This window comes from Schistocerca cancellata, chromosome 2, assembly GCF_023864275.1.
Source record: "Schistocerca cancellata isolate TAMUIC-IGC-003103 chromosome 2, iqSchCanc2.1, whole genome shotgun sequence".
Taxonomy (NCBI): Eukaryota; Metazoa; Arthropoda; class Insecta; order Orthoptera; family Acrididae; genus Schistocerca; species Schistocerca cancellata.
In genome coordinates this window covers 394,800,585-395,067,469 of record NC_064627.1, presented here as the reverse complement: position 1 = coordinate 395,067,469, position 266,885 = coordinate 394,800,585, and the positions used below count along the sequence as shown (strand labels likewise).

The 266,885-nt window shown below is 42.9% G+C and overlaps 1 protein-coding gene across 2 annotated transcripts; it reads right to left on the bottom strand.

Annotated features, from left to right (window-relative positions):
* Positions 1-45,319: 45,319 nt before the first annotated feature.
* On the bottom strand, positions 45,320-247,916 carry LOC126145920 (uncharacterized). 2 transcript variants are annotated; one of them, XM_049915588.1, is made up of 6 exons: positions 247,815-247,916; positions 181,841-182,002; positions 126,559-126,717; positions 95,510-95,675; positions 75,822-75,849; positions 45,320-45,476 (listed from the first exon to the last, which is right to left on the bottom strand). In XM_049915588.1, the coding sequence occupies exons 1-5, from the start codon at positions 247,893-247,895 to the stop codon at positions 75,824-75,826; spliced, it is 594 nt and encodes a 197-aa protein (XP_049771545.1). In that variant the 5' UTR covers positions 247,896-247,916; the 3' UTR covers positions 45,320-45,476; positions 75,822-75,823. The 2 variants fall into 2 exon arrangements, with proteins under 2 accessions (XP_049771545.1, XP_049771546.1); XM_049915589.1 differs by lacking the exon at positions 75,822-75,849.
* Between the last annotated feature and the right edge of the window lie 18,969 nt (positions 247,917-266,885).

Here is a 266,885-nt window from a genome sequence, read left to right as displayed (position 1 = left end):
AGTGAAGTTCGGTGGCAGGAGGAACAAGACTTTTGGTCAGGTGATTACAGGGTTATAAATACAAAATCAAATAGGGGTAATGCAGGAGTAGGTTTAATAATGAATAAAAAAATAGGAGTGCGGGTTAGCTACTACAAACAGCATAGTGAACGCATTATTGTGGCCAAGATAGACACAAAGCCCATGCCTACTACAGTAGTACAAGTTTATATGCCAACTAGCTCTGCAGATGATGAAGAAATAGATGAAATGTATGACGAGATAAAAGAAATTATTCAGGTAGTGAAGGGAGACGAAAATTTAATAGTCATGGGTGACTGGAATTCGAGAGTAGGAAAAGGGAGAGAAGGAAACATAGTAGGTGAATATGGATTGGGGGGAAGGAATGAAAGAGGAAGCCGCCTTGTAGAATTTTGCACAGAGCATAACTTAATCATAGCTAACACTTGGTTCAAGAATCATGAAAGGAGGCTATATACATGGAAGAAGCCTGGAGATACTGACAGGTTTCAGATAGATTATATAATGGTAAGACAGAGATTTAGGAACCAGGTTTTAAATTGTAAGACATTTCCTGGGGCAGATGTAGATTCTGACCACAATCTATTGGTTATGAATTGCAGATTGAAACTGAAGAAACTGCAAAAAGGTGGGAATTTAAGGAGATGGGACCTGGATAAACTGAAAGAACCAGAGGTTGTACAGAGTTTCAGGGAGAGCATTAGGGAACAATTGACAGGAATGGGGGAAAGAAATACAGTAGAAGAAGAATGGGTAGCTCTGAGGGATAAAGTGGTGAAGGCAGCAGACGATCAAGTAGGTAAAAAGACGCGGGCTAATAGAAATCCTTGGGTAACAGAAGAAATATTGAATTTAATTGATGAAAGGAGAAAATATAAAAATGCAGTAAATGAAGCAGGCAAAAAGGAATACAAACGTCTCAAAAATGAGATCGACAGGAAGTGCAAAATGGCTAAGCAGGGATGGCTAGAGGACAAATGTAAGGATGTAGAGGCTTGTCTCACTAGGGGTAAGATAGATACTGCCTACAGGAAAATTAAAGAGACCTTTGGAGAGAAGAGAACCACTTGTATGAATATCAAGAGCTCAGATGGCAACCCAGTTCTAAGCAAAGAAGGGAAAGCAGAAAGGTGGAAGGAGTATATAGAGGGTTTATACAAGGGCGATGTACTTGAGGACAATATTATGGAAATGGAAGAGGATGTAGATGAAGATGAAATGGGAGATAAGATACTGTGTGAAGAGTTTGACAGAGCACTGAAAGACCTGAGTCAAAACAAGCCCCCGGGAGTAGACAACATTCCATTAGAACTACTGATGGCCTCAGGAGAGCCAGTCATGACAAAACTCTACCATCTGGTGAGCACTATGTATGAGACAGGCGAAATACCCTCAGACTTTAAGAAGAATATAATAATTCCAATCCCAAAGAAAGCAGGTGTTGACAGATGTGAAAGTTACCGAACTATCAGTTTAATAAGTCACAGCTGCAAAATACTAATGCGAATTCTTTACAGACGAATGGAAAAACTGGTAGAAGCCGACCTCGGGGAAGATCAGTTTGGATTCCGTAGAAATGTTGGAACACGTGAGGCAATACTGACCTTACGACTTATCTTGGAAGAAAGATTAAGAAAAGGCAAACCTACGTTTCTAGCATTTGTAGACTTAGAGAAAGCTTTTGACAATGTTGACTGGAATACTCTCTTTCAAATTCTGAAGGTGGCAGGGGTAAAATACAGGGAGCGAAAGGCTATTTACAATTTGTACAGAAACCAGATGGCAGTTATAAGAGTCGAGGGACATGAAAGGGAAGCAGTGGTTGGGAAAGGAGTAAGACAGGGTTGTAGCCTCTCCCCGATGCTATTCAATCTGTATATTGAGCAAGCAGTAAAGGAAACAAAAGAAAAATTCGGAGTAGGTATTAAAATTCATGGAGAAGAAGTAAAAACTTTGAGGTTCGCCGATGACATTGTAATTCTGTCGGAGACAGCAAAGGACTTGGAAGAGCAGTTGAACGGAATGGACAGTGTCTTTAAAAGAGGATACAAGATGAACATCAACAAAAGCAAAACGAGGATAATGGAATGTAGTCAAATTAAGTCGGGTGATGCTGAGGGAATTAGATTAGGAAATGAGACACTTAAAATAGTAAAGGAGTTTTGCTATTTAGGGAGTAAAATAACCGATGATGGTCGAAGTAGAGAGGATATAAAATGTAGACTGGCAATGGCAAGGAAAGCGTTTCTCAAGAAGAGAGGTTTGTTAACATCGAATATAGATTTAGGTGTCAGGAAGTCGTTTCTGAAAGTATTTGTATGGAGTGTAGCCATGTATGGAAGTGAGACATGGACGATAACTAGTTTGGACAAGAAGAGAATAGAAGCTTTCGAAATGTGGTGCTACAGAAGAATGCTGAAGATAAGGTGGGTAGATCACGTAACTAATGAGGAGGTATTGAATAGGATTGGGGAGAAGAGAAGTTTGTGGCACAACTTGACTAGAAGAAGGGATCGGTTGGTAGGACATGTTCTGAGGCATCGAGGGATCACAAATTTAGCATTGGAGGGCAGCGTGGAGGGTAAAAATCGTAGAGGGAGACCAAGAGATCAATACACTAAGCAGATTCAGAAGGATGTAGGTTGCAGTAGGTACTGGGAGATGAAGAAGCTTGCACAGGATAGAGTAGCATGGAGAGCTGCATCAAACCAGTCTCAGGACTGAAGACCACAACAACAACACACTTGTGCATACGTCATGTACTGCTAAATGTAAAAATTTATATACATTAGGCGGTCTGGTTACACATCTTGTGAAAACTGAAAGTTACATAAATTGAAATATAAAAATCGTAATTTTTTTCCTTGATCCAGTAGCAACATCTACCAAAACGGCAAAGTTAACAGTATAAATGCAGCATGTCTGCTTCGACCAATGGCTCAGTCAACAAACGAGGTCTGCTCAAAAAATTCAGTAACATCGTCCACAGAAGTTTTCTACCCTTACCTTTTGCTTTTTGTGCATGGTAACCTTCGAAACACTCTCCTCCACAATTGACACACCGCTCCCAACGCCGTTCCCACTTAAGAAAGGTCTTGGAACCGTAAAATGAAGTGAATCTCATCAGGTGGTGTCAATCTGATCATTTACCGGTTTTTCCGCATTTGGATAACTGAGCGTAGCATTTTAGCAATTACATTTCAGCTGACCATTGTCATCAATTCTTGACTAATCTATCAACAACAGTGGCTTATTGAAGAGCGCACAACCAGCAAATAGTATTGTCAGTAGCTGTGTGATTCTTGTGCTCCACTCGTGTAGTCAACACAACAGTACGGAAAGTGGAAATTTGTGGTAAGTTCCTATGGGACCAAACAGCTGAGGTCATCGGTGAAAGCTGTCAAACCAGGAAAATTAAGCGCCCGGAAACTTTCAGAGCAATACGCAGTTCCATGTACCACATTAAATGACAAACTCAAGGAAAGGTACAAATACAAAATAGGTGGCCAACCAGCGTTAACTAGTAGTGACGAAAGAAGCCTGGTTGAAGAATTATTGTGTTGTACGAAATGAGGGTTTCTTTTGACGAATAATGATGTTAGGGTAGGGTGACCAAATTATTTTCGGTGAAAACCGGGACACATTGACCCGGGTGCCAATGGACACCTCATTCCACATGTACTCAGGTTTCTTAATTTCAAATATTAATGTCTTGTTGATACATTTTGTTAACCCGATTATTATAACTAACAAGAGGATACAAAAGATTGATATAATCTAGATGATGTGTATAATTAATGACATTTAATAAACGTATACAGTAATAAAGAAATGTATTACGATTTTTCAAAATCTTACTGCCATTCAACTTTTAATCAATTAATATTAACATGAACTTTAATATTACTGACCACTTGTAGATGGAATTGACTGTCCTAGGAGAAAAGGGTATTTTTCACTGCCTCCAGCCTTCTTGATCATGTCTTTGTTCTTTGAGACACAGTGATAAAACTCGGCACAATCCATTTTGTAGTTGTACAGGATCTGCAGGATTCCTTCAAGAGAGTCCACCTCCACTCTGTTTCTTTCATCAGTCCACTGGATATTCATGAACGAAAAAATTCTTTCCACATTGGCATTATGGGCTGGGATTGCAAATAAATACCTTGCAATTATTACCAACTCAGAGTAATGCTGAAGACAGTCACAGCTTTTAAATAAACTCACCCACTTCTCATGACATTCCAATGGTGTTTTTTTTTCATCACTCCACCTGTGAAGACTTTCTTCAAGAAAATTTGTCGGTATGCCGAACTGATCAAAGAGAATGGAATCATCGATTTCAGTCTCTTCATTCTTCAAATAAGAAACTGTCCCTTCAACACTTTCCCATTTTTGCACTCTCTTCAGTAACATCCAATCAAACACCGGCGATGAGGGTAAATATGAGGCGCTCCACTTGCTGAGATTTTCTGCACAAGTGTCATAAAACTTGTTAACTTCTTCTCTAAAACTCCTTTCCGCTGCTTCTGATACTTCTGCTCTTTTAAGGACATATTTAACATTAAAAGAAATGAACTTCTGTTCTCTCCTCTTAGTAGCAGTGTCCAGAGTATTTTTCAAAACATCATTTACCTCTATTATACTTTTCGTGCTTCCCTCAATTTCCTTTATCCCATGCTGCAAAGTGCTAAGCGTACTGTGAATGAACCATAAGTAGGCTTCACTTAAAGGGTTACTGAAAAACTGAACCAATATGGTTCAAATGGCTCTGAGCACTATGGGACTTAACATCTGAGGTCATCAGTCCCCTAGAACTTAGAACTACTTAAACCTAACTAACCTAAGGAAATCACACACATCCATGACCGAGGCAGGATTCCAGCCTGCGACCGTAGCGGTCACGCGGTTCCAGACTGAAGCGCCCAGAACCGCACGGCCACACAGGCCGACCTGAACCAATATTTTGGGTGCTTTTCTTCATTTAGGAAAAAATCTTTTAACGGTTGAAACAGGCGGATTACTCTTTCAACTGCTAGATACAGTGACAACCAGCGAGTTTTCGCGTGACACGTTACATTCATATATTCAGTTCCCACATAATCACACAACTCCTTAAGCCTCTCTGTTCTAACAGTATATATGTAAAAGTGTGAGTATACCTTCGTGACGGTAGTTTCACCATCACAGCTTAAACTGTCAGCAGATGTCTGCACGCTATTGTGTAAAACATGTGCAGGGCACCCTATGCCTTCAATGTTTTCATGCAATTTTGCCTTTAATTTGGTAAATACGTTGCATTTGCCCTGTCTTTTTAAACCACCAAAGTTTGTGTTGGTGTTGTATCCACAAAATGCCACACATTTATTTTTCTCAAGATCAAACATTTCGATAGTATTCATACAAAATCTTGAAATTTCGTCAGATGTTTGATTAGGTAGGGAACTCACCTTCAAAAGTTTGGTATGAATTACCTAATTAATATCGAAAAACTGAACAACAAACGGATATATTTTAGTGGCCTTATGATTGGTGGCATCAGTGGATATCCCGTAGAAAGAAGACTTTTTGACGTATTCAAGGCTGTCCTTTACACTATGGGGAGCAATAACTCCTTTCACTAAAGCTGACACTTTAGTTCTTGCTGAACTAAACTTTTTTGCAATAGAAGAATCTTCAAATATAATGCTGTTAAGCTTATTAGTACAATCTCTAGATCTATAAGTTTGGTTATGTTTTACCGTGTGGTAGGCTAGTGTAAGCTCGGCTGCTCGAACTTTCGTCTCTTCACTTGACTGATGTTTCACAAAATAATTTTGTAGAGTTTTACTGCAGCTCGGTGCACTGTATCTGTTAATCTTTCTTTGACCTGATGTGATCAACTATGTCGGAACGTCCACCATGACTTACACTAATAAAACAGTTACATACGGAACACTCTGCTTTGTAATCAAAACGACCTTTCTTAATGAAATTCCATTCTTTGGAATAACAGTCACTGAACTTGCAGGCACTTTTCGGCATTGCGTTTCACAGTACTGCAGCAATAATACCACTAATATGAGAAAAAAATATTGCAGTTTGTCTGACAAAACGTAAACTACTACACTGTTCTGACAATGAGTGTGTAAGTGGCGCGGCAATCGGACACTTTCATAGCTCTGTTACAATAATACAACTTTAGCCGAAGTACCGCTCAAAGTAAATTATTGCCTGAGTGTATCAATACTGATACTGTGATTACTAGTATGGGACAATGGAGGTTTTAGACAAATAAGCTAAAATATATTAATTTCTTGTGTTGTATTTCCTTTAATATAGCGAAATCCCAAAAATTTGAGAAAGTTTCACGAAATGTATTTAAAAACTGATTTCCGGGGCTTTCGAGCGTCCCGAAACAAATTTTCGGGACACCGTAACACAAGGATGAAAATCGGGACAATCCCGGTTTTCCGGGACGTTTGGTCACCCTATGTTAGGGCCATTGTACAGGCATATCTCAATCGAGCAGGGAGGACTGAATAGAGATTTTGTGACAATCGACCTGGGCAACCCAACTAACGTTTAGAGTAAGTGAAAATGTGAGGAGGGCAAAGGCAGTACTTACCTGAGAAACAGTGATTGATTATTTTAAAAACCTTGAAGTGACCTTGAGTGGTGATCCTCCCTCCAACATTATAAACTATGACGAGACAAACTTTTGTGACGATCGTGGACAAGTGAAAGTAATAATGAAGCGAGGCACAAGAAATCCTGAAAGGATAGTGGACAGTTCTAAGTCAAGTATCAGTGTAATGATAGCAGCAGCTGCCGACGGCTCAGTCCTCCCGCCATACACAGTTTATAGGGCAAAACACCTCCTACGATACTTGGGCTGAAGGGGGATAACTGGTGCAGGTTATAATAGGAATCAAAGTGGTTGGTTTGACCTAACAATGTTTGAATCATGGTTTGTTGAAACTGTCTTGCCTTATGCCCAGCAATTAGAGGAACCTAAAGTGATTGTAAGTGACAATCTCTCGAGTCGTCTGTCATATAACGTGATTAAAGTGTGCCAGGAACACGACATTAAATTTGTGCTTCTACCACCTAATTCTACTAATTTGTGTCAGCCACTCGATGTGGCTCTTTTTAGACCTTTAAAACTCACTTGGAGAGATGTGCTAGATGATTGGAAAAGGAAGAATAGAGGAGTGGTGCCAAAATCCGAATTTCCTATGTTGTTGAAAAAAAGCTTTGAAAATATAGCGATCACGTCCAAATCAGATGTAATATCTGGGTTAAGAAAAGCAGGAATTTTTCCTTTCTGTCCCGATAAAGTCATTTCACAGATTTTAGGAGCAACCAGTAACAATGCACATGGCACCAGCTCATCAGAAGTTTCTTGGGCAGCAGCCTTCGAAATGCATTTGAAACAGGTTCGCTCTAGTGAGACAAAAGGAAAGCACGCCAAGCAAAGCAAAAAATGGTTCAAATGGCTCTGAGCACTATGGGACTTAACATCTATGGTCATCAGTCCCCTAGAACTTAGAACTACTTAAACCCAACTAACTTAAGGACATCACACAACACCCAGCCATCACGGGGCAGAGAAAATCCCTGACCCCGCCGGGAATCGAACCCGGGAACTCGGGCGCGGGAAGCGAGAACGCTACCGCACAACCACGAGCTGCGGGTGCCAAGCAAAGCGTTAGCATTAACTCTAGGAGAAGGAATTGTTATCAGCGGCTTCAATGAAAATGATAGTGACGGGGCCGCAAGCAGGGAGTCCCTATCCGGAATAGCTAACAGTGATCTAGAACAGCAGGAGTCAAATATAAATGAAGAAATGGACAAGGAGAAGGATGAGGGTTGGCATAAATTTAAAGAAAATTATTTCACCATAGTAAAATTTCCTACGACAAAAAGGTTCAGGTTTTTTTATTGATAAAATTCAAGTCTAATGACATCTACGAAATGACATTTCTGAGAAAGAAAGTTCTCGATGGTAATGTCTATGTTTTCTTTTCAGAAACTGACGATGCAATTGAGGTAGAAAGAGCCCAAATTATTAAAAAAGTTGTTCCAGAACACAGAAGGCGAGGTAAATTTCTTTTTGAAGGGCTAAATGATTATGACATTGAGTAAACACTTTTCACATTGATTATGACATACAATAACTAAAAATAAATATTTGTTTGTCGAATTTGGTGATTTCAAGTGTTTTTACAGCAAAAATCTCAAGTTTAATGTGCTTGTAAAAATTTGTTATGTCTAGAAATTGTAAAATTTTATTGCAAATACAGCAATATATCTTTTAAAAATCAAAATAGTGATTGGATTCACTCCACTGGAAGTCTGATTCCGTTCCTGCATACAAAATACAGTGATAATCGGATTCGCCCCAACTGAGGAGATGAAACCGATCAACAATTAAAATAATAACTGCAATTATAAACTAAAAATAATGTAATACACGAATTTATCATTATCAAGGTTGTGAAATTAACATACTGAATTTTTATTCCGATATCACAACAGTAAATAAAGGAAATTTTAAAAAAGTTACCATTTTGATCGGATTTTTCTCATTTTACGGTGCGCCTCTCGCTGGATCGCGTGAAGCGCCGTCTGCAAATTTTCTTTTATCTCGTCAGCCATTGCAAATCTTCGTCCTTTCAACGGGATTTTCCACTTTTGAAATAAAAAAAGTCTGTCAGAGTCAGGTCTGGAGAGTACGGAGGATGAGGCAGCACAGTGATTGGTTTTTTGTGCAATAGTCATGCACCAACAGGGATGAATGTGCGTGTGCGTTATCGTAATGCGAGAGCTGTGAATTGTCTCGACACATTTCCGGTTGTTTCCATCTCTCATTTTTTCGCAGGTTCGCAACACGTCCCGATAGTACCATCGATTAACAGTTTGTTCCTGTGGCACGAACTTACAATGAACTGATCCTTAAAAATCAAAGAAAACTATCAGCATGGCTTTGACGTATGACCTGAACTGAGGAGCTTTTTTTTTGGTCTGGGAGAACCTTTCCCGACCGATTGTGAAGACTGAACCATGGTCTCAACATCATAACCGTAGACCCACGTCTCATCACCAGTTATGATTCTCTTAAGTAACATCTCATTCTGATTTGCGCGATCCAAAAGCTCTTCACGGATTGCGAGGCAAATGTCTCTCTGGTCTTGACTCATGAGCCGTGGGACGAATCTGACGGCAACACGATGCATTCCAAGATGCATTCCAAGATGATATAACTGAAACGTAACATTCTTCTGCAATCTCTCGGACACTCAGTCTTCGATTGGCACGCCCAGTTTCGTTAACATTCTTCACTTGAGCCTCTTCGGTAGACGTCGAAGAGCGTCTTGGACGAGGGTCATCTTTAACTTCCGTACGGCCATTTTTAAACCGTGTGAACCACTTGTAACACTGAGTACGGTTTAAGCACTCATCATCGTAGTCTTCCTGCATCATCTGGTATGTTTATGCAAAGGTTTTCTTGAGCTTCACGCAAAATTTAATGCAGACGTGTTGCTCTTCTAACTCTGCCATCTCGAAACCCACAAACAGAGGGACAAAACGTTCTGCTCAATACAGCACTGAACAATAACGAACAGACATACAACAATGAAAATTCCAGCAGTTACACATTAAACAGAGGCGTGTGCAGGGATTCCAGACGCATTTTGTTCCAACATACCATTGGCGCGAAATTATGACTGTTCGGGAATTTTTTGAACAGACCTCGCAAAGGCACTTATGTCCAGCAATCACAATGGTGCCAGTACGTCACAGTTTCGTTCACATTTGAAAACAGGATAATGTATGGACAAAATAGTGACCAAAAATACACATAAACAGTACGCATCTATCATTTTGGAAAAAAAGCAAAGTGCCACAGTGACTAATGAAGTGAACATACTACCTCACCTTGTCTATCAGAACTTGGTCTGTCTCTAATGGCATCGTCGTCGGTTGGACGTGAAACCCTAATCCTCTATTTATCCTTGGAACAGACACCTCAATAAATGTTATGAAAAAAAAACATCCACAGCAGTGTGTGTTCAGTTTCACCTAATCTACGCTGCCTATTACAAAAGTGAAATCCCCACAAGGAAAGGAAGAAACGAAATGTATCTTCACGGATGGAGAAGATATGTGATGTTAAGGCAATGATTACAAAATCGAGTTGAATATAAAAGAATTTGGCAGTGTGAGGCCACTCTCCTCAGGGAGTCACACCTAGTGATACGTGGCTGGCGACCACGGGGCCCCGAGCTGAATCCTGGCATTGCTTCCACTTACTTATGCCAGGCTCCTCACTTTTTTCTTTCCTATCTGGCCACCCTCGGTCAGCTCTTGTTCTTTTCCGACCCTGACGCTATTAGGTTTCGAGGGCTAGGGGTCTTTCATTTTCCAACCTATACTTCTCATGCAGCGTCTGACCCGGAGCGGACGGCTGCAAAAGGCGTCTGTATTAGAGTGCTGCAACGCTCCATGTTTGACCGGTCACGGCTCGCCTGTTGACGGGGGGGCCGAGCCGCTCGTGTCCGGCCCCACACCACTCGGCTCGGCCACGTACTCGCCCCATGTCTGTTGCCCGGATTCCGGACACGCGGATAACCGAGCATGACCGGTCACCGCTGACGTCTCACCTCGCCTCGCCACGGCTCGCTGCTCTGTACTGCACTGTACAAATCCAACACCTCTCTGTCTCTCTCTCTCTCTCTCTCTCTCTCTCTCTCTATTTCTGTCTCTCTCTCTCTCTCTCTCTCTCTCTCTCTCTCTCTCTTACTTTTAATACAAAAGTAACGTTTCCAAGAACGGGTACGTTACACAGCTAAATTCATAGAGCACTTTCTTTTATAATATTTACTCCCGAATTCCTAACGTCCGGGAATTTTGTTGTAAATAAAACATTGATCACAAGAGACCAATCTGTGTTAATGTAATGAGATGTAAGCGTCAAATAGTGCGCCTGATTAAGCGAATCAGTCCACATATCAACTATCGCAGCACATGTTTTATTAATAACTTCCGCAATAACAGAAGGCATATACTGTTTCGTATTGCATCAGCTTGTTCTTTGACATGTGTGCTTATAGTAGAGGGATGTGGCATGACATCTGCCACGTTAACTTTTCCGTAATGCGCACCTAGATGTATTAATTCTTGGCCTAGTTCTCTGAAACCTTCACCGCAAACAGCATTAAAAGGTCTCATATCTTTAGCACACATTGCAACACACTTTGCTGTAATACTATTTTTTATTACTGCCGGTATTCCTGAAGGAGCTGTATCTTTGTGAGGTTTCTTGCAACTTTGTTTCTTTAAAAGACTGGTTCCCGATTGCAAACACAATAATGTGGAGCAGTTTATGCACGATACGTATCCAGTAGACGCACTGTTTTCGTCTACAACCACCAAAAATATGCTCCGTACTTGGCTTTTTAGACCTTCCCGTCTCTTCAATGTGTAAACATTGATTTCAATCTTACGTCTTACTGCACTGGTTTCCTCGCACTGCATGATTGCAGAGAGAGAGAGAGAGAGACACACCACAAATGAGAAGCCCGTACTGGCTGCAGTCTCACACGGATAATGACACGTGTAATGTGTTTGAAGTTGCGTGCTACGTATTCGGTCACGGCTTCTATGCTCGGTCACTAGAACTAGTGCGGGCAGCCTATCCAGTTAGGGTGTGCTCGCTCCATCACGTATTTTGTGCTCGCTTACTCGGTCATGCAGGACTCTAGTCTGTATCCCATGTTAGGGGCGGCCTCCAGAACTGCGGAAGGCAACGGAATACCACCGCAGATTATCTTCCCTGCATAATGCAGTCTCCATTTTATGCACAAAAAATGGCTTCCTCTCATGTTAAATCAGTGTCCGGAGGTAAAATAGTCCCCCATTCGGATCTCCGGGGGGGACAACTTGAAAGGAGGCAAAAAATCAAAACGAGAATTGGTACCAGGAATGTCAGAACTCTGCTACAAGCAGGAAAACTAGAAAACCTTAAAAGAGAGATGGAAAAGAATCATATGGACCTCGTGGGAGTTGCTGAGGTAAGATGGAATGGACATGGAGAGTTGCAGTCAGATGCATATGTATTGTACTACTCAGGAGGAGAAGTAAAAGGAATTAATGGAGTAGGAATGATTATGACAAAGGAATTGGCTAAATGTGTGGAATATGTAGACTATGCAAATGACCAGGTTATTGGTGTAAGGCTGAAAGGAGCACAAAAAGATTTACTGATTGTCCAGGTGTATATGCCAACTTCAGAACATGATGACCAAATTGTAGAGGAAACGTACAATGTAATAGAGAGAATAATGGACGAAATAAAAAATGCTGCAAAATAGTAATGGGAGACTGGAACGCCATTGTGGGAGAAGGGAAAGAGGGAAACATAGTAGGCAGTCATGGTCTTGGAAAGAGAAATGACAGAGGTGAATGGTTAATTGACTGCTGCAGGGAAAGGCAGCTGATAGCGGCAAACACATGGTTCAAGAACCATAAGAGGAGGCTCTACACTTGGAAATCACCAGGGGATAAATACAGAAACCAAATCGATTTTATACTGGTAGAAGAAAGATACAGGAATGGAATCAAGAAGGTGCACACATTACCAGGTGCAGATATTAATAGTGACCACAACTTACTTATGGCAGAAATAGAAATAAGAATGAAAAAACTGAAAAAGGCGACAATGGTGAAGAAGTGGGATTGAGAGAAGATAAGGTCCAACAAAGAACAAATTACAGAAATGCTGTCTCGGGACTTTCTAAACACATTACGAGACAAAGAAGCACCTGATAATGCCAACGAGTACTGGAATATGCTGAAAGAAGGAATCATTAAAGCAGGACAGCAAAATGTAGGATATGTAAATGGGAAAAGGTCAAAAAAACCATGGGTCACACAAGAAATAATTTCCAAGATGGGGGAGAGAAGAAAATTGAAAAACAAGAACACTGAAGATGCAGGAAAGATATACCGAAGGTTAAATAACGAACTGCGAAGAGAAACAGAGCAGGCTAGGAAAAAATGGCTAAAAGAGGAATGTGATGAAATTGAAGAACTGGACAGGAAGGGAAGATACGACTTACTATACAATAGAGTAAAGACTATGACATGGGAACAAAAACAGAGCAGGAAGTGCTACTATGGAAATTTTGAGTAAAGACGAAGAGGTAGTGTACAAAGATCGTGACGATGTCCTCCAGAGATGGGAAGAATATATAAAAGAGCTATATGACACAAATAGCAAACCAGAAACTCTGGAACTTGAATCACACAACAGTGTAAGTGATGAAGAGAAAGGACCAACCATCATAATGGAAGAAGTAAAGTCTGCCATTGCTGCAATAAAAAATGGCAAAGCAGTAGGTACAGATACAATACCGGGAGAAATACTAAAATGCTTGAACCACAATGGAATAAGAGAAATATTGAGGTTATGCAATAAAATATATGACAGTGGTTAATGGCCTGAGGACTTTTTGACAACAGCAATGGTTCCATTACCGAAAAAACAAGGAACCAAGAAATGCAGCGAGCACAGGACAATCAGCCTCATTTCACATGCAGCCAAAGTGATGTTAAGAATAATTAATAAAAGACTTGAAAAAGTAATAGAGGAGAATCTCGGCGAGGAGCAGTTTGGCTTTAGACGGAATACGGGCACCAGAGATGCAATAGGGCTCCTACGAATCTTGGGAGAAAGGTTTATTGAAAAAGGAAGAGACCTATATATGTGCTTCATCGCTTTAGAAAAGGCATTTGACAATGTGGTTTGGGACAAGCTGGCGACTATTATGAGGGAAAAGAGAGTGGACTGGAAAACCAGAAGACTTATAAACTCATTATACCTTAATCAAAAAGTTTCAGTTAAAGTGAGAGGAGAAAGTACAAACTGGATCAGACTGGGGAAAGGAGTAAGACAAGGATGCTGTTTATCACCTACTCTTTTCAACCTGTACTTGGAAAATATGATTGACCAATGCTCATTAGACGACAAAGGAGTAGAAATTGGAGGAAGAAGAGTAGGGTGCTTGAGATTTGCTGATGACATGCTCCTTCTAGCCACAGGGGAAAAAGAATTACAGGATTTGGTTGACACCATTGCAACTAACGGAAAAAAATATGGAATGAAAATTAACACAAATAAAACAAAAGTATTGGCAATAGGAGGAAATAAGGAAATAAAAATTATGCTGAATGGAGAAACACTAGAACAGTTGCAAAATTTTAAGTATCTTGGAAGCAGGATAGACACCGACTGGAAGTGCACCACAGAAATTAAAGCAAGGATAGCAATGGAAAAAGAGGCGTTTTATAAGAAAAGGAGAATCGTCTGCAGCGGTCTGGACAGAGAACTCAGAAAGAGACTCATAAAATGTCTTGTATGGAGTGTTCTTCTATATGGCGCTGAAACATGGACTATGAGAAAAAAAGACAGAGAAAGGCTGGAGGCTTTTGAGATCTGGACATGGCGGAAGATGGAAAGAATAAGCTGGATGGACAGAGTAAAAAATGAAGAGGTACTGAGAAGAGTGGGAGAGAAAAGAGAGTTACTAGATGTAATAAAGAGAAGAAAAAGAAATTGGATTGGGCATAAGTCTACATATTCCACACATTTAGCCAATTCCTTTGTCATAATCATTCCTACTCCATTAATTCCTTTTACTTCTCCTCCTGAGTAGTATAATACATATTCATCTGACTGCAACTCTCCATGTCCATTCCATCTTACCTCAGCAACTCCTACGAGGTCCATATGATTCTTTTCCATCTCTCTTTTAAGGTTTTCTAGTTTTCCTGCTTGTAGCAGAGTTCTGATTAAGAAAGAATGACGGACTGATAAAAACAGTTTTAGAAGGATATGTAGAAGGGAAAAGGAAGCTAGGAAGGAAGAGATTCCAGATACTGGATGACATGATGGACGGTACAACATACAGCAGCCTTAAGAAGGAAGCAATGAATCGCAGAAAATGGAGAGGCAAAGGACCTGATAATACAGCAGATATTGCCCGCATCTCGTGGTCGTGCGGTAGCGTTCTCGCTTCCCACGCCCGGGTTCCCGGGTTCGATTCCCGGCGGGGTCAGGGATTTTCTCTGCCTCGTGATGGCTGGGTGTTGTGTGATGTCCTTAGGTTAGTTAGGTTTAAGTAGTTCTAAGTTCTAGGGGACTGATGACCTAAGATGTTAAGTCCCATAGTGCTCAGAGCCATCTGAACCATTTGAATACAGCAGATAACTGATGACGATGATGACGAGGCCACATATCAGGATGAAGTTGCACCCCACTTGGTCTGGATGCATGCTCTGATTCGATTGGGAAGTGTAATAAAGACGCTGGAAAATGATATCAGCTTTTCGGCCTCTCTGGAAAAATGTCTTGAGTTAATGATGCAGTAAATATTTCAGATAAGACTGGGATTATTATAGGGGAAAAATCTGTAGTGCCCTATTGGAAACGCACTCAAAACCAGATGACCCACTAGATATCCCTTCTTTAGCTATCATAAGCTCAACAGACAATCGTACAGAAAATGGATTGTGCGGGTACAAAGGTTCACCTCGGCTTGTAGATTTGTATGCATCAATCTGGACTGCAAGCAGTCATATGCAGCCTCATTAGTTAGAGACATGATACTATCGCATGTTCCAGATGACGCACTCCAAACAGATTTGTTGAAATTTAAAGACATTTTATTAGAACTGTGTTTGCCCATCATTATGGCTTTTGAACAATCTTTGCATTTGGCAGCAGCTCTGCAAGACCTGTCCCGGGTTTTTGCAACCCACAGACTCACTTCACTAGTCAGGACTGATCGGCAGATCGTACAAAGCGACCAGGCATAGGAGTGCGATCCCAAAAATTGCCGTCGTGTAACCAGTGTTTTATATCACACTCCTGTCGTGAATGTCAGAAACACAGGGCAAAATGTGCTATGTGTGAGAAGTAAGGAACTATGCAGAAGTATGTCAATCGCAGAAAAAATGTCAGTGGACTACAACAGGGTTGATCCACTGGAAGGAGGAACAGCGACCAGAGATGGACCTTCCTCAGACATGCACATATCAAGTCAGCGTTCCCAACCACCTCAAACACTATCTCACTGACTATCCTCATTGATGATGTGTTCCTGAGTTTAGAAATAGACACAGGTTGCCCAGTAACCGTCATTGACTGCCAATTATACCGGCAGGTTTATGCCCCAAACTTCCAGCCTATGTATTTTCAGATGACTTAGATCGATGGTATCATACATTTTTCGGGACAATTCACCGCAAAGGTCCACTACAGCACCTACACCATCAAGGCCTGCATCCTCACAGTGAACACTTCAGGAGTGGTGAACCTGGTGGGAAGGGTCTTCTTCAGTGTGTTGGGACTGGATATACATGATCCTACACACACCGTTCACTTCCTCAGGATTCCCAAATTCCTTGACTCACTGCTTACAAAATTCAAATCAGTGTTTACCCATCCACAGTCAGGTATCGGTGAGTTTGAAATACATATCACCTTAGTCCCATGTGCCATCCTGAAATTCTTTAAAGCATGATATGTGCCTTTGTCATATATGGTAGAAATTCACACTGCTGATTGATCATAAGCCATTGATATCCTTTTCAAGACTTCTCCACCCAGAATCCTCGATGCGTACACCAGTAGGCGCTACTAGCGTCTTCATATAATTATGACATCCAGTTACGAGTTGTCACAGAATATGCTAATTCAAATCTTCTGTCCTGATTATCAGTAGGTCAGGATCCAGAATTTGATGAGGACCCAGTAGTGTTTTTCCACTTAGACAATGAGGCGGAAGAAACAGTAAACAACCTTCCTCCGGACACACTGCAGACGACTCAGTCCACAAGAAACTCCTTCGTTTAGTCCAGTGGGAGTATCCCTCAGCCCGCAGACACATCAGAAACCCGGAAATACAGGCATACTGGCACAGAATACAGTATCTTTCCATCCTTCATGGCATGCTGCTCCTGCAGGACGAGAACAACAACACCTGGATGGTTATTTCGATGTCATTACGACAATGATTCTTGCCCTACTCCACAATGGACACTGCGAGCTGGTCGTTACCAGAAGGTTGTTTCACCATCTATAGTGATGGGTATGCAGACGGATGTGACTTGTACCACCTGTCAGAGGAAGCAGACCACACTACCTTGTAGATCCTCCCCTTGGTAGAGACTCCACTTGGAGTATACTGCACCATTTCTGGGCCATACCTGGCTCATAGCCATTGATACAGGCACAGGTTTTCCATATACGTTCTGTATGTCGAGGACTTCATCCAGTCAGACCATCAAGACCGTGGCAAAAATGTTTTCTACAGAAGGGCACCCAGAGATCTTCGTGATTGGTAATGGGTCACAATTCACTTCACCCAAATTTGCTTCCTTTTGTGAAAATATTGCCATACAGTTAATACATACAGCAGCTTACTACTCGGCTTCCAATTGGCTAACAGAACGATTTGTCCACACATTCACAAATCAAACATCGAAATTACACCGTCATCACTCTCTGGATGAGTCCTTGACCTTGTTCCAAGCTTTATACTGTGCCCCTCTGCAAGATGAAGTCTCAACAGCAGAAGAATTATATGGTCGACCTCATAGGTCATCTGTTAGCCAATCAGCAACCATTACAAAAAAACCTGTCACCACCGTTACACTCCTGAAGGTTGTGTTTCGCCTTTGTTTTCTCTCAGGGATGGCAAAAGGAGGTTCCTACAAGAGTAACAAAACTCCTCGGCAGGGCAATGACAGAAGTCACCCTAACAAATAGTCTGCCAGAAACACAAAAACCAATTGTGACCCTCAAATCAAAATCCCAAACGTGGAAGAATTACCTCCTGTTCTTTTGGCAGGAGAGACCACGTCACATCAGCACAAAGTCTTCTCAATTGCTGCCAATTGCTACCAGCCCACACCTGAAGAACCAATGCCAATGGAAGTGGATGTCATTTGGCCCCATTACTGCCCATCACTGAGGACCCACACCAAGAGATGTCGAAGTGAGCTTCACCCATTCCACTCCTCCCAGGGTGGAGGGGAGGGGAGGAGGAATGATATTTCGCGACATTATGCATGCAAGGTCGACAAGACATCGTAGGTCGCAACGTCAAGGGGGGTGGGGGTGTCTGTATGCCATGCAACCACTTTTCGCCGAAAAGGTAGGTTTCCTGGCTTTCTACTAGGCGACCCTAGCAGTGCCACTAGAGGTTGTGGGTCATGAGTCATAGGAACTACCTGCTTCCACAAAACGTGTGTCTAAAAATAGATCCCAAGGTAATCCTGCCACTAGACAGTATTTACCCCTGTGCATGGCAATCCATCGCAGTCTGCTCTGAGCTAGGACTCCAGCACTCATCGAGACCACCGTCTCTGCTGCTGAACAGACTCTGCTACTGTTGATAATGTGCTGGGTCGCCGTGATCCTGCTGATGGATATCTTCATGGCTGTAAATGTCATAAAACATGGCCCAAATTAATTTTGCTTTACACTGGCTCGTACTGTAACTCTGTGTTTAGATGGAAGAACTTGAACATTTTGAGAAACTTAACTCTAAGCATTAAAGGAAGAACTGAAAGCTTAGTTGGACTTTGTTTCAAGACAGTCAATGAGACCTGGCATTTTCATTTTGTGTAATCAACTTGTTTGTTCCTAAACTATGGGTTTATCTTGTCAATTTGAATTTTCATGTGTTGGAGAAGATAACAGTGTTTCATGATTTTGATAATAAAGTTTTTGAGGAATTTTTGACATTGTTTGATTTTCCAGAAAGTATTCGGAGTTGTTGAGATTGAACCATAGATCAATGAAAACATGTCGCCTGGTCGGATGAATCACTTTCCTCGTTACAACAGGTCGATGGCTGTGTCTGGTTACACCATCATCTAGCCAAACAGTTGCTTGAAAAATTTGTTGTACAAGGGACCTGATGGAAAAACCAAGGAAGCGAAACAAGCATATTCATTAGCTTGTAAGACACACTGCAAGATATTCTACCTCTTTCACAAGAGCACATAGCAAGGAACAGACATAGCAGTTAATATCCTATTAAGTGAATATAGCAGAATAAGGAGGACTGCTGCACTCGTTGTGAACAGAGCCTCATGGCATAGCCTGATGCCGGTTCCCTTTAAATACTACACATTCCAGCTCTCATCAGAAGTTGATCATTCGGATCAATGGCATTGACACTAATAGCACTCAATTCGATGATTATGATACTGTAGTGAATCTTGTCCATGATGCTCCTGTGCAGTCTATGAACTAGCCGAGATAATGGTCTTCACCTGGTGAACTTCATGCTTCTCACTGCCTACTGATGCAGAAACTGACCGTCTTCCAACAATACCACATCACAGGTTGCTGTCAGCACTGAACTTCAACTCGGAGAGAAGTCCACAACAGGGCCTCTTTCTGTCCACATTTCTGTTCATCATCCAGGTGTCTCTGGGTGCTGAAACCTACCAGACAGTAGGGAGGAGCTCAACCGACCACACGACTACCAACACAGGCACATAGCAGATGAGTCATCAAGGATCATTGCAGTAATCAGAGTGGGACTGAGGACACTCCAGCATCCATCGTGAGATCACTTCCTGCTGGGCAGTGGCTGTCCCTCCTCGCTGGCAACCTGATGTGGCGCCAGGGTGGCTAATATCTTTTCCTGGGCGTGCAACCATTGAGCTGATTGGACAGATGTCACTTAGAATCCGACACACAGCCGACCGAGCAGTAGCTGAGGCTAGTGCAGAAGAACAGCGACTTTTAAACATCGTGAATAAATGATTGAATTATAATAATGTTTTGGTAGCGTCTAAGACACTTCGCAGGTTCTCAAGAGCTATTCCAACAACGCACAGAGGTGTCTGTGCTCGGCCCCTCTATAATATACCTAAGTTATATGAGAACGAAGTCTTTCACGACGGCACTACCATATAAAACACTCTCGAAACTCTCGCCGTGTAACTGTGGAAATCGTCGAAAGCTCGAGGTTTTATCCTGAACTGATGCGTCAACAGGTCCGAGAATGTTTTATATACCTAAGCTGCTCATTACTGATAAATTTTTTGTTGAATATACTTGTGTGTGATCCTTTAAGTGCAATTCGATGATGTCATTCATCATTGAGAGTACTGTAGGATACTGAAGAATTAAGTTGAGTTGAGTATCATATATTTCCATCACAACAAAAATTAAAAATTGTACATTATTACAAATATGAACAACATTGTGGGACGTTATTCTGGCTCCTGTATAGACAGGCGTTAGGGGGAACTGATAACGATCCTTACCAACATCCATATCTGGGTGTTAAAGAGTAGTATCAACACAGGAGTCTGCGGTGGATGAGCATTGTACTTCCACTGACAACATAATATGTAAATAAAACGTTCTCGGTGATCAAGCCGCGTCAATTCGAATAAAATCCTCGAGCTTTCGATGACCATCTCCGTCATCGTCGTCAGGACTGACGGGGCTGCTACGGTTTCTCGCTTATATAGGCATGATGACATCATCAGCGGCCAATCAAATAGACCCAATGTGGCGCGCGCGCGTAAGTCGACCCGGGCAGCTAGCGGAGCTATTGCCCGTGGCAGCACCGGTGACGTCAGGTGGTGCCAGGGGCAGGCGCCACTTTCGAAACTGTCGCTCCCGCGTCGCGCATCTGTCTTTTCTTTCTTTCGATGTCCAACGCTCGCCCCCATGCCCTGCTGAGTGTGTACCCTTGGTCTCTGTTGAAATTGTGGTTGTTTAAACGAATCCTGGCCGCTTCCTTTATAACGGAGCCCCAATATGTAGATGCAAGACCCAACACTTTTGTATTTTCGATCTGTATTTTATGTTCGTTTTCTAGGCAATGCCCCGCGATGGCCGACTTGTCAAGCTCCCTTTGTTTTATATGGCGCTTGTGCTCAGTACAACACTCCGCAACTGTGCGAATTGTTTGTCCGATATACATGCTGCCACATTCACAGGGTACACCATACAAGCCAGACACTCGAAGACCAATGCCGTCTTTAACAGGGCGCAACATATCTCGTATCTTGGGGGCGGGCCGGAACACTGGTCTTAGCCCATGTTTCTGCAGCAGAAGTCCTAACTTGCTGCTAGTTGCTCCATAGTATGGCAGGAATGCAGTCCGTTTGTGCTCTTCTACTGATTCACCAGGTGTCTTTCGTCGGCGGCTCTTGAAAGCGTTTGCGGCGGTGGGGTGGGCAGACTGCTGTGGTCTGTTACGGGGTTGTGAACCACTGAGGGCTATGGCAGGATGGAGCCTCTCCGTTGTTTCTAGGTCCCCAGTCCAACACACAATACACAAAGTGGGTTAACCACAAATATTAAATGAAGGTACCACACCTTTAGTGCCACAGGATCATATTAAGGGACAAATTGTGTCCTAGAGGTGTAACAGGATGGAAAATAGGGGGTGGGGGTGTTAAATGAAAGAAGTGTCAGGAAAAATAGGTTACTGGATTGAGATGACGCACTTCCCTCCTTCATAGGTCTGCAAACTGAAGAGTGAGCGAACGGTTCCCAACTCTCTACGCTCCACTATGTCACAAGCTGCAACTACAGGGTGTTTCACAAAGTTATGCCAACCCTTCCACAGCTCGCATTATGAATCACTGCTGATCCAGTGGACATGACTGAAGGTGTCTGTATTCCACTACGTTGAGTACATAAATGAATTACTAATAGTAGTAATAACCCAAGAAACGCGTAAGTACAGAATCTATAGATATCTTTGTACACTGATCTAAACTACTAGAGGGGAATTGATTCTTAATTATCCTTTACGGTAACCGTAGCGTTCTTCTAGGATACGCAATTTCATCTAAATCTACGTCATACTCCACAAGCCACCTAATGGTGTGTGGCGGAGGGTACTTTCGATACCACTGTCTGATCCCTCCAACCCTGTTCCACTCGCGAATAGTGCGTGGGAAGAATGATTGTCGGTAAGCCTCTGTATTGGCTCTAATTTCTCGAATTTTCTCCTCGTGGTCAATACGTGAGATGTATGTGGGGTGAAGTAATATGTTGTCTGACTTCTCCTGATAAGTGCTGTCCCGAAATTTCAGTAGTAAATCTTTCCGTGATGCACGTCTCTCTTGTAACGTCTGCCTGTGGGGTTTGTTTAGCATCTCCGTAACACTCTCGTCAGCTAAACGATCACGTGACGAAACGCGCCACTCTTCGTTGGACGTTCTCCATCTCCTCTATCAGCCCTACCTGATAGGAATCCCAGGTAGATGAACAATACTCAAGAATCGGGGAACAAGCGCCTTATAAGCCACTTCTTTCGTGGATGATTTACATTTCCTTAAGATTCTTCAGATGAATCCGAGTCTTGTCTCTGCTTTTCCCACTATCCTCCACCACAAGCACTGCCCGCTTTTCGGTTTACAGAAAAACTATATTTATCTAGCATTTTCTGTCCAGTTCTCTTAAGTGAGTAGACAAAGGATCTTCACTAAGCTCTTGTTTGTATATTGGAGTTATTTTCAGTTTATTAATTGAGTATTTATTTGCAGATATTAAGCGAGCTATTATGTAAAAAAGTCCGCAACTGAAGCCATCAATGGTCTACCAGCATGAAGAACTGTCCCAAATATAGCATACTTGCAAAATGTATTCGACGATATTAATTTCATTGCCTCCACTATTAATGGCTGAAATACTTATTTGCAGCATGAGGGGTATCAGATGCATCACCCCAACATCAGCTTTCTCAGCATCTAAATAGGTCCAGAGGTTTAAATCAGCAACCTCTGTAACAGAAATAGGTCACCTATGGGTTACGGAACTTCGGATCTTCGGCATAAGTCCAGCAATGTATTGCAGCAGATTACTGTTCTAGATACGAATCTGATCAGTAGATCCCGGATTATATGCACTTGCATGTTGCACATACAGTTGGATATTTGGCTCCTTTTCACCGGTTATTCCATGTCTTAACTAAAAACTAGTGATGATGTATATTTTCGCTCTACGTTTACAATATTTTAAAAATTTAGACTGGCGGTCTCTAGCTCGATCCAGTTTTGATGTCTCACACATAGACCCCGATCTAAAACTGCGTGCAGTCGCTAACCGAGAGGCCACGGCCTAGCGAAATCGTTACAGAAGAGGAACAGGAACAGGCAAAGAGTCAATGCTCCTGCACCCGCGCCCCAGGTTAGTCCTCTCCGCTGTCATACCGAACGCGTCGGCAACAATTAATTAAACTACGCAAGCTTTTAGTCCCACGACCAGTGTTTCAGTTTAACTTTCAATTTTCTTGTACGAAGTTGAATGTCTTTACGACATGTAGTGTCTAACGTATTGTGCGCCATGCCGCCCGAAAAAAAGAATTTCGTTTCGTGCATAGTTGACTATCCTAGAACATTTACATATGTGATAGAATTGTTTTTCAATCTGTATATTGAGCAAGCAGTGAAGGAAACAAAAGAAAAATTCGGAGTAGATATTAAATCCATGGAGAAGAAATAAAAACTTTGAGGTTCGCCGATGACATTGTAATTCTGTCAGAGACAGCCAAGGACTTGGAAGAGCAGTTGAACGGAATGGACAGTGTCATGAAAGGAGGATATAAGATGAACACCAACAAAAGCAAAACGAGGATAATGGAATGTAGTCGATTTAAGTTGGGTGATGCTGCAGGAATTAGATTAGGAAATGAGACACTTTAAGTAGTAAAGGAATATTGTTATTTGGGGAGCAAAATAACTGATGATGGTCGAAGTAGAGAGGATATAAAATGTAGACTGGCAATGGTAAGGAAAGCGTTTCTGAAGAAGAGAAATTTGTTAACATCAAGTATAGATTTAAGTGTCAGGAAGTCATTTCTGAAAGTATTTGTTTGGAGTGTAGCCATGTATGGAAGTGAAACATGGACGATAACTAGTTTGGACAAGAAGAGAATAGAAGTTTTCAAAATGTGGTGCTACAGAAGAATGCTGAAGATTAGATGGGTAGATCATGTAACTAATGAGGAGGTATTAGGTCTTAGGTTAGTGGTGTTTAACGTCCCGTCGACAACGAGGTCATTAGAGACGGAGCGCAAGCTCGGGTTAGGGAAGGATGGGGAAGGAAATCGGCCGTGCCCTTTCAAAGGAACCATCCCGGCATTTGCCTGAAACGATTTAGGGAAATCACGGAAAACCTAAATCAGGATGGCTGGAGACGGGATTGAACCGTCGTCCTCCCGAATGCGAGTCCAGTGTGGAGGAGGTATTGAATAGGATTGGGGAGAAGAGAAGTTTGTCGCACAACTTGACTAGAAGAAGGGATCGGTTGGTAGGATATGTTCTGAGGCATCAAGGAATCACCAATTTAGTATTGGAGGGCAGCGTGGAGGGTAAAAATCGTAGAAGGAGGCCAAGAGATGAATACACTAAACAGATTCAGAAGGATGTAGGTTGCAGTAGGTACTGGGAGATGAAGAAGCTTGCACAGGATAGAGTAGCATGGAGAGCTGCATCAAACCAGTCTCAGGACTGAAGACCACAACAACAACAGAATTGTTTTATATTGTTGAGTTCGCGAGAAAAACGTTTCGTGCAAAAAAAAGTTCCAAATAGACCAGCATGTCAAGACAAGTCTTCATATCGCAGGAATGCAGAAGAAAGGACCACTAAAACGAACTTCTGACACAGTAAGTTGCAGTAGCAGGGATTCGTCCAAAGGTTACCAAAAAAGTCGGTTAAATGTGGATGTATGTGAAGCATTCATTGCAAACGATATTCCCCTTCGCAAACTTACAAACTCTATCCTCAAAAGCTTCCTGCGCAAATATTGTTTAAATCAAAATACCAGATGAATCAACATTGCTTAAAAATTATACCAACAATTTACGTAAATGTTCTGGAAGAAATACGCAGTGAACTCAAGGACAGCATTATCTGGATTTCAGTTGACGAAACTACATATATTTGATGCCGTTACATTGTAAATTTAATTGTTGGTGTTTTAAAAGAAGAGTCTTCTTCTTCCTATTTAGCGACCTGCAAAGAACTTTAAAAAGTAAATCATCCTACGATCGCCAGATATGTGAATGAGGGTATTACAAAAATATTTCCAGAATCTTCTACAAATGAGAGGGCGTTTGTGTTTATTTCAGATGCTGCTCTCTATAGTATCAAAGCAGGAACAGCGCGCCGAGTATTTTATCCCAGTTCGATTCACGTGACTTGCTTTGTTCGTGGAGTATATTGCCTTGCTGAAGTGCGTTCCACATTCTTGAATGAAAATTAACTGATTTCATCCACAAAGAAAGTGTTTCTAAAGGCTCCTGCTCGCATGAAGACCTACAAAGAAAAAGTACCAAATTTGCCTTTACCTCCCAAACCAGTGGTAAATCGTTGGATTGAAGCTGTGTTGTTTTACAGTGAGCATTTAGAGGCCATTAGAGGGATAGTAAACGACTTCGACAGTGCAGAGGCTTTGGCAGTTTGCAAGGAAGCTTTTAATGATTCCAGTCTCAAAAAAGACATTGCTGTGTTTAGCACTCATTTTTCCTATATACCTGCAAGTATTAAAAAGTTTGAAACTCAAGGTTTGGCCTTAAATGAATCTATTCAGTTAATGAATAAAATTATTCTAGTGAACTTCTCATTGCCGGAGGTATTCCCAAGAAAACTTAAAGAAATGTTTGAAAACATTTTAAACAATGACCCAGGCTTTGAACATTTGTGACAAAGTGATAGTTTTATTAACAAGGCGGGTGAACTTTTACCAGAAACAATAAGTGCCAACATAGCACCCAATTAAAATATTGCCCAGTTACCACAGTTGATGTAGAACGGTCCTTTTGTGCTTATAACAATGTTTTGTGTGATCGAAGACACACTATCGAATATTTGGAACCGTACTTGGTTGGTTGGTTGGTTTGGGGAAGGAGACCAGACAGCGTGGTCATCGGTCTCATCGGATTAGGGAAGGATTGGGAAGAAAGTCGGCCGTGCCCTTTCAGAGGAACCATCCCGGCATTTGCCTGCAGTGATTTAGGGAAGTCACGGAAAACCTAAATCAGGATGGCCGGACGTGGGATTGAACCGTCGTCCTCCCGAATGCGAGTCCAGTGTCTAACCACTGCGCCACCCCGCTCGGTCCGTACTTGGTCGTTTATGTTTACAACAGCAGAAAAACGTAAAATAAATTGTAAATGATTATTTGGTCCAACAGTATTAACTGATAGTTAATGCTGTTCAAAAAATTTATGATTGTATGTTGTTTTTTAAATAAAATATAATAGAATTTTTGAGCCTGCCCCTCTGCGTGCGATATATCTCGAAGTGGTCCTGTACATATGGATTGTTTCGTTCATAACGTCTACCAGGAAGTATCAGCCTTCTAAATGTACCGATTTTTCGCATGGCCGGCGCTCTTTCTCGTAACTGATATGCACAGGTTCGACTCTGAGATATAATGCATGCAGTAACTACCATGTTTTTTTATGATTTGATCTTGCATATTTGGGCACTTTTCATGCATTTTTAAGAATTTTTCATGCATATTTGAAGGTTTTTGTGGTGCGTATAATCCGGTCTCTAATGATCAGTCTTATCCCATCAGACATATTGACACCCATCTTGCAAGATAAGTTGTGGATGTGTGGTGAGTGGCTCCACTCAGCGCAGCCCACTCTACAAGTGTCAGCAATTACTGAATTTAAGATATTTATACTGTCTACCGGTAACACAATTAATGGTGATAGAACTGCAGAGTAACAGAGAAATGAGTTCAATGTTTATTCAAGAAATGGGAAGTGGCCCTAAGATATTAAATTAAAATACAAACAGAAAATATCCTTATCAAACGCAGTGAAGTTACGTTGAGAGCATTACGAGAATGGTAGCAAAATCCCTTAACTAAATATTCATCATAGATATGCAAAAACTAAGTACATTTGGTAATCATAATACAAGAAATATTCATCAGCTCAAAACAGTCAGAGTTCAAAATGATGATTTACAAATCAACACACACGAGATGATGAGTAGAAACTCATATTCTGTCTATCCTCAGTTCTGTACACAAGAGAAAGAGAGTGAAGCACATTCAGCTCTTTCGAGATATAAAGTCCCTTCAAATGTTAGAGTAATGTAGCTGCCTTTCACTGCCCAGAATCAATCACCCACAAGCAGGTCTGCATCCTTCAACCACACACGTAAAAGTGCCCCGAATCGCTTCCTTGAGCTCTTCGCTCAAAAAAGTCCGTCTCCACTTTACTTCTATATGTTCCGCTGCTGTCTGCTTTTCCATTGGCTGAAGGCCGTCCCCATAAAAAAATACATCGTTGTTGAATTCTACAGGCATGATTTGACTCAACTGACAACTTCCCAGACCAGACTAACATACTACAACAGCATTTAAATGATGAAATGTTCTAAGCATTCAGTCACACTCAAATCATTCACAATAAATATAAATGAATGGTTACCCGTAAATAAATAAGCCAGTATTCTTGCACAAGTGCACTCATGATGAATGACAACAGTTGTCGTTAAATATTCTTTAAACAATTAATTAGGCCTGCTTGTCAGAAGTATTATTTGCACTCTTTTACAACGGTAGTGTCAGCTAATACACGCAGTTGACCACTTCTTAAATTACCATGATTTTTTATCATCGGTTGTAATTAATATTTAAACAAATTTACTGGCGATATAGTTAACTGCTCTTTAAACACGCAAGTGTGATAAAAATGTGAGGTATTCATTTGCTGTGTAATTGTGGAGGATACGATGCTCTGACAAACATTTGCATAATGAAAAGATATAATAACGTAGTGAATCAAGAAATAAAGAAGATACAGGTATGTAGCTTTCAGAGATGACAGCTGTAGTGCAATGCTGTCATCTGAGATATGGTTTGTTGAAATCGCTTGAAGCATTTAAAAGTTGTTAAGTCAGAGTTCATTGTGAAATATTAACTACTGTAATTTTAAAAATATTGAAATATTGTTCTGTCATTTAATGCGCCACATTTTTCTGATATCACAAATGTATTCAGGTTTGCTTTAATACTTAACTGTGAATTATTATAGATTCTTGAAGAACTGTAAGAAGCCATCTTTCAGCTTGTCCAACACTCTGCCATTGCTTGAAGTGTTGTCTGTCCTCATAAGTGTCAAAATTCCCCATACTGGAATTTACCCATTTCGGACGACGTTGCTCGTCTTTGGCCGTGGGCACGCCCACACCGATCACCTATCCAGAACGGCCAGAGGGCGCCCTGAGCCTTGGGCCCGCTAATGTTCAGCTGTACAACAGTTTTATCTTACCTTCTACCAATACTGGGCGGCCGATTTGCTGGTTACATATATGTAATGTTACATGTTATTGCGTCTTGCTGCTGTCTGTCATTGAAAGCATATTGTAAAGCCACATAACCGTATTGCCATAACTTGGTGGTGATATAATAAATAATCAGAAAATTACTGCAGTTCTATCACCATTAATTACAACCGTTAGAACAAAACCTGTGTCATCAAATTACTCATTTAGCTAATACTTTGTATTTCTATATATTTCGATAACTCGTAGTTCCAACCAATACACAGACTATCTGACTGCAAGATCACAGCTACAGGTTATTATTTGGAGCGAATTAGTCGCATGGCTTGCCCCTATGAGTACATCTAACTATTCTTTTTAAACAGAGTCGTGCATAGCCAAGTATCTAGGTACAGCCACCAAAAATTAAGCTTTCCTCTGCCACTGTTTATTGTAAGGCATTATTGCATGAAATCTCACTTGCCAACTGCAAATAGGTACTCAACTATTGAACTCCTCAATGAAGTTATTTTGTCTACTTACATAAGACAACTGGACAGTAAATTCTGGAGAGGGGGTATAGCATAGACATCTATCCATAAACTGAAAAGCGAGCAGTACTTGTGATGGGGAAGTTGCATTTCCCGGAAGAACCTTACAGCTGGAGCACAAGTTGGCCAAGAATTTAATTTCTTCTCTAGTACTGCAAATAAATGTGCAGAGATTCACGTAGAATCTGTCCACATGATTTTCTTGTGTTAATATTATTATCCCACTTGACAACTCAAATCTGTATTCAATGCACTGTTTTCACACATCGTCTAAAATTTTCACAACCCCAACACGATACTGTCACCACCCTGTGCCGCCATAAGACGGGCTATGGAATGGTCGGTACAACAATGTGAAATACCCTGTTGTGGGTATGAGGCAGAGAGAGTGGGGAATCGCCTGCTTACTCTGCAGTTCACATACATAGAAATGAGCGACTTGCATGACAACAATCTGGGGACCTGCCTTCCTCCACACATCTCCTCTGCATCCACTGCATGTCCTCCAGCCCATCAGAGCTCCACAACGCAATTTATCCTTTAATATGATTCTGCTGCACTTTCATGCGATACACGCATTAAACGATGTTCTTAACCATTTTCATTTAACAATATGTGTCAGTTTCATATCATTCAAGTACTATTTTTAATAATCTGAAATTTTCCCATCCTCTGCAACGTGGAAAGTACTATTTTTAATAATCTGAAATTTTCCCATCCTCTGCAGTGTAATTTTGTGCTGGGAAATATTTTCGCTACAGGTCGTGGTTTTCGAGATATTCAAGAGAAACATGAAAAAGTGATATTTAAACACCCCCCACGTCCGCTTACACACCAAGAGTAAAGCTTTTTACTGTTTTTTTTTTTATGATGCTCTCCCCTACCACTGTACCAAAATTTGCGACTACACGAACGTTTCTCCCCAGCCGTCACTTTTGATTTTCGTTGACTGCGCTATATTGCCCTGTTGGACAGCGACCTGGCGAGCAAATGCTGCTTCACCGTCTTTGCTATAATCCGTTCATCATAAGAATAAATCTGATGGAAACAAACACAAACGCGATGATTGGTCAGAAGAGGTAGCACACGTGCACTCGTGTTGTTACGCTCTTGTAAGTAGGTCCTACTTATGTTTTAGATATCGGTTTACTAAGTTACGTTAAATGATACTTTAAAATATTCAAATGTATTAACAGCCATCAACGTTTTTTCTTAATCACGCTTTAGCTACGTAGTTTTTATTTAAAAAATCGTGTACAGTCACAGCCTCTGCAGCGATGTACTCTGATTGTCGCACTGTTAATGCGCAGTATAAAAATGGCTGAGGTTGCTCTCTGTTTCGTAGAGAAACACGCGCGTGGAACAGGTTAAAAAGTGCCGTGAAATAGGCTGTTCTTAATATTTTTCATAAATTTACGGAGATAATCGATTTTGAATTTTTTCCAGCCTTGTATACAATGCAGTACAATTACAAATCAATATAGTTTGTAGCGCAGTCGGTAGCATAATGGGCTATGAATAAAATATGTTTATTCTTGCGTTGGTTCAAATCTCCCCAGTACCAATCTCTATTTTCTCGTTCAATTTGAAATATCTGCATCTCGTAATTATAAAACTTATCATCATTTTTTAGGAATAATGCACGTCTTCTTGCTTCTGATTACATATTGGTTGCGAAATTCCTGTTTCCATTTCAAATACAAATTCTTAATTATCGATGTTTTATGAAAGACTGTTCATGAAAGTTTTAAATTAAGAAAGCATTACAATTTAATTTTTTGAGTTAAAAATGAAAAAGCAAATCCTCTTTATTTGGACTATGTTCATTGTTTTATACCACAGAGGTAGATAAGTATCGCAGAAACATGAAAAACCATTATTTTCACAGCATCGAGCACATCATACAAATGCCGCATTTTTACATTTGCTACTGTACCATTACAATACGAACCCAACAGAACTGATCTAGAGCCAAGCTGCGGGATTTGGCCCGAGAAGTAACAAGACTGTACGTTACCAGACGTAACACAACTGACGTACGCAGATTTTTCACACGTCACTGCTGAACGCTGGCGGAATATAGAACGGGTCGCCATAAAAGAAGAAGAGAAAATGTTACGCCTGGTTGGCTTCGTGGATTCTGTTGTTGATAGGCTCGTTATCAACGTAGCAAGTGACACTTCCAGAACTGAAATGTGTTTCTCGAATTCGGATAAGGAAGGAGCTAAGAGATTACCAGACTGACTGTAAGTGATACGGCACCTTGAGTGGCTTCAATATTTTACTATACGGTGAAATCCTTCAATACTCTTTTACGTTACACGCATCTTATGCAAAAAATTACCCTGTGGTTGAGTCAGGAATTTTCGTCATTCTTGTTTTTAATTACAACAGTGCGTTAGCTAAAAACGATAACGTGTTGCAATTTTCGTCTAGTCGTCTACGAAGCGTATTGATGGAGATTTGCAGTGTATTATTTCATTCTGCTTACAAATTAAATGACATTCGAAGCTGTATTGCTCCTCTGCTCGTCTCTTTTTACGCGTGAACTGCTGCTGGCCAGGTCAGTGCAGGCTAGCTGTGTTAGCTGACCGGCCAGTGCTGTCCAAATTAATGCACCGGTAAAACTGTTGTCCCGTATTACCGCACACTTATTGTCGTACTTGACAGTACTCGAGACAGCTTGGCTGCAGTCCCATGTGAAATGGCAATCCAATGAGCTTCCAGCAAAAGCGAAAGAATACATAATGCAATGTTTACATCAGGTTTATTCTTATGATGAACGGATTATAGACACCAATGCTGAGGTATGATTAATGGAACATTCGTTGATTCACAGACAATTATCCAACAGCACAATACTTACAGCTTTCAGGCTGTTAGGCACAGACCCTTTTGAGGAACACTCATGGCGCCACCATAGTGTCCCTGTAGTGTACACTTCGAACAACCGTATCTGTGACAGTTCATTTTCGTCTCCACTTCCCGTGGACTTGAAATCCCGCGGACTTGAATACACGCTTGCGAGTTCAGCGCGGCGAGCGCTCGTCGCTGTACTGCACACGACGGTGATAGTAGACGATCTGCATCCACACTACGTCATCAAAAGTATCTGGACATCTGACTGAAAATGATTTACAAGTTCGTGGCGCCCTCAATCGGTAATGGTGGAATTCAATACGGTGTTGGCCCACCCTTTGCCTTGATGACAGCTTCCACTATCGCAGGCGTACGTTCAATCAGATGCTGGAAGGTTTCTTGGGGAATGGCAGCCCATTCTTCACGGAGTGCTGCACTGAGGACAGGTATCGATGTCAGTCGGTGAGGCCTGGCGAGAAGTCGGCGTTCCAAAACATGCGAAAGGTGTTCTGTAGGGTTCAGGTCAGCACTCTGTGCAGGTCCATCCACTACAGGGATGTTATTGTCGTGTAACCACTCCGCCACAGGCTGTGCATTATAAACAGGTGCGCATTCGTGTTGAAAGATGCAATCGCCATCCCCGCATTGCTCTTCAACAATGGGAAGCAGGAAGGTGCTTAAAACATCAATGACGCAGAGCATCCACACGAAGTTATTCAGCATTAACGTGATTCTTCCAAAGTTAATGTCTGGTGCGGTTTGATGACGATCGAGTGATTTCATTTTGGTAAAAATAACAATAAACGGGGACGTTTTCTGTGACATGTTGACAGAGTACGTCTTTGCCCAAATGGACGATATTGAGGCGGAAAAGGGGCTTGAGTTTTTCCAACAAGATGGCGCCCCCACTCATTACAGTAACCATGTGCGTGCAGCTCTTGACGCTTTCAAGGAAGGTGGATAGGGAGGGCTGGCCCAATACCTTGGCCAGCACGAAGCCCAGACTTAACCCTACTGGACTTTTTCTTTTGGCGCGACATAAAAAATGTTGTGTACAGTGAAAAGATCAGAGACATCAGTCTTCTACATGAAAGAATTGTCGCGGCGGTCGGGACAGTTACACCTGAAATGTTGGTGAGTACGTGGCGAGAAGTGGAATATCGTCTTGACGTGCAGGGCAACAAATGGATCCCACGTTGAAGTCTACTAACATTAAACAAAACCTGAAGTTATTCTCTTTCATAATAAGTACTTGTTTATGTAATTTTTCATTAATTTCCCCATTAAATTTATACTTAAAACTAGGGAGTTCTTTCTCAAACAGTTATGCATCTGTTCTTCCATCGTCATATAGTAAATTTCACGTATCTTTGAAAAACAAAGTTCGTCTAGCTATGAACTCGCGCTTCAGTTACGTGGACTCTCTGTTTAGTAGTAAGTTATCTGACGATGGCCTAGGAAGCCGAAAGCAGGTTCATAACGAACTCCTAAATAAATATTGTTGTGGAATATGCTGCGTATACAAATTTTTAATGTATCAATGCTCATCCAGCATTCCGAAAATATTAATTACATTCTCTTTTTCCTTGCTATTATACACGTCAGAAGTGTAAATATTCACGAATTGCGTTACCGTAATTGATATATGTCATTTTACAGCTCCAATTTTTAGGTATTACACCATAATTACAATCTTTACATTTTTTGTGTGCTGCTTAAAATTACACATCAGGGATTTTTTTTTTACCCTTCATTTTCCTCCTAACTCTGAGTAGACATCTGCCTTAGAAAACTATTTGAATCCAATCTACAATGAAAGTTAGAGACAGGAAGTAAATTACCTTTAAAAGTCACTACTGCTACAATAAATCGTGGTTAATTGCATTTTGAGTTGAATTATGAAGGAGGTACTTCTGCTTTATTTTCTAAGAGCAATCCTCATGTACTGATGTGCAGTAGCCGTCCAGCATTACAGAGGGTAGTTGCAATGAAATCACATGAAATCAACAGAGAGAATCACTCGTGAGTTCCATAGTGCTACGAGCAGTTCAGTTAGTACAGTTCCTGTTCGTAAGATGTTAAAAAGAGTAGACTTCGATGGGCAAGCAGTCCACATAAGGCATTCGTTTCCGTAGTCACAGTTAAAGCTTGAAGTGGTGTAAGGAGGGACGCTACTGGGCACTGAATAACTGGAAACGAATGATTTGGAGTTGTGAATTACGCTGTACCCTGGCAAATGCCTGTAGAACGTCACATTCTATCATATATAGTGCCCACAATGAAATACAGAAAAGATAACGGTACACTATGGGGGTGTTTTTCTTTATAAGCGCTCAAGAAAACTCTAAACGCGGGATGATATGAACACAGTTTACAACGTTCTGTACTGCGATATTTTGAATATAGCTGCACTACAGCAACGGTTACGGAACAGCAGGAACAAAGGACAGCCAACCAGCTGCAAAAAATGGTGGTTTTCAAATAACCTTAGCCACGGTTTCGACAGATCTAAACCCGTCTTCTTCTGAAGGTCAGACCTGCATAGTGAAATTGAAGGATGAAAAAATGCTAGTTTACGAGCTTTCGGATGCGTCGAGTCAGCTGGGATACTATTTTCTGAATAAGTTTGCTTACGGAAGATGTTGAAATTGAAGGATTTCAACATCGTCCGTAAGCAAACTTATTCAGACAATATTACCCTGCTGACTCGACGCATCCGAAAGCTGATAAACTAGCGTTTTTTTCATTCCCCCATACACCGTCTTGTAACTACCCATTTATCGGCTGCCAGTCAGCTAAATGAGTTAAATGTCATCAAATCGATCGCAGTCAATAACGGGTATGACATGGCCATGGTAGATCACATCTTCAGAAAGAGAACCTCTCAATGTTCACCGCTGTGTAACGACCTTTCCTCCGACAGCAAAAAAATTCTTATGCATTCCCTTTTTAGGAAATGTTTCTTATGAGATTAACATCTTCTAATAAAAAAATATAACTATAACGTTTCTTTCTCTGCAGACGATAGTTTCCAAAGGAGACTTCTGCATACTGTGAGAAATACTGGTGACTCGTTTTCCAATTCAGGTGTCTATAAATTAACCTGCAATTACATTGCCCAAACGGGAAGAACTGTGGAACAAGATACAAAGAGCATCTCTTAGGTAAGGAAGGAGCTAACGTACATAACTCTATGTTTACTGAACATCTACTGATTACCTACCACATACAGAAAAATTTGGAAGACTTGTTCTTCGCTGAGAAATCAAAGGGCGCAGGTTCGACCTTTGGGAAAATTAGAGAGATATAAACATCTCGAGCGCAAAGACGGGAACTTACTGGAGGACCAGCTGCAGCTTGCCTGTAGACAATGTTTCGATAGGTTCAAACCTATACTGTTCACAAAGAAATGTTCATACGACTGCCGGTAGACTTTGCGAGTGGTTCATTTCCTCGGGATTCTATTATACAATTTTCGTTAATGCAGCATCGTTTGTCAGTTTATATTGTACTAGGATATGGATGCCCCCACTTTTGTCGTGTTTGCACTATTCAGAGACCTAGGGGTTTTTGATCTTTACTGTCTTCATGTTTAATAGCGTGCTTATGCACTGGGAGTTTTACTTCCCGTACGTTGATGTACTGGAGGTGATCTTGTCATTGCTGCCGTTATGCTTGTAATAACGTACTTATACACAGACATCGCTATTTCCGTATGATAATGCATTGACAGTCCTATAAGTAGGATATCTTAATTTATGCCAGTATATCGTATTTTATACTCGTTGATTTGCGTAGTATATTTCTGTTATTAATTTCAGTGTGCTGATGCTTATTGGCTGTTTAGGTCGCCAAGCGCATCTGTTCATCGGCACATGCGCCTTGGGAGTTGTTTCCAGTGTCCACGCTCTCCACTCTCCTATGTGATCAAAAGTATCCGGACGCCTGGCTCAAAATGACTTACAAGTTCGTGGCGCCATCCAACGGTAAAACTGGAATTCAATACGGTGTTGGCCCACGCTTAGCCTTGATTACTGCTTACACTTTCGCAGGCATACGTTCAATCATGTGCTGGAAGGTTTCTTGGTGAATGGCAGCCCATTATTCACATAGTGCTGCACTGAGGAGAGGTATCGATGTCAGTCGGTGAGGCCTGGCACGTAGTCGGCGTTGCAAAACATCCCAAAAGTGTTCTATAGGATTCAGCTCGGGACTCTGCACAGACCAGTCCATTACAGAGATGTTATTGTCGTGTAACCACTCCGCCACAGGCTGTGCATTATGAACAGGTGCGCATTCGTGTTGAAAGATGCAATCGCCATCCCCGCATTGCTCTTCAACAATGGGAAGCAAGAAGGTGCTTTAAACATCAATGTAGGGCTGTGCTCTGATAGTGCCACGCAATACAGCAAGGGGTGGAAGCCACCACATTGAAAAACTCGACCACACCATAACACCACCGCCTCAGGATTTTACTGTTGGCACTACGCATGCTGGCAGATAACGTTCACTGGGAATTCGCCATACCCACACCCTGCCATCGGGTCGCAACATTGTGTATCGTGATTCGTCACTCCAAACAACGTTTTTCCACTGTTCAATCGTCCAATGTTTACACTCCTTACACCAACCGAGACGTCGTTTGGCATTTACCTGCGTGATGTATAGCTTACGAGCAGCCGCTCGACCATGAAATCCTTCTCAACTCCCGGCTAACTGTCATAATACTTGCAGTGGATCCTGATGCAGTTTGGAATTCCTGTGGGGTGGTCTGGATAGATGTCTGCATATTACACGTTACGACCCTCTTCAACTGCCGGTGGTCTCTGTCAGTTAACAGACGAGGTCGGCCTGTACGCTTTTGTGCTGTATGTGTTCCTTCATGTTTCCACTTCACTGTCACATCAGAAACAGTGGATCTAGGGATGTTTAGGAGTGTGGAAATCTCACGTATAGTCGTATGACACAAGTGACACCCAATGACCTGACTACGTTCGAAGTCCGTGAGTTCCGCGGAGCGCCCCATTCTGCTCTCTCACGATGCATAATTACTACTGAGGTGGCTGATACGCAGTAGCTGGCACTAGGTGGCAGCACAATACACTTAATAGGAAAACGTATGTTTTTGGGAGTGTCCGGATACTTTTGATCACATAGTGTACATCTACATGGATACTCTACAAATCACGTATAAGTGCCTGGCAGAGGGTTCATCGAACCACCTTCACAATAATTCCCTATTATTCCAATCTCGAACAGCCAACGGAAAAAACGAATACATATATATTTCTGTGCGAACTTTGATTTCCCTTATTTTATTACGATGATCGTTTCTTGCTATGTAGGTCGGCGTCAACAAAATATTTTCGCATTCGGAGGAGACTAATGGCGACTGGAATTTCGTGAAAAGATCAAAATGGCTCTGAGCACTATGGGACTTAACTTCTAAGGTCATCAGTCCCCTAGAACTTAGAACTACTTAAACCTACCTAACCTAAGGACATCACACACATCCATGCCCGAGGCAGGATTCGAACCTGCGACCGTAGCGGCCGCGCGGTTCCAGACTGTAGCGCCTTTAACCGCTTGGCCACCACGGCCGGCGTGAAAAGATCTCGCCGCAACGAAAAACGCCCTTGTTTTAAGGATGTCCACGACCAATCCAGTACTCTCCCCTATTTCGCCATAATACAAAACGTGCTACACTTCTTTAAACTTTCTCGATTTACTCCGTTAATCTTATCTGGCAAGGATCACAGACCGCGTAGCAGTACTCCAAAAGAGGACGGACAGGTGTAGTGTAGGCAGTCTCTATAGCAGATTTGTTACTTTTTGTAAGTGTTCTGCCAATAAAACACAGTTTTTGGTTTGCCTTCCCCACAACATTTTCTGTGTGTTCTTTCCAATTTTGACTGTTCGTAATTGTAATTCCTAGGTATTTTGATGAATTTATGGCCTTTAGATTTGACTGATTTATCGTATAAGCGAAGTTTAACGGATTCCTTTTAGCACTCATGTGGATGACCTTACACTTTTAATTATTTAAGGTCAATTGTCTATTTTCGCATCATACAGATATCTTTTCTAAATTGTTTTGCAGTTTGTTTTGATCTTCTAATGACTTTATTAGTCGATAAAAGACAGTGTCGTCTGCAAACAACGGACGACGGCTGCTCAGATTGTCTCCCAAATCGCTTATATTGATAAGGAGCAGCGGAGGGGGCAATTTCACTACAAGCCACTTTTGTGGTACAGTGACAAAAGCCTTCTGGAAATGTAGGAATATGGGATCAATCTGAAATCCCTTGTCAACAGCACTCAATACTTCGTGTAAGTAAAGAGCTAGTTGTGTTTCACAACAACGATGTTTTCTAAAGCCGTGCTGACTGTGTGTCAGTTCACAAAGTTCGAACACAATATATGTTCCAGAATCCTGCTGCATATCGACGTTAGTGATATGGGCCTGTAATTTAGTGGATTACTCCTATTACCTTTCTTGAATACTGGTGTGACCTGTGCAGCTTTCCAGTCTTTGGGTACAGATCTTTCATCGAGGGAGCGGTTGTATGTGATTGTTAAGTTCGGAGCTATTGCATCAGCATACTCTGACAGGAACCTAATTGGTATGCAGTCTAGACCGGAAGACTTGCTTTTTTTTTTTATTTAAGTTGCTTCACTACTCGGAGGATATCTACTTCTAAGTTACTCATGTTGGCAGCAGTTCTTGGTTCGAATTCTGGAATATTGTAATGTTGTTGCTCTAATTTGTTCTGAAAGCGGTGCTGATAGACAATAAAAGCGGTTTAAAAGCTGTGAGCTATGTGGGGAAGTTAACCTTGCATTACTGCGCAACTGTTTCACCAGGTATCAAGTCTAGCTTACCAAATTCCCAACCAGACTAACATTAATTATAATCTTTTAATTGTCATACGACAACCGGTGTATATAAAGAGAATTTAAATAAAAAGAAATAAATCAGTTTATACTTGGAAATTCATTTTAACATTGGTCATTGAAATTTCAGCATATTAAACTTGATTCATAACTGAACTGGTGCCTTATTTAGGATTGTGAAAATGTGAATTTGTAATCTTACAGAACACATCAAATATGGAGCCAAGATTGTGAGACTGCATACAACACTGCATTCATAAAATAACACACGAAGAACGTTGAATCATATGCAAGAGGGAATTAACCACAACCAACTGATTCAATTTTCACCCAAAGAAGTTACATTCGTAGCGCAATCCTGTGCGTCATGTAATTACCACACACTGGTATACTAAATTCATACTAACTCTCTGTGAAATCTTCCCGAAAAGAATTGCTGAGGGCTACTTTGATGATTACACGACATGCTTCATGTGGTCAACTTGGTTTACACAAAGAGTGTAACTCCACAATAATTTTGATAATTAAAATAAATTAGATCGAAAAGCAATTTACAAAAGAAAAACCTCAAACTGGTTACTATCATCTTACTATTAACCTGATGGGTCAAACAATTGTATAAGCACGTGGTACTGGTCTCACAAAGTACACCCCACGTGGGTTGAACATAAAGAAAAGTTGCTATATTGAAAAATATTGTCAAGACGAGACGTTATAATCTCATGCACATTCGCATTTGAGATTGATGATCTTAGTTAGAGTTACTGATCAACACGTGGTTCCACTTTACTCACAAAGTAGTGACAAAGCAACTAGCGGAAGATATTCTGAACTTCACACTCGAAATACACTGTGTTGCAATTTAAGATAACATTAGATATTTTAGAGCTAAACCTGAAATAAAGGTGATTAAATTTTCAGTTAGGCTGAACTTAAGAAATCCATTGTCCTACGGACTTAGCAGACACGCGCTTAGCCGGAGATCTTACCACTTCAGACGCTCGCCACGGACAGACTGACCTGGCCCCTTCCTGAGGGTGCCTCCCAGTAGCTTCCTATACCAACATGACAAGGGATGGACAGGACCATACTAAGAATAGAAACCTCTTTGCTTCTAGAAAGCGTAGCTACCTGTTCCGACGTTGGTCCTACTGTTCTCTAGCAGACAGGCTTATCTGCTACCATCAAGCATGCAACTAGAAATACATTTGCTCATTCATTCTTTCACACAGAAGGGAAGGGGGATGACAGTATCTTATCATATACAGTATATAAAAGAAAGCGGATGTAGGTTCTGTATGAGACTGTGTGACATGAGTTACATATAAACTGTGTTTTAAAGTGTAGTAGTGTGACAGATCGTTCTTGTTTATGTGTAAAAGTAACACGTTTCACTGCTCAGTCTCCTCCCAGATAGTCAGAAACACCACAGTAAATTTAGAAGTGGAATGTATGCCGTAAATGACAACAGATTTAAGAAATTAACATGAAAGGAATCCAACAGAGACCTTTCAATATTTACTTCGTCTTCTTTGGTGAAGGAACTGCGGAAGGCTGTGCTGTGTTTACTAACTCTGCTTTGGCAGCACTGTCGTCGATAGTATTTCCATTGTTATCGCACAAAGAAGGCATTGACTGTATCTTGCCACTAGCATACTTTAGATACGACCAGAATCTCGTTGGATTTTCTGCCTGGTTTTTAGACACAATGTCGTTGTGGAAACTATTATAAGCATCTCGCATTGAAGTCCGCGCTGAATTTCGAGCTTCTGTAAAAGACTGTTAATCTGGGAGATTTTGTGTTCGTTTAAATTTGGCATCCTGTTTTCGTTGTTTGTGCAACAGAGTTATGATCAGTTTTGTGCACGAAGGGGGAATAGCTCCCTCGTTCGTTAATTTATTTGATATAAATCTTGCAGTTGCTATCGATACTATTCTCTGAACTCACGTCACGTCTGGTATACACATACATTATTAACTTAGAAGGAATGGATATTGTCTCTCAGGGAGGCGTCAAGTGAATATTTATCTGCTTTTTTGAATAGGTATATTTTTGTATATTTTTGGGGGATTTGGGGGTTACGACATTCAATCTCGGTACGACAACCCTGTGTTTACTAATCCATGAGTCCGTTTTGATGCTTGTTATTAGCTCAGGATTATTTGTTGTTAAGAGGTCAAGTGTGTTTACTATTTGTAGGGGCTCGTGAACTAACTGCTCGAAATAACTTTCAGAGAATACGTTCACCACAATTTTGGATGATGTTTTATGCATACCTCCTGATTTAAACATGCATTTAGTGCTTAGTGCAAGAAAGGTTTCTTTGTTTTTTTAGCATCTCTTAATGTTTTCGAATATCATCACTTGCTATGGCACATTGTTTCCTGAGTTCAGTTCTTGTTCGGCTGTCCTCAATTAATATTCTCCAAGTCCAGTCCGGGCTAAAGATTATATATTTATAATAATAATTATTTTTCATAATTTAGAATAATAAGAATTCTTAACAAGATTTGTTGGTGTATGATTATTTTGTTTTTTATTGGAAAGTTCTTTAAGTTTCTGCATCACGGTTGACCAACTTTTCTTTGATGTCATCGTAATGATTCTGGTTTGTTGGTTTCTTAATTATTAATAAAATGCAAGGCTAACCTGGAGGTCGCTCTTCCTGATAAAGAACCTTAGTTTAAGATTGTTTTAAGGAAATAAAGAAATGTTAAATTATGGTCAAACTGTTATGTGCACCTCTCTGTTACAGTACCACCACTCCTAAAATCATTGCAGCATCTTTAAAAGAATTAGAATCACTGTGTCCAATAAACGCCAGCTGCAGCTCGCACTAAGGGGAGAATAGTATTTTGTCCTTCGAATTCACGTGTTCTCGTAGTTGGTTAAATTAAAAACCTTCAAATGACCATAAATCAGAATTTAAAAAGAAGTAGACTACTCATCTTGAGGGGGATCTCAGACAGCATTAATCGAAACTGGCCGACTCCTTTTCGTCGTGAAGGAGATTTTCGGGTTTGTTAACTGTTTCTTGGGAAAGACTGTGTTCGTTCCAGAACTCTTCTGATTATATGTTTCGGACGTTGTCGTGTTCCAAACGTCTTGTGATTGAGCTGTACCTTATAAGCTATCCCGACACCCAGTTTAATAGTTATTGGGGTGCTACTTCTTGATTATTCATAAATCTGGAACACTGGTGTATGTCAGTAGCGCTCACGGGAAGGCCTTTTCCCCTGCTTATGTTGGTCTAGTATAGGGTGACCAAATTATTTTCGGTGAAAACCGGGACACATTCACCCGGGTGCCAATGGACACCTCATTCCATGTGTACCCAGGTTTCTTAATTTTAAATATTAATGTCTTGTTGATACATTTTGTTAACCCGATTATTATAACTAATAAGAGGATACAAAAGATTGATATAATCTAGATTATCTGTATAATTAATGACATTTAATAAACGTATACAGTAATATAGAAATGTATTACGATTTTACAAATTTTTACAGCCATTCAACTTTTAATCAATTAATATTAACATGAGCTTTAATATTACTGACCACTTGTAGATGGAGACTGTCCTCGGAGAAAAGGGTATTTTTGACTGCCTCCAGCCTTCTTGATCATGTCTTTGTTCTTTGAGACACAGTGATAAAACTCGGCACAATCCATTTTGTAGTTGTACAGGATCTGCAGGATTCCTTCAAGAGAGTCCACCTCCAGTATGTTTCTTTCATCAGTCCACTGGATATTCATGAACGAAAATATTCTTTCGACATTGGCATTATGGGCTGGGATTGCAAATAAATACCTTGCAATTATTACCAACTCAGAGTAATGCTGAAGACAGTCACAGCTTTTAAATAAACTCACCCACTTCTCATGACATTCCAATGGTGTTTTTTTTTTTCATCATTCCACCTGTGAAGACTTTCTTCAACAAAATTTGTCGATATGCCGAACTGATCAAAGAGAATGGAATCATCGATTTCAGTCTCTTCATTCTTCAAATAAGAAACTGTCTCTTCAACACTTTCGCATTTTGGCACTCTCTTCAGTAACATCCAATCAAACACCGACGATGAGGGTAAATATGAGGCGCTCCACTTGCTGAGATTTTCTACACAAGTGTCATAAAACTTGTTAACTTCTTCTCTAAAACTGCTTTCCGCTGCGTCTGATACTTCTGCTCTTTTATGGACAGAGTTAACATTAAAAGAAATGAACTGCTGTTCTATCCTCTTAGTAACAGTTTCCAGAGTATTTTTCAAAACATCATTTACCTCTAATACACTTTTCGTGCTTCCCTCAATTTCCTTTATCCCATGTTGCAAAATGCTAAGCTGACTGTGAATGAACCATAAGTAGGCTTCACTTAAAGGGTTACTGAAAAGCTGAACCAATATTTTGGGGACTTTGTCTTCATTTAGGAAAAAATCTTTTAACGGTTCAAACAGGCGTATTACTCTTTCAACTGCTGGAAACAGTGACAACCAGCGAGTTTTCGAGTGACACATTACATTCATATATTCAGTTCCCACATAATCACACAACTCCTTAAGCCTCTTTGTTCTAACAGTATATATGTAAAAGTGTGAGTATACCTTCATGACGATAGTTTCAACATCACAGCTTAAACTGTCAGCAGATGTCTGCACGCTATTGTGTAAAACATGTGCAGGGCACCCTTTGCCTTGAATGTTTTCATGCAATTTTGCCTTTAATTTGGTAAATACGTTGCATTTGCCCTGTCTTTTTAAAGAAACCAGAGTTTGTGTTGGTATTGTCTCCACAAAATGCCACACATTTATTTTTCTCAAGATCAAATATTTCGATAGTATTCATACAAAATCTTGAAATTTCATCAGATGTTTCATTAGGTAGGGAACTCACCTTCAAAAGTTTGGTCTGAATTCCCCGATTAATATCGAAAAACTGAACAACAAACGGTGGCATCAGTGGATATCCCGTAGAAAGAAGACTTTTTCATGTGTTCAAGGCTTTCCTTTACACTCTGGGGAGCAATAACTCCTTTCACTAAGGCTGACACTTCAGTTCTTGCTGAACTAAACTTTTTTGCAATGAAGAATCATCAAACATAATGCTGTTAAGCTTATTAGTACAATCACTAGATCTATAAGTTTGGTGATGTTTTACTGTGTGGTAGGCTAGTGTAAGCTCGGCTGCTCGAACTTTCGGCTCTTCACTTGACTGATGTTTCACAAAATAATTTTGTAGAGTTTTACTGCAGCTCGGTGCACTGTATCTGTTAATGTGTTTCTTTGACCTGATGTGATCAACTATGTCGGAACGTCCACCATGACTTATACTAATAAAACAGTTACATACGGAACACTCTGCTTTGTAATCAAAACGACCTTTCTTAATGAAATTCCATTCCTTGGAATAACAGTCACTGAACTTGCAGGCACTTTTCGGCATTGCGTTTCGCAGTACTGCAGCAATAATACCACTAACATGAGAAAAAAGTATTGCAGTTTGTCTGACAAAACGTAAACTACTACACTGTTCTGACAATGAGTGTGTAAGTGGCGCGGCAATCGGACGGTTTCATAGCTCTGTTACAATAATACAACTTTAGCCGAAGTACCGCTCAAAGTAAATTATTGCCTGAGTGTATCAATACTGATACTGTGATTACTAGTATGGGACAATGGAGGTTTTAGACAAATAAGCTAAAATATATTAATTTCTTGTGTTGTATTTCCTTTAATATAGCGAAATCCCAAAAATTTGAGAGAGTTTCACGAAATGTATTTAAAAACGAATTTTCGGGGCACCGAAACACAGGGATGAAGTCTAGTAATTACCATATCTGATGCAGATTAGATTACTTGTGCTTTTTTTACTGTGACAGCAACATTTCAGTCACGTGTGAATTGTTTTGGCATTATTTTTTAGAAATTACACTTGATATATATCCAGTTTGTTTAAAGGGTTTGGCAAGAGAGGGTTGAAGAAAACGATAATCACGAAAATATAATCGGAGCTGAATGTGTAAATAACGGAAAGATATAAAAATATGGAATGATTCCCTACTGACCATTGAAACAGAACAAAAGTTGTATTAAAAAGTAACTCCGTTCAGAAATTGATTTCTGCTAAGATATGAGTTCGACATGAGCTCCCGTACTTAAGAGAAAAAAAGAAACCGTATAAATTAGTCAGTACATTTTTCAATACATATGTACATTTTCATACACACACTGCACGTTGCATACTGTACATATTAATAATCGAAGTTCCTTTATTCGGAATTGGTTGAATACCTGGCGTTGCTTTAGTATGTATTTATTCCGGTCTTCTGTTAGTACTCTTATTTCTCTGCCCATCTCCTCCTCTTCCCGTGCAGTCCATTTCCCACTCCCCCTCCCACTGCCCTTCTTCATGACCTGTGTCTATCTCCTACCCCCCCCTCCCCCTCCGGCCACCCTCTTTTGAGAGTTGGGTGGTTCTTATGTTACAATGGCTCTCTTCCATCAGTAAGTGATACGTGATGTATACAAAATTTGTTCGAAATCGATCGAATGATGTAGGAGGAGATGTGGAACAAACTTACTTACATAACTATAATATGTGTGGATTCGTACAAACTTTCCATTGACATTTATTTGAAACACAGTTGACCACAGGAACGGAGCGCCAATGAAACACTGAAAACTATGAAACTTTATTTAATTTATTGTGAATACAGTACGATTTGGGTATTGCAGTTGTAAAACTGAAGCTAGACGAGTGCACAATCCCGACGCTATCGTCGTCAACAGTACGTGTTGATCGACTGTTTCGGCCCATTGCTTAACCTGAAAAAAGGAAAACCAAAGCATTAGTGTTCACAATAAATTTTCTTTGCCATATGACGAATATAAATTGTAGACTGGCAATGGCAAGGAAAGCGTTTCTGAAGAAGAGAAATTTGTTAACATCGAGTATAAAGTTAAGTGACTGGAAGTCGTTTCTGAAAGTATTTGTATGACGTGTAGCCATGTATGGAAGTGAAACTTGGACGATAAATAGTTTAGACAAGAAGAGAATAGAAGCTTTCGAAATGTGGTGTTACAGAAGAATGCTGAAGATTAGTTGGGTAAATAACATAACTAATGGGGAGAAGAGGAGTTTGTGGCACAACTTGACTAGAAGAAGGGACCGGTTGGTAGGACATGTTCTGAGGCGTCAAGGGATCACCAATTTAGTACGGGAGGGCAGCGTGGAGGGTAAAAATCGTAGAGGGAGACCAAGAGATGAATACACTAAGCAGATTCAGAAGGATGTAGGCTGCAGTAGGTACTGGGAGATGAAGAAGCTGCATCAAACCAGTCTCTGGACTGAAGACCACAACAACAACAACATGACGAATACGTATCAAACCTTTCTCCTCTGCAAAATAATGGAAATCAGAGTAGGTTTTAAACGTCAAAACTGATGATTTCGAACTCACTATCATTATGATGGTTGAACATGCCGTTATCCTCTATGAAAGTCTGTATCTCAGAAGAAAATGCTCGTTTATAGAAAAGTCGAGGGAGGAGATTTATGGATAAGACATTGGCTGCAATCGTTAGGACGGTTATCAAAATTCTTGCCATTCCCTTGAGGTTTAGGTTTTACATGGTTTTCCTTAATTACTTAAAGTACAAGTCATACTGGTTCCTCTGAAAACAAAACGGCTGGTTTTTTTCCATACCATTCGCCAGTCCGAAATTTGCCTAGTCTGCAACAACCTCGCCAATCAGCGAAACGTTCCGTAAATTGTATGTTAACTTCTGTGGCCTAGCTGAACGAGCTTTAGCAGTGATATGTGATAGTTTGACAACTCTATCGACGGCAGGAGTGGATTGCAAAACATTTCCTCCTGATCGTGTGTGTGGGCCGACTGAGCCATGTCTGTGAAGTTTAATTATCGATTACTGTGATATTAATGTTAGGTTTGTGCATAAGTTCGAAGCTTTCTTGTTTTGCATGGGGGCATTCCAGTTGCTATGGGTTTGTTTGTCGACTGTCAGTTTTTATTAGTAGTTCGCTGTTGCTACTTGAGATTACGTGTTGTCAGTTTGTCATTTGGAGATAGTGAGTGGAGCTGTGGACGCTAGAAGATTGAGTGCCAAGTGGAGAAATCGGAACATTTCGGACATAGTCGTCTGTTTGAATTCAACAGAGAGTTGACGGCTGCGGAGGCAGCCAGAAACATTTGCGTCGAGTGTAGGGATAATGTCATTCGACAGAGCACGGCAAGTTATTGATTTTCTCATTTTAACGGTGTAGGTTCACTTTGCAAAGTCTTCACAAAGGAAGACACCGTGGTAATAGTGGGTGGGGCAGACAACAGCATAGACAGGGACCCTAATTATTCCACTGAGAGTGACCTGGTAAAGAAAGCTTCAGCGACGAGACATGTTGGTGTTGATCTTGTGTGTTCTGAGGCGCCATGACTGGCCTCGTTTAAACCCTTCTGTTAGGATCAGGAATGAGGTTTCATATTGGTGTGGTTCCTATTGACCCTATCAGTAGGTAGGACTATATGAGGCAACGCCATCACCTCAGTAGGAAAGGGAAGGGAAAGCTACATGGACTAAGCAAATTACTTAAGGTGGGGATCAGTATCGCACGTGGTAAAGTATCAGTCTCTGCAAGTGACAGAACAGCAGCTTTTCAGGGTAGGAAGGGAAGAAACAGAAGATGATCAGAGACAGGTTGAAAATAACATTGCATTCATAAAAGAGGCAGCCAAAACGCAAATTTTTATGTATGCAGTTCATGCAAACAGCCCCTATTTGAAACCTGGAGATGTTCAGAAACTGACAGAAAAATTAGGTTCATCCATTTGTAACTCAGCCAGTGCAAAAACTCACTTATCCTTATTGCATCAGAATATCCGAGGACCGAAGAGTAAGCTTGATGATTTGCTTATTTGAGTTGAAGAATTAGAGTTGAGTAAACCAACTGATATAATCTGCCCCACTGAACATCAAGTGAGCAGTGGTGTAGACATGTTAAGTGTTACAGGATTTAAGTTGCCCTCTTACATCTGTAGAGAAAATATGGAGAAAGATGGAGTTGCCATATTTGTCAGAAACTGTATTTATTTCAAGAACAATGATATTAATAAATTTGCCCAGAGTAGCACTTGAAGCTTGCGCTACAGAATAGTATTTGACTATCAGTCCTTTATAATAGTAAGTTTTTACAAAGCGCCTTCAGGAAACTTTAATCTCTTCATAAAAAATCTGGAATTTCTGTTGTCCCATCTCACAGTAAAAAAGAAGGTAATAGTGATGACGGGTGATTTTAATGTGGATTTATTGGGAAGCTCTGTCAGTGAACAATTATTGCAATCAGCAACATAGTCATTCATTTTAGTTCCTACTGTGAACTTCGGAACTAGGGTACATAAATGCTCTGAGATTGCTATTGATAATATCTTTGTAGACAAATCTAGGAAAAAAACTCATATCACAAAACCAATAGTAAATGGGCACTCTGATCATGGCATGCAGAATCTTGTGTTAAATGTTGAAACTTGTTGGGATAAAAAATCTATTAAATCTGAATACATGAGAGTAATAAATCAGTCACACTTGAGAATTTTAGGAGGCTGCTCAAAGACATGAACTGGATAGATGTTCACAGTACTTCTGACTCAAATAGAAAGTACGAAGCATTCGTTAATAAAGTTACTTCCTCTTTTGAAAATTGTTTTCCTCTAAAGGTAACTCAAATCAAACAGAAGGCTAAAAATAAACCATGGATTACAGAAGGAATAAAGGTATCATATGGGACAAATAGGAGACTGTATCTACTATCTAAGACCAGCTCTGATGTTAGCATTGTAATGCATTACAAAGAATACTGCAAAACACTGAAGCAGGTAATCCAGAAATCTAAGCAGCTTTACTATGAGAAAAAATAGTTACATCAGGGAACAAAAGAAACTATATGGGATATAGTGAAGTCAGAGACAAGTGGGGCCAGAAAGGAAGAGGAACAGACATCTCTAAAAATAAATGAGAAATCATTAACAAGCACATGTAGTGTTGCAAAATTTTAACCAAGTACTTTATTTCTGTTACTGACAGCTTGGGGTTATCAGATTCAGTAAACAGTGCAATGGGATATCCGAGACCAGTCTGTACAAATGATTTCAGTAAAATGGAAGTGACATTCAATTCTCCCAAAGCAGTCGCATACATCATAAAACCCTTAAAATCAAACTTTTCTAATGGTTATGATAATATGGTACCAAAGTTAATTAAAGAGTATTCATGTGAGTTGAGTACTATTTTAAGTTATTTGTGTAATCAGTCTTTTACCATTGGAGCATTTCTATACTGGCTAAAGTATAGAAGAAGGGGGGTAAAGAAACCAATTACACTTTTGCCAGCTTTTTCAAAATTGTTTAAAAAGAATGTGTTCAAGAGTCTTCTTAAGCATCTGACAGGAAATAAGATATAGTCCAAGTCACAATTTGGGTTTCTTAAGAGTTCTGATATAAAGAAGGCTATTTACATGTACAGTGTGAATGCAATTAATTCATTAGATTACAAATTAGAGGCTACTGCATTTTCTGTGACCTGTCAAAAGCCTTTGTGTGAATCACAGCCTTATCTTAAGTAAATTACAATATTATGGTGTCACTGACAGTGCTGAAAAATGGTTCAAGTCTTATCTAACTAATAGGAAACAAAGGATGTCATTGCGAAACATCTGTGGAGTAAGCAACCAGTCATCATCTGACTGGGGATTAATTTCATGTGGTGTTGCTCAAGGTTCAATCTTGTGTCCATAGCTTTCTCTTGTATACGCTAATGGCATCTCATCTGTTACAATGCCAGATGCTAAGCTTGTTTTGTTTGCAGATGATACAAACATTGCAATAAATAGCAAGTCAAGTACAGATTCAGAAATGGCTGCTAACCAAATTTTCACTGAAATTAATAAATAGTTTAAAGCGAATTAACTATCATTAAACTTTGGAAAGTCCCACTACATGCAGTTCAGAACTTGTAAGAGATTTCCGTCCAGGACACGTATAACATATGAGTACAAGCAGATAGAAGAGGTTGACAGTATTAAATTTCTAGGATTACCATTCGATAATAAATTTAGTTGGAAAGGGCATACTACATAATTGCTAAATCGCCTAAACAAGTCTGTATTTGGAATGCGAATGACTTCAGAAGTAGGAGATACAAATATAAAAAAACTTACATACTTTGGCTACTTTCATTCTGTAATGCCATATGGGATTATGTTTTGGGGCGGCCTGTCAAGCCGAGAAAAAGTCTTTAGAGTGTAAAAGCGTGTAATAAGACTCATTTGAAGTGTAAATTCAAGAACATCATGTAGAAACCTGTTCAAGGAACTGAGTATTCTAACCACTGAATCTCAGTATATTTATTCCTTAATGAAATTTGTTTCAAATAACATGCCTCTTTCTCCAACTAATAGCTCAAGATACTAGCTAATACTAGAAACAAGAACAACCTACATAAAAACTTAAATTCATTTACTTTGGTCCAAAAATGGGTCAAATATTCAGGAATACACCTCTTCTATAAACTGCCAGCAACTATTAACAACTTGGTTCCAGATCAAGTTTGAAAAACTGTTTGGTAGGCAACAACGTCTACTAAGATGTTCATCTACAGATGAATATCTTAACAGTGACTGTTACATAAGCTTAAGTAAAAATGGCTGTTAGATTTCAATTTTGACAGCACTTGGTCACAATGGTCAAGATTAGGTGCTCTATGTATGATAAATTAATTAAAAGTGAATAACTATGTTTCATTGTGACAGTAGTCCACCCCCAGAAGCTGAATGATCAGCGTGATGGATTGTCAGTCCTCTGGGCCCGGGTTCAATTCCCGGCTGGGTCGGGAAATTTCCTCCGCCCAGGGACTGGATGTTGTGCTGTCCTCATCGTCATCCTATCATCCTCATCGACTGCAGGTCGCCGAAGTGGCGTCAAATTGAAAGACCGGCACCCGGCGAACGGCCTGCCCGACGGGGTGCCCTAGCTATACGATTAAATAAATAAATTGTGACAGTGTATTAATTCTGTAAATATTGGCGGTTCCAGTTTACTGTAATGTATTGACATATTTTTACAATCTCCTGACAAATGATCAGGGAAGTGGGTGTTATTTTCAAATGTTCTTTGTTTTTTATGTTATACTTTCTGACATGTTCCACACCCACGAGAATCGCCTCATTTTTGAGTATATGCAAGGAAAACTGAATCTATTCTAAGGAGTGTGGTCTTGACATTAGTGATTCTCCACGCTCAAGAAGATCTTCGGGGTTTGATGAAGATCGTTTAAACGCATTTATCTACAATGATACTCGTCAGTGTACTCGAGAATTGATAAATGTGATGAACTCTGATCGTGCCACCATCGTGCGACATTTGCTTGCAATGGGGAAGGTTCAAAAATCGGTTGTGTGGTTACCACATCCGCTAAGCCAAAATCACAAAAATCTGTTGGTGGCCATATGTGCATCGTCATCAGTTTCCTCATGAACAACATCGAACATTGATAATCTGTGTCGTTATTCGTGACAAGAACTGGTGTCTATGTTAACATAAGAAAATGAAATTAAATGCTGAGTCCAAATAAGGCAACAACATCCCATACACAGACCTGTACACATTCGCAAAAGATAATGTTATGCATCTGGTGGAACAGCGACGGTGTGGTGTTCTACGAATTGCTTCCCCAGGCTGTAACCAAGAGTGCTGACGTTCATTGTCAACAACTGAGACGTCTTGCAACGCAATCCAAGAACAACGACCACGAAGACTGAGTTAAGTGATGCTTTCCCACGATAACACCCGCCTACAGTCTGCTAGACTGACAAAAGGCACTAAGGAACTGGATTGGGAAGTAATTCCGCACTCACCTTATTCATTTGCTTTTGCTCCCTCAGATTTTCACCTTTTTCGCTCTGTATCGAACAACGTACAAGGAGTGAGAGAGAAGGAAGATTAATTGTGTTCTATAATAAATTTCAGTCAGTAATAGCGAATAGTCTGCTCGAGAATCATTAGAGAAGAAGCTATACTTGGAAAAGGCCGGGTGATACGGCAAGATTTCAGTTCAATTACACCATGGTGAGACAGAGACTCCGAAGTCAGGTACTGCATGGTAAGGTGCACCCAGGAGAAGATACAGACTCAGATCACAATATACATAGTAGTGATGAAGAGTAGCCTGAAGTTTAAGAGATTAGTCATGAAGAATCAATACACAGAGAAGTGGGATACAGAAGTACTAAGGAATGACGACATACGCTTGGAGGTCTCTAAGGCTGTAGAAATAGGTCAGTAAGCAGTGGAATTGAGGAGGAATAGATATCTCTAAAAAGAGCAATCACAGAAGTTGGAAAGAAAAACATAGGTACACCGAAGGTAACTGCGTAGAAACCATGGATAGCAGAAGAAATACTTCAGTTGAGCGATGAAAGAAGAAAGTACAAAAATGTTCAGTGAAGTTCAGGAATACAAAAATACACGTCACCGAGGAATGAGATAAATACACTTATGCTCATAAATTAAGGATAATGCTGATACATGGAGAAACAATGCTCTGGTGGGCGGTCTGCGGGTTTAAATCACCTCGGGGTATGACCATGCGTGCATTTGACCTGCTGTCGTCGCACGGTGGCGCTTGCAGCAGTCCACATATGCAGAGATGTGTTGGTTCATTTCAGAGTACAGTGCGGCGAGTAAATGCGCAGACGTTTTCAGATGTGCTAATAGTGACTGTGTGTTGAAAATGGCTCAAAGAACACATACTGATGACGATATGAGGGGTAGAATACTAGGGCGACTGGAGGCTGATCAAACACAGCAGGTCGTAGCACGGGTCCTCCGTGTGCCACAAAGTGTGATCTCAAGACTATGACAACGATTCCAGCAGACAGGAAACGTGTCCAGGCGCTACAGTAAGGGACGTTTACAGTATACAACACCACAAGAAGTCCGATCTCCCACCACAGTGCCCGCAGACGGCCACGGAGTACTGCAGGACAGCAGGTAGCCTTACTCGGGACCTTACCGCAGCCACTGGAACAGTTGTCTCCAGACGGCTGAACAGACGACTGAACAGACGTGATTTTTTCGCCCGGAGACCTACAAGGTGCATTCCACTGACCCGTGGTCACAGGAGAGCCCATAAAGCCTGGTGTCAAGAACACAGCACATGCTCATTGAAACAGCGGTCCCAGGTTATGTTCACAGACGAGTCCGTGTATAGTCTGAACAATGATTCTCGCCGGGTTTTCGTCTGGCATGAACCAGGAACCAGATACCAACCCCTTAATGTCCTTGAAAGGAGTCGTGGTTTGATGGTGTGGGGTGGGATTATGATTGGTGCACGTACAGCCCTGCATGTCTTTGACAGAGGAACTGTAACAGGTCAGGTGCATCGGGACGTCATTTTGCACCAGTATGTCCTCCTTTTCAGGGGTTCAGTGGGTCCCGCCTTCCTCCTGATGGATGATAACGCACGGCCCCACCGAGCTGCCATCGTGGAGGAGTACCTTGAAACAAATGATATCAGGCAAATGGAGTGACCTGCCTGTTATTCATACCTAAACCCCATCCAGCACGTCTGGGATGCTCTCGTTCGACGTATCGCTGCACGTCTTCACACCCCTAGGACAGTTAAGGAGCTCCGACAGGCACCGGTGCAAGAATGGGAAGCTAGACCCCAGCAGCTGCTCGACCACCTGATCCAGAGTATGCCAACCTGTTGTCTGGCCAGTGTACGTGTGCATGGTGATCATATCCCATATTGATGTCGGGATACATGCGCAGGAATCAGTGGCGTATTGTAGCACATGGGTTTCGGGACGGTTTTCTCACTTATCACCAACACTGTGGACTTACAGAACTGTGTTGTGTATGTTCCCTATGTGCCTATGCTGTCAGCACCAGTTTTGTGTAGTGTCACGTTGTGTGGCACCACATTCTGCAATTATCCTTAATTTATGAGCATGAGTGTAGGATATGCAGGGAAGCTAAGACGAAATGGCTGAGTGAAAAATATGAAGAAGTCGAAAAAGAAATGATTGTGTTATGGACTGATTCTGCATATAGAAAAGTCGAAACAACCTTCGGTGAAATTAAAAGCAAGGCTGGTAACATTAAGAGTGCAACAGAAATTCCACTGTTAAATGCAGAGGGAGAGCAGACACGTGGAAAGAGTACATTGACGGCTTCTATGAGGGGGGAAGATTTGTCTGATGTAATAGAAGAAGAAACGTGAGTCGATTTAGAAGACATAGGTGATCCAGTACCAGAATCAGAATTTAAAAGAGCTTTGGAGAATTTAACATCAAACAGGGCGCAAGGGATAGATAACATTCCATCAGGATTTCTAAAATCATTGGGGGAAGTGGCAACAAAACGACTATTCACGTTGGTGTGCAGAACGTATGAGTCCCGCGACATACCATCTGACTTCCGAAAAAATATCATGCACACAATCCAGAAGACTGCAAGACATGACAAGTGCAAGAATTTATCGCACAATATGCTTAGCAGTTCATGGAGCCAAGTTACTGACAAGAGTAATATACAACAATGGAAGAGAAAATTGGGGATGTGTTGGATGACGATCATTTTGGCTTCAGGAAAGGTAAAGGCAGCAGAGAGGCAATATTGACGTTGCGGTTGATAATGGAAGCTAGTCTAAGGAAAATCAAGACCCGTTCTTACGATTTGTCGACATGGAAAAAGCATTCGACAATGTTAAATGACGCAAGATTTTCGAAATTCTGAGAAACACAGGGGTAAGCTCTAGGGAAAGGTAGGTAATATAAAATAAGTACAAGAGCCAAGAGCGAATAATAGGAGTGGACGACCAAGTACGAAGTGCTTGGATAAAAAAGGGAGTAAGACAGGAATGTAGTCTTTTGCGGCTACTGATCGATATATACATCGAAGAAGTTATGACGGAAATGAAAGAAAGGTTCAAGAGTGGAATTAAAATTCATCAGTGATAAAATTGCTGATGACATTGCTATCCTCAGTGAAGGTGAAGAAGAATTACAGGATTTACTGAATGGAATGAACGGTCTAATCAGTACAGAATATGGATTGAGATTAAATCGAAGAAGTCGAAAGTAATGAGAAGTAGCAGAAGTGAGAATTGTGAGAAACTTAAAATCAGGACTGATGGCCAAGAAGTAGATAAAGTTAAGGAATTCCGTTGCCTAGGCAGCAAAATAACCAATGACGGACCGAACATGGAGGTCATCAAAATCACAGTAGCACCAGCAAAAAAGGGCATTCCTGGCCAAGAAAAGTCTACCAGTATGAATCACACGCCTTAATTTGAGGAAGAAATTTCTTAAAATGTCCGCCTGCTAGCTGCGTGTTAACGTGCTTTCCTCCCATGCAGCGGGCCTGGGTTCGATTTCCGGACTGCATGTTGTGTTGTCCTCATCGTCATTTCATCTTCACAAGCAGTACGCAAGTCACCCAATGTGGCGTCGACTGAAATAACACTTGCACTCGGTGGCCGAACTTCCCCGGATGGGGCCTTCCGACCAAAAATGCCACACGCTCATTTCATTTCATTTTTCTCAAAATATACGTTTGGAGCACAGAATTATTTCGTAGTGAAATATGGACTTTGGGAGAAAAGAAATAGAATCGAATGATTTGGTATGTGGTGCTACGGAAGGACGTTGAAAGTCAGTTGGACTGATAAGATAAGGAATGAGGAGATTTTGCACAGAAAGGGATAGGAAAGGGACATGTGGAAAACACTGACAAGGAGAAGGGACAGGATGATAGAACATCTGTTAAGACATCAGGAAATAACTTCCATGGTACTAGAGGGAGCTGTAGAGGGTAGACAGAGATTGGAATACATCCAGAAAATAAGAATAATTGAGTATGTAGGCTGCGAGTGCTACTATGAGATGAAGAGGTTGGTATAAGAGAGAAATTTGTGGCGAGTCGCATCAAACCAGTCAGAAGACTGATGATTCGAAAAATAGAAAAACGAACAACCTTTAAGGAATTTCCTTTCCGGATGAAAATGCACTGTGAACATGAGTCGACGAGTTCTTCGTCTCAAAACCTTGTGATTTCTACAGTCGCGGAATAGAAACGTTATCCCGGTGCTGGCAGACTGTTGTAAATAGTGAAAGAGAATACATTATTGATGACTAAAGTCTCTGTTATGTGTATCTGTTGTGTTTAATAAAATTATTGAAAAACGCTACGAACTTAGGCACCAACCTAATACAATCAACACGCGAGAATTGTGTTGTCAATCTGTTTTAGATTATGGTCCTCCCCACGGGAAGCAAACCGGGGGGAATATGACTTTGGCGCGAATAGTGCTCTCCGCCACACACCACTTGGCGGCTTGCGGAGTATATATGTAGATAAGTAGTGAAGAGTGTCTCACAAGCATTGCCGAAGGCCAAGTACATGAAACATATCTGAAAGTGACAAAACTGGTTCTAGGCGACAAAGAAGTCGACTCACGATGGTGAAATATGTCTAACACCATACGGAGATTGAATATTTTTGTAATCGTAATTCCTGTTGACGCAGGAACTAAATTTTTAACTAAGCTTTGGTGTGATGTTTATTGAAAACGCAAAGAAAAATCTCAAAAGTCCTGCAGAGCAACATAGTGGCTTTAAGAATATCGTCCACAAACCCCAGAATTTAGATGTTTACTACCCAATTTTCAGCATTCTTGTGTTCTGGAAGGCTTAAATGTGTACAGATAGAGTCGACAGCAATTAACAGTCCCTTTCTTTTGTTTTTCAGACTTTAAAATTTCCTCATGAAAAAATTGCCGTTTGCCTGAAGCGGTACAACAAATAAATTAACCAATTTTAGCATTCTATCAGTCTGCAGGGACGGGATTTGGAACTGCACAACTGCTGGCCACAATGATGGAAGAGGCACAGGGCTTAGTGGCATTGTTATTCGACTCCTATTCCGAAGATGCCGGATTCAAATCCTCCGCTCTCTTGTTCGTCAGTTTTTATGTTGTTTACCTCAATCAGTGAAGTCATTGCCAATTTGCTTGCACAGCTACTTCCCACTCAAACTAAAACTCAGTCTTTGAAGAGCAATATGTTGAATGGCTTTTCAACTCTAGTGTTTCTTCTTCATGCTGCTTATCTCCCAGGTTTTAATTATCTCGGGAATTAGTAGTAATAGTTTTAATTATCTCGGAAATTAGTAGTAATTTTGTTTGTGTAGTAGTTATGTAGACAGTCTCAAGACATCTGTGATAATAGCGAAACCAAGCACTTAAGTTAATAAAAATCAGTTTCAGCAGTCTGTACTGAAACGACATAAACACTAATGTTGCATGATTACTGTCATCTGGCTTTATAATTTGTCTTAAATTTCGCTCTTATATGAAAATAATCAACAAATTAAAAATTGTTATGCGAAAGGTGTCATCTGCAGCTAGTTATTAGCCTATTTATTAATCCTTTGAGATCTAGTGGCTTTATTAACTTTTTTTTGTTGAAGTACCACTGCCTTTTGCCCACCGATGCTACTTCAAGTTGGAGACACCTAGTGTTGCACTGAGGTACTTCTACGAAAGTAGTGCACTGTCGCAGTCATTTACAGCGTTCAATGCAACACTCGGCGCGGTGATGCTGCCACGTGATTATAGAAGATTATAACATGTGATGTGCGACCATATTGCCATCACTGACAGGGACAGCAAGTATTGTACATAAATTTGATTTTACTACTGCTATTATGAGTGGTTTCGAAATGAAACCACTACAGCAGTACGTACTTTTGATATAAATTTAATAAATTTTAGGCACTTTATTGCTTGTTATTTAAGACTATAATGTGTTTTAGGCATTATGAGTTTATAGAACTTTCGAGATGTGGAACTGTGTGTAGAAAAAATGTGAAATTGCTTCCAAACATATTCACGAGATGATGGGTAGTTGAAAACTGTATGACGCAGTGGCTCCAAAGTGAAATCCCAACTTCAATACGGTTGATTGTCTACTTTTTGCCAATTTCTTCCTGCCTTCGTTGCTTACTGTGATAATAAAGCCTAATTTTGTGAAAAGTTTTAAAATTTTATCCTGAAGCATAATCACTTCCTTAAAATAACTGATTGTTCACTTTTTGCAAATTTCTGCATGTATTCAATTTTTTTAATTGTTGGAACTCAGAGGGTTAAACAAAGTCATTTTCCTCCAAGGAATGTTACTTTATTTTGCAGTCAACCTTTGTTTTAGTATTTAACAGTTAGCTAATTTCACTCTCTTGGGCATTGTTTAGGTTATCGACAACGTTACGGATGCTGCGCTATTTTCGTGCATCAGACAAAGAAAAAGTGTTAGTCCTACCCTGATAAATGGAATATAGAAGCAACAACAAGCAGAACAGAATGATGGTTGCAGCACCTAAGATGCAGTTGATGTTTTTAACAATGTGTCAGTTTAAGATTGAAATACAAATGCGTGTTCCTATGAATAAAGATAAACAAAATTGGCTTGTAGCTGTATCTTTTCAAGTAATATTTTAGTGGATTATGTTGCAACTATAATGGCCAGCTGTGTATTTGGATGCAGTTACGGCTTCATCTCGTCGCACTTGCAGTGATATGTTACGTCGAGCACAGTTCTTAAGTGCCTGTAAAAAAGAAGCTAACATAATCTATGAAGATCATCGTCACTGATTTTCGCTGTTATCGTGGTATGCTGATAGCTACTGACAGATTGTGTCTCCAAAAGGCAAAGACATCCACAAAACCTTAAGCCTTCTACTACAATAGTGTTTTTTTTTTGTCTTCTGCTCCTAGAATGTGACACAGGTTATCCCAAAATTATACACACAGTACATACCCGTTTTATTATTTAACACCTCATAACAGGATTCTAATCCTCGAAAGTGTGCAGTGCAAAGAAAATGTAACAATTTATCACTGGTAAAAGTAAACCTGTAATTTCAATTTATGTCAATAACAGCGGAGATAAGCCTAAGCTACTGACAATCTACCCAAAGAAGTAAAATATCTGGTACACAGAACAACTGTTTTCAGATGTACAACAAAAATGTTTCCCCTTAACAGCTCTTTCTGTACTGCAGAGTAATTCTTGAACAAAAATAATTATTTGTCCAGAAAAAGCTCTGTAAATATTCAGCACGTAGCCACATCAATAATTTTATCTTCTTTCTTTTTTAGATACGTACATGTGCGTATCTTTGGGACATTTCACATCGTAACGTTTATCTTAAATATGATCTATAGAACAGTAAGGAGGTGGAGCAGTTTCTGGCGCACTGATTTATGACCTTATGTAAACACACACCATCTGCGGCTTTTAATGTCAGCCCCATCCCTCTCCCCTTTCTGAGAAGCTCAGATGCATTGTTCCTAATGTAAATAACATCAATGACGTGATTGTAAAAGTGTAATTTACGACCCTAATGTTAACAAGTGTGCACCATTGCTCTTGTCGTTTATTTATTTCAATCCAAGATGTTTATCTCTCTGACCCATTTCAAATTGACACTTAACACCCCCTCCCCCAAATCTATTAGCCACTCCCCCCCTACACTTATATTACTAGGCCAATTGGGTGATGTGTAAATGGCATGGCAGGCTCAATTTCTGTGATTTAGGACCTCAAAAAACAACCACTTTGTCACTACAGTGGATGTGGGACAAATATTTAAATGTTAGCCTGCAATTTATAACCCAGTATGTTATTTCAATTATCTTAATTATAGAATTTATGATCCTCTATCAATACATAGCTGCCTGTATATTCATGTCGCCCTTGTTTACAGTTTGTTACGCTTTTAGGGCAATATATTGCAACTTGGCCAATTTTCTTCCAGTATTCCAAATACACAATTTTCAAGAAAGATCATGTTCTGAAACACCAATTTCAGTTTCCCCTGCTAGTCAGTGCTATAGTTGTGGTACTGCAGTTGCGTTTTGGAGGAAATTAAAAAATCGAAGATTGCAGACAATACGAAAATAAAAAATATATACAAAAAAAATCAAAGACGGTAAAGTGAAAAATTTCAAAATCGACTAGACAAAAGGAGTATCAGTGCCCTAGTGCGGTGTATGGGGGGAGGATGTACCATGTTTCTGCATATGTGGTCCCCTGACTGCTGTCGTACCCTGCTCGGTAAGTGGTATAGAAGCCATTCCATCACTTTCATCATCCATGGGTTGTGGTGGGCGTAAACCACTATCGTAGCACTAGTGGTGGTAATGTTCAACACAGAAAACTGTAGATGCTTGGGACCTATCTGACGTGTGAGGAGTGGTGACCCTGCCTGGCTCATGTTCGTTTACTTAAATAAATGTACCTGTTCCATTGTGTCCTATCATGTAGTAGTTGATAAATATTAAAAGTCTCGTATTTACTTGTGTTTTGAATGAGGATATAGAAAAGTAGATATTTGGAATACTGGAAGAAAACAGCTCTAAAACTATAAGAAATTACCGCAAAACTGTTACAAATTGCCCTGTTGAACATTAAACCATGGGACATAAATGGATTTATTTAAATAACGCCAAGAGTGGTAATTATTTAAAATTTAAAGTTTCTTGTTTATGTATGTTTTTCGATGACTAGGTTTGGTATGTACTTTCTGGAACAATAGTTGCAGTTTCTACCGGTAGTTGGTGTAACAGCTGTGGTTCTGCAGCCACATCCAAGCTGATGGATGGTAGGAAATCAACAAAAAAGGGCAAGAAATATACACACTCAAAGATGATACATTTGGTGGGACATTTAAAAATTGGTGAGAAAATATCAGAATACCCCAGTTGTGCTTTATGCCCTGTTCCCCCTCCTCTCTCCTGTTTCCAAACGAACACAGTGTATTTTTAAAAATTAAGACGTCAGTCAACAGTCTGAGATGGCCATAACACCCATATATGTTAATGGGTAATTAAAAACCCTCTCCCTTCCCCACCCCTCCACTCTCGTCCCTTCACCATAGCTCCACTCAATCAAAAAATCCAAAATGGCAGAACTTGCTCAACTGTGCTTTATGCCCTGCCCCAGCCCCCTCTTTCAACCAATCACAGTGAAGTGTTGGTATGTATTAAAACAGTTCAGCCTAGCAGATTTCAGCTTCAGTGAACAAATTAACAATAAATCAATTAGCCCAGTCGTGTTTTATACCTCCACACCCTCACCCCCTTCTCTTGCCAACCAGTCAGTGTGTAGTATAAAATGTCTAAAAGTGACACCAACTTGCACTATTTCCATAACATTTATGTAGAAGTGCATATACAAACGTACTCTGCATAATGAACCATCTCCCTCCCCTCTACTCTAATCAGAGCCTAGTACTGCAGCTGACATGGAACTGAAATAGTCATTCATAGTGTAGCCCTGTCTTGACTGTGCTCAAACGTACCAGAATGACCTGAGTTATTTATAAAAAAAAGGTTCATACACTTAGGACAATATCTGAATTGCTTAAAATGACGAGAATGCTATGAATTAAGTTTTCATTACTGACTTCAAACAATCGTTTATAGACTGGCTTGCTAACTAAATCTGAGAATTTCATTTCAATCTGTATGTCATTCGCTATGGAGTAATAGAATGAGTATGAAACATATTCTACATAAAACCGTCATTTGCTTGTACAAAGTAGTTAGTGAACTAGTGTTACATAGTTGCTAAGCATGAATTTTACTTTCACTATTTTGCAAAACTCTCAAAAAATTCGAAATAAAATCAGTTGCTCTTTTATGCCTCCCTGTTGCTTATCTTCTCCAGCAGATGGCAGCGTTAAAAGATGGATCTGAGTACCACACTTGGAGACAATAAAGCCTCAAATTAATAATATTCCATATCTACTACATTATGCTTTTAAATGTCACAATATTGTAAAATTTCTGCAAAAATGTAATGTTTTGTAGTAACAGTGTAGAAATAAATAAAGTGTTCAAATGGTTCAAATGGCTCTGAGCACTATGGGACTTAACTTCTAAGGTCATCAGTCTCCTAGAACTTAGAACAACTTAAACCTAACTATCCTAAAGACATCACACACATCCATGCCCGAGGCAGGATTCGAACCTGCGACCGGAGCGGGCGGTTCCAGACTGTAGCGCCTAGAACCGCTCCGCCACCCTGGCCGGCTACATGAAGTGTATTCAAGCTGCTGATGTGTTCTATTATCAAATAAAATATGTGTGATTTCCTAAGGGAACAAACTGCTAAGGACAATACACACACCCATGCCCGAGGGTGGACTCGAAGTTGCAGAGTTGCTGACTGCTGTCCATCGAGCACGTATGCCCGTAATAGCTATTACGAGACCAGTTAAAGGCACTGTTATATTTATAACGCGAAGGTTACTGGATTAGAACAGTTTAGGCCTGAAGATAACGTAACGTAATGTAACGTCGAAACTGGTTGCCTAGAAATAAACCTATACAACGGCGATTGGTATTGTTTTTATTGAACATGGAAAAGCCATTACTGTTTCTGACCCCAACCTGCTTGCTTGCTTGCTTTCTACACCCATCTTCAGACTCTGGAATTACAAGAACATATGTATTTTCACATAGTTTACTACAATATCATACCATTTACTCGATACTCCTTGATATCAAGCACATGACAGTATGCTACCGATCGCTTGTACAATATAATTCCGAAGATATAGATTGGATATTATTTCTCTGGAAACCCAAAACTTTAGCGAGGTGCAGCGTGCTGTAAACCACTAAGTAACTAGAAACTTATTTCGTCTTCGAAGACTTTTACGTGAAAACTCAAAAAAAAAAAAAAAAAAAAAAAAAAAAAAAAAAAAGAGGAAACTGATATTTCCACTCGCGATACCGATATTGGTGATATACCAGATTCCAAATCATCCTTCTAATTTACAAAGACAAGTGACGTGTTTCTCATGTCTAAAAAAAGAGCAAACGTGTCTTCACCTGCCAGATGCACACAACATGCACCACAATCGATGTTCTCTCAACCAAATAAAGACGGTAAGTGTGTAGAAACAGTCAACTGGACAGTTTACATGGGAGGAAATAATGGTCCAGCGCAAACACACGTCCATATTAAATCTTCTCAAATTTCCATGGAGAACACACACGATCAAGAAGGCTGTCCAACACATACTGAGTATTAGTTCTCTATTCAGCCGTCTAGAGGGCGGCACGGTTAGGTCAGCTCTGTTCCTATACTCCACTTGACCTCTTCATTTGGACGACACCTGCTGTTTACCGGAAACGTGAATCATTCCCGCCACAGGCCACCGCCATCTCGCGCCCCACACCCCCAGGCAGAATCGTCCTAGGAAACCGGCCTCATGTATATTTGATCGCTGTACGTACAATTAGAGATTACGATTGCAGCCTCAACCGGACGACGTTCAACATTGAGCGAAGTATCGGAAATACCCCCTCCTGACGACTGTGGTTCTGGAAATACAAATGTCTACACCATTTTTATGACAAGTAAAAAAAAAATATCTTTCATTCCCTTTGCGGCTATGACATCACTGATTTACCTCTCCACCTCTAGCTAACACTGATTCGCTCCAGTCCATGCTCCATAAGGCTTCCTCCCAGACAATGCTATTGTCTACACCGAAAATCAGATGCGCAACACCTACATACCACTTTATGGTGTGGTGATTCCAAAAGAAGTATATACAAGGAAAAAATTCGTGATAAGTTCAAAAAATTCGTGATAAGTTCCTATAGGACCAAACTGCTGACGTCATCTACTTAATCTAACTTAAACTAACTTACGCTAAGGACAACACACAGACACACACACACACACACACCCACACACACACCCACACACACACACACACACACACACACACACACACACAAACACACCGATGCCCAAGGGGGGACTCGAAGCTCCGACGGGAGAGCCGTGGCAAGGCGCCCTAAACCGCGCGGCTACCCCGCGCGACGTATATGCAAGGAAGTAATACATTATCCACAACATACTCCCTCCAACTTTTGCAACAATAAACCTCTCCATGATACACAGTGCCTCTCTTGCAGCGACTGTCACTGGAGTCTGTTTAGCATCTTGCACCGGCTAAACGAGCCCTTGACAAAATACAAAGCTGTTCGTTTGCTCTTGTCTGCTTCGGCTATTAATCCGACCTAGTAAGGACCCCAGACTGAAACTGGTCAAACATGTCTCTTGGAAGTCACTTCTTTCAAAAATGATTAAAATGGCTCTGAGCACTATGGGACTTAACATCTGCGGTCATCAGTCCCCCCCTAGAACTTAGAATTACTTAAACCTAACTAACCTTAGGACATCACACACATCCATGCCCGAGGCAGGATTCGAACCTGCGACCGTAGCTGTCGCGCCGTTCCAGACTGAAGCGCCTAGAACCGCTCGGCCACACAGGCCGGCAGTCACTTGTTTCGTGGATAAGATTTCCATCAACTTGACGCCAGCTTTTCCTACTATTTGTCTTGTTAGTCATTAGGCCCTAGGTCGGTCCGGACGGTATTTTATACTTGTTACTGCCCCCAGTGATTTACCGCGAGTGGTAGAATGGTAGTGGACTCTTCGGGTATTTACATGCAGTGTGTTCCAGTGGTTTACATCCAGTTCCAACCGCCAGTTCTCTCCAAGTCTTCCTGTACATTACTATGGCCTGCTAGTGTTGCAACCACCCTATAGACGAAAAAACTGAGTGGAAGGATCAACCACCGAACTTAAACAGGATGTCTTGCGACGTCCGCAACGACCAAACACAAAAAAAAAGAGTCGTTAGCGCGGCAGAATGTAAATCCTAAGGGCCCGGGTTCGATTCCCGGCTGTGTCAGAGATTTTCTCCGCCATAGGAACTGGGTGTTGTGTTGTCCTAATCATCATCGTTTCATCCCCATCGACGCGCAAGTCGCCGAAGTGGCGTCAAATCGCGACTTGCACCCGGCGAACGGTCTACCCGAAGGGCGACGGGAGGCCCTAGTCACACGACATTATATTATAGTCTACATCCAGACTTGTATTCCGCAAGCCACTGTGGCGTTGAGTGGGGAATGGTGCATCATAACAATGTTATAAATTTTTGGTCCTGTTTCACACATGTAATGATCACGGAAGAAGTGGTTAACCATATACTTCTGTTCATACCCTTATCTCTTTAACCTTATTCCTATGATCACTGTGCCAAATATATGATGGAGGCGGTTGGAGCTCCCAACCCTATCACTAGATGAGTTATATTGATGCAGCTGCTTCACAGATCAGGTACAACAAATCAGGCAACGCCTTTCATCAGTAAAAGTGCCTTATTAATCACTTCGTTGGTGGATGAATTACATTTCTCTATTATTTCTGTCGGCGAGGCATATACTTCCGTTTTATGTAGTCATTTCACTTTACGTCACTCCTGATGCTTACTGTTTCCAGTAATAGCACAATAAAATAGTAATGGATTTCTTCTCCTATGTACGCACAATATGTTAATACCTGTGGAATAACAGAATTTGTGGGATCAGTTTACGATGCTTTTCTCCTTAGGATCTATGAAATAACAAGATGTACAATATCCAGTGCACCACAGATTCTCTGACAAAATTTGGCGGTAACAGCCCTCCCAACACTATTATTTAAGCAACTGGTGTGACATACTGAATTCACGAAGTCTGTAGTTTTAATGGAGCATTTGTTAATTGCGATAATATGGGGAGAGGTGGATTGATAGTTCTCCACAGTGATGACGAAGTATGCATGGCCGCCGCAACTTTAATTATACATTGCTGTATATCCCAGTTGTCTTTCTTTCCTGCATTTGCAGTTTTTTTCCTGTGCACATAACATGTTAACTGCACTTAAAGGAGCAATATGTTTAATGGGGAACAGTTTCAGTCCGTTTGACACATTCTCTCTTTTTCTTAAGACCTGCGGAATAAAACTTTTTATGGGACCATTCATAATTCAGTAATATCTATATTTGACGGTATTGTGGAAAACAACGTCCTAAAGCGATACATACTGCAAACTCTCAATCAATCTGTGACGTTTCTGATGACTGTGATCCACGATTACAGATCTGTATTTCGTGTATTGTACTATGACAATGAATCTGCGTGTCTTGTGTACGGAAGCTACTACTCTACTTCTCCTAAACACCTTCTTCAGATATAAATTTAATGGCATGTAGTTATTGTAGTACCAGACTCGGTGTCTTTTCAGTGTGAGACAATCATTACGTCTCATCCAGGCAACTGTCAGAGTCACGATCACCTCACCCTGTTTAATATGTGGTGCTAGGAGTGTGAATAGAGGGACAACACGTTCGAGGACAAACTCGGAAATGCTTCGCCTAAATTTTGTTCTTCTGTGCTTGAGAGGTTAGTCAGCAGTCTGTTCCAGCTTCCCAGTTCTATTCACCTTATACAGCGTCCCCCTAAATCCTTAAGTGTGCTTGGTGATGTAATTACTCGGATGTTTGGGTGCAGGCATGCTATGTGGAGTTTTTGGGTTACTGATCTCTTTTATGGGCTATGTAGCATACAACTACACATAAGAGCCTACGATGGTCTCATACACATTGGTCTAATCGAATTTAAAATAGTTTTTAGTTTTAGCAAGGTAGTTGCAAGCAATAGACGGTTCACTACATCACAGTCACTGTAAATTCCACTATGTTCACAGCAAAGTTTCCAGTCATCAGCAGTCCAACATCGGTGTTGACGGGCCCAGGCAGTCTTCAAGGGTACACGAGTGGGCCTTTGGCTCCGAAAGCCCATATCGATGATGTTTCGTTGAATGGTTCGCAAGCTGACACTTGTTGATGGCCCAGCATTGAAATCTGCAGCAATTTGCGGAAGGGTTGCATTTCTGTCACGTTGAACGATTCTCTTCAATCGTCTTTGGTCCTGTTCTTGCAGGATATTTTTCCGTCCGCAGCGATGTCGGAGTTTGAAGTTTTACCGGATTTCTGATATTCATGGCACACTAGTAAAATGGTCCTACGGGACTCGGAGATGCTGTGTCCAATCGCTCGTGCGCCGACTATAACACAACGTTCAAATTCATTTATATCTTGATAACCTGCCATTGTAGCAGCAGTAACCGATCTAACAACTGCGCCGGGCACTTGTCTTATATAGGCGTTGCCGACCGCAGCGCTGTTTTCTCCCTTTCTATATATTTCTGTATCTGAATAGGCCTGTCTATACCAGTTTCTCTGGCGCTTCAGTGTATTTTTTATTCATTAGACAGCACCAATAGAACCGGAAGAGGTGGTTCTGCTTATCTACCAAAGAATGGTTGAGTGGGCGAGAAGGAAGCTGCTGAGTATAGCGATACTCGTAACTATTGAGCAGTCGTTAGAAATTTTGTCTGCTTTGGACATGGAGACAAAAACAACAGCTGTCGTAGCCCACTACTGTTTGCACTGAAATGAAGTTTATTGTGCGCTAAACAACTTACACGAGGAGCGCACACGGCAGAATTCTGATAGTAATGGGCTAACCTGCCTAAATAACAGATTACTTTATTGCTTCCTTTGGAAAAACTGTCTGTTTATATTATAGGTCGTGTGTTTTTAAATTTTTTTGTTAGTTGCAACATGTTTTGATTCATTAGAAAATTGTGTCTCAGCATAGTGATAGTAATAATAACTGTCGTTTTATGCAGGCTTTGCCGATCGCAGCGCCGTATTCTGCCTGTTTACATACTGTGTATTTGAATACGTATGCCTGTACGAGTTTCTTTGGCGCTTCAGTGTAGAGGAGGAGGAGATTAGTGTTTGACGTCCCGTCGACAACGAGATCATTAGAGACGGAGCACAAGCTCGGGTGAGGGAAGGATCGGGAAGGAAATCGGCCGTGCCCTTTCAAAGGAACCATCCCAGAATTTGCCTGAAGCGATTTAGGGAAATCACGGAAAACCTAAATCAGGATGGCCGGAGACGGGATTGAACCGTCGTCCTCCCGAATGCGAGTCCAGTGTGCTAACCACTGCGCCACCTCGCTCGGTCGCTTCAGTGTAAAACATCTGCTATAGAGTGACACAACAGGAAGAAATTACCCTAAAGGGAGGAAAATTGGTAGATGTGATGTGTATGTACAGACAAACAAATGATAACAATTTCAGAAAAAAAAATGAACAAGTTATTCAAGAGAAAGAATTTCACAAATTGAGCAACTCGTAACACATTGGTCCAAATGGTTCATATGGCTCTGAGCACTATGGGACTTAACATCTGAGGTAATCAGAACTTAGAACTACTTAAACCTAACTAACCTAAGGACATAACACGCATCCATGCCCGAGGCAGGATTCGAACCTGTGACCATAGCGGTCGCGCGGTTCCAGACTGAAGCGCCTAGAACCGCTCGGCCACACTGGCCAGCACACATTGGTCCATCTCTGGCCCTTATGCAAGCAGTTATTCGTCTTGGCATTGACTGGTAGAGTTGTTGGATGTCCTCCTGAGAGATATCTCGCCGAATTCTGTCCAGTTGGCGCCTGGCATCTTCAAACTTTCGAGCTGGTTGCAGGGCCCTACCCACAATGATCGAAGCGTTATCAGTTGGGGAGATGTCCGGCTACCTTGCTGCGCAAGTTACGGTTTGGCAAGCACGGAGAAAAACCGTGGAAACTCTCGCCGTGTGCTGACAGGCACTAAATTATCGAAATGTAAGTCCAGGATGGCTTGCCACGAAGGGCAACAAAAGGAGGCGCAGAACATTGTCGACGTACCGCTGTGCTGTAAGGGTACCGCGGATGACAACCAAAAGGGTCCTGCTATGAAAAGAAATAGCATCCCCGACCATCAGCCATGGTTGTCGGGCCATACGGCGGGCGACAGACACATTGCCTCCCAGTACTGACACGAAAAGGGCTCAGGGGGGTACATAAAGGGTGTCCATGAAACCTTCCCTTTCCTTGGGGCGTTCATTCCCATCCAGGCATTCTGCCACAGGACAGCGTTCTTGACAACCTTTGATACTATTGACCCCCCTCCTCCCCCCCTCCCCCCGATTCAATCCTACTTTGAGGTTATTGTGGCCCTGCAGCCCCACTGAAAGTGATCTCACCCCTTTGAACTGTAGCATGTAGCATGACCACAGTTTCTGCTCTGGTATACAAGGTGCAACCTCTGGGAACTGCTCAAAACCATTCGACAAAATTATCTAAATTTGATTTGTTTATGCTTTTTCAGTTATCCTGTTTTACGCCCTCCTGTGGTGTGATCTTGGGGTGAGGGGGGGGGGAGGGGGGAGGGGAGGTGCAGATATGACATTAACACATGCGTGAATAAAGCGGCATTGGGCCTCTCTAAGACCACCTGTTCAGCAAAATACTTGGTACCACTCACGCACTTTTGTCGAGCACTTAAGAAATGTACGTGTACAGAGACAACCTATGACGAATTTCTAGATTCCTGCAGGCAGCCACTCGACGCCCTTCAGCTGAGTGCCGCTACGTTATTCTGTGTATGGGTTGATTTGTCACATAGGCCCCCAGACTATGGTATTCGTATGGGTAGCGTCACCTAAAAACAGTGTTTGGAGATGGATACGGTAAAGTTATGTGCAGAGTTGGATTCGCCAGCATCAGGTCTGTGGTACCGTCTGGAGGTGGATCCACCAGCGTTTGGTCTAGGTACAGCTTGGGGGTGTATACATCTGCACTATATGTGGATGTGATTAAGAAATGTATTCACCTGCGTTAGGTTCAGGGTAGGATCTACGAGCCAGCAGCAACCGTAATATAGCTAGGAGTAGCCGTCTAGCCTGACCTAAAATGTAACGACCACATCAGAGAAATACTAGAAAAACTAAAGCCAAGCTGATGGAAATATTACCTTCAAAAGAAGTGGCTTAGAAAACACTTGTTTTATTGGTTTTTAAGTATTCCTCAGCAGTCTGGCATCCTTACCATGTCTGATTGATAGAAGATTTAGACAAAATACAACAAAGAGCGTGTTTTGTCAAGATGTCATTTAGTTGGTGCAAAATGCTAAACAGGTCCCAGTGGCAGTCACCGTGTGAGAGGCATTGTGTATCATGGACAGGATTACTGTTGCCAGAATTGGGAAGATTATGTTGTACGTAATATATCGTAAAAGTGTATGCAGGTGTTGCGCAACTGATTTTCAGTATAGACGGTAGTATTGTCTGAGACAAGGTCTAAGGAGCATGTAAGCAAGGGAATCTGTGTTAGTTAGAGGTGGAGGAGTAACTCAATGTCCTTGTCTCTAAGGAGACATCATATCATACTGAAATACTCTCAAACAGCACTGACAAGCATCCTGTAGGCAATATCTTAAGCTACATATTTGCTGCTATATTTTCTAAGAGGTTCACTGTCTTTGGCTCCCTTTCCACATCTGTTGTACAGGGCTATCACCGCATTTCTGTCTATATGCAGATGTTAATTATGACATGAAACAAACCAATTAATGCATTATTATTACAAACTCATATGAGGGAAATTTATATACAGTGTGGTATTGATGAGAGGATATATTCTCAACGTAGTGCACAAAATTTATGTTACGCAGCTGCTTATCGAAAACATCTTCGTATAGAGCATTTGGGGACTCCATATGGCTCATGCGATGTTATAATTTACACATTTTGATTATTTCTTAATATCTGCAAGGTATAAGATATAAGAAATGTCACATGGTTGTGAGTTATCAATTATAACTGCAGCCTCCTTGGGGCGTGGTGCAGAAACGATTCCAACTCTCATCAGTTCCCCAGATGTTGTGGCAGCCCATTCACACTATGGTAGTGGTGCTTCAGGACAGCATGCAAAATGACATGCAGGTGGTGGTGATCCTCCCTGGGTGGTGTTTGCATAGTCAAATAAACATTCCTGTTCATTGTATCCTATCATATGGCAGTTGTTAAAAAACATTGTCTTGTATTTACATGTGCGTTTGGATGAAGATCTAGAAAACCGTGTATTTGAAATACTGGGAGAAAACTGCCTTAAAACTGTAACATATTACCCAAAGTGTAACGAACTACCATGGGATACTGTGCATTTGTTTATATTATACCGTGACATAATTGTTAAACATTTAAAGCCCTGTATTTTAAGTGTCTCAGGATGACGATCTTGAAAAGTGGATACTTGGAATACTGGGGGAGAAGCTGCTAAACTGCAACAAATTACTCCAAAATTGTAAATAACGTTATGTTATATCGTGCAACTACTGCAGTGTCAAATTGACTGATGTCAATTTTGGGTCATAATTACAAAATCCCCCCCCCCATGCAGCATGGACCTTGCCGTTGGTGGGGAGGCTTGCGTGCCTCAGCGATACAGATAGCCGTACCGTAGGTACAACCACAACGGAGGGGTATCTGTTGAGAGGCCAGACAAACGGGTGGTTCCTGAAGAGGGGCAGCAGCCTTTTCAGTAGTTGCATGGGCAACAGTCTGGATGATTGACTGATCTGGCCTTGTAACAATAACCAAAACGGCTGAAAGCAAGGGGAAACTACGGCCGTAATTTTTCCCGAGGGCATGCAGCTTTACTGTATGATTAAATGATGATGGCGTCCTCTCGGGTAAAATATTCCGGAGGTAAAATAGTCCCCCATTCGGATCTCCCGGCGCGGACTACTCAAGAGGACGTCATTATCAGGAAAAAGAAAACTGGTGTTCTACGGATCGGAGCGTGGAATGCCAGATCCCTTAATCGGGCAGGTAGGTTAGAAAATTTGAAAAGGAAAATGGATAGGTTAAAGTTAGATATAGTGGGAATTAGTGAAGTTCGGTGACAGGAAGAACAAGACTTCTGGTCAGGTGACTACAGGGTTATAAACACAAAATCAAATAGGGGTAACGCAGGAGTAGGTTTAATAATGAATAGGAAAATAGGAATACGGGTAAGCTACTACAAACAGCACAGCGAACGCATTGTTGTGGCCAAGATAGATACGAAGCCCACACCTACTACAGTAGTACAAGTGTATATGCCAACTAGCTCTGCAGATGATGAAGAAATTGAAGAAATGTATGATGAGATAAAAGGAATTATTCACATAGTGAAGGGAGCCGAAAATTTAATAGTCATGGGTGACTGGAATTCGAGTGTAGGAAAAGGGAGAGAAGGAAACGTAGTAGGTGAATATGGATTGGGGCTAAGAAATGAAAGAGGAAGCCGCCTGGTAGAATTTTGCACAGAGCATAACTTAATCATAGCTAACACTTGGTTTAAGAATCATGAAAGAAGGTTGTATACATGGAAGAACTCTGGAGATACTAAAAGGTATCAGATAGATTATATAATGGTAAGACAGGGATTTAGGAACCAGGTTTTAAACTGTAAGACATTTCCAGGGGCAGATGTGGACTCTGACCACAATATATTGGTTATGACCTGTAGATTAAAACTGAAGAAACTGCAAAAAGGTGGGAATTTAAGGAGATGGGACCTGGATGAACTGAAAGAACCAGAGGTAGTACAGAGTTTCAGGGAGAGCATAAGGGAACAATTGCCGTGATTTCCCAAAATCGTTTCAGGCAAATGCCGGGATGGTTCCTTTGAAAGAGCACGGCCGATTTCCTTCCCAATCCTTCCCTAACCCGAGCTTGCGCTCCGTCTCTAATGACCCCGTTGTCGACGGGACGTTACACATTACCCACCACCAACACCACCACAGGAATGGGGAAAGAAATACAGTAGAAGAAGAATGGGTAGCTTTGAGGGATGAAATAGTGAAGGCAGCACAGGATCAAATAGGTACAAAGACGAGGGCTAGTAGAAATCCTTGGGTAACAGAAGAGATATTGAATTTAATTGATGAAAGGAGAAAATATAAAAATGCAGTAAATGAAGCAGGCAAAAAGGAATACAAACGTCTCAAAAATGAGATCGACAGGAAGCGCAAAATGGCTAAGCAGGGATAGCTAGAGGACAAATGTAAGGATGTAGAGGCTTATCTCACTAGGGGTAAGATAGATACTGCCTACAGGAAAATTAAAGAGACCTTTGGAGAAAAGAGAGACACTTGTATGAATATCAAGAGCTCAGATGGAAACCCAGTTCTAAGCAAAGAAGGGAAAGCAGAAGGGTGGAAGGAGTATATAGAGGGTCTATACAACGGCGATGTACTTGAGGACAATATTATGGAAATGGGAGAGGATGTAGATGAAGATGAAATGGGAGATATGATACTGCGTGAAGAGTTTGACAGACCTGAAAGACCTGAGTCGGAACAAGGCCCCCGGAGTAAACAACATTCCATTGGAACTACTGACTTCCTTGGGAGAGCCAGTCCTCTCAAAACTCTACCATCTGCTGAGCAAGATGTATGAAACAGGCGAAGTACCCTCAGACTTCAAGAAGAATATAATAATTCCAATCCCAAAGAAAGCAGGTGTTGACAGATGTGAAAATTACCGAACTATCAGTTTAATAAGTCACAGCTGCAAAATACTAACACAAATTATTTCCAGACGAATGGAAAAACTGGTAGAAGCCGACCTCGGGGAAGATCAGTTTGGATTCCGTAGAAATGTTGGAACACGTGAGGCAATACTGACCTTACGACTTATCTTAGAAGAAAGATTAAGGAAAGGCAAACCTACGTTTCTAGCATTTGTAGACTTAGAGAAAGCTTTTGACAATGTTGACTGGAATACTCTCTTTCAAATTCTAAAGGTGGCAGGGGTAAAATACAGGGAGCGAAAGGCTATTTACAATTTGTACAGAAACCAGATGGCGGTTATAAGAGTCGAGGGACATGAAAGGGAAGCAGTGGTTGGGAAGGGAGTAAGACAGGGTTGTAGCCTCTCCCCGATGTTATTCAATCTGTATATTGAGCAAGCAGTAAAGGAAACAAAAGAAAAATTCGGAGTGGGTATTAAAATCCATGGAGAAGAAATAAAAACTTTGAGGTTCGCCGATGACATTGTAATTCTGTCAGAGACAGCAAAGGACTTGGAAGAGCAGTTGAATGCAATGGACAGTGTCTTGAAAGGAGGATATAAGATGAACATCAACAAAAGCAAAACGAGGATAATGGAATGTAGTCGAATTAAGTCGGGTGATGCTGAGGGAATTAGATTAGGAAATGAGACACTTAAATTAGTAAAGGATTTTTGCCATTTGGGGAGAAAAATAACTGATGATGGTCGAAGAAGAGAGGATGTTAAATGTAGATTGGCAATGGCAAGGAAAGCGTTTCTGAAGAAGAGAAATTTGTTAACATCGAGTATTGATTTTAAGTGTCAGGAAGTCGTTTCTGAAAGTATTTGTATGAAGTGTAGCCATGTATGAAAGTAAAAACGTGGACGATAAATAGTTTGGACAAGAAGAGAATAGAAGCTTTCGAAATGTGGTGCTACAGAAGAATGCTGAAGATTAGATGGGTAGATCACATAACTAATGAGGAAGTATTGAATAGGATTGGGGGGAAGAGAAGTTTGTGGCACAACTTGACCAGAAGAAGGGCTCGGTTGGTAGGACATGTTCTGAGGCATCAAGGGATCACCAATTTAGTATTGGAGGGCAGCGTGGAGGATAAAAATCGTAGAGGGAGACCAAGAGATGAATACACTAAGCAGATTCAGAGGGATGTAGGTTGCAGTAGGTACTGGGAGATGAAGAAGCTTGCAGAGGATAGAGTAGCATGGAGAGCTGCATCAAACCAGTCTCAGGACTGAAGACCACAACAACAATTACAAAATGGTTCAAATGGCTCTTAGCACTATGGGACTTAAGATCTGAGGTCATCAGTCCCCTAGAACTTAGAACTACTTAAACCTAACCAACCTAAGGTCATCACACACATCCATGCCCGAAGCAGGATTCGAACCTGCGACCGGAGCGGTCATAATTACATTAATAAAAATAAGAGTGAAATATAGGGGCAACAATATTTTGATAAACGGTCATAAATTATATAAACTAAGATAAATGGAATAACTTTTTGTGTCATAAATTATACTATATAATAACTGAAATAACATATTGGATCATAAGTTATAGGATAACACATATTTGAATTCTTCACGTCCACTGCAATGTCGACGTGTCTGACATCATTTTTGGGTCATAAAACATAGTAATTCAGACCGTCGTGCCCTTTAGATGTCAAACAACAGGCCTGGTGGAATGGAGAAGAGGGGAAGCCGAGGAGAGTGGTGGCAATTTGAAAGTGGTTGGAGGGGTAAGCATATGAAGCTTAAATAAATAAACAATCAAAGCATTGGTGGACAGTTTGTTTTCATTAAGCTCATAAATTACGCCTGCATAAATGTAAGACTGATGTCATTGTTAATGTTAGGAAGAGCGCAAATAGGCTACTCAGAGATGGGAGAGAGGTGGGCGTGACCTTGTAAGTGACAGGTGGTGTTGTTTACATAAGGGTCATAGGTCAGTGCACTGGAAACCGCTCCAGCCCCTATCTGGGACACATAACTAACTAAAATGTTCCCTGTGACTTCTTAATCTTTCCTCATATAGAGAATAATGTCAATAGTAGGCATTAGTGGGACGGCATTCAGGTGAAAGGAGAAGTGGATCAGTTACCTTGAAGCCAAATTATGGAGTTACTCAATCAGGACGTCCATCAGATCGTCCACAGGTGGGAGAAATATGTGTTTTTATCTTCCACTAGTGATGATCATAGTAACTCTTTGGCCAAAAGTCGCATGTAAATATGTATTATTCTTTTTTAAACACGACACTAGTGACCTTATTAAAGCTTTTATTTAATAATTGCTGAAATTCTCATCCCTTTCATAGTATTTTGTTATTTTGTACACCTTATAGGTAAAATTGTATAAGAACATAAACTTTTGCGGTGATGGTAAATCATGTTGTATGTTCTTGTGTAGTATTATCACATCATTCCTGCAGAATCTTCAGATCCAATGTTCAGCCTTTCACTGAGACATTCTTCTGGGCACCTGGTGCTTACTATGAGCAGTACCTAGAAGAAGACCTCAGCCAGAAGGTCGAAACGACATATCTAAAAATTCGGCAAGAATGACACAGTAACAACAGAAGTTAACTCTTGAACTGATTATATGCCATGTACACTGAAAGTGTATTTTGTACTTTATCTCACATAACTAATATTACAAAGATTCTGATGTACAATTTAGGCCACATCCTCAATAATAAGAACAAAGTTTGAATGTACTGATAGCACATACTTTTAAATGGCTGGCTTGAATCCCATACCTGAAGAAAGAAAAAGAAATGTAAATATATAAAGTCAACAAATTCTGCCATAAGTAAATATAAATACAGAAAAGTAAGTGAGAGTAGTACATTACAATAGTGTAATTCTAAGTTTCTTGAGCTACAATACTCGCTATTTTTACAACACTAAACATGTAGTTCTGTCATGATACAGACAAGAAGCCGTTTTTCTGATATTTTACAGACGGCACTGTGAACAGATTTCGATTACTAACTTTCTAATTAACGAAGTTGTTATCAGTCTTAAAGTAAAAAATGTACAATAACAAACAAAAACAGAAATGAAATAAATATAGTAAGTGTTAATTATCACACTGCATTCCTGAACAAACAAAAGAAGTTTGACATTCAATTAACATAAGGAAATTGAATTTACAAGGAAATAACTGTGTATGATGTGGTTCAGTGATTGGATGTGTGTTAGACTACCAGTCCAAAGGCCACAGGTTCGATCCCCAGTCGCTCCTCGCACTTTTCACTCTCTCTTATCTTATTTCCTCTAGCAGTAATTTGTTAATGTGGGAAACCAAGGTTGACCATGATTTGGAGACCATGTTAAGAAGCAGGTTGCCCTATGAGCGACTGCACAGGTCTGTATCAAAGGTCAGGGGATGGCAAGGGCGGATCACCTCCAACAAGACGATATATGGCAACGAAATGTGTTGTTCACACCAACCTATGGATCGAGTACAATTTGCAGGTTGTAAAAAATCGTAGGGAATTGAATTTGAAAACATCCATTGTACAAAAGTATGTATGACCTACATTTAAGAACTTACGTTCTACTACTGGTAGAGAGCTCCTTCTTATAATGCGTGAGATTTAAGTATGGGTATAATGTTACACGTGACTAATTTTATGATTTCTTCGAAACTTTTGACTACGGAAGATTGTGAAGGGAAATTTCTTGGTACTGTTAATATTATTACACATTGGACTATGATCTCCATCAATATTTAATATAAAATCTATTTATCTGACACAAATAAACTTTGTCTTACACATTATACGACGGGCGTTAAATAATTAACGCAACAATTTTTTTCTCCACCAATTTCGGTTGAAAAATGTGGAATTTGTTGTGGAACATCGTGGAATATTCTCGCTTCTGCCCCCGTAATTTCATGAACTCCAACTGGTGGCAGTGCTATTCGTGGCCTTCAACATGCAGTCCGTAACGGAGGTGCGTTCCAAGCACAGAGCTGTCATTGAATTTCTTTTGGCGGAAAACCAGAGCATCTCAGATACTCACAGGCGCTTCCAGACTGTCTACGGAGACCTGGCAATGAACAAAAGCACGGTGAGTCGTTGGACGAGGCATCTGTCACCGTCGCAACATGGTTTCGCAAACCTTACGATCTCCCGCGTGCCAGCCAGCCGCACATAGTTGTGGCTCCTTCAATGTTGCCTCGAGGTGTTCGACGGATCACAACCAAACACCTCGCTGTACAACTGGACGTCTCTGTTGGTAGCGCCGACACACTTTTCTACCAGTTGGAATACTCAAAGGTGTGTGGCCGCTGGGTTCCTCGCAGCCTAACAGAGGACCTTAAAGAGCCATGAAGGACCATCTGTGGGGAATTGCTTGCGCGTTACGAGGCTGGTTTTGACAACGTTCTATCGAACATCGTCACAGGCGATGAAACATGGGTTCATCACTCCGAAACGGAAACTAAAAGGCAATCTATTGAGTGGCGCCACACCACGTCTACTCCGAAGAAAACGATCAAAGCTGCACGCTCATTTGGTAAAGTCATGGAGACGGTCTTCTGGGACTGTGGATGGGTTATTCCGTTTTATTTTCTCCCTCAAGGTGCAACGATCAACTCGGAAGTGTATTGTACTGCCCTTAGGAAACTGAAGAAACGACGTTTGTGTGTTCGTCGCCACAAAATGCAAACAAACTTTTCCTTCCTCATGACAACGCAAGGCCTCGCACAGGACTGACCATCCGAGAGGGGTTCACAATGCTTCAGTGGGCAGTTCATCCTCATCCACCCAACCGCCCGTATCGAGCACCTTTCGACTTACATCTGTTTGGCCCAACGAAGGGTGCACTTCGCGGGCAGCAGTACGTGGATGATGAGGTTGTTGCTGCAGCAAGACGTTGGCTCCGGCGTCGACCATTAGAGTGGTACCGAGCGGGCCTTCCCAATAATGTGGAGTAAGGCCGTCGCATTGAACGGAGATTGTTGAAAAGTAGGATTTTTTAGCCAAAAGAGTGGGGAATGATATGCTGTCTTGGAATTCGGAATAAAACCAACCTTCTTTCAGAAAGAAATGTGTTGCAATACTTGTTGAACGCTCGTCGTAAATATCAATAAGCTAATTATTCGTATTGAAATGTCCCCTTTGAAAAATTTTGAATGACTGTGCTGGTAAACTTCTACGTTATTTGATTTTCAAACAGCTGAGCAAAACTCAACGTACTCTAACAGTTTTCTCTTTACTTATTCTGATCATCACTAAACTGACACACAATATTTTTAGCGCAAACCAATCTAATCTGACTTTCAAATATCCCTACAGAAGAATGGCCCTGACTAACAATAAACTATACCTTTCATGAATCACTTACCTCACAAAAATCTTCGTTACTGGAACTGCTACAATACAGCGAGCGCCAATACTGCCAGCTAAATAAAAGATTCTAACTACTGAAGGCAGTAACTACTGATGGGCATACTAAGCAAATGAAAGATTTTGATAGAGAACAAATAATGTATTTACCTTAATAGCGTTCAAAAGTCATTATATATATATATATATATATATATATATATATATATATATATATATATATATATATATATATATATATATATAAAATTTTGTGACATCCAATTAAACAAATTTCTTTTTCCTGACGGACACACTTCCAGATCGTCCGCTGAAAACTTTGGCATCTCTCTCCCCACACCCACCACTGCTGGCGGCTCACCTCCAACTGCGCAACGCTACGCTCTGTTCCCATCCAACTGCCTAACACTACAATAGCGAATATTCCAACATAACCAACCAACAGACCGCACACAGCACAGTCAGTGATTTTCATACAGAGCTCTACGTGGCGTTACCAACATAAAAACCTAAACAGCCTACTTAACAATATGCTTTTTCCTAAAAAAAAACTCTTATCTTCCATCTCCACCCTCAGAATGAATCATAGAACTCTACAAGTTGTTGTTTATCACCGTCATGAAGGGCTTGTAGCAACTGAACCCTGTTTGATTTGAAGCCTAAATGTCGACGCAAAACACGCAAGGTGGACACAAGCAGAACGTGTGACTCTCGTTTGGCGTGAAGAGTACATTTCTGTAAACTACGTGCAAATCTATTGGGTGCGCTCTACGTCTCGAACGAGCAAACATGTATAACTTGTAGATTTCCCCTTACATCAACAATTAACTGTCTTGAACTACGATGCCACTGACAAATGATTTAGGAGGCGCAGTACCGTATTCTCGACGAAAATAGTACTACGCAGTTGGAACTGATTTAACTTGTTGAAATAGGGATCGCAGAACGTCTTTTGAACTAGCGAGAGAGCTACAGGAGTTGGACAAAAACATGGAAACACTGCGAGGAATGAGTGGCTGAGCATAAATCCGGATACTACCCAAGCCTGCAGGTTGCACTTGGTTGTATCTAACTAAGAACGGCACGTGTGCAATGTCCTCAATACATTGTGTTAGTCGTTGTCGGAACAGTTATCTGTGTAGTTGTGAGTGCTAAGTGAATTCGATCGTGGGAAAATTGCCGGTGCACCGGCGGTGAGTGCTTCCGGGAGCAGTCCAAGTGGAGTGGTTCAAGAGGCACCGTATCGAGGATATATACTGCATACTACGAAATCGGAAAATATGATCCACTAAATCACAACGCAGACGAAAGTATGTGTTGAGTCTTCATGACAGACGGTCATTGAAGAGGACTGTGACGAAAAATAAGAAGATGACAGGTGCAAAAGTCATTCCAGAACAAAACGTGGCACTTGCGATCCTTGTCAGCACCAAAACAACACGAACAGAGCTCCATAAGCAAGGAACTGCACAGCGAAGTGGAATTCCCAAACCACTCATCAGCTATACAAACGACCGTAACAGGAAAATGTGGTGCCGGAGTCATAAAACCTGGACTGTGGAGCAATGGAAAAATGTCGTTTGGTCGGATGGGTCTTGTTGGACACTGTTTCCAACTTCTGGCCGAGTTTTCGTCCCAATAGGGTAATGAGACACTTAAAGTAGTGAAGGAGTTTTGCTATTTGGGGAGCAAAATAACTGATGATGGTCGAAGTAGAGAGGATATAAAATGTAGACTGGCAATGGCAAGGAAAGCGTTTCTGAAGAAGAGAAATTTGTTAACATCGAATATGGATTTAAATGTCAGGAAGTCGCTTCTGAAAGTATTTGTATGAAGTGTAGCCATGTATGGAAGTAAAAACGTGGACGATAAATAGTTTAGACAAGAAGAGAATAGAAACTTTCGAAATGTGGTGCTACAGAAGAATGCTGAAGATTAGATGGGTAGATCACATAACTAATGAGAAGGTATTGAATAGATTTGGGTAGAAGAGGAGCTTGTGGCACAACTTGACTAGAAGAAGGGATCGGTTGGTAGGACATGTTCTGAGACATCGAGGCATCACCAATTAGTATTGGAGGGCAGCGTGGAGGGTAAGAATCGTAGAGGGAGACCGAGAGATGAATACACTAAGCAGATTCAGAAGGATGTAGGCTGCAGTAGGTACTGGGAGATGAAGGAGCTTGCACAGGATAGAGTAGCATGGAGAGCTGCATCAAATCAGTCTCAGGACTGAAGACCACAACAACAAAGGTAATGATTTGGGCAACCACATCTCAGTATTTGGTAGACGCGCGTGGCTACTGTGCCAGGTCGCATTACTGCCAAGGCTTATGTGACCATTTTGGCTGATACGGTCCACCCCATCGCACAATGTTTGTTCCCTAACGATGAAGCTGTAGTCCAAGACGACAAGGCACCTGCTCATACAGATGGCATCGATCAGACTGTTTTTTTTTTTGAGCTCGAGGGGGAACTTCCACAGCTTACGTGTCCACCACAGTCACCAGATCATTATGCTGTTGAGCCTTTGTGGTCTACTTTGGAGAGAAGAGTGCCTGATCACTATCCACTCCACCATCGTTACCTTAACTTGCCACTATATACTGAAAATCATATAGGACCTATACTTATCCGTTGCGAGGTGAATAGAAGCTGTTTGGAATGCCAACGGTTTTCCCAAACCATACTGGATATAGTAATGTGTTGTGTTTGTGATGTTTCAATATTCTTGTGCTGTAACTGTAGCTGCAACAAGGATACCCCAACTGACGTGAAGGGAAACATCTAGTTTCGATGCGTAAGTTATAATGGTCTCTCTAGTCACCCAGGCCTTCGCTCACTCAGAAGATATAGTCCTGTGAAATAGTATAAATCTTTTTTATTCAACCCGTAATAACTACACAACACAGTTAAAAACCACTTTTTCGAAATTCCGCACTTGCCCCTCATTGCGACACAGAAGTTTGAAACTTGGCTCAAAGGTGCCTACAACACTCCTCTGAAATGGTACAAAATCTTGGCGTCATGCGACGGCACCCTCGGGTTCGGCAAAGTTTCAAACAGCAAATGGAAAAACAGAAGAATCCAGAGCTCGGAAGTTCATGTGAGTCGTAAGGTGGGTTAATGACGTCACATTGGCAGCAAATTTCCCCAAAATTCGGTAAACGTCCCTGTAGAGTACTACAAGATGGGAAGGTCGTAACACCCCGTCTTACCGACACTTTGCCTTTCTTTTGACGCCTCTGTGATGGAGGTCAGATCCGCGTCGCTCAGTGTTGAAATCACGAATTTTTCTTGTGAATGGTCGAAGGAAACGTTCCAGACGAAGAGCCGCTCGATATCAAGAAGAAAAGGTCTCAGGGAGTAGCATAAAGGGTTTCAATGAAAGCACACCTACCCTTGGGAAGTTGATTTCCACACATTTCGTGGTCGAAAACGACAGCCCGTAGTCCACTGAGAAACCAGACGACGTTCTTGACAACCTTCGACACTGCTGAGATCCCACGGACGATTCAGCCCTGCTCCAAGGACATCGTGGGCCTGCAACCCCACTGACAGTGACCACACCCATTTGGAGTGTAGCGCGACCCCAATTTTTTCTCTGGTACACAGGATGGGCCCACTAGGGACCGTTCATAACCATTCGACACAATTTGAACATCATTCGAAGGTGCAAAGGGTTTTTATGCTTTTTAAGGCCTCCTAAGGCGCAATCAGGGGGAAAGGGACGGGGGGGGGGGGGGGGGTGCGACACTGACATATGCATGAATAAAACAGCAAAGGTCCCCTCGCTGCCACTCTTCCACTTTTGCTGAGCACTTTAAAAATACCTCTACAGGGACAGCCAGTCACTGATTATTACACGCCGGCGCGACCAGCATCCCTTTCGACACCCCTTACATATCACATGCGGTCACAGCGCCGCTAAGCTCAGGGGCGTTGAAATGTTTGCCGGTCACACTGCTTCTTAGTATAATCAGTGACTGGCTGTCTCGGTACAGGTATATTGCTAAAATGTCCACCAAAGGTGCGCGGCCGGCCGCTGTGACCGAGCGGTTCTAGGCGCTACAGTCCGGAACCGCGCTGCTGCTACGGTCACAGGTTCGAATCTTGCCTCGGCCATGGATGTGTGTGATGTCCTTAGGTTGGTTAGGTTTACGTAGTTCTAAGTTAAGGGGACTGATGACGTCAGATGTTAAATCCCATAGTGCTTAGTGCCATTTGAACCATTTGAAGGGTGCGCGGGTGGCAGCGAAGGTGTTACCAAAGTAGTGAGGGGGGGGGGGGGGGACTTAGAGGGGACCCTTTACTGTTGTATTCACACATGTGTCAACGTCGCATCCCCTACTGATCACGCCACAAGAGAACACGAAACAGGAGGGCTGAAAAATCATAAACACACTTCCATGCTTTGGATGACGTTCAGATTTCGTCGAATGGTTTTGAATGGTCCGCGCTGATTCGACCTTGTATACCAGAACACGAATTGCAGTACAGTTACTCTTCAAAGGGATACGATCACGTTCATTTGAGTTGCAGGCCCACGATATCCTTAGAGATGGGCTGAATTGTCCAGGGAGTATCGGCAGTATCAAAGGTTGCCACGACAATCGTTGTGTTGCTCATCGCTCTCGGAATGTCGTTTCCGACCGCAAAATGTATGGGAATCAACTCTCCAAGGGAAGTAGTAGTTTGATGGTTCAAATGGCTCTGAGCACTATGGGACTTAACAGCTATGGTCATCAGTCCCCTAGAACTTAGAACTACTTAAACCTAACTAACCTAAGGACAGCACACAACACCCAGCCATCACGAGGCAGAGAAAATCCCTGACCCCGCCGGGAATCGAACCCGGGAACCCGGGCGTGGGAAGCGAGAACGCTACCGCACGACCACGAGATGCGGGCAGTAGTAGTTTGATCGAGGCGCCAATCCGCCCCCCCTCCCCCACCCGAGGCCTTTCGACATCGATACCGAGCTCTGGTCTTTTTCTTCCTGCCTGAAGCGTGGTCGAGACCGTGAGTGAAGTCACAGGGTGCCACGCTTTTGCACCATTCTAGAGGGAAATTGTAGACACATTCGAGTCAAATTTTAATCTTCTCCGTCGCAGTGGGAGATAATTACAGGGTTCAGAAAAGATAACACTTTAATTGTGTTGCGTAGTGTACTTACCTACGAAGCGACAACATATTCTAAGAGCTCGTTTTATAAAACCACCAGTACACACTTCTCAACAACTTCTTTTCTTCATGTTCCTACTACGTACTGTGCCACTAAAAGCACACGTACTCAGCTGTAGACGGTGTTTCAAATATTTAGGGTCAAAAACACTCAGGTGGTTGCGGGTTCTCAACTGAGAACTTTGAGATCAGGAACTAATGGGTGGAAATGGATACAATTACTTTTCTTTTTTTTTTTTTTTTTACATCTACAACTCGCTCGTTATAGCAACAACGTACACCCCCAACAACAGTTCAAACTACTGAAATCCAATATCAACGCTCAAATTGCAGCACATAAAGTTTCGCTACACCCTCCCAAATTCCCTGCTGTTTGTTGTACTGTGAACAGTTGGTAACTGAAACCCAACCAACTGTTGCTTCTCCATATTCTGTTGTAGGTTCATACAAGAAGGACTTCGTGGAACCATATGCGAAAAATCCGCACTGAGCTCACATTATGGGTGAGTGCGTCTTGTTTCTCAAGTACATGCCACCATTTTTGATGCAGAAACATAAACAGATTGAAAACACGCACTTCATACTCATTATCTGTTCGAGACCTTGTACTGCCTGAAATATTCATTTCAGTTCACTGGCTCCTTACTCTCAAGACACTCAGTTTAGCATCTCCATCGTCTTTGTAATTTTCAACATAAAGTTTTAAAACACAGTTGGTACTCTTGGACGGAAAATCGTGATAGATAGGATAAAAAACCTAACAGGAGAAAAAGTTCTCTCGAGCTTCCAGTCACATTAAGTGGTGTAAAATTTACGAGATTTCGACCGAGTACTCCTCGGCCATTGTTAAGTGATGACTGTCCGTTGGTTGCTGCTACCGTTCCTATACAGCAGCGCTGCCTCCAATGAAGTCATTGGTGTTCGCTCCAGCGCCATATAAGTTAATGTGTTCGTTGTACACCCGCCGCGCACATTTCAGCCTTCCGATGGCCGCGTCCCAAGCCGTGTTTAGCTGCAGGCTGTCGTCTTTATTGAAGGTGTTGTCACAAGTTTTAATTTCAAACGTTTAATTTCAGTCGTTTCTTTTGTCCCGTAATTGACCACTTCCGGAAAATCTTCAAGGAAAATGGCCACAACAGTCGCCAGATTTTGCAAGCCATCTGTAACATAACGGGTGAAACTGTGTATCTAAACAAGAGCCATTCACAAATACATAAAGCTATGAGCCTGCGTGGGTAATTTGTACCGATATTTCACTGTCTCTACTCATTCAATAATAATTTTATGTATTAGTAATTGTAGAAAGATTTGAATGACATAATGCAAAATGGGCAAGAAAGAATTAAGTAGTTGCTTTGATGAGCGATTGTTGTTGCGGTTCGTGCAATATATTAAAATTAAAATAATTGTAATAAGAAAATATAATAGTATGTGACAGAATAAGTGTGCCAGAACTGTGTAATGTATTTGGTTTAAGTATTTGTATATTGTAAAAAGTGTTTGTAACAGAAAGACGATCAGCTATATGGATGTAAATTTGACTAGAGAAGTGTGTCACGTGACAAAACGCAGGACGGAGACGCAAGGCAGAGATCGTGGTCTTTTGTATCTTGGGATCCGTGTGGGTAAGGTGAGCTCGAACGGCCTGGGACCCCACGTGTTTTATTTCCGAGGTACACTGAAGCGCCAAAGAAACTGGTATAGGCATGCGTATTCAAATACAGAGATATGTAAACAGGCAGAATACGGCGCTGCGGTCGGCAACGCATATATAAAACAATAGTCTGCTGCAGTTATTATCTCGGTTACTGCTGCTACAATGCCAGGTTATCGAGATTTAAATGAGTTTAAACATAGTGTTATACTCGGCGCACCAGCGATGGGACCCAGTATCTCCGAGGTAGCGATGAAGTGGGGATTTTCCCGTACGACCGTTCCTCGAGTGTACCATGAATATCAGGAATCCGTTAAAACATCAAATCTCCGACGTCACTGCGGCCGGAAAAAGATCCTGCAAGAACATCTACATCTACATCTACATCTATACTCCGCGAGCCACCTTACGGTGTGTGGCGGAGGGTACTTATTGTACCACTATCTGATCCCCCCTTCCCTGTTCCATTCACGAATTGTGCGTGGGAAGAACGACTGCTTGTAAGTCTCCGTATTTGCTCTAATTTCTCGGATCTTTTCGTTGTGATCATTACGCGAGATATATGTGGGCGGTAGTAATATGTTGCCCATCTCTTCCCGGAATGTGCTCTCTCGTAATTTCGATAATAAACCTCTCCGTATTGCGTAACGCCTTTCTTGAAGTGTCCGCCACTGGAGCTTGTTCAGCATCTCCGTAACGCTCTCGCGCTGACTAAATGTCCCCATGACGAATCGCGCTGCTTTTCGCTGGATCATGTCTATCTCTTCTATTAATCCAACCTGGTAAGGGTCCCATACTGATGAGCAATACTCAAGAATCGGACGAACAAGCGTTTTGTAAGCTACTTCTTTCGTCGATGAGTCACATTTTCTTAGAATTCTTCCTATGAATCTCAACCTGGCGCCTGCTTTTCCCACTATTTGTTTTATGTGATCATTCCACTTCAGATCGCTCCGGATAGTAACTCCTAAGTATTTTACGGTCGTTACCGCTTCCAATGATTTACCACCTATGGCATAATCGTACTGGAATGGATTTCTGCCCCTATGTATGCGCATTATATTACATTTATCTACGTTTAGGGAAAGCTGCCAGCTGTCGCACCATGCATTAATCCTCTGCAAGTCTTCCTGGAGTACGTACGAGTCTTCTGATGTTGCTACTTTCTTGTAGACAACCGTGTCATCTGCAAATAGCCTCACGGAGCTACCGATGTTGTCAACTAAGTCATTTATGTATATTGTAAACAATAAAGGTCCTATCACGCTTCCTTGCGGTACTCCCGAAATTACCTCTACATCTGCAGATTTTGAACCGTTAAGAATGACATGTTGAGTTCTTTCTTCTAGGAAATCCTGAATCCAATCACAAACCTGGTCCGATATTCCGTAAGCTCGTATTTTTTTCATTAAACGTAAGTGCGGAACCGTATCAAATGCCTTCCTGAAGTCCAGGAATACGGCATCAATCTGCTCGCCAGTGTCTACGGCACTGTGAATTTCTTGGGCAAATAGGGCGAGCTGAGTTTCACATGATCTCTGTTTGCGGAATCCATGTTGGTTATGATGAAGGAGATTTGTATTATCTAAGAACGTCATAATACGAGAACACAAAACATGTTCCATTATTCTACAACAGATTGACGTAAGCGAAATAGGCCTATAATTATTCGCATCTGATTTATGACCCTTCTTGAAAATTGGAACGACCTGCGCTTTCTTCCAGTCGCTAGGTACTTTACGTTCTTCCAGCGATCTACGATAAATTGCTGATAGAAAGGGGGCAAGTTCTTTAGCATAATCACTGTAGAATCTTAAGGGTATCTCGTCTGGTCCGGATGCTTTTCCGCTACTAAGTGATAGCAGTTGTTTTTCAATTCCGATATCGTTTATTTCAATATTTTCCATTTTGGCGTCCGTGCGACGGCTGAAGTCAGGGACCGTGTTACGATTTTCCGCAGTGAAACAGTTTCGGAACACTGAATTCAGTATTTCTGCCTTTCTTCGGTCGTCCTCTGTTTCGGTGCCATCGTGGTCAACGAGTGACTGAATAGGGGATTTAGATCCGCTTACCGATTTTACATATGACCAAAACTTTTTAGGGTTCTTGTTTAGATTGTTTGCCAATGTTTTATGTTCGAATTCGTTGAATGCTTCTCTCATTGCTCTCTTTACGCTCTTTTTCGCTTCGTTCAGCTTTTCCTTATCAGCTATGATTCGACTACTCTTAAACCTATGATGAAGCTTTCTTTGTTTCCGTAGTACCTTTCGTACATGATTGTTATACCACGGTGGATCTTTCCCCTCGCTTTGAACCTTAGTCGGTACGAACTTATCTAAGGCGTACTGGACGATGTTTCTGAATTTTTTCCATTTTTGTTCCACATCCTCTTCCTCAGAAATGAACGTTTGATGGTGGTCACTCAGATATTCTGCGATTTGTGCCCTATCACTCTTGTTAAGCAAATATATTTTCCTTCCTTTCTTGGCATTTCTTATTACACTTGTAGTCATTGATGCAACCACTGACTTATGATCACTGATACCCTCTTCTACATTCACGGAGTCGAAAAGTTCCGGTCTATTTGTTGCTATGAGGTCTAAAACGTTAGCTTCACGAGTTGGTTCTCTAACTATCTGCTCGAAGTAATTCTCGGATAAGGCAGTCAGGATAATGTCACAAGAGTCTCTGTCCCTGGGTCCAGTTCTGATTGTGTGACTATCCCATTCTATACCTGGTAGATTGAAGTCTCCCCCTATTACAATAGTATGATCACGAAACTTCTTCACGACGTTCTGCAGGTTCTCTCTGAGAACGGAACCAACGACTACTGTCGAGAATCGTTCAATGCGACGGAAGTGCAACACTTCCGCAAATTACTGCAGATTTCAATGCTGGACCATCATCAAGTGTCAGCGTGCGAACCATTCAACGAAACATCATCGATATGGGCTTTCGGAGCCGAAGGCCCACTCGTGTTCCCTTGATGATTGCACGACTCGACTGGGCCTGTCAACACCAACAATGGACTGTTGATGATTGGAAACATGTTGCCTGGTCGTTTCAAATTGTATCGAGCGGACGTGTGCGGACATGGAGACAACCTTATAAATCCATGGTCCCTGCATGTCAGCAGGGGACTGTTCAAGCTGGTGCAGGCTCTGTACTAGTGAGGGGCGTGTGCAGTTGGCGTGATATGGGACCCCTGATACGACTCCGACAGGTGATACATACGTAAGCATCCTGTCTGATCACCTGGATCCATTCATGTCCATTGTGCTTTCCGACGGACTTCGGCAATTCCAGCAGGACAATGCGACATCCCAGACGTCCAGGAATTTGCAGTGACTGTGATGTACTGATGTGTTTATTGCCAACTAAAACTATTTTAGATTCTATTTTACCATTGTGTGTAAGACCATCGTTGATAGCAAAGCAATTTCCTATGATAAAGTAACGATATAATTACCGATTTCATTGCTCAGTTTGCTCTTATATATCAGTATTTCACTGACTGACCTCATAGGCGAAGTTAATAATCGTTAATCGTGTATGTAAGGGCATAAAGAAACGGTGTGCAACAAAACCCCTGTGGAGACGAGTGGTTTAACAGGCTGTGCACTGGCTCTCTGCTGGACTGCTATCATCAGTAGTTACCGCTAACCGTTGGTATCGTTGCACGTCTTTCTGAAAACACGTAGGCAGAAGGACTCCGAGGAGCCGGCTGGGGTGGCCGAACGGTTCTAGGCGCTACAGTCTGGAACCGCGCGACCCCTGCGGTCGCAGGTACGATTCCTACCGAGGGCATGGATGTGTGTGATGTCCTTAAGTTAGTCAGGTTTAAGTAGTTCTAAGTCTAGGGGACTGATGACCACAGATGTTAAGTCCCATGGTGCTCAGAGCCATTTGAACCAATTTGAACTCCGAGGAGGACTCGCAGAAGCTTGTAGTGTTTCCGTTCTGTAGCTCAGAAACAGAAAATATTAGTTGGCTGCTAAAGAGGCATAAAATCAATTCGGTCTTCAGGAGTTTAGCAAAAAGGTTCAAATGGCTCTAGGCGCTATGGGACTTAACATCTGAGGTCATCAGTCCCCTAGAACTTAGAACTACTTAAACTTAACTAACGTAAGGTCATCACACACATCCATGCCCGAGGCAGGATTCGAACCTGCGACCGTAGCAGCAGAGCGGTTCCAGACTGAAGCTCCTAGAACCGCTCGGGCACAGCGGCGGGCGTTTGGCAAAAATTCGTTACAAAATTGTTAAGGCTTTCGTGGCCACTTGTTGACAAACTGCCTATTGGCTTCTGTCTCGGGTTCTTCGGCCGACGTTCATCTAATGATTTTTCTGACGTTTCGCCAGCACGAGTGGCTGGCATTGTCAAAGCTTCACCCTCCATTGCCGGTGGTGAACTGGAGCCGAGCTCGCGGCCGCAGACTATATGTACCTGGAGCGCCAACGTCCGGGGGCTTCTCCGCGGTCATTTCCGGTGCGGTTCTCCTCTTGCGACCTGCGACGGTCGGTCGCTGCAGTACGGGAAGCCAGGATCCGTTTACCTTAAGGTTTTCCTCTTTCTTGTTGAAACTGTTCGCGTGTTTTTGTATTTCTACAGCTTCTCTGAACAAGCGCGTGTGATAGTGCTTCTCTACAGCCAGAACTTCCGTGTCGGCGAATTTTATTACGTGGTCGGTCTCATTCAGTGCGTGCTCTGCCACGGCCGATTTCTCCACCTGCCCCAACCTGCAATGTCGCTTATGCTCTTTGATCCTGGTGTTAATTGATCGTCCAGTCATTCGGACATAAACTTTTCCGCATGTGCATGGTATACTGTATATTCCCGTCATTGCAAGTGGGTCTCTTTTCTCCTACGCCGATCTAAGACACTCTTTGATCTTCCTCGTCGGTTTGAAAATCGTCTTTACGCCATGTTTGCGCAATATACGGCCAATTCTGTCCGTCACTCTGGGAATGTATTGCAGAAAGGCCGTACCCGACATTTCTTTTTCTGGTTCCTTACCACGCCGAGTGTTTGGCTCTGTTACACTTCTAATGTAATTTGTGGAGTACCCATTGGTCCTCAGAACAGTTTCCAGGTGTTGCATTTCTCGTTTGAGGTGTTGCGGCTCACATATTCGTCCTGTTCTCGTTACGAGCGTACTAACCATGCCTCTTTTCTGGGTCGGGTGATGGTTTGACAGTTTGTGCACGTATCAGTCCGTGTGTATCGGTTTTCGATACACGCTGTGTCCCATGTTTTCGCCGTCCCTTGTGACCAGCACATCTAGAAATGGCAGTTGCTTGTCATTTTCTACTTCCATGGTAAATGTTACGTTGGCATGGAGGCTGTGCAAGTGTCTTAGGCGGCCGCGAGCTCGGCTCCAGTTCACCACCGGCAATGGAGGGTTACGCTTTGACAATGCCAGCCACTCGTGCCGACGAAACGTCAGAAAAATCATTAGATGAACGTCGGCCGAAGAACCCGAGACAGAAGCCAATAGGCAGTTTGTCAACAAGTGGCCACGAAAGCCTTAACAATTTTGTATTACGCCTCTACGGGGAGGAGATTTGCAGATTGTACCGACGCCTTGACCAACGACGGAAGAAGAAAGCGCGACTGATGTCCTCTCTCGCCTTTCTGTCACGGTGCCGAGATGAATGTGCTACACCGAAGTTCTTGAGATGTAAGGGCCTATTCGCCACCGCCCAAGCACGTCGTATCTACGACAGAATGGAAAGAGCTTTTCTTCGCGAGCGAATACATACAACACGGAGAGACTTGGCAAGAACAGATCAGGAACATCTGGAAATTTCTATCAACTAAGTAGCAGAATGCATCGGGACGACTGGGAGAAGATCGACAGCATCACTCACAGGAGCATGCAGAACGAACTCGAGCGCTGCACCGAGCGGCAGAAGAAAAAAGTTTGAAAGATGCCGAAAGCAGACCGACAAGGCGATTCCCGACATGTCACACACAGTGGTCAACCTCACTGAACGACAGTTGACTGAAGAGGAAGTGTCTGTTCTTCAAAAAGGAGGGAATTTCGCTATCACCCCGAGAACTATACCTATGCATTGCCAACACCGAAGCAGCCATTCGGACCCTCCCTTGTGAAAGGGCAGAGGAAATACGCACTGAAACAGCCAGGATACTGCGCCGAGCAAAACCACCAGCTTGCAACCTGAAGAAAGAAGAGGCACAAGCCATTAATAATAGCAACGCCGACAACAGTATATTGGGTCTGCCTGGAGATAAGGGGAATGCGACCGTCGTAATGAAGACCGAAGATTATGTGCAAAAGATCCGAGACCTATTAGATCCGACGACGTACCGAAAACTAAGCGCAGATCCGACGTAGCGTGTCACATGGAATACGAATCGATTAATCAAGGCGTCTTCTCTGCCGGCGGACATACAGAGAAACCTGCGCAACACAGAAGCCCTAACACCTCGGCTGTATGGATTACCCAAGATCCATAAGAACAACGTTCCACTGAGACCGATCGTTAGCGCTCCTGGCTCACCAACGTATAAACTGGCAAAACACTTTGCCTCTCTGCTCCAGCCACACGTGGGGAAGACCGACACATACATTAAGGACTCAGGACATTTCATTGAGAAGCTGAAGAAACTGAAACTTGCACCAAACGACATCCTGGTCAGCTTTGATGTTGTTTCGTTATTTACGAAAGTGCCACTCAGTGACGCTCTGGAGCACATCGGTTCCATGTTCCCGCAAGACATCAAAAAGCTCTTCCATGCATGTCTCACCACGAGCTATTTACGTGGAATGGCGATTTCTACGAGCAGCTAGAAGGCGTCGCCATGGGTAGTCCTCTCAGTCCAGTTGTGGCCAACTTCTTCATGGAACAATTCGAAGCACAGGCACTGGACTCGGCGACTTGCAAACCTAAGGTGTGGTACAGGTACGTCGATGATACTTTCGTGGTGTGGAGCCATGGTGAAGAACAGCTCGGTGACTTCCTAAGACACTTGAACAGCCTCCATGCCAACATAACATTTACCATGGAAGTAGAAAAGGACAAGAAACTGCCATTTCTAGATGTGCTGGTCACAAGGGACGGCGAAAACATGGGACACAGCGTGTATCGAAAACCGACACTCACGGACTGATACCTGCACAAACTGTCAAGAACCACCACCCGAGCCAGAAAAGAGGCATGATTAGTACGCTCGTAACGAGAGCAGGACGAATATGTGGGCCGCAAAAACTCAAAGGAGAAATGCAACACCTGGAAACTGTTCTAAGGACCAATGGGTACTCCACAAATTACATTAGAAGTGTAACAGAGCCAAACACTCGGCGAAGTAGGGAACCAGAAAAAGAAATGTCGGGTACGGCCTTTCTGCAATACATTCCCAGAGTGACGGACAGAATCGGCCGTATATTGCGCTAACATGGCGTAAAGACGATTTTCAAACGACAAGGAAGATCAAAGAGTGTCTTAGTTCGGCGAAGGAGAACAGAGACCCACTTGCAATGTCGGGAATATACCGTATACCATGCACATACGGAAAAGTTTATGTCCGAATGACTGGACGATCAATTAACACCAGGATCAAAGAGCATAAGCGACATTGCAGGTTGGGGCAGGTGGATCCTGGCTTCCCGTACTGCAGCGGACGACCGTCGCAGGTAGCAAGAGGAGAACCGCACCGGAAATGACCGCGGAGAAGCCCTCGGACGTTGGCGCGCCAGGTACATATAGTCTGCGGCCGCGAGCTCGGCTCCAGTTCACCACCGGCAATGGAGGGTGAAGCTTTGACAATGCCAGCCACTCGTGCTGGCGAAGCGTCAGAAAAATCATTAGATGAACGTCGGCCGAAGAACCCGAGACAGAAGCCAATAGGCAGTTTGTCAAAAATTTGTTAACTCATGAAGCCTATTAAAGACATCGTTGGCCTCAGAACACCAAGGCTATATAAGATACCATGTTGGTGTGGACAGTGTTATGATAGATAGACTGTGTGTACTACTGAACAACGCCGTGTAAAGAACGAGAGGTGCTTTCGTCGTCGGCATCCTAAGAAGTCAGCGGTAGCAGAGCATGCTCTAGCTAATGGACATCGTACAGCATTCGACAACGTTTGTCATTACACGGACTAATAGTTTACGGGATAGCGTAATAAAAGAAACGATCGAGATAAAAATCTGTGAGCCGGCCTAGGTGGGCGAGCGGTTCTAGTCGCTTCAGTCCAGAACAGCGCGAGTGCTACGGTCGCAGGTTCGAATCGTGTCTCGGGCAAGGATGTGGGTGATGTCCTTAGGTTAGTTAGGTTTAAGTAGTTCTAAGTTCTAGGGGACTGATGACCTCTGATGTTAAGACCCATCGTGGTCAGGGCCATTTGAACCTTTTTTAAAAATCTGTGAGAAGAGCTTCAGTTAAAGTGGCCTGTAACTAAGCACGGCCTGGCAATCGGCACAGCGGACGCGCAACGAAAACATTGCCTCACATGGCGCTGAAGTGAATCCCAGTGACCTCACTGGGTTGTATAGCCAGGGCCACGAGAAATACAGGCCGTGGCGCGTACGTCGCGAAGGTAGTCCTGAACTCGCTCGCTCGCTCAGCTCAGCAGACAAATTGCGTTTCTAAACCTGTTAACTCGCAGCTGGGAGTGTAATTACTAACGAGAATTCCACTGGAATATGCTATTGTGAAGTCTTGCTGATTAACAGTACTACAGCAAAATTTATTTTTAGATCAATGCTCGATATAAATGGTATAACGGCGTGTTTATAGCATTTAGTCTCTTCTGCTTAACAGTACTCATTACATGCTGGAAGTAGTGCCTTATGTAACTGATATCCATTTTAGCATGGTTTTATTTTATTGTACGCCAGTACAGCCGCAACAAATTATAAGTAGGCCCATGGACTTCCCATCATTATAAAACTAATAGCAGTAAGATTCCATAATAGCGGATTCCAGTAGAAGATTCAGTTTTAGTTTGTACGGACACGCCTAGTTACGAGTTAACAGGTGTAGAAACGTAGTTTGTCTGCTTATTTGAGCGAGCGAGCGAGCGCAGGACTACCTTCGTGACGTACGCGCTGCGGCCTGTCTTTCTCGTGGCCCTCGGTTGTATACGAACAGTAGCAGCAACGAACTGACTGTCACCACTTGACAATGACCAAGGAGTAGTCGGCCGAAGGCTCGTGCACTTTAAATCACTTGATGCGGCTGGAAGCTCGAAAGAGTTTTATCAGTGCATATCGGCCGAAACCATGTATTTGTATACCTGATAAAGAAGTGTCGTATTTCTTCACACAACATCCATTTAGTTTCGTGAAGGTTGAGTGTTGTTACTTATTTGCATCTGTATAAGTGCAGATGACTGTGATGACTGCTTGTATCCCATAATGTCATGTTTGTGTCTTTCAAGACAATGAGAGCAAGTGGAGACCTTGAAATAGTGTCGTGCGCTGACTGCAATTCTCAAACAGCACTACGGGGCGTGCTGAGCTCACCGATGAGATTACCAGTAGTGGGCTTCTGTACCATATCATGCAGTGTCTGTCAGTCGATACTGTAGCTTCTACTTAAAGATTAATCTGTACCTTATGGAAGCCGTCATATAGCAGAAGATAAAGTGGCAATAAAAATAAGTATGTGTCTCTTCATATTAGAAGATAAAGGAGAATTCTTGCGGCTGCACACCCGAAAATTGATGGAACAAAAATAAGTATATTTGCAACTATACTTCCCTCTTCTTTTTTTACCTGAATAGCTTAGAAGAATATTACTAAAATCTTTATGGGTTTGTATTTGTATTTGCTACCCATTACTATGACGTGATTTTATGATCAGTTATCATCAGCATTCATGTATGCACTTACATAAATTGTTTTCAGTCATCAGATATACCGCTTATTTAGTATATTGCTAGCTAAGACGTTTAATAATGTAGACCAAGAGAAAACAGACACCAATAATGCTCTCTTTTCTTGAGACAGAGTGGACAAGTTAGAGGCTTAATCACTGCCAAAAGTGCACAGTCTAGTGATCGCTAACTATAAGCAAGCAGTTCTTCTTCCATTGCCAACCATATGCTTATAAGTTTAATTCATTCCATCAGCGCTATTCCTAATTGGTGTCTGCACCTTTCTAAAGATCATCAACACCCTCGGCTGTGGAAGTTAATGCTTTGCACAGATATAAGTAGTAGATAACAAGAGTTAAATAGGAAGCAGTTCCTCACCTTTGGAATTTTCAACTTCGTAGACAGAAGTAAGTATCTGTAAACAGGATAATCTTTCGCCGTCCTTCAGTCCCTTAGTATACAATTTGAACTTCCCATAAGGAAACGCGACGAACTTTTCCATAGTGACTCTTTTTGGCATAAACCGGTGCATGTGGTAGACGCCCTGTAAACAGAAGAAACGGTATAATTACACGAAGCATATTTTTTCTCTGAATTAAAAAGTTCCAGAAATGATGGTTCAAAAAAATGGTTCAAATGGCTCTGAGCACTATGGGACTCAACATCTTAGGTCATAAGTCCCCTAGAACTTAGAACTACTTAAACCTAACTAACCTAAGGACACCACACACACCCATGCCCGAGGCAGGATGCGAACCTGCGACCGTAGCAGTCCCGCGGTTCCAGACTGCAGCGCCAGAACCGCTAGACCACCGCGGCCGGCCAGAAATGATGAACGTCGATTTCGGAATATTTACTTATTCTCTGATCTATATCTTTTTTCATGCCCCTTCGCTCACTTCTCGTATGGGATAAATGTTGTCTGGTTAACATACACTCCTGGAAATGGAAAAATCAACACATTGACACCGGTGTGTCAGACCCACCATACGTGCTCCGGACACTGCGAGAGGGCTGTACAAGCAATGATCACACGCACGGCACAGCGGACACACCAGGAACCGCGATGTTGGCCGTCGAATGGCGCTAGCTGCGCAACATTTGTGCACCGCCGCCGTCAGTGTCAGCCAGTTTGCCGTGGCATACGGAGCTCCATCGCAGTCTTTAACACTGGTAGCATGCCGCGACAGCGTGGACGTGAACCGTATGTGCAGTTGACGGACTTTGAGCGAGGGCGTATAGTGGGCATGCGGGAGGCCGGGTGGACGTACCGCCGAATTGCTCAACACGTGGGGCGTGAGGTCTCCACAGTACATCGATGTTGTCGCCAGTGGTCGGCGGAAGGTGCACGTGCCCGTCGACCTGGGACCGGACCGCAGCGACGCACGGATGCACGCCAAGACCGTAGGATCCTACGCAGTGCCGTAGGGGACCGCACCGCCACTTCCCAGCAAATTAGGGACACTGTTGCTCCTGGAGTATCGGCGAGGACCATTCGCAACCGTCTCCATGAAGCTGGGCTACGGTCCCGCACACCGTCAGGCCGTCTTCCGCTCACGCCCCAACATCGTGCAGCCCGCCTCCAGTGGTGTCGCGACAGGCGTGAATGGAGGGACGAATGGAGACGTGTCGTCTTCAGCGATGAGAGTCGCTTCTGCCTTGGTGCCAATGATGGTCGTATGCGTGTTTGGCGCCGTGCAGGTGAGCGCCACAATCAGGACTGCAAACGACCGAGGCACACAGGGCCAACACCCGGCATCATGGTGTGGGGAGCGATCTCCTACACTGGCCGTACACCACTGGTGATCGTCGAGGGGACACTGAATAGTGCACGGTACATCCAAACCGTCATCGAACCCATCGTTCTACCATTCCTAGACCGGCAAGGGAACTTGCTGTTCCAACAGGACAATGCACGTCCGCATGTATCCCGTGCCACCCAACGTGCTCTAGAAGGTGTAAGTCAACTACCCTGGCCAGCAAGATCTCCGGATCTGTCCCCCATTGAGCATGTTTGGGACTGGATGAAGCGTCGTCTCACGCGGTCTGCACGTCCAGCACGAACGCTGGTCCAACTGAGGCGCCAGGTGGAAATGGCATGGCAAGCCGTTCCACAGGACTACATCCAGCATCTCTACGATCGTCTCCATGGGAGAATAGCAGCCTGCATTGCTGCGAAAGGTGGATATACACTGTACTAGTGCCGACATTGTGCATGCTCTGTTGCCTGTGTCTATGTGCCTGTGGTTCTGTCAGTGTGATCATGTGATGTATCTGACCCCAGGAATGTGTCAATAAAGTTTCCCCTTCCTGGGACAATGAATTCACGGTGTTCTTATTTCAATTTCCAGGAGTGTATATTGGCATACATAAATTAAGGGAGTAACACATTTCTTCGAATTCACACTCTTGTGGTTTACTTGGCAATGGGTGAAGATTCTGACAGTCAGGAAAACAGAAATCTCGAAGCATTCGCATACACATTATAAAAATTTGTGTGTGTTTTCCACATCTCCTCCTAAACCAATGGACCGATTTCAACGAAACTTGTGTGCACATACCCCTTACTGTCAAGCAGCAATCGCTGAGGAGGTAAGAACCACCCACCTACCGTATTTCAGGAGATAAACACTGAGACTCCTGAAAATTCCGCAGTTTTTCACGAATCTCAGTGCTTATGTCATGCATTGTATGACTTCGAAATTTATTGCTTTTTTGCTACTAATTCTGCTCGCAACATATTTTGCAGACAGTGTCCACATACGCCGCTGAATGTACCCTGCACGAATATATCATTGTACGACATATACATTGAGGTTGCAAAAGTCATGGGATACCTGCTAATATCGTGTCGGACCTCCTTTCGCCCCGTGTAGTGTAGCAACTCGACGTGGCATGGAGTCAACAAGTCGCTGGAAGTCTCTTGTAGATATTACCACAGCATTGCCGGTGCAGGACTTGGTGGATTAACTAATCTCTCTATTACGTCCCATAAATGTTCGATGGGATTCATGTCGGGCGATCTGGGTAGCTAAATGATTCACTTGAAATGTCCTGAATGTTTTTCAAACCAGTCATGAATAACTATGGACCAGTGACATGACGCTGTTGTTTGGGAATATGAAGTCCATGGTCCTGCAAATGGTCTCCAAGTAAGTCAACGATCGGCTCAGTTGTATCAGAGGATCCAGTCCATTCCAAGTGAACATAGTCCACACCATTATGGACCCATCATCAGCTCGCACAGTGACTTGTTGACGACATGGATCCATAGCTTCGTGTGGTCTGCCTCACACTCGAACCCAACCACCAGCTCTTATCAGCTGAAACTGGGAATCATCTGATCAGGCGACGGTTTTCCAGTCGTCTAGGATCCAACCGCTATGGTGACGAACCCAGGAGAGGCGCTGCAGGCGATGCCACGCTGTTAGCAAGGGCTCTCGCGTCGGTTGTCTGCTGCCATGGCCCATTCACTCCAAATTTCGCCGCGCTGCCCTAGCGGATAGATTCGTTGTTCGTCCCACATTTATTTCTACTGTTATTTCACGCAGTGAAGAGGAGCTGTTGAGTACCCACCACGGTCTTCAGACCTCACAACTCTTGACTTCTACCAATGGGGGAACTTAAAAAATGAAGTTTATGAACGAAGACAGCTACACTGAACGAGCTACGAGAAACCATCGAGGCGTCCTGCGCGACTATCACACCGGAAACACTGACGGCCGTAATTCGGTCAAAAGCTCAGCGGCATCGACTTTTTTGGCTGCTAATGAGGGTCACGTTGAACACATAAAATAACATTACCCCTTGCAAGAACTGTAACGACATGTCATATTGTTTCATTGGTACTGACTATTTTCCACGACCCCTCTGTACATGCAAATACGTCCAGAGTATATATGCAGACAATTTTGTTGTAGCTACTGCGGAGGATGCACATGAGGCTGTGATGATGTTACTTATGTTGCAAATATTGTGATAATGCGGTGGTACATCACATTTAAAGGCGAATATTGCACCAGGTTCATCACAGCAATCGCTGTGTGCGGGGAGGAGGAAAGGAAAGAAAGAGTGCTTGTAATACAAGTGATCGGTCCAACAAAGCTAAATTCTTTCAGGAAGGTATACCTAAGGATTAGGAAGTTCGTAAAATTTGTGATATTTGAAATGTAATGTTTACAGTGGGTAAAAGGAAACGTCATGCAAAAACTGATCTTTGGCAGCATGCAGTGGCACTCGGCGGTGCGTTATTCCAACTGGGGAAGCTGTTGTAAATGACGTATTGGTGGAAGGCTCATCCAACGAGCCAACAGAGACCAACGTCTTTAAGACTCAGTTCGAACCACTAGGAAGCGTAGCACTGTGGAATGGAGTCAGACCATAATCAGCATTATAGTATGGGAAATAAGCGAAACTGCCGTAGTGGGTACTGGTAGTACAATATATTAGTTAAGAATCAGCTTAATCTTATGGATGAATTTCCTAGGAAAACGTGAGGTAAACTTGTGCTGTAAAGGCAGAGTACCGACGTATGTATCAAGACAGCGAGTTAAGAAGTTACCAAACAAACAGGCATAAGAGATAAATTGAATAGGACGATTTGTTGTGTCAGGATGATTTTGTAGGGGAATGTCTGAAGGGGAAAGAACTTTGCAATACTGTTTTATTAGTTTGTTCCACATAATTAGGATGTGGTGATTCATTGTAGAGACTGGAAAACGAGGGGCTTCAGTGAGTCAGTAGTAATTCAAGAAAGGTGCATTACTGCGGAACAGATGCAATACTGTCATGATCAACGTCACGAAGTTGCAATGGCATTTGTCTCAGTGGTTCTAACTCTGCTTAGTACAGGAAACACACACACACAAACTCACAGTGCTGCAGGTGTCACTTGATACGGTTAGCCTTAGAAAATAACGATTAGTAGGTAAGCACCCAATGACCTTGTGATTCGTATAAGAAAAATCAAAAAGTGTTGTATATGTATTTCAAACTGTGAGATGTGTTGTCAAGATTTTCTTGAAGAGATATTGTTAATCTACGATCCAGTGGAGTATATCATCGGAGGAAGGAGGCACGTTGCTCCTGATGTAGTGTAAGTAGGCTGTTTATGTTTTCTTATTGGCAACGTTACGTAGCGCTCTGTATGAAAATCACTGGCTGTGCTGTGTGCAGTCTGTGGCTGGTTTGCATTGTTGTCTGCCATTGTAGTGTAGGGCAGCGGCAGCTGGATGTGAACAGCGCGTAGCGTTGCGCAGTTGGAGGTGAGCCGCCAGCAGTGGTGGATGTGGGGAGAGAAATGGCGGAGTTTTGAAATTTATAAGACTGGATGTCATGAACTGATATATATATTAAGGTAGATACATTGTTTGTTCTCTATTAAAATCTTTCATTTGCTAACTTTCCCTATCAGTAGTTAGTGGCTTCCGTAGTTTAAATCTTTTATTTAGCTGACAGTAGTGGCGCTTGCTGTACTGCAGTAAGTAAAACATGTTTTAATAGTAACTTTTGTGGTATAGCTGCAATGAGACAGCCTTTTCCGTAGCACAACAATACGCTACAGCACAGTAATGTCTTCATCACAACAATAAGCGTAATATCTAAGATATCTATACGCAAAGCATTTCACTTTTGTTTATCATGAGGTAAGTACATGGACTTCTGCAGAACTTAGCTTTCGGAGGACAATAACTACGACACTTCCACAGAGATTATCTTACAGCAAGACGCACATTTAGCGCTACAGGACACGTATTTGAGTGATTAATTTTGTACTCAAAACATTTATTTTTAAAGATTTTTGAATTACAAAGAAAGTTTTCAGTGATACATTTCATTCCATTGCTGTAATCTGTAACACCTGAGGGTATAATTACATTAATCCTCAGGGGGGTACATGCCTGCTTTGTGTACCATGTGTTTGGCAAGCACAAGGAGCCCTAGCTAATATGGTATTTGCTTATACAACTTTACACATCGGTACCATATTCCTCTAACACATAAATTACATAGCTATCTGATCATTTAACTGAGAGAGACAAACTTTTTTCTACGGCAGTGACAGATGTTTACGTAATTACACTGTTGGATAACTTCACACTTACGAAATTGTATTTTGTCTGTACTTTGTGAACTGTTCATATTTTTTGGGACCCATTGTGATATTATGAGAGCTTTGAATGATATATTTGGTATGGGATCACGATTTTTAAAGTACGTTTGAGGCAGATGACACTACTGAAATGAGCAGAGAATTTTTTTTAATTATTGGAGGAAGCTACGACGATTTTGAGAGTTGACTGAGGTGTTATGATATTATTACGATGACTATGTGTATTATGCTGTTGCGGTATGTTTATGATCAATAAGCTGATGCTATATGAGTTATTTGATTATGCTATGTATCTGTTATGATGAAATATTGAAGAAGTGTCGACGAATAAGGTAAGGAATAATGAGTAGTGTTTAGGGACTCTGGTTTTTGAAAAAGGTTGTTGGAAACCAAGAATCGTACTTTAAGAGTTATGAAATGTGTGTGTATATGCGTGAATGTATCACAATGCTGGCAAAAATTTTTTGGACACTGTTATATTCATAATATTTTGTTTCTACACATTTGCAACGCAAATTCTTGACCTGTGAAATATTTTTATATGAGACTGCCACTGTAGTGCAATTCTGGTATTGTAAATATTTCCGTAAGAAAGTTAACGGACCACCTGCACATAATGCATCGTGGGCACCCAGCTGTGTCAGACGCCTGAAAAAAAAAAGCCATTAGTGAGGGCCTTTTCAGAGGCACAGGTAGAAAAAAAAAAGGGAGGCCATTATCCTCGCTATTGAAATTCCTTTGTAAAAAAGCATCGCAAAAAGACACGCTCAAACTTGAAAACATAATAGGTTCATACTGTGGAGCTCTTAATTTATGATATTTACTAAAATGCTTAATGAAGCGATGAGAAACATTTCACGGCTATTGTCTTGCTAGTTGAGAGAAATGCCATATGGCTTGCTTTATGTATTTATTTACTCATTTTGTTTAGTATCAAGTTTCTAGCTGCAGCAGCATTGATTAAAATAAAATTTAATAGATGTACTAATATAAATATTTTATGCCTACAGATCCAGTAAATAATTTTATGATCTATTCAAAAAAACGAAGGAGCATAAAAAGACATTTCCCTTCACAGGAATTACATATGGAATTTTCTTTTCAACTACTTGGTAATTTTTTTTGTAGAATAACTTCTTGTGGTGCACCACTTTAATTACATAGACATTACGATGTGAATGTACATTTCCCTTGTCTGCACTGTTGTCTTTAGTGTAATATTTTTTTTCTGCTTGAGCTATGTCATGTTTAGGTACAAGTTATAGCATTTACTGTTGCTGTTTGCCAGGCATAGTGCTACTAAATTTCACTTTGTATTACTCTGTTAAGCTAGTTTTACTACTGATTTATTTTTCTTGTTGCTGCACATTGGCTCATATTAGTTGTAATGTTGCATTGCTTGGTAATTTAGATTTACTGTAGCTTGCTTTGCAATTTTCCATTTTTTTTGTCATTGCTGTTTGTGTTAATTGTTTTGTGCTGCTGCATTGCCTCGTCCCTTAGTTTAGCATCTGAGCTCAGTAGATTTAAGTTAGCTTAAGAGGGGGTAGACCATATAAGAAACTAACTATGATGAATTGGAAGAAATGCATTGAGAAGCTATAAGAAAATGGTGTGGCCAAAAAAAGAATTTTGAAAGAGGATATGAACAAAAAAAAGTAGGGTTTAGGGACAACAGGTTTAGGTAGGATTTTCTTGGAAATATATGATGAGGTATGATAATGGAAAATAAATAATGAGGTAAGAAATGTGTGAACATATAAATACAGAAAGCATGCTTGGATAGAATTTTTTGGGTGGAAACATATGTTGAAATAAGAGGAAAGATATATGAAATGAAGTTTTGGGGTGGACTGCAGTACCAAATGTCACACTGAAAACAGACCCTGTCCTGTATTTTTTGTGTTATTACACTATGTGAATTTGTGTTTTTCCTGTCTTAATTTGTTTAGCTAATAAGAGTTATTTTGTAGAATTTTTCTGATAATATGTTATTTTCTTTGTAAAGATGTTAGACATTATTAATTCTGTTTTGTTTTAATGTTTATATGTAAAGTTGATGTTTCAAAAGTTATTCTGATCTTTTATGTATCTACTTATGTCATAATTCCTGTAACACTGATGTATATGTTATTTCTATTCTTTTGTAAAGCCTGTATTACTACAAATGTTATCTGTATTGTTATGTTTTTAGTGATGTATTTTGTACCTTTGTAATTGTATTCTCATGTTATAATATTGTAATTGACACCAGTTCATCAAATTAAGTAACTTGTAAGCATTCATTTCACTGCACACATTTCTGTTGGTCACAGTAATGCACAATATGTGAGAAGTTGGGACTGTTAGTGTTTGCACGTGTGTTACTAATTCAGCAAGGGACTGTATAACAGCATTGCTGGTTCCAAAGACAATTCCAAAAACTTCGTGAGTGTACAAGTGGTGGTTTATGGACTTGCTATATTGTCTGCAAGACTTCTAAGGAGAATTCCAAAAACTTTGTGCGTGCACAAGTGGTGGTTTATGGACTTGCTATCTTCTCTGCAAGACTCTTTGGTGGTGATTGTGCACCTGCACAGTCACAACAGATGGCTACTGGCCATCTCTACAAGGACTACAGTGGATCTACACCTTTGCTGACTCACCAGTACCATTATTTCTACAAGGACTACAGTGGATCTACACTTTTGCTGACTCACCAGTACCATTATTTCTACAAGGACTACAGTGGATCTACACCTTTGCTGACTCACCAATACCGTAATCTCTACCAGGACTACAGTGGATCTACTCTGTGATGACCTACCTACCAATATTCTTCAAAACATCGAATGACTCTGCTGTGGGTTTCCTCTGTTGTGGCCCATTACCTGTCACCATGTCAAGAGTCAGCACTGTCTTTCCGTTGGAAGGACAACACTACTTCTTCAAGACTGCATGGAAATCCACTACTTCCGTGTGCATTGTCTTTTACTGCTCAGACTTTGAGAAAAGAAACGGCAGTTTCACTGTGATGAATGATCAGGACTGTCTTTATCGACTGTGAGAAAATTTTAGCTTTTGACCAACATTGTATCAATAAGTGTGTGCATTTGATATCTTTGTTATTGTAACTATGATAATTTTTTTCAAATCTGTAATGGCCACTGCCCAAAACAATTTGTAAAATTTTTTGTGGGGAGCATAGGGGCTATGTAAGTAGGCTGTTTATGTTTTCTTATTGGCAACGTTACGTAGCGCTCTGTATGAAAATCACTGGCTGTGCTGTATGCAGTCTGTGGCTAGTTTGCATTGTTGTCTGCCATTGTAGTGTTGGGCAGCGGCAGCTGGATGTGAACAGCGCGTAGCGTTGCGCAGTTGGAGGTGAGCCGCCGGCAGTGGTGGATGTGGGGAGAGAAATGGCAGAGTTTTGAAATTTATAAGACTGGATGTCATGAACTGATATATATATTATGACTATTAAGGTAAATACATTGTTTGTTCTCTATTAAAATCTTTCATTTGCTAACTTTCCCTATCAGTAGTTAGTGGCTTCCGTAGTTTAAATCTTTTATTTAGCTGGCAGTAGTGGCGCTCGCTGTACTGCAGTAGTTCGAGTAACGAAGATTTTTGTGAGGTAAGTGATTTGTGAAAGGTTTAGGTTAATGTTAGCCAGGCCCATTCTTTTGTAGGGATTTCTGAAAGTCAGATTGCGTTGCGCTAAAAATATTGTGTCAGTTTAAGCACAGTCTTGTATAATTTTTCTAAGGGGACGTTTCAGTAGTAGCTGATCCCTGTGACCAACTTAACAGGAGATGCCACAGAAGTCATGACATATGAAACCCTGGCATCAAGGGTTCGGTAGGTGTTCTTGCGAAAGAAACTTTATTTGAGTTATTACAGGCTTATCATCAAGGGCATATGAAAAGAGAATCTCCTACACCACTTAGCACAGCCACAGCTGTGAAATTGTAGACACAAAGGAAACACTGGAGTCATAACGTCATAACTGACCTATAAACACAAGGCGCCTTGGTTCTGTTATAGCTTGTAAGAGAGGTGTGGCAACTTCAGAAACATTAGTGGACCAAAGTCATACAGTTGTTTATTACTGTACACATGTAGTTTTCAGTCACTGGCAGCAGCCAGCTACGAGGGGAGTTCTATGGCAACCTAAGACTGGAAGTGGCTCAAGACGATTCCATCGCTAGGAGCTGACTTCACTAGCCATGGGTCTGCCATCCACACTAAGTCCAAGTGCTGCAGACTTGGCGCCTTCCAGCTGGTGGGCTACCTTATGACTAACTGCCATTTGCTATTCGCCACGTCAATTTGGGGGACCAAGGTTCATGCACTGAGCACCTAGCCTCATAGCTGCTATCGTCTATGCAAACAGAATACACTGTGTTTGGTCGCCATATACGGCGAATTCTGTTACTGATCGACTCCCTGTGCTGGCACACATCACCACTGTGAGCCGCTGCTGCCTCCATCTGGCACAGGTGCTACTCCAGCTGCCGCTACCCGCCCTACTTGGTTCCTGAGTCAGCGCCACGTGTGTAGAATGCTGACCAAGCCACCTGCTGTCCATGGGGAAGCTGGTGCTGGCCATCCCAGAAGGCCGCTTGATGACCCAAGCACGTCGTCCGACCTGCTCCTTTGGGGCGTTATCCACCACCTGGCACCACAACTTATGCATTCTGGCTACAGTGGAATATTATCTGTAAACACAGTTTACATGATGACACGTCGACCATCTCCTGGTGCTAACCCACCAAGCCGCTTGCAACCGCGCCCAGGATGGTGAACTGCAGCCTTTCCTGACGACTAGTAGCCTTGCTCCAAACCCGCCACAGTGGTCCACAACTTAATTCAGTGAAAAGGTATCAGGGCTAGATGAGATATCAGTAAGTTTCTACAGAGATTATGTAAAAGAACTACACTCCTGGAAATGGAAAAAAGAATACATTGACACCGGTGTGTCAGACCCACCATACTTGCTCCGGACACTGCGAGAGGGCTGTACAAGCAATGATCACACGCACGGCACAGCGGACACACCAGGAACCGCGATGTTGGCCGTCGAATGGCGCTAGCTGCGCAGCATTTGTGCACCGCCGCCGTCAGTGTTAGCCAGTTTGCCGTGGCATACGGAGCTCCATCGCAGTCTTTAACACTGGTAGCATGCCGCGACAGCGTGGACGTGAACCGTATGTGCAGTTGACGGACTTTGAGCGAGGGCGTATAGTGGGCATGCGGGAGGTCGGGTGGACGTACCGCCGAATTGCTCAATACGTGGGGCGTGAGGTCTCCACAGTACATCGATGTTGTCGCCAGTGGTCGGCGGAAGGTGCACGTGCCCGTCGACCTGGGACCGGACCGCAGCGACACACAGATGCACGCCAAGACCGTAGGATCCTACGCAGTGCCGTAGGGGACCGCACCGCCACTTCCCAGCAAATTAGGGACACTGTTGCTCCTGGGGTATCGGCGAGGACCATTCGCAACCGTCTCCATGAAGCTGGGCTACGGTCCCGCACACCGTTAGGCCGTCTTCCGCTCACGCCCCAACATCGTGCAGCCCGCCTCCAGTGGTGTCGCGACAGGCGTGAATGGAGGGACGAATGGAGACGTGTCGTCTTCAGCGATGAGAGTCGCTTCTGCCTTGGTGCCAATGATGGTCGTATGCGTGTTTGGTGCCGTGCAGGTGAGCGCCACAATCAGGACTGCAAACGACCGAGGCACACAGGGGCAACACCCGGCATCATGGTGTGGGGAGCGATCTCCTACACTGGCCGTACACCACTGGTGATCGTCGAGGGGACACTGAGTAGTGCACGGTACATCCAAACCGTCATCGAACCCATCGTTCTACCATTCCTAGACCGGCAAGGGAACTTGCTGTTCCAACAGGACAATGCACGTCCGCATGTATCCCGTGCCACCCAACGTGCTCTAGAAGGTGTAAGTCAACTACCCTGGCCAGCAAGATCTCCGGATCTGTCCCCCATTGAGCATGTTTGGGACTGGATGAAGCGTCGTCTCACGCGGTCTGCACGTCCAGCACGAACGCTGGTCCAACTGAGGCGCCAGGTGTAAATGGCATGGCAAGCCGTTCCACAGAACTACATCCAGCATCTCTACGATCGTCTCCATGGGAGAATAGCAGCCTGCATTGCTGCGAAAGGTGGATATACACTGTACTAATGCCGACATTGTGCATGCTCTGTTGCCTGTGTCTATGTGCCTGTGGTTCTGTCAGTGTGATCATGTGATGTATCTGACCCCAGGAATGTGTCAATAAAGTTTCCCCTTCCTGGGACAATGAATTCACGGTGTTCTTATTTCAATTTCCAGGAGTGTATATACTCTTCTAGCAGCAGTTTATCTTAGGTCGCTGGAACACCGAAGTGTGCCTGGTGCCTGGAAAAAAGCGCAGGCCAGTCCCGTTTTCAGGAATTCCAGGGAAATGAGATAGGACCATTGCTGTTTACAATGCATATAAATCATCTAGCGGAATGTTTCGGTATCTCTTTAAGGTTGTCTGCAGATGATGTGATTGTCTGTCAGAAGATAGCAACGCCAGAAAACAATAACGATTTGCAAAATGAACTATAGAGGATTGATGACTGCTGCAGAGACTGGCAGTTGACTCGGAGCGTAAATAAATGTAACATATTGCGCATAAGCAAAAAAAATCCGCTACGAAACAATTGCGCTCATAACCATTTTACTGCCATATTATGATGTCCTTTGCGTCTCCATTTCCCGCAATCCGTTGCTTCTTTCTTAGTGTTGCTGTGTGTGCTGCCGTCCATCACATCATGTAAGATCTGAAATCTCTTCCTCCCTTGTCTCCTCTTTCAATTCACATACTCTCATAAGACCGTTTTCATAAGCCCCCTCATTCTTTTTAATATATGTCCAATGCAGTTTCGTTTCCTTCCCTTTACTACATCCACTCCTCTCAGTACCCCTTCATTTTTCACTCCATCCGTCCAACTTACTATTTCCATCTTCCGCCATGTCCACATCTCAAAAGCCTCCAGCCTTGCTCTTCTTTCTTCCTCACTGGCCACGCTTCAGCATTATACAAAAGGTAACTCCATACAAAACATTTTATTAGAATTTTCCACAAATCATTGTCGACATTGCTGTAGAAAATTCTCCTTTTCTTATAAAACGTCTCTTTCGTCATTTCTTTCCTTGTTTTAATTTCTGCGTTGCTCTTCCAGTCGCTTTCTATCCAGCTTCCCAGGTATTTAAGCCTTTGCACATGTTCTAATACTTCTCCATTCAGTATTATCTTCACCTTTTTATTTCCTCCTAGTGCCATTACTTTTTTTTCCTTTCCTTTAGCTTCAGAGGTATCCAGGATAATCTGTAACTGTTGTTTACCTGTTGCTGGGAAGACCATATCGTCTACAAACCTCAAACACCATATTGTTCTTCCTCCAATTATTTCCCCCTAGTCGTCTGGTGGGCAATAGTTAATCATATTTTCTAAGTACAGACTGAAAAGTGTAGGAGACAGACAGCAGCCTTGGCTTACTTAATTTCCTAGTTCTATCCAGTTGGAACGTTCTTCTCTCACTTTTAGTGACACCTTTCGATGTAAATATAATGATATCATAAGGCGTCTGGTTTTCCATATCACTCTATTTTCCCTAATTATAGTTGCAAGCTTATGAGTCTGTCCCAGACCTCACTGTCCAAGGTCTTTTCCAAGTCTATATAACACATATATAGGTGATAAAATAAAAGACGGAAATATATCAGAATGCTGCTATAATTGTTAACTGCTAGACATTTTGCATTAGCAGTAGGCCTACATCGGCATTAATGCCGTCTTCAGGCTCTCTGCAACCAAATACGCTTTGTTAAAAGTTGTAACATTGTAATTAATAACAATTTTGTTTTATTGTCTGCTAGTACTTACTTCCATATTGCATGGTGACGTTGTCGCTGTCCTATAATCTTACTGTTGAATAAGTCGTTTCCAACTGCAGATAATTTTTGAAATATTCATCTTAATCTCTGTTAATTTCTGTTGTTTGGAGATATAAGCTTATCGCTCGGATATACTATTGTGGATTTGTTTTGCTGCGATTGACAGCTAATCCAGCGATGCTTTATGGTACCACACTATGGGGTACTTCCTGCGCATGATATGCATAAAACCATACAGCATCTCTGGATTAGCTGTCAGTCGTAGCTGTCAAACCAACAACAGTATGACCTGACTTAACATCTGCGAACAACAGCAATTAATAGAGATTAAGAGAAATATTTAAAAACTTGGCTGCATTTGGAAACGACCTATGCAACAGTAAGATTATAAGACAGCGACAGCGCCATGATGCAGTGTGGAAGTAAATACTTGCACACAGTGAAACAAAACTGTTGTTAGCTATAATCTCACAACTTATATTTGGTTGCAAGTGCCTGAAGATGGCGATAATGCCGAAATAGGCTTATTGCTAATGTAAAATGTCTAGCAATTAACAATTATAGCAGCATTCTGATACATTACCGTCTTTCGTTTTATTATGCCAGTACATCTGCCGTTCTGAGGACCAAGAGAAAATATAAGCATATATATATATATATATATATATATATATATATATATATATATATATATATCCGCTTTCAGTAAACCGCTCACCCAAAACTCGCATGAATCCTATTGTATTCCTTGCGCCTGTATTCCATCTACAAACAAACTGTTCTTTAGGTAGATTCTCCTCCATCAGCTCTTCCAGTCATTTATTAATGATTCTTAACATAACTTTGGGAGAATGTGAAATAAGGCTAACATTTGTCATGTGCTCACTGCACCTCTTGGTTCCTTGTTTCTTTGGTACTGGAATCATTACTGTTGACAGAAAGTTTTCTGACCATTCACCACTGCCATATATTTTGTTACGTAACCTCACTATATATATTGGTCCTCCTTGGTTAAAGTATTTTAGTATTTTTCCTGGTACTGTAACCATATCTACTACTTCCCATTTCTTTGCTGTTATTGCATTCATTACTTTTTTCTCTATGATTGTTGGTTCCTTCTCGTCGTCATTTACGCTGTTCGCTGGGTGAAGTTCACACTTGTTGATTTGCAGTCTGTATCATATAGCTCCTTTAAATAGTCTTGACCTCCCTGAAGGACGTCCTCACGATATTTGTACACTAAATTTTCATCTTTGCTGAGAATTTCCATAAATTCTTGGTCTGTTTTGATCCTATGTAGTAGTGTTTACTCTGTTGTACAGTAAATCGTGTTTTCCCCTCTCTCCAGTTCTTCAATTGATTCGCACTCCTCTTTTAGCCGTTTTTCCCTGGCCTGTTCTGTTTCTCTGTGCAATGCGTTATTCAGTCTTCTGTAGAGTTTTTTTGTATCTTCATTGTTTTTGTTTTTTAATTTCCTTCTCTCCTCCATCTTCTAAATCATTTCCTGTGTGACTCAAGACTTTTTTGCCCTTTTCCAGTTTACATATCCCATACTTTTCTGTCCCCTTTGTAAGATTCCGTCTTTCAACATATTCTAATACTCGTTGACACTTTCAGATGGTACTTTGTCTAGTAATGTGTGAATGAGTTCAAGTGAGAGCATTTCCAGAATTCTTTCTCTCCTGGATCTTATCTTCTCTAGGTTCCACTTCTTCACCATGGCAGCTATCTTCAGCTTTTTTTTTAAATTTTATTTCTATGCCTACCATAAGTAAATCATTGTCGCTAATAATATCTGCACCTGGTAAAGCGTGCATCTTTTTGATTCCATTTCTATACCTTCCTTTCACAAGTCTAAGATCGATTTGGTTTCTATATTTATCCCCTGGACATTTCCAAGTGTAGATCCTCTTACTGTGATGCTTGAACTACTAGCTGTCTTTCCCTGTAGGAGTCAATAAGCCGTTCACCTCTGTGATTCCTACTTCCAAAACCATGACTGCCTACTGTGGTTTCCTGCTTCTCATCTCCCACAATGACTTTCCAATTGCTCATTACTATTTTGCTGCATTCTTGATTCTCATCCATTACTTTCTCTATGGGGCTAAATGTTTCCTCTATGAGTTGCTCATCATGTTCTGAAGTTGTTATATGCATGCGAATAATTAATATAACTTTTTTTTACTCCTTTCAGCCTTCACCAGTAACCCTGTCACTTGCATAATCTACATTTTCCATACACTTAGCCAGTTCCTTCGTCATCATCACCCCTACTCTATTTCTTCTTTTTATTTGTTCTCCTGAGTAGTATACAGGGTGTGCCCCAAAAGCTCCCAGAATGATTTTTGGTAGTTGGCAACTCTGGCTGATGGGGTGGAGCTTTGGGCAGAGACGTTGGTAGGAGATCGAAACTAGACCGGTATCAGTGCCTGCGGGCAGTTGTTAAGGATGAGTCACGCTCTGTGCAGAGGTATCTACTGCACACTCGTCGAGGAAAAATGGACTAGTTTTTGGAGCGGCGTTATGCAATCAAGTTCTGTGTGAAATTGGGAAAAAACGGGTATGAGACGCTCGAAATGCTTCAGGGAGCCTGCAGTGACAGGGTGATGAAACAAAGCCAGAAGTTCATGTTCTGGGAAGGTCGGCAGGCCGTCAACGGCGTTGACCGCTCGGGACGCCCGTCGACATCACAAACGGACGACTCGGTGCAAAAAGTGAGTCAAGTTGTGGACAAGGACAGACGATTAAGTGTTCGGATGATTGCAGAGGAGTGTGGAATACCCGAAACAATCGTTCACCGCATTTTAATTGAGGAACCTCAAATGAGGAGAGTCTGTGCGAAAATGGTGCGTAAAGTCCTGGCGAATGATACGAAGGAGCAGAGTTTGTTGAAGTGCCAGGAATTGTATGAACGCTGTGAAACGGACCCAGAATATTTGGACAGAGTGATCGCAGTGGACAAGACGTCGATTTTTGAGTATGATACCGAATCAAAATGTCAGCGCAGTGGGTCGCCCACCAAAGAGTTTCCTCACCCAAAAAAGCAAGGGTGATAAAATTGCGAATCCAGGCAATGCCCATCGCGTTTTTTTGGCAGAAAAGATGTGGTTCACAGTGAATTTGTGCCACAAAGACGAATAGTCACCGGCCGCGGTGGCCGAGCGGACGGTCGCAGGTTCTAATCCTGCCTTGGGCATGGATGTGTGTGATGTCCTTAGTTAGCTTTAAGTAGATCAAAGTTCTAGGGGACTGATGACCTCAGAAGTTGAGTCCCATAGTGCTCAGAGCCATTTGAACCATTTTGACAAATAGTCAACAAGCAGTTTTACTGTCAAATGTTCAATCGGTTGTGTAACAGGATTCGACGCATCCGAATAGAAATTTGCGACAATTGGCACGTGCACCATGACAATGCATGAGGCTACACCGCGCTCATTGTTTCCGAGTTGCTGGCCAAAATGGGTGTGGTATCGCTGCCCCTGCCGCCGTAAAACCCCAATCTGGCACCAACGGACTTCTTTTTGTTCCCAAGGATCAAAAGAACCATGAAAGAAACTCGGCATGGGCCGCTGGAAGCGGCAAAAGTAGCTTCGACCACCAAACTGAGGGAGATTCTGATTGACGGCTTCCAGGGCGCCTTCAGTGGTTGGGTGAAGCGTTGGCAATAGCGCATCGAAGCAGGGGAAGAATAATTTGGAAAGTGCTGAACAGATTGTAAACTGATATTGAACAAATGATTTGAAAAACTCATTTTGGGAACTTTTGGGACAGACCCTGTATTATGTATTCATGTAACTGCAATTTCCGCATCCATCGCATCTTACCTCAAACTCCAACAAAGTTCGTATTGTTCTATTCGCCCTCTCTCTTAAGGTTTTATAGTTTTCCTGCTTGTCACAGTGTTCTGGTATCCAGGTACTAATCCTTGCTTTGATACTACGCCTTCTTTCAAGTTTTCATACCCGCTCCCCTGTAGATCCGAGTGGGAGATTACTTCGGATATTTATTTAACATGAGAGGAAACGATATTCTAAATATAAAATGGACACTACTTCATAATGGGAAAATAATTTACGGTGGTATTCTGTTCCCCCCGCATTTCTAGAGACCGTCCCTAACGTACAGACATCATCGGCAGCCGCTCGCTCCGAGTCAGACAACTACACTATTGATCAAATATTACTGGAAATAGTAGAAACAGTAAAATATATAGGAGTATCTATCTACAGCATCCTTAAGTGGAACGACAACTTAAAAGAAATAGTAGGAAAATCAGAGGCTCGACTGAGGTTCACGGGAACAAACTTAAGAAAATGTAATTCGTCTGCTAAAGAAGAGGGGTACAAAGCACTTGTTTCACCGATTCTTGGGTATTGCTCATTAACCTGGGTCCCTTATAAAATAGGGCTGACAGAAGAGATGGAGAAGATGCAAGAAAGAGCGCCGCTTTTCGTCACAGGATCGTAGGACCGTTTGAGAGCATTGCGGAAATACTCAAAAAACTCTAGTGACAGAGGCTACAAGAGAGAAGTTGTGCTTCACGGCAAGTTTTACTATTGAAGTTTCCATAGAGTACATTCCCGGAAGCGTCGGACAATATATTATTTTGTCTCACACACGTTTCGTGAAATGACCACAACGAGAAAATTCGAGAAGATAGATCTAACATGGAGGCTTCCAGACAATCATTCTTTCAACGTGCAATTCGCGAATGGGACAGGGAAAGGAGGGAGGGGGGGCCTGGATCAGCACCACGACTACATGCACCACCTACCACCAGGGGTGTTGCGGAGTACTGATGTAGATGTAGAACTGCAGCAAACCATTTGTATCTTTATGGGTCGCTATGAAACTTCATCTACATCTACGTGATTACTCTGCTATTCACAATAAAGTGCCTGGTAGAGGGTTCAATGAACCACCTTCATGCTGTCTCTCTACCGTTCCGCTCTCGAACGGCACGCGGGAAAAACGAGCACTTAAATATTTCCGTGCGAGCCCTGATTTCTCTTGTTTTATCGTGATGATCATTTCTCCCTATGTAGTTGGGTGCCAACAGAATGTTTTCGCAATCGGAGGAGGAATCTGGTGATTGAAATTTCATGAGAAGATCCCGTAGCAGCGAAAAACGCCTTTGTTTTAATGATTGCCACTCCAATTCACGTATCATGTCTGTGACACTATCTCCCCTATTTCGCGATAATACAAAACGAGCTGCCCTTCTTTGTACTTTTTCGATGTCATCCGTCAATCCCACCTGATGCGGATCCCACACCGCACAGCAGTAGTCCAGAATAGGGCGGACAAGCGTAGTGTAAGCAGTCTCTTTGGTAGACATGTTGCACCTTCTAAGTGTTCTGCCAATGAATCGCAGTCTTTAGTTTGCTCTACCCACAATATTATCTATGTGATCGTTCCAATTTAAGTTATTTGTAATTGTAATCCCTAAGTATTTAGTGGAATTTACAGCCCTCAGAATTGTGTGGCTTATCGCGTAATCGAAATTTAGCGGATTTCTTTTAGTACTCATGTGAATAACTTCGCACTTTTATTTATTCAGGGTCAATTGCCACTTTTCGCACCATACAGATATCTTATCTAAATCATTTTGCAAGTCGTTTTGATCATTTGATGACTTTACAAGACGTAAATGACAGCATCATCTCCAAACAATCTAAGACGGCTACTCAGATTGTCTCCTACGTCGTTCATGTACATTAGGAACAATAGAGGGCCTATAACGCCGGAAATTACTTCTGTTTTACTCGATGACTTTCCGTTTATTACTACAAACTGTGACCTTTCTGACAGGAAATCACGAATCCAGTCGCACAACTGAGGCGATACTATTTAAGCACGCAGTTTGGTTAGAAGACGCTTGTGAGGAACGGTGTCGAAAGCCTTCTGGAAATCTAAAAATGTGGAACCAATTTGACATCCCCTGTCGATAGCACTTATTACTTCATGAGTATAAAGAGCTAGTTGTGTTTCACAAGAACGATATTTTCTGAATCCGTGCAGACTATATGCCAATAAATTGTTTTCTTCGAGGTACTTCATAATGTTCGAATACAGTATATGTTCTAAAACCCTACTGTAAATCGACGTTAGTGATATAGGCCTGTAATTCAGCGGATTACTCCTACTACCCTTTTTGGGTATTGGTGTGACTTGAGCAATTTTCCAGTCTTTAGATACGTATCTTACTATGAGCGAGTGGTTGTATATAATTGCTAAATATGGAGCTATTTTATCAGCATACTCTGAGAGGAACCTGACTGGTATACAATCTGGGCCGTAGGCCTTGCCTTTATTAAGTGATTTAAGCTGCTTTGTTATACCGAGGATATCTACTTCTATATTTCTCATCTTGGCAGTTGTTCTTAATTGGAATTCAGGAATATTTACTTCGTCTTCTTTGGTGATGGAGTTTCGGAAAAACGTTTTTAATAACTCTGCTGTAGTGGCACTGTCATCAGTGACTTCACCGTTGTTATCGCGCGGTGAAGGTATTGATTGTGTCTTGCCAGAGGTGTGCTTTATGTGTGAACCTGACCTATCAGCGGTTAACAAATAGGTCAAGGATGAAAATGCGGAATATATCTGGTAATAATTTCAGAGGCATTGCAGACCATATGCCAACAGCCTTGCCACAGTGGTAATACTAGTTCCCGTCAGATCACCGAAGTTAAGCGCTGTAGGGCTTCGTTAGCACTTGGATAGGTGACTGGTCTGCTGACCGCTGATGGCGAGTGCGCTTGTGAGGAAAACTGAGTAACTACTTGATTAAGAAGTAGCGGCTCAGCTCACGAAAACTGACAACTGCCAGGAGAGGGAGCGGTGTGCTTAACACCTGCCCCTCTATATCCGCATCCAGTGGCGCCTATATCCTAAGGATGACGCGACGGTCTGTCAGCATTGCTGGGCCTTCCGAGTTGTGTTCGGACGGAGTTTTTGTATTGTAGATCACATGTTAGACTCAGTGGTGCCTTGGAATATGGTGAAGATTAGGAAGGACTCTCCACGGTTCAATAAAAATATAATGAAGAAGAAGCTAGACTTAAAACGAAGACAAAACCTTGCTCACAAACAAAAATTAAAGAAATCAAAACAAGCATAAGGTTAACTGTAATCAACGTATTGGAAGCAAGATATTAAGCGGACACTAGACGGTCAATAACACTGTGTTTCGGACTGTTGACAAATACGCTGATGCTGTGATAATTGCTCTACTTTGTTGCAAGCAGAAAAAAGTGAGGATGAAAAATTGGGTCAAGTAGGCTCAAAGTTCACTCACAAAAATTTTTTGAGAGATTTGAGATTGAATGAAAAGAAAAATGAAAGTTTACATAACTTTTTATGATGGCGCAACATGTGATCCGTTACTGGAAATGGCTGTCAGAATACAAAGGCTCTTGCCACTCCCCCGCCCCCCTCCCTCTCTGAATCTGGAGTAAGGTGTTTTTATTCATCACAAAAATTTTATACAATTCTAGAAGTGATTTCGCATGCTTTAGCTAAACCTCTCGTTTACACGAATGTAGCACTACCTGGCCTTACGAAAGAAGCTGTGTCTCCTGACATGTCCAGTGGTCAGGTGCAACAGCAGTTAACTGAGCCTGTACTGAGTTTGCCAGTGAGGCGGCGCACCATCTTGCCGCCAAAGTTCGGTGGTTCAGCATTTTCCAACTGAGCAAAGGTCCATAGTTATGGCGCATCAAGATAAGAAGCGCCAGTTACTGTTGCTTTACCAAAAAAGAAAATCCTATAAACTTTCCACCGGAATACGACACAAAAAACATTCAATTTTGGGGAGTTTCGTTGCAATTGCACCATTCTGTTAGGGTTTCTTGACCTCCAGATGCGCACATTATGTGTGTTCACATTTCCACTTAGGTGAGACGTCGATTCATCACTAAAGACGACACGATCCAAACTATCTTCATCATCATGCAACAACGTTTCCTTTGCAAAATTGGTATGTAAACCTGTCTGCAGGTTTTAGAGCTTGTAAAAACTGCAAACGATAAGGACGTGGTTGTAAGCGTCTGTTTAAAAGTCTGCATATAGACGTTACTGGAACTGGTAATTGACGGCTAGCTTTCCACACTTTTTGGGGATACGAGTGGAAGACTCTCTCACTCGTTCAGCATATTCTTCAGTCACTCTTGAGTGTACTGTACTCTGATCTTTGAAAAGACAGCCAGTTTTTTTCAAATTGATGATACTTTCTATAGATGCCATTATCACTTAGAGGGTTGCAATGGAACTTAATAGGGAAAGCACGTGCACTGGACCAACAGATTCAGTCCTTGCAAACTGTAAACCACAAAAATCTTTCTGTTCAGTAACTGCCATCTTTGTTACTAGCGCTTTCTGACGGAAGACACAGGAACAGTGCATGGAGATGCACGCAGAAGACAATTAAAACTGTTTGAGTAGCTCTGTCATTTGATGCGTTGGTTATGGACTGGATTTAATAAATGCTACGAAGCATTGAAACCCCGCTATTGAAACACCCAGTATTCCTGGACATAGCAATATATTTCAAAAGGTTTTTATGTTCTCAATACTACTGTGCAACGTCTAACATCACCCCCACATATTCCATGTTATTGAGCATCAAGAAATATTGCGCAATATTATTGATCATCAAGGGGACGATTTACCCACTGAATTCTCACAGAACGTTTTTATTATGCTTAAAATCAACCAGTGGAAGTTGTCTGCCCAAATGCACTTTGGTCAAGGCGGATTACAAGCGGTAGACGACAAAATTAAGGCACAAATCTTAAATTATACCTTTCGACTGTGGCACGAATGCAAAAATGACACATATAAAAATAATTTAAAGTGTGGCACAGATGGGAGTCCACATTTCAATCTGTTCCATTCCAGTCTGATGCAACGTCATTCCAGAAATGCATCTTTTGAAATTTGAATTTAAAATTGAGCATATAATTAAAATCTCAGTGCAAAGGCTAAAGTAGCTCTGCATATGGCGCAAACTTCCAGTCATAGAGCAAAATAAACTCGTTATCCATAACTCAAAAATTATTTCTGGGCAGCAAATAAGGGACGTGATGATACTTTATGGCGGACAGAGCTGTTAGAAAGACTTATGATGAACTTAAAGCCCACAGTGCTACAGGTACAAAATCAGGGAAAGGATATGATGGTAATAATTGGGACACGCAAGTCACCGATATAGCATTTAACTAAAAGAGGTACACTTGGCCGTTGAGCGACATAAAATTATTATACTCGTAATAATTTAATTTAAAAAATAATTATAAAAAGTAGTGTGGTAAGCTAAGTTTTTCATTTATTTGTGTTTAAATACTTTTAGGCGCAGAATAGTAACGGTGGAAATTAGAAAAATATTATCGAAACTCACATTGCTTCAGGCAAATTCAAGTCGTACCAGAAACAGTGGCGGAAGCAGGAAGCGCATTATGTCGCAAGTAGTCCTGGTGTTGTACTCCTGTAGAAAGAAACCATGGCAGCAAGCAAGCTAGCGGTTAAATTAACTTCTCCTTCTTCGGGTTGTTGAAGTACTCGATGGCTGGTGTATCCTCAGGGGGAGGCTTCTTTCTTCTCAGCCGCCATTCTTCCTTCAACCAGTTTCCTTAAATACGGAAAATATGTACACAGTTGTCAGGGTTGAATACAGGATTGGTATTTGTGATCCTAAGCTCCGTCTTCGGTATGACACCAATCGTGAGGTCGCGAACTTCGCGGACATCATGTGGTTTATGGGGAAGAGGAGGTTTAGGAATGTCCGGAGGGGTAAAAGGATATGGGTTGTTTAGGCGTGGGTACGTCCCGTTTCGAAATTACACGGATATCTTCTTTAGCACAGCCTGCACGCTGCTCTCGTTTGGGAGCGGCAGGCATTCGTGCAATTCTTCCTCCTGCTCTTCCTCATCGTGTGAGGTTGTCTCGGTGGGCGTCTCTTCGTCTTGCGTCTGCTGATCAGTCTCTCCATCGGGAGGGGGAGCAGGCGTCTCCATAGCCTTACGCTAACTTCCTTTAAATACTCCAGTACTCCAGATTTTGTCACGAGTTGATCATTCGGACCGATGGCATTCACAGCAATAGCTCTCGATCCCATGTTTACGATACTGTAGTGGATCTATCTCCTAGATGCTCCGGCACAGTCTATGAACTAGCCGAAGATGTACTCAAATTAATGGCCTCCACCAGGTGAACTTCACGCTGCTCATTGCACACCATCTACTGATGGAGAAACTGCTGTCTTCCGATAGTGCTGTCAAAACCGGAGTGCAAGGTGGAAGGCAGCAACATGGCCTCTTGGAGTCTGCGTTCCTGTTTAACACCGAGAGACCTTTGGGTGCTGAAAGCTACCAGGGTTAGGGAGGAGATCAACCGACCATACGACTACCGACACCAGCTACATCGCGGATGGATCATCAAGGGTCACTATAGAATTCAGAGTGGGATCCGTGTTGGAGTGAACAGCCACCGTCCCGAACACCGCCAGGATTTCCGATATCACCTTCTGGGCCTGCAAACGCTGGGCTGACTCGACGGAAGTCAGCTAGAACCCAACATGCAGTTGAATTAGCAACAGCCAAGAAGAAGGACGACTTGTAAACATTGAGAATAAAGAACTGAACTCTAATAATGTCTTATTGGCGTCGTTGGCACTTCACAGCTTCCCAACAGCTATCCTGACTCCACGCAGAGGTGTCTCTGCTCGGCCCTTTGCAGTGCTTTCAGCAGTTCTTTTGAACTCAAGTTATGCAAAACAGCGTGCACCATGCAGCGTGTATCAACGAGCGGGTAGTTGCCGAAGAGCTCCAACCAGGAGGCAGAATAGCGGCACTCTGAACAGAGAGAGGTAAGCGCATTTTGTGATACCTGCCATAGCAGACCGTATGTGAACCGTGCGTGGCTCGTGTTCCCGCCATCATGTATTTTACATCCTGTTTTTAACGTACTTCCACCTCACTACGTTAATTTAAATTACTACTGTCACTGAATTGCTGCTTTGCCTGACCGTGACCAGCGGTAGCAAAAAATGGTTCAAATGGCTCTGAGCACTATGGGACAACATCTGTGGTCATCAGTCCCCTAGGACTTAGAACTACTTAAAACCTAACTAACATAAGGACATCACACACATCCATGCCCGAGGCAGGATTCGAGCCTGCGACCGTAGCGCCAGCAGTAGCAGCGCATATCTATATATCCCCTCTCGTAGTATCTTTGCTTGACTGCTATTACTGCCCGATCACTGTCTGTCGTAAGAGAGATCGAGTTGGGAGTTCGGGATGCCAGTCAGTTGGAACGTGTCTGGAGCGCAATCCGGACCTGCTAGTTGGGGAGTTGCAATGCAGCAATAGTGCAGTCGGGTTGGAGCAGCAGTGAGGTCTGCGTCGACATGGCTCACCCGACCATTGCCGCCATGCATCACTTGAACCGGGCCGCGGTCTTGGTCGATCGTCGGTCGGTCGTCCTACTGGACGACGCGTTTTGGCTCGCCGATCGTTCATGAGTCGGCTGTGTGTGTGTGCATCGATTCCCGATTTGTCTTCGAGCGTGCTTAGTTACTGTTGTGTATCGTTCAGTTCTTTGTGTGTTTGTCAAGTTGTGTGTGTAATTGGTGTTATTTTCACTGGCGACTATTTTAGATGTTGTCGGCATTCTGAGAGGAGTCGGTCGGTTGCTGCGGACCAGGGAAGTTATCTCCATCCGGTGCAGTCGGCTGGGTCTGCTGGGGGTCGCTGCGCAGTGTCAGAGCGTGTGTGGAGCTGTCTGATCGCTACGAGCTTCGTGGTTCACCAACCCAGAACGTCAAAGTTCAGTAGTGGTTTTAACTACCCAAGCCACGTCCATTCATGTTGTGTGGTTCGTTTCGGTGGTTCGCAGTTGGGGATGTTTTCCTGTGAGCAACACCGAGTGTTTCTATTGGGGAAATTTAGCTGCTATGTGTTGCAATTAACTATATTGCTTAACTACAATTCAAGTGCACCAGCGGAATTTTCTGCCTTGTGGCCGTTACTGTTCCAGTTACCTGCCATGGCCACTAATGTAATTTTAGGCAGTGTCCTTCCGTCACCTGTTGTCGCTGTCCAGCACGATGTGTAATTTTGACAGCTTAATACATATACATATTTGTCTGTAGATAATCACGCCAGTCACATTTTGTGTTTGAATTCTCATGTACCGATTGGTGGCAAGCAAATCGTTGTGTCGGTCGGTCAGTGGCTGTCCCCTGGTTGGGTTCCGACTGATCAAGTGTAGTTGGGCTCACCACCTGCCTCACCTAAGTGAACGAGGGCAGACCGACCCACTGGAGGCTTCTGAGTGCTGTTGTCTTTACTGTCTTTCTCACCAATGTTTAATTGTCAGTTTATAATCTATCATAGCCAATGATAAAAGAAAAATTTCTTACTTTTACTGTGTTTTATGTAAAAAAGTTTGAATTCCGGCAAGTGGATATTTGCTAAAAGGTAATTGCCATTGTGTTGTCTTTTCTCTTAGTCTGGTGTCAGTTACTTAAAATTTAAGGCTTAAGGTTATTTTTTTTAATTTTGGTAAATTAATCGTGGGCCTTCAGCCTTGGAAATTTATTCTTAAAATTACCTTTCAAGCTTAAACATTACAGCTTGGAACCTTAGTCTAGAAATTACCTTTCAAGCTTAAACATTGCGCCCTTGCCTTTGAAAGGTTATGGTAATTTATTTTAAAATCTTGAAAATTTTACTGTGGGCCTTCAGCCGTTTGTATTGCACCTTGCATATGTCTGTTCTATCCACTTTTACCTTGAGGCTTTTTATGTTTTAATTATTTTACAGCCTATTTTAACTGCATTTTTATCTCGTTGATTTTTAAGATTTCTTGTTAGGAGGCCTTCAGCCGTGAAAGAATTGCATTTTGAGACTCGTAGTTGTAAAGGTTCGACCATGTGCCTCTTTGGTTGTAAATGTGTAATTAGATTATAAAAAACTACAATGTTGAGGTGAAACTTACCCCAACCTTATTTGGCCCTTTCCATAATCCCAGTCACCTGTTCTGCCCAGCGGGTTTAGCTGGCGTTTCACTGGTAGCAGAGCGTGGTTACACTCGTGCTTACCAACTTAGTTACGGTCAGTATCACTCTTGTTCCGATTGTGTCCGTGGCATCGTACTGTTTGGCTTGTTATTGTTTCAGGTGTTAAGATAATGGCAGTCAGACAGTGTCCGAGGATTGGCCTGCTGAGAAGAGAGCATCTCGTTTATGAGTTGGCAGTAAGGGGTCAGCCGACTGAGGGCAGTGCTCCAGAACTGGTAGCACGTTCGCGCGCTGGCATGCTGCAGCCGGTTGACGTCACGTCGGCTGTGATCGGAGAGACAGGAGCGGCAATTGGGTTTCCTTTAAGGCTATTGAAGGCCTTCAAGACACTATTTGTCTTCTAGAGGGAACCCAACCTGGTGACAGTCAGCTGGATTGAGTGCGGGCACTGGTAATCCGTTAAGTTCAGACATTACCTTCTGGTCTTAAAGTTCTGGTAGCTCTTTGGTCGTCTTGTGAGGCTTAGCTCAGTGCCTTCTACTGTGTAGGGTTGCCTGGGGCATGTTTCCTCTGCATTGTTGAAGTTCGAAGGGTGTCTCACTATTTTCCTTGTTGGCTTAGCAATGGCTGTGAATTGGTCGTCTTGCCAGACTTAGGTCGGTATCTTCCCGGGGCAGGGAAGTCAGGTAGCCAGTGGGCATGTTTCCTCTGCAGGGGTGGGTCCGACCGAGTGTTTCGCTTGCGGCCTTTGTCGACTACTATCTTGTGCCTGCTAGTTAAATTATTTCGGCATATCACCCCCGGGTTCGTGTTTGAGGGGTGGGAGGTTGAGCCGTGCATGGCTCGTGTTCCCGCCATCATGTATTTTACACCCTGTTTTTAACGTACTTCCACCTCGTTACGTTAATTTAAATTACTACTGTCACTGAGTTGCTGCTTTGCCTGACTGTGAACAGCGCTAGCAGCGCGTATCGATATATCCCTTCTCGTAGTATCTGTGCCGGATTGCTATTACTGCCCGGTCGTTGTCTGTCTTAAGGGAGTTCGGGTCGCGAGTTCGGGCTGCTAGCCAGTTGGTACGCGTCTGGAGCGCAGTCCGGACCTGCCAGTCGGGGAGTTGCAATGCGGCACTACTGCAGTCGGGTTGGAGCAGCAGTGAGGTCTGCATCGACATGGCTCGCCCAACCATTGCCGCCACGCATCACTTGAGCCGGGCCACGGTCTTGGTGGATCGTCAGTCGGTCGTCCTACCGGACGGCACGTTTTGGCTCGCCAGTCGTTCATGAGCCATCTGTGTGTGTGTGCATCGACTCCCGAAACGTCTTTGTGCGCGCTTAGTTACTGTTAGGTGTTGTTTCGGTCTTCATGCATGTGTTTGTCAGGTTGTGTGTGCAGTTGGTGTTATTTCCACTGACGACTATTTTAGAAGTTGTCAGCGTTCTGAAAGAAGTCGGTCGGTTGCTGCGGACCAGAGAAGTTATCTCCGCTCGGTGCAATCGGCTGGGTCCGCTGGCGGTCGCTGCGCAATGTCGGTGTGTGCATGGAGCTGTCCGATGGCTATGAGCTTCGTGGTTCACCGACCCAGGACGTCAAAGTTGAGTAGTGGTTTCAACTACCCAAGCCACGTCCATTAATGTTGTGATGGTTCCTTTCAGTGGTTCGCAGTTGGGGAGGTTTTCCTGTGAGCAACACCGAGTGTTTCTATTGCTGAAATTTAGTCGCTATGCGGTGCAATTAACTTTATTGGTTGACTACAATTCGAGTGCGCCAGCGGAATTTTCTGCCTTGTGGCCATTAGTGTTCTGGTTACATGCCCTGGCCACTGACGTAAATTCAAGGAGTGTTCTTTTTGGGTGAAGTTAGCTATATTACCTTATTTCAAATTCAAGTGTACCAGCGGAATTTTCTGCCTTGTGGCTGTTAGTGTTCCGGTTACCTGCCCTGGCCGCTAACGTAACTTCAGGCAGCGTCCTTTCCTCACCTGTTGCCACTGTCCAACATGGTGTGTAATTTTGTCAGCTAATACATACATCATTGCGGATTACCACGTTCGTAACCTTTTGTGTTTGAGTTGTTATGAACTGGTTGATGGCAAGCAAGTCGTTGTGTTGGTCGGTCAGTGGCTGTCCCCTGGTTGGGGTCCGACGGGTCAAGTGTAGTTGGACTCACCACCTGTCTCACCAAAGTGAACGAGGGCAGACCGACCTCCCTGGAGGCTTGTGAGTGCCATTGTCTTTATTGTCATTCCCACCAGTGTTTAATTATCTGTTTTCAGCTATTTAAAATTTAAGATTTATGGTTATATTTCTTTAAAAATTTTGGAAAATTAATTGTAGGCTTTTGGCCTTGTAACTTTATTCTTAAAATTATCTTTCAAACTTAAACATTCCGGCATTCTGCTTTTAAAATATTATGGTAATTTATTTTAAAATTTTGAATTTTAATTGTGGCCTTAAACCATTTGTATTGTGCCTTGCATATGTTTGTTCTATCTACTTTGCCTTGAGCCTTTACACCTAGCTGTGATATATGCTTTTTCAATTATTTTATTTGCTATTTTAACTGCATTTTTATCTTGTTGGTTTCTAAGATTTCTTGTTTCGAGGCCTTCAGCCGTGAAAGAGTTGCATTTGGTAAAGGTTCGGCTATGTGCCGCTTTGGTTGTAAATGTGTTATTAAATTACAATTAGAAGGTGAAAGTGACCCCAAACTTATTTGGCCCTTTCCACAATCCTAATTACCTGTTCTGCCCAGCGGGCTTAGCGGGCGTTTCGGTATGATCAGCAGAAAAAGTGAGATGATGTCTAACTCAACTACACGTAACGCCTCACAACCGCTACGTCACAAAACAAAGTAAACGCGAAATTTTAAAACAGCTCCTATCGCTCGACAGAGTGAAGGCCCCATTTCACAATGGGCTGTACGTAAGCTTCTGCATTGAATAAGTATGTACCTATCTCACAGACGTCCATTTCTTATACACTGTGCAACAATATTAAAGGATCACTTCTTCGAAACCCCGTAATTGTCTCCCATTGCGAAACATAAGTTTGAAATTTGACTCAATGGTGCCTACAACCTAGCTCCGTAATGGTGCAAAAGCGCGGCGCCCTGTGACGTCACCATGGAGCTAGGCGACGCTTCAAACAGCAAGGTGCCAACACATGCGAAAAAAAAAAAGCCATAGATCAGAAGTTCATCTGAGGTGTAAGGCGGCTTAATGATGACTCATTGCCACAAAATTTCACCACAATTCTGCTCAACACCACCATGGCCGTGTCACACGATTGGAAGGTCGTCACAGCCCCTCTTACACACATTTCACGCCATCTTTTGACGTCTCTGTGGCAGAGGTTAGAAGCGTGACACCAAGCGTTGAAACCACGCCGTATTCTTATGGATGGCCAAGGAAAACATTTCAGACCCACCGCCGCTCAGAACTGAGACGAAGAGGCCTCAGCGGGCAGTATAAAGGATGCTAATGAAACCACTCCTTTCGCTCGTGTGTGCGGGGGGGGGGGGGGGGGGGGGGGAGGATGAGGTTTGATTTCCACACTTTTCCCGACTGAAAGCTACAGTTCGCAATGCGATGAACAAGGGGGAGATCCTCTTGCGAACCTTTCACAGTGCTGACACCGTTGGACGTTTCAACCCTTCTCTCAGGACGTTGTGGGGCTGTATCCCCAGTGAACGTGTTCGCATCCCTTCGGAGTGCAGCGCGACCAAAATTTTTTCTCTCGTGTAGGAGCTGAAACCAATAGGGACCGTTTAAAACCATTTGAACGCGATCCGAAGCAGAAAAGGGCACCTGTGCATTTTCAGCCTTCCTGTTTTCTACTCTCCCTTGGCGTTATTACTCTGGATACACTTACAAATGGGTGAAAAAACGACAAAGGGTGCCTCTAAGATCTTCCAATTCGGTAACACCCTTGGTACCAACGACTCAACTTTCTTGTGCATTTTACAAATGTACCTGTCAGAAGCTTAGACGCAAATTCAGTCTGGCGACTGCTCTGTTGCCTGAAGGCAAGCAAACGCCACATAAGAGGTGTCGGACCGTCAGATGCTAGAGCAGCTCCTGAGCTGGTGTGAAATTTCCGAAGGTGCATTTCTAACGTGCTCAACAAATGAGTGTGGGTAGCACCATGAATATTGCCAAACATGATGTATTCTTTTTGCAGTTCTCTAAAGGCATCGCATAGTTTCAAAAAAACACATTAACTAAAAAAAATCTGCATCTTTTCCAGATGTACACATACTATTATGAGCCTAGCAACAACAATAGTTTTTCAGACATCTTAGGTTCTAATTACTGTTCATCCTTCTTAAGTGATAGTCATTTTAGTGTCCTGATGGAATACTTACAGGGGTCACTGGCTTTTTGTCCATGCCTATCGCCACAAAGAAAAGATCAAAGACCAAAGGAAAATTAGTCTTCGTGTACTCGTACGGTTTGGTGTAGTTCAGGTAGTAAATTTGACTCCATCCACCAGTACTGCCCCACTTGAAAGCGAGGATCTCCACCTGCAACGAAACCACTGCAAGTCAGCTTAGAACTGTTGTTGAAAAACTTTCTGAGTGAAGGTCACTAGGAGACAAGTCTGGAGAACACTTAGTCCAAACATGTACAAATATGTAGTGACCTTCCAAAAGCGCAACAGACTGCGTGTGAGCAAAAAGAAAGTAGTAAATTTAAAGAAATTGTTGCACCCGTCACTTAGCTAATGGAAACGATATACATCTCCGCAATACTTTCTTAACCAATGCAATGAAATGTCTTTACTATTCTGCAAACTCAATTTCCTGTATACATGATATATATATATATATATATATATATATATATATATATATATATATATATATACAGGGCTATTACAAATGATTGAAGCGATTTCATAAATTCACTGTAGCTCCATTCATTGACATATGGTCACGAAACACTACAGATACGTAGAAAAACTCAAAGTTTTGGTCGGCTGAAGTCGCACTTCAGGTTTCTGCCGCCAGAGCGCTCGAGAGCGCAGTGAGACAAAAAAGCAACATTTTTTTTTTAATGGTGAAGTGAACAGACACAATGTGCGAATCTAGGCGGTAGAGAATCAACACGCATTCGTGCAGCAAATTCGCAATTCACCAAAAGTTAACATGTTTTGTGCAATCTCACGGTTTAAAGTTTACGGGCCCTTTTTCTTCTGCGAAAAAAACGTTACAGGACACGTGTATCAGGACATGCTGGAAAATTGGCTCATGCCACAACTGGAGACCGACAGCGCCGACTTCATCTTTCAACAGGATGGTGCTCCACCGCACTTCCATCATGATGTTCGACATTTCTTGAACAGGAGATTGGAAAACCGATGGATCGGTCGTGGTGGAGATCATGATCAGCAATTCATGTCATGGCCTCCACGCTCTCCCGACTTAACCCCATGCGATTTCTTTCTGTGGGGTTATGTGAAAGATTCAGTGTTTAAACCTCCTCTACCAAGAAACGTGCCAGAACTGCGAGCTCGCATCAACGATGCTTTCGAACTCATTGATGGGGACATGCTGCGCCGAGTGTGGGAGGAACTTGATTATCGGCTTGATGTCTGCCGAATCACTAAAGGGGCACATATCGAACATTTGTGAATGCCTAAAAAAACTTTTTGAGTTTTTGTATGTGTGTGCAAAGCATTGTGAAAATATCTCAAATAATAAAGTTATTGTAGAGCTGTGAAATCGCTTCAGTCATTTGTAATAACCCTGTATATGACAGAAGTTATGGGATAGCGATATGCACATATACAAGTGACCGCAGTATCGCGTACAAGAGGTATAAAGGGGCAGGGCATTGAAGGAGCTGCCATTTCTAATCGGTGATTCATGCGAGAAGGTTTCCGACGTGATAACGGCCGCACGACAGGAACTAACAGACTTTGAACGTGGACTCGTAGCTGGAGCTAGGTGCATGGGGCATTCCATTTCGGAAATCTTAAGAAATTCAGTATTCAGAGATCCACGATGTAAAGAATGTGCCAAGAACATCAAATTTCAGGCATCACCTCTCAGCACGAACAGCGCAGTGGCCGACGGCCTTCGCTTATCGACCGAGAGCATCGACTTATGCCCAGAATTGTCCGTGCCAATAGACAAGCAATGCTGAGTGAAATAACCGCAGAAATAAATGTGGGACGTACGATGAATCTATGACGTACGAATCGATGGCGTCAGTGGGCCATGGCAGCAGACGACTGACGCGAGTGCCTTTGCTAAAATCACCGCATTGCCTGCAGCACCTCTCCTGGGCTTGTGACCATATCGGTTGGATAACAGACAGCTGGAAAACAGTAGCCTGATCAGGTGAGTCCCGATTTCAGTTACTAAGAGCTGGTGGTTTGGTTCGAGTCTGGCGCAGACCCCACAAAGCCATGGACCCAAGTCGTCAACAAGGCACTGTGTAAGCTGGTGGTGGCTCCATAATGGTGTGGACTGTTTACTTGGAACAGACTGGGTCCTCTGGTTCAAGTGAACCGTTCGTTGAGTGAAAATGGTTACATTCGGTTACTTGGAGACCATTTGCAGCCATTCACGGATGTCATGTTCGCAAGCAATGGCGTCGTGTCACCGGGCCACAGCTATTCACGACTGGTCTGAAACACATTATGGACAATTATAGCGAATGATTTGGCCACCCAAATCGCAACGACATGAATCCCATTGAATATTTATGGTAATCGAGAGGTTAGTTCATGCACAAAATCCTGCACTGGCAGCACTTTTGCTGTTTTGGACGGCTATAGAGGCAGCTGGCTCAATATATTTGCAGGATACTTCCAATGTCTTACTGAGTATATACAACGTCAAGTTGTTGCACTACGCCGGCAAAAGGAGGTCCGACACGATGTTAGGAGGTATCCCATGACTTTTGTAACCTAAGTACACAAGTTGAAAGGAAAAACGAATACACATCAATAAAAGTTTTTCATCACGCCAGTTCCCAAAACTCCTGAAGACAGACGTTGACTGTGGATTTTGTATCACAGTCACAATCCCTTTGACTGTTCAGAGACGTCATTAAACCCATCCAAAGATGTAAACAACCATGCACGGCAGAGCCTATTAGACGGTGGCGGTCCGACAGCCGATCAGTTCCAGTCATTCCACCAGGAAGGAGGTACACAGCTCGTGTTGTCTGAAGTTCAACCATGCGTAGACGGTCAATACCGCGATTCGATAAAGTCCGCATTGTTACTTTGTGCCAGGAAGGGCTCTCAACAAGGGAAGTGTCCAGCCGTCTCGCAGTGAACCAAACCGAAGTTGTTCGGATATGGAGGAGATACAGAGGAACAGTCGATGAAATGCCTCGCTCAGGCCGCCCAAGGGCTACTACTGCAGTGGACGACCGCTACCTACGGATTATGGCTCGGAGGAACCCTGACAGCAATGCCACCATGTCGAATAATGCTTTTCGTGCAGCCACAGGACGTCATGTTATGACTCAAACTTTGCGCAATAGGCTGCATGATGCGCAACTTCACTTCCGATGTCCAAGGCGAGATCCATCTTTGTAACCACGACACCATGCAGTGCAGTACAGATGGGTCCAACAACATGCCGAATGGACCGCTCAGGATTGGCATCACGTTCTCTTCTCCGATGAGTGTCGCATATGCCTTCAACCAGACAATCGTCGGAGACGTGTTTGGAAGCAACCCAGTCTGCCTGAACGCCTTAGACACACTGTCCAGCGAGTGCAGCAAGGTGGAGGTTTCCTGCTGTCTTAGGGTAGCATTATGTGGGGCCGACGTACGCCGCTGGTGGTCATGGAAGGCGCCGTAAGTACTGGACGATAGGCGAATGCCATCCTCCGACAGACAGTGCAACCATATCGGCAGCATATTCGGAGGCATTCGTCTTCATAGACGACAATTCGCGCCCCCATCGTGCACATCTTGTGAATGACTTCCTTCAGGATAACGACATTGCCCGATTAGAGTGGCCAGCATGTTCTACAGACATGAACCCTATCGAACATGCCTGGGATAGATTGAATAGGGCTGTTTATGGACGACGTGACCCACCAACCACTCTGAGGGATCTACGGCAAATCGCCGTTAGGGAGTGGGACAATCTGGAGCGACAGTGCCTTGATGAACTTGTGGACAGTATGCCACGACGAATACAGACATGCATCAATGCAAGAGGACGTGCTACTGGGTATTAGAGGTTCTGGTGTGTACAGCAATCTGGACCACCTCATCTGAAGGTCTTGCTCTATAGTGGTACAACATGCAATGTGTGGTTTTAATGAGCAATAAAAAGGCGGAAATGAAGTTTATGTTGATCTGTATTCCAATTTTTTGTACAGGTTCCGGATTTCTAGGAACCGAGATGATGCAGAACTTTTTTTAATGTGTGTATTTTATTCTGTAAAGGAATACTCCTCAGTAATTTAAAGTCCTTCATCAATTAACCCGAACATTAGTTAAATGACTGAAGAGTAAAATCTGTAGTCACCATGCTGCGATAGAATGTAACCGGTAGTAGAAACTGACCAATAAAACACTTCTAACACATTTGCAATACTTTTCATTTATTTATTTTTTTTTAAATCATTTCTTTGAGCTCTTTTCTTTGCCTCACTTTTTACTGTGTACCAAATACTTAGTATCCTATTGCTTATTGAAAACACACACACATCTTTAGACTTCCACAATTCAATTTGTACTGTGATACAGTATTGTAATAATCTGTATTAATTGAGGTTAAGTACGATATTCTTTTGGTTATTCCTTATGTTCACCATTCATTTGTTTACCGGATTTTAGAAAAATTTAATCTTTAGATAGAGGTCAATTGCTTAGGGAAACAACTCTCCGTGCAGCCTACGCTTGTCACAGAATACATTACATTTGTAATTGTTGCAGGTATATTTTGTATGTATTTTCAGATTATATTTTAAAACTACTTCTTGAAGTCCTCGATTCCTATATCGTTAACTCCTCGAGTTATATTCTACGTATTTATTTATGTCAAACATCACAATCTTACATGCACACACTAGTGCACCATTATATAAATGACTATTATGTGCAGGATTTACAGTATGCTTATGCACTCGGAATGTGTCTACAACAATGTTGCTAACTGAACTGCTGCTACTTCCCATAAGCCTGGTTGCGTACTGCAGGGGCTGAGCTAGATTACGTGAAGTGGCGAGTTACTGTAATATAGCTGTAGAATAGATTACAGTGTATATCACCCACAACTTGCACCATAAATTTTGCAGAAATGTATTATTGAGGTGCGGTTTTCAGAGAATGGATTGGTAGCCAAGGTCTCGTATTGTTAGCCAATCAACAGATTGTAAACTATTGGCCATTAAAATTGCTACACCACGAAGATGACGTGCTACAGACGGGAAATTTAACCGACAGGAAGCAGATGCTGTGATATGCAAATGATTAGCTTTTCAGAGCATTCACACAAGGTAGGCGCCGGTGGCGACACCTACAACGTGCTGACATGAGGAAAGTTTCCTACCGATTTCTCATACTCAAACAGCAGTTGACCGGCGTTGCCAGGTGAAACGTTGTTGTGATGCCTCGTGTAAGGAGGAGAAATGTGTACCAACACGTTTCCGACTTTGATAAAGGTCGTATTGTGGCCAATCGTGATTGCGGTTTATCGTATCGCGACATTGCTCCTCGCGTTGGTCGAGATCCAATGACTGTTAGCAGAATATGGAATCGGTGGGTTCAGGAGGGTAATACGGAACGCCGTGCTGCATCGCAACGGACTCGTATCACTAGCGGTCGAGATGACAGGCATCTTATCCGCATGGCTGTAACGGATCGTGCAGGCACGTCTCGATCCCTGAGTCAACAGATAGGGACGTTTGCAAGACAACAGCCATCTGCACGAACAGTTCGACGACGTTTACAGCAACATGGACTGTCAGCTCGGAGACCATGGCTGCGGTTACCTCTGACGCTGTATCACAGACAGGGGCGTCTGCTATGGTGTACTCAACGACGAACCTGGGTGCACGAATGGCAAAACGTCATTTTTTCGGATGAATCCAGGTTCTGTTTACAGCATCATGAATCATGACGGTCGCATCCGTGTTTGGCGACATCGCGGTGAACGCACATTGGAAGCGTGTATTCGTCATCGCCATACTGGTGTATCATCGGAAGTGATGGTATGGGGTGCCATTGGTTACACGTCTCGGTCACCTCTTGTTCGCATTGACGGCACTTTGAACAGTGGACGTTACATTTCAGATGTAATACGACCCGTGGCTCTACCCTCCATTCGATCCCTGCGAAACCCTACATTTCAGAAAGATAATGCACAAACGCATGTTGCAGGTCCTGTACGGGCCTTTCTGGATACAGAAAATGTTCGACTGCTGCCCTGGCCAGCACATTCTCCACATTTCTCACCAATTGAAAACGTCTGGTCAACGGTGGCCGAGCAACTGGCTCGTCACAATACGCCAGTCACTACTATTGATGAACTGTGGTATCGTGTTGAAACTGCATGGGCAGATGCATCTGTACACGCTATCCAAGCTCTGTTTGACTCAATGCCCAGGCGTATCAAGGTCGTTATTATGGCCAGAGGTGGTTGTTCTGGGTACTGATTTCTCAGGATCTATGCACCCAAATTGCGTGAAAATGTAATCACATGTCAATTCTAGTATACTATATTTGTCCAATGAATACCCGTTTGTCATCTGCATTTCTTCTTGGTGTAGCAGTTTTAATGGCCAGCAGTGTAATAATACTTAGAAAGTGTATATTTTATGAAAGCACATTTTTTGAAATGGAAAAATGCCGTTGACGTTAACAAACTAAACGTAGCGTAAATCAGAATGTCAGTGGTGTTTGTTGCAGGATTTTAGTCCGAGCCGTTTACGAGATCTATTCTGAAAACCTCCCACTCCGACACTTGTACAATACCTGTGGTAGCACACACTGAAGAACGACACGTTTGTATACACTTGTGATGCGGATTCTGACCATTAATGAGACAACTGACCATCACAAGTTGTGTTGGAAATGACCACAGGAAGTGGCAATACACGCTTCGAGTCTGGTATGGAACGACTGCTGCACACCTGCTAGCATTTCAGAGGAGACACCCGAGCAGGATGGAGTGATACGTCGTAGCATACCAACGAGTGTAGTTGGTACGTCCTTGTACACAGAGTCTATGACTTTTCCCACAGAAAAATTCTACAGTCGTCAAATCCTGGGAACGGGTCGGCCAAGGTACATGTCCTCTGCGTCTAGTTCAGTGATTAAGAAACAATTTGTGACGACATTGTGTAGTACTTTGTGCACTACTGGCTGGACACTCATCATGTTGGTACGACAGGTTCCACCTAGTTTGCAGAACAACTTCTTCTAGCATCCGTGGAAGATGATCTGTTAGGAGGCTGCGATATTTGGCGCGTTCAGTGTTCCGTCTATGAAAAACGGGTCTATAAGCTGATGGTTCACTATCATACACCACGCGTTTACACTCCATGGGTCGTGACGTTCCATCTGACGAAGCCAGCGCGGTTTGCCAACAGACCAACAGTGCACGTTTCGACGGCTTACTAGCCCATTATCGGTAAATGTGGCTTCATCACTAAACAAGGTACATGATACATCCGGAGGATTCTGTCTTAGTGCCCTTGTGCCGAAGTTAACAAAATAAAGACTATATGGGATATAGTGAAGGAGGAGACCAGTAGAACCAGACATGAAGAGGGACAAATAGCAATAAGAGTAAATGATACATTATTGATTGACTTGTATAGTGTTGCAGAACTTTTTAACAAACGTTTTATAACTGTTACTGACAAGATGGGGTTGTCAGGTTCTGTAGATGCTGTTATGGAATACCTCAGACCAGACATTTCTAGTGACTTCCATAATATGAATTTGACCCTCACTACCCCAGCAGAAATAATATCCATCATAAAATCTTTAAAATCAAAAACATCTATTGGGTATGATGAAATATCAACAAAGTTAATTAAAGAATGTGATTCTGAGTTAAGTAACATACACTCCTGGAAATTGAAATAAGAACACCGTGAATTCATTGTCCCAGGAAGGGGAAACTTTATTGACACATTCCTGGGGTCAGATACATCACATGATCACACTGACAGAACCACAGGCACATAGACACAGGCAACAGAGCGTGCACAATGTCGGCACTAGTACAGTGTATATCCACCTTTCGCAGCAATGCAGGCTGCTATTTCCCATGGAGACGATCGTAGAGATGCTGGATGTAGTCCTGTGGAACGGCTTGCCATGCCATTTCCACCTGGCGCCTCAGTTGGACCAGCGTTCGTGCTGGACGTGCAGACAGCGTGAGACGACGCTTCATCCAGTCCCAAACATGCTCAATGGGGGACAGATCCGGAGATCTTGCTGGCCAGGGTAGTTGACTTACACCTTCTAGAGCACGTTGGGTGGCACGGGATATATGCGGACGTGCATTGTCCTGTTGGAACAGCAAGTTCCCTTGCCAGTCTAGGAATGGTAGAACGATGGGTTCGATGACGGTTTGGATGTACCGTGCACTATTCAGTGTCCCCTCGACGATCACCAGTGGTGTACGGCCAGTGTAGGAGATCGCTCCCCACACCATGATGCCGGGTGTTGGCCCTGTGTGCCTCGGTCGTATGCAGTCCTGATTTTGGCGCTCACCTGCACGACGCCAAACACGCATACGACCATCATTGGCACCAAGGCAGAAGCGACTCTCATCGCTGAAGACGACACGTCTCCATTCGTCCCTCCATTCACGCCTGTCGCGACACCACTGGAGGCGGGCTGCACGATGTTGGGGCGTGAGCGGAAGACGGCCTAACGGTGTGCGGGACCGTAGCCCAGCTTCATGGAGACGGTTGCGAATGGTCCTCGCCGATACCCCAGGAGCAACAGTGTCCCTAATTTGCTGGGAAGTGGCGGTGCGGTCCCCTACGGCACTGCGTAGGATCCTACGGTCTTGGCGTGCATCCGTGCGTCGCTGCGGTCCGGTCCCAGGTCGACGGGCACGTGCACCTTCCGCCGACCACTGGCGACAACATCGATGTACTGTGGAGACCTCACGCCCCACGTGTTGAGCAATTCGGCGGTACGTCCACCCGGCCTCCCGCATGCCCACTATATGTCCACGCTCAAAGTCCGTCAACTGCACATACGGTTCACGTCCACGCTGTCGCGGCATGCTACCAGTGTTAAAGATTGCGATGGAGCTCCGTATGCCACGGCAAACTGGCTGACACTGACGGCGGCGGTGCACAAATGCTGCGCAGCTAGCGCCATTCGACGGCCAACACCGCGGTTCCTGGTGTGTCCGCTGTGCCGTGCGTGTGATCATTGCTTGTACAGCCCTCTCGCAGTGTCCGGAGCAAGTATGGTGGGTCTGACACACCGGTGTCAATGTGTTCTTTTTTCCATTTCCAGGAGTGTATTAAGCTATCTGTGTAACCAGTCATTTATCAGTGGAATATTTCCTGAATGGTTGAAATATGCTGAAGTTAAGCCACTGCTTAAGAAGGGAGATAAAGAAATAGCATCAAATTTCTGTCCAGTTTCACTTTTGCCAGCATTCTCAAACATTTTAGAAAAAGTAAAGTACAATCGGCTTTATAACCATGTTATCTCAAATAACATACTGTCAAAGTCACAGTTTGGATTTCTAAAGGGTTCTGATATTGAGAAGGCTATCTACACTTACAGTGAAAATGTGCTTAATTCATTAGACAAAAAATTGCAGGCAACTGGTATATTTTGTGATCTGTCAAAGGTATTTGACTGTGTAAATCACAATATCCTTTTAAGTAAATTAGAATATTATAGTGTAACAGGAAATGCTGTAAAATGGTTCAAATCTTCTACCTCTGGCAGGAAAGAAAGGGTGTTATTAGGAAAGAGACATGTATCAAGCTATCAGGGGCATCATCCAACTGGGAACTAATTACATGTGGGGTCCCACAAGGTTCCATTTTAGTGCCCTTACTTTTCCTTGTGTGTATCAATGATCTTTCATCAGTAACATTACCAGAAGCCAAGTTCGTTTTGTTTGCCGATGATACAAACATTGCAATAAATAGAAAATCAAGTGTAGTCTTAAAAAGGTCAGCTAATAAAATATTTGTGGACATTAATCCCTGGTTCCTAGCCAATTGTTTGTCACTAAACTTTGAAAAAACACACAACATGCAGTTCAGAACTTGTAAAGGGTGTCCCACGAGTATATGCCTAACATACGATGACAAGCAAATAGAAGAAGTGGACAGTGTTAAATTCTTGGGATTACAGCTTGATAATAAATTCAAGTGGGAGGAGCACACCACAGAACTGCTGAAGCGTCTTAACAAATCTCTATTTGCAATGGGAATTGTGTCAGACATAGGGGATATAAAAATGAAAAAGCTGGCATACTATGCTTACTTTCATTCCATAATGTCATATGGGATTATTTTTTGGGGCAATTCATCAAGCCAAGCTACAGTTTTCCGGGCACAAAAACGTGCAATAAGAGTTATATGTGGTGTGAACTCAAGAACATCCTGCAGAAGACTGTTTAGGGAACTAGGGGTACTAACTACTGCTTCCCAATATATTTATTCTTAATGAAATTTGTCATTAAAAATATATCACTCTTTCAACCTAACAGCTCAATTCATGGAATCAGTATTAGAAATAAGAATAATCTTCACAAGGATTTAAAGTCACATAGTCTTGTACAAAAAGGTGTGCATTATTCAGGAACACACATTTTCAATAACTTGCCAGCAGCCGTAAAAAGCTTAACAACCAATGAAATTCAATTTAAGAGAAGCCTAAAGGATTTATTGGTGGCCAACTCCTTCTACTCCATTGATGAATTTCTCAGTAGAACTAACTGATTTGTGTGTATATATATATGTACAATATAACTTCTGCACAATTTCAGTGCAGTGCAGTTCATTGTAAATAAGTGTGTGTGTGTGTGTGTGTGTGTGTGTGTGTGTGTGTGTGTTTGTGTGTGTATGTATAACTACAATGTAACTTCTGCACCAGTTCAGTGCAGTAATGTGTTCATTGTAAATAAGTATTTAGTAGTTGTATTACACATTTATTACCTTATAAATCAATAAAACCTTTTTTATTTTAAATTCAGTGCATTAGTATTTGTAACATGAGTCTTCCACATAGCGTTAATTAAAAAATGACGACCATGCCACTTGGGACCTGTGAATGGTACATTAGCTTATTTGTTTAAGTTGTAAATATTTGTCATGTATTGTTGTTTTTCTGACATGTCCTACATCCTGGAGGACCTCCTCACTACGGATCAATTGGAATCAAATTAAATCTAATCTTATAATCGTTTCCACACTCCTCTTGATGGAGAAATGTTTGATAGGGATGGAACCTATGTCGATGGAGAATGCATAGACACTAACCTGACTCATGCCATTTCTTTGTATGATTGCACGGGAACTAACGTGCTGATCAACTGCAGCAGTAGCAAGGACAATAATTTCCCTCTCTTCTGTTGACACTTGTTTCCTTCTGTTACGTTGCCTAGGTGTACACTGCCACTTTCACGTTACTGGTTGAGAGGTTGATAAATAATTGCCGAGCCGGTTGACGTCTATTGGGATATCCTGTTGCATACGTCGTACAAGAACGAACTGCATTGTTTATACACTCTCCATACACGATGAGCTTGTCGGCTTTTTCTGCATTAGTAAATCCCATCACCAGTTCACGACCTGCTGCGTGGACTGTGACACACTAAATAAAGTTGCAATGCACTCAAGAAACACACAAGCACACTGTAAGCAAACATAACAACATGGTACAAAGCAACCATGCAGGCTGAGTGGCACAAACAAGTGTCGGTGTGCAAACTTTACAAAACGCGATATCTCGTAAACGACTCGCACTACAATCCTTCAAGAAACACTGCTGTTGTTGTGGTCTTCAATCCAGAGACTGGTTTGATGCAGCTTTCCATGCTTCTCTTCCTGTGCAAGCTTCTTCATCTCCCAGTGCCTATTACAACCTACATCCTTCTGAATCTGCTCAGTGTATTCATCTCTTGGTCTCCCCCTACATTTTTTATCCTCCACGCTGCCCTCCAATACTAAATTGGTGACCTCTTGATGCCTCACAACATGTCCTACCAACCGATCCCTTCTTCTAGTCAAGTTGGGCCACAAACTCCTATTTTCCCCAATTGTATTCAATACCTCATTAGTTATGTGATCTACCCATCTAATCTTCAGCATTCTTCTGTAGCACCACATTACGATAGCTTCTATTCTCTTCTTGTCCAAACTATTTATTGTCCATGTTTCACTTCCATACATGGCTACACTCCATACAAATACTTTCAGAAACGACTTTCTGGCACTTAAATCTATACTCGATATTAACAAATTTCTCTTCTTCAGAAACACTTTCCTTGCCATTGCCAGTCTACATTTTATATCCTCTCTACTTCGACCATCATCAGTTATTTTGCTCCCCAAATAACAAAACTCATTTACTACGTTAAGTGTCTCATTTTCTAATATAATTCCCGCAGCATCACCTGATTTAATTCGACTACAGTCCATTATCCTCGTTTTGCTTTTGTTGATGTTCATCTTATATGTTCCTTTTAAGACACTGTCCATTCCGTTCAGCTGCTCTTCCAGGTCCTTTGCTGTCTCTGACAGAATTACAATGTCATCGACGAACCTCAAAGTTTTTATTTCTTCTCCATGGATTTTAATTCCTACTCTGATTTTTCTTTTGTTTCCTTTACTGCTTGCTCAATATACAGATTGAATAACATCGGGGAGAGGCTACAACCCTCTCACTCCCTTCCCAACCACTGATTCCCTTTCATGCCCCTCGACTCTTATAACTGCCATCTGGTTTCTGTACAAATTGTAAATAGCCTTTCGCTCCCTGTATTTTACCCCTGCCATCTTCAGAATTTGGAAGAGAATATTCCAGTCAACATTGTCAAAAGCTTTCTCTAAGTCTACAAATGCTAGAAACGTAGGTTTGCCTTTCCTTAATCTATTTTCTAAGATAAGTCGTAGGATCAGTATTGCCTCACGTGTTCCAACATTTCTAGGGAATCCAAACTGATCTTCCCCGAGGTCGCGTTCTACCAGTTTTTTCCATTCGCCTGTAAAGAATTCGTTTTAGTATTTTGCAGATTTGGCTTATTAAACTGATAGTTCTGTAATTTTCACATCTGTTAACACCTGCTTTCTTTGAGAGTGGAATTATTATATTCTTCTTGAAGTCTGAGGGTATTTCGTCTGTCTCATACATCTTGCTCACCAGGTGGTAGAGTTTTGTTAGGCCTGGCTCTCCCAAGGCTATCAGTAGTTCTAATGGAATTTTGTCTACTCCCGGGTCCTTGTTTCGACTTAGGTCTTACGTGCTCTGTCAAACTCTTCACGCAATATCATATCTCCTGTTTCATCTTCATCTTCATTCTCTTCCATTTCTATAATATTGTCCTCAAGAACATCGCCCTTGTATAGACCCTCTATATACTCCTTCCACCTTTCTGCTTTCCCTTCTTTGCTTAGAACTGTGTTTCCATCTGAGCTCTTGATGTTCATACAAGTGGTTCTCTTATCTCCAAAGGTCTCTTTAATTTTCCTGTAGGCAGTATCTATCTTACCCCTAGTGAAATAAGCCTCTACATCCTTACATTTGTCCTCTAGCCATCCCTGCTTAGCCATTTTGCACTTCCTGTCTATCTCATTTTTGAGGCGTTTGTATTCCTTTTTGCCCGCGACATTTACTGCATTTTTATATTTTCTTCTTTCGTCAATTAAATTCAATGTTTCTTCTGTTACCCAAGGATTTCTACTAGCCCTCGTCTTTTTACCTACTTGATCCTCTGCTACCTTCATTATTTCATCTCTCAAAGCTACCCATTCTTCTTCTACTGTATTTCTTTCCCCCATTCTTGTCAATCGTTCCCTAATGCTCTCCCTGAAGCTCTCTAAAACCTCTGGTTCTTTCAGTTTATCCAGGTCCCATCTCCTCAAATTCCTACCTTTTTTCAGTTTCTTCAGTTTTAATCTTCAGGTCATAACCAATAGATTGTGGTCAGAGTCCACATCTGCCCCTGGAAATGTCTTACAATTTAAATCTGGTTCCTGAATCTCTGTCTTACCATTATAAAATCTCTCTGAGACCTTCCAGTATCGCCAGACTTCTTCACTGACATTTTATTTTGCCCTAAATTTAGTTTGTTAATGTCAATAGACATTGTTCCATTTAAAAAAGTGTATACCTGCACCAAAAACACACTCTCTAAGTATTATTACAACTTGTTGACAGAGTGAGAATATGTGCCTCTGATTACTAATACATTCTGTGAAGACCGCACATCAATAGCACTTTCCATTTCCGCAACATTTGCGGTGCAAGTTTAGGTGATTCACCCTGTGTTCTAGAGAATTTGACTTCTACTTATCGCTACATCATTCTGTGAAGAGAGATACAGCTGCAGCAAAGACTGACAGAATACGCTATTGCTACAGCACATGTAGTGACCGGTCGCATAACACTGGACATTTGAATCGCACGGAGAGGGTTACTGTCGCTCTAAGGTTATGATACAGATGTCAAAACAATGAGTCTGCATCATTAAAGAATACATTGAGGATCGAGTAATGGACAAGATGACCAGTCTTAGCTGCGGCTGTAGCCTTTGTAATGCATGGCAACCCATACTTTGATTACCAAGAGGAAGGAGCCACCCTGGAACATCAAAGAGCTGACGCCAGGGACGCAGAGAGCGCCGGCGTGCATGTCTCTACTGCCGTCTGTAGCGCGTGCTGAGGGCGAAGCAGTGAGTCGGAGAAAGGACGGAAGTAGGGAAGGAAGATTAGCGTTTAACGTCCCATCGACAGAGAGTCAATAGCAACGGGCGAGGCGTAGGGATGCGACGAACAGACGTACAGTTTACTCCAAAAGTGGATGACGAATGTTCAACATGTGACGTCACCAGATGACGCACCCCGCAGCATGTGCAGTGGTTGAACTTATCGGTATGTCGCACCTGATGATCTCAACTCAAGTCAAGTATTCATATCGGTGTGGCTCTCAGCTCATGTGCGCGACTTTAGCGTGTGGAGCTCAGGTTTCGAGTCTTGTGTCTGGCAGGTAGTATTTTTTTCATTGTGTTACACAATTTTGTATTTACATTGAAGTAAGATTTATTATTTTATTTGCCAGTCTCACGCTCTCCGTTGGTTTATTGCAAAGTACAGTACAACAAAAACCTAGTGTATTGCGTCACAAGAAAAGGAGTAGAAGCTTCCGAACTGCGTCGTTACCAGTAGATGACCTACTTATACTTTACTATATAACGTCCGTAAATAAAAAAAAAGAAGGGACAAAAGGAAAGAAACACAAAATAAGAACAGCTTTTACTTGGTTACAGCGAGGACAATAATTTTGTAACATCTATATCTGCAAAGATCACATTTACAAACCTTGTTGGAAATTTACACCGATTGCTCGACTGCAACTATTTCGTCACTCAGTGATCCCTTCACGCCAAAGCCCGCCCGCTGCAAGTGGAGTGAGATACGTCATCCGGTATTTCCCAACATATGCGAACCTATATGTCTTATATTACACTACTGGCCATTAGAATTGCTACACCATGAAGATGACGTGCTACAGACGCGACATTTAACCGACAGGAAGAAGATGCTGTGATGATGATGATGAGCGTTAGGCGTCATTGGCCGGGAGGCCCCTCGCGGGGCAGGTCCGGCCGCCTTGGCGCAGGTCTTATTACATTCGGCGCCACATTGGGCGACCTGCACGCCGGATGGGGATGAAATGATGATGAACACAACACAACACCCAGTCCCTGAGCGGAGAAAATCTCCGACCCAGCCGGGAATCGAACCCGGGCCCGGAGGACGGCAATCCGTCACGCTGACCACTCAGCTACTGGGGCGGACAGATGCTGTGATATGCAAATGATTAGCTTGTCAGAGCATTCACACAAGGTTGGCGCCGGTGGCGACACTTACAACGTGCTGATTGTAGCCTATCGCGATTGTGGTTTATCGTATCGCGACATTGCTGCTCGCGTTGGTCGAGATCCAATGACTGTTAGCAGAGTATGGAATCGGTGGGTTCAGGAGGGTAATACGGAACGCCGTGCTGGATCCGAACGGAAAGTTTCCAACCGATTTCTCATACACAAACAGCAGTTGACCGGCGTTGCCTGGTGAAACGTTGTTGTCATGCCTCGTGTAAGGAGGAGAAATGCATACCATCACGTTTCCGACTTTGATAAAGGTCGGATTGTAGCCTATCGCGATTGCGGTTTATCGTATCGCGACATTGCTGCTCGCCTTGATCGAGATCCAATGACTGTTAGCAGAATATGGAATCGGTGGGTTCAGAAGGGTAATACGGAACGCCGTGCTAGATCCCAACGGCCTCGTATCACTAGCAGTCTAGATGACAGGCATCTTATCCGCATGGCTGTAACGGATCGTGCAGCCACGTCTCGATCCCTGAGTCAACAGATGGGGACGTTTGCAAGACAACAACCATCTGCACGAACAGTTCGACGGCGTTTGCAGCAGCATGAACTATCAGCTCGGAGACCATGGCTGCGGTTAACCTTGACGCTGCATCACAGACAGGCGAAACGTCATTTTTTAGGATGAATCCAGGTTCTGTTTACAGCATCATGATGGTCGCATCCGTGTTTGGCGACATCGCGGTGAACGCACATTGGAAGCGTGTATTCGTCATCGCCATACTGGCGTATCACCCGGTGTGATGGTATGGGGTGCCATTGGTTACACGTCTCGGTCACCTCCTGTTCACAATGACGGCACTTTGAACAGTGGACGTAACATTTCAGACGTGGTACGACCCGTGGCTCTACCCATCATTCGATCCCTGCGAAACCCTACATTTTAGCAGGATAATGCACGACCGCATGTTGCAGGACCTTTTCGGGCCTTTCTGGATACAGAAAATGTTCGACTGCTGCCCTGGCCAGCACATTCTCCAGATCTCTGAACAACGGAAACGTCTGGTCAATGGTGGCCGAGCAACTGGCTCGTCACAATACGCCAGTCACTACTATTGATGAACTGTGGTATCGTGTTGAAGCTGCATGGGTAGATGTACCTGTACACGCTATCCAAGCTCTGTTTGACTCAATGCCCAGGCGCATCAAGGCCGTTATTACGGCCAGAGGTGGTTGTTCTGGGTTCTGATTTCTCAGGATCTATGCACCCAAATTGCGTGAAAATGTAACCTCATGTCAGTTCTAGTATAATATATTTGTCCAATGAATACTTATTTATCATCTGCATTTCTTCTTGGTGTAGCAATTTTGATGGCCAGTAGTGTAAATTACTTTTCTCAGTGTCCGCCACCGGTAGCTGAGTGGTCAGCGCGACAGAATGTCAATCCTAAGGGCCCGGGAACGATTCCCGGCTGCGTCGGAGATTATCCCCGCTCAGGGACTGGGTGTTGTGTTGTCCTAATCATCATCTTTTCATCCCCATCGACACGCAAGTCGCCGAAGTGGCGTGAAATCGAAAGACTTGCACGCAGCGAACGGTCTACCCGACGGAAGGCCCTAGTCACACGACTTGTCTCAGTATCACCTACGCCGCTTCAGCGGGTTTTAAACATAAGTAAGAATCACGCTATATAAGCGAAAACCGTCATGATACCTCTAACAGTCGACCACTTCTACTGCAAAATCTTTGCTTTCCATGTATTGTGAAGAGGTAGTATCGAACAAAACAAGAAAAATCCTCTAGCAAACATCGGCTTTGCTACTGTGAAATACATCTCTTTTACTAAACAAATGCTCGCAGCTCTTAAGATCTGCATTTTATAGCCCATGTTCACTAGACAATTTTTTCTTGTTTTGGTCCACCCAACTTCTTGACATAATATGGAAAGCAAATACCTTGCAGTTGAAGAATCCACTGTCTGACGTATCAGAAAGATTTTCATTTATAACTTTCGACTCGGTTGTTTCCGGAGCAGTTTCCCTTACCTGAAATTGTGGCATTTACCTTTCTCCATCATACCCGAAAGTTTGTAACGTCGTCACGGACTCACACTGTACACGGCTCTGCTGCCGCCTATATACTTATGGAAAGCTCTCTTACAGTCCCTAATATCAGCGCTATTAACAATATTCAAATACTGCCTAACGACCAGCACACCACCTCCTGCCTCGTAATCAAGAAAGTCAATAGTGATTCCAAAATCGAACAAGCCTACGAAAAACTCATTCTCATATCATATCATATCCTGCTCGGCATAGTAGGGGAAATACACACATAAAAATGAAAAAAAAAATTGCATCATCCCGGTTCCCAGAACTCCTGAAGATAGACGTTGACTATGGATATTGTATCACACAATCCCTTTGACTGTTCAGAGACGTCACTAAACCCGTCCAAAGATGTAAACAACCGTGGATGACCAGCGCCTATTAGACGGAGCGGGTCCGACAGCTGATGAGATTCCAATCCTTACACCAGGTAGTAAGTTCACAGTTCGGTTGTCTGTAGTTCATCCATGCCTAGACGGTCAGTACCGCGGTTCGATCGCGTCCGCATTGTTACTTTGCGCCAGGAAGGATTCTCAACAAGGGAAGTGACCAGGCGTCTCGGAGTGAACCAAAGCGATGTTGTTCTGACATGAAGGAGATACAGAGAGACAGGAACTGTCGATGACATGCCTCGCTTAGGCTGCCCAAGGGCTACTACTGCAGTGGATGACCGCTACCTACGGATTATGGCTCGGAGGAAACCTGACAGAAGCGCCACCATGTCGAATGATGCTTTTCGTGCAGCCACAGGACGTCATGTTACGACTCAAACTGTGCGCAAAAGGTTGCATGATGCGCAACTTCACTCCCGACATCCATGGTGAGGTCCTTCTTTGTAACCACGACACCATGCAGCGCGGTACAAAAAATGGTTCAAATGGCTCTGAGCACTATGGGACTTAACTTCTGAGGTCATTAGTCCCCTAGAACTTAGAACTACTTAAACCTAACTAACCTAAGGACATGACCCACATCTATGCCCGAGGCAGGATTCGAACCTGCGACCGTAGCGGTCGCGCAGTTCCGGACTGAAGCGCCTAGAAGCGCTCGGCCACTCTGGCCGGCAGCGCGGTACAAATGGGCCCAACAACATGCCAAATGGACCGCTCAGGATTGGCATCACGTTCTCTTCATCGATGAGTGTCGCATATGCCTTAAACCAGACAATCGTCGGAGACGTATTTGGAAGCAGCACGGTCAGGCTGAACGCTTTAGACACACTGCCCAGCGAGTGCAGCAAGGTGGAGGTTCCCTGCTGTTTTAGAGTGGCATTATGTGTGGCCGACGTACGCCGCTGGTGGTCATGGAAGGCGCCGTAACTGCTGTACGATGCGTGAATGCCATCCTCCTACCGATATGCAACCATATCGGCAGCGTATTCGCAGGCATTCGTCTTCATGGACGACAATTCGCGCCTCCATCATGCATATCTTGTGAATGACTTCCTTCAGGATTAGGACATTGCCCGACTAGAGGCCGGCCGGAGTGGCCGTGCGGTTCTAGGCGCTACAGTCTGGAACCGACCGACCGCTACGGTCGCAGGCTCGAATCCTGCCTCGGGCATGGATGTGTGTGGTATCCTTAGGTTAGTTAGGTTTAATTAGTTCTAAGTTCTAGGCGACTGATGACCTCAGAAGTTAAGTCGCATAGTGCTCAGAGCCATTTGAACCATTTGAACCCGACTAGCGTGGCCATCATGTTCTACAGGCATGAACTCTATCGAACATGTCTGGGATAGTTGAAAAGGGCTGTTTATGGACGACGTGACCCACCATCCAATAAGAGGGATCTACGGCAAATCGCCGTTGAGGAGTCGGACAATCTGGACCGACAGTGCCTTGATGAACTTGTGGATAGTATGCCACGACGAATAAAAGCATGCACCAATGCAAGAGAACGTGCTACTGGGTATGAGAGGTACTGGTGTGTACAGCAATCTGGACCACCATCTCTGAAGGTACAACATGCAATGTGTGGTTTTGATGAGCAATAAAAAGGGCGGAAATAATGTTTATGTTGATCTGTATTCCAATTTTCTGTACAGGTTCCGGAACTCTCGGAACCGAGATGATGCAAAACTTTTTTTGATGTGTGTTTTTTGGACGTAGAACGAAAGTATCTCCAAACCCAAACCTAGTAGGCTTCAGGCTCCACCTCAGCACGTGTGGCTCGTTCTTCAAGCTGACCTTCAATGTCACAAAATGTTTCAACATAGCATTCTGGTCAACAACAGTGTTCGTAGACATCAAACGTGCCTTCCCTATGGTATGGCGTACTGGCCTACTTCGGAAGCCACTAACCATCGTTCTACAGACGAAACTTGTCAGAAAAATGAATCGCAAATGGTATGTGCAAGGTTTGTATCGGTGTAAAAAAAACTCCGAATCGTTTATAGGGATCCTTCAGTCCGCTATTGTGGGCCATCTGCTTTATTCATTTAGCTTATAGACCACAAGCATCAAACATGCCGAAAAACAATATTCGTATGCAGATGACATAGCTTACTGTGCAATGAACTGAAAACAACGAAGTTAGTATCAGACAGAGAGATATCACCGCCAGCTTGAAAAATGGATGACAGTGGAAAATCCCTCTAATCCAGCAAGAATTCTAACAATATTACTCTGTTTCAGGAGCCTTCACAAAAAGCGCCAACAACAGAAGAGGCACATAAAAGTAACCCTCTGGTACATCATTTAGACTTCAATATGCAGTGGATCTAGATAAGTATATGAACAAGTGTACAGTTTGTACGATTGATCTGAAACCTCTTTCACAGATGCTCAGCGAGGACAGCCATCCACACTTACAAAACATTCATTCGCCCTATTTTCGTTTACACCAATGTCCCACAGGACGGCGGACCGAAATCGTGCGGCGACAGATCGTCTGTAATAGAATAGAGACTGCTGTGAAGTCTCGCGCATCTGCACGCTGTTGTGTACGATTCCGTACACAATGGTAAAAATAGGTGGGCTACAGAGTGGTGCAGCAACAGTCATCGCACGAAAGCTGTTCCTCCAAATGCACAAAGACGCATTACAAATAATACAGCAAGAAATAAGAGTCCAGCTACCTAAGGTAAACACGAACGACGGTGTAGTAGCGGTGAGGATTCAAGTGCAAGTGGGCTAAGCAGCAACTACCTGTCGTCCTATATTGCGCACGCAGTAATGATCTGCTGGAAATGGTGCCCAGAGGATTCATACCATTTGGTACGTCAGATCCCGCTCGAACACTATCGACATCAGACCGAAACTTGCCATTCCATTACTAACCTTGATACGCCATGGGGTGATGTCGGTATGTCATGCCATACATACTAGTGCCAAAAATGATGACGTTTCAAGGGCTGGACCCCAGAAACTGAGACTGGTCATACTTAAAGAGAGATACCGGTATGGCAGCCATTAGTTGAAAAGTAAGGCAGACAGGCAGACACAACAGACACTATCACAATCAAATCAGTACAACACAGATATATAAGCACATATACTGCATTCTGCCAGACGTCCAAAGCACTGTACACACGTACCTAGACATCGAAATGGCATTAACACCACAAACGAAACACGAATTACCGCCCCCCCCCCACCCTACCTACAAATCTGACAATAGCAATAACGAAACAACATACCCGCCCCCAAGACCGCCACATCGGAGGTCCAACAGTTCAAAGACACAGTTGACAGCGTTCCTTAATCTCAGATCAAGATAACGAAAAAAGAAAAAGACGCTCCGAGAAGGACAAAATTGCAGCGCCAATCGCATGAGTGGGTAGTACCAGGTCAAACATCAGCGTGTTATCCTGTCACAACAAAATCCACATATAACAAAACAACCAGAAACAAATACAGATACACACATCCAGTACCATTATTTTAGGAATACTCAAATATAGTTCTTTGGGCACACTCTAACAATGTGCACAGTGTAATATTCATAAAGACACCCACTCATATGTTTACATTTCACTAACAATTATTTTACTTTGTTTAAGTCAAGTGGCAGTAGTTATAATTTTACACAATCTTAGCAAACACTCTAGTCTTAACTAACTAACCATCTGATAACCTCTTCACCCCCTTAGCTTTAACCCTGTTATTTCCCTCAATTTATAATTTCTTTACATCACTTAATAATTTTACTTCTGTGAATATATAACTCCAACCATACATTTTTGTAAATTTAGACAATTTCCACATGCACAATTTCATGTAAATATATTTAATAATTTTTGTACACCTGATTTCAATCACATCCTATAAACTAAAAGCATGTTACCATTATTTTTCTACCTTATTAAATAATGTTTTTTTATGTGAAACAATTTATGTTAAAAATCAATAGGTTGATTTCAAACAAATACAGGGAGAAAAATAGCAATATAGTGTAAAAACCTTCTGGGTGCAAAGGCTGTATATTATGACCTAAAACAGCCATTTTCAGAAGTAGGAATCAACTGCAAAAAAGAAAACGAGACAATCAATTCACAAGGACACCCGATGATGGTAATGTGGTTGTCTAACGAATATTGTCCCTGTTGGACACCGAAATCAGCCTGCATATTCGTGAAATACTCTGTCAACTTGAAAAAAACGATAATAAAGTATTTTGAATGTTTCAGATATTCCAGTTGAACCCTGTGTATTTTGACCAGTATTATTACCTTTCCATGAATGTGTGCTTGTGTAGTACAAACTTCAAATTGCTTATCAGTACAGAACCTAAGGATGTCGCTGTAATTCTTGTTGTGACAAATTATTCTGGTTTGCTTACTAAATTGTATCCATCAAAATACGTCATTCCTGTTTTGTGTTTAGATGAGAAAGACATTTTGTATTTATTATATGTATGTGTTACATAATCTGCAGCTAGGACAAAAAAATAAGACAAATGTTGATGGTGTTGAGACAGGAACCAGCCACAATTTGTACAATTTTTTTTAACCTTCTAACATTTTAATGTAATGAAATTACTCTATCTCCTTTCTATCCAAGGGAGTATAAGCTTAAAATTGTGAAGTACATTAAATAGGTTTAATATTGGTAGCCCAATGTCTCAATGTACACTGGAAATGCTGCCCTCACTGGTGTGCTTTTCCTGTGGCTTTTGTCTATGAAAGGTGTAACGATAAACATATTAGTTTGTCAGAATCCGTCTTCGTTTCATGTGTTGACAACATGTCTGCAATACTTGCAATTTGCATTGTAAAAGAATGGAGACGGCATTATGGCTATTAGTTCTCTACAAGCCTACTACATCTAGCGGCAGTAGTACGAATTAACGAAGTGACAAATGACGCACGAATACAATACTGCAAGCTGCTGCTACCTTGCGCCAAAGATTTGAATGAAGCAACTGTATTATTTATTGCGTTTTATATAATAGTTATTAATGATTAAGATGTTTAATACTTAAATTATGTGGTATATAAGACAATTAAATGTGTTTTTAAAAATCTTTATATAGCTAATGAGAGTAATGGCTATAAAGAAACATCTATTACGCCAGTTACGGATTTATCACTGGCCAAAGCAAGCGATATTTTCCCACCTTTACCGTAGTCTTTCTTTGGGTATCACTTGGTAACTATTTTAGTGAAAAGTTTACTAAGTGAACATTTGTGAGCAGATAGAGTATGCCTCGAAAAACTGTTTAAAAATGCTACTTTTGAAATCAACATTTATATATCAACTGTGCATCGTTCTGATGGAGTATTTTGGCCCAACTTCTACAAGTAATTAAAAAAGCCAGTATTGCAGCAGTAGAATGGGTATCGTAATGCATCTTGTTGGTGATGGCTGGCTTTTGGTACAAAGAACTCAGTAGCTTATGTGGATTGCAAGCTGTTATATGGAACCAAATATTTAATGGGTACAGCTATGTGAAATTACACAGCACACGCTACTGAAGAAAATTAACTGCTCATTGAAGTAACTAGAAGTTTTCGGTTTGTGATGCCAGTCTCTTTCGCTGCTTTGTTTTATTCTGCATAGACAGTCTTACGTGTTTCATTGCCTAATATCTGTTTCCATATTCGCGAGTTACAACAGAAACCTGACATAATTTGAAATGAATGTTTTCTAAAAATCAACTAACGCGATGGAGTCAGCTAAATAATAATTCAGGTTCCTATATGAAATGTAGGAAATGGCTGATCTAAAGTTTAGTGGAAACATTACTTTTATGGCGTGTGACTAAATTAAAGTGTTATCCAATACCACCAGTACAGCGTTTGCATCATGCTCAATAGAATATCGCCTTTCTCACATTTACTGTCTATTGAACTGTTGTACATTCTCATATATGAAAAATAAATATTTCTTACACTTATAACTAAAGCACAATCCACTAAAGTGCCGATTTTGCCACCAGCGACACGCAGGTTAAACACATAACGAATTGTTGAATATTAGTTATTTTCATATTGATCAGCCTGAAGTGCTTATATGTTCATATCTTCAGCTATCATAAATGTAGATATGCTCAAGTATGTCTGCTAATGTGTTTATTTGGTGTGTTTGTGCTCCGCTATGAGTCATCTCAAAATTGTGAAGTAATAATCAGCTCAATTAGTAACTCTGCCTCTCTTCAAGTTAAAATTCTAATTAATTATTTCATATGTGGTAGCTTGTTTTTGCTCTTGTTTCGAAATGTGCACTATATAAGGACAATTACTGAGCAGCTACTGAATGTGGCAAATAAAGGTTATTCATAATTAGGAAGGCACCAATTAAGAGAAATGAGATGAAACCATTGCACAGAGATGGAGATTTCCTCCAGCCTGGACGGAGGGGCTGGTCACTCGTTAACCATACTAAATAGGCAGCACTCTGGGCATAACAGGCTGGCTCAAGGTAAAGTAATTTCCTGAGGATGGTCAGGGTTTTTATCATTCACTGCCAAGAAATTTGTAAATGCCCTTGCAAGAAACAGCTATAAACGGCAGCAGCAAATGACCACTGAAAATGTCTAAATTCTGCTCCTGATGCTGTCTGGCTGGAAGGCTTACATGTAACATACTTTTATGGAGTAGTTAGGAGCTCATTAAATCGTTATTTCTGAAGTTGGGAGTAAATGATCCTTTGGGGACAACCAAGTTGCCTATTGCAGTATGGAAGACTGTAAGAATCCAAAGTGTGTTCCTGGGCACAGGTGTGAAATTCTGACATGTTTTCGTGTTTTTCTAGGCGAGTGTTGTGGGTAAATGAGCGTAGAAATATTAAGTAAAATGAGACATCTCAGAACAGAGCATGGAACCTTAGGATAGTTGGAGATGTTGCTAGATAAAAGTGATGGACTCAACAAGGATTAATTCATACCAATAAATTTCATTTGCTTCTTTGAAAATTAGAGAGTGAGGTTTTTGTGTGAGTCTCCCCTGTTGACTTTGAATTGTATTCTAGTTTTGTGGTGGTTATCGTCAGGAATTGCTGGTAGCAGTTTCATGTGTTATATAGAGCTCTTAGTGATGAACATTTTCCATTTCAGTGATCTGATTTCTGAATCTGAGGGCAGTTAGGTATCTACAGCAGTTTTAATTACTGACTTTGGAACTGTGTGAAAATTAACCCTGACTCGCAGACCCGAGTGAGGTTTCCGAAAGTTACAGTGATTAATAATGTTGTGGAGCAGAGAATAAATCTGGGTCTGCTAGTAAACGTTTCCAATTAAATCTACTTAGCAGCAGGTAATTTGTATAACACATTGCACATTACCAAGACTACGATGATTCTGGCTGCGGCTATGAGTGAGAGTTAGTGTGATGCCATGGAAACCCTGATGCAGGGACTAAGGGACATTTCACTGGACAATACCTTGTCAGGTCTGGAATCGTCACACTTAATTTCATCTTCCCCAGCTGGAAGATCGACCATCACGCCAACGTCAAGCATCGTTCTTAGACTGTACATAGAAGAAAACACAGTAAGGTATATGCTATAGCCTAGTGTGAGCCATTCTGAGCAATCGATTTTTGTTCTCGTCTCAGCTGTCGTTTTCACTAGTGGTCCACAGCACTCAAAGTTTTGTCCAGTGTGAACGGTTTACTAGAGAAATGTTTGAGTAAGTACTTAGGAATTTCTGTTTCTGTAATATTTTTGGAAGAGCGAGAAAATGACGATGGCAGTAAGTCCAGGAAAATTCAATGGAAGGAATGGAATGGAAGAAGGAAAGAGTCAAGCCATTTTGGTTTCCGAAGCCTAATGTAGAAAGGCAGATTTCTGACTATATTCTGGATGATACATTGAAAGACCTGTGCAGCGTAAAACTGAAAAGTATAGGAGTAATAAGTCAGACACCAGGCAAAGAGGTGAACGAAAAGGTAAACATCAGGAACATGAAATGTGTCACAGAAAGAAAGAATAAATAAGAACATAAATTATTTTCTGCAGGGGCAAATGAAAACTTAAAAGACAGTTTAAGACAAGGATATTCAGATGGCAGAATTTATTGTTATGAGACAGAGGTAAACTACAGCACTGCAGAAGTAGTGAGCTATATGAAACCAAATAAGGAAGACTTAGTGCCTAACCATGAGTTACCAGAAAGAGTAGATTGAGAGTTTCTTCAAGGAACATAGTGTAAAAACTAAAAGGACGAATCCAAAGAGATGAATTTTGATTTTTAAACTGTTGCCACACAATCAGTGGCACCTGAAATACAAAGCAATTCTGATAATAAGGGCCTGTCAGAAATGAAGTTGGAACAAATATATTCAGCACCATTAGTAGGGGAATATACCTATGTCTCAGTATGTCTTCAACATTCGAAAGATGATCAAAAGAACGAGAATGTGTCAATTATGCAAGAATTGGATATACCTTCACTCACATGTCCACATTTATATGTTGCAAAAACAAGAGAAGACATATATTCGGCAGAATCAGAGGGTGAATTGCAGATGTGTGGCGAAACAGCTGTCTATTGTCGAGCACGGAAGACATTTGTGGGAAAATTACACAAAGTGAAACAAGCACAAAGAAGAAACGAATAACATGGATGAAATGGAACCGAGGAGTTTCGGGAATGTAGGCGCTAAAGAAAGGCTAAATTAAACTCGGTAGTCAGTACAATTCCAGCTGTGTGGGGCTACTGAGAATGGCCGACAGGAATCGCAGTAGCAGACACCAGCGCGACTTGCTCAACTAGTGGTACAGCTATGACGTAAATGACTTACAGAGCAGAGATCGCTGCTGAAAGAGTTGTGAAGAGGAGTCGAACTTGGAGGAAAGCAGGTTTCCTATCAGTGCATAATCGTGGTGCGTCATCGATCAAAATAATCGAAAGAAAAAGCTCTAAGTCCTCTCTGGCAACTCTTTCGAACTCCACTAGGTCAAATATTTCACCTTCCCAATACATTTCGGCAGACTCACTAAATGTTAGGAATGTGCACCAAATACACAGCGGTGATAACAAAGCAGAACAATATAAAAACAGCTTCAAAGAAAGATGAGATATTATTTATATTTTTAGTGAAATACTATGTCACTAGAAATATTGAGTGACTGACTTTGGTGGTCTACTGACGCCTAAGAAATTATGCTAATGATGCGCTTACCGAATGACATTTACTAAAAAAGTAATATTTTTTGTGCTGACTTGATACACTATTTCATTTGAATTTAAAATACTGATTTCCGTGATTTGGTAGGACAGAAAGACCTTTGTTTGGGCTCCAGCGATTTCCTCTTCTTCTTTCGAATGGGCCAGCTAAGAACCACGATATTCAACTTTTCAGTCTGGAGGGGGACTTGATGTTTGCCCAGTAATCTCACATTCTCTGGCTATGTTTCTCCCTTCTCTTCTTTGTCCAAAGGGCGCCAGTCTATTTGCTGGATGATCTGTCCTGAAACCTCTTTTCTTTTAGTATCCTTCTGAGAAGTGCTCGGTTTCTAATCTCACTTCCAGTTATGTTTAGTTTCTGGATGCCTTTCTTGATTTCTATCAGCCGTGGTGTCACCGTCTTTCTGCTCTTCCAGTAGTTGAGAAGTCGGTAAAGAGAGACGTCTCTTTCTGGCTACATTTGTGATTTTCTCAGTATGATTGTGTAGTTCTTGGTTTGATTGTCTTCTGTACTCACCATCTGTTCTGATCGGTCCCAGAATTTTTCTCATGATCTTCCTCTCTTGAATCTGTAGATTATCTGTCAAGCCTTTCCTGTTCAGATTCAAGCATTCTGAGGCATATGGGGGTTCAGGGCAGATAACTATTTGGTGGTGTTTTAGTTTGGAATTGCGAGATAGGCATTTCTTATTACAGATGTTCTTGGTTAATCGATATGCTAATTGTAACTTATTAATCCGAGTTATTAGTACTGTTCCTTCTGGTAGATTAGGTTCTAGCCTGTCTCCTAGATACTTGAATCTCTCAACTTTCTCAATTTGACCTTGTTACAGCTGTGGGAGTATCACTGAGGTTGGTGAGGTATTTTGTCTTTTCTAGTGACGATTGAAGTCCTACCTTGGCAGCCTGGAGTTTGAGCATATTGAGCTGCTTTACTGCTACTTCCACTGAGCTTGCTATAATTGCCAGATCAACTGCAAAAGCTAAACCTATCTACTACTAGACCCTTCCGTTTGTGTCCCAGGTGCACAACTGCAGAGAAGAGGTGAAAGTCCATATCCCTGTCTAACTCATGTCTTTATCTCAAAGGTTTCTCGAAGTGTTCCCCTGAACTTTACTCACGATCTAGTGTTACTCAGGGTCTTTTGGCTAAGGCTGTGGGTTTTCTGTTCCAGGCCCATTTCCTGCAAAATTCTCACGATTTATTGTTTACTTTATCATACATTTGAGGCAGTTACTTTTCTGGGCATCAATCGGATTTTAAATCATTCTGATTTATGCTACTTCCCTACAATACATTTACATAGTTTTCTTCCTTCGTGTATTTGTGTTTATAATAAATAGAACTGCATTACCAGTTCATTTCAAGTTTTGGAATCTGTACATTGCTGCCACTTAACATTCATTGTCACTTTAGATGCACAGATTTTTAAAATTTGTTCTTTTGCATAGCTTCATTAGCTATGCTTTTGGTAGTCGAAGCAATAGTAAAGCAGAGGTAAAGTATAGTGCAATGGCTTGAGGCTGGTTTTATTTTAACTATTAGAGGTTGTGTCTTATGAACGATTGTAAATCTTACTTTTCATGCATCTCATCATTTTTAATTTCTCTTTCTCAGTAAAGTATTTAATGACATTAAGGAATTTGAATATGTGTATAATGTCTGTAAATTAGAATTGTATGTCAAGTTTCCGTTTTCGAACAACAGATTTAAAGAGTTGTATGTATGGCATCATGTGGACACTAACAGTTAGCCATTGCTCCCTTAATTTACTTCGATTTTCTGGCTTAAAGGGGATCATTATCCTGGTTAGGAACTTTTACATCTGTCGCCAAACATAAGAAACGTTCGTCAGTATAAATTTTCCAAAAAAAAAAAAAAATGGATCTAAACTACAGGGAAAGGCAGGTACAATAAGATGTATAAGATTTTGGGAAGCTATCTTAAATGGTAAAGATCAAAGCAGTGCTCACCATCACTGACAGGACTAATTGCAGTCCTTTGATATGTATAGAGCTGAGTGGAGGGTCTTATCGGAGGCTCAGATGGTTCTACGAGTGTGTAGGCTGCAGATTCCTTCACTTGTTCCAACGGGTGGTGTGTATATGATTCTGCTTAATAGATCAGGAGTCCATTACATACATGAGGCTCCTATGTGTAGCGGGGCTGTGTGGAGTGGACTGTGAGGTTTTTTAGGCTAGAGGGTCTTAGGAAGGAAGAAAAAGTGCTTCAGTCTCAAGGGTACAGCTCAAACAAAGGACGAAGGCAGACCAAGGAACCATAGAAGTAAGGCATACTACCTTCACATCACACCTGTAGAAGCCAGATGATAGCAGATAGCTTTATATGGACAATGAGTCACAGCTTCTGTGACAGATATAAGCTATGATACTGCAGCGGTTCCAAGCATTAATGGCTGTGGTGAAATGATGTCGCTGCCATACAGACTGTGAAATCATAAGCAGTGCAAACAATATATTTTGGATACAAAACTTTAACTTCTATGAATATTATGTCTTTTATTAATTATTACTGATTTAAGAAGTTTAGTTATTAGTGTTAATGTGAATAGTCACCTGCGACTATGACAGACAACTGGATATAAGTTAAGTTTGTTTGGTCTATTATATGCTTTTGTTAAAAGGTTGGCCACAATGGAAGAAAGTGGTGGTTTTGTAAATGTGAAAGAAGGGGATAGGGCTCATTTCAATGAGAGAGCTAGTCAGTGAGCACTCCTAAACAAAAGCAAGCCAGTGCGTGAATAAATAATGACGTTCTGTTAATAATGTACTTCAGTTATTTCCAGTTGTAGGGATAGAATTGGAACAAAATGTTTCAACAGGTGCAGCTATCGAAGATAGTTTAAATTTTGACAATTATCTACTGAACAGCTGTAGTGGTGCTAATTTGTTTTGATGTTAGACCATTTAATACAAATTAACAAAACTGTGGAAGCAGATGCTAAACTCAGTCTGATGCCTGTCGAAAATAGAAAAGTAACATGCAAAGAAAGTAAATAGAGAACATGCAGGGAATGTTTGCTGATGGGCACCATGAAAATAAATTATGACATCAGTTTAGTCAGCTTAAAATTCAGACAGATACTCTTCACAAGAAAACTTAACTACAGTGTAGCAGTTTTAAGAGTTTGGCAATGGAGCTTAAGAAATTTAATTCAGAAATTAATTTAAAAGTGGAACACCAAGCAGTGATTTAAAGAAATTGTGAAAGGAGGATTTATATTTGTTTGACACAGAAGTTGATGAAAAATTTCTCACGTTGAGGGTAAGAGTAAACCTCAGAAGTCTTTGAAATATGTAGAAACTCATTAAACAGAGATTGTTAAAAAGGTGATTATTGCATACACGCAAAGAATAAATAAGTTAAAGAGGATGTGTATCAAATAGAGCAGAGAGTTGCTGCTGAAGAATTTGTTTGCGAAAATGTCCACACAGCTTTAGACAGTAAAATTAATGAGGAAAGTGTACATTGTTTGAGATCTGATCATGTGGAAATGACGGAACTAATGAAAATCAGCTGACGAACCAGGTTGGGAATATGGAAAGTAAGTTGTATGAAAATGATAACCAACTATCTATGCGAGAACACAACAGTAGAATTGTTAGTAACAGTGGAGGTTGTAATTTGATGACAAATTCATCTGAATTAGTTTATATTATTAACAGACAGTTTTTACATTTTGACGTACTGAGATAAGTGCATCCAAAAGAATTTTGCAGCGATACTGAAAATGTGTTGCCTATTTTGTTCACTGACCGGCAAGAGTTTGGTTCTATTATATCGAAATATTCAGGTAAAGCTAGAACTTGGGTTTTGACTACTACTGAACAATATGATACGTTAGAAAAGTTTAAAGAAGCATTTTTAAAGAATATGGGGCAAAACAGAAACAATTGGAGTTAAAAACTAGTTTCTTGGCAGGGGGAAGTTTAATCCCAGAAAACAAAGGGTGGAAAAGTATGCCTTAATATACATTACTAATTTATCATACTTAATGAATAAACTGGATCCTGAATAAATTATCATCGATTTAGATTGGAAACTCCTTATGAACAAATCAAACAAAGTAATTGCTGATCTCAGTGGTGACATTAACAAGCTTCTTATTTACTTGAAGAGGTTTGAGAAGCTATTGCAGAATATGTGCAAGCAATTAGGAACTTTAGGCACCGAAATAATGTGTAAAACAGCTAAAACGTAAATCTAAACACAATGGGTAAGTTCAGTAATAATTGGGAGAGGTCAGAGGACTGGGACCATACCTTGACAAAACGTTCATTTAACAGAGAGTAAGGAGCTGTTTATAGATTGCATCCTCCAAGATATGAAACGGTGATTTTCAAAACAGACAAGATGTGTGAGAACATGTTGGAAATGAGGTGGAATCACAGAGTGTGGGAAACTAGATTCTGTCTGTGAAATGGCTAACATTTGCAGACTGTGTGACAGTAATTTGAACCCAGTAGCTATGCCTTCTATATGAAATTACCACAAAGTATCAGAATTTAAAACTGATCACAGAAGGAATACCACTAAGGCAAATGAGGTTAATGAAGTCAAAATATGACTGTTTAGTTGCTTAGAGGAATTTTTGAGTTGAAATAAGCGAATTGAATACTGCAGTACCGATAAGTTGTTGGATGGTTTAAGTGTAAATGACAGAAAATCTGTTGTAAAGGAAAGCTTGTACAATGAAACTGATGATGAATCTCGCCTATAAGAAGGGGAGGACGCACATAGTGAAGGAGTTCAGAAGCTAGATGAGATAAAGATGAATGAAATATCGAAGGCCATTGAAGGAAACGTACTTGTAGTGATGGGAGATGTGCAGGCAGATGATAAACGTAATGGGTGACAGCTAGTAAGAGCTAGGAGAAGGATGGAGAGAATAGCGAATAAGAGAGTTAGTGAACAGATGGAACAGTCTCAAAAGGGATGAGGTCGGTTTGGGATGAAGTCGATTTGGAATTAGTGGATAGGTTGACTAAGGTCAAAAAGATGAACAGTGAGTGCAGTCTAGACCACATGAAGGTTCTAAGATAAGGGAAATTGCACAAAATTTGATGGAGGAAGATGAAGTCAACAATAGTGGAAAAAGGCAGGACAGTCAGTAATAAATTTGTTGGTACGTGGTGAATAAGTGTGATGTTTAGCTAACAGTGGTAGTGGTCTTTGTGCTGTTAGTCATAAATGGTTCAAATGGCCCTGAGCACTATGGGACTCAACTTCTCAGGTCATTAGTCCCCTAGAACTTAGAACTAGTTAAACCTAACTAACCTAAGGACATCACACACATCCATGCCCGAGGCAGGATTCGAACCTGCGACCGTAGCGGTCTCGCGGTTCCAGACTGCAGCGCCTAGAACCGCACGGCCACTTCGGCCGGCTAGTCATAAATGTTTAGAAGCATAACGAAATGGGGAAGAATTAGTGATGATGCCTGGATGGGTGATCAGGTAAGTGTAGCCACTGGAAAGGTAAAGAAATCTATTAAATATGAAGTGAAGTTGTCTAAAAAATCAATTACATGAAGATTCTATGATTTCAGAAATAAATTGAAGAAAACTGACTGCACCATTTTCTACGAAAAAGAAATTGACAACTGCGGAAAAGAATAATATTCTTATAAGATATTGTAGGAAACAAGAAGAATTGGAAGGCTATAAAGAGTATGGTGAAGAAACGGGTTGGATCTGGAGGAACTCGTGTTGGTATAAAACAAAAAGTGAAAAATACCAAATTATATTAACTTATTAGATGAACACCATAAGAAAGAGTTAGAAAAGGTTCTGCTCAAACGTAAAAATGTTTTCTCATATCAACCAGGGTTAGTAGGAAACGATCAATAATTATCTGACTGTTGAAGAAGAATTTTTCAAAAGACCTACACCAATTGCTGAACAGCACAAGGAAGCTATGCGTGACTTAATTCAAAATGTGCTTAAGTGGGGGATTATTAAGAAAGCTATGAGTGTACATAATAACCATTTAATTGTGGTAATTTAAAAAGATGCATCTGTGAGGTTAATGTTAGACGCTAGGACCCTAAATGAGATGGTTTTACTAGCAAGTAAGCGACCTGAAAAAAACTAATGAATTATTAGAAAAATTTAAGGTAACAAACGCCTTTACACGAATGGCATGTGACATGAGGCTATTGGAACCTACCATTAGCAAAGAAATCCCTGAAGTACGGGGCATTCTTATTTGAAGGAAGGTGTCACCAGTTCAAAGTTGTACAATTTGGACTAAATGTAAGTGTCTGTGCATTTGTCTGTGCTGTGTTACAAGTCTTGGGTGATGAATTGCTAAGGTAATTAACAGTACATGTTGATGATGCTTTAATTTCCACATTTCCTTCAGAAGAAAATTACACGTTGTTAGACAAGGTTTTGGAATCAACTGAAAAGGAGGGAATGCAGTTTAAATTGTACAAAACCGAATTTTATAAAAAAAATGAAATTTTTAGGATTAGAATCACTGGGGAAGAGATTCTTCTAGATCCTGGAAAAATGAAAGCTAGAGGGAATACAAAGCTCCTGTTGACAGAAAGAAGATAACGGGTCCGTCTAGATTATTTGGAGTCCATCGCAGATTTGTGCCAGGGCAGTCATTTAATGCTCCATGCTTAAGGAACCTGCTGAAGAACGATTTACATTATAAATGGATGGCTGACTGTCAAAACATATTTGAGAATCGTAAAGAGGTCTTGTGTAAAAGTAAAGTACTACAGCATCCATACTTAGCTAAGCTATTTTCTTTATTAGTAGATGCATGTGGATACTGGACAGCTGCAGATCTAATTTTTCAAGCTTTCCCGGCGAGGCTCAAAAAATGGCTCTGAGCACCATGGGGTCATCAGTCCCCTAGAACTTAGAACTACTTAAACCTAACTAACTTAAGGACATCACACACATCCATGCCCGAGGCAGGATTCGAACCTGCGACCGTAGCGGTCGCGCGGTTCCAGACTGTAGCGCCTAGAACTGCTCGGCCAACTCGGCCGGCCCCAGTGAGGCGTTGTCATGTTGATTAATCGGGTTTCTGCCGGTTATTCGCGTCTTTCCTGCACGATACGCGCACAGCGTTCGGAACAGCCGCGGCTAGAAGAAAGTGCTACAGCCATTGCTATTGGTCGGTGCTCACCACGGACAGAGCGCCAGACGCGGCGCGGAAGGCAGTGGGAACGCCTAGCACAAGGTAGCCATCAATACCGGACTCGTTCAGCACTGGAATCAGTATCAGACAGCACCTGAAGAAGACTGCGAGTCACGCAGATGAAATATCGTGCAGAAAAGACGCGAATAACCGGCAGAAACCCGATTAATCAACATGACAGCTGTAGATCTGTTTCGGTGGAATAAAAAAGGCATGAAGAGATACACAACACCATAGCATTTGCTAGTAGAACTTTACAGCAATCCAAGCAAGCAGGGGGCATTAGCTATAATTTTTGGCTTATGGACATTTTAGCAGTAGTTATTGGAACACAAACTGATGGTTTACAGCTATCACATGGCCTTGAATTTCTTACAAACCTGCAAAATTAGGCACCCAAGGTTAACAAGGTGGGCTTTATATTTACAGCAATATGATACTGGGAGTAAATACAGTAGAGATCAGAAATTATAGTCACTGATGCTTTATCCAGGAGTGTAGAGAAAGGTGGTGTAAATGAAAACCCACTGATCTATACAGAAAGGGTGCACATTTCTACTACGAAGATGGAAATGAATGAGCAAGGTCAACTGAAAAGGATTTGCAAAGAATTACAGCAGGAGTAGAAACGGGATAAATATCTTAAATTAGATAAAAGTTATTTAGGTGAAAATCTCAAAGTAGTTGAACATTATTAGATACATAAAGGCATCTCGTTCAGAAGGAGAAAGAAAACTGAGAGTCAAAAGAAAATTTACTTTCCTGAGTAGCATGTGGACTTACTCATTGACTATGTACTTAAAAATTTTGCGCACTGTGGAGCAAGCAAGTGTATAGCAAACCTCAGTGAAACTGTCATATTTAACAAAATGTCAAAACAATGGGAAAACCTAAAGAAATAACGTTGGAAACAAAAAAAATTACTGATGAATACGTGGGTTCATTGAAAGTAGTTGAAAAACAACGTGCAAATGCATACAGGTTGGAATATTGGAAATCAGGAAATCCCTTAGGATTATGCAATATTGTTTTCTTAAAGAGTCGTGCACGCCAACAACAGGAGCTGGATTTGTAAAGACGTCAGAGGGCCACTGCAGCATTTTGAATGCTAGGTGACTGAGGATTACTAGGCATTTGCATTATTGACATTATTACCTAATTTTGCTATCATACTGTTAATCTTGTCAATCTTCCTTTACTATAATTCTGAGTTACATCAATCACCTTTAACATTCAGCACAGTCTAGAGAAAAGGAGAAGCATTATGTGGTGGTGCTTTTTTTAAAGTTAGCTATTAAGAGAGAGTAATAAAAAGCAGAACAAATGCATTTTGAGAATATGTATAATGAATATGACTGATGAGGAAAGTAATTAATGATGAGATAAGGTGACTAATCTCAGCGAGGCATGTCGTTGTGAGGAAAAATGATTAAAATATGTTGAAATAATTGTGTAAAATTGCCACATGTGATTAATAAAAGAAAGTAATTGGTTTATGGAAGCTAACGAGGAAAACACTAGTTGCAGAAGGATGCATTATAGGGACGAGAAATAGGCAATAGATATGAAACTGGTGATCTAAAGGCTACTGGATTTGAGTTGTAAAGCAACTAATTAGTATGCAGAAACTAATGATGCAACAAGATGACTTGTTGTACAGAGATTCTGTTATGATGAAAGATTGTTAATGGTTACAGAAGTATTGATGTAAAACAATCAGCCAATGTGACTTATACACTGAAGCGCCAAAGAAACTGGTATAGACTTGCGTATTTTTCACGATAAAGGATGACAGCCAAAAACAGTTGCAGGATAAAAATTTATTAAAATTCTTGACCAAGGTTTCGGTACATGTAAATATACCTTCATCAGAAGTAAAAAATCCTGAACAGGAAGACACTTTCATTAGAAAAGCCTTAGCATCGGAAGTGATTTTTTTTTTTTTTTCGTTATTGCGATTTTAAACACCTTATACAAAGGCGGGCTGTCAGCAGCACAATACGCCGCTCTTCAGCCTTGAGTTTGACAACAAGTAGTACATAAAGGTGGCACAGAGAAGACAGTCAAAACGGTGGGCAAAAAATGTAGACACTAAAAATCGAAAAAAACATGGAGCCGTTCACGCTGGACGAGAAACAGCACTAACACTAGGCGACACGGTGCACATAACATGGATGATGGCGACGGCATGTGAACGGTGGTGGCGTGACGGCGAACAACACTACACACAAACAAAGGCACACACACGAAACACTGACGGCGACGATCTCCGGCGCGCGAATGTTCACTGAACGTGTACGAGTCCGGGGACCTGCCAAGAGTGGCGGAGGAGGAGGAGGAGGACGAGGAGGGGAATGGGAGAGGGGAGAGCAGAGATGCCATGATGTTTGTTGTTTGCGATTTTCGATGTGTATGTGTGGTTAATTGACTAGTATGTTTTTATTCACAACGACAGATGGTTTCGTTTTATTATAACATTTTGGTTGTTTTCGCTAGTATGTATTTCACCGCCTACTTTACGCGAGTTTCTCGCGCATTACACTAATGCCCTCTCTCGTTAGATGTTCCATACCGCAAGCTTTATCTGTTTGACACTAGGACACAGGTAAATTGTTTCTATATTTTCTATTTTACATAAATATTTTTAAATGGTCTGATATGTTTTATTTATTAAGACAGAAAGTTTGAATTAACACAACTTTTAACAATTTTTGGTGCGCTTATGTATGTATTCATGGATTTTAATATGCGCGAGTGTCTGGCTCATACAAGTGCCCTCTCTCGGCGAAACCATCTGCCCTAGTGCTTTCACACGCTTGTCTCGATAGTTCATAGGCGAAGTAATGGTGCTAAACTGTTCGCTTTGACCCTGTGCCCATAGTCATGTTGTACAAATGGAGAAGATGTCTTAATTATTGACGACGCCTTTGGCACAATTGTTTTATTAATCTCCATTGCATGATGTAATTTTAGTAACTATCTAAAGATTTTATGCCTGTATTACTCTGGTAATTTCACTATTACTTAAGCTTTTGTGTTTCTCGCTTCCGATGCTAAGGCTTTTCTAATGAAAGTGTCTTCCTGTTCAGGATTTTTTGCTTCTGATGAAGGTATATTTATATGTACCGAAACCTTGGTCATAAATTTTTATCCTGCAACTGTTTTTGGCTGTCATCCTTTATCGCGAAGAATTTCAACAGTTGCTGTTGCAGCCATGTTTAAAATCTTGAGACTTGCGTATTCAAATACAGAGATATGTAAATAGGCAGAATACGGCACTGCTGTCGGTAACGCCTGTATAACACAGCAAGTGTCTGGCGCGGTAGATCGGTTACTGCTGCTACAATGCAGGCTATTAAGATTTAAGTGTGTCTGAACATGACGCTATAGTCGGCGCAAGAGCGATGGGACACAGCATTTCCGAGGCATTTTCCCGTACGACCATTTCATCAGTGTACCGTGAACAGCAGGGATCCGGTAAAACATGAAATCTCCAGCATCGCTGCAGCCGGAAGAAAATCGTGCAAGAACGGTATGAACGACAAGTGAAGAGAATTGTTCAAAATGATGGAAGTGCAACCCTTCGGAATTGTTGCAGATTCCAGTGCTGGGCCAATTAACAAGTGTCAACATGTGAACCATTCATTGATATGGGCTTTCAGAGCACCCTTGATGACTGCACCACACAAAGCTTTAAGCCTCGCCTGGACCCGTCAACACCGACACTGGACTGTTAATGACTGGAAAGATGTTGCCTGATCAGATGAGTCTCGTTTCAAATTGTATCTACTGGATGGACTTGTTCGGGAATGGAAACAGCCTCACGAGTCCATGGACCCTGCATGACAGAAGGGGTTGTTCAAGCTGGTGGAGGCTCTGTAATGGTGTGTGGCGTGTGCAATTGGAATGATATGAGACCCCTGATATGTGTAGATACGACGCTGACAGGTGACACGTACGTAAGCATCTTGCCTGATCACCTGCATCCATTCATTCCATCGTGTATTTCTACGGACTTGAACAATTCCAACAGGACAATGCAATACCCCACAAGTCAAGAATTGTTACGGAGTGGCTCCAGGAACACTCTTCTGAGTTTAAACACTTTCGCTGCCCACCAAACTCCCCAGACATAGCACATTTGGGGTGCCTTGCAACGTTTTGTTCAGAAGAGATCTACACCCTATCGTACACTCCATCGTACGGATTTATGCACAATCATGCAGGATTCATGGTGTCGGTTCCCTCCAGTACTACTTCATACATTTGTCGAGTACATGCCACGTCGTGTTGCGGTACTTCTGCGGGCTTGCGGGAACCCTACACGATATTTGGCCGGTTTACCAGTTTCTTTGGCTCTTCATGGTAGAAAGATATAAATAGTACAATGAAGCTAATGGAATAGCTATTTGAGAATGAGATCGTAGTCTGGCATGAGATGTTTTTAGAAACAAATATTAACTTAAAACATTTTATTGCGTATGTGGAATAGATATTCTAGTGCTGACGTGACTAACCTGAAAGTGTGAGAGGGTGAGAATCAAAAAAAGTGATGTGAAGAATTTTGTAAATACTTTCATGATTCTTAATGTAAGCTTATAATGTGTTAGTTAAAAGTTCCTATTGTGAAGATTTTGGGAGGCATGGCAATCTGCCTACAGTATATGTGACTGCATATAAAATTTGAAGCTGAAACTGGTAAAATTTATGGTAACTATGTTATGGTATAAATTTTGAAAGAAACGTGACTTGTGCTAGACTTAGGCTCTTTCGAAAAAGAGAACAGTATAAAGTGAATACTATGAATTAGTTACGTAAGTATAGTAGAAGTTTTCACTAACAACTTATTTTGCTAAAGTCATTAATTTTTCTCTCTTTGAGAAATAATGTTCCCAAGTAATTTCAATTTCTGCCGCTTGAGTGCACCAATTAAGGAAAATTCTCTGTTAATTTCCTTTCATTGGGGTTAATCAGTAAAATAACGAAAATATATAAGTTAGTGTAAAGAAACAGATTAATTTTAAGAAAAGCGAATGTACTAATATGTAATGGATAAAACTATAGGAGAACTGGAGCAGAAGTTGGAGCTCAGAAGAGCAACGAGGCGGCAGCTGGACAGCAGACACTGGCCACTGAATTGTATGATCAGCTCCAGCATCCTCAGACCACAAGGGTTGGAGCCAGGCCACAGCCCAACATCGCATACTCAACTCAACTTGCTGACTTACTGTCAGTTACGCCAAGCTCACAGCCAGTGGTGTGTTCCAGACAATTCAGTGCAGCACACTAACCAATGCAACCAGTGGAAATCAATAGGGAGAAGCAGTATTTGAGCACAGCTGAACCAGCTAATGCTTATTCGACTGGTTGGGCAGTATATGACGTCCAGTCTGTCTCAATAGAAGAAACTCGCCATATGTCACCACCTGAAGCTACAATAGCAACGTATTATGTGAAGGAGGAAACACACCACAATGACTGTTCTAGCTGATGGAATAATTAAGCAGTTGTTCATGTTGACGAAGGAGCCAAGTTGTATGATCCAATAAAGGACTATTTATAAGTACACCGCTGGTCTTTATGACCCTTACCCATACATCTCCCTTGTCTCCCAAACCATTTACGGACCTAGAGGATGGATGGCAGAAGACTGCAAACAGGCCGGCTACGGTCGCAGGTTCGAATCCTGCCTCGGGCATGGATGCATGGATGTTTGTGATGTCCTTGGGTTAGTTAGGTTTAAGTAGTTCTAAGTTGTAGGGGAGGCAACGGCCTTGCCGCAGTAGATACACCAGTTCCCGTGAGATCACCGAAGTTAAGCGCTGTCGGGCGTGGTCGGCATTTGGATGGGTGACCATCCAGGCTGCCATGCGCTGTTGCCATTTTTCGGGGTGTACTCAGCCTCGTGATTCCAATTGAGGAGCTACTCGACCGAATAGTAGCGGCTTCGGTCAAGAATACCATCATATCGACCGGGAGAGCGGTGTGCTGACCCCACGCCCCTCATATCCGCATCCTCCACCGAGGATGACACGCCGGTCGGATGGTCCCAGTAGGCCACTCGTGGCCTGAAGACGGTGTGCTTTTACGTTCTAGGTGACTGATGACCTCGGATGTTAAGTCTCATAGTGTTCAGAGCCATTTGAATCATTTGACCTGCAAACAGTGATCAACAGGGACAGCAAGATATGGAAACAATAGCACAAACTGTCAGTCGTAAGATTCCTGTAGCTTGACCTTTCCCTACACACTTTCCAGAATGTCAGTACCACTGTAGTGATCAGTAAGGGACTGAGGACCGAACCGTTAACTCCAGTAAAATGCATCCTATGCAGTCTGCCTGGGCACTCTGCCTCATGCACTTAGCCACATCCCACAGTATGTTGGGTTTGCCAATAAAAAGGACATTACGCCAGCCAATGCAGAGAGTGTGCCTGACTCAGGTGTGGCAAACGTGTACCGAGCAAACTTCGGCACTTTTGTAATAATAAAACAGAAGAGACATAAGGATTTTTGCTTTTAATAAGAAATCGTAATAGAGTAAACGATTTAGGATAAGAAACGACGGTAAGAATAACATGTTCAAAATGGTTCAAATGGCTCTAAGCACTATGGGACTTAACAAAAAATGGTTCAAATGGCTCTAAGCACTATGCGACTTAACTTCTGAGGTCATCAGTCGCCTAGAACTTAGAACTAATTAAACCTAACTAACCTAAGGCACATCCATGCCCGAGGCTGGATTCGAACCTGCGACCGTAGCAGTCGCTCGGCTCCAGACTGTAGCGCCTAGAACCGCACGGCAACTCCGGCCGGCCACTTAACATCTGAGGTCATCAGTCCCCTAGACTTAGAACTAAGTAAACCTAATTAACCTAAGAACATCATACACATCCATGCCCGAGGCAGAATTCGAACCTGCGGCCGGAACAGCCGTGTGGTTCCGGACTGAAGCGTCTAGAACCGCTCGTCCATCGCGGCCGGCGGATAACATGTATTTCAGTAAAAAGTATAATGTAAGATTTGAGGTCACAGCTAAGGCAGAAATATTAGGAGATGCAATCTGGAAAAGTTGACGCCCAGTACTACTTAGTTTCTTGAGACACTTTTAAGTTGTCGTACAGAGGCAATGGATGAGGACTAGAGTAAATAGTCGCAACGGTGTTGTTTGCTGAGGTTTTACTATCGCCACTGCCCATTGTCCGAAACAGCCATAGCACTGAGATACCACGAGGATGTGAGACATTCCACTGGCTATCATGTCATCAATTTAACCACTACAGGTACGTCGAATAGACATGTTCGTGATAGCGGCAGATTCACCAGGAACATCCGACCAAGCGAAAGAAGTGACAGAATGGAAAAACCTATAAGATGTTGGAAGAGATTTGGAAGTAAGGGAGTAAAAGTTTTTTATTGTACTACTCAGGGGAGGGGGTGATAAATTTCCTTTAGTCGGGAAATTGTAGGATTATTGTACAACACAGGTGGGACAGTTATAGTTATGGTTTTGTACAGCATAGGTAGGGTTGTTACAGCGCCCGTATCTGGGTCAGTGGTATTGGATACCTCTTGAAGAGGGGCACTGGATAAATCTGTCAGAGTGTGAGTACTTTTGGATGGATTCCCAAGTCACAATGTCTTGAAACTGTGACCAGAGCAAGGTTACAATGGATCTCCTACTATTTTAAAGAAACTTTGCTCATTGTTAAGGTATAAGAAAAAGGGGAAAAGAACAATGAGCAAACCACATAGTTCGCACACGTCACTATTGATAAGCGATAAGGCAGTACATGAATCATTCTGTTTGCATAGATCAATTCTGTTCAACCTAGGTTAAGATAGAACGTAGCCCACAGTACATGTATTTTCTTTGTTAGTCAATAACGATAAACTGTAAGATATCATCGTAAAATTATAGACAGGTTCTATCAAAAGCTAGATCATAGTGGTGAGTAACAGAACAGTACACGTGCAGCCCAACGAAAAGATAGAAGCGTACAGGACGACAGGTGTCTGGCTTTTTAATGTTAGTGTCAGACAGCGTGTAATACTATTTATGTACATGTGAAATATGACTTACAAGGAACTCCTTCAGAGCGAGACCAACGATGTTTACGGCTTCGAGGCCCCACGTATTGTCTACCATGCAACCACAATATTGGCTGCTTATGGCAACAGGTGGCGGGATTGGAGGTGTCCAATGGTGAGCACAGCATGAGATTACGGAGCGTAGTTGATCTGTTTAACGCATAAGAAAAACTATACATATTCAAGCGAGGACAAGGTGCACTTATTACAAAAACTAATGTCTGCGCGTTTCAGTGATGCTCGATACAATTTACCGGATGTGCATGATAGTGACCTACCACGTCATATGCGCGACGTAGATTGCAGTGATTTCAAGGGAAGCAGTGGATGGTTGCATAGCTACAGATCTGAGAGACGTAAGATAACGAAATTTCAAACAAAGCATCAACTTGACGATGCACAGCAAACTGAGAAAATTTGTGGATGACACAATGAAAATTATCTCATCGTTCAGTAAGGAATTCGTTTTGAACTTCTACCAATCGGGATTTGAAGAAGAACTACTTGTGAAAGGAACCCTAGAAATTAGAGGTGCCATAAGGATCATATCAAGATCAGCTAACATCAATGTCGTAACGCATTCGTGTTCAATTATGCCGACTGTTAATCTGGATTGTAAATTGGTTGGAAAGTTGTTTATTGTGCTGTGAGAAGTTGGAGATGTTCTGACTCCTTGCCATTCTTTCTAGTTTGCTTGATCTTGCAAGGGCAGAATGGAATATTTACATCAGAGCAAGCAAGAATGTGTGTGTGTGTGTGTGTGTATGTGTGTGTGTGTGTGTCTGTGTGTGTATGAATTCCTAAGGGACCAAACTGCTGAGGTCATCGGTCCCTAGACTTACACACTACTTAAACTAACTTACGCTAAGGAGAACACACACACCCATGTGCGAATGAGGACTCGAACATCCGACGGAGGGGCCGCGCAATCCGTAACATGGCCCCTCAGACCGCAAGGCTACTACGCGCGGCCGCAAGAATGGAAAAATTGACGTAAGACAACTACAGCTATGGTATGAGCACTGCTTTTGGCCTGTAGCTGCTCAAAATAACTTGCTTTTGTTTTATGCCTGGTCGGCATATAAAAATCATATTCGCTGAAACTATCCCTGCTGAAAAGTGTGCGATTGGAATCCATACCACCTGGTACTACTAGACAAATTCAGCCCCTGGATGTTTTTTTTTTCTGTGAATATAAAACATATTATCGAACTATGTGCAGCTACATCTAAAAGGATAAGCAGTTCCACGATAAGCTCAACTACAGACTACTTCATGATCAGTGGCATGCTGTCACATTTCATCAGTTCTCATCACCTTGTTACGCCAATATGATTCTATGTGCGTTCTTAAAGAGTGGATAACGAGATGATCGTCGTGAACGTTTGTGATTTACATGGAGATTCGATCTTGACGGTGTGAACCTTTGTGATCACTGTGGAGCGCCGTTTTTCATTTGGTGTTCATGGTGCAAGTTAACGGTATTTTTTAACGTTTTAAGAATTTCGACGATGTCCATTTTGTGAAGTGTAATACAAACATTCCATAGAAGGTGTAAAGTATAGATTAACTTCAATTGGTGGCCTATATTTTTTACTTGTTAGAAATAGTTTATCTTGTAACGAAGTTGTAGTAGATAGTTACCTGTGAGTTAGCATGGACATAAGTTGGGAATTGACAACAGGGATCAATTAATAATTGATCTCTTTTTCACTGATCCCCTGACAGATGATACAGTTGCTGAAAAGTTCAAAGAAAACTCCATGTGAGTTACATCTGAAGTAGTTATAGCTAGTGGTGACGTCAGTCTACCCTCGATATTTGGGCGAAAATACATGTTCGAATCTTGTGGTAGGTATAAAAGTATCATCGGAAATTATGCTAAATGCTTCCTCCGCAAATTATTTTGAATGGTTATTCTAGGGGCACGCTCGAAGTGTAAATGGTTGCGAAAGCCTAGTTGATGTCTCAGCATCAAATAATCCCGAGCAAATAGGGAGCATCATGATTGACACAGGGATTAGTAACCATGAGGTTGTTGTAGCGAGATAGAACGTCGCAACGTCCGCAGTCTAGTGGTTAGCGCTGCTGCCTCTGGATCACGGCGTCTCTTGTTCGATTCCCGGCCGGGTTGAGGATTTTATCCGCCTGGGAACTGGGTGTTTGTGGTGTCATTATCATTCGTGAACGTGGCGACACTGGACTGTGTAAAAATTGAAAATTTGTATGGAGCGCCCCACAAACCAAACATCATCAGACTGTCCTAACACCCCAACCTACCAAAAACGGGAGCAAAAAATATTTTTTTTAAAAATTCGCTCGACCCCTTCCCATTGGACAGACTCCTTTCTTTTCTAAATAACCGTGTAGGCATAGATCGAAGTAGCTTAAATTCAGAGGAGCAGTATCGACAGCAGTTGAGAAATTTATACCAAATAAATTTAGATGAGACAGTACTTATCTACTACAGTTCACAAAACAGGTCATATCATTTTTGGCGCAGTTTACAGAAACTCGAAATTTAGCGCAAATTTCAAATGAGATTCTTTTAATAATTTTCACAACGAAACTCTGTCTCGAAATTTGGCACGAAATCTAACGAGATTCTGGTAGTGCATAAAGTACAGCAGTGTCAATTCGCAATCAATACCTTCACTGTGCGATAGTGGTGGTAACCTTATCGATCATAGTACCACTAATGCGGAGTAACTAAACAAGACGAAGTATATATTTGAGAATTAGGATCAACAACTGCAAAAAACATGAATAACTTAGAAGTAGATATCCTCGATGCAGCGAAGCGACTCAAACCACTTAATGAGGGTAAGTCTTCTGGTCCAGACTGCTTAACAAATATCTAATCTTCGTTGATCCATTATGGATCGTGGGACGACGGCTGGAATGAACTTCTTGTTGCAATAATTTACCAACAGCCGTATGTATTGCAAAATTTATTTTATTTTCTGAACTTCTATGTGCTACCAGTTTCGGCATTACATTGATGCCATCTTCAGGCCCCACCCATCTGTGTCGCCTGGCCACCAAGAGCTGTTGCAGGACGATTGATTCACGGATCCAGTTATATGGCTCCTTCCGTGTACAGCGATTTTACGACTATGATGAGTGGGGCTGTGACATTATTGTTCATATTTTTTTTAAAAAATTTTGTAAATATTTTATTGAAACTGTTAAAGCAGAAGTAGAGACATCTTGTTTGAAGCGAAATGGATACTGAAACTCTTTGATAAGATTAAAATGAATGTACATATTAAGAAAAAAGGTGTAATATTTACTTTTAAATATTGTAAAGACATCTGTTATAATTATTAAATGTAAAAAGGTGCTATAATGTAATTATTTATGTAATAGTTACTGGCACTTATTTATGGCTGTATGAGATATGTGTAGTATAAAAGATGGAGTAGTTCCATCAGGAACGGAAAGCTGTGTAAGCGTAAGAAAAGGTGGGAGCGGAAACGTTTGGCGCGCTTTGGCCGGCGCGAACAAAGTCAGTCGGTGGCCAGTGATCTTAGAGGCAGCGCGTACAGTGCCAGCATAGTGTGGAGTGCGCCATATTGTTGCATCTTGCCTCGGTTGGAAAGTGGACTTTATCACGGCCTGGTATGGGGGAGAAAAACGGGCTATTGATTATAAGATGGATCATTGCTATGAAGAGGAAATAAGTCCGACATGGATAACTGCTCTTGGCCGTTCTGATATTAATGCAGTTGTTGCCACCAACGCCACCGTCGCTGATCACAGCTTACAGGGTACGACATTTTAGCTATGTATTATAGTATGTGCCAGGAAGTTGAAATGTGCTTTAAGAATAATAACCATCATCCAAATTAACAATTGTGTCCACCTGGTAATTGATCCCACTCATAAACCAAGCAGAATCCTAACCTGGTAAATGAAAATTCCGAGTGACCTGTATTCAGCCAAGACTGTGAAATCTTTAATATATTGTTGGCAAATCAGCGATTATTCAGTGAAATAATTGATGGAAAGAATAACTGAGAATTTCATAATTAACATTGCTATTACTTTCTGTGTTAAAATGATTACGTAAGGTTATGCCAGATTCAGAGACCACATTAGATAAATTGTTTGCTGCTTTCACATTACGTATTAATGAAAGGAAATACTAAGTTGATGATTAATGGTGATAAATAGTAACGTTAAACAGTTTATAATGAATCAATGAAATGTTGAGTACCAAATATGTTGATGGAGAAACCCCCCCCCCCCCCCCGTCCAAATTTACTTTTGCTTTCATGAAATCAGTCTGTTTGCTTAAGTAATTGGGTACTGTAGTTTTGTTTCGAGCTGCTAAACTTTTCTTGTATTGCTGAACTATCTTTTATCTAAATCTAAAGTGAAGTCTTTTAGGTAAGTAGGGAGTTGCAATCTTTTCTGACGTCCTACTCAGCTTCATTACGTGTGCCTAATTAGACTGGCGAATGATAGTGTACCACCAACCACATATATTGTTATCGATGCAGAATAGTAGTCTAACTACTGTTATTTGCCATACCTCTGAACTAATGACTTATTTGAAGAAACGAGTTAAAGTCTGATGCTTATTCCTTAGGTTAACACACACGGTTATTACACTTGTTTTTGTGGTTCTGCTGTCCGGATAGGTAACTGTATTTCTGTTTGTTACATTGCTTATTATTAACAGTATGGTATAAGAATATTACAGATGGCTTTGCATGACAGTACGTTTTGTAAACCAATTCAGAGAATACAAAATACACGCAAGTATTACATCTAGTTTTACATATCAGGATAGTAAATAACACACACAATCAAAAGGAGGAATATTACAGGGCCTGAAGATGGCATCAACGTAATGCTGAAACTGGTAGCACATAGAAGTTCACAAAATAAAATAAATTTCTACAATACATACGGCTGTTGGTAAATTATTGCATCAAGAAGATACTTAACAAATAGGATCCTTTCAAAATATGCTGATGTCATATCTCCATATTAAGCAATCATATACAACCTTTCGGTCAATTAAAAACCCTTAATTAAAGGCTGGAAAACGAAAATTTGTATCGTATACATCTGACGTCAGTGCAGAGTCGCGGAATGCGGATGTATTTCGTGATAATAATGAATTAAGGATGGATCCACCCTTTTGCAAGTACACAAATTATTGTTCGGTTTTGTCACACAAACATGGTTCACCACAATTGTGATATTCTCAGTGTTTTTTTTTATTTTTCTTTTATTTTACATTGTGAGTGTCCTGTGGCTGCCAATCAAAATCAGCCACACGTCTAAATTAGTACACCATGTAATCATTGTAGTATTTTGCTAGTCTTTAGCTGTGACAAGTTTGTTTTTATGTACGAAACACGTTTTTGTGTACCTGAGCTGAACGTTTTCTTCTGCTTTTTTGTAAATACTGCGTCCTGTTTTGCGGATGTGGCTTGGACACAAGTTTCACTGCACAAATTTACATCTCTGATGGGAGACATGAATTTCTGGAAACACAGACATTTCCGAAGGACTTTGAACTGTAAAAAATACAGACAGTGTAGAAACACAGACGTTGTAACCTCAGTGTTGTGTCCATGCCCCGATGGGCTAAAACGACGATATAATATTTGCCTCCTTTTATGGGAATCACAAACTGTGCGAGCATAAGATTTGTGACTACGTGATGTATGGAAATTTGGATTGTCTTTACAGGTGTTGTCGGATAGCCGAAGTGGTTGAGTTGAGTATCATGACAGGAAATGGAAGTGACAGGAGGAAGCTAGCAAGTACAATTCGTGCATTTCAAATTGCAACATCTGTTTTAGAGAAGACACCCAATGTAAGGTTCGATACGACAAAGAAAAGATTAGAGACCATTCTTCTGCACTCTACCACCTCAATTGGTTTCAATTTTATTTGCTCTTCCATTTTTCGCCACACTTCAGGTAGCCATACCTTATCCCATGTGTTCTTACTTAACTGCTTTTCCAACTTCCCTAATTCTGATTTTAATCTTTTGTAATTTATTGCCCTAAGAAAAAGTGTCGTAGAAGCACTTGTGTGTCTACATTTCATGTTTTGTCTATTTAGTCAACCGTCGCGCAGCAAGATGCGGCTGTCGAATAAGTTGGATGTGCTCTACGGCCTAAAGCCGATTCCAGACTTGCCTCAGTCCACTGACCTCAACATTCTTATTTTAGGGATTGCCATACTGGCGTCCCAAGACCTAAACTACTGTGGATAAAACTAAACTCCGCCCGAACAGGCAATGAAGGCCCAACGGTACCGACCGGCCGCCGTGTCATCCTTACCCACAGGCGCCATTGGATGCGGATACGGAGGGGCATGTGGTCAGCCCGCCGCTCTCCCGGCCGTATATCAGTTTACGAGACCGGAGCCGCTACTTCTAAATCAAGTAGTTCCTCGGTTTGCCTCACAAGGGCTGACCTGCACCCCTCTTGCCAACAGCGCTCGCCAGACTGGATGGTTTCCCATCCCAGTGCTAGTCCAGCCCGACAGCGGTAATCTGAGAGGAACCGGTGTTACCGCTGTCTAAATTACTGATGTATACATACAAAAAATAAAAAGTTGAAGTGGAACTACACTCACGGCACTAACGGCGTCGCTGCTGGTGTGAACTGATTATTGAATTTTTGTGCCAACACCAATAGAGGAACTGTCTTTCTCAAGCTTGGATGGCCTAATGGTACAGAGATTGCTGGCAAAAAGCCCGAAATCCAAATGCGAGCTCTCCTACGGGCATACAATTTTCTTTCTGCACAAATGAAGTACACTATTGGATCCAAACATTATGAGCACTGCCGACTGTAAGGTTTAGTGCCGCCTGTTGGTGTTGCGTGCCTGTTACGTAAGGGAAGTACTGGGTGGCAATAAATGAAGTGTTGCTACCGACAGATGTCCAGCGTAGGCTGTGTAATCGTCATATGGCAGCGAAATTTGATATATATTCCAATTTTAAACATGGTTGCCAGGCAGCAACTGTGTAAATCTGAAGAGAGTGAAAAAAATCAGCCAACCAGTTGCAAAACAACAGCTTATTAGACCTTGACCTAGGTTTCGATATTTCTAAAAATACCTTCTTCAGAAGAAACCTACCTCAAGGTCTAATAAACGGTTATTTTGCAACTATTTGGCTGATTTTTTCAACCTCTTCAGATATTGTAATGCTTTAACGTGTAACCAATTTATTCTGGGAAAAGAACTAGTTCCAGTTTTGGCCAACAGGTACAAATCTGACGCTGTGAATGCATGAAGAACGTACAGAAATGTTTTATTACGTTATGGATTAGGAACAGGATACAGGCACAGAAAGTCAAACAAGTGAGAAAGGCATAATGTTGATGTTATTATCAACCACTGCTTTTTAAATTATAGCACCGGAGATGTCGACGAGATGCTGCACAGAGCGAGGTTTATTTGCACTCGGTGAACAAAATAGGAACTAAATTTTTCCAGCTTAAGTCGGTACTGCATTAACGCATTAGAATATCTACCAAGTTTTACTGTACAGGGTAATTACAGCCTTACTGGACCTCTCTGACTAGATGCACTTTAATTATAGCCGCCTGGTATCATAGTGGGCAGGGGCTAAATGGGGAATAATCCCAGCGACGGTACGACGGCAAAGAGGGAATCCGCTGACATGTGGCTCAGGCGAAGAGCAGATTACTGTAGCTCTGTCCTTAAGGACATAGACAACGTGTTGGATGTCAGTGCCTCATCGCGGAATGTGGATGTTGCAGGCCTCTTTGCTCTCTAAAGCAGGATAGGTGGCGACATGTCGAGGGTCTGACGACAGATTATAATGAAGGAATTATGATACGAGGGGTCATTCACCTGGGCTCTCACGGAACCTGTGGTTGTAACGCAAGGCACCACGACTGCTGCAGGCCGGGGTGGCCGAGCGGTTCTAGGCGCTACAGTCTAGACCGCGCGACCGCTACGGTCACAGGTTCGAACTCTGCCTCGGGCATGGTTGTGTGTGATGTCCTTAGGTTAGTTAGGTTTAAGTAGTTCTAAGTTCTATGGGACTGATGACTTCAGCTATTAAGTCTCATAGTGCTCAGAGCCATTTTTTTGAACCACGACTGCTGTGGATAAGTGAACGACATTGCGGATACCTAAATCCCTTCATTCTTGACGTCTTTCCGAAGCGATGGTGTCTTCTGATAGGGTAACTGCCCGTCTGTGTCACAACGTCAGAATTGTGCGACAGTGATTTTGAAGAGCGCGACACTGAATTTACGTTGATGTCTTGGTCACCATATTCGCCTCATCTGTGCCCGATGGAACAAATCTGGGATGCAATCGGGAGCGAGCTCCACACCCACAAACCAGTGGCCCGCAGTTTGCGGGAACTGACCGTGTCATGCGGAATCACCGCTGTGTTGCTTTGGTTCAAATGGCTCTGAGCACTATGGGACTCAACATCTTAGGTCAAAGTCCCCTAGAACTTAGAACTACTTAAACCTAACTAACCTAAGGACATCACACACACCCATGCCCGAGGCAGGATTCGAACCTGCGACCGTAGCAGTCCCGCGGTTCCGGACTGCAGCGCCAGAACCGCACGGCCACCGCGGCCGGCTGTGTTGCTTTCAGATGGTGGTTCATACCGCTATTAATCAGGCGGTCCCAATGTTTCGGCTTAACGGTGGATGTGGGGTGTCCCAGGAGGAAAGGTCAACAGTCAGCGATATGACTGCAACCCTTATTTACAGTAAAAAACTTCGACATCTGCATCTACGTCCATACTCCGCAAGCCACCTGACGGTGTGTGGCGGAGTGTACCTTGAGTACCTCTATCGGTTCTCCCTTCTATTCCAGTCTCGTATTGTTCGTGAAAAGGATTGTCGGTATGCCTCTGTGTGGGCTCTAATCTCTCTGATTTTATCCTCATAGTCTCTTCGCGAGATATACGTAGGAGGGAGCAATATACTGCTTGACTCCTCGGTGAAGGTATGTTCTCGAAACTTCAACAAAAGCCCGTACCGAGCTACTGAGCGTCTCTCCTGCAGAGTCTTCCACTGGAGTTTATCTACCATCTCCGTAATGCTTTCGCGATTACTAAATGATCCTGTAACCAAACGCGCTGCTCTCCGTTGGATCTTCTCTATGTCTTAAAATCAACCCTATCTGGTACGGATCCCACACTGCTGAGCAGTATTCAAGCAGTGGGCGAACAAGCGTACTGTAACCTACTTCCTTTGTTTTCGGATTGCATTTCCTTAGGATTCTTCCAATGAATCTCAGTCTGGCATCTGCTTTACCGACGACCAACTTTATATGATCATTCCATTTTAAATCACTCCTAATACGTACTCCCAGATAATTTATGGAATTAACTGCTTCCAGTTGCTGACCTGCTATATTGTAGCTAAATGATAAGGGATCTTTCTTTCTATGTATTCGCAGCACCCTTACACTTGTCTACATTGAGATTCAATTGCCATTCCCTGCACCATGCGTCAATTCGCTGCAGATCCTCGTGCATTTCAGTACAATTTTCCATTGTTACAACCTCTCGATATACCACAGCATCGTCCGCAAAAAGCCTCAGTGAACTTCCGATGTTATCCACAAGGTCATTTATGTAAACAGCAACGGTCCTACGAACTCCCCTGCGGCACACCTGAAATCACTCTTACTTCGGAAGACTTCTCTCCATTGAGAATGACATGCTGCGTTCTGTTGTCTAGGAACTCTTCAATCCAATCACACAATTGGTCTGATAGTCCATATGCTCTTACTTTGTTCATTAAACGACTGTGGGGAACTGTACCGAACGCCTTGCGGAAGTCAAGAAACACGGCATCTACCTGGGAACCCGTGTCTATGGCTCTCTGTGTCTCGCGGACGAATAGCGCGAGCTGGGTTTCACACGATCGTCTTTTTCGAAACCCATGTTGATTCCTACAGAGTAGATTTCTGGTCTCCAGAAAAGTCATTATACTCGAACATAATACGTGTTCCAAAATTCTACAACTGATAGACATTAGAGATATAGGTCTATAGTTCTACACATCTGTTCGACATCCATTCTTGAAAACGGGGATGACCTGTGCCCTTTTCCAATCCTTTGGAACGCTACGGTCTTCTAGAGACCTACGGTACACCGCTGCAAGAAGGGGGGCAAGTTCCTTCGCGTACTCTGTAAAATCGAACTGGTATCCCATCAGGTCCAGCGGCCTTTCCTCTTTTGAGCGATTTTAATTGTTTCTCTATCCCTCTGTCGTCTATTTCGATATCTACCATTTTGTGTCTGCAGCTCGTGGTCGTGCGGTAGCGTTCTCGCTTCCCGCGCGCGGGTTCCCGGGTTCGATTCCCGGCGGGGTCAGGGATTTTCTCTGCTTCGTGATGACTGGGTGTTGTGTGATGTCCTTAGGTTAGTTAGGTTTAAGTAGTTCTAAGTTCTAGGGGACTGATGACCATAGCTGTTAAGTCCCATAGTGCTCAGAACCATTTGAACCATTTTGTCATCTGTGCGACAATCTAGAGAAGGAACTACAGTGCAGTCTTCCTCTGTAAAACAGCTTTGGAAAAAGACATTTAGTATTTCGGCCTTTAGTCTGTCATCCTCTGTTTCAGTACCATTTTGGTCACAGAGTGCCTGGACATTTTGTTTTGATCCACCTACCGCTTTGACATAAGACCAAAATTTCTTAGGATTTTCTGCCAAGTCAGTACATAGAACGTTACTTTCGAATTCATTGAACGCCTCTCTTCGGACATATTCCCCGTTCCGAATAGTTTCACAGGTAGAACACAATTTATTGTACATTTGTTTTTGAGCTAGTGGCACGCATGTACGTATCGAACACAGCCAACATCTTTGACATTTTGTTTTAGCCCAACGTACCTCGTTTCTTGCATCCTCGCTGCTCGTGGCGTCCCTATGGAACTTCCTTTGTGATTCCTCCCCAGGCCTAAAATTTTCTACCTTTCCAACTTTGTTTGAATTATTCAGCACGTCTTTTGCATTCTGTTCGTTAAGTATGATTCAAACCAGTTGTGTGTAAATGTATTTAAGGGCAGACGTAGACCAAAGCACATACTGACATTTAAACATCGATATCACCAACGATGCTAAAGTTAAAACGTTAAAAGTTGGGACTCTTATGTAGAAAATAGCGTACAATATTGTGTGCATATTTTGTTTGATAATGTTCATGGAAATTCAGTTCATGAAGATTTGAATTTTTAATTACCTGTGTACATATTGTGTACCTTTTCTCAACAACTAATGGAGCATTAACGCTGAAACTTTACAACTTACATCTGCAACAGATTTTTTCTTATGTTCATACTTACTTTCAAATTAATTTTTCATTTTTATGTTAACCGAACAGATCTGTTTTCCTCATATAATAAAGGATAATATTTCTCAGACACAAGATAAATAAAAAATGCTTCATAGAATTGTCCAGTAAGTGATTTTTAAGAATTGTGACATAGTTCAGGATGTTAGATCTTATAGTTCCTGAGAAAAGGTGCACTGTAGCTAAAACAAGTCACTCAATGGAAAACCTCGTTTGAAGCTTTTTTTCATTTTTTACCAATATTGCAACATCTCCATTTATACTCCTTGGGAATTGTCAAGCCGTGCTTCACCGATCCCTCTGAGTATCTTCACACAGACACGCATCATATACAGCTTGTATTACAACGTCTGAAAACATAAATACTGTTTTTGGACAAAAGGTGATTGTAACTCTTATTCATACTTTGTGTTTCCCCATCTACATATTTTTTCTGCAGTTAACGATTGGCTATGTATCTAAAAGTTGGCATTATAACATTTAAAACAACAAGTAGCAAATCATGCTTATAGGTGTATGTCTTTCCACTGACTTCTGCCTGAAGATATTTGCACCGTGATATATCACAGAGGAGTGCTACAGTAACGACTTTCTTCAGTCCAAAGTTTGTGAAAGAATATTGCCCACGCTGCTTACTGCTTTGTTTTCACGCTAAGTGCATTGTCCCTGATGGGTTTTCCATGATATATTTTTAATGTGTGGATTTCTTTATCTGCAAGTCTGTTAGCGCCTCCCAGTGGCTTTCTATCGTCTAATTTCTTACCGTTCATTCCTTCACAGCCTTCTACGTAATACATCTGCAGTTCCTTTCGATTGTGTGATCGAAAAATTAACACAAAAATGTCTACTACACAGAACATATGATTCGTAGCACCGAAAAAAGGGAGCGTAGCCGGCGCCGATGGCCAAATAACATTATGAAAAAAATATATGTTTCTAGGCAGATGTCGATTATGAAACTTTGAGATGTCATTCTTAAAGCATCAATCTAACAAATTAAACAATAAAAAATTTCTATTTTTTCGCTTTTCTTCCTCTACATCTTTCCTTGACGTACAGTAAGTGTGTTCAATCTCGGAAACCATTCGCAATAGGACATATGTCCATATGAACGTGTTTTGCTTCAAACCAGCATTCCTGTCATATCCCTGAATGTTGACCATTCCTCCCGGGACGCCCTACATACCTGAAAAGCTGTGTACTTCTGTACACGATTTCACAGTGCATAATGGCGAAGAACGAATTGAACCAGGACTCGTTGACGAGTAGGGCAGCCTGTGTCTCACTGCTTTCTTTCAGAGCTGATGGCTGCAGCAGTGGATGCAGCTGAGCGACGTACCTCGTTCTCGTCTGCAAAAACGTCGTAGAAGACTGTGATGTCTCCTCTGTATGTGGTTTCGTTGGTTTCCTCGTCCAGGATCTGTGAGACATTGATTGTCATGCCACGGTATTCCCCATCGTCGCAGCCACCGAACTCCAAGAGGTCCGCAGCGTACGGGCCCTGCCAACCAGAAACACGTACATTAAAACAGGTCTTCACTTGACAACAAAGAAGAAAATGTTCCCCACAACAGAACAGAAGCTAAAGCTAGACAGTCGCAAAGAAAGATGTATTTCTACATTATCAACGCAAACATCCTTCGGCAAAAATTTTCGATTAAACAATTCTACCAAAATTCGATGAGAAAAGTTCAGAAGTAGACTCTTTGTATTGAGCAGAAGTTGTATGCTTTGACAGCATAAATCAAAAGACGAAAAACTCTAGAGTTATTTGAGCGTTTATATAAGGTAGTGCCTGTCTACATTTGATAAATGCCGGAAGGCTGAGCGAATTCCTCAGCATTAGGCCCTTACAAAGTTCAGTTAACGGCCATATATATATATATATATATATATATATATATTGAAACATATTAACAGAATATATATTATGTTAATATGTTTCAATCATTATGATTAAACTGAAACAATTATGAAGCCCACTGTGGTATGGAAAATCTCAGGGTAGTTTTTCTTGGATTTTAGGTATTGCTCTGAGACAAACAGAGCGTTGACAGATGAACTATTACTGACTTGTATTGCGGCACGTAGTTTACCAAAAAATGGTTCAAATGGCTCTGAGCACTATGGGACTTAACATCTATGGTCATCAGTCCCCTAGAACTTAGAACTACTTAAACCTAACTAACCTAAGGACAGCACACAACACCCAGTCATCACGAGGCAGAGAAAATCCCTGACCCCGCCGGGAATCGAACCCGGGAACCCGGGCGTGGGAAGCGAGTACGCTATCGCACGACCACGAGCTGCGGACGTCGTAGTTTACCAGTCATTCATTGCTTGTATTGGTGACTTCCAGTTGTTGTGCTCGGGACAGCTACTTTTCACGGTGGTGCGTATGAATACCCGCCTCTGTCGATACTATTTACAGCCCAGGTTGAAGCCAAAATTCAGCGTTACATGCAATATTACCCACTGACTGCTATCGTTTTTGCTCAAGCCCAAAGTCTCAACATACTTTTAAATAACCTCCCATGATGTCTCACGGCAAAGTGCCTCCTTCGAACCTAGCACCCTAGCGTCTCACACCAGCCTTCTGCAGAATTGCTATGATTGTGTCTATCCATATGACCAGCCACCTTGGGTGTTTTGCTCTGTCAACTGAATTATGAGGGTTGCCCAGAAAGTAATGCATCGCATTTTTTTTCTCAGCCGAAAACTATGCTACGAATGTGAAACGTTAAGTATGTATTATTTGAAGTCCCCTGAGTGAGCGCGCCAAGTTTCCGTCACTTCCGACAGATAGCGTAGCTGCAGGACAGTCTCAAAATGGCGTCTGTAGGTGATGTGCGTCACAAGCAACGTGCAGTCATTGAAATTCTCACTGTAGAAGAAGAAACTGTGGGGAACATTCACAAACGCTTGTGCAAATTCTGTTGGCCATCTGCTGTCGACAGAAGTACAGTTAGTCGCTGGACACAGAGGGTGAGGTCTTCAGAAGGCGGTTCGGCGTAGCTTCGCGATTTGCAGTGGTCAGAGAGGCCATATAGAGCTGTCACACCTGACATTTTGCAGCGAGCTGATGTCATTCGCGAGGACAGACGCATTAGAATCGGCAGTTGGCACTGCATCTGTCAATTAACAAAGGAAGTGTGGATGCAGTTATCCGCACTCTTGGTTATTGTAAAGTGTGTGCAAGATGGATCCCGCAGTGTCTAATGGTGGATCACACAGAAAAAACTTTTGTCTTGATTTGTTGCAACGATTTCAATCTGGGGGGAAGGCCAGATTGTGACAGGCCGGATTGTAACAGGTGATGAAACCTGGGTTTACCATTTTGAGCCCAAAACAAAACGACAGTCGATGGAATGGCGCCATTAATACTCCCTATGGAAGAAAAAATTCAAGGAAACTGCTTTCACCAGTAAGGTCATGATCACCGTGTTTGGGGACTGTGAATGTGTGATTATCATTGATGTGATGCCAAGACGTGTACCATTACTTCAGAAGCATATGTCAACATAACAACAAAACTCAATACACGCTTCCAGAGACTTCAGATCCACAGCAACCAAGGAGATGTAATTCTTCAGGCTTTCCCGGCGATCTGTTGACATTTTGAGAAAACGGGACTTCTACACTATCTTCGCATCGTTCTCGCACGATATTTCGACAGTGTAATTCGATGTCTTCTTCAGGTGCAACACGAGAATGGTCCTTGGGTGGATCGAGTCCACTATTTAGGCCTGTAAGGTGCTGGGCGCTCTCTAGTCGGTACGCGCCGCATCGAGTGTTCCCTCCGGTGTCTGCACCCGCCAGACGCGGCTCCCATGGTCCTCTCTGGTCGCTGGTGTTCCCACAGCCGTCCGCGCACGGCTCGACCGATCTCTGGGGTAGCAGTAGTCATCTGTAGTGTCCTGTACTCTATAATCTGGCTGTTTCATTGGTCTCCACTTCTGTTTCTTGCTGGGCGCTCCGTAACTGGTCCGCGCCGCGTCGAATGTTCCCTCTCCAATGATTGCCTCTAATCGTTAGTGTTCCGATTGACATCCAGTCCTGACTTGGACGTCCTCTAGGGTCGTGGTCGTCATCTCGGGAGTGTCAGGACAAATCTGTAGTGTCTGGTGCTCTGTTTCATGGCTGTTTTCTCGGTCCCCACTCCTGGTTCTTGTGAAATCTCGATGTGTTTTGTATTGACTTTTCAGAAGTTCAAGAGCCGATCCCAGGCCGTGCTGAGCTGGTATCCAATGTCACAGTTGAGGAGGTTATCCGTGATCCTGATCTCGATGGACTCTTTTATGACACTGTCCCAATATCTAGGGGTCTGTGTGACAATCTTGGTGCGATTGTAGTTCATCAAGTGACTGAACTCTAGACAGTGTTCTGCTATGGCTGATTTGGTTGACTGTCTGAGTCTAGCGTGCCTCTGGTGTTCTTTACACCTGATCTCCACAGTCCTGGTGGTCTGGCCGATGTATGACATCCCACACTCGCATGCTATGTTGTAAATGCCTTGCTTCCATAACCCCAGCTCATCCTTTACATTCCCCAACATTGTCCCAATCTTAGTAGGTGGGCAAAATACGCTCTTGATGTCATGTTTCATGAGAATTCTGCTGATCTTAGCAGAGATCGGTCCAGCATATGGCAAGTATGCCATCCTCTTCGCCTGTTCTGGTTCTTCTACTGGATCCTGTGGTTGACTGACAGGTCAAAGTGTCTTCTGGGTGTCTCTAGATGAAAATCCATTCTTGCTGAACGCCTACTGTAAGTGTTCTATTTCCATTGCCAAACTGTCAGGCTCTGACAGAGTATGTGCTCTGTGGACTAGAGTTCTGAGCACTCTGTTGTTCTGTGTTGGATGGTGGCGCCTGTTGGTTTGTAGATATAAGTCAGTGTCTGTCAGTTTGCCGTGCACACCGTGCCCCAATGTGCCATCAGCCTTCCCCTTGAGTGATACATCCAGGAATGGGAGTTGTCCAGCCTTCTCCAGTTCCATTGTGAATGTTATATTCGGGTGGCATTAATTCAAATGTTCCAGAAAATCATCTAGCTTGGGTGGCTTTATTTTGGTGAGCGCTCTGCATGTCTCTCTATAGATCCCTTCAGCCACACTGGATTGTAGCGTGTTGGTCACTTGCTCAACTGCACGGATGAAAGCTGAGACAGGCACATTCCTGTGTGTCACTGCAAAGTTGAGGTCCTTGCTGAGTACTTTTAAGGTGGTCTCATCGAGCTGCTTGTCACTCATGTTGACCACTGTATGCATGGCCCCATTCTGCTGCTCCTTGTTGTTGAGGTGCTCAAACTTGGCTAGTTGGAATGCTGTTAACGTCTTCCTGATGCATTCTGATAGAGGCCAGGAGGTGCTGTCAACCTGATCCCAGTCTTGATTGGTCAGGGAAACTGCTAAGGAAAGATGGAAATACAGATATGTGGATGATATCTTTGTCATTTGGCTCCATGGCAGGGAGAAAGTAGATGATTTTCTGGAACATCTGAATTCACGCCAACCGAATATATCATTCACAATGGAACTGGAGAAGGATGGACAACTCCAATTCCTGGATCTGTTACTCAGGAGGAAGGCTGATGGCACATTTGGGCACAGTGTGTACCGCAAACTGACACACACTGACTTATATCTGCAAGCCAACAGCTGCCACCATCTGGCACAGAACAACGGAGTGCTCAAATCTCTAGTCCACAGAGCACATACTCTCTCAGAGCCCGACGGTTTGGTGATGGAAATAGAACACTTTCTGTCGGTGTTCAGCAAGAATGGATTCTCATCTACAGACATCCAGAAGGCACTTCGATCTGCCAGTCATCCACAGATTCCAGTAGAAGAACCAGAAGAGACGAAGAGGGTGGCATACTTGTGCCATGTACTCGACCAGTCTCTGTTAAGATCAGCAGAATTCTCATGAAACATGACACCAAGTGCGTATTTTGCACATCCACTAAGATTGGGACAATGCTGGGGAATGTAAAGGATGAACTGGGGTTATGGAAGCCAGGAATTTACAACATACCACACGAGTGTAGGATGTCATACTTCGGCCAGACCACCAGAATAGTGGACATCAGCTGTAAAGAACACCAAGGCACATCAGACTCAGACAGGCAACCAAATCATCCATAGCAAAACACTGTTTAGAACTCAGTCACTGGATGAACTACAATCACACCAAGATTGTCACACAGACCCCTAGATATTGGGACAGTGTCATAAAAGAGTCCATCAAGATCACAGAGAATCTCATCAACCGTGACACTGGAGACCAGCTCAGCACGACCTGGGATCCATTCAGCTCTTGACCTTATGAAAACTCAACGCAAAACACATGAGATTTCACAAGAACCAGTAGTGGGGATAGAAAAAACAGCCACGAGACAAAGCACCACAGATTTGTCCTGACACTCCCGAGATGACGACCACGACCCTAGAGGACGTCGAAGTCGGGCCTGGTCGTCGGTCGGAACACCAACGCTCAGAGGGAACACCTGGAGCCGCGCCTGGGGGGCGCGGACTGGAGACGGAACACTCGACACGGCGGGAACGATTACGGAGCGCCCAGCAAGAGACAGAAGCGGAAACCGAGGAAATAGCAATGAGACATAACATCAGACATTACAGACCAGTTTTGACAGACCTCAGACGACGACCATGACCCCAGAGGACGGCCGCACAGGGCGCGGACAGCGGTCGGAACACCAACGATCAGAGGGGACCATGGGCGCTGGGCCTGGAGAGCGGGAAACGCGAACGAAACACTCGACGCGGCGCCGACCAGTTACGACGCGCCCAGCAAGAAACAGAAGTGGACACCAAGGAAACAGCCAGGATACAGAGCACCAGACTCTACAGATAACTACCGCGACCCCAGAGAGCGCCCGAACAGTGCGCGTACGGCAGTGGGAACACCAGCGACCAGAATGGACCATGGAAGCCGCGTCTGTTGGGCGCGGACTGCGGAGGGAACACCCGACGCGGCGTGGACCGACTAGGGAGCGCCCAGCACCTTACAGGCATAAAATAGTCGACTCGATCTGCCCAAGGACCATTCTCGCATAGCACCCTGAAGAAGACAGCAAGTTACGCAGTCGAAATATCGTGTGAGAACGACATGAAGATCTGGCAGAAGTCCAGTTTCTCCAAAATGTCAACCCAGCAGATGTTTTGCTCCAACACGATAACGCTCGGCCTCACATGAGTCTGAGGACAGCTGAACACATCGCAAAATAGGGTTGGACAGTGTTACCCCATCCACCCTATAGCCCTGACTTAGCCCCCTCCGACTTCCTTTTATTTGGGCCATTAAACGATGCCATTCGTGGAAGACATTTTGAGGACGATGAGTAGGTGATTCACACAGTGAAACACTGGCTCCGCCACCAGTAGAAGTATTTGTACCGACAGGGCACACATGCTCTTGTTTCGCACTGGAGGAAGACTACAGAATTGGATGGAGATTACGTGAAAAATAGGGTGTGTAGATAAAAACTATTCTTCCGTATGTGTAATTTTTATTATGTTCAATAAAGAATTGTTGAAGAAAATAAATGCTGTGCACTTCTTTCTGGGAAATCATAATATATGGTAAATATTTCTTTTGTTATGCCATAACGCCTTCATTCCTCTCGCTAAAAGACAAACATTCACTCCCCTAGAAAATTCCTCTTTGATGGCATTTCAGTTCTATGTTGAGTTACATTTAATTTCTTCCATATTTGCACTCTCTCTGGTCTACCGTGCTCTGTACTTATTAGCTCTCTTGGCAGCACAAGTACCTGTGCTCATGACAGAAACACACAGTAATGGCGCCCATTCCATCCAGTCACACAAGGGCACTTGAGGCCCTCCTGGGCCACAATTGTCCAGCGATATTCCCTGTGTCGTCTTCGTGCTCCATTTCACTACTATTCTGCAACCTTACTTGTTGATAAATAAGTCAGAGAAGCAGGAACTGTCCCGCTGATTTAGTGAAAAATAACCCCGCGTGGTACTGGAAGGAGCTGTAGTGGGTAGGAACAGTAGAGGAAGACAGAGATTGGAATACATCCAGCAAATATTTTACGACATAGGTTGCAAGTGCTACTCCGAGACAAAAAGGTTGGCAAAGGAGATGAATACCTGGCGGACTGTATCAATGAGAAGTAGCAGTTCCGAAGCCTGAGACGCTGACAACGTCTGGGAGAGCGGTATGCTGATCCCACGTCCCTCAGTAAAACTTATAACTGATGAAATACACTTAGGTGACAAAAGTCATCAATCTTCGGATTGGTTTGATGCGGCCCGCCACGAATTCCTCTCCTGTGGAAATCTCTTTATGTCAGAGTGGCACTTGCAACGTACGTCCTCTATTCTTTGTTGGATGTATTCCAATCTCTGTCTTCTCTACAGTTTTTGCCCTCTACAGCTCCCTCTAGTACCATAGAAGTAATTCCCTGATCTCTTAACAGATGTCCTATCATCCTGTCTCTTCTTTTTCTCAGTGTTTGTCACATTTTCCTTTCCTCTTCGATTCTATGCAGAACCTCCTCATTCTTTAACTTAGCAGTCCATCTAATTTTCAAAATTCTTCTGTAGCACCACATAGCAAATGCTTATATTCTCTTCTGTTTCGGTTTTCCTGTAGTACATGTTTCACTACCATACAATGCTGTGCTCCAAACTCACATCCTCAGAAATTTCTTCCTCCAATTAAGGCCCCTTTTGCAAGTGCTAATCTGCTTTCGAAATCCTGCTCGCTCCATCCGCCATTGGTTATTTTTCTGCCCAGGTAGTAGAATTCCTTAACTTCATCTGCTTCGTGACCATCAATCTCACTGTTCTCATTTCTGCCACTTCTCATTACTTTCGTCTTTCTTTGATTTACTCTCAATCTGTATTCTGTACACCGTTCATTCCATTCAGTAGATCATGCAATTCTTTTTCACTTTCACTCAGAGTAGCAACGCCATCAGCGAGTTTATCATTTATATCCTTTCCCCTTGAATTTTAATCCCACTTCTGAATCTCTCTTTTATTTCCATCACTGCTTCTTCGATGTACAGATTGAACAGTAGGGGCGAAAGGCTACATCCTTGTCTTACTCTTCTTTTTATCTGAGCACTTTGTTCTTGGTCTTCCACTCTTATTTTTCCCTCTTTTTATAGGTTCCCCCTATTTTTCTCAGAATTTCAAACATCTTGCACCATTTTACATTGTTGAACGCTTTTTCTAGGTCGACAATCCGATGAACGTGTCTTGATTGTTGCTTCCATTATCAACCACAAGGTCAGAATTGCCTCTCTGGTGCCTTTACGCTTCCTAAAGCCAAACTGTTCGTCATCTAACAAACCCTAAATTTTCCTTTCAATTGCTCTGTTATTATTCCTGTCAGCAACTTGGATGCATGAGCTGTTAAGCTGATTGTGCGATAATTCTCGCACTTCTCACTTCTTGCAGTCTTCGGAAATGTGTAGATGATATGTTTCCGAAAGCTAGATGGTATGTCACCAGACCCATACATTCTACACGTCGACGAGAACAGTCATTTTGTTGCCACTTCCCCCAATGATTTTAAAAAACCTGATGGAATGTTATCTATACCCCCAAGGCTCTTTTACATTCTGATTGTAATAATGGATCCCCTTCTTTCATCGATCACCTCAAGTATTTCTTCTGTTATTCTTGGCATTTACCTTCTTTGTACCTATGCTTTTCTTTCCAACTTCTGTGATAGTTCTGTTTAGACATGTCCATTCTTCTTCAACTGAACTGCCTACTGAGCTGTTACTTATTGTTGCATCTGTAGCCATAGAGAACTTCAAGTATATCTCTTTATTCCTTAGTACTTCTGTATCCCACATCTTTGCGTATTGATTCTTCGTTACTAATCTCTTAAACTTTAGTCTACTCTTCATCACTACTACATTGTGATCTGAGTCTATATCTGCTCCAGGGTACTTCTTACAATCCATAATTTGATTTCGGATTCTCTGTCTCACCATGCTGTAATCGAACTGAAAGATTCCCATATTTCCCGGCCTTTTCCAAGTATATCTCCTCCTCTTGTGATTCTTGAACAGAGTATTCGCTATTACTAGTTGAAATTTATTACAGAACTCAGTAAGTATTTCTCCTCTCTCATTCCTAGTACGAAATTTTTATATAAATTTGGAGTCGTCATGTTCTTCCATATAATTTGTGTAATGTCCCCGTTTCTTCTGCTTCCTCGTTCTAACAGATAATCTTGTCACCACTAATTCTGTAATTATTCCTACCAGTGTCAGAATCCATGGATTTCGCTGCTATGCACCTAACTGTTTCCTTGTAAGAGGTATTCTACGTTACTAACAATCATTTTATACAAAACTGACGTGATTTCTGATCCGTGATTGGATGTGAACAGTGGACGCTGTACATCTCCGGAAAGCTATATTGTTCATGTATCACACAGAGCCGCTGTTTGAAGGAAGTAGTTTTCTTGTTTTACCATTCGATACCATAGTTTATCGTAGAGAAACCTGCAAGAAGGATCTACATCATGAGCTAGAAATATATTTCTTAAATTGGTATATTAACAGTGCTACATTCCTCATGACTGATAGGTCAGAAACTCAAGCGATCTAACATAATAGCCTGTTTTAAGTGCGGAATGTTGTAGCCTTAGGAGTGCGTGTGTTTATGTTTTCTCTTACCAATACCTTCCAGGTACTGATCCTAGTCTCTAGAACAATACTTTAGAGTTGGTGGTGTAGTTGATTTACCTAAAATGATTTGAACTCCATCCGTCTGGAACTCCATCATGCATAAAAATCACCCTATTTTGTTCTTCTTAACCATGTGCTATTACATCACAACACTTTCAAATCTGTTACTATACACCAATAAGGGGTGCTAACCTCAAAATGGTTGAAATGGCTCTGAGCACTGTGGGACTTAACATCTGAGGTCATCAGTCCCCTAGAACTTAGAACTACTTAAACCTCACTAACCTAAGGACATCACACACATCCATGCCCGAGGCAGGATTCGAACCTGCGACCGTAGCGGTCGCACGGCTCCAGACTGAAGCGCCTAGAGCCGCTCGGTTACAATGGCCAGCTGGTGCTAACCTCCTCGACATGGGTGCATCTGGAGAAATCCTGTGTACTTGGATGGGCGAGGACTCGGCTAGCTCCATTCATTCACGAGACATGGAATGTAGCAGTCTACTTCTGGTCGGTTGCAGATTAAATCGGTAACGGTGCTGCAGGGCGGGTTGGTCATTGACAGTGTGAGGGGGGGTCTTTCAGTCTCTAATTTTACCCTGAGACTGCGAGAATGCTCTGTGACCCCCATCAGCATAGAGATAGATCGTAAATTAAGCACTACGCTCAAGGTGATAGAAATATGTAGAGCGCTGTCTGGTATACTTTGATCATGTATGTTTTCGACAATTAACAATGAGTGGGCATATTGCACAGCCATCTATCTACATTCGCAGTGATACTCGAGAAGTAGAGAGGGGACAGCTTAGCTATGGTACTGAAATTGGGAAACATGCTGTTGCAGCATTGCTCAGTGTTGAAATTACTGTAAAATTGGTAAAATTGTTCGCCCTATCAACTTTGATGTTTATTATTAGAGTAAATCGATGGTGTCTTTTCCACCCCATCCATCCACTGGTAGGCTGTTGGTTACCACATAATGGTTGACTGACATCGCTTGTTTGAGTTGGAGAAAGAGTTTTGGTGGAGGTACAAAACATTCTGCAGATGGATAGCACCGAAACAGCGATCACGTACATGACTGCAATGTGAGGAATCAGTCGAAATGGAACGCAGAGCCATCAGCTCTTCCATCACTGTGACAGATATCACTGTGACAGTTTGCAAACTCTCCGCAACGCCGCCAAACTTTTCCAGTTTCCTTATGTTGCAACTGTCTTTTATTTAAAATCATCCAGTGTGTGTGGTGCGTTATGGTAACAACATGACTTACACTGTGCAATGTCTAGTATTCTGTGAGAAGAAATGGAGCAGAATGTGTTAATGTAAGTTTAGAACTTGACACAGATCTCGAAGTCTAGTCGATAACAAAATGTTTGGCAGTGTACAAAGCATGTTAGAGCAGAAAAAATGACAATGTTTCAAACAACGACACAGGGTCTTCGACTTAGAGCGTAGTTTGTAGGGTACGGCACAGTACAGGTGATGAAGCTTTAAACTCGCCTCTGCAGTGGATCTATACCTGTATATTTAACAGGATCATCACATGTGCTCGATGCCAACACGCATGTGGTATTTTTTTTTTCGATATATGGGAGGAGAGAGATGTAGTAAAAATCTTATCGAGTTCTATATTGGATGAAGTTAGTGGAGCTTTTATAGTACGTGATTTTTCTCAGTTGGATGGCACAGAATAACGATGATTGTATGTTGGGCTGATAGACGTGAATGGTTCCTGAGGGACGCGGATCTACTTCGGACTGTAGTATCTGTATGTACAGTAGTTTTGGGACCCACCACAATGCGCCCATTTCCACCAAATGGTGAAAACACGGTCCTGTCACACTAACTCAGGTCGCTCTGTTTCTAGACGGTTTGCAGAAGGTGGTGGATATGGCTTTCTCCGACTTGTGCTCGGTTACGACTTAATGGCAGCAGTGCATACAGGTTCGAGAAAGGTGACTCATTTCAAGATATGAGAGTGCCAGAAATATGATTCACTTGTGGCTGTGATCATTAAAGGTGTTCTCCATAGAATACAATGCAGGTATGTAGTTGAATGGAAAGACTTGATTCCAAATCATAGACGTCATTTCTAGCGGATAGCTTAACACTAGAGATCTGAAAAGCTAGTGTACATTTCTTACGACCTCAATCAGCACACCATCTAATACTGTTTGTGATCCGTCTCAATCAGTCATCGCCTATAACTCAGTGGATATATGGCAGAACCTCTGACATGGTATCGAGACAGAATACATTACAAATACTGGAGATATATCTAGCGGCGTGAGGGAGTTGCAAATAGCAGTTTCATACCACGTTCCTTAGCTGAATCACTTTCAAAATTAGCGATTTTATGACGAGGTTGCGTCGTGGGCTACGTGTAACCAGACTGCTGGTCTGATAATATACAATCCTATGATCACCATCTCAGTATTTGTCTGGAAAAACTAATTCATTCGGAGGTAATGCCACACATCGATTTATAAAGCCAGTATAGCTTTTAACATGGATACTTGTGTGCACCTGTAGAACCAAGACCTCTTGTGACAGTAGCATACAGTAGTTGTTGCGATCGGGTTTTTTAAGACTATTACATCTCTCTTTCTAAGACACAGTGGTACCACTCGCAAGAAAAACTTATGAGACATGTCCGTCCATCGCTGATTTTCTCTCAGTATTATTTTGTATCGTCTGCAAGCATTTATTGACGAACTATTGTACTTAGTAGTAGGGGATGCGTGATAGGTTCACCTTGAGCATCAGGATTGTAAAGTGTGTGTTTGTGTTCCGACATGTGCAAAGGAAATAACTATGTCCAGTCGTAAGGAAGGCACGGATTTGACGTGGAGTACTGTGATAGCAAAGGGAAGAGTATGTCAGGTCATAAGAATGGTGCAGATATTTCTATTTCCAGAGCCACAGCCGTCAGCACGGTGTATTTCTGATACTTCGCTCATTGTTGAATGTCATTCAACTGAGACCGCAATCATGACATTTAGTTGTAAGTACAGGGATAAAATATATATGAGGCCGGTTCTTTTCCTAGGACGATTCTGTCTATGTGTTCTTGGCGTGCAGAACCAGTGACCTGTGCGGGAATGATTCACGTTCCCTGTTAACAGTAGGAGCCATCCGAATTGAGAGGCCTGTTGGAGTGTAGGAATGTAGCTAACTTAACCGTGTTGTCCTCTACAAGGCCGAATAGCGAACTAATACTTAGTATGTGTTGGATAGCTTTCGTGATCAAATGGAAATTTGAGAAGGTTGAATATCGGCGTGTGTTTGTGCTGGAATGTTATTCCCTTCCATGTAAATTGTTTGGTTGACTGCTTCTTTGCATTTGACTCCTTTATTTAGTTGAAGATCGATTGCAATGTGTGCATCTAGCAGGTGAAAGACATTTGCTGGCTCTCTAGACATGAGAAACACGTTAGTTGGCTTTGTAAATAATAGGAATGATTTTGAATCTGTTACATCACCAACATCAGTATTCGCGAGTGGAAATATTTTCCTCTATTTGTTTCGAGTTCTCACGCAAAGGTCTTCTCAGATGGGATAAGTTTCTAGTTACTTAGTGGCCTAGAGCATGCTCCACCTCGCTAAAGTTTGGGGTTTGTAGAGAAATAATTTCCAGTCTATATCTTCAGTAATATGTTATGCGAGTGATCGGTAGGATACTGCTGTGTGCTTGATATCGAGATGTACCACGGAAATTGTATAATATTATGACAAACCATGCGAAAATAATTGGGTTGTTCTAATACCAGAGTATGGAGATAAGTGCAGAAAAGCAAGCAGGCAGGTCCGGACCAGAAACAGTAACATGTTTGTGTCGAGGGGAAACGAGCTCGAATTTGTAGAACAGTTCTAAGAGTGACTTCAGTCTTAGGACACTCTGGTCACCCGTCAGGAGTGGATGACCGCCAACCTACCAGGGAAATATCCAGTGCTGCGAGGGGTATATACGGTTCTGTCTGTCTTCAGGGTATATGTACGAATGATGTAAAAGGGGCGATTTTGTATGGTGCAGGATACGAATTATATGTTTATTACATTGACACAGTATGCTGGGTTGGAGATCGGTTTCATGCTCTAATATTAAACCACCTGTCCTCAGTGGTAAAGCGGTGTAGTTGAGTAAGAGTATTTCCGTATTTGACGATATGCAGAGGCACTTTGCAGGGTTTAATTGTCGGTGCAATATGGCGATCTGTGTAAAATAGTTTTTTGCCGCTGAAAGTCTCGTCTGCAGAAAGAAAGAAAAGGTGGACGGTCCCCCCACACCGGCGGCATCAGTAATTCAGAGGGTAAATTCGATAAGAGCCAATCATAATGCCCAATTCCTTTGTGCCGGTAAGTAGGAACACCTACAAAGTGATTCGAACAAGATGTAGGCAAGGTATGCTTGGAAAGGTCTGAGAAAGGAAGTGTTCAAAGACAAGGTGAAGCAGACCATCCATCTTTGGAGGGGATGCCATCACTCATTCGCCACTGTGGCATTAGAACATCTCCAGACCTGTAACTGTAGGATACCGAAAATTCACGTCATTTTTCTCTTCTGTAAGACAGTGCTTTAAATTCTGTTTTCATAATTGTTCTGGTTTCCTCCCATCTGCACTTAGACAGTGCTCTCTTTCCAAATGCTTTTATAATTAACGGTTTTTTGCGAGCATGACGCGAACGTTTATTGACAGCAGGATGAACATTTCACAGCAATGTGTCAGCCACACTGGGTACACGTGCATGGCTAGATGCAGCTTGCATGTCCCATTAGGATCACTAGGAACAGTGCACCCTGTGCTGTTCTGTGACATCGGTATCCACAGGTATTGCATCAGTAATGGTAAACACATGTGCTGTCCAGAGGTGTCTCGCATATGGGTCAGGTGTGAGCGTGCCTTGAAGTTCTGTGACCTCAGTATAACACTCAAAGAACTCTAACTGTATACCGAAAATCGATCTGACTTCCACCTGCTTGCTGTAGGCAGCAGTGGCGTGAGAGTGCTGGCTTGCGTCTGGTGGTAGCTCACGGCGGTGTCGACATGCACTCACCCTTGAAGCATCGAATTTGTTGACGATAGTTCGAAAGTGTTTTTATGTGCAATGAGTGTTTGAGGACTATATTATTTCCAGCTGTTTAAGTATTGTGAGTGTGTTGGCAGAGCGTTATATATGCATTATTTCGGTAATTTACGAGTAGTTTGCAGGTCTGTAGGCTGTGTGACATGACCCCAAACATGACAGTACATGTGTTTTGTATCAGTGTAATAAATAAGCTATGTGAAATCCGTCCCTCCATAAATCGCTAGAAAATAAATAAAGTACACTCCTTCCTTTCTCCAGCAGCCCAGCACAGGCTGAGTCATTTCTCCACCATTTTTCCTCCAGACCGCCATCTAGGGTGACGTCATTGGTGGGACGACAGTGGCCTCTGGTGGCAGTACTGTGTACTAGGTCAGTTGGACTCCAGACCTAGAGGTGGACACACTGTTTCCCACCATTTTCCCCCACCCCAGACCGCCATCTCGAATTACATCACAGAATGGACGACAGCGCCATCTGGTGGTGGTACTGTGTAGCAGGTCAGTTGGACTCTGGACCCCATGGCGACCACACTGTTTCCCGCCATTTTCCCCCACCGCAGACCACCATCTCATATTACATCACAGAACAGATGTCCGTGCCCTCTGGTGGCAGTGCTGTGTACTAGGTCAGTTGGACTCTGGACACCTTTTTCGCGACTATACTTGATGGTGGTACTGCCTCTAATTGTTCAAATAAATAGTGCATGCAAAATAGAGACTTATGTCCAGCAAGGTCAAGTCCTCTTCCCACCATTCCTAGTAAGGAATGACTTAGGCTTGTGGAGGTACCCCAAGCGCCCTGTTTCCCCACAATTTTCTTAGGTTAGTGGAGGCAGCTGTGGTTTGTTGCATTGTCCTGGTGGAATTTGCACTTCCTTCGTTTTCTGGAGGAGAGGAGGTTCAAAAATGGCTCTAAGCAATTCTGACATTGCAGTTGATAATGGAAGCAAGAATGGTTCAAATGGCTCTGAGCACTATGGGATTTAACACCTGAGGTCATCTGTCCCCTAGACTTAGAACTAGTTAAACCTAACCAACCTAAGAACATCACACACACCCAGGCCTGAATCAGGATTCGAACCTGCGACCATAGCAAAAGTGCGGTTCCTGACTGAAGTGCCTAGAACCGCTTGGCCACAGCAGTGGGAGGGGAGGAATGGGGGGGTTACGTTACTGGAGGTAGATCAGTTGACCTATCTTCCCACCAAAATTCAAACTTCCCACCATATGCCGCCATTTAGGATGACGTCATCAGATGACGTCGCGGCAGCCATCTTGGATGTCGTCATCGCCGCCATGTTGGATAACGGTACTTGGGGTGACACCCGCCTAGTGCCTCTACTTATATGACTTGACGAGGCGCAATTCAAACTGAACTGTGCTGTAAACCGCCATAGCTATGTGTAGTGGCATCCTGAAAATCCTTACGTACACATGGACAGACGTGTTATTCTGCCAGGTGTTAAAGTGTGGTGTGGTCTGTCATCCTGCGGTTTGACTGGCCAATTCTTCTTTGGTGAGGTGTATCTTCATATATTGCAAACATCGATTTTACATGCCATCAGAGAGGTGTTAAATTTTGGAAATGAAAGGTTTAACCAGCAACAAGATGGTGCTCCGCCTCACTACCACAGAGGCGTCAGAGCTTAATTTGATGTAAACCTATCTGGAAAATGGAGAGGTCAAAGAGGAGTTGTTGTGGATCCATCACAGTCTCCAGACCTTACTCTTCTTGACTTCTACCTGTGAGTGACCCTGAAAAATGAAGTTTATTAACAGAAGGCAGGTACACTGAACGAGCTACGAGAAAACATCGAGGCGTCCTGTGTGGCTATCGCACCGACGACACTGCGAGCCGTAGTTCGGTCAACAATTTAACGGCATCGACGTTGTTTGGCTGCTAGTGGGATTCAGTTTAAACACGTAAAATAACCATCACCTTGTGCAAAAATTGGAACAGTATGTAATTTTGTTCCATTAATATTGACTATTAAAGAATCTGTGTATTAGGTAAAATGATGTCAGGGTGAACCACAAGGCCAGTTTGTTATGAGAAATGGGATGATATTTCTTATTCATCTTTTCAGTTTGTTTGTCAATTATAAAGCTGGAGGACGCTTTAGTAAAATTGAGCGGCCTTTCTTGTTAGCTGTATGTGAGTTTACCAACGTATAGCTTAAAGCGACTTCTCAAGTTATTAATGCAGAAAACACATCTTCTCACACAACTAGTTTAAGACAATGTAAATTTGTGCTAATGAGAATTACGAACCTAATTACGGAATTTCCAGCCTGAGGCTACTAAAGGATGTAGGCTGGAGACGGCATTCAGTTTTGGACCATGATTGTCACTTGGCCTGTGATACTCTGGAGTAAAGAACAGCTGCAGATTTATGTTCGAACTTGAGAGTTTTACGTGTGTAATAATTTGGAGTTGTGTCTTGCACCCAGACTGTGTTCCGCACTTTCTCAGACTCTGCTGAATTTTCAGTGCAGCCACCGATAATTTGTAACGATTAGGTGTTTGAGTTATTCGTATGTTAGTCACAGATGAGATTTGTGTTTATTTGTGGCCTGACGAACGGTCAGGAATTGTATCAGCAGAAATAGCTAACTGAAGTGCCACATGAACAATCCTAAAAGTCAAGTAATAAAGAAGAAACTTAAAACAAAAACTGTGGTGGCATCTATAACACTGTTCCCTTGCAAAAATTCACGTCAAATCACGTTAGCGGCTTTTTTTTATTACTTTAACCTTTCTATCTATAAATTTTGACTGGCATGATTAAAGTTGAGCATAATGCGTTTCGAAAACTAACTTTTTAGTTCGTTTGGTAACCAATGTCTTGGGTGCAACTAGTTCCTGGAGAGGATATTTTTTTACATCGAAATTTCAGACTTTTTTCCCTCTCTCAGTGCAATAACGCCTGTAAGCAAAAGTGAATATATAATCAGGAAGCCATCATGGATCTTCTTCGTCCACATTAACACGATAAGCTATTGTTGTGATTCTTTGTGCAGGGAAGACAGGGGACGTTATTTAACCTGCTGCCTAATGTCTGATATGCAGGAAGGAATAACAACATTATTGTTGAACTGACATACTGTATTGTTGTCTGACAATGCGTGTATCGTTTAGCAGCAAAGGAAAACAGCAAGAAAGTTTAAGAAGCTGCTACAAACTGGAACAAATATCAAAAAGGACATTAAAAATAATAAGAGAGGGACAATTTTGCTTATCTGTGGAATTATAGAAAAAAGAACGTACAGCCAGCTGTACACAAAAGATGCAGTGTTACAGAGTACTCTCACCCTAGCGGCATACCTGACGTGCAATGGTACAGGTTACATTAAAATAAGCAAAGTATAACAATAATAATGAGTAAATAAACTGCATTTAATTTATATGAAAGCATATCAGTCATCAGTATGTATTAAGTAATTAAAGAATAAACAAGCACCTTCTTACTTAAAATCAAAGGAAATAAATTACATTTAATTTCTTTAAAAACTTAAAAATTCCTGATACGTCTAAAATCTGAACTACTTAACTCTTTACAATAATACGTAATTGTTTACGTCACACCATTCACTTTGTGGAGGGAACACTGACTTAAAAGTCAGTTTGGCACATTCGGCTAATTTTACATCAATACCATGTCACATGGAGTTTGGCTAAACAAGCGACAATATGAGCCTTGGATACTCAGCTTTTTCTACTAATGTTGTATCTAAAAGCAATAAATTACAAAACCTTAACACTAAGGACAGGTTTGTGAAATTGAAAGAGGAGTTAAATTTAATCATACGGGATACCGTAGGCTTATCACAAACGCAGTGGGGAAAAAAATGAAATAAAATGTTTTATAAGAGAGAGTTAGAAAAGGGAGGAAACGCAAGTGTGGGGTTCATTATAAACTTGAAGAATAGACAGATGTTGATGGAGTTCGGATAGCAACCAGCCACAAGTTTACTTTCAGTTCCTTTATTCAAAGGGTTCCGTTACTGGTTTTGAATCATTGTGATTCATCTTCAGACAGTTTACACTCTTTCATTATGACATGTGGTGTGTTCTTTTTTTACAGATTAATTGTCCTAAAAAATAAATAATAAATAATTATAAGCATGCCATACACAGTTGGTTGTGTTACAGATTTTCTTTGCGTGTGACTTACGTGAAATGTCGGTTTGGAGTGCTTGTTTTCATAACTTTCGTCCAACAGATGTCAATACATTCCCAGTGCACTCTCATTGTTGCACACGTAAATTTTTCTCGCTGAACGCTTTAGATTTTTCACTGAGAAGATTTCTACCACGCACCACATGTTTTGATACATACAAAGAGCTTATAAACATACAAGTATCAAAGATGCTATGATATATCGTAACATTTGAAGATGTTCTATGTTTGGAAATGATCATATATTTACTTACGCAACTGAAATGCCTTTTACACAGGTACAGAGACATTGATTTCTTGAGTTGATACTGTTACATTAATTATAAAGTTTTTTTCTTTTTTTGTACTGTATAGGTAAAATAGTACATTATTTAATTACATTTAGCATCATGAGAATTATAGTAACTTATAAATTTGCTACTTGACCTGCAGATTGACATACTAATATTTTTTATATTTTTTACTTTGGAGGTTGGAAAATACTTTTTGGAAATTTTTCAGGGTAGAGGTGTTAGCTAACTCTGTTTGTTCGTTAAGGGTATAGTCTGGGGTGCTGTTTTGTGTGTGTGTATTTCTATTTCTTCTAATATATTCATAGTGGCTCCTTTTTCTGCTAGATGTAAAATTTTTAAGTTGTTCACAATGTTTCCCACTGAATGGTTTTCTTCAGCAATATGGACTGCAAATGCAGATTTGTTCAAGTTACCAAGTCTTAAAGCATCAATGTGTTCTTTGTATCTAATTTCAAAACTTGTGCCTGTCTATCCAATGTAAAATTTTGGGCATGTATCGCATTTGAGTGTGTATATTCCTGATTTACAGTTGGGACTCTTGGAGGTATTTACATCGTGGATTAGTTTTTTTTATAATTTATTATTTGTGGAAAAGCTGATTGTGATATTTTTCTTTTTAAATACGTTTGCTATTTGGTATGATAGTGGGCTGATGTATGGGAGAGCAGCATATTTGAGTTTGGCTTCTGTGGCACACTACTTTGGCTTGAATTATGACCCACCTTTGATACTTAGCTTAACCCAGATTATTTCACATTCGCATTCGCTAATAACTTCACTGGATATTATTGAATTCTTTACTGCTATAAATACTCCTCCACCATTGGCGTTTATCCTATCCTTGCGGTATATATTCCATTCTGTGTCTAGGATTTCGTTACTGTTCACTTCCGGTTTTAACCAACTTTCCGTTCCTAATACTATATGCGCACTATTTCCTTCAATAAGAGATACTAATTCAGGAACCTTGCCCTGGATACTTCTGCAGTTTACCAATATTACGTTAACTTTTCCTGTTTTTGGTCTCTGAGGACGGACGTTCTTTATCAACGATTATAATGTCCTCTCTGGTAAGCCGTCAGGTATTTTATCGTTTCGCCCAGGGGGGGGGGGGGGGTCCCTCTAACCTAAAAAACCCCCGTGTGCACGCCACACGTACTCTGCTACCCTAGTAGCTGCTTCCGGTGTGTAGTGCACGCCTGACCTGTCTAGGGGGGCCCTACAGTTCTCCACCCAATAACGGAGGTCGATGAATTTGCAACCATTATAGTCGCAGAGTCGTCTGAGCCTCTGGTTTAGACCCTCCACACGGCTCCAAACCAGAGGACCGCGATCGACTCTGGGCACTATGCTGCAGATATTAAGCTCAGCTTGCACTCCGCGTGCGATGCTGGTTGTCTTCACCAAATCAGCCAGCCGCCGGAAGGAACCAAGGATGGCCTCAGAACCCAAGCGGCAGGCGTCATTCGTTCCGACATGTGCTACTATCTGCAGCCGGTCACACCCAGTGCGTTCAATAGCTGCCGGAAGGGCCTCCTCCACATTACGGACGAGACCCCCCGGCAAGCACACCGAGTGCACATTGGCATTCTTCCCCGACCTACCCGCTATTTTCCTGAGGGGCTCCATAACCCGCCTAACGTTGGAGCTCCCTATAACTAATAGGCCCGCCCTCTGTGACTGTCGGGACCTTGCCGGAGAATCGGCCACTGGCCCAACAGGCGAGGCATCCTGTGGTGGCTCGGAAACGATGTCATCACCACTAGGAAGCACCCCGTACCTGTTGGAAAGGGGTAAGGCAGCTGCCACGCGGCCAGATCCCACCTTCGCCTTTCGGCCAGGCACGCGCGAGCCCACCACTGTCCGCTATTCACCCTGGAGTGATGGCTGACCGGTAAGATGCTCACTGCCGGAAGACGCAGCGACATCAGGGGTTCCATGTGATTCCAAGGCCACCGAAGTAGGCATAGGTCTCACCACAGTTGCCCCAACGCCACTACGAGCCGACGCCTGCGCCTCGAGCTCGATGAGCCTAACAGACAAAGCCTCCACCTGCCCCCGAAGAGTGGCCAATTCTCCTTGCGTCCGCTCACAACAACCACAGTCCCTACACATGACTATGTTTACCCTACCCTATACGGTGACAAATTCCCAAGATAATCTTCTGATGAGCTACTCTGATAATCAAGAAACACTCACTGAAATACGAGACGCGAAAACTACGCTAGGTTTTCCCAGAAAAACTATTTAAAAGCTAAGCGCAGCAAATAAGTACAAAAACGCTTTATACAAACAGTACTCGCTGCTGCTGGTGCTCTCGCTCTGGCTGTCACAAGACAACTGCTGATTCAAGTGACTAGTGGCTAACGGCCGCGAAACAAACAAAGACGGTTTTAGGGCGCTTTCTGTTCTAAACGATCAAGAAAACACTAAGAAATCTAACACGAAAACTACGTAAAGTTTTATCAAGAACTGTTAGTTGCTATGCAGAGCAGATAAACACAAATAGAATCCCTTCCTTAGTGGAAGGTCGTAAACAAAATGCAAAATAAACGCTTTATACAAACAGTACTCGCTGCTGCTGGTGCTCTCGCTCTGGCTGTCACAAGACAACTCATAGCAACAAATAGACCGGAACTTTTCGACTCCGTGAATGTAGAAGAGGGTATCAGTGATCATAAGTCAGTGGTTGCATCAATGACTACAAGTGTAATAAGAAATGCCAAGAAAGGAAGGAAAATATATTTGCTTAACAAGAGTGATAGGGCACAAATCGCAGAATATCTGAGTGACCACCATCAAACGTTCATTTCTGAGGAAGAGGATGTGGAACAAAAATGGAAAAAATTCAGAAACATCGTCCAGTACGCCTTAGATAAGTTCGTACCGACTAAGGTCCAAAGCGAGGGGAAAGATCCACCGTGGTATAACAATCATGTACGAAAGGTACTACGGAAACAAAGAAAGCTTCATCATAGGTTTAAGAGTAGTCGAATCATAGCTGATAAGGAAAAGCTGAACGAAGCGAAAAAGAGCGTAAAGAGAGCAATGAGAGAAGCATTCAACGAATTCGAACGTAAAACATTGGCAAACAATCTAAACAAGAACCCTAAAAAGTTTTGGTCATATGTAAAATCGGTAAGCGGATCTAAATCCCCTATTCAGTCACTCGTTGACCACGATGGCACCGAAACAGAGGACGACCGAAGAAAGGCAGAAATACTGAATTCAGTGTTCCGAAACTGTTTCACTGCGGAAAATCGTAACACGGTCCCTGACTTCAGCCGTCGCACGGACGCCAAAATGGAAAATATTGAAATAAACGATATCGGAATTGAAAAACAACTGCTATCACTTAGTAGCGGAAAAGCATCCGGACCAGACGAGATACCCTTAAGATTCTACAGTGATTATGCTAAAGAACTTGCCCCCTTTCCATCAGCAATTTATCGTAGATCGCTGGAAGAACGTAAAGTACCTAGCGACTGGAAGAAAGCGCAGGTCGTTCCCATTCTCAAGAAGGGTCATAAATCAGATGCGAATAATTATAGGCCTATTTCGCTTACGTCAATCTGTTGTAGAATAATGGAACATGTTTTGTGTTCTCGTATTATGACGTTCTTAGATAATACAAATCTCCTTCATCATAACCAACATGGATTCCGCAAACAGAGATCATGTGAAACTCAGCTCGCCCTATTTGCCCAAGAAATTCACAGTGCCGTAGACACTGGCGAGCAGATTGATGCCGTATTCCTGGACTTCAGGAAGGCATTTGATACGGTTCCGCACTTACGTTTAGTGAAAAAAATACGAGCTTACGGAATATCGGACCAGGTTTGTGATTGGATTCAGGATTTCCTAGAAGAAAGAACACAACATGTCATTCTTAACGGTTCAAAATCTGCAGATGTAGAGGTAATTTCGGGAGTACCGCAAGGAAGCGTGATAGGACCTTTATTGTTTACAATATACATAAATGACTTAGTTGACAACATCGGTAGCTCCGTGAGGCTATTTGCAGATGACACGGTTGTCTACAAGAAAGTAGCAACATCAGAAGACTCGTACGTACTCCAGGAAGACCTGCAGAGGATTAATGCATGGTGCGACAGCTGGCAGCTTTCCCTAAACGTAGATAAATGTAATATAATGCGCATACATAGGGGCAGAAATCCATTCCAGTACGATTATGCCATAGGTGGTGAATCATTGGAAGCGGTAACGACCGTAAAATACTTAGGAGTTACTATCCGGAGCGATCTGAAGTGGAATGATCACATAAAACAAATAGTGGGAAAAGCAGGCGCCAGGTTGAGATTCATAGGAAGAATTCTAAGAAAATGTGACTCATCGACGAAAGAAGTAGCTTACAAAACGCTTGTTCGTCCGATTCTTGAGTACTGCTCATCAGTATGGGACCCTTACCAGGTTGGATTAATAGAAGAGATAGACATGATCCAGCGAAAAGCAGCGCGATTCGTCATGGGGACATTTAGTCAGCGCGAGAGCGTTACGGAGATGCTGAACAAGCTCCAGTGGCGGACACTTCAAGAAAGGCGTTACGCAATACGGAGAGGTTTATTATCGAAATTACGAGAGAGCACATTCCGGGAAGAGATGGGCAACATATTACTACCGCCCACATATATCTCGCGTAATGATCACAACGAAAAGATCCGAGAAATTAGAGCAAATACGGAGACTTACAAGCAGTCGTTCTTCCCACGCACAATTCGTGAATGGAACAGGGAAGGGGGGATCAGATAGTGGTACAATAAGTACCCTCCGCCACACACCGTAAGGTGGCTCGCGGAGTATAGATGTAGATGTAGATGTAGAATTGACTGCTGTGAAGTGGATCAGTGATTTTTGTCTGCATTTTGTTGTGGAGTTTTTCTATTATTATGGGTTTACATCCATTATTATGAGCAACTGTTTTAATTATATTGATTTCATTTTGTTGGTCTGTGTCACTCATTGGTACTTTTTTAATTCGGTGAAGCATTGTTCTGAAATATGCCATTTCTTGTTGGCGGGGTTGGCAGGATGAGTTGTCAATACTGACAGCTGCGATGGTAGGTTTTCTGGAAATACTAAATTTATGTTTATTGTTACTTTTGCAAATTTTCAGGTCAAGAAAGTTAATGCTTTTACTAGTTTCATGTTGAACTGTGAATTTAATATTTTTGTGCATTTTGCTCAGATCTGATGCTAATGTATCTATTTTATTGCTTGTACCATCATAAAGCAAGACTGTATCATCAACATATCTTTTGTAGTAGATTATTTTGTTTGAGATGTGCTGGTTGGTTGAGAAGAATTTTTGTTCTATACGGTTGATGTAAATGTCAGCCAATATCCCAGCTAAGTTACTTCCCATTGCCAAACCATCATGTTGTTGGTACAGATTGTTGTTGAAGCTAAAGTAATCATGCTCTAGAATAAGTGAAAGTATTTCTATGAGTTCACAGATCTCTGCAATACTAATTTTCTTATATTTAAGCAGATTGTTTCTTATAATGTTAATAGTCTCTTTGACAGGGATGATCGTGTATAGGTTGACTATGTCTAGTGATGCTAATTTAGCTGTTGGTGGGATTTGGATATCTCTAGTTAAGCTTATGAGTTCACATGTGTTATGTATGGTGTAGTTATTTTCAAATGTATAGTATTTGGTAATGAGGTCTTTTAGTTTATGGCTTATGAAGTATGCAGGGCTGTTTCTTGAGTTAACAATCAGGTGAATGGGACAATTTTCTTTACGAACATTTGGCTGTGCACGCAGTTTTGGTGCTGAGGGATTCATAGCTATGCAGTTATGTACTTCATATTTGTTCAGTAAAAAGTTAGTTTTGTAGCAGCTTTCGGAGTTTAGTTTGGAATTTTATTGTAGGATCTGATTTTATTTCAGTAATATTGTTGCTATGGAAAAATTGCAAGGTTTTCTCTATGTATTCTCTTTCGTGCATTACAATTATAGAATTTCCTTTGTCAGCTTTTACTATGAGTGCTTTACTTTCAGACAGTTTGCTGTTAAAATTTTTCAAATCTTTAAGTTAAGTGTTTATGCGGGTATTATTTGTTTGTAGTTGTTTCATTATCAGTTTGTATATTTTGTATGCAAGTGCATTTTTCTCACATGTGTCTAGTATTGCTGTGTCACAAGCATGTATTGTGCAGGCTATGGGATTTTTAACACTGTGATTATTAAGATTTGTTCCAAGATTATGTTTCAGACCTTTATTTAATAAAGTAAGTTCACTGCTAAATTGGATGTCAGTTGTATTAAGAACTCTACCAAAAAATTTGTGTTGGCTTAGTTGTTTGTTTTTATCCCACTCTGAATTGTTCATAGATTTTAAGGCTTCTATTTTCTTTTTGTGTTTGGATAAGATAATCTTTTGTTCTTTATCTACTTTATCGTCTATGTGCTGTAGGATGTGTGAGAATTGTAAAGGTGAGAGGCTGTGTCCTAGCTGCAGATGCAAGTTGTACATGTCATTGTTTAAGTTTTCTTTTTTCTTGTATTGCATTTTTATCTCTGTTTTTAGCCATATATTTTACATTTTTGCTTAGCAAATCTGGCAGCTTTAGTTTTGCAGTTAATTTTGACTTTGACATATTTCGGAACTATATTAAGTGACATACAGTCTTTGTTGAATTAAATGTTAAGAGACGTTTTCATCAGGTTAATTTTATGTTTCTTGAAAGCATGTATATTTTTCATTACCTGGCGAGGTAAGCTTAATGCAATTTTGTCATATCATGACATGATGGAGACCGTGTCTGTTATTTGAAGACAAATGTTGATGGTGTTGCGACAGCAGCTAGCCACAAATTTACTTTCAGTTCCTTTATTCAAAGGATACCATTACTCGTTTCGAATCGTTTTGATTCATCTTCAGACGGTTTACACGCTTTCCTTATGACATGTGGTGTGTTTTTTACAGATTAATTGACCTAAAATATAAATAATACATAATTATAGGCACGCCATACACAGATGGTTGCGTTACAGTAAATTTATGGCTGGTTGCTGTCCCAACACCATCAACATTTGTCTTTAAATAACAGCCACGGTCTCCATCATGTCATCGACAAAATTGTATTGAAGAATAGAAATGCTGAAAGAGAGAATCTCACACCCAATGGGAACACTTATTTCAATGTAAACGAAAGGTATTTCATGGACATAAAACAAGTTAATGCACGACAAACACAGTACCAGTCTGACAATCAGCTAGATGCAAAGCATTACATAAAAAGATAAGTGAGAGTAAATCCCGCTATAGAAAATTTTAATTCATGTGTAGGATATCAGCTAAAATATTGTGAGAAAATAAAACATGTACAACCGTCCTTATGATTTTATTTATTTTACTGCAACAAAATAAATAAAACCATAAGAACGGCTGTAGGTATTTTATTTTCTCACAATAGTAAACGGCCGTCGTCCCATAGATCTCCTGTCAGAAGGATGGACATACAGCAACTACACTACTGGCCATTAAAATTGCTACACCAAGAAGAAATGCAGATGATAAACGGGTATTGACTGGACAAACATATTATACTAGAACTGACATGTGGTTACATTTTCACGCAATTTGGGTGCATAGATCCTGAGAAATCAGTACCCAGAACAACCACCTCTAGCCGTAATAACGACCTTGATACGCCTGGGCATTGAGTCAAACAGAGCTTGGATGGCATGTACAGGTACAGCTGCCCATGCAGCTTCAACACGATACCACTGTTCATCAAAAGTAGTGACTGGCGTATTTGCGTATTGTGACGAGCCAGTTGCTCGACCACCATTGACCAGACGTTTTCAGTTGGTGAGAGATCTGGAGAATGTGCTGGCCAGGGCAGCAGTCGAACATTTTCTGCATCCAGAAAGGCCAGTACAGGACCTGCAATGCGAACAAGAGGTGACCGAGACGTGTAACCAATGGCACCCTACACCATCACGCCGGGTGATACGCCAGTATGGCGATGACGAATACACGCTTCCAATGTGCGTTCATCGCGATGTCGCCAAATACGGATGCGACCATCATGATGCTGTAAACAGAACCTGGATTCATCCGAAAAAATGACGTTTTGCCATTCGTGCACCCAGGTTCGTGGTTGAGTACACCATCGCATGCGCTCCTGTCTGTGATGCAGCGTCAAGGGCAACTGCAGCCATGGTCTCCGAGCTGATAGTCCATGCTGCTGCAAACGTCGTCGAACTGTTCGTGCAGATGGTTGTTGTCTTGCAAACGTCCCCATATGTTGACTCAGGGATCGAGACGTGGCTGCACGATCCGTTACAGCCATGCGGATAAGATGCCTGTCATCTCGACTGCTAGTGAAAACGAGGCCGTTGGGATCCAGCACGGCGTTCCGTATTAGTCTCCTGAACCCACCGATTCCATATTCTGCTAACAGTCATTGGATCTCGACCAACGCGAGCAGCAATGTCGCGATACGATAAACCGCAATCGCGATTGGCCACAATACGACCTTTATCAAAGTTGGAAACGTGATGGTACGCATTTCTCCTCTTACACGAGGCATCACAACAACGTTTCACCAGGCAACGCCAGTCAACTACTGTTTGTGTATGAGAAATCGGTTGAAAACTCTCCTCATGTCAGCACGGTGTAGGTGTCGCCACCGGCGCCAACATTGTGTAAATGTTCTGAAAAGCTAATCATTTCCGTATCAAAGCATCTTCGTATTGTAGATTAAATATCGCGTCTGTAGCGCGTCATCTTCGTGGTGTAGCAGTTATAATGGCCAGTAGTGTAGAATATGTGAGAGACTTTGGGCAGAGTTACAGACACCATTGCGGGCATCAATGACCATGCATAGCGATTAACCGCTTCATTGTCCGCCCCTGGTAGCCGAGTGCAGTCTGCCGCCAGCAGTGCTGCGAGGCGGTCACGCGCCAGAGCGCTGCGGGCGAGGCGCGCACCGTGTGTTTGTGTTTACTTCGGCCGCTGTTCAGTGCCGTTTTCCCATCTAGACCACCATGGCGCACAACTATCGGAAGAAGACATTACGTTTCAACTTTTGTTCCGACTTCGCCCGACCCAAGGCCATGGAGGTAGAACGATTTATTCGCGATGAAGTTAAAATACCACCAACGGATCTAATTGGTATCCACTTGTCCATAGTTAGCAGTAACGTCTACGTCAAAATGATCAACGATGCGGCGTGCGACAAGGTGCTTCAAGAGGCAAAACGGGGACTGCACTTCTGCCATTCCGACGGCAACGTCGGACCCGTTACCGTCGGTCACGCAGGTCTCGGCACACGGACGATAAGGATCTTCGAACTGCCGTTCGAACTACCTGCAGACGTCGTCATCGAGGCGCTCCGTCCCTATGGCAACGTACTGGAACATGTTGCCGAACGATGGGTACAATTTCAAACCTATCCCGTTTTAAACGGTGTTTGACAGGTCCGCATCGAGTTGCAGAAACACGTGCCTTCAAAAATGGCTCTGAGCACTATGGGACTCAACACCTTAGGTCATAAGTCCCCTAGAACTTAGAACTACTTAAACCTAACTAACCTAAGGACATCACACACACCCATGCCCGAGGCAGGATTCGAACCTGCGACCGTAGCAGTCCCGCGGTTCCGGACTGCAGCGCCAGAACCGCTAGACCACCGCGGCCGGCAAACACGTGCCTTCCTATCTACCTATCGGAGGCTGCCGTGCCATTATAATGTACGACGGCCAACCTCGGACCTGTTTCGGTTGCGGGAAAGAAGGTCACCTACTGTCTGAATGCATTCAACGACGTGACGCGCAGCTCCCGTTGTCGGAAGCGTCCGTCACACCCACGATGACCGCCCTACCGGTCACTTACGCAGCGGCGCTTGCCACGTCTACAGTTTCGTCCAGTCCGTCGCCCGGTCCTTCCGATCGGCACGTCCCACCGACCCAGTCACCTATGGACGGTGCGAACGTCCCACCTGACAACCTTGCCGCCGAACAGGCTCCCACACCGGACGTCGAGGAGAAAAGTACTTCTTCACAACACCTGTTTGACAATTTCATTGTACCCACCGACGCCTTCGAACCAGGTCGACGCTCCTCCTTGCCGTCGTCCGACACTGAGGAACACGTGCGCAAACAACGCTCGCCACGTAGGGGCAAACGCCGTCGCCGTTCACCCACGGGCTCTCAAAGCGTCGACACCCGCGACGACGAAGACGACACCCAACCAGCCGACATTTCCATTTGGCGGACAACTTTCAAGATGATCAAGACGTTTCGCAGGATGGGACCACCATGGAGGTCGCCACGCACAATGTAACGAACGGTGCGCAGGTTGAGACGCCTGTTTCCCCGCCGACAACTCCAGATCTCTCCCACCACGACACAATTCCCATGGACATTGGACAGACCCACGGCACAAGAGCATGGGCCGACGACGTTGAGGAAGATACGCCCCCTCCTCCGGATGAATTGCCTCCGCCGGACAAGTCTGCCTGTTAACATCAAAAGCGAGGCACTGCAGCTGATGGGACGGGACTTCCTGTCGGTGCCCTCTTCATACTTCCCTTGGTGATGGTAGATGCGCGTCCACCACCACTGAAACGAACGTACATGTTCGCCACACTGAACATCAACATGATCGGCACTGCACCCAAGTTGCAACTCCTATGTGACATGCTTCGGGCCTCTGACGTCGACGTCGCCCTTCTTCAGGAAGTACGCGTTGCCACACTACCACCAGTCTACGGCTACAACTCATACACGTCCACATGTGATCGATCAGGGCGTGGAGTGGCTTTCTACATACGCGAAGGAATCCCACTCAAGGACACAACAATCCTTCCCTGTGGAAGGTGCATGGCTGTTACCATCTTCGACACGCGCGTCATCAATATCTACGCTCCGTGTGGCTCCACGAACCGCCGGTAGCGGTACACTTTCGTCGGACATGAGATGGCGCCCCTGTTTTCTGGACGCTATGATCGCCTTATCATGGGAGGCGATTTCAACTGCGTCCTCCATCCGCAGGACTAAATGCCTGGTTATTCGCCATGTCCGGCGCTGCTCACCCCAATCGAAGATTTTCATCTAGTGGACGTTTGGGAGAAAATTCATGGCAATACCCCCGGTTTTACCCATTATACAGCACATTCTGCAAGCAGACTGGCCCGGTTTTATGTCTCTGCCCACCTTGGCAATGAAGCCGCCCAAGCTGAACGATGGCCCCTTGCATTTTCGGACCACTGCGCCGTCATTTGCTCCCTGGCTCTGCCACCTCAATCAGTGTAGCGCAGCAGAGGTTACTGGAAGCTTAATACCTCCCTTCTTAATGATCCACACTGCCACAATGTATTGCCACTACATGGGCGTCTTGCGAAAGACTTCTCCCGCAGTACACATCCACATTCCATTGGTGGCTCAAATGTGCCAAACCTGCGATCAGAAAGGTCTTCATGCAATGTGGCAAGGAAGCAGCAGCATGGCATCGAGACACCACAAATTTTCACTACGCCGGAGCTCGATGCGCTCCCTCCATCGCCTGACACCCATAGGGAACGACAGCGTACTAAAGCTTGTCTCCTCTCTCTCCAACGTGCACGACTGCATGGTGTTGTGGTGCGTTCCCGACGACAAGACCTCCTCCACGACGAAACCCCATCCACAATCCATGCCGCATCCGACCATAGTCGTCGACGTCGACTTTTCGTCCCCTACATCACTACCTCCGATGGTGTTCACCACACAACATAGGCGGCAGTGCTGTCTGCCTTTTCTGAACATTATCGCCAATTTTATGATGATGAACCGATGGCAACGCCAGTTCCTGATGATCACCTTTCCCCTGATCGGACCCTCACCGTAGCGGAGTCAACGTCCATGATGTCTGCAATCACCGCAGAAGAGGTGGTAGATGCGATCAACAAAGGGGCCAAGAACAAATCACCAGGACCGGATGGTCTCCCAGTGGAGTTTTACCGGGCGTTCACCACGTTAATGCTTCCTCGCTGGATGGAAATGCTTCGGTAACTCTTTACTCCGTCCTTCCCAATTCCACCTGAATTCGTCACTGGCATTCTTCTACCTGTGCCTAAGCCGAAGGGAGGGTCTCATGTCTCTGCATATCGCCCCCTTACACTACTGAATGCAGACTACAAAATCTACGCACGCCTCTTAGCAGCGCGCATACGCACCGTCTTACCTACGGTCCTTTCACCGGAGCAGACTGCACGTGGTTGTGGGGCCACCTTACAAACAGCCCTAGGAGAATGCCGTGACCTCATCGCACTGCCGTCGGTTTGTCGCCTTCGTGCAGCACTGGTATCCGTCGATTTCAAATGGTTCAAATGGTTCTGAGCACTATGCGACTTAACTTCTGAGGTTATCAGTCGCCTAGAACCTAGAACTAATTAAATCTAACTAACCTATCCATGCCCGAGGCAGGATTCGAACCTGCGACCGTAGCGGTCACGCGGTTCCAGACTGAAGCGCCTTTAACCGCACGGCCACACCGGCAGGCCATCCGTCGATTTCACGAGTGCCTTTGATCGCGTTCGACACTCATTCCTCCTCATGGTGGCGACACGTATGGGGTTCCCATTACTTTTTGTCGATTTCATTCGCCGGTCACTACTTCCCGCGGTCTCGATGGTACAAGTCAATGGGAGGCTTGTAGGACCGATTCCTATACGCCGCTCTGTGCGTCAAGGATGCCCTATGTCTACTTTACTACATGCCATTGCACTTGAGCCCCTCGTCACTGGTCTTACCTCTAGACTGCAGGATCTCACTTTACGTGACTACACCTTTCACTGCAGGGCTTATGTGGACGACCTCCTCTTTCTCAACTGCTCCTCCACGGAACTCAATGACGCCATCCAATGGATCCACCAGTATGGACGTCTTTCTGGTAGCATTCTTAATGTCCCTAAATCGACTATGACGCACGTTGGGCGCGGCCTCCCGACTATGGTGCCGACCCCACTCCCAGTCAGTACCACTCTTCGTTACTTGGGTATCGAATTTACGAGCTCCACACACCGCACAGTGGCCCTGGCTTACCGGCGGCTTTTGCAGTCGATTCGGCACCATGTCCGTGGTCAAGTGCACCGTAACTTAAACCAACTCCAACGTGTGTCCTATGTCAACATGTATGTCGCCCCTAAACTGGTACACGTCGCACAGATCCTCCCAATGCCGATACCCCTTGGCCACCGCATCCAATCAGCCTTTGGATATTTCGTGTCAGCAGGGGCACTTTTCAAAGTCCGCTACAACACTCTAACACTGCCTCCTGCGAAAGGTGGCCTCGGACTCGTCAACGTGCGGGCACGATCTTCTGCACTCTTTGTCCATACTCTTTTGCGGCACTGGCAGGGGCCGGTCCCGTCCTTAACACGCAGTCTCTTAGATATCCTCCGACCAGCTTCTCTCGATCCACCGATCAATGTGGCACCTATTTCTCCATTATTGTACCACGTCGCCGATTGTTTCATAGAACTCAGCTACGTTCGGGCCGATCTTCCAGTCACCCGTCCTCCCCGTACTAAAGATTATTATCGTTTGTTTATGCAGTCCAACCCTTGCGCCCCCATGGTGCTACAGCATCCTGACATTAACTGGCGAACAGTTTGGGGGTGTGTGCATGCACCCTTTTTACCGTCGTCTGTGTCTGTACTCTGGTACGTTTTAGTCTATGGCAAATTCTCGACTAATAGTCGACTTTATCGCATAGGACTGGCTACCTCCCCACTCTGCCCTGACTGTCAGCTCGAAGACACCGACGAGCACCGTCTTACGTGCCCTCTGAAACAAAACGTATGGCTCCTCATCCAACGAATCGTGGGCTTTTACCTCCGTGCCCCGCCAACGACGGTAACCCCGGATTTCCTGTTGTTGCCCCAGACATTTCACTACCCTCTTGCTAAGCATCATACCCTAATCTGGTTTCGAGGACAGGCTTTAGAATACCTCTTTCAGAGTGGTCCGCATACAGTCCTTGACTTCTGGTACAAAGTTGTGACCGCGCATAGCACCCTCACTCGAAAACCATCTTACCGACAAACTTTTGCCGGTTATCTCCGCAGCGTCTTCCTTGAGCCCCCTCAAAGTTGGGGTGTGCCATGCCTACCTGTCACATGATGCAACACCCTTATCCACGTTCTCGTGCATCGGCCGAAAAAAAACAAATAAAAAAAAGGAAGAATATATTATAATATATAATATATATAATATAAAAAAGGAAGAATATATTTAGGTTTCAGATACATATTTTAACGGTTTTTGTGATAATATTTACTATATAAGTGACGTATTAGTGGTTTCTTCATTCACCTCTGCCTTTCTTGGGTTGTGACCTGATATTTGTGAGTGTTTCGTATCGAGCAACTTAACCTCTTGCCTGTGTTTACATTCCGCGCTGACCAGTTGCAGCTGTAGCGGCGCATCGAAAGCTAAGTACTAATTAATTGTTTGTGTATAGTGGTTTATTTAGGAACTTTAGTAGTCTTCAACCGGTGTTCTTGGTGTTTTCTGGTGAAATAATTTCAGAAGAACCTTTTGGGAACTGTTTACAGCTTCGTTACTGTGTCATTAGACGTTTGATTCTCTTTCTGTATTAGTCTTTTGTTATATTCACATTTGTTGTTTATTAATACTGTTAATAATAGTAGTTACTTCCCTTGTAGAGTAAGTTTGTGATTATTGTAGTCAGGTTTTTAACATCTTCTTATTGTAGTAGCGGAACTTAGAAAAAGTAAAATTTTACCATGAGTGAGAAGTGTGGGCTTTGCCGTAGGTTCGTGAGTAGTGGATTGCGGTGTGACTTGTTCGAAGTATTTTCACTGGGAGGAATGCAGTGGGGAAGCCAGTGGGCATTCTGGTGAGATCCTCTCCTGGAACTGCAGGTTATGTAGCAAGAGAAAGTTGACAGAGGAGCAGGAGCGTAAGATTTGTGCCCTTCAGTTGCAGTTGAAAAACGCACAGGAGGAGCTAGATAGGATGAGGAGGGAGAAGGGGGTTGGCGAATGGGAGCTGGCTGTTGGCAAGAGATCTGCTAGGAGAAGAAGATTTTCAGATAGTTTTACTATTGGTGTTTACAATAGATATGACCAACTGTCAGAGTCTAGTGGAGAGGAATCTCTAGTAGCTGTAGATGTAGGAAGTATGCAGCAGACCTCAGTAGTTACTGTGCCTAGAACAGTTGCAAAGTCGAAGAGGAAGAAGAAGGTTCTGCTGTTAGGTAGTTCTCATGGCAGAGGTGTAGGCCAGCAGTTGCAGGAAGTGCTGGGGAGTGAGTACCAGGTTACCAGCATTGTGAAGCCTAATGCAGGGTTGGCTCAGGTGACTGTTAACATAGGGGGGTTATGTAGGGATTTTACTAAAGAGGATCAGGTAGTGATTGTGGGTGGGGCTGGTAATAGTATTGATATGGATGGGGAGTATAACATAGATGGTGACCTGGAAAAGATAGCCACTCAGACTGGCAACACGAATGTGCATTTCGTGGAACTGCTTCAGCGTCACGATCGGCCTCATCTTAATACAGCCGTCAGGCGTAATAACATGAGACTTGAGGGTGCGCTGATGACAGAAAGCATGGGTCACATTTCAGTGGTGTCGGTGGAGTCTATCAGCAGGACGGGTTTCACTAGACACGGCCTGCACCTCAACAGGTATGGGAAGGGGAGGTTGGCAAAGCTTATAGGTGACAGCATAGGTGGGGTTGGTGGGATCACTCATGGGAAAATTCCTGCAGTAGTGGGTGTTAGAGCTGCACCTTTTTTAGATTGAAGTCAGCTGATAGGTATTCCTGCTTAAGGGAAGTCTCTCTAACAAGGGAATCACTTTTGACAAAGCTTAGGTATCCGAGTAATGAGGGAATTAGTATATTTCATCAAAATATACAAGGTATTAGAGATAAAGTTAGTGAACTGCTTATAGATGTTGAATCTGAAATTATTGGTATATCTGAACACTTCTTAAATAAGGAGATAATTCAGAGGCTTCCTTTACCAGGATACAGGTTGGCTGGCTGCTTTTCGAGGAGCCCTTTGCGGTGTGGGGGAGTAGCCATGTATGTGAAAAACGACATCGCATTTGAGTCAATTGATGTTTCAAAGTACTGCACTGAAAAGGTGTTTGAATGTTGTGCAGGTGTGGTTAAATTTAACGGAGCAAAACTTGTAACTGTTGTTATTTATAGATCCCCAGACTCCGATTTCACAACATTTTTGCTAAAGCTAGAGGAGGTTCTTGGTTCACTTTATAGGAAATACAAAAAGTTAGTTATATGTGGTGACTTCAATATTAATTGTATAAGTGATTGTGCAAGGAAGAGGATGCTGGTAGACCTCTTTAATTCATATAATCTTATGCAAACCGTATTCTTTCCAATGAGAGTGCAAGGGAACAGTAGAACAACCATAGACAACATTTTTGTTCATTCCTCATTACTAGAAGGGCATTCTGTTAGCAAAAAGGTGAATGGCCTTTCAGATCATGATGCGCAAATTTTAACTTTAAAGATTTTTATGCTGCAACACGTGTTAAATGTAGTCATCAGCTGTTCAGGAAAGCTGATCCAGTTGCTGTAGAGACCTTTGTAAACCTTATAAAGGAACAAGAGTGGCAAGATGTTTATAGCGCTGATACAGTAGACGATAAATATAATGATTTTCTCAAGACTTTTCTCATGCTCTTTGAAAGTTTCTTTCCGTTAGAACGTTTAAAACAGGGTACTAGCACAAACAGGCAGCCTGGGTGGCTGACTAGAGGGATAAGAATATCTTGTAGAACAAAGTGGCAATTATATCAAAACGTTAGAAACAGTCAAAATCTAAATGCAGCAGCCCATTACAAACAGTATTGTAAGGTGCTTAAAAATGTTATTAGGAAGGCAAAAAGTATGTGGTATGCAGATAGAATAGCTAAGTCTCAGGATAAAATTAAAACCATATGGTCAGTCGTAAAGGAAGTTGCTGGTCTGCAGAGACAGGTCGAGGACATAGAATCAGTGAGTAGTGAGAATGTCCGTGTTACTGGTAAGTCGCATATATGTACAGTATTTAATAATCACTTTCTGAATATAGCAGGTAAACTAAATAGAAACCTAGTCCCAACAGGGAATCATATAGCGCTCTTAGAAAAAAGTGTTCCGAGACTGTTACCTGAAATGCTCCTCCATGATACTGATAAGACGGAGATTGAGTTAATAATTAAATCACTAAAGACCAAGAACTCTCATGGATATGACGGGGTATCTAGCAGAATACTGAAGTATTGTTCTATGTATGTTAGCCCAGTTCTCAGCCATATCTGTAACTTTTCCTTTAGGAGTGGTCGGTTTCCTGACCGATTAAAGTACTCGGTACTGAAGTCACTTTATAAAAAGGGAGACATTGATAATGTTGACAATTTTAGACCTATTTCTATGCCATCGGTGTTTGCTAAAGTTATCGAGAAGGTTGTATATACAAGGTTACTGGAGCATTTAAATTCACATAATTTGCTGTCAAATGTTCAGTTTGGTTTTAGAAATGGTTTAACAACTGAAAATGCTATATTCTCTTTTCTCTGTGAGGTTTTGGACGGATTAAATAAAAGGTTGCGAACGCTAGGTGTTTTCTTTGATTTAACGAAGGCTTTTGACTGTGTTGACCACAAAATATTACTGCAGAAGTTGGACCATTATGGAGTAAGGGGAGTAGCTTACAATTGGTTCGCCTCTTACTTTAAGAACAGAAAGCAGAGGGTAATTCTCCGCAATATTGAGAGTGGTAGTGATGTTCAGTCCCAATGGGGCACTGTTAAGTGGGGCGTTCCCCAAGGGTCGGTTCTGGGGCCACTGCTGTTTCTTATTTATATAAATGATATGCCTTCTAGTATTACAGGTGATTCAAAAATATTTCTGTTTGCTGATGACACCAGCTTGATAGTGAAGGATCTTGTGTGTAATATTGAAACAGTAACAAATAATGTAGCTCATGAAATAAGTTCGTGGCTTGTGGAAAATAATTTGATGCTAAATCACAGTAAGACTCAGTTTGTACAGTTTCTAACTCACAATTCAACAAGAACCGATATTTTGATTCGACAGAATGGGCATATTATAAGCGAGATGGAACAGTTCAAATTCCTAGGCGTTCGGATAGATAATAAGCTGTTGTGGAAAGCCCATGTCCAGGATCTTGTTTAGAAGCTAAATGCTGCTTTATTTACCATTAGAACAGTATCTGAAATAAGTGACACTTCAACACGAAAAGTAGTCTACTTCGCATATTTTCATACGCTTATGTCGTATGGTATTATTTTTTGGGGTAATTCTTCTGATTCAAAAAGGGTATTTTTGGCTCATAAACGGGCTGTTCGAGCTATATGTGGTGTAAGTTCGAGAACCTCTTGTCGACCCCTATTCAAAAATCTGGGAATTCTGACATTGCCCTCACAGTATATATTTTCTTTAATGTCGTTTGTTGTTAGCAATATTAGCCTATTCCCAAGAGTTAGCAGCTTTCACTCAGTTAATACTAGGCAGAAATCAAATCTGCATGTAGAATGCACTTCCTTGACTCTTGTGCAGAAAGGAGTGCAGTATTCTGCTGCATCTATTTTCAATAAGCTACCACAAGAACTCAAAAATCTTAGCAGTAGCCCCAACTCTTTTAAGTCTTTAAAACTGAAGAGTTTCCTCATGGCTCACTCCTTCTATTCTGTCGAGGAGCTCCTGGAAGAGCTAAAAAATTAAGCAAATTCCAGTGTTACATTGTTGATTTTCTTCATTTAAACTTACGACTTGTCACCTGAATATGTTGTTTTTATATTTCATTTTATCTGTTTCTAATATCGTGTTATAATTTCATGTATTGACTCGTTCCATGACCATGGAGACTTCTCCTTAATTTGGTCCCACGGAACAATAAATAAATAAATAAATAAAATAAAAGACGGAAATGTTATATTTTGTTGTATTTAATGTTTTTTTGATATTTTTTTTTGTTTAAGTAAGTCATTTGTATATAATTAAATAGTACCTTAAAGAACTCTTGCATAGTGAATATATATGTAATTTTAGTTTGTTCAATACAGATTATTAAAAAAATAAAAAAGGGAAGAAAACAGGATATGTTATATTTTGTTGTATTTAATGTCATTCTAATAATTTATTTACCTAATACTCATTTGTATATGTTTAATCGGTACCTTGAAGAACTGTTGCTTTGTGTATATATATGTACTCTCAGTTTGTTCAAAAAAAAAAACACGAAAGGCAAAGGTCCCGAGTTCGAGTCTCGGTCGGGCACACAGTTTTAATCTGCCAGGAAGTTTCATATCAGCGCACACTCCGCTGCCAATTGAAGATAAATTTTTTTTACAGCGACAGAGAGAGCCAGGTCGGCCTGCTGACTTAGCTGAAGTGGACAAGAAACTGGCGAATAAAGAGAAATGGTCGCGCATCACAACTATTGTGGAAGAAAACAGACGTGCTAAATATTTTTCCACGTCAGGTCCTTTGACAGCATCTTATGAAGCATTACAAAATCTTCAGATTGTAATGAAAATCAGATGTGTTTGCAAGAAAATTTCCCGACTGTGATTGACAACATAAAATCTGGAACCAGTAAAACAACTATGCGGAAAAATTTCATTACTCCAAAATTAGTAGCAGCGCTACATAGGTGTCAGTTGAGTGTGAGAGATTCAGTGTATATTCTTGAAGCTACCATTGAGGCACTTGGACATAATACTGATGAATTCCTGTAGTCCTCGATTCAAAGAATTCGTACAGAGAAACGGAAAGAGCGTGCGAAAAAAAAAAGAAAAAAAAAGTGGTCAGCGCGACAGAATGCCAATCCTAAGTGTCCGGGTTCGATTCCCGGCTCTGTCGGAGATTTTTTCCGCTCAAGGAGTAGGTGTTGTGTTGTCCTATTCATCATCACTTCAACCCCATCGACGTGCAAGTCGCCGAAGTGCCGTCAAATCGAAAGACTCGCACCTGGTGAACGGTCTACCCGACGTGAGGCCCTAGTTCAAATGGTTCAAATGGCTCTGAGCACTATGGGACTTAACATCCGAGGTCATCAGTTTCCTAGAACTTAGAACTACTTAAACCTAACTAACCTAAGGACATCACACACATCCATGCCCGTGGCAGGATTCGAACCTGCGGCCGTAGCGGTCGCGCAATTCTAGACTGAAGCGCCTAGAACCGCTCGGCCACACCGGCCGGCGGAGGCCCTAGTCACACAAAATTTATATTTACCGTTTCTTTATTTTTCTATGGTACACATGAAGTTCGTCGTTGGTACATGAAATGACATGCACATAACAATAAAGACAAAACCGAAGACTTCCGACATAAGAAGTCACCCTCATCTGCCAATAGCCTTGTCAAAGAGGGCGGAGGAGGAGACATAGTTTCAGAGCACTCTCTTGCTCTTGGGATGGGAAACTGCCCCTAAAGGCGAAGAATCGGCAATGATCAACGACTGAAAGTGCAGAAGGTCATGGAAATCACTGCATTAAAGACACGTAATATGTATCCACAGGTAACTGAAAAAAGTCATGATGAACTCTCCATTTCCAAAAGATTCCAGAATAGTCCCACATTCGGATCTCCGGGAGGGGACTGCCTAGGGGAAGTGACCATGAAGAAAAGATTGAATAACCAACGAAAGGATAACGTTCCACAACTCGGGGTGTGAAATATCAGAAGACTGAAGGTGGTAGGGAAGCTATAATATCTGAAAAGGGAAATGCTAAGCATGAATTTAGACATGTGGGCGTCAGTGAAGTGAAATGGAAAGAAAACAAGGTTTTCTGGTCAGATGAGTATAGAGTAATAGCAACAATAGCAGAAAGTGATATAATGGGAATAGGATTCGTTATGAACAGGAAGATAGGGCTGAGAGTGAATCATTGTGAACATTTTGAACAGTTCAGTGATAAAGTTCTTCTCATCAGGGTCGACAGCAAACCAACACTGACAACGATAGTTCAGGTACGCACACCGACGTCACAGGTTGAAGATGAAGAGATAGAGAATGTATACGAAGATATAGAATGCGTAATTCAGTACGTAAAGGAAGATGAAAATCTAGTAGCCTTGGGGTCTGGAATGAGGTTGCAGGGGAAGGAATAGGAGTAAGGATTATGGGAGACTGTGGGCTTGGTATTAGGAAAGAGACAGGATAAAGAATAATTGAGTTCTGCAATAAATTTCAGCTAGTAACAGCGAATACTCTGTTCAAGAATCATAAGAGGAGGAGATATACTTGGGAAAAGCCGGGAAGTACGGGAAGATTTTAGATAGATTACATCAAGGTCAGACGGAGATTCCGAAGTCAGTTACTGGATCGTAAGACGTATCCAGGAGCAGATATAGACTCAGATTACAATGTAGGGGTGATGGAGAGAAGGCTGAAGTTTAAGAGATTAGTCAGGTAAAATCAGTGGAATACGGAAGAACTGAGGAATGAAGAAATACGCTTGAAGTTCTCCAGAACTATAGATACAGCAATGAGGAATAGCTCAGTACGCAGTTCAGTTGAAAAGGAATGGACATCTCCAAAAAGAGCAATCACAGAAATTGGAAAGAAAAACATAGGTACAAATAAGGTAACTGCGAAGAAATCGTGAGTAACAGAAGAAATACACTCCTGGAAATTGAAATAAGAACACCGTGAATTCATTGTCCCAGGAAGGGGAAACTTTATTGTCACATTCCTGGGGTCAGATACATCACATGATCACACTGACAGACACTGACTGCACATAGACACAGGCAACAGAGCATGCACAATGTCGGCACTAGTACAGTGTATATCCACCTTTCGCAGCAATGCAGGCTGCTATTCGCCCATGGAGACGATCGTAGAGATGCTGGATGTAGTCCTGTGGAACGGCTTGCCATGCCATTTCCACCTGGCGCCTCAGTTGGACCAGCGTTCGTGCTGGACGTGCAGACCGCGTGAGACGACGCTTCATCCAGTCCCAAACATGCTCAATGGGGGACAGATCCGGAGATCTTGCTGGCCAGGGTAGTTGACTTACACCTTCTAGAGCACGTTGGGTGGCACGGAACACATGCGGACGTGCATTGTCATGTTGGAACAGCAAGTTCCCTTGCCGGTCTAGGAATGGTAGAACGATGGGTTCGCTGACGGTTTGGATGTACCGTGCACTATTCAGTGTCCCCTCGACGATCACCAGTGGTGTACGGCCAGTGTAGGAGATCGCTCCCCACACCATGATGCCGGGTGTTGGCCCTGTGTGCCTCGGTCGTATGCAGTCCTGATTGTGGCGCTCACCTGCACGGCGCCAAACACGCATACGACCATCATTGGCACCAAGGCAGAAGCGACTCTCATCGCTGAAGACGACACGTCTCCATTCGTCCCTCCATTCACGCCTGTCGCGACACCACTGGAGGCGGGCTGCACGATGTTGGGGCGTGAGCGGAAGACGGCCTAACGGTGTGCGGGACCGTAGCCCAGCTTCATGGAGACGGTTGCGAATGGTCCTCGCCGATACCCCAGGAGCAACAGTGTCCCTAATTTGCTGGGAAGTGGCGGTGTGGTCCCCTACGGCACTGCGTAGGATCCTACGGTCTTGGCGTTCATCCGTGCGTCGCTGCGGTCCGGTCCCAGGTCGACGGGCACGTGCACCTTCCGCCGACCACTGGCGACAACATCGATGTACTGTGGAGACCTCACGCCCCACGTGTTGAGCAATTCGGCGGTACGTCCACCCGGCCTCCCGCATGCCCACTATACGCCCTCGCTCAAAGTCCGTCAACTGCACATACGGTTCACGTCCACGCTGTCGCGGCATGCTACCAGTGTTAAAGACTGCGATGGAGCTCCGTATGCCACGGCAAACTGGCTGACACTGACGGCGGCGGTGCACAAATGCTGCGCAGCTAGCGCCATTCGACGGCCAACACCGCGGTTCCTGGTGTGTCCGCTGTGCCGTGCGTGTGATCATTGCTTGTACAGCCCTCTCGCAGTGTCCGGAGCAAGTATGGTGGGTCTGACACACCGGTGTCAATGTGTTCTTTTTTCCATTTCCAGGAGTGTATTTCAGTTGATCGATGAAAGAACGAAGTAAAAAATTGTTCAGGAAAATTCAGGAATACAGAAATACAAGTCGCTGAGGAATGAAATGAGTAAGAAATGCAGGGAATCTAAGACGAAATAGCTGCATGAAACACGTGAAGAAATCGAAAATACATGATGAAACTAAAAGCAGGGGTGGTAACATTAAGACTGCAATGGGAATTCCACTTTTTAGTGCAGATGAGAGAGCAGATAGGTGGAAAGAGTACACTGAATGTATCTATGAGGAGGAAGATTTGTCTGTTGTGACAGAAGAAGAAACAGGAATCGATATAGAAGAGGTAGGGGATTTAGTATTAAAATCAAAATGTAAAACAGCTTTGGAAGACTTAAGATCAAATAAGGCAGAAGTGACTGGTAACATTCCATCAGAATTTCTTACATCGTTGGGGGAAGTGACAACAAATGACTACTCACTTTGGTGTGAAGAATGTAAGAGTCTGGCGCTACACTATCTGACTTTCGGAAAAAAATTATCCACACAAGCCCGAAGACTGCAAGAACCGACAAGTGCGAGAGGTATTGCGCACTCAGCTTGACAGCTCATGAGTCCAAGTTGCTGACAAGAGTAATATAGATAAAAATGGGAAAGGAAATTGGGGATGTGTTAGCCGACGATCAGTTTCGCTTTAGGAACGGTAGAGGCTCCAGAGAGGCAGATCTGAGGTTGCGGTCAATAATGGAAGCAAGACTGAAGAAAAATCAAGACACGTTCATAAGACCTGTCGACTTGAAAAAAGTGTTCGACAATGTAAAATTGTACAAGATACTCGAAATTCTGAGGAAAATGGGAATAAATAGGGATAGACGGGTAATACACAACGTGTACGAGAACCAAGAGGGAGTAATAAGAGTGGAAGACTAAGAAGGAAGTGCTCGGACTAAAATTAATATGACAGGGATGTAGTCCTTCATGCCTGCTGCTCGGTCTATACATCGAAGGAGCAATGATGGAAATTAAAGAAAGGGTCAGGAGTAGAATTAAAATTCAAAGAGAAAGGATATCAGTGAGACGATTCGCTGATGACATTGCTATCTTGAGTGAAAGTGAAGAAGAATTTCAAGACCTGCTGAGTGGAATGAACTGTCTACTGAGTACAGAATTCGGACTGAGAGCAAATCGAAGGAAGACAGAAGTAACGAGAAGTAGCAGAAATGACAGCTGTGAGAAACTTAATATCAAGATTGATGGTCACGAAGTAGATGAAATCAAGGAATTCCGTTACCTAAGCAGCAAAATGACGAATGACGGACGGAGCATGGAGGACATCTAAGCAGATTAGCTCTAGCAAGAAGGATATTCTTGGTCAAGGAAAGTGTACTAGTATATAACACACACCTTAATTTGAGGAAGAAATATCTGGAAAAGTGCGTTTGGAACACAGCATTGTATGGTAGTGAGACATAGACTGTCGGAAAACCGGAAAAGAAGAGAATAGAATAATTTGATATGTGGTGCTACAGAAGATTTCTACATGCCACAGATTCGACAAATCCTTCGTAGGTTTCTGGATATGTGTGACAGTACAGGTCAATTAACATAAACTAGCGAACCCAACAACACTTCACAATTGCTAAATATGTATGGGAATTGCATATACATCCTAAATTTTTTGCGCCATTCTCTCTGCCCATCTTCTCATCCCTCCTCCCCCCCTCTCACTATACATTTCCTCTTCCCCATCTCTCTGTGCATAACTTTCCCCCCACTCTCTGTTCATCTCTTCCTCCCCTATGTCCATTTCCCTCTGAATCTTTAGTAGAGTCTCGTGTAAAAATTTGAGGTAAATCAGTCAAGATATTTTCGAGATTTTTGGTAAAAACTTTTCGCCTTTATATATTACATACATATTTACCAAAGTATTTAGCCTGTGTCCCTCCGAAAGTTCATTAGAGTATCGCGTAAACGTTGGAAGTAAATCTTTCTAGAACTTTTCCAGATTTGTGATAAGAACGCTTCCCCCTTTATTTATTACGTACATATGTACGCATTACATGTATTAAAAGAATATACAGCTTATCTCCCTAAGCTCGTCCGAGTATTTATTACAGAATCGTGCAAAAATTTGAAGTAAATCAGTGAAGAACTTTTCGAAATTTGTGGTAACTACGCTTCCATATATATATATATATATATATATATATATATATATATATATATATATATACGTTCATTAGCGTCGTGTAAAAATGTGAGGTAAATCGGTCAAGAACTTTTCGATGTATATATTTTAGATATAACTGTCAACTGATTTTTTTTTTCTTATGAGAACGTGTGACACCAAAACTGTCAATCTGAAAGCAAAGATTTTTCATTTTATTTTTCATACAAAAAATACCATTACCATCCACAATTACGTACACAAAATAGAACAACCAAACCGGTCGGGACTTTCTCACGTGATGATCTTTCACAGTTGATTCTAATTTCCGACTTCTCTGGTGGATTTTCCAAAAACTTTCTTTCATAAAAACCGTGTCCTGACAATTATGAACACGAAAAAGAGAAAAATCAACCAAATACGTCGAGCCGTTGTGAATTGATGATATTTCATACATGTGGCAATTGATGTTAGTTTCCAACTTTTTCGTTGGATTTTCCAAAAATTTTCTTTCATAGAAATCTTGTCCCGACAGTAACAAACACAAGAAAAAATAAAATCGACTATGTCCGCCATGCAGTTCTGAGGTGAGGATTTTTCTCACATGCGGCAACTGACGTTTATTTATATAAATTACGTGATGGTGGTGTGAATGGCGGAGCTGCCAATAGTGTCCCCAGTGTATTCCATCGGATTCAGATTAAGCGAATTTGGTGACCAAGAAATCAACGTGAGTTCATTATCATATCATGTTTCTCAATCCGCTCTAACACGTCTCTGTCCTTGTGACCCGTTAGCTGTCGGGGAAGCATTCAGGCAAGAAGGGATGCAGGTGGCCCGCAATAACTTCCACGTTGTCCAGCAAGTCTCATGATGCCTTTCATTACTAGTACAGGCCTCATGGTAGCTCGGGTGAATGTCTCCTGCAACACAATAGTATCTCCCCTGATCTGCTTCCGCCAAAACATAATACTATCTCCACCTACCTGCTTCCGTGCCTGGATGTCGACGTAACCGGACGCTGTAATCGACCTGGTGCAACAAGAAACGTTGTTGAAACGACTAGGTGACACGTTTGCATTCATGTACAATCCAGTGTCGATGATCCCATGCCCACTGCAATCGTAACGAAGTTTACCGTTGGGACGCCATGGGAGCACGTGGGGGTTGTCTGCTACGGAGTCCCGTGTTCAACAATGTGTGCTGAAGGAACCAGTTGTGCCCGCACCCCCAGCATTGTACACTGTCCTCAGATCTGCCATAGGCCGCCGCCTATTCATTTGCACAGACTGCGCAAGCCGACCTCCACGTTCTGAGGCGAGGCGCAGACATCCAGTACCCTGTCGCCTACTTGTGGTTTCACCGTAACTCAACCACTTTCCATAGACGCTCACGACAGTAACACGTGAACGAATGAACACACCGGCGTTTCCGAGATACTCGTTCCCAGGCGCCGGGCAGTAGCAATCTGCCCTTTGTCAAAGTAGCTTACGTCTGCACTTTCCCGTTTGCGGCTCGTGACGTCGCTACAATATTTCTCAATTCGCCTCGCTCCGTTTTTATGTTTTCCTTACCACTTAACCTGCCCGCAACACCAGTAGGTGACATTCAATCTTACGTCGTTGCACTATCCCTACTATGCCGTGAAGTTTAATTCTCTATGGACTTTTTATTGTCTTACCTTTCCTAACACTGGAAAAGTATATCTTTCTTCCCATTTTATTTATTTATTTGTTTTTGTCATGTGTCTTCTGCATGGTTTCATGTGGCCCACCAATCCCCCCTCTTCTGTACAAACTTCTTCATTTCCAAAGTGCCATCTACACGCCAGGTTTCTCAGTTATTTGTTGGATATATTCCGATATCTGTCTTCCCCTATAGCTTTTACTCTTTACGGCTCCCTCCTGAGCCATTGAAGTTATTTCATGATGTCTTAACACACATCCTACCACCCTGTTCCTTCGTCTTGTCAGTATTTCCCACGTATCACATCCCTCGCCGATCCTGCAGAGAACGTCCTCATTTCTTACCTTGTCAGTCTACCTAATTTTCAACTTCCTTCTACAGACCCACATCTCGAACGCGTCGGTGATTGTCTTCTTTTCTGGTTTCAGCACAGTCCACGATCCACTTCTGTACAGGGCTGTGTTCCAGAGATATGTTCTCGGAAACTTCTTCCTCAAATTGAGGGCAATGTCTGATTGCTTTCGCCAGGTATGCCCTCTTTGCAGTGCGAGTGTACTTTTTGCGTCCTCCTTGCTTCATCCGTCATGCGTTGCATATTACGTGCCTTTCCCGTACATTACACCCATTTTTCTCGTAATTTCGAACATCCTTCGCCATTTTACATTGTCAAACGCTTTTTCTACATCGACTTACCCTATGAAGATATTTTGATTTTTCGTAAGTCTTTCTTCAATTGTCAAACGCAACGTCTGATCTGCCTCTCTGATCTCCTCACCTTTTCTAAAGCCAAACCGATCGTCACCTAAGAGATCCTTCATTTTCTTTTCCATGCTTCTGTATATTATTCTTGTTAGTAACGTAGATGCATGAGCTGTCAAGCCGATTGTGCGATAGTTCTCGTGCTTGCCTAGATGATATTCTTCCGATGTCTGTCCAGTCGCATAGATTCTACACACTAACCTGTATAGTCTGTAATCTGCCATTTCCTCCAACTATTGTAGGAATTCATGTACTTGTCTACATTCTTCAAAAATTTGAAGCGATTCCCCCAAGATTGAAACATAGAAGTATGTACGCGTGTAAAACTCAAAAAAAAATGTATATTTTGTACGTAAAATACGAATGGAGCTAGATTTTTCAATTCTATCGTAAGAATACGTTCTTTATTTACTTCATTCACTTTAAACCATTTCTGGGCCTTCAGTTCACGTAAGAATGAATTTTACCTGCTACGCTTAGCTCGACTTTAAATCATACTATGTCGACAATGGATAAAGATTAATGTATAAAAAAAAATTCTTTTAGATATTATCCATTTATCTACCTTCGAGGAAACTCTGACCCGATTCGTACAAATTTAAAGTACAGATGTGGTACGCTTGAGACACCTCCCAGAAATACTTCTTTTTTTGCACGTAATATCCAAACGAAGTAAGCATTTTCAAACGGGTATAATTTATCTTGCGACACGCCGGAGGACCAAATTTGAACCATGAGTCTCGCTACACTCCGGTAATATTTAAGGGTGACTGTTATTGCACTTAAAATTCGCACGGCGCAGATACAAATTGTGGCACTAGCTGAGCATTAGTTTCAACTCAATTAAAATGTTTTGGAAAAGAAAGTAATCGATTCACGCAATCTGTCTAGGTACCAGCCTTGGCCATTAAAATTTCTGCACCACGAAGATGACGTGCTACATACGCGAAATTTAACCGACAGGAAGAAGATGCTGAGATATGCAAATGATTAGCTTTTCAGAGCATTCACACAAGGTTGGCGCCGGTGGCGAAACCTACAACGTGCTGACATGAGGAAAGTTTCCAACCGATTTCTCATACACAAACAGCAGTTGACCGGCGTTGCCTGGTGAAACGTTGTTGTGATGCCTCGTGTAAGGAGGAGAAATGCATACCATCACGTTTCCGACTTTGATAAAGGTCGGATTGTAGCCTATCGCGATTGCGGTTTATCGTATCGCGACATTGCTGCTCGCCTTGGTCGAGATCCAATTACTGTTAGCAGAATATGGAATCGGTGGGTTCAGAAGGGTAATACGGAACGCCGTGCTAGATCCCAACGGCCTCGTATCACTAGCAGTCGAGATGACAGGCATCTTATCCGCATGGCTGTAACGGATTGTGCAGCCACGTCTCGATCCCTGAGTCAACATATGGGGACGTTTGCAAGACAACAACCACCTGCACGAACAGTTCGACTACGTTTGCAGCAGCATGGACTATCAGCTCGGAGACCATGGCTGCAGTTGCCCTTGACGCTGCATCACAGACAGGAGCGCATGCGATGGTGTACTCAACGACGAACCTGTGTGCACGAATGGCAAAACGTCATTTTTTCGGATGAATCCAGGTTCTGTTTACAGCATCGTGATGGTCGCATCCGTGTTTGGCGACATCGCTGTGAACGCACATTGGAAGCGTGTATTCGTCATCGCCATACAGGTGTATCACCGGAAGCGATGGTATGGGGTGCCATTGTTTACACGTCTCGGTCACCTCTTGTTCGCATTGACGGCGCTTTGAACAGTGGACGTTACATCTCAGGCGTGTTACTACCCGTGGCTCTATCTTTCAAAATGGGTAAAATGGCTCTGAGCACTATGGGACTTAACTGCTGAGGTCATCAGTCCCCTAGAACTTAGAACTACTTAAACCTAACTAACCTAAGAACATCACACACATTCATGCCCGAGGCAGGATTCGAACCTGTGAGCGTAGCGGTCGCGCGGCTCCAGACTGAAGCGCCTAGAACCGCTCGGCCACTCCGGCAGGCCTCTACCCTTCATTCGATCCCTGCGAACCGCACGACCGCATGTTGCAGGTCCTGTACGGGCCTTTCTGGATACAGAAAATGTTCGACTGCTGCCCTGGCCAGCACATTCTCCAAATCTCTCATCAATTGAAAACGTCTGGTCAATGTTGCCGAGCAACTGTCTCGTCCGAATATGCCAGTCACTACTCCTGATCAACTGTGGTATCGTGTTGAAGCTGCATGGGCAGCTGTACCTGTACACGCCATCCAAGCTCTGTTTGACTCAGTGCCCAGGCGTATCAAGGCCGTTATTACGGTCAGAGGTGGTTTTTCTGGGTACTGATTCCTCAGGATCTATGCACCCAAACTGCGTGTAAGCGTAATCACATGTCAGTTCTAGTATAATATATTTGTCCAATAAATACCCGTTTATCATCTGCATTTCTTCTTGGTGTAGCAATTTTAATGGCCAGTAGTGTATATGGTGACATAGCTACAGTAAGACAGATGTGCCATGGCTACACAAATGAACTCTAGTGTGGGCTAAACAAAAAACGTTTTACCTCATGATTCTAGCTCAGATAGGAACCGAGCACCATGACCTCCACCCCTCCCCCGGCCCTAAACCGCTATTCTGTGCGCGGCCTTTCGGTGCACATTTGTTGCAGCGCTTCCGTGCTGTAACGATAAGCTACCTGGCAATTAGCTACTTCATGAAATTTCCTGTATTTCTATCTCTAATCTCGACTGACCAACGTTCGCGCGTAATTCAGTTAAATACACTCCTGGAAATTGAAATAAGAACACCGTGAATTCATTGTCCCAGGAAGGGGAAACTTTATTGACACATTCCTAGGGTCAGATACATCACATGATCACACTGACAGAACCACAGGCACATAGACACAGGCAACAGAGCATGCACAATGTCGGCATTAGTACAGTGTATATCCACCTTTCGCAGCAATGCAGGCTGCTATTCTCCCATGGAGACGATCGTAGAGATGCTGGATGTAGTCCTGTGGAACGGCTTGCCATGCCATTTCCACCTTGCGCCTCAGTTGGACCAGCGTTCGTGCTGGACGTGCAGACCGCGTGAGACGACGCTTCATCCAGTCCCAAACATGCTCAATGGGGGACAGATCCGGAGATCTTGCTGGCCAGGGTAGTTGACTTACACCTTCTAGAGCACGTTGGGTGGCACAGGATACATGCGGACGTGCATTGTCCTGTTGGAACAGCAAGTTCCCTTGCCGGTCTAGGAATGGTAGAACGATGGGTTCGATGACGGTTTGGATGTACCGTGCACTATTCAGTGTCCCCTCGACGATCACCAGTGGTGTACGGCCAGTGTAGGAGATCGCTCCCCACACCATGATGCCGGGTGTTGGCCCTGTGTGCCTCGGTCGTATGCAGTCCTGATTGTGGCGCTCACCTGCACGGCGCCAAACACGCATACGACCATCATTGGCACCAAGGCAGAAGCGACTCTCATCGCTGAAGACGACACGTCTCCATTCGTCCCTCCATTCACGCCTGTCGCGACACCACTGGAGGCGGGCTGCACGATGTTGGGGCGTGAGCGGAAGACGGCCTAACGGTGTACGGGACCGTAGCCCAGCTTCATGGAGACGGTTGCGAATGGTCCTCGCCGATACCCCAGGAGCAACAGTGACCCTAATTTGCTGGGAAGTGGCGGTGCGGTCCCCTACGGCACTGCGTAGGATCCTACGGTCTTGGCGTGCATCCGTGCGTCGCTGCGGTCCGGTCCCAGGTCGACGGGCACGTGCAACTTCCGCCGACCACTGGCGACAACATCGATGTACTGTGGAGACCTCACGCCCCACGTGTTGAGCAATTCGGCGGTACGTCCACCCGGCCTCCCGCATGCCCACTATACGCCCTCGCTCAAAGTCCGTCAACTGCACATACGGTTCACGTCCACGCTGTCGCGGCATGCTACCAGTGTTAAAGACTGCGATGGAGCTCCGTATGCCACGGCAAACTGGCTGACACTGACGGCGGCGGTGCACAAATGCTGCGCAGCTAGCGCCATTCGACGGCCAACACCGCGGTTCCTGGTGTGTCCGCTGTGCCGTGCGTGTGATCATTGCTTGTACAGCCCTCTCGCAGTGTCCGGAGCAAGTATGGTGGGTCTGACACACCGGTGTCAATGTGTTCTTTTTTCCATTTCCAGGAGTGTAGTTGGTAGAGGGCTGCGTATTTTCGCTAACAATCGTATTAAGTTCCACGCGAAATGTTCATCTTTCACAGTGCAGAATAAAAAATAATAATATCAGTAACAGCTAAGATTAGTAAACAGTACATGTTTAAAATAAGAAATATTCGAATTATTTTGTTTTTGTTATGCGTACATTCAACTCAAACAAAAGCTCTCTCGCTTTCGAAAAAGAAAATGACTGAACAAAACGTAACGTATTGCACAAGACAACATTCTGGTTACATATAGCGAAAGTCGTCGACTTTACTCTGTCCTCACGTTGTCAAATACTCATACAAATTAACTAGAGTAACGCTAAGTGAGACTGCTGGGTTCACTACCTTCACGCAAAACGTTACTGTTTATTTGGCTTTCTAGTGGATGGTGTAACGACCAGTTCCTCGCCACTTTGCAGACCCAGTTTTTGCGTTAGATCACGATTTATTAAACCGTACACGGCTAGCTGGACAAAGGAAAATCATTTTTAAAGGATGTGGTTCACTTTACTCTGAACATAGCTGCTGCAACGGAAAGGCATCGAGTGACCTGTGACTGAGGCCCTCGCAACTTCCGCTGCAAGACCAAGTAGTGACTTCCAAAACATCAATAATTGTTACAAACTGCACACATTATGGCATTATAAAATGAAATACTACTGGTTCAAATGTTTCTTTAATTGTTTGTTAATAAAAATCAGTCATTCTAATTAAACTCAATGCTGTGTGCCACGGAATATGGTCACAAGTGAACTGTTCTAATGTTCATTTTATTTTACAGCTTAAGACCATGTTCTTTTTAAATAAATGTGACTTTTCACAACTCGTGACAGGTTAGATCTCAAGATTAACTGTGATCTAAACTAGCTATCAATTGTGACATGCTGCAACTGAGCTGTAGCGGTAAATATTTTTAAAAAAATTGTACAATTGCGGCGTCTCTCATGACGATATGCTCCTCATTATCAACAGAGAAAACTCTGCATAGTGCGTGCCGAATGGGCGCAAACATTCTAAGAATTCCGAGTAGCGTTTGAATAGCATGCGCAAGAGCTCAGAATTCTGGTGAGAACAACTGACGTGTGTCCTTAAAGATGCTGAGAGTCTCTCGGACGCTGTCAGTTAATGATATTACTTTAATGGTTTACTAAGCTATCATAATTTTTTTCTGAGACATATTACCACAGAATTAAATTCAAAATTGTTCCAGTCACAGCCGGCCGCTGTGACCGAGTAGTTCTAGAGGCTTCAGTCCGGAACCGCGCTGCTGCTACGGTCCTGCCTCGATCACGGATGTGTGTGATGTCCTTAGGTTAGTTAGGTTTAAGTAGTTCTAAGTCTAGGGGACTGACGACCTCAGATGTTAAGTCCCATAGTGCTTAGAGGCGTTTGAACCAATTTTTTTTTTTTTGTTCCAGTCACCCTCTTAAAAAATCTTGCCGGGAGGTCTGTTTGGTTGTAAGAGAAAATCCGGAACTGGCAATCCTCTTCCTAGTATTCAAAATTGGGTCTCTTAAGCCCTACTACAAGCTCGCCTTTTATTTGACTGGTAAGACCCAAATTCGACAATGGGTCAGAACATGAACTGCCTGTTCTACCTTTCGATGTGGAGAATTGAAGTAGAAATAAAACATTAGGGGTGACAGGAGAACAGATGCCCTTCAGCGTATGTCTAACACGCTACCGACAATTACTTCTTTCACGAATAGTTACATGTACACACAGTGGGTCCTTGCATTTTTTGCCTCCTACGTTGTACTAGAAATAAATGAAAAATATCTCCAGTCTTCTAATTTCAATCGCTCCAACAAGTTCGTACCAAGATTTTGTGGAACCTTCGTTAAATGGAAGATGCAGGAACTTCGAATTCGCTCTCAAATATTATCAATTAGGAACCCTTCAGCCCAATATCAGGAAATCTTATTTGTGGTTTGGAAGAACCAACGACTAAATGGGCAGTCTTTGAAATAGCTCTTCCTGTTCATTCGGTCAGAGAATGAAAATTAAAAGCGAACATTGTAAAATATGTCTCAAACTCTCTAGATATTTTCCACACATTTGTCTTGACGAGACATTCACAACTGCTGATACTGATCATCAATCATAAAATCCGATACAGTTGCAAAAACTGTTAATTTCTAAAAGGGAAAGCACAACCTGCGTCTCGTCAACAGCTGCATTCGAAAAATTATAAATCAATAATACCACCTATCCACGTTGTTAACATACACTCCTGGAAATTGAAATAAGAACACCGTGAATTCATTGTCCCAGGAAGGGGAAACTTTATTGACACATTCCTGGGGTCAGATACATCACATGATCACACTGACAGAACCACAGGCACATAGACACAGGCAACAGAGCATGCACAATGTCGGCACTAGTACAGTGTATATCCACCTTTCGCAGCAATGCAGGCTGCTATTCTCCCATGGAGACGATCGTAGAGATGCTGGATGTAGTCCTGTGGAACGGCTTGCCATGCCATTTCCACCTGGCGCCTCAGTTGGACCAGCGTTCGTGCTGGACGTGCAGACCGCGTGAGACGACGCTTCATCCAGTCCCAAACATGCTCAATGGAGGACACATCCGGAGATCTTGCTGGCCAGGGTAGTTGACTTACACCTTCTAGAGCACGTTGGGTGGCACGGGATACATGCGGACGTGCATTGTCCTGTTGGAACAGCAAGTTCCCTTGCCGGTCTAGGAATGGTAGAACGATGGGTTCGATGACGGTTTGGATGTACCGTGCACTATTCAGTGTCCCCTCGACGATCACCAGTGGTGTACGGCCAGTGTAGGAGATCGCTCCCCACACCATGATGCCGGGTGTTGGCCCTGTGTGCCTCGGTCGTATGCAGTCCTGATTGTGGCGCTCACCTGCACGGCGCCAAACACGCATACGACCATCATTGGCACCAAGGCAGAAGCGACTCTCATCGCTGAAGACGACACGTCTCCATTCGTCCCTCCATTCACGCCTGTCGCGACACCACTGGAGGCGGGCTGCACGATGTTGGGGCGTGAGCGGAAGACGGCCTAACGGTGTACGGGACCGTAGCCCAGCTTCATGGAGACGGTTGCGAATGGTCCTCGCCGATACCCCAGGAGCAACAGTGACCCTAATTTGCTGGGAAGTGGCGGTGCGGTCCCCTACGGCACTGCGTAGGATCCTACGGTCTTGGCGTGCATCCGTGCGTCGCTGCGGTCCGGTCCCAGGTCGACGGGCACGTGCACCTTCCGCCGACCACTGGCGACAACATTGATGTACTGAGGAGACCTCACGCCCCACGTGTTGAGCAATTCGGCGGTACGTCCACCCGGCCTCCCGCATGCCCACTATACGCCCTTGCTCAAAGTCCGTCAACTGCACATACGGTTCACGTCCACGCTGTCGCGGCATGCCACCAGTGTTAAAGACTGCGATGGAGCTCCGTATGCCACGGCAAACTGGCTGACACTGACGGCGGCGGTGCACAAATGCTGCGCAGCTAGCGCCATTCGACGGCCAACACCGCGGTTCCTGGTGTGTCCGCTGTGCCGTGCGTGTGATCATTGCTTGTACAGCCCTCTCGCAGTGTCCGGAGCAAGTATGGTGGGTCTGACACACCGGTGTCAATGTGTTCTTTTTTCCATTTCCAGAAGTGTATGATGATGAAGAGGTCCCATACTCCGAGGAGCGTAGGGGACGATGCGGGAAACCTGCACAACCGTACTAGGCAAGGTTCTAGCGGAGGTGGTTTGCCATTGCCTTCCTCCGACCGTAATGGGGACGAATGATGATGATGAAGACGACACAACAACACCCAGTCATCTCGATCCAGGGAAAATCCCTGACCCCGCCGGAAATCGAACCCAGGCCCCCGTTCGCGGGAAGCGAGAACGCTACCGCAAGACCACGAGCTGTGGACTTGTTAACAACAGAAACGCTAAAGAGAACCAACAGAAATTCTCAGAAAGAAAATCCTTTACGTACATTAAGCTGTGAATTCATAAAGGATGCATAACTGAAGTTAAAATAGGTTGAAATAGTGCATCCCTGTTACGTGGCATGAAACAGTATATCCTCTTCAATCGTTGGCCTGCCTGAAAGACTCTCACATAATACGACCTCCGTAAAAGGACAAAGGTCTTCAATTAAAAGAGCGGGAAACACCAATAAAATATAAATCAAATACAGAGTATTAACTGATTGACAGCCCATACCCCCATTACAAAATTTAGAACTATTCATGGTTAAGGGGGTGCCGTAGATGGATCCGCATGAAGATAGATCGGCGGTCAACAGCTCAACAGCTGTAACGTCGAAAAAAGGTGGTTCTACAGAATGTGTGAAAACACAATGGAACTTCCTGAGTAAAATTTGCAACTCAATAGTGCTGCAAACACATGAGAGGTTAGTTTTCACTACAGTGAATATTAGTTTTTGGTTTCTTAAAGCTGTTGCCGGCGATTTCATTGATCGAAATGTTGACCGTCAGACGGCGTGAGCAATCCACTCGCTTAGGTTACGGATGCAACTTGAGTTATGTCTCGTATGAATCCGGTGGGTTTGTATTCAGTACTGGCGAGTTGCAAATTTTACTCATGGAATTACATTGTGTTTACACACATGCCTGCAGGCGCACAGTCTATACAGGGTGCTCGGAAATTCCCGTTACAAACTTCTAGGACTTGTTGAGGAGAATAAGTACGTAATGTTTTGATTAAGAACCCATGTCCACAAACGCCGTCCAGCGACTCCACAGAGCGTCAAAGTTATAGGCCCTGGCGCCTGTACATATATGAATATACATCGTGATTCCGTGATAATGCCCCAAACTTCCATTGATGACGGAGAAGGATGATTGTATCAATTCGAGGTAAGGGTCCCTGGTGCGGCAACGAACGAGTCGAAAGCTAAAAGCGAAAATCATTCTGATGCCTCTGGCACCAACACATGTGTACCGGTACTGTTGTATGCAACTTTCAGAGGTGGTAGTACGAATATGGACCAAAACAAGAAAAAAGGTCTGATAAACGTGGCTGTAAAATGAGCGCTTGAAGAGCTATGAGCACTTGTTTATCTTCGCTAGTATGAAACACATCTCCTCTATGGAACAAGTGCGCATAGCTCTTAAAATTCGCATTTTACAGCCCACGTTTACCAGACAATTTTTCTTATTTTGGTCCATACTAGCAGCTTTGAAAGTTGCATACCCTACATTTTAGCAACGACAGTACCAGTACATGTACTTTGCTGTCAGAGATATCAGATTGATTTCCGCTTGTAACTTCCGACTCGTTCGTTGCCGAAACAGGGACTCTTACCGCAAATTGATGCATTTGTGATTCTCCATCATCACTGAAAGTTTGTGACATCATCACGGAATCACACTGTATATACACACATTTACACACGGCGGGGCCTATAACTTTGATGTTCTGTAGTGTTGTTGAATGACGTTTCCAGAAATGGGTTCCTATTCAAAATATTATGTACTCACTCCTCTCTACAAGTCCGAGAAATATGTAACGAGAATGTCCAAACACGCTATATAATCCTCCTTTTTTCGGCGTTTCAGTGTTCGAAAGACTACCTGTCTATCTTCTAGCGGATCCATGTGACATAATGAGTACAGTAGCACAAGTAATTGGTGAAGGAAAGATGAAAACTATAGTGTTTGCAGATGATCTGGTGATTTGGGGGAATAAGGAGAAGGAAGTACAAGAGCAGTTGTCCGACCGCTGTGGTCAAGCGGTTCTAGGCGCTTCAGTCCGGAACCACGCGGGTGCTACAGTCGCAGGTTCGAATCCTGCCTCGGGCATAGATGTGTGTGACGTCCATAGGTTAGTTAGGTTTAAGTAGTTCTAAGAATAGGGGACTGATAGCCTCAGATGTTAAGTCCCATAGTGCTTAGAGCCATTTGAACCATTTTTACAAGAGCTGTTGGATGTATGGGATCGAACAGTACAATAATATGGGATGAAAAGTATTATAAGTAAGAGTGAGATGATTATCGCAACAAGAACTAAGGAGAGAGGAACAAATGGGATAACAATTGGTGGAGAACGATTGAGGAGAGTGGAGAGTTTCAAGTACTTAGGAAGCCTGATACAGGAAAATGGAGAAAACGACAGAGAAATAAACGAGCGGGGGAGAAAAGCAGAAGCATTTCGGAAAAGTGTCAGAAGCTTAATATGGACTAAGGAAGTAGCCCAAATCAGTAAAAAGGTTATATACCGGTTGTACTATGTCCCGATCCTGAAAAATGCATCCAAATCCTGGGAGTAGTGGAACAAGTCAAACACCTGTACCGTTATCCAAGTTGGCGGCGATGACGTCATCCAAGATGGCGGTGATGACGTCAATCAAGATGGCGGAATTTGCGGGAAGTTTCAGTTTTGGCGGGAAAGTGCCACGCCCCCCCCCACCCAGAAAAATGGCGCGAAATTCAAATTCCAACAGGATAATGCATCACACCTAAGAAAATGACGGAAAAAAGGACTTGTCTTTACTGTTTAACCAATTTCAAGCAGGTGTGTTCTCCACTGGGTCTGGACTCCAACTGGCTTAGTCCATATTGGTGCAACCACAGGGCTCTCTCCTGGCATCAGGTGATGATGGAAGTACTGTCATTCAAGATGGCTGCAGCCAGTCTGTTCACCAAGAGCTCCAGAGCCCAACTGGCTTAGTTCATATCGGTGCCACCAGAGGACACTCTCCTGATGTCAGATCATGACGCAAGTACCGGTATTCAAAATGACGGCACCCAGCGTGTTCACCACGAGCTCCAGAGCCCAACTGACTTAGTTCATATTGTGGCCACCAGAGGGCACTACCGTGAAGTCGAGTGATGACACAAAATCGTCTTCACTCTCACGTGCGTTATACCCTGACACGTGACGCATCAGCGGCCCGTGAGCGACCACTTACATCTCAGCCTCAAGACCGCACCTTTATACTCGGGCTGGACATAGACTTCTGCAAATATGCTAACACACACATTGTGCATCTAACCTATCAATTACGTAAGTACTTAATTTCATTTCAATTTTAATCATATTCAATAAGTCAATTTACAAGTTCAATATTCAATCATCAAATGAGAAGTTCCATATTTTCCCACTATCAGTGGGGTGTTAATTCATGACCTAGCACCCTCCACCCCTAGAATGCTGCACTCCTATTGACTACTGCATTAGTCATGTGATTCGACTTCATAAAACCTAGGACTTGGAATCAATTTTTACCAATGCCACACCCACCTGGACTTGGAATCAAAGAGTTAAATTCTCAGCCACGATCCCCAACCCAGCACCACACCGCCTTACTGACCAATGTTGGTGGGTTAATGTGCACTAACCTGTACTAACGTGTACTAATGTGCACAGTGCATTGTTAATCCAAGAGGGTGGGGCAAAATGGCGGGAAAACAGATCTGAACAGAAGTTTTTATTTTGCAGGTGGTGTCTCCACCACAAGGTTTACTGTCCAACTGACATAGTACACATTACTGCCATCAGATGATACTATCATCCCTCCTATGACTTAATACCAGATGGTGGTGTGAGGGGCGAGAATTATGCTAAAATTACTCAGGCTGCGCTAGGCTGCTGTGGAGAGTAAGGAAGGAGTCCACTCTATTTCTTTCGAGCATTTTGTTTAGAGATAGAATATATTTATCACACTGAAGCAAAACACCCTCCATCTTATGCTTGTGCTCACAATACACAGTCTGCAGACACGCAAACAACTCCTAATTTACGCAAATAATTTAATTACAGACATTCAAACTCCTCCTAAATAATTCAGCACAGGTATGTCTAGACAAGCTCAGTATTCGTAAAGTGTCCAAATAACTCAAGGCACTGCCTACACACCTGCTCCCAAAATATTTCAATCAACACCTGTAAGCACCCTCCGCCAACGCCTGCCCAGTAGAGCGCACATACAAGCTCACCAACGTGGCATGTCCATCAGCTGTCAAACCACACACTGGCACCCGCCTGGGTCCTGCAAGCATGTGGCGGCGACATCTCATTCATACGTCATTTCTGAGAAATTCCTATCGAAACACGGTTTCACCTAGACATACACGTTGACGTGATCGGGCAAGAGTGCAGCCGCGAGCTGCCCCCAAATGCAGGGGAAAGTTGTATGTAAGCACCATTGATGACACGACCGGACAGGGGTTGGGACTTATTTACAGTGCGTGCCCTCCAAGCAGGGCCGCACACGTGGGGCTTTCCTCGCTATCCTCACTCTAACTGCGGTCCGGGTTAAGACCCTGCAGAAGTCCATTCCACAATAGCAGAACCTGCTTTCTCCTTAGCGATTCTAACAGACCATACGTGAAGTCTGACTGACGTTTCACCGCGGGTAGCCGTATACCATCGCAAACGCATCTAGCAACGTTATCAATCTTAAACTCAAGTCACATTGCTATCTAACATAATAACCTACTCGACCTCTCCCAAATTGTGTATTCTTCCAGAAATAGTTAACTCTAGCTTTCTATATGTCCCAGCTTGTATGCATGGAAATTCCTACTCTAACAGAACCTCCTTACGAAAATAATATCGAATGCACTCATCCCAGCGCTCCTAACGACTTTCCCCTCCAGATTTCAACATACGCAAACGTTCCCTGCGCTATGCAGGGACTCCTATATCCCAGCACAAACGATGTCAATGAATCGAGCATTCTTATTTGCTCTTATCGAATTTACACGGCGAATTACTTATGCCGCTAGTGTCGAAGTGCCACCTACCTATTCTTTCTCAAACTTCCAGTGGTCATTTTACACAGATCGCTAAATTGCGTTGACAGTTAAATCCACAAAATTCTCCCCAAATTATCAAATACATACTAGACTCACAAGAATATTGCAAGCCCAGAATACATTTACCAATCTAACTACAATTAAATATTACCATTGCTGCTACCATCCGACACCAATCACTGTACAGGCAATGTCTCCTCTTGACGACTGCACTTCAGTATCTATAGCACATATAATTTTCCATGTAAATGCTCTCTATCATACCCCCGTCGTTATCAATGTGCTGAATCTATATGATTCTCATGATAGGACACACAGTCATTCTGTCTGGTCATGCAATAACACATACCATAGTAACTTTACAATGCAATATATACATATTTTATTACAATACGATACATACACATTCTATAGAAACAATGCACTTATCTTTTATATCTGTACAGCACCCGAAAAAATTATCATATGCCTACACTCACACTGGCTATATGTTACAATGCCATCCAGTCCTAGGGAAGCACCGTCAGCCTTTTCTTTCTTTCTACAGCCGCGACATTCTGCGGTAATAAACTACTTTACACTGATCACCAGTTCACACCGACAACTAAACCACGCAAAATTGTCTACAGATCATCAAATACGTAAACACACCTACTCATTTACACCCTCCTCCCACTGGGGCCAGGAGCTTGAACATTAGTGAGTGAAACTGATCTCCAACTCAGCAATATATCAACGTGTACGGTGTCGATCTAGCGAACATACAGTTCGTATCCCACACCATACAAAATCGACCCTTTTACATCAGTGGGCCGAAATCGCTCTCAGAACTGTTCTACAAATTCGCAGTCGTTTCCCCTCTACACAAATGCGTTTCTGTCGCTCCTTCCTTGCCTGCTCGCTTTTCTATACACATCTCCAGACTCGGCGATTACAAGAACACACGTATTTTCTCCATAATATTATACAATTTTCCCGATTCTTCTCCATATCAAGCGCTAGGTGGCGTCCTACCGATCGCTAACGCAACATAATTCTCGACAAACAGACGCAAAATCATTTCTCTACATACACGAAACTTGAGCTACATGGAGTGTGCTCTAGACCACTGACTAACTAGAAACAAACACATGAAAAATCATATTTCCACCCTCAAATACCTATCTCGCTAATCTAATATACTCCAAATCATCCATATAATTTACAAGCCAACTAAGGTCTTTCCCATGTCTGGAGAACAGGCAAACTTATCCTCCATGTGCCAGATGCACACACCACAATCGATCTTCTCTCAACTAAATAAAGACGTGAAATGTTCAGAAGCAGTCAACCAAATAATTTACATGGGATGGAGTAATGGTCCAGCGCAAACACACCTCCATACACAATGTTCTCAAATATCCACTTGATCATGAAAGCCGCCCATCTTACGATTGCGATCTCAATTGAATGTCACTCGACAATGAGTGAAGTATCATAAATACACTCTACTGAAAGCAGTGGCTCTGAAAAATGAAATATCTCTACCTGCCTTACGACTGGACATACTCTTCCCTTTGCTATCACAGTACTCCAAGTCAATTCCATACCTTCCCTACTACAGGGCATAGTCATCTCCTTTCCACAAACACATGCTTTATAAACCTAATTCTCAAATACGTACATATCATGTACCCACAGCCACTACTAAGTATAAAAGTTCGTCAATAAATCATTGCCCGTGATACGAAATAATACTGACCCAAAATCAACGATGCGTGTGCGTGTCCCATATGTTCTTCTTGCGAGTCCTACCGCAGTGTCATAGAAAGAGAGACATAATCGACCAGATGTTAAAGAAAAACACTCCATCCCAACAACTATTGCATGTTGCTCTCACAAGCGCTCTTTGTTCTACAGGTGCACACAAGTATCCATGTTAAAAGCTATACCCACTTTACAAATGGTGGTACGACATTACCTCTGATTGAGGTAGTTTTCTTTTTTCAGGACAAATACCATGACCATGATCGTAGGAATATGCAAGCCCACGATGCAACCTCAGAATAAAAACAATGAACTTTGAAAGTGATTCGGCTAAGGAACGTGGCGTGTACGCGGTATTTGCGACCCCCTCACACTGACCCCAAATAATTATTATTTGCAGCGCATTCTGTCTCGAGACTATATCAGAGGTTCCACGACATATCCGCAGAGTTACAGGCCATGACTCATTGAGAAGCAACACAAACAGTAGTAGTAGATGATGTGCTGATTAAGGCCATAACAAGGAAAATGTACACTAGCTTCTCCGATCTGAAGTGTTACACTATATGTTAGAAATTATGTCCATCATTTGGAAACAGATCTTTCCATTCAAGCACATACTTGCGTAGGCTCACAGCCATAAGTGAATCATATTTCAGGCACTCTCATATCTCTAAACGAGTCACCTTTCCTTGAAACTATCTGCTACAGTAAAATTAAAACATGTTTTTAGTCACACCCTACGCATCTTGCAACTGCTCCCATTTCTACAGCTTTCCGCATGTGATCGTTCCAATGTAAGTCAGAATTGAGCAAAAGTCGTATAAAGACATATCCACCACCTTCTGCAACTCATGTAGAAACAGAACGACCTTAGTGCAACAGGACCGTGTTTTGACCATTCGGCGGAAATACGTGCAATGTGGCACGTCCTCAAACTACATACAAGTACTACAGATCCGCGCCCATTCAAATCATCCAGCCCAACATGCTATCATCCTTATTCTCTACACCCCAGCAGAGAAAAATTACGAACATCCCATTTAGAAGTCACCTAGGCACTTATGCTGGTGCAATGACACACAGCTGTGCTGCACTCCAGTGCGGAGAAAGATATTACACAATACTCCCCAGAATAGCGCAGCGTACAGCCAGCCAAGCATTCCTAGCGGTGTACACAGTCCCTCTGGGAATTTTCATCTCAAACTGCTGCTGCTGCTGCTAGTGCCTACTGTGTCTTACGGCGGAAACCATAACACACCACACATCTGCTGATTTAAATAAAAGACACTTCCAACATAATCAGACTGGAAGATGGAGAGTGTTTTGCTTCAGTGTGATAAATGTATTCGAGCTCTAAGTAAAATGTTCGAAAGTAAATAGAGTGGACTCCTTTCTTACTTTCCCCAGCAGCCTAGCGCAGCCTGACTAATTTTAGCATAATTCTCGCCCCTCAGACCACCATCTGGGATTAGGTCATAGGAGGGATGATAGTACGATCTGATGGCAGTAATGTGTACTATGTCAGTTGGACAGTAAACTTCATGGTGGGGACACGGCCTGCAAAATAAAGACTTGTGTCTAGATCTGCTTTCCAGCTGTTTCGCCCCACCATCTTGGGTTGCACCATGCACTGTGCACAGGCTGAGGATCGTGGTTGAGAATTTGAGTCCAAGTCCAGGTGGGTGTGGCATTGGTGAAAATTGATTCCAAGTCCTAGGTTCTATGAAGCTGAATCACATAACTAATGCAGTAGCCAATAGGAGTGCAGTTTCTAGGGGCGGGGGTGCTAGGTCATGAATTAACACCCCACTGATAGTGGGAAAATATGGAACTTCTCATTTTATCATCGAATATTGAACTTCTAAATTGACTTATTTTAATATGATTAAAACTGAAATGGAATTAAGTACTTAGGTAATTGATAGGTTAGATTAGCGATGTGGGTGTTACTTTAGTTAGCATATTTACAGACGACTATGTCCATCGCAAGTATAAAGGTGCGCTCTTGAGTCTGTGATGTAAGCGGTCATTTGTGGGCTGCTGACGTGGCACGTGTCCAGTTATAACGAGTGCATGAGAGAGAGCAGACGATTTTGTGTCATCACTCGACTTCACGGTAGCGCCGTCTGGTGGCCACGATATGAACTAAGTCAGTTGGGCTCTGGAACTCGCAGTGAACACACTGGGTGCCATCATCTTGAATACCGGTACTTGCGTCATGATCTGACATCAGGAGAGCGCCCTCTGGTGGCACCAATATGAACTAAGCCAGTTGGGTTCTGGAGCTCGTGGTGAACAGACTGGGTGCAGCCATCTTGAATGACGGTACTTGCTTCATCACCTGACGTCAGGAGAGCACACTCTGGTGGCACCGATATGAACTAAGCTAGTTGGAGTCCAGATCCAGTGGAGAACACACCTGCTTCAAATTGGTTAAATAATAAAGACAAGTCCTTTTTCCCGCCATTTTCTTAGGTGTGATGCATTATCCTGTTGGAATTTGAATTTAGTGCCATCTTTCTGGGTGAGAGGGGTGTGGCACTTTCTCGGCAAAATTCAAACTTCCCGCCAAAAACTGCCATCTTGATTGACGTCACCGCCGCCATCTTGGATGACGTTATCGTCGCCAACTTGGATAACGGTACTTCGGACTGGTGCCTGCCTAGTTCCAATACTTCTGGGTTATGATAGGAAAAGAGAAAAGCAAAGTACAAGCTAGTGAGATGAAATTCTTGAGAAACAGTATCAGAGTGACAAAAATAGACAGGTTAAGAAATGAGAGGATCAGAGAGTTAATGAAGGTGAAACCATTACAGGAGGGGATAGAAAAATCAAGGCTTAGATGGTATGGGCATGTTAAGTGAATGGAGGAGAAGAGGATACCCAGGAGGATACACGAGATGAAACAGGAAGGAAAGAGACCAGGAGGAAGACCGAGAGACAGATGGCTGAAAGGAGTGGAGGAATGCGTCCAGAAGAAAGGAGAAGACTGGACCAAGGTGAAGATGGAGAGATGGTGGCAAGACACAACACGATGGAGAGACCTATGTTCGAAACAGACCCAACCAGAGGCTGGAAACTGTCCAAGATGATGATGATTATACTCCACATATTTAATACTCTATATTTGATTCGACGGTGTTTTCCGCTCTTTTAATTGAGGACCTTTGTCCTTTTATGTAGGGCCACCTCTGTGATAGGCTTTGTGGCAGGCCTAGTATTGAAGCAGCTTTCACTCCTTAATACTAGGCAGAAATCAAATCTGCATGTGGAATGCACTTCCTTGACTCTTGTGCAGAAACGAGTGCAGTATTCTGCTGCATCCATTTGCAATAAGCTACCACAAGAACTCAAAAATCTTAGCAGTAGTCCAAACACTTTTAAGTCCAAACTGAAGAGTTTCCTCATGGCTCACTCCTTCTATTCTGTCGAGGAGCTCCTGGAAGAGATGAAAGATTAAGCAAATTCCAGTGTTACATTGTTGCTTTTCTATATTTAAACTTACGACTTGTCGCCTGAATATGTTTCTTACATTTCATTTTATCTGTTTCTACTATCGTGTTATAATTTCATGTATTGACTCGTTCCATGACCATGGAGACTTGTCCTTAATTTGGTCCCACGGAACAATAAATAAATAAATAAATAAGGAGGATATCCTGCTTCATGCCATGTACCAGGGATACACCATTTTTATATATTTTAATGTATTTTAACAACAGTAATCTTTTATGGACTCACATTTTAAGGTACGTACAGCTTTTTTTTTCTAAGAATTCTTGTTGGTTCTGTTTAGCTTTTCTTAGGTTAACAATGTGGCTAGGTGTTATTATTGACGTATACCGTACTTTTGCATATGCGCATGAGGATGGGAAAAAAGTCCCTATACCAGGTTGGCCGGCCGGGGTGTCGAGCGGTTCTAGGCGCTACAGTCTGGAACTAAAAAAATGGCTCTGAGCACTATGGGACTTAACTCCTAAGGTCATCAGTCCCCTAGAACTTAGAACTACTTAAACCTAACTAACCTAAGGACATCACACACATCCATGCCCGAGGCAGGATTCGAACCTGCAACCGTAGCAGGCGCGCGGTTCCAGTCTGTAGCGCCTTTAACCGCGTGGCCACTCCGGCCGGCACAGTCTGGAACTGCGCGACCGCTACGGTCGCAGGTTCGAATCCTGCCTCGGGCATGGCTGTGTGTGATGTCCTTAGGTTGGTTAGGTTTAAGTAGTTCTAAGTTCTAGGGGACTTATGACCTCAGAAGTTGAGTCCCATAGTGCTCAGAGCCATTTTTTTTTTTTTTTTGGACCTGTACCGGATTGAGCTTTTCTTTTTAGAAATATATAATTTTTAGGACTGCAGAGGATTTTGTCATTGATGGTCTCTAGATATTCATTCTCCTCTCTTCAGCTTTGGCCCAGTCAGTTAATGCTTGTTGTCATTTCCCACCCCCTTAAAAACCGCATGCTGCTGACGATGGCTTCTCGGTCCAACAGTGCCCGAAGTTTCTACTTTCAAACCACTTCACAAATCGTGCTTTAGCGACTTCGATTGCGTGGGAGGGTCAAATTATGCAAAATTACAAAGGTACAAATGACGCTGGCACGTCGATTCGTGGAATAAAGAAACAGAGAAGCTACTCACCGCGGCCATGAGGTCTGCAGAGACGAGGAGGAATACCGTTACGCTGGCGACAGCAGCCACTAGCAGCGCTCGAGCCTCCATCTCGGTAGCGAGTGGGCCTCCACTCCGACCGTGCTCCGCAGCCCGGCGAGCTCGCGTGACCCATCCGGCGCCGGTCTGGTAAATACGAAAAACCCTGAAAAGTGCTATCTCTCCACGGCACGTGTGCTCATCGAGGCTACATTTCCTCACCTGCTCGTCGATCCCATTTGTGTCCTCTTCCTGTTTCGCATCAGGCATCAGCTCTTCGAGCATAATTTGGGACTCAGGAATTAGCGTCGTTGGCTAGCAACGTAAGGTTGCCCCGCTCATTTCCCAGTGATCATCTCAAATTTCTCTGATTTGGAGTGTCTGTATACGCGTCTACTCTGCCTCGTCACGTCAAATGAAAACCGAGGTGATTTATATGGCTTCGGCAGCATCACTCACAACTAAACGTTATAAATGGGACGTATAGGTCACTGAAAACGTCCTGGGATTTATGTTTCGTATCCTGTGTGAGATTATTAACTCACTGATCGCCCCGCTGGGGCACATTCTGTACCTTACTGTTACATGGCAAGAGTTCTTTTAGAAGATAATTTACACTTTTTTCTTCTGAAACTTGATAAAACTCGAGTAAAAATACTGCGCTCATTTGCTTCGAGGGTAATTAGATGCTAACGGTGAAGGCTAAAAAATATTACGTCTACTACTTAGCTTCCGCCGTTTTGCAGAATGGGTCAAATGGCTCTGAGCACTACGGGACTTAACATCTGAGGTCATCAGTCCCCTAGAACTTAGAACTACGTAAACCTAACTGACTTAAGGACATCAAACACATCCATGCCCGAGGCAGGATTCGAACCTGCGACCGTAGCGGTCGCGCGGTTCCAGACTGTAGCGCCTAGAACCGCTCTGCCACCCCGGCCGGCCCGTTTTGCAATACAGGGTGTTTATAAATGAATATCGGGGTTTTGACGCTTTATAATATTTATTACATCAAACTTACAGTTATAAATGGTATGCCAATGAAAGAGCAACTCAAACAGTTTTACCATTTGTCACACGGCACACATCAACTCTGGATAGGCTGCAAGAGGCCCAATGACAGGGATTGCTTTGCATGGCCTCCACGTTCACCCGACCTAACGCCATGCGATATTTTCCTTTGGGGCTTCATCAAGGATCGTGTGTACGTGCCTCCGCTACCAGCAGACCTCCCTGAATTAAGAAACCAGATTGAAGCAGCTGTTGCTACAATCACTTAAGACACACTTATCAACGTTTGGGGAGAACTCGGCTATAGACTTCATGAGTGCCGCGTGATAAATGGTGCTCACATTGAATATTTATAAGGTTCTTGGTAAAACTGTTTAGTTGCTCTTTCATTTCACGTATCATTTATAACTGCAAGTTTAATATAATAAATATTATAAAGCGTTTAAACCCCAATATTCATTTATAAACACCCTGTATATGGCAGTCGCGGCACTTGCTGGTGCAGATGGCAGGTCATAAGTGTCATACAATAAGGTTAGGTATTTGTAAACATAACGCCATCAAAATATTAGTCGACTTGTGATTGCCTCATAAAGTTATTCTTGATTGAATATGTCAACATACGAGCCCAGTTCTCGTTATTTGCGAGCAGAAATCTGCGACTGAGGCTCGAAATATGCTGGGTAAGACCTATGGCAAGGCACCTGTTAGTGAAAGGAGCGCAAGAACGGTGATTTTGACGTCGAATACCGGCATTGCGGTGGAAGGGAGAAGCTTTATGAAGTTGCTGAAACCTAAAGCCGGGTTCCCACGGGGCGCGAGCACGAATGTGTGCCACGCTTTCATGCTTGATTTCGTGCCATGACAGGAGTGAAACCATCAGTCGTGGGGCATGGACAGTTCACACGGAGTGGAGTGCCAACGAAAGCGTGATTCAGTTGATCGCGCGAAGCCGGCCATGAACGAGCTCCTTATCGAGAGTTGTGCTGTGATGAGTTCGGTTTTTGCTACTGTTTTGGCACAGAGAATGAATCGGTTGGTGGAACCTCAAGAAAACGGAAGAAAAGACGATGGTGGGTCAGGAACTGGATACTTCAAAGAACATCGAGGGCACATAATTTGGTTGACATGGAACTAAGAAACCATTACCCTGAAGATTTCAAAAACTTATTACGAATGTCTCAGGCGCAGTTTGACTACCTTTTGGAACGCGTTTCACCTCTGATTTCAAAATCATATACTAATATGAGACAAGCAGTAAAAGCAAAAATTAAAGTTCAAGTAACTTTACGCTAATTTAGCCACAGGGGACTCTTTTAAAAGTCTGGAATATTTATTTCGTGTTCCGAAGAACACAATTAGTAAATTTATACCTGAAACCTGTTAAGCGGCCCACAAGGCACTTATGGAATACATACAGGTAATTACAATAACATACAGTATACTACTTTTTCGTTTATTATTTTATTTGAATTTTCAGCATAGTAATGTACGAGTATTCTAGGTCTAAGTATTTAAGGAATAGAAAGAAACAATAATACGAAAATGGTTGATCAGCATAATAATATTGATCATTAAAAATGTTACCAGCATAGAAAGAAAGTAATCGTTTGAGTAATAAAATAAGATCGACCTATAACTTTGTCAATGCATAGTCATGTGAGAAATCAGCATATATAGTTGCCATCTTGTTGTTCGTAGCACTAGATGTTTTAATCTGACACAGCCACAGACGAGGCAAACTCACGACTGAAAATCAAACACGTTTGATATGAAGCGTGAGCCCTCACGCCTGCCCGTGACGTCACAGTCAAACTCACGTCTCTTCGTTCTCACGGGTAGTGTTCCACGACAGCATGTCTCACGCTAGCGTGTCACGCCCCGTGGGAACCCGGCTTAAGGAAACACTCGCCGCAGATCGTTGTCGAAAGCCGTCGATGCGTTTGAGCCATGCACCGAAAGACAAAAGGGCATAATGCAGCGGTAGAAATGAAAAGGTGATTTTTGCAGCATGACAGTGCTGGCGCCCTATCGCAAAACCCATCAAAACGTACTTGGTGTCGTATTCTCTCTAGCCGCTTTTATGTCGTCTCTTTGTCTCTTTAGAGCTGTACCACTGGAAGCAGGAAGAGGATGTTGTTTGCTGGCCGGTATCCTCGTTGTATAACACAAACTGGCTAAACTGTCTGGCTAAATTGGCGCTCCGGTCCGCGGCAGCGGTCCTAAATACTGGAGGGTGAGAGGGCATTAGCGGCTCATTTCCAGCGAGTCTTGTGGTTGGCCTCTATCGATACTCTCGTAACCTCTATGGCGCATATTGTGCTATCGCCAATGAATGCCAGAGCACTTGGAAACATTGAAATGGAAAGTCCTTACTTTCCAGACATTGCTCCCTCTGACTACCACCTTTTTCGATCAGTGCCACATGGCAGGGTTGACCAGCACCTCTCGTCACGTGAGCAAGTGCAAAATTGGATCGATTCATGGATCTCCTCGAAAAACGCCCAGCTCTTTCGCAGTGGGATTCGTATGCTGCTTGAAAGATGGGAGAAAGCAGTGCAAGCACTGTGAGTGTCTCACAGTACTTTCTCAAACTTCGAGAAAAAAAAGGGCGAAAGCAGAATTGTAGGCCGGCCGAAGTGGCCGTGCGGTTAAAGACGCTGCAGTCTGGAACCGCAAGACCGCTACGGTCGCAGGTTCGAGTCCTGCCTCGGGCATGGATGTTTGTGATGTCCTTAGGTTAGTTAGGTTTAACTAGTTCTAAGTTCTAGGGGACTAATGACCTCAGAAGTTGAGTCCCATAGTGCTCAGAGCCATTTGAGCCAGAATTGTAGACCTAACAATTAGCAGAACATTTTCTAATACTTCCAAATTAGCTATTCCATCTTCAGTCTCTCTATTTATTTACTGTCTTGTCAAAAATACAACGTGTATAATCAACAAAAGGAAATCGATGGTTGGCAGCAGTTTATATGGTTTGCAGAAAACTGGCCACAGCAGGTCTCTCATGGTACAAGTGGCTGCAAGTAGATGGGTGTTAGTCTGCACAGAGACTCACTTGCAGAAAACTGACTCCATAGGAAGGCCTCACTTCTGCAGGCTGGTCTTCCACCTCGTAGGTACTAGAGTACTTTGTTGCCCACTTTCAAAAATGTTCAAATGTGTGTGAATTTCTAAGGGACCAAACTGCTCAAGTCATCGGTCCCTAGACTTACACACTACTTAAACTAACTTATGCTAAGAACAACACACACACCCATGCCCGAGGGAGGACTCGAACATCCGGCAGGAGAGGCCGCGCAATCCGTGACATGGCGCCTCAAACCGCACAGTAACTACACGCGGCCGTCCACTTTCCTAAATGACAGAAGGGAGCTCTTCCTTCTGAACCATCCATTTCTCCAAATGCCGCCACGTTGAGATTCTGGCTTGTAGTAAGAACTTCAGTGGTTGCCAAAAAGCGCTTTCTTGATTTCAGCAGAGAATGCGCTGGCTGACGGCCATACAATGTGCGGGGTTCCGTAGTCATAGCCTTGCCTTTCTCGCATCTAGGAGCTATCTAGCGTCTAATTTCAGGAGGGGCTACGCCAGCAAGACAGTGAAGTTTATATACGGGTGTATGTCTGAAAAACCCGATATAGTCGACAGGTTTCATTAAACGCCGCATCTCTGTTTCTGGCATGGCTGTACTTGTACCACGCCGGCCGGAGTGGCCGAGCAGTTCTAGGCGCTTCAGTCTGGAACCGCGCGACCGCTGCCTCGGGCATGGATGTGTGCGATGTCCTTAGGTTAGTTAGGTTTAAGTAGTTCTAAGTTCTAGGGGACTGATGACCTCTGCTGTTAAGTCCCTTAGTGCTCAGACCCATTTGAACCATACTTGTACCATACCGAACATGCATTTCGTGCGCGGAAGCACAACACTGTATCAATGAGTCTAGTGCGACGGGAACTGAGCAAATATAAGGAAAGGAAATATATCCGTAATACTTCTGCTCTTAGCAAACAACTTATAAATCAAGTGAGCGCATAGAAAATGTTTCAGTAGTGAAAAGAATACAAAATCTGGACTACTAACCAATGTAAGGCGTAGAACTTCGTTTGTCACGTGACAAAATGGAAAACGTTATTGTGAAGTCGCTTTTGATGTTATTTCGTAGTATAAGAATAGCAGGCACCGACAAAAAATGCGTTCAGAGACAACTTCAACGTTTACTAGTGATGTTATTACAGCCGTCAATCAGAAAAAGTTAATTAAGGATGACAACTAAAAGAAGCGAAACGAAACAGTGCCGATAGTGAAGGTAACGTAATGAGCTTTCAAAGAAAAAAATACGTTTTAAAGTTTTATTGAAGTCGGTTTTCAAGACGTTTAAGTGGAGAACTATAAAATAAATGTAATAAAGAATACAGCTGGGGCGTGAATGAATCTCGAATCAGTTTATCGGTGTGACCATTTTACGCAACAAGTACTGGGTGGCAGTAATTAAAGTGCAGCTACTCGTGGAGGTCCAGCGTGCGCTGTAATTATCTAATGGCAGCAAAACTTTGCAGATGTGCTAACGCGTTAACGCGGAACCGATTTATGCTGCAAAAAAATTAGCTCCAGTTTTGAACAGCTGTTGCAAACCTGGCGCTGTCAGTGCCAGAAAGACATATGGAAATATTTCCATACGTAATGGGTTAGGAACGGGACGTGGGCCGGAAAAGACCAAACAAATGAGAAAGGCATATGTCGATTTTATTTTTAACCGCCTTTTTACGTAGTCTGTTCAGTATGGACACCGGAGACGTCGACGAGATGATGCATCCGTGAAATGACGTCATGAACAGTTGCTTGTAGCAGTTCTGGTAGAATCTGAGCAACTTGTTCCTGTGTACTGGTCTTCAGACCAGGTAGAGATCTAACGTATCCTAGTAATCTTTTAGATATCCCCAGAGCCAAAAGTCACATGGATTAATATAATGTTATCTTGCAGGCCATGCATCTGGGAAACACGTTCGTGACAGATTGCATTAGAAAGACCTTTCGCTGGGCGAGCGACATGAGTTGCTGCCTCATCTACACTCCTGGAAATTGAAATAAGAACACCGTGAATTCATTGTCCCAGGAAGGGGAAACTTTATTGACACATTCCTGGGGTCAGATACTTCACATGATCACACTGACAGAACCACAGGCACATAGACACAGGCAACAGAGCATGCACAATGTCGGCACTAGTACAGTGTATATCCACCTTTCGCAGCAATGCAGGCTGCTATTCTCCCATGGAGACGATCGTAGAGATGCTGGATGTAGTCCTGTGGAACGGCTTGCCACGCCATTTCCACCTGGCGCCTCAGTTGGACCAGCGTTCGTGCTCGACGTGCAGACCGCGTGAGACGACGCTTCATCCAGTCCCAAACATGCTCAATGGGGGACAGATCCGGATATCTTGCTGGCCAGGGTAGTTGACTTACACCTTATAGAGCACGTTGGGTGGCACGGGATACATGCGGACGTGCATTGTCCTGTTGGAACAGCAAGTTCCCTTGCCGGTCTAGGAATGGTAGAACGATGGGTTCGATGACGGTTTGGATGTACCGTGCACTATTCAGTGTCCCCTCGACGATCACCAGTGGTGTACGGCCAGTGTAGGAGATCGCTCCCCACACCATGATGCCGGGTGTTGGCCCAGTGTGCCGCGGTCGTATGCAGTCCTGATTGTGGCGCTCACCTGCACGGCGCCAAACACGCATACGACCATCATTGGCACCAAGGCAGAAGCGACTCTCATCGCTGAAGACGACACGTCTCCATTCGTCCCTCCATTCACGCCTGTCGCGACACCACTGGAGGCGGGCTGCACGATGTTGGGGCGTGAGCGGAAGACGGCCTAACGGTGTGCGGGACCGTAGCCCAGCTTCATGGAGACGGTTGCGAATGGTCCTCGCCGATACCCCAGGAGCAACAGTGTCCCTAATTTGCTGGGAAGTGGCGGTGCGGTCCCCTACGGCACTGCGTAGGATCCTACGGTCTTGGCGTGCATCCGTGCGTCGCTGCGGTCCGGTCCCAGGTCGACGGGCACGTGCACCTTCCGCCGACCACTGGCGACAACATCGATGTACTGTGGAGACCTCACGCCCCACGTGTTGAGCAATTCGGCGGTACGTCCACCCGGCCTCCCGCATGCCCACTATACGCCCTCGCTCAAAGTCCGTCAACTGCACATACGGTTCACGTCCACGCTGTCGCGGCATGCTACCAGTGTTAAAGACTGCGATGGAGCTCCGTATGCCACGGCAAACTGGCTGACACTGACGGCGGCGGTGCACAAATGCTGCGCAGCTAGCGCCATTCGACGGCCAACACCGCGGTTCCTGGTGTGTCCGCTGTGCCGTGCGTGTGATCATTGCTTGTACAGCCCTCTCGCAGTGTCCGGAGCAAGTATGGTGGGTCTGACACACCGGTGTCAATGTGTTCTTTTTTCCATTTCCAGGAGTGTAGCATGAAAACAGTGCTTTCCACATAGTTGCGCTCTTCCAAAGCAGGAATCACTTGCTGTTCAAGGAAGTCTCGATAACGTGCAGACGTTACGGTACAGTAGACAGGCCCTCTGGGTATATTCTCTTCAAAGAAGTACCGACCGAGAATAGAGGTCCTTGGAATCCACACCACACAGTCACATAAGACGAGTGGAACGGCTTTTCGTGCACAACACACGTTGTGACATTACACCAGCCTTGGTACTATTGTATATTCAATGCACCCTCTAATGTAAGTTGTGCCACGTCATTCCTCAGTATATTGCCCGGCTACATGTCATCAACTTCGATTAGTACCACAAAATCGTAGAGCAAATTCAGAACACTGCTGCATCTCACGAGGTTATAGTTGCTGCACCGTCTGGATCTTGTACTGGTACAAGTGCAAAATAGATAGGAAAACATTCTGTACTGTTGATCATGGGGTGGACAATCCTCGTGACATTGCACGAGCTCTAGCACTACCCCGGGCACAGCAACAGCAACCACGTCAATCACTTCCACCAGGATAGGAGGCCTTCGTCTTTCAGGTGCTGATCATATAAAACAGTTTCACTAACAGCGCACGGTCTCTCCTCTCCACAGCCATACTGTTCACTCACGATATGGTTGTCAAATGACAGCGTGTTGTAAGAGGTCCGAGCAGATGTAATACAGATGTAATTTTATGTAAGAGGTCCGAGCAGATGTAATTTCGATGTATTGCTCATGCGCTGCCTCCGATATGCGAGGTATAAGAGAATCGCTGACCAGAGAGCAGTGTTGACTGTACGAACTGTGTAGCAGTAGCAGTAAGTTGTTGCCAGTGTGTGTCTGGTCTGGAGTCTGCTCTAGTCTGGTGTATCATGTTGGCTGGGCCGGTCGCGGTGCAGCGATGCCGGAGCCTGAGTATTATTGTATAAGGTAAAAAAGCAGCCTCGCGCATATCTAGTAATATTATGTAAACTCCCATGTATATCTTTTAAAAATGTCCTAATAATAACAAGCATTCATTTCAATTTAAAGAATTTAATTTTTTTTTTCAATGCATGATCATTCCGATTGTTGCAAAAGAAAAATCATTTGCTTCCTTTCATAAATAGCAAATGTATAGGCCAGCATTGCACAGTGCTGTGCCGGAAAAGAGCTATTGTAAGAGCAGACAGTTGCCGACTTTATCGAGGTGAGAATTTTTGCCTTTTATTCAGAATGATCTTACAGGGCCATGACTGCTGTCGTCCAAATGTTAATAGGTTACTGAATTTATTTTTTATTACGAGGTTTAGGAATTTTTCCGTTTCGAGCTTACATTAAATGAGAAAAGAATTTTGTGGGTACATTAAATGGGAACCAGTTTTGTTCTGAGGTTACACAAAAATTAGAATCACATTCATTATTCATATTACTATTTTAATAATTTTTCTGTGGGGAGGTTACAGTGTATGTCACACAAACAGTGTACAGCTCCAGATTTGTTCAAAAAAATGGCTCTGAGCACTATGGGACTTAACTTCTGAGGTCATCAGTCCCCTAGAACTTAGAACTACTTAAACCTAACTAACCTAAGAACATCACACACTTCCTTGCCCTAGGCAGGATTCGAACCTTCGACCATAGCGGTCGCGCGGTTCCAAACTGTAGCGCCTAGAACCGCTCGGCCACCCCGGCCGGCTCCAGATTTTTACCTGGTGGCCAAAAGTGGAACTAATTTTTTCCGAGCGTAAATCGGTTCCGCATTAATGCATTAGCATGTGTACCAAGTTTCTCCCCCATCCGATGATCACAGCCCACACTGTACCTCTGTGAGTAGCTTCACCCTGTATACAGGGTGTTTGACGAGGAAACGTCAATATTTTACACAGTGACTGGATAAGCAAATCTGAACAAAAAATGTTATATGAACATAGGTCGGCAAATGCTTCGTTTGGGAGGTATGGGTATTGAAAGGAACTTTAATTCTGCAAAACTGATGTGCATGACGTGAACGTATACGCAATACAACTGGACCGTAACGTGATTTTCTTGGAAACAATGTTACAGAGAAGTACAGTTACGTTACGCATTGCCGCGCGGGATTAGCCGAGCGGTCTGAGGCGCTACAGTCATGGACTGTGTGGCTGGTCCCGGCGGAGGTTCGAGTCCTCCCTCGGGCATGGGTGTGTGTGTTTGTCCTTAGGATAATTTAGGTTAAGTAGTGTGTAAGCTCAGGGACTGATTACCTTAGCAGTTAAGTCCCATAAGATTTCACACACTTTTCAACATTTTTTTGTTACGCATTTTTATATAATGTTTATTTACTTTGCATTTAGTACATAATGCATTACAACATTCATGTCACATGTACTCAGTTGACAAAGACGTACCACATCTTTTACAAACGGCTTTAACACTTATCGTACAGATGTTGTACAGTTCACAGAAAAAGTTCGAATATCCCACCATGAATGCCAACGCACTTTTACGCTCTAGCGATAACATGTGTTTCTTGTTCAGTTGCCTGTGGTTGGTTCCTAATCAATTCAGCAGCGTCCATGATACGACGAAGCGTTTCATCTCGTGTATTTACCTTCACTTTGTGCATCTCTGATTTCATCCAACCCCATAAACACAAATCTAAAGGTGTAACGTCAGGTGATCTTGGAGGCCAGTTAATAGCACCGCCACGGCCAATCCAGCAATTAGGATAGGTGCGGCTGAGATGGTCCCTCAGGCGTAAGGTAATATGTGGAGGGGCACCATCATGTTGAAAGTACATTCCAGTTCGCTTGGCTAAAGGAACGTCTTCCAGTAGTTCCAGAAATGAATTTTCCAAAAAATGCAGGTACCTCTCTCCCGTCAATCGCTGATTGATAATAAATGGACCTATTAAAAGGTTACCGATCACGCCGCACGAAACATTTATGGCAAAATTAACTCGGAAATTGTTACCCACTGAAACCTGTGTATTTTCCCGTGACCATCTATGATTATTGCGTGTGTTGTTTATTCCAGTTGCGAAAACTACGCTTCGTCAGCGAATAGTATGTATGGAAGCATATGACTATTCTCAATTACCCAGTGACAGGATTAAGTCGTTGGGCATTGTCGCCAACGTGGAGATTTTGGACAAGCTGTATGTGAAATGGAACAGGTTTTCCGCATGTAATGTTTCCCATACACGTGTCTGTGGGACATTCATACGCAGGGACATTCTTCGTATGCTCGTACTGGGACCTCGCTCAACACTTGCGATCTTGTTGGCTTGCACGCTCGGACGAAAAATGTCTACTTGGAAGAGAGCCTGTCGCAAGCAAAGTGATGAACACTTTGGTAAACACCCTGCGATCAGGTAATCGTCGAGTAGGAAAGCGCCTGTGATATTCTTCTCTTCCAACGGTAGCACTACCGTCGCAGAAGCCATAACATACACCATATCTGCGTATTCCTCATTAGCGTAGACGTGTGACATTGTTAGCAGCGCTTGTACGAACACAGTTAACACTATATACTACACAGCTAACCGATCCGTCTTGCAAGGCACAAATGCACAAACAACGGGTGAATGTGCTACATACGTCACATGACCATAATACGTGGTAGATTGCATAGCGTAAACATAGCATGTACCCGTGCATTATTTGCAAGAAAATCACGTTACAGTCCAGCTGTATTGCGTATATATTCACGTTGTGCACATCAATTTTGCAGAATTAAAGTTCCTTTCAATACCCATACCTCCCTAACGAAGCATTTGCCGACCTAGGTTCATATAACATATTTTGTTCAGAATTATTTATACTATCACTCTTTAAAATATTGACCTTTCCTCCCCAAACACACTGTATAAATATTTGTATTATGAATTAAAAAGCCCTTAACGCTGCAACCTTATTTTTACTTCTGCTTCAGATGCGTTACGCCGTTAGCGAATTTTATCTAGAATAACACAGTTTTGTTTTTACAAATGATACTTAGAGATTCAAAACAATCAAATAGCAACTGTTACATAAATAAAGTTTTATTTATCCTGCCAAAACCTGCGTTTTCTCGTGATACAGGGATGGGAAAAAATATGGAAACACAGTGAGAAATATATACTTGAACATAAATGCAGATGCCAGCTGTCCGCAGCTCGTGGTCGTGCGGCAGCGTTCTCGCTTCCCGCGCCCGGGTTCCCGGGTTCGATTCCCGGCGGTGTCAGGGATTTTCTCTGCCTCGTCATGACTGGGTGTTGTGTGATGTCCTTAGGTTAGTTAGGTTTAAGTAGTTCTAAGTTCTAGGGGACTGATGACCATAGATGTTAAGTCCCATAGTGCTCAGAGCCATTTGAACCGTTTGATGCCAGCTAAATGTGCAGGTTGCACTGTTATAGCCGGCCGGTGTGGCCAAGCGGTTCTAGGCGCTTCAGTCTTGAACCGCGCGACCGCTACGGTCGCAGGTTCGACTCCTGCCTCGGGCATGGATGTGTGTGATGTCCTTAGGTTAATTAGGTTTAAGTAGTTCTAAGTTCTAGTGGACTGATGACCTCAGATGTTAAGTCCCATAGTGCTCAGATCCATTTGAACCATTTTTTTGCACTGTTATATTTGTGTATTGGCTTTTGGTTTCATGCCCGTACAATCGAACATGGTTTGTACAAATCGGTAACAACTTTCAGTTTTGACTGTTATTTTTGGCCATGCACGACATCTGTGCTATGTCCTCAATGCGTTGCAAGTGTGCGTCGTGTTCAGAGCAGTGTTTTGTGTAGCTGTGAGAACCATATGCCAGAGCTTAGTGCATAGTTATACGGGCAGATTGTTGTTCTTGCCGGCTGCTGTGGCCGAGTGGTTCTGGGCCGTTCAGTCCGGAACCGCGCTGCTGCTACGGTCGCAGGTTCGAATCCTGCCTCGGGCACGGATGTGTGTGATGTCCTTAGGTTAGTGAGGTTTAAGTAGTTTTAAGTTCTAGGAGACTGATGACCTCAGATGTTAAGTCCCATAGTGCTCAGAGCCATTTCAACCATTTTGTTGTTGCTTGTATGGCGGGTGCTTCTCTAAACAAGGTAGCCGAAGTGTTTCGTGTTTCAAGAGGCGCCGTATCGAAGATTTATACCGCTTGCAGGGAAAGCGGGAAAAATATTTGCTAAATCACGTATTGGACGAATGTGTATGTTGAGTGATGGTGAGGGACAGTCACTGAAAAGGATTGTGATAACTAATAAGAGAAAAACAGCTACATAAGTCACTGCAGAACTGAATGCTGCACTAGCGGTCCCTGTCAACAACGAAACAACACGAAGCGAGCTCCATAACCAGGGAATTGCGAGGCGAGCTGGAATCCCAAACCCACTCCTCAGTTATGCAAATCCCCGTAACAGGAAAACACAGTGCCGTAGCTATTAAACTTGAACTCTGGAGCCATGGAAGAATGCCATTTGCCAGGGTTAATCTTTTTTCACATTGTTTAAAACTCCTGGACGATTTACGCCCCAAGTTTGAAAAATGGCAGGTTCGGTGACGGTTGGGCGACCATATCGTGGTATTCCACTGGTCCCATATTAAACTTGAACTCTGGAGCGATGGAAGAATGCCATTTGGTAGGGTCAATCTTCTTTCACATTGAAACTTCCTGGTTGATTAAAACTGTGTGCCGGACCGAGACTCGAACTCGGGACCTTTGCCTTTCGCTGGCAAGTGCTCTACCAACTGAGCTACCCAAGCACGACTCACGCCCCGTCCTCACAGCTTTACTTCCGCCAGTACCTCGTCTCCTACCTTCCAAACTTTACAGAAGCTCTCCTGCGAACCTTGCAGAACTAGCACTCCTGAAAGAAAGGATATTGCGGAGACATGGCTTAGCCACAGCCTGGGGGATGTTTCCAGAATGAGATTTTCACATTGTTTCCAACTTCTGGCCGATTTACGACCCAAGTTTGAAAAATGGCAGGTTCGGTGACTATTGGGCTGCCATATCGTGGTATTCCGCTGGCCCCATGGTTAACCTGTAATTTCGAATTACAGCCAAGAATTATATGACCATTTTGGCTGATCCGGTTCATCCCATGGTACAATGTTTGTTCCCCGATGGTGACGCTGTGTCGCCTCGTCCAGGACTGGTTTTGTGAGCACGAAGATGAACTGTTGGGACTCCCCTAGCCACCACAGTCACCAGATCTCAATACTACGCCCTTGTGTTCTGCTTTGGAGAGAAGCGAACGTGATCGCTGTCCACTCCCACCGACGCTACCTCAACTTGCCACTACTTGGCGGAAGAATGGTATGAGATTCCCTTGAAAACCATACAGGAGCTGTGTTTATCCATAACGAGATGACTGTAAGCTGTTTTTAATGCCACGGGTGTCCTACACAGTATCAAGCACTATAATGTGTGGTATCTTTGGCGATTCCATATTTTTACCAACCACCCGTAGGTCAGAAATCGTACTTCCACTTCACTTACGGAAAATCAGCAAATAATCGCATTGCAAATTCCTTGTTTTGTTGCGATATACTGATAATTTTTACTTTTTGGACCTTCTGACTACAACTGAATGAAACACAGTTTTCGTGCCATAAGCGTTTCGCCTTTATTCTCTGCAAGACATCTTCAGTGGCCTGGAATATGTACATATTTTTACAATTTAGTTTACATTTTGGGCCAATGCACCTATAGGTTATAAACACTTCTGATGGCTGGTTTTTGCTATGCTATAGTAATATTTTAAATTCTACTTACAGGTTGCGTGGACGAATTTCTACATATTATATTTCTGTTCCATTTTTGGTGCCGTTCCTCTTCTTATAATTGCCACATTTCGCAACACTAGGAACTGAACACTTCTTTTGATGCAGTGTTTTGGTTTGTGTTGCCGACTGTCGGATGTTCTTGTCAAAGATCGAATGTTATTGTCAACTTTCGAGAGAAACTTTTGAAATATCGGTGCACGGTTTGTGTGTGTGTGTGTGTGTGTGTGTGTGTGTGTGTGTGTGTGTGTCTGTGTGTGTGTTTTGATGTGAAATAATATTTATTTTGATGTGCTTTTTTTGTGGCCACTTGTCTGAGAGGGACGGTTTTATCTTGTCATTTCTTTTATTGAGTGTAGTAGAGAGCCTGTACTGATGTGTGTTTGCTCGCTTATCACATGTTTGTTTCCAGTGGTGGCTTTCTGAATGTGGAAGTTTTCTTGCATTTGTATAAGGTATTTGTCATGGTTGTTTATTCTCATTATTTTCATTTCTTGTACCATGTTTGTAGGATGGTGGTTATGGTGTTTTAGTCCGCCCCCGGTAGCTGAGTGGAGGACACGCATCGCACTACGTGCTCTCGCGGACTTGATATCGGGCATGGACTATTGGCATTATCTACTAGACCAACACGAAATCATCCGACGCCACTCTAAATATAAAACGCATTTTGCGAACTTTCTAGGCAGCATGTTTCATAACCCCCCGAAGCGGTGGGGAGTCCCAGGTTTACGTTGTTTCGAGGGGTAGGATTTACTCCCGGTGAAGTGACGAGGATGTCATTCGGCCCTATATTTCTTTCCCTTCTTTTTTGTATTTGATTTTTCTTTTGCAGACATTAAAATTAAATGAATAAATAAAATATTATTGTTACTAACAAAAAATTACAATGTACAATGTTTCCTTCCCGTTGCCTCTTCCTTATCCTGTCAGGAGACGGGGACACCGTGGCCAGACCTCCAAGTACGACCCCTGCCCGCTCTGCCCCCTGACCTACTTATATAAAAAAAAAAAAAAAAAAAGTGTTCGGCGCAACAGACTGTCAATTCTAAGGGCCCGGGTTCGATTCCCGGCTGGGTCGGAGATTTTCTCCACTCAGGGACTGGGTGTTGTGTTGCCTAATCATCATTATTTCATCCCCATCGACGCGCAAGTCGCCGAAGTGGTGTCAGATCGAAAGACTTGCACGAGGTGACCGGTCTACCCGACGGGAAGCCCTCGTCACACGACATTATTAGTATTATTATGGTGTTTTAAATGTTCTGCAAATGTAGAATGGTTTGTTTCGCACTTCCAACAACTAATATGTTCTTTGTATCGTGTTATAAAATTCCTTCATGTCATGTCTATGTATACTGCACCACAACTTTGACATTCAAGTTTATACACACCTCAAGTTTATACACACATCACAAAAGTCCTGCATCACCTCGGTTACGAGAGTTCCGGAACCTGTACAGAAAATTTGAATAGAGATCAACATAAACATCATTTCCACCCTTTTTATTGCTCATGAAAACCACACATTGTATGTTGTACCACCATACAGCGAGACCTTCATACGTGGTGGTCCAGATTGCTGTACACACTGCTATCTCTAATGCCCAGTAGCACGTCCTCTTGCATTGATGCATGCCTGTATTCGTCGTGGCATACTATCCACAACTTCATCAAGGCACTGTTGGTCCAGATTGTCCTATTCCTCAACGACGATTCGGCGTAGATCCCTCATTGTGGTTGGTGGGTCAAGTCCTCCATAAATAGCCCTATTCAGTCTATCCCAGGCATGTTCTTGTCTGGAGAACATGCTTGCCACCCTAGTCGAGCCATGTCGTTATCCTGAAGGAAGTGATTCACAAGATGTGCACGATGGGTGCGCGAATTGCCGTTCATGAAGACGAATGTCTCTCCAATATGCTGCCGATATGGTTGCACTATCTTCGGAGGATGGCATTCACGTATAGTACAGCAGTTACGGCGCCTTCCATGACAACCAGCGCCGTACGTTGGCCCCACATAATGCCACCCTAAAACAGCAGGAAACCTCCACCTTGCTGCACTCGCTGGACAGTGTGTCTAAGGCGTTCAGCCTGACCAGGTTGCCGGAGATTGTCTGGTTGAAGACATATGCGGCACTCTTCGGTGAAGAGAGCGTCATGCCAATCCTGAGCGGTCCATTCGGCATGTTGTTGGGCCCATCTGTACGGCGCTGCATGATGTAGTGGTTGCAAAGATGGACCTCACCATGGACGTCGGGAGTGAAGTTTCGCATCATGCAGCCTATTGCGCACAGTTTGAGTCGTAACCCGACGTCCTGTGGCTGCACGAAAAGCATTATTCAACATGGTGACGTTGCTGTCAGGGTTCCTCCGAGCCATAATCCGTAGGTAGCGGTCATCCACTGCAGTAGTAGCCCTTGGGTGGCCTGAGCGAGGCATGTCACAGACAGTTCCTATCTCTCTGTATCTCCTCCATGTCCGAACAACATCGATTTGGTTCACTCCGAGGCACCTGGACACTTCCCTTGTTGAGAGCCCTTCCTGGCACAAAGTAACAAAGCGGACGTGATCGAACCGTGGTACTGACCGTCTAGGCATGGTTGAACTACAGACAACACGAGCCGTGTACCTCCTTCCTGGTGGAATGATAGGAACTGATCGGCTGTCGGACTTCCTTCGTCTAATAGGATGTTTACATCTATGGGCGGGTTTAGTGACATCTCTGAAAAGTCAAAGGGACTGTGTCTGTGATACAATACCCACAGTCAACGACTATCTCAGGAGTTGGGAACCGGGGTGAAAACGTTTTTTGATGTTTGTTTATTCCTGATCCCTGTAATTTATCCCTCTTGGTCTTTGGTTGGCTAGGTGTGATTGGAGTGTCTGCCCAGTCTCATATGCTATGTGGAACCCCTGTCTCTAGCATGTCGGCAACTCTGTGTGTTAAGTAAGTCGCGAAACTCGTATGACACGAAAACTGTATTTCATTCAGTTGTAGTCAGATGCTCCAAAAGGTAAAAAATTATCAATATACCGTAATATTACACGCAACTGAGGAAGACAGGACTAAAAAAGTTGAAGATGTTTTGTTTTGTAGTTTGATACTTCGTTTTTCATTAGCTAAATAACATGAAACACATTAATACTGATCTGGTGAGAAGTACAGGTTTATCTTACGAGAGAAGTGTGAGCGATTTTTGTCCGAAAGAACACATACTATCTTCAAATACTTAAGGCTAACCGGCCATTGACCTTCTTCTTCTGTGCGGATGCACACGTATTACCCGAACTCTTACGGGACTCAGTAAGATTGTCTGCCGCGAGTAATGAGTGTAATGGGCAGGGGCACTACGAATGTAGTGTGTGGACATTAATTTGGGAATGTGGGTCTCACGGAGAGCGTGCAAGGGATAAGTCCCTGCAGGCGGACTATCTTCTGTATCCTCGGTGGCTCAGATGGATAGAGCGTCTGCCATGTAAGCAGGAGATCCCAGGTTCGAGACCCAGTCGGGGCACACATTTTCAACTGTCCCCATTAATGTATATCAACGCCTGTCGGCAGCGTAGAGTCTTGATTTAATTGTCATTTCACATGTGGTGTTTGTTCTTTCAGACATGTCCGAAAGAATGGACACCTCAAATGTAATTAACGTGAGGACTACCAAGTTCAAATGGCTCTAAGCACTATGGGACTTAACGTGTGAGGTCATCAGTCCCCTAGACTTAGAACTACTTAAACCTAACTAACCTACGGACATCCCACACATCCATGCCCGAGGCAGGGTTCGAACCTGCGACCGTAGCAGCAGCGCGGTTCCAGACTGAAGCGCCTAGAACCGCTCAGTCACAGCGGCCGGCTGACCACCAAGTTATCACTTCAGTACAGACGTACACTAAACTCGAATTGGGAATCAGTGAAATGCCGCGAGTAACATCGGTAGGGGGCAAGGGGCACTACAACAGTAGTATGGATAAGTTGAGAATTTCGGTCTGACAGGAGGCGCGCTACCGTAGTCCATGCAGCTGCAGTGAATCATTGTGTCCAGATGGCACAGTGGTCTGTACATCTGGCTAGTAAGCCTGAGATCTGGATTTTAATCCTGGTATGGCACAAATTTTTAACTTTCCCCTTCGATTTAAATCAATGCCCACTTGCAGCTAATGTCTCTCTCTCTCTTTCTCTCTCTCTCTCTCTCTCTCTCTCTCTCTCCCTCTCTTTCTCTCTCTCTCTCTCTCTCTCTCTCTCCCTCTCTCTCTCTCTCTCTCTCTCTCTATGTGTGTGTGTGTGTGTGTGTGTGTGTGTGTGTGTGTGTGTGTGCATGTATGCGAGTACACGTTATTAAATTTGGGTGGTATGGTGACGTAGTCTACAGGGGTGTTAACATTATGCTAAGTTGAAGAATGGAGTTGTGGTATTTGGGAGGGGCTTCCAGAATGCTGAATGTGAACTGAGTAGTTGTCAGGGAGTGGGTAAGGGGCCCTGGAGGGGGGGGGGGTTAGATCAAACAATTAGATTTTTGGTTTGGAGGCTATTTGGAGGGAACCAGGAAAGAGGAGGGGGGAATGTCTAGATTGTAAATAAATATTAGAGTACGTCGAGAAAAGGTCGTTTGCATTCATAAAACTAAATTCGAATATTTTTTCCAGGCAAGAAAGAGAATCTGGAAAGTGCTTTATTTATACGTTCGGTGAAAGATCTGTATAAATATGTTACGTGGCAGCTATCCTTTTAGTCGTATGATTATTCCAGTCACTCTTTGGAAACTTGGCACCACTTTCACAGGTGAATTCTTCATTTTTTTGTTGCCATATTGCCAAGAGATTACGGCAGGCTGTTAGTACTG

Coding starts and splice junctions, on each gene's coding strand:
- LOC126145920 (XM_049915588.1), bottom strand. CDS start 247,895: ATGGAGGCTCGAGCGCTGCTAGTGGCTGCTGTCGCCAGCGTAACGGTA. Junction 182,003..247,814: donor CTGCAGACCTCATGGCCGCG/GTGAGTAGCTTC, acceptor TCTGGTTGGCAG/GGCCCGTACGCTGCGGACCT. Junction 126,718..181,840: donor TTTTTGCAGACGAGAACGAG/GTACGTCGCTCA, acceptor GTTTCGTTGCAG/GTGGAGATCCTCGCTTTCAA.